At 42.7% G+C, this 245124-nt stretch overlaps 8 protein-coding genes across 15 annotated transcripts; 4 read left to right on the top strand and 4 right to left on the bottom strand.

Annotated features, from left to right (window-relative positions):
* Positions 1 to 2186: 2186 nt before the first annotated feature.
* Positions 2187 to 52784, top strand: adcy2b (adenylate cyclase 2b (brain)). Of its 2 annotated transcripts, none has more exons than XM_062410359.1 (25): positions 2187 to 2897; positions 9959 to 10156; positions 21192 to 21353; positions 22498 to 22647; positions 26034 to 26182; positions 27568 to 27679; positions 28922 to 29049; positions 30249 to 30407; positions 31160 to 31292; positions 34920 to 35096; positions 35195 to 35235; positions 35330 to 35410; positions 36315 to 36384; positions 37288 to 37385; positions 38085 to 38169; positions 39838 to 39975; positions 41292 to 41468; positions 42525 to 42709; positions 44362 to 44446; positions 46857 to 47015; positions 48294 to 48440; positions 48577 to 48684; positions 51461 to 51575; positions 51706 to 51830; positions 51911 to 52784. In XM_062410359.1, exons 1-25 carry the CDS (start codon positions 2634 to 2636, stop codon positions 52061 to 52063), a joined length of 3399 nt encoding a protein of 1132 aa, XP_062266343.1. In that variant the 5' UTR covers positions 2187 to 2633; the 3' UTR covers positions 52064 to 52784. The 2 variants fall into 2 exon arrangements, with proteins under 2 accessions (XP_062266343.1, XP_062266342.1); XM_062410358.1 differs by having other exon boundaries at positions 39835 to 39975.
* Positions 52785 to 54813: 2029 nt separating this feature from the next.
* cfap90 (cilia and flagella associated protein 90) lies at positions 54814 to 58828 on the bottom strand. The gene is made up of 3 exons (XM_062410414.1): positions 58669 to 58828; positions 57574 to 57690; positions 54814 to 55100 (listed from the first exon to the last, which is right to left on the bottom strand). Exons 1-3 carry the CDS (start codon positions 58801 to 58803, stop codon positions 54921 to 54923), a joined length of 432 nt encoding a protein of 143 aa, XP_062266398.1. The 5' UTR covers positions 58804 to 58828; the 3' UTR covers positions 54814 to 54920.
* A 4260-nt stretch (positions 58829 to 63088) lies between these two features.
* LOC133972125 (triple functional domain protein-like) lies at positions 63089 to 138959 on the top strand. Of its 4 annotated transcripts, none has more exons than XM_062409370.1 (63): positions 63095 to 63401; positions 82146 to 82196; positions 93623 to 93697; positions 96549 to 96663; positions 98394 to 98586; positions 100822 to 100926; positions 101145 to 101341; positions 101843 to 102092; positions 102908 to 103030; positions 103505 to 103696; positions 105352 to 105483; positions 105874 to 106104; positions 106820 to 106942; positions 107529 to 107720; positions 108252 to 108421; positions 110378 to 110552; positions 110797 to 110992; positions 113627 to 113793; positions 113911 to 114030; positions 114126 to 114317; positions 114423 to 114572; positions 114660 to 114774; positions 115647 to 115762; positions 115892 to 116014; positions 116287 to 116481; positions 116596 to 116711; positions 117436 to 117502; positions 117870 to 117979; positions 118187 to 118256; positions 118453 to 118542; positions 118634 to 118726; positions 118817 to 118928; positions 119044 to 119234; positions 119568 to 119669; positions 120989 to 121018; positions 122052 to 122194; positions 122313 to 122412; positions 122730 to 122973; positions 123087 to 123194; positions 123489 to 123682; positions 123773 to 123943; positions 126681 to 126776; positions 126943 to 127091; positions 127188 to 127254; positions 127369 to 127472; positions 127562 to 127631; positions 127715 to 127804; positions 127890 to 127982; positions 128685 to 128735; positions 128833 to 128910; positions 129051 to 129242; positions 130329 to 130509; positions 130618 to 130860; positions 130953 to 131461; positions 132251 to 132498; positions 133191 to 133323; positions 133403 to 133430; positions 133569 to 133731; positions 133876 to 133997; positions 134083 to 134161; positions 134576 to 134776; positions 135490 to 135628; positions 136294 to 138959. In XM_062409370.1, the coding sequence occupies exons 1-63, from the start codon at positions 63332 to 63334 to the stop codon at positions 136849 to 136851; spliced, it is 9303 nt and encodes a 3100-aa protein (XP_062265354.1). In that variant the 5' UTR covers positions 63095 to 63331; the 3' UTR covers positions 136852 to 138959. The 4 variants fall into 4 exon arrangements, 3 of the variants coding, with proteins under 3 accessions (XP_062265355.1, XP_062265354.1, XP_062265353.1); XM_062409369.1 differs by having other exon boundaries at positions 133188 to 133323; XM_062409371.1 differs by lacking the exons at positions 130953 to 131461; positions 133191 to 133323; positions 133403 to 133430; ... (4 more) ...; positions 135490 to 135628; positions 136294 to 138959 and having other exon boundaries at positions 63091 to 63401; positions 132251 to 132377.
* Positions 138960 to 141936: 2977 nt separating this feature from the next.
* LOC133972864 (growth factor receptor-bound protein 10-like) lies at positions 141937 to 185676 on the bottom strand. 4 transcript variants are annotated; one of them, XM_062410466.1, is made up of 18 exons: positions 185506 to 185676; positions 185273 to 185329; positions 182739 to 182846; positions 176522 to 176615; positions 170401 to 170656; positions 169384 to 169507; positions 158010 to 158166; positions 155061 to 155176; positions 153439 to 153513; positions 152923 to 153060; positions 152482 to 152592; positions 151243 to 151341; positions 150995 to 151072; positions 149568 to 149684; positions 148681 to 148747; positions 148255 to 148342; positions 147736 to 147829; positions 141937 to 146867 (listed from the first exon to the last, which is right to left on the bottom strand). In XM_062410466.1, the coding sequence occupies exons 3-18, from the start codon at positions 182787 to 182789 to the stop codon at positions 146721 to 146723; spliced, it is 1812 nt and encodes a 603-aa protein (XP_062266450.1). In that variant the 5' UTR covers positions 182790 to 182846; positions 185273 to 185329; positions 185506 to 185676; the 3' UTR covers positions 141937 to 146720. The 4 variants fall into 4 exon arrangements, with proteins under 4 accessions (XP_062266450.1, XP_062266449.1, XP_062266451.1 ...); XM_062410465.1 differs by lacking the exon at positions 185273 to 185329 and having other exon boundaries at positions 185506 to 185675; XM_062410467.1 differs by lacking the exons at positions 169384 to 169507; positions 170401 to 170656; positions 176522 to 176615; ... (1 more) ...; positions 185273 to 185329; positions 185506 to 185676 and adding an exon at positions 159554 to 159912.
* A 16101-nt stretch (positions 185677 to 201777) lies between these two features.
* rpl14 (ribosomal protein L14) lies at positions 201778 to 204938 on the top strand. The gene is made up of 6 exons (XM_062410337.1): positions 201778 to 201868; positions 202374 to 202475; positions 202569 to 202663; positions 203200 to 203299; positions 204224 to 204277; positions 204842 to 204938. Exons 1-6 carry the CDS (start codon positions 201866 to 201868, stop codon positions 204899 to 204901), a joined length of 414 nt encoding a protein of 137 aa, XP_062266321.1. The 5' UTR covers positions 201778 to 201865; the 3' UTR covers positions 204902 to 204938.
* A 3014-nt stretch (positions 204939 to 207952) lies between these two features.
* LOC133972821 (SNF-related serine/threonine-protein kinase-like) lies at positions 207953 to 225372 on the top strand. The gene is made up of 8 exons (XM_062410397.1): positions 207953 to 208162; positions 212145 to 212499; positions 212931 to 213149; positions 214762 to 215008; positions 219659 to 219800; positions 220447 to 220659; positions 220990 to 221124; positions 222661 to 225372. The coding sequence occupies exons 2-8, from the start codon at positions 212377 to 212379 to the stop codon at positions 223949 to 223951; spliced, it is 2370 nt and encodes a 789-aa protein (XP_062266381.1). The 5' UTR covers positions 207953 to 208162; positions 212145 to 212376; the 3' UTR covers positions 223952 to 225372.
* An 8495-nt stretch (positions 225373 to 233867) lies between these two features.
* On the bottom strand, positions 233868 to 237037 carry LOC133972552 (1-acylglycerol-3-phosphate O-acyltransferase ABHD5-like). Its single transcript, XM_062410068.1, has 7 exons — positions 236915 to 237037; positions 236407 to 236489; positions 235518 to 235920; positions 235211 to 235362; positions 234640 to 234751; positions 234377 to 234557; positions 233868 to 234198 (listed from the first exon to the last, which is right to left on the bottom strand). The coding sequence occupies exons 1-7, from the start codon at positions 236956 to 236958 to the stop codon at positions 234085 to 234087; spliced, it is 1089 nt and encodes a 362-aa protein (XP_062266052.1). The 5' UTR covers positions 236959 to 237037; the 3' UTR covers positions 233868 to 234084.
* A 3669-nt stretch (positions 237038 to 240706) lies between these two features.
* On the bottom strand, positions 240707 to 242550 carry LOC133972035 (E3 SUMO-protein ligase ZBED1-like). Its single transcript, XM_062409218.1, has 2 exons — positions 242418 to 242550; positions 240707 to 241966 (listed from the first exon to the last, which is right to left on the bottom strand). Exon 2 carries the CDS (start codon positions 241931 to 241933, stop codon positions 241061 to 241063), a length of 873 nt encoding a protein of 290 aa, XP_062265202.1. The 5' UTR covers positions 241934 to 241966; positions 242418 to 242550; the 3' UTR covers positions 240707 to 241060.
* Positions 242551 to 245124: the final 2574 nt, after the last annotated feature.

Genomic DNA, 245124 nt, shown 5'->3' with positions numbered 1-245124 from the left:
TGTTACTGAAGCTCACTTGACCCAGACGTCCTTCCTTTTATCCTGAGCGCTGTGAAGACATGTCCAGGTAATGCACCTGTCAGGCAGGCGCCCCCCCACCACACACTTGACAAGCAGCAGTTGCGTGTGATTCCTTTCAGGCGTCCGGCTACAAACCAGTCTCCACTTGACCTTTGTGTAGGGCTTGAGCTGAGGTCCATTGTTGCTCAGGAATCACCACAGCCACTAAATGTAGAGGAAACCCACAGGAATGTCGTCAATGTTGTTATTTTGTTGAGGTGCTCTGTTGCACATATCTATGTGACCAAAACATGAGCATTTATAGAAGAAGAGCTTCTGGTTAGAGGCGACCCGCTCTACCCCTCGGCCACGGCCACCACTTACACTTATGCAATCCAAATTACGGTGAACAGCAGCTTTCTAATGACTTTGGTGGTGCCTCTTTTTTTCGTTTGCCTCCATGGCACCATACATTTGACATTTTGGGGTTTGTGTGTCTCAACAACAATTAGATTCTTTGTCTTGAAATTGACCACAGTCATTCATGGTCCCCAGAGAGAGAATTCCAATGACTTTGTTAACACTTTTCATCCAGTTCCACAGGCAGGTGAAGGTTCCCCAGGTGAAGGTTCCCATCCAGTCATTTATTTTCTGTACCACCATATTTTTCCGGGGACCAGTCACACTCACATTCACACCACAAGCCGTCAATATAGAGTCTTGAATGAACCTAGCCTCAGTGAGCATGTCTCTGACTGTGGGAGGAAGCTGGTGTACCCCAGAGAAGACAGACATGGACTCCAAACGGAAAAAAACCCTGCGGTTAAAACCAGACCACATTGCTAACTCTGGCACCACCGTGTTGTTGGTTGATATGACTTTGGTGATTCTCAAGCACCTGCTTTAGATCCTAGTTGAAGTTTTCCCACAGTCCTTGGTTACCAACCAACGCCCTGCAAAACCAATGCCAGTCCCATCAGCTCAACCCACCGCTGTGACCACGTGCAGTGGAGTTAAGCGGTGAAGTTGTAGCATATTTCATGGCATCTTGTTGCTTTGTTGCTGACAGCAGCTTGTACATTTTTGTTGCTGTGGGACAGAAACTCATTTCATCGCCTGCCCTTTCACTCTGGATAGGATCAAGACTAAGCTGTTATCTGATTCTCTCTCTCTCTCTCTCTCTCTCTCTCTCTCTCTGGTTAGCGTGCTCAAAGGAAATTGTGTGGATCTGACACACTGAAGTGGCATGGCCATTTTCACACTTCACAGAGCATCACATGCAGCAAGGCAAGTGAGGAGGGAGCCCGCCTCGGCAGAACAAGAGCTGAAATGAAAGAGAGCGAAATGAAGGCAGGGAGGAGGAGGAGGAGGGGAATATTGGGATTTTGCCTCATCAGATCTTATTGTACCCCCCCCCTCCTCCCCCCATCTCCAAACACACAAAACTTTCACTCATTACCAGCGCTGCCTTCCCTCTCCTTCCCCCCCTGTTTGAAGCACAGATCTCTCGTCCTCCCACACTCTCTCTATCTCCTGAGGTTCTTCCTGACTTTGTGTCTTCTTCCTCTTCCTTCCTGTCCTTCCGCCTCCTGTGTGTTTTTCTTACTCGTCTTTTTATCTCGTCGCCCGGCTGCTGGATGCTATTCTCCCTCCATGCACTGCTGCTCTTCTTGGTTTAGCACAGCTGTTACAACCCGTCTCACTCACTCACTTCTGCTGTGCTGTTCACACACACACACACACACACACACACACACGCATGCTGACAAACACACACACACACTTACAAACACGCACGCATGCACAAACAAATTTTTTCTTCTCTCCTCTTCTGCCAACTTCACACTGTCTTCAGTTTCTCTAAGATTCCAAGTCTATTTTTTCTGTACCTTGCAAACATGCAGACACACACACACACACACACACACACACACACACACACACACACACAGAGAGAGAGAGAGATCCTTGAATCATGTCCCAGTTCTCTCTACATTAGCCGATCTCACACATCACCATTCACACATGTATACTTGTTCTAAATAACACACACTTTAAACCACAAGCATGCCCCAGCACACACACATTGGTTCACACCCTCTCTCTCTCTCTCTCTCTCTCTCTCTCTCTCTCTCTCTCTCTCTCTCTCTCTCTCTATCCCCGTCTCTCTCTCTCAGTCCTCATCTGCGCCTCAGCCCAGTAACATGTTGCCCTGTCGCAGCTACAGCGTTGAGCAGTGAGCCGAGGCTGCCTGGAGCAAACAAGCAAGAGGAGCTGAAGTGTCATCTCTCCTCTTCAGCGTCCGGCCACCTTCTCCGGGAGGAGGAGGGGGGAGAGAGGGGGTGGAGGAGAAAGAGAAAGATCGTTTTTCACACTGTCCAAGCAGGAGGAGCAGCGGAGAATGTAAGGGAAACTGGAGGAGCTGAAAAGTTGGCTGTCCTTCACTCCGCCGTCCATCCATCCGGGCAACCAAACTTTTTTTCTTTTTTTTCTAAAGAGGAGGAGGTGGACCTCCGAGGTGCGAGGAGGAAGAGGAGGAAGAGGAGCGCAAGCATCTCTCACCCTGGTCACTCCAGCGCGCACGTGCTTTGGTCGGCAGGAGAGCGGGGTCATCCTTCCACAGGAAGCTCCCCATGTGGCAGGAGGCTCTGTGGACCCGCGGACGCTACCTGCTGGAGAAGAGCGATGGAGGCGAGGCGGGCGAGGGGCCCGAGGGCCTCGGGGACGGGTGCCCGGGGTTCCAGGGCGAGGTGTGCGTGGAGGGCGAGAAGCCCCAGGACTGGCTGTACGAGTCCTACTACAGGATGAGCCAGCAGCATCCGCTCATCGTCTTCCTGCTGCTGATCGTCATGGGAACCTGCCTCGCGCTGCTGGCGGTGTTCTTCGCCTCAGGACTGGTGAGTGTGTGTGTTTGTGTGTGTTTGAGAGAGTGTGAGTGTGTGTCTGTGTGTGTGTGCGTGTGTGAGAGAAAGAGAGTGTGTGAGTGTGTGTCTGTGTGTGTGTGAGAGAGGGTGTGTGTGTGTGTGTAAGTGAGTGTGTTTGTGCGCGTGTGTATGTGTGTGTGAGAGTGTGTGTATGTGTGTGTGTGTTCAGAGTGTGTGAGTGCGTGTGTATGTGTGTGTGTGTGTGTGTGGGAGAGAGAGAGAGGTACAGTTTTGCCAAATTAGATAAAGTAGTTTCAGTGTAATTTCAGTTATATATACAGTAAATGCTACAAACCTATGGTTATGGAAAGGACAACTTGTGTTTGTAGATTTGCACAATAGCAACAAACAGCTGAAGTTTGTCCCATTCACTCATTCAACTCTCTTGTCATCAGAAAAATCCCCTTTGAGCTTTGGAATATGTAAAAAGAATCATGAGATATAATAGTGTAATGCTTTTGCATTGATGAAAAATAGTTAATAAAATGTTCTCTTCTATGATATACCAGATATTGTACAATAATAAGTGCCAAAACTTACACATCATTCAGGGGTCTTATGTACTAGATCAGACCGGTGACATATAAATGTTTTTTTTTAAACTTAAATAATAAAATAATTTGAAGATTGAATTTAGCTGTAGAGGTGATGGTAGGCTGATTCTTTTTTAACAGCTGGACAGAGCTAAGCTATCTGTTTCCCTCTGTTTCTAGTGTTTGTGCTAAGCTAACCAGCTCTTGGCTCCACATATACATATTCAGCCATGAGACGCCGGGTCACTTCTCCCACCCGTTGGCAAGAGAACTCATACGCGTATGTCCTTCGAGGAGAAAGTATAAGAAAAGAGTGCCATCTATGACACATAAACTCGGAAGGCACGGTACAGAAGGTTGTTTTTTTCCGACCTTGGTGTGTTTCTGTGCTTTGAAGTCCGAATGTGGAAAGAACACAATGTGCCGCAGGTGTTAAAACAACCTCTTCTCAATATCTGCATAATCTGGAAGAGCATAGAAAAAAGGATCAGCTGTGTCATACCATGTGAATGCCCATAGTGCTGCACATAGAGTTCGATTTAGCTCTCGTCCAACTGCCACTTACTTTCATTACTTTGTTTTGGACATTTCCCTTTTCCACGTTTCACTGGTTCTTCTCTCATAAAGCAGAATTGCCGCCATGGAGCGAGATGCAATTTTAGATGCATTTACTTTTATTATGAACCCTACTGGTAAAAAAAAACACAAAAAATAGCTTTTTATAAATTGTCAGAATAATTTTTTTTTTTGTTTTTTTTTACTGCTTTCATTTCATTTGCTGTTTGGCTGCAACGTACACAACAAGATTAACAAGTCTCAGATACAAAACTTTCTGTCGACAGCGCAGTGGGGTGTCCGAATAAAAGGGTTTGGGTTCAAGCACGAGACTGAATCAGACAGGGAGGCCAAAGTGCACGTACGTGATTATATGTGACAACACAAGAGTTTGTGAAGCAGCACTTTAAACTGCCACATTGGGTTTGCAGAGTGGATCGAGAGCGGGGCCCTAGTTGATGTCGCAGCTGTGTGGGTGGTTGTGCTTTTGTCGAGAGAAAAGTGTTGTTTTGGCCACAAACTCTCAACCACAAACACAAGCTATTGTTTCCCAAGTGACGCTTTTGTGTTTTTATGAAATAGCTGCACAAAAGGAAGCCCACTCATTGCCATGGTTGTTGTTGTTTCAGCGCGATTGTTTTGCCACACCATGATCAGGGCGAGCTGTAGAGTTATACTTTGTGTGTGTGTGTGTGTGTGTGTGTGTCTGTGTGCGTCATGTGGTCTCCAAGTAGCGCCTGGAGGCTGTCATTGAAGCCCTGTTTCTTACAATTGAACACCATCGCAGGGTCATTCCCAGGAGAACCTCCTCCTGAATCGATCCCTTTACTTATGTTTAAGACAAATCAATAGATCTTATTACCCCCCCAGCGCTCGATTTAACTCTCCATCCTTAACTCTTCCTCTGCAGCTGTACACTTAAATCTTCACAGTTTAAATCACAATTTCTTCAAATCATTTTCTCATTATTCACTAAACCCCTTCAGTTTTTTTTTTTTCAATTTATTTCTACTAAGTAACAAACAGACTCCTCCATCGTTGTGAAGTGGTTGTCCATTGAGGCGTCTGTGTTTATTGCTGGAAGTAGAAGAAAGCCAGGAATAAATAGAGGGTGGATTTGGAGCAGGGGGCTGGGCAGCCGAGGGAGGGGAGGATGTTGTTGTAAGTGTTCTGGCTTTATCAGTGAGCCGACAGAGACCCGACCGAAGCAGCGCTAATGCTCCCAAAATTACTGCACACTTTTATCTCCCCCCACAGATCAGGGCCGGAGCGAGGGGACCTGGTGTTTTTAAAGGCAAACAATGCTCCACCCATGCTGTACTGCATGTGTGTGTATGTGCCTGCGCTTGTTGGTATGTACGTGTGCATGCTTGCATGCGTGTTCATGTTTGTGATCCTGTGTGTGTGTGTTTATCTGAGGAAGTCTCTCATTTCCTTCAAAGGCTTATCTGCAATTTCTTGAGTGAAGAGGACTTTTCTTGTTCTTTCTTGTATTGATTGGAATGTTTGTAGGGTTGAATTCAATGTGTGTGTGTGTGTGGGTGTGTGTGTGGGTGTGTGTTTGCCTGCTCAAACGTCTGCAAGTATCTAGAGACCTAGCAATCACATGGCTGTATATTAACCAAATGAATCTTAAACCCCATTTGACATTTTAATAGAGATCAATATTACATCTGGTAATGGAACATTGAAAATCCATAAACGGCTCCCATTACTTTCATGATTAACTGCATTGATTATATCAGTATTGCATTTCTTTATTGACCAAAATGTTCATCTCACTCCATATTTCCGGTGGTTTATAATCATTTGCAACATATTTTCAGTCTTTGCACTTTCACAACTTGTTTATATATTAATAGCGTCAGCAAACATTGATTTATTGCCCACGTCACTGAGAGTTGGATGGATGCAGGGCTGTGGGAGCAGGGTATTTTTGTAGTGATGGATGAACAACATGTTCCTCGGGGGCAGGAAGGTGAAAGAATGCAGTGAAATAGATGCTGTGACGTCACTGACTGAGGTGTGGTCAGACCTGAGAACAGCCTAAGGTACTAAAGTGTTACACGCAGATACAAAACCACATGTAAATATGAGCTATGAGTTATGAGTTAATTAAAAGAGAAATATTTAAAAAACATTTAATTTGAATAATTCTATTAAGATTAAAATCCATCCATCCATCCATCTTTTTAAGGGCAGCAGGTTACATCCAATGGCAGTGTGCTGCTTTAACAGGAAAATAACCTCTTGTGTTAGTATTGCACTCATCATAAGGTTGTGGAATACCAATATTAAAGGTTCAGTGTGTACGATTTAGGTGAAAGGGATCTATTGGCATACATTGCATATAAAATAATCCAAGTGTTGTTTTCACTAGTGTGTTTCAGCTAAATTGTACAAATTGTGGTTTTCTTTACAGCAGAGGTTAGGATTTTGACTTTCACTCAAAATGGCTTGATCCTTTTGGTAAAGGTCCTGATATGGGTCGAGTCCTCGGTTACGGCTTAATCACTGACAGTCCATGGATTCCTCGATGGCCGATCCGTCACATGTGCCGTGTATCATTTGATTTATGGTTCGATCCCCTCAGGAGCGTCGCCCCTCTGGCATGCATTTGTGTGATTGTGAATGATTTCTTCACACCGTACTGGTGACGTCCTCCCGTGGGGTGCTGTGACGAATGGATGCCTGATCATAGTTGAAGTCAAAATATCTCTTAAGTCTTTTGTCAAAAATAACTCTTATACATCATGGTAAGTGGTCTGCACTTATATAGCACTTTTCTCAACCACTTACAGTACAAGCTGCATTCCTGTATTCCAACAGAGCTTTTACAAAATGTTCCATATATAAACCCATGCGTTAGTCTCCTTTTGTCGGAAGAATATTCATGAGCCTTGGAATTGGTATCAAACTTTTCATTAATCTTCTCTTAACCCTAGAACACTAACGTACAATTAGTAACAACATCACTAACATCGGGTACATTTTACCCGATATAATATACCCGTTAAAAAATACTTCTCATCAAAATATATTGATGTACAGCAATACATGGCATTTTGAAGTACTCTTCTTTTATATTCCCCTATACAACATCTCATAAAATAAAAAAAAGGTATCATAGGGGGCCTATAAAAAGGCTCTCAAATAGAGTTAGGAATTTGTTCTTCGGTCCAGCTGTTCCTGGGACATGTCCAGTGAAGGCACAGTCTCCCTGCATAATTTACAACTTATATTATATTCAACAAGTATTTTACCCTCTAACACTAACATTGGGTCAAAATTACCTGAGCACGTGCCTATTGAAAAAAACAGGGATGGGAAAAGGGAAACTACCCGACCTTCTATGGTGTCAGTGAGCAGCATGAAGCTACCTAAGGACCCACGCCACTCAGACAGCAGCCACCCAATGAAAATCCCATGACCAAACCTGAAGCCACAAAGAGCTGTTCACCTGTTTGTTACAGATTCCAGTGGAGCTCAACTCAGAATACACAGAGCCTCGAACTCAGTCGAAAATCAGTTGTGATCGACATTTTCACCTCTGCTGGTGAGTCCCAGCTGCCACTGCTACAGAGAATTGACGTGTTTAAGTCGCACCAAATCCAACATTGCACTTCCTCACGGCCTTTACGGTAGTTGCTCTGAAACCTTTGACTTGTTTCAGCAGAGTCAATGTTCAATGACCTCAAATGGGGCACCGGCTGAAAGGGTTGGTGTTTGGAGATGATATTCAGGACCAGGCTGAGAGCAGATTGGGGAAATCTACGCTCAGTGCCGCTTCATCAGGCAGGATGAATATTCAACAGGCGCCGAAACATGGAAAGTGCACACACGCTGTCAGGATTTCAACACACTCTCCTGTGCCACCTCTCCCCTTCTCCTCGCTGTCTGACACAGTGCATTTGGTGAATTTATTTCACTGCTGCTCTTTCTGGCTGCGGTTGCTGCTGCTGCTGCTATTTCTCCCCGTCCCCACCTTTTTCCTCCCAGTATAATAGCTGGATAAGCCAGGCTGGGTTAAAAAAGGAAATAATTGTTCTGGGTGACAATGCAGTACATTATGTCAGGCCGGCACAACCCTCTGCCTTTATGCCACTTCGAGGGAGATGGCTTTAAATGGCATCAAAGAGGTTTAAACTGGTTTAGAAGGCCTCCGATCTGAAATGTGCAAAGTGTGGATGCCTCTTTTTTTTCTTACCAGAGAAAGCAGCCCCCTCCACCTATGTGTGTAAACGTAGAGTTTGAACAAAATGCACTTTGATGCCAAAGGACAGGTATTTCCCTCGCTGAGGTTCTCCTGTGGTTGAGTTTGCGACCTTGCTTACATCTTCATTAGGATTCAGTCATTGCTTCAGACTCACTGTTGTGGCGTCAGCAACCAGATCCCTTGGGATCTCCTCGCCAGACCCTGACTCATTCTTCCTCTGCTACATCACACTGCCTCATTAATACACAACAAAATGCTGCCCTCCTCCATTTGCTCTGGCCGAATAGCTGCTGCTATTTTAAGGCGAGCGGCTCAAGTCAATAAACTGTCAAATCGGCCACAAATTCAAGGTTGAGCCTGTGGCATCTTTTCATTCCGTTCCAAAAAAGGCTGCTTCGGTGAATTCCATGTTGAGGAAATGAGACACATTTCTATGCCCACACACTGATCTTCGTTTCACTGTATAATCAGGGACATCTAAGTTGAACAGTTGCATGCTAATTTCACATTTACAGCTGTGGGACCTGTCACTGCAATCAAGAGTTTGGAATCACTTAAACATTTTCCGTGAGTGTCGGACAGGATCGGACTTGTGAATGTGTGCTTTGCTTTGCTGTGTGTGTGTGTGTGTGTGTGGGGGGGGGGGGGGGGGGTGCGTGTGGAAGCTGGGTGTTCACAGTCCTGTCTTTTAGCAAATGCTGAAGATGAGATTCTGCTGCTGTTTCATTTTTGCACACTGAAAACACACTGAAGAGGGCAAAGGGAGTGTGTTTAGGTTACTTTTTCGTTCATGAGACTCCAATTTTCTTGGCATATGTTAAAAGTCGAGCTTGCTGGCAAAACTTGTTTCAAACTGGGGATAAGAATAACGGAAGTGGACATACAGAGGCTCTGAGCTCAGAATGGCTTGTGGGTAGTGAAGCAGTGTTTCAAACTAGAACTGGCAACTGTGGGGATGAGCTGGTCTTTATGTACTGTTGACTGGTTTGGAGAGGTGACGTAGGTAGATGAGATGCAGGTGAGTTGGTCCCTGTTCTAATGCCTATGTGGAATCATTTGTTTATCAGTTTATGTCTGGGTTTGTGTGTTTGTGTGTGTGTGTGTGTGTTTGGCTTGTGGGTGCACGCTAACAGCCTCTAAATGCTGACTTGTACAGTGTGAGCACAGAAGTGATGCAGTTGCACATTCTGTGGGCTCAGACTGTCTGTCTGCTGATCTCTTTGTGTCTAAAGTTTTTGGTATTTGACCTTATTTGTTGGGTTTAAAGTTTTGAGGTAGCTGATCTGCAGTCAGTATGTCAGGAATCATTGTGTCTGGTAGGCATGTCTCTGCTCCTTGATATGATCTACTTAAACTCTCTGCTGGTATTGCTCACACTATACTTTTTGGTGTCAGGCTCCTTTATACCTGTGGAGGCTCATCAGTAGTCTATTAATCTACAGTACTATATAGTGTTTATTAAGTGTGCATTGTTGTTCTCCTCAGAAAGTCCAATTTCCTGAGTTTTTTAAGCCGTCCTTCCTGCTCCAGTGAGCTTATGTGCTTTGAATGGACAAAACCTGTGTTTAAATAATTCTGCCAAATATTCATTCACCAAAATAACAATATATGTGTAGACTGATGAATATATGAACTGGAAATATGTTTCCCAGAGTGAGAACGTTTTTGAGTCCATCCAACCTTCAACAGTATAAATCAATCATTCTCTTTCTCTCTCTCTCTCTCTCCAGAAAACAGAGGACCACCTAACGTTCCTGATCACGGTGCCGGCCGCTCTCTTCCTCTTCCTGTCCATCTTCATCCTGGTCTGCATCGAGTCGGTCTTCAAGCGGATGCTCCGCCTCTTCTCTATTCTCATATGGGCCTGTCTGGTCACCATGGGTTACCTGTTCATGTTTTCAGGAGGGATACTCAGTCCGTGGGATCAGGTAGATTAATAAATGTGTTTCATGTTTTGGTATCTGGATGCATGTGTCTAAGATAACACACAGTTGTACCTATGGGCCTGGTTGTGCCTGGTTCTGGTTGTACATGTGTGGATGTGTGTGGGTCTGCTGCCAGTTCAGTCCTCTAAGCTCCACCCCCCTCAGTTAGTGTTGCTGTTACTCTGTAGTTAGCTGTTCTGTTAACTAACATCTAGGGTTGGTAATCCTGGAACGATAACCTAGCAAGAGCAGGTTACAGCTTGGAAAATATGCAACTGATACATCCCACCCCTCTCACAGCTACACCCCCAACACAAAGACACTGCCTGTTATTCTTTTTTTTTCAGACTTAATTAACTTATGGCTCTCTGGACATGGAGAATGTCTCTAACCCTAACCCTATTTCCTGGACCTGTCCATTTATTTTGATTCGCATCAATTCTGAAAAAGTTCTCTCTTGATCCATACTGCATTCGTGGTTAACCGCTCAGTAGTTTTTGTGCTACCCCGCTAACTAACAAACAGGAAATGAGAATATAAGCTCCTTGGCGGAGGAGTCTGTTGCTTTTACCACAAATACGCTGTTAAGTCCTCCACCCAGCCACCGGGGAGGCGATCAAGATTTTGTCACTGGCACTAAACAGCTGGTCCCAAAATGCTCCATAACTGTTTTTTAATATGATATGATCACTTGATTGGCAAGTTCATTTTAGAAAGGTAAACGTCTAGGTTTTAATCACATTATAGGGACCAAAATGTGTTTAAGCAGTTTAAAATATAGGGACTTATGGGTAAAAGAGTGACGCCCCATAATCTTTACATTTCAAGGTAAAGATATGTTGTAATTTTAGGGTTAGGGAAATAGTAACCCCCCCAGGAAATGAGCGTAAGTCACTGTACGTAGTCCTAGATACACAACTGTGTCTGTGTCTGTGTGTGTGTGTGTGCGCGGGTGAGAGTGCAGAATTAATTCCAAATGTGACAAGTGTTAATGAGGCCTGATGAGAGCTGGAGGTGAACTGATCAGCAGACAGTCACATTCGTTTTCAGTGCCAGACTCCCGCTCTCTCAGGAATCCTATTTTCTCATGCTAACGCCCTGTCTCCCCCTATTCATCAAATCCCATTTTTCTCTCCACCTGCCTCCTCTCTACCCGCCGCCCCCACCCCCCCCCCCCCTCCCTCTACCCCACCATGCCCAAATTTCCTCTCTTCCTCTCTTTCCTCCCCCTTCCCATCCGCTCTGCCTCCTTGGGGAAGGAGCTATTTTTATCATCAGCCACCTGTGAGAGCATATCTATCTCTGTATCTTTCTATCTTTCTATTTTTCTATCTATCCATCTCTATATATATCATTATTTATGTCTATCGATCTCTCGCTCTATTTATCACTATTCATCTCTATATCTATTTATGTCTATCTATCTCTCTATCTATATCTTAATCTCCATCCATCCATCTCTATCTGTCTTGTTTATATCTCTCTATCTGTCTCTTTATATATTCGGATCTCTATGTATCTCTCTATCTCACCTTATCTTTGTATCTATACATGTCTATCTATCTTTATATCTCTATTTATATCCATCCATCCGTCCATCTCCTCTGTTTCTCTGGCAGACAGGCAGAAGGGAAATTTGTGGGAGGGCAGCGATGTGGTGAAGAGAAAGCAGTGCGGGGTGCTCTCGGTGGGTTGGATTGATCGGGATTACCGAGAACACAGCACGTCTGACAGAGCACACAGGGCTAATAGCAGTGAAGTCCCAAAAAGAGCCAGGCGCAGATGAGCAGAGAGAGAGAGAGAGACAGAAGACGTCGCTCTGCTCCGCCATTCACTTTCAACCCGTCATGTTTGCCCCCTCACACACACACACACACACACACACACACAAACACACACAGAGACATATGTAGCCCACACACAGTCCCAGATGTGTCTGTCACCATCCAGCAGTAATATCCCGTCAGGCTGGGATGTATTTGATTTCGGGGAAGGCCACGGCTCCTCCAGAGAAGAGATTGAACATGCGTGTCACACCTGGTACCCAACAATCAGTTCTGTGTGTCCTTTGTATGAGCATGTGGTGTGTTGCCAGCCAGTTGCAAAACAAACACGGGTGCTCGCATCCAAACACGCTTCCGAGCTGCTGATCAGCTCATCACTGCTTAAGTGAGCGGAGAGCGTATTAAGTGTATTCAAGCGATTCGTGGTGAACAGAAGAAAAAAGGAGAAAAAGAGCGATCGAAGAAGCTAAAGTGAGATGATGGCTGCAGCTCCAAGGTGGAGGTGTTTGAGGGTGTATTAGGATTCTGGCCGGAGTGCTGTGGAGATGGAGTGTGTGTCTGGCTGCCTGCATCGCTGACAGAAGCAGGTGACACACATGAAATTGGACTGCCATTCTCAATTCAGACCGCCATCCAAACAGACCAGACGTCACGCACTCCAAGTGCCATGTGTCCCCTGCCTCTCTCAGAGTTTGGAGCAAAATATACAGGATCGAAGAAACGCTGACGTCAGCGCCCTTCCCTATGTTGTTTCCTGTAGCAACACAAAGTCTGAGCCTCAACAAACAACTCTCCTCTGTTATCCATGCTCAGGTCTTCTGTTGGAGGGTCAACCGATCAATCACATATAACCAATGTTCCAATTCATGTCTTTGCTTGATAAAACATTAGATGTCAGTGGTAGAAGTAATATCTTTGCCAGATACTGCAAATAATGTGTACAATAAAGAAGCATGTGAAGAGCTTTTCCTGGCCAAACAAGAGTGAGAAATATATGGGATACATGTCGCACCTTATTCGGAAACTGAAAACGAAGGCTTTGAATTGATGAAACTTAAATCAAATAAAAAGTGTTCTGCGTGGTTGAAACTAAGTTTGGAAGCTTTACATATTGTTTGATGGGCTGATAAAAATAATCACTGCAAAACTTATTTTGTTTTTGACTTTCAAAACCCAGCTTTCCCTCTGTTGCTCCAACACAAGTTTGCCTCTGTTCTCCCAGTGCATCACTTTGTTTTCCATTTCAAACCTTCAAATGATGTGGGATCTGAAAAGTAGTGCACATATGTTGGGAAAAAAAGTTTTGAATGGCCAAATCTTTATTTGGAAACTTTGCTGACGCACACCTGTCTATTATTTCAGGGTTGAGGCTACAACACTCTTCGGAGATTTGCCCTCACAAATTTTACAGCGTTGTTGGTAAGGTGGTTAACCCAGCCTTTAATGGAGACAAGGGGCATTTGCCCCTGACCTATTGTTTGCTCTCTGTTGAAACCTTTATATATACTGTCTATGGTTGAAACACAGTCCAATTACATGTCACCTTCTATTTTCAGCTGTAGTGAATAAGAAAAACTCTAATCCAAAATATTTGCAGACATTTGTTCTTTTTACAGTCTGTTAAAACATTATCCAAGGCGTCAAAACTTAGTTACTTAATACCTTTTTAGTTGGATGTCAAGCTTTCAAACACCAAGTACCAACTTTTTACATCCTTTCTTCAGTTTCAGAATATGGCGTGATGTTTATCCTATGGAATTTCAGCACAAAATGTATTTATTTGTCTTGCTATTCAAATCCTGTGTATCTGAGGACATGCCAGACACATCAAGGTCTTGGTGACAGCAGGATCTTCAGTTTGTTGTCAGAGAACACTTGTTTGTAAAAGTTGCCAGTCTCCTGATAGACACAGGAAATAAACAGACAGGCAGGAAGGTCAGAGTTCATCCAGCGTCCCAGTCGGAACCGTGACCATTTCGTGCTGATCGCCACCGCAGCCACCATAACAGGAAGGGGTGGACTGACAGCAGGGGAAGCGGACAGGGACGGAGCGGGAGGTTAACACACAAGTTATCAATAAACACAGGAGGAGGGAACACGCGTCTCAGAAACCAGGGATAAAAAACACAGGTTCACAGTGTGTGAAGGCAGAGTAATATGGCAAGCCGATTGAGTATTTATTCCATATCCTTGATATCAAGTATCAGTCCCCTCCACTAGTTTGGTCACTGTCAGCACTAGTTGGACATTTGGTCGCACTAGTTCGGTATTTTACTGAACTAGTTGAACAAAAAATCTTACTAGTCACTCTTTTTCAGCAACTAGTGGCACTTTTGTTCAACTAGTTAAACAGAAACCTTACTAGTAACACTGTATGCCGCACTAGTAGAGCCAAAGTCTCTACTAGTGGGCTTTTTGCTGCACTAGTGGCCCTTTGGACCGAACTAGTAATGCTGAAAGTGTTACTAGCTTACTAGTGAGCTGTAAAAGCTCTGACATGTAAGCTAGTCAAACATGGATTCAGCTTACTAGTAAACTAGTGGCCTCCAATTTTCTGCACTAGTAAACTAGTGGGAGCCCAAATGCACACTAGTAAACTAGTGCAGCCAAAAAAACCACTAGTTTACTAGTAAAAAGCCTATTTTGACCTTACTAGCAAACTAGTAAGGTGCAAAATGTGTACTAGTAAACTAGTAGGGTCAAAAAAACCACTAGTTTACTAGTAAACACCTATTTTGCACCTTACTAGCAAACTAGGAGGGTGCAAAATGTTTACTAGTAAGCTAGTGGGCTTGAAATGGGCACAAGTTTACTAGTTGCAGTGTTTTGTGACCTTACTAGCAAACTAGTCAGGCTGAAAGGGCTTACTAGTAAGCTAGTGGCAGCCAAAATGCCCCTAGCTTACTAGTGGCACTTCTGGACACACATGCTAATGAGGGCATTAAATTGGAAGCTTCCTATTGGCTCTCCAGCAAGAGCTCCAGCCAGCAAAATATTAACCCTATAAAGCCTGGTGAGGTTTCACTGCGGTGAACTGCAGCTCCTTGCTTACTATCCAAACAGAATAAACACGTACATGTGTGTGTGCATCAGATTCATTATTGTTTTTGAACAACAATGAAACAAAGGTAAAAATATTTAATCTATTAGGTGACAGGGTTTTCATTCCGTGAATCCAATAGTGTTCCCTCCTCTCGCTGGAAAGTGAAACATCCAAGCTTCCTCCTCTTGAGAGGAGCGATAGCGTCTCAATCCCGATATGAATTACTGGCATTTCAGCAGCAGCACAAACTGCACTGAAATGATCATCACTAAACACATTAAGTGTTAGGGTTGCCACAATTGAGGGTTGAAAAACCGGGAAGCGATATCCTGGTTTCACGGAGGAATAACACATGCAGGAGTGGAAGTTTTTCACTTTATTGGGCACGCTCCAGTCATTTCATAATAAAGCATATACTTCAGTATAAGGGTACATATTAACAGAAGCCTAAAAACAGGTCTACAATATAGCCCCCTCCTCCATTAATGTTTTGATATTTTCGAGAGTTGTATAATCTCAGGACTCGGGAGCCTCGGGAGTGGCCAGTAGTCCAACCCTGTCTCTTTGAAAACCCCACATCAGTAAAGTCCATTTCAATTTTATTCTGTTACAAAAAAAAAAAAAAAATGATCTGAAGGTGAAGAAATGAATTAAATACATGAATATTCTATTGTAGGCCCACTGAGGGTATTATTATATTATATTATGAACAACTAATCTGACTAATGTTTGGAGGTCAGTGTATGTTGATCTGCTGCAGAATTTACTATCGCCAGTAGATGGCAGTGCTAAATGACCTGAGAAGCTTTTCTTTACTAATTTTCAATTGAAAACTTGCCATATACAAAAGAATAAGGCAATGACTAAATTAGTTATAACATACTGCATTCACTGTTCACAGGAATTACACATCTGTTAACATCCAGAATGTTTTTTCACATATCTAAGGATTCAACCATTTACTGTATCAAAACACATGAGCACACAACGTGCTTCTATTTTTTACCTATGCTCCAGAAATATGGAATTCCAAACCTATGGCCACAGGAGATGCAAGCTCTGTCAGAATTTGAAAATGGCAAATGAAAGGTTATTGATCAGCTGTCACGCTTCCTAAGCAAGCTTTCTTATCTGTTACACATTTTGTTATTCTTATGTGTTTCTACGTTCCATTTCTATCTTTTACTTATGTGAGTTTTGTTAGTATACCTGTTCTTGCTATTTGCTGCCTCTTTAGTTTATTATGAATTGTATTGCTTGGTTTTATCTTGCACTATTTGCACCCGTTTTAATAAGTCTGTTTTTATTTTTAGTTCTTTATTGTAAAATACTTTGAGCTACTAATGAACCCTAATGAATTTACATTTAATCAAATGTAACATTTTAGGCATGGCTGCTAAAATAACTCTCACATGCCATAAAAGAATGTTGCTAAAAGGTTTAGATCATCACAATTCAGAGCGGGCACTTTAAGGCTTTGAAACACAGTTTGAACCCTGACCAATCAAAATCCTTGTCCCGCCTGCCTCATTTGCTTACAGTCCACTAGTTTACTAGTGGACATTTGCGCCCCACTAGCTTACTAGTGGCTGCATTTGCACTTTACATGTTAACTAGTGAGGCATAATTGTCCACTAGTAAACTAGTTCGGGTCTGTTTGACCTTACTAGTTAACTAGTGCGGCTTAAAAAGAGTCACTAGTTAACTAGTAAGAGCCAAAATGTCCACTAGTCACACTAGTGAGGTTGTTTTTTACCTTACTAGTAAACTAGTGAGGCTCAAAATAGCTCACTAGCTTACTAGTGGAGCCTAAAAGTCCACTAGTAAGCTAGTTGGGGTCTCTTTGGCCGTACTAGTGAGCTAGTCACAGCCACATTATTTTACTAGTAATCTAGTAAGGTCCAAAAAGAGCCACTAGTAAACTAGTGGCCCTGATATTGCCATCACTAGCTTACTAGTGGAAGACATTTTGTCTCACTAGCTCGACTCTGTATAAAACATGTAAGGACTTTGACCGAGCATGTTGAACATTTTTCTTACATGTTGGCCATTTTCTTCAACTAGTTCAGCTTTGCTCAGAACTAGTGAACGAATGTGCACAACTAGTAAGACATCTGATCGACATGTTGGGCTTTATTTCCAGCTAGTTGGCATTTTGGGCACACTAGTTGACATTATCATCTTACTAGTTTGACAAAACTGCTTACTAGTCGACATGCGCACGCAACTAGTTAACTAGTGATGTGATAAAAGGTCACTAGATAACATGTAGGACAATACAGAATTTCACTAGCTAACTAGTTGCATGCACATGTCGACTAGGAAGCAGTTTTGTCGAACTAGTAAGATGATAACGTCAACTAGTGTGCCCAAAAGGCCAACTAGCTGGAAATAAAGCCCAACATGTCGATCAAATGTCTTACTAGTTGTGCACATTCGTTCACTAGTTCTGAGCAAAGCTGAACTAGTTGAAGAAAATGGCCAACATGTAAGAAAAATGTTCAACATGCTCGGTCAAAGTCCTTACATGTTTTATACAGAGTCGAGCTAGTGAGACAAAATGTCTTCCACTAGTAAGCTAGTGATGGCAATATCAGGGCCACTAGTTTACTAGTGGCTCTTTTTGGACCTTACTAGTTTACTAGTAAAATAATGTGGCTGTGACTAGCTCACTAGTACGGCCAAAGAGACCCCAACTAGCTTACTAGTGGACTTTTAGGCTCCACTAGTAAGCTAGTGAGCTATTTTGAGCCTCACTAGTTTACTAGTAAGGTAAAAAACAACCTCACTAGTGTGACTAGTGGACATTTTGGCTCTTACTAGTTAACTAGTGACTCTTTTTAAGCCGCACTAGTTAACTAGTAAGGTCAAACAGACCCGAACTAGTTTACTAGTGGACAATTATGCCTCACTAGTTAACATGTAAAGTGCAAATGCAGCCACTAGTAAGCTAGTGGGGCGCAAATGTCCACTAGTAAACTAGTGGACTGTAAGCAAATGAGGCAGGCGGGACAAGGATTTTGATTGGTCAGGGTTCAAACTGTGTTTCAAAGCCTTAAAGTGCCCGCTCTGAATTGTGATGATCTAAACCTTTTAGCAACATTCTTTTATGGCATGTGAGAGTTATTTTAGCAGCCATGCCTAAAATGTTACATTTGATTAAATGTAAATTCATTAGGGTTCATTAGTAGCTCAAAGTATTTTACAATAAAGAACTAAAAATAAAAACAGACTTATTAAAACGGGTGCAAATAGTGCAAGATAAAACCAAGCAATACAATTCATAATAAACTAAAGAGGCAGCAAATAGCAAGAACAGGTATACTAACAAAACTCACATAAGTAAAAGATAGAAATGGAACGTAGAAACACATAAGAATAACAAAATGTGTAACAGATAAGAAAGCTTGCTTAGGAAGCGTGACAGCTGATCAATAACCTTTCATTTGCCATTTTCAAATTCTGACAGAGCTTGCATCTCCTGTGGCCATAGGTTTGGAATTCCATATTTCTGGAGCATAGGTAAAAAATAGAAGCACGTTGTGTGCTCATGTGTTTTGATACAGTAAATGGTTGAATCCTTAGATATGTGAAAAAACATTCTGGATGTTAACAGATGTGTAATTCCTGTGAACAGTGAATGCAGTATGTTATAACTAATTTAGTCATTGCCTTATTCTTTTGTATATGGCAAGTTTTCAATTGAAAATTAGTAAAGAAAAGCTTCTCAGGTCATTTAGCACTGCCATCTACTGGCGATAGTAAATTCTGCAGCAGATCAACAAACACTGACCTCCAAACATTAGTCAGATTAGTTGTTCATAATATAATATAATAATACCCTCAGTGGGCCTACAATGGAATATTCATGTATTTAATTCATTTCTTCACCTTCAGATCATTTTTTTTTTTTTTTGTAACAGAATAAAATTGAAATGGACTTTACTGATGTGGGGTTTTCAAAGAGACAGGGTTGGACTACTGGCCACTCCCGAGGCTCCCGAGTCCTGAGATTATACAACTCTCGAAAATATCAAAACATTAATGGAGGAGGGGGCTATATTGTAGACCTGTTTTTAGGCTTCTGTTAATATGTACCCTTATACTGAAGTATATGCTTTATTATGAAATGACTGGAGCGTGCCCAATAAAGTGAAAAACTTCCACTCCTGCATGTGTTATTCCTCCGTGAAACCAGGATATCGCTTCCCGGTTTTTCAACCCTCAATGGTGGCAACCCTAACACTTAATGTGTTTAGTGATGATCATTTCAGTGCAGTTTGTGCTGCTGCTGAAATGCCAGTAATTCATATCGGGATTGAGACGCTATCGCTCCTCTCAAGAGGAGGAAGCTTGGATGTTTCACTTTCCAGCGAGAGGAGGGAACACTATTGGATTCACGGACTGAAAACCCTGTCACCTAATAGATTAAATATTTTTACCTTTGTTTCATTGTTGTTCAAAAACGATAATGAATCTGATGCACACACACATGTACGTGTTTATTCTGTTTGGATAGTAAGCAAGGAGCTGCAGTTCACCGCAGTGAAACCTCACCAGGCTTTATAGGGTTAATATTTTGCTGGCTGGAGCTCTTGCTGGAGAGCCAATAGGAAGCTTCAAATTGAATCCCCTCATTAGCATGTGTGTCCAGAAGTGCCACTAGTAAGCTAGGGGCATTTTGGCTGCCACTAGCTTACTAGTAAGCCCTTTCAGCCTGACTAGTTTGCTAGTAAGGTCACAAAACACTGCAACTAGTAAACTTGTGCCCATTTCAAGCCCACTAGCTTACTAGTAAACATTTTGCACCCTCCTAGTTTGCTAGTAAGGTGCAAAATAGGTGTTTACTAGTAAACTAGTGGTTTTTCTGACCCTACTAGTTTACTAGTACACATTTTGCACCTTACTAGTTTGCTAGTAAGATCAAAATAGGCTTTTTACTACTAAACTAGTGGTTTTTTTGGCTGCACTAGTTTACTAGTGTGCATTTGGGCTCCCACTAGTTTACTAGTGCAGAAAATTGGAGGCCACTAGTTTACTAGTAAGCTGAATCCATGTTTGACTAGCTTACATGTCAGAGCTTTTACAGCTCACTAGTAAGCTAGTAACACTTTCAGCATTACTAGTTCGGTCCAAAGGGCCACTAGTGCAGCAAAAAGCCCACTAGTAGAGACTTTGGCTCTACTAGTGCGGCATACAGTGTTACTAGTAAGGTTTCTGTTTAACTAGTTGAACAAAAGTGCCACTAGTTGCTGAAACAGAGTGACTAGTACGATTTTTTGTTCAACTAGTTCAGTAAAATGCCGAACTAGTGCAACCAAATGTCCAACTAGTGCTGACAATGACCGAACTAGTGGAGGGGACTAAAACTTGATATCAAGGATATGGAATAAATACTCAATCGGCTTGCCATAGAGTGATGGACTGATGACTGATCAAAGTAAACCTGCAGGAAACTACTTCTAAATATATTCCACAGTCAAGTACCACAAAGACTTTTATTTATTCCCATGTGTAAGAAAGGCATCTTAGGCACTGTTTCATCAGAGAAAGAGGGTTCCTGGTTTGAATCCCGGTTTGGGTTATCCCTGTGATGGACCTGTCCAGTGTGTAGCCCACCTCTTTCTCACTGTGAGCTCGGATTGGCTCAGACTCCCCCTGCGGACCTCAAAGGATAAGCGGTTTAGATACTGGGTGCATGATTTATGATATCTGTTTGTTTGTTTTCCAGCAGTTTATCCCATGATTTTGGTTTCATTATTTTGTAAAACTAAGTGAGCAGCCCACTCACAATCATCTAATCATCCATCACAGGATCAACAGTTTATCTTTGGATATATTTGTGGGGAAGAGTGGGCAGCCACCTCCAGACTCAAGTCACTGTTCTGTATTTAGAAAAAAACAGCAGACAAAGAGGGAAGATATAGAACATAAATCTCTGGTCGCAGTCGTTTATTCCATATATATTTGGGCCCTGCTGTTTATGGTTGTCCTGGGATGTTAAATCAGGTCATAAAAGGGAAAAATGTATTTAAATCCGATAACTAACTGAATCTTGATGGCGTTGGAAGTTTGCCTCCATATTCTTGTCAAAGAATTCATCAAATATTAATAACTGTCTGTTTACTTAGATTCATTAACATTTAGCAAAGATTTGATGGTTTAAGTGTGGCGCTCTGACTGAAGATGTTCCACTGTTTCCTACTTCCAGGTGTCTTTCTTCCTGTTCATCGTGTTTGTCGTTTACACCATGCTGCCTTTCTCCATGAGAGGGGCCATTATCGCCAGCGGCATCACCTGCCTGTCACACACTGTCACCCTCAGCATCTGTCTGGCCAACACCGTCCCAGCGCTGGAGCCTCTCGTCTGGCAGGTGAGTCAGATCATTTCAAAGCAACGTCTAAGGTGGATGAAGCAGAGACGCCTCTGCTCTGAGTTGTCTTTGTTAATAATCGCCTTGCTGCACTGTTTGCTGCAGCATGGAGGTTAGTGTCTCCAAATGAAAGCGTTAAAGTGGTTCATTGCACCATTACAAATCATGAGGTACAACATTTTTATAAGGTCTTGGGTTATGAAACAGTGAATGTGTCTTGTCTCATTGTGAGACACAGCACATTCAGGAAAGTCTCCTGATTTAAATGATTACATTACATGTCATTTGGCTGACGCTTTTGTCCAAAGCGACTTACAATTAGTACACTCAACATTCATGAGGGGCCATTTTAGTGGTTCAATATCTTGCCAAAGACACTTCGGTATGCAGATGGGAGAGAGTGGGGTTTGAACCGGCAACCTTCTTGTTGAAGAACCTTTAACCACTAGGCCACCCCGCCCATAAATGAACTGTATGTTACTCTACTCAGAGAACAGATCTTCAAACACTGTCTCTATCTGAATGGACCCCTTGATACTGTCCCCCAAAACAGAAACCTCATAATGCGGGAGCTGCTATTATTATTATTATTGTTATTATTATTATTATTATTTAACATCACCGATCAAAAATCTAACAATACAATCTATACGAAAATACAGAAACATGCCAAAAATCAAATAAAGTAAAAGCTGCTTGTCTGAGGCTGACACACACAAACACACACACACACACACTGACTCCTTCTAATCGACCATCAAAGTAGGCACACTGATAACACTCTAATCACTATGGTCTCTCGCTCTTCTTCTCAATCTTTCCCTCCCTCTCTCTCCCACACACGTTGAAATAGCACATTAACAATAAAGCATGCTCGAAGACGCTCATTGCCCTTGGATACAGCACCTAGGACGACCTATTGATATGCATGGCCAAATTTTAAAGAGCTCCGGGTTGACACATTGGTGGAAGTGCACATCTGAAGAGTGTGCTCGGGCCTTGTTTTATGAGGTAGTAATGCAGGTTTAAGTGGAAGGAGGTAGATAGTGGGGAAATTATATGTGCAGTCGTATATGGAATGTTTTGCACCTCCCTAACGTTATTATCATGCCGTATTCTTGTGTGTGTGTGTGTGTGTGTGTAGATCTTAGCCAATGTGATCATCTTCACCTGTGGTAACCTGGCCGGGGCCTATCACAAGCATTTGATGGACCTGGCTCTGAAACAGACCTACCAAGATACCTGCAACTGCATCAAGTCGCCCATCAAACTGGAGTTTGAGAAGCACCAGCAGGTACATCTTTACATTCATGGTGGGGATGGGAAATAATACGTGAGCGAAGTCTAATGTCATCAGATTCATTCTGTTAGGCCTGGACTCAAATGTTCCAACACAAGACTACAACTCCAAGTGTCACGAATAATCTCTTTAATCTTATATCTTTCTAATCTCAGTTCTAATACCTAACTCATTAGTGTCTCTGTGTACTCAGTATAATTAATCAGTTGTTTAGTCCAGTTCACCTCCAGCAGTGGAAATGTCTCTCTCTCACTCCAGTAGTTCTGTTCAGACTCGAACAACTCACAGGAGGATTTCGAGGAAATGTTCATGATCCACTGAGGATGAAGTCTGATGATGCTCTGACTCTGTGGTGGGATGTAACTAAGTACTGATTTGTTACTTTACTTAATTATATTTAAGTCGATTTATTTCTTGGTACATTTCACTTTTACTCCTTATCTGTACTTTCAATTCCACTTTTTATGGTACATTCACTTACATGTTCACACTGTTAAACATTTTTTTAACCAACAACGAGATCTGAGTCTCCGATCCAATCAGAGATGGCTCCAAGACTTAGCCATAAGGATATAGTAGCCTAGTGAATCAGTGAATAGGCTTAACTCTGAAAGTACTTTTACTTTAATAATTATATTTAAAAGCAAGTACTTGCTTGCTTTTACTCAAGTTGGAAAGCTTATGTGTAACTTTTACTTTTACATTGTTTAATTATTTATTTGTACTTTTACTTAAGAATATATTTGAGTACTTCCTCCTCCACTGCTCTGACCTTTTGACTAGCGCCACCATGAGGTTTGCGTTGGTTGCTTCAGAGCGACATGACTCACCAGCTATTGGATGGATCGCCGAGACCTGAGACCATGGTCCGTATTGAGTCTGAATGAAAGAAAAATCTTTTGGCCGTATGGTGGGCACTTGTTTGTAATTGCTGATGTCGGAGTGAAGCTTATTTTGTCAGATCTGCCCTGTGTGAAATGTAAAGCCTGTAGTTAAGATGCTAGCGTAGCTGTGGCCCTCTTGACTCTCTCTCTCTCTCTCTCTCTCTCTCTCTCTCTCTCTCTCTCTCTCTCTCTCTCTCTCTCTCTCTCATCCAGCGACACACACTTGACGAGAGCCCAAATGAAATTCAGACTTATTCGGCTTTATTGCCAAAACATTTCCCTCCTCAGTTCTGTCAGGGATGAGGAGTTTGTATCACCATCATGTCTAAAGAGGCATTATGAAGTGACATTTACGTGACATTAGTTACTTTGCCCTGACATAAAGCATTCTTTCCAACCAGGAAAATGACTAACCCTAACCCTAACCCTAACCCTAACCCTTAATAGCTTGTGGTCGTCAAACTGAAAATAAACCTAAATGTTTTTAGGTGTAACTTGTAGACACACATGATTTATTATTTATTTGTAGAAGTATTACAAATTCCTGAACTGTTGTGTATGTCACTCTGCCGGTGAGCATAACAAATGTATATATTGATAGATATTGTTTTTACCAAGAGTCTGTGAATATTTTGTGTTTGCTGTAGATGGTGGTTGAATAACCGAAAACGTTTACCACAGCGACTCTCTTCATGTTGGATATGTCCCCTGCCATAAGTTTGTCTACATTTGCAGCAGTCTGTTTGTGGGTTTGTGGGTGCATGTGTGTGTTTGATGCCGACAAATGACTAACTAAACACTAAATAAATGTCATTCAGTAGCTGAATGCAGATCACTTAAGTTCATTAATCAAACACATGGTTAATGAAGCTCCGTCTCTTCAGGCTATGATGCTCCCTCTGCATGCTCACAGTCGAGTGTTCATATTGCTTCCTCGCTGAAGAAGTAAATAAATGCGGGTGGTGTGTGTTTCTATTTTTAGGGACGCTCCCCCCCCCTCATCCCCTCTCTCTACTTAATTTGCTGCTGTGTTTTAGGAAATGAGCCTGTGGTGTGTGAACAATGTAATGACCCTCTCTGCTGTGAGCTGCATTTATGAGTCACACCCCCTCAGGCAGCTATTCGCTCTCTCTATAACATGCACACACACACACCCACACTCGAGCCCACAAACTCACGCACACACGCACACACACACGCACGCACGCCACAATCAACCTCAAACCGCCCTCCATCCACTGTGCACTGGGCTAAATTCAAGCAGGGACCCACAACTTACACAGTTACACAACAGTTACGGGTGATGGATCTCGCATCTCTGGTTCTTTACTTTTCCGATAACCGACTTTTGTATACGCTGAGGTGCGTTGTTACATATGGTAAAGAATAAGTCGACTTTCTAAAACATCGACAGCCACCTTCAAGCTCTTCAAAATGAAGCATCGTGGGGTTAATATGCAAAGGCCTCTCTGTAGAATAACAATTCTGCAACAACAATGCAGCCTCTAAATCCTTTAATCCATCCACTGGAGATGATATGGGGAAGATGTTGCAACCTGCCATGTACTTATTGACTAGGGAAGATTCCTGCAGATGTGTTGAAGTACTACTTATCCTGCACATCTTTATTCAATAGTGTGGTCTTTCAGTGTGAGAGCAGAACTTGTTGATTTCATGTTCAGACTTTGCGATGCTTTCACTCAAAACCCTGGCGCTCGCACTCTAAATGCCCCTGCTTGTGCTCAAACTGCGCTCCAGCTTCGATTCTTCTCCTTGTCGCTCACGCTGCTTCTGTCCGTGCTGAAACGTCTGCCGTTGTTTCTTATCAGCTGGGGAACTTTAACAGACTGGTTTGCACAAAAAAAAGTGAAAGTAAGTTTGCGAAATCAATACGTCCTGACTCTAACTGAAATACCACACTGTTAAATAATGATATTAATATATTTCCAACCTTTGACTGAATTTGTGCGCTGCCTCTGGCGGCGGTTAAATTGCATTTTGGGAATTAATGATTGAATGAAATAATCATTAACAGGTGAATATCACAGTGAATGTTTCCTTAATGTTCACTTTAATCACCTCTGAATCATCTAATAGCCAAACTTAAAATCATGAACTGTGAATAAATGAAGAGAACACGTTCTATTGCTTTTCTCTGCCATGCTGCATTTAATAATGAAGATATTTTCTGTGCCTCAGTCGTTTCCTGTGAACAGTGCCTGAAAATTAGCCCCGACTAATTAAGGGTATGGGGGGATGTTAAATATTAGCTGTGGATGAAAATGGCTATTTTTATATGGAGCATCAGAGGCTGATAGGAATATATATTCAGTTCATAAACTGGTATGAAGTGCGAATTTATACACATGAACACAATACTGCATTAATGTGTTCATGTGTTTAAAGCCGCACTTTATACCAGTTCTGATCATGTCAAGACACTACTCTGCCCTCTCTGGCTTTTCATTCCTTCCCTTCTCCCCTCTCTGTCTGCAGGAGCGTTTACTTTTATCCCTGCTGCCAGCTCACATAGCCAGAGTGATGAAAGCCGAGATCATCCAGAGGCTGCAGGGGCCCAACTTTGGCCGAACTGAGAGCACCAACAACTTCCACAACCTCTATGTGCAGCGGCACACCAATGTCAGGTTCGGTTCCTCCGCCTTTATCTGTACCTCTCCCCGCTGTAATCGCGGCGCTTCATTGCTCCGAAACCATCTTGTCCTCCCCCTCCCCACTGCTCCTTCCTTGCCTTCCTTTGTCCTCCCTGCTCTCTACCTACTCAACCCTTTGGATTTCTCCTATACGCAATACTCCCCTCCCCATTATCTCCTCTGATTTCCCCTCATTTGCTTTCTCGTCATCTTCACTTCACCCCAGCGCCTTTTTTTTTTTACCTGGCATGGCCAAATTCAGGCTAATCCACCTTAATTGTACTCTGAGGTCACTTTGCCAAATGAAGAGAGGCCTGTGTTTTTTTGTTCTTGATTGAGGATTTCATAATGTGGGGGTTCATAAAAACAAGGCAGAGTACACAAATCCAGGCTTAGCACAAGAGTCTCTCTGGAGAATGTCCTCTAAAAACCGGTTTTCCATCACAGGAGAAACAGAGTGTCTCTGTTAAGTGGGCCTCAGGTGTGCGTGTGACAGGGCATGTGTGTCCGTGTGCGTCCTCATGCTGATCTGCCTATTATCCCTCCAATAATAACAGATTCTCACATGGCCCAGCTCACAGTGAAGAGGGCAATCCACCCAGAACAAAAGAAATGACACTCAAGGACAGGTGGCTGTGTGGCTCCGCTCAGCTCTTCCTACTCGTACTATTCAGATAGTGAGTCTCCAGTTCTCCAGTTCAGGGTTCTGTGTACTAAGTCGAGCTTCAGTGAACCTTGAGTATGCAGGTGAACAGCTCTTAGTGCAGCAGTGGTGGAGCAGCTTCAGGGTTCTGAGGACTGAAAAACTGCAACCAGCATCACCACAGGACAAACAGACAGCCCATTCCAAACAGACGGGCACTGCACTAGTGTCTTTAATGTATACGTCAGCTTAAAAAATATACTTTTTCAAGTTTAACAAATCAATGAGATACTCTTCAGTATACCAGAAAAGCAGATTTGGTTCATGTCCAGATAAGTTAGCTACACTACACACTACCAGCGCAATAACATGTGCTATGTTATTTCCACGAGACCATGAGCACTGATTTGCCAAGGCCAATCACGTCCCTCAGTTGCCCTCAATGCTTTATAGCCACCACCGTGGTAAAAGAACTCAATATAACCCCAATGGTTTTATAGAGAACAATATTGCATTCAAGTTAATTCAAAGCAATTACATCAAGTATGTCAAATCCTCCACACCCATGATGCTCTGCTAATAAAATGCCCCCAATGGCTGATAAAACTTTATGCCTCTCCCACTAGAGGACAATGGAAATCTAGGTATGCAATGAATTGTTTAATTCTATGAGGTTGTGTTATTCAGCAGAGTGTCATTAACTGTCCTGTTTGTTGGTTCGTCTTGTTCTCTGCAGCATTCTGTATGCCGACATTGTGGGCTTCACCAGGCTGGCCAGTGACTGCTCGCCAGGTGAACTGGTGCATATGCTGAATGAACTGTTCGGCAAGTTTGACCAGATTGCAAAGGTAAGCTCAAGGCAACTTAATTTATGTTGATCCCAGCAGAAATTAATATGACAGGGGGAAAAGGAGGAATCCCGAATGTTTGTCCCGTTAGAGGATGGTCATAAGTTTTCAGTCCAGGGTTGACCCTTCTCTCAGGAAATAATATTTGATCATAACCTAGTAAAAATCCCTCTATACTAAAGAGGTATTTATACATCTCGGCTGTGATGTCGGAGGCTGTACTTTGGTGCAGTCTTGTATTGGGTTGCAATATCCTGTTCATGAATGAGGTAGAGAAAATATTGGAATCACTCTCCAGAATAATGCACTTTAATACGGCCCCACCACGAGCTGCAGCCTCTACGTAGAATGAAAAATTCAAGGAGACAAGAATTTCCCATTTAAACTTCATTAACTTAACCCCAGTTTAAGGTTTTATTAAGAAGGTTACGGTCTTTGCGAGGCTCAGTCAGATTTCATTTATGGATCGTGGATAAATAAACCACTGGCCTTGGAAACCAAGCAACAAATATCCTTTAATATCTCGAGCAGTAGAGCCCAGCAAATAACTCTCAGTCTGACGTCACTGTCTGATGTTTTCATTAAGATGTCATTTGATTTAATGGAGAAATAAAGGATGGTAACAACGTCAAATATTGTGTTTCCTTTCTCGGGTTTGTGTCTTACATTTGAAATGCTCAAATTGGCTCAGTTACAAGACAACCAGCAGGAGAGAACAGGGTCCGTGTTCTTCTGTCAATCACATGAAGCGTGACCTTGAAGTAAATGTGGTTTTCTGTCCGGCGGCCACAGTCGGCCTCTGTGCCGGACCTCCACAGAGGGTCCGTGTGCGTGTTGACAGCCGCAGGCTGTAGCAGTGTGGGCTGGTCGGAGTGTATCTGGCGGTCCCGTGGGTTCTCAGCTTATCGGGTTCAAGCAGTTGAGTCAGGCTATCTCAGTTCTGTGTCCAGCAGCTCTGTCCTTCTGCCTGACGATACCACTGTTACATAACCCCGGTCCAGCGATGAGCAGTCACACATCCCACATGTGGAATAACAGCTAATGCGTTATGTGTGTGGGCGCATGATTTTTGGGCTCAATGGATGTGACTGTGTCGATGTGAGGTTTCTGCGGAGGTGAAGAGTATGAAAAATGTCATTCTTTAAATAAAGTACTTAACCATAGCTAAATATGGTCATGGATCAGAAAGTTTTAAAGGTACATTTCTGCTATCATCACCTCTTTTTTCTTTCTCTCTCTCAGGAAAACGAGTGCATGCGAATCAAGATCCTTGGAGATTGTTACTACTGTGTGTCTGGTCTGCCTGAGTCTCTGCCTCACCACGCCAGGAACTGTGTGAAGATGGGCCTGGATATGTGTGAGGCCATCAAGTAAAATACCAGCTCTCCCCCTCTCTCTCTCTCTCTCTCTCCACTCTCTCTCTCCACTCTCTCTCCCTCAAACACACACAACCAGAAACACAAACAAACACATGCCTGTCAGACAGATTGAGCAGAAGGAATGCCAGACTTGATTTCAGCTCTGTTTGAATTCCAGAGTAAACACAATGTGGATGCAATATGATAAGCCTACTGACGGACCAAATAAATAATTCAAACAAACGAGAATGCCACTCAGCAGAGTGCGAGCTTTCGCTAAGGCCCGGCAGTCCCCTTAAATTCAGTCAAGCTTCACCAAATACCACCTACTCATAGATATCTGTCCCCTTAATCTACAATTTTTTTTTAACCAAGATCCATGAAATGTTGTAAGATGTCTCATCTTTAAAAAATACCTTAATCCACACCAAATTGTATCTATATTAATATTTTTCCCAGACCCATACTGCGTCCTTCCAGCACGTTTCGTGGAAATATTTGCAGTAGTTCTACAGATTGAAATCTCGAAACTGTCTGTTATGTTGATTTACCAGCTCTGAACTTTTAATCAAAATCAGACCCGATTTTTAACCTTGACGAGATAAATTCATTGAGGAAACACCGAATCGTGACACATGCCACAAAACACTGGTTTCTGGCATCAATGGTGAAGACCAATCTTAAAATGGTAATCTAGACGTACAACACTATCTTTACTATTAAAAACACAGATATTTAACATGTTGATAAATACACATATCACAAAACTCATAATCATACATTTTCAATTTTACATAAACGAGATACAATGTGTGAAGTATTGTGAGTTATGGGGTTTTCAAGCTTACACTGTCCAGTGTTTATGCTAAGCTAGGCTAACTATGCTCAATACTTTGTTTGTGATTGATCTCACTGTCAGAGAGAAAGTGAAGCATACCTTTCAAAATGTTGAACTAAGTATGTGTTATATATATAATGATAATTAAAATAATGAAAAGCAGATGTGTTCTGCATCTCACATACAATGAGATACCAAAACATAATACTCACGTAAGCTTTTCTGCTAAATCTCCCTCATTTCTAATTTACAAACAGGAGAATAAGTCTTTTCCCTGCACCTTAACTTGTTGGACCAGTCAAACATTTACCAGAGAAAAGTACAAATTAAATCCAGTGTTTAATGACTTCTCTTTCTCCTGTTCTCTTCACAGGAAGGTCCGAGATGCCACTGGGGTCGATATCAACATGCGTGTTGGTGTTCATTCTGGGAATGTCCTCTGTGGTGTGATTGGCCTCCGGAAGTGGCAGTACGATGTGTGGTCACATGATGTAACGCTAGCCAATCATATGGAGGCAGGAGGTGTGCCGGGGTGAGATATGATCAATAACATAAAGGTCTGTATGCGAACGTGAAGGCAGGCTCCAGAGGAGAATATATATATATATATATACATATGTAGTTTAAGGAAAATATATAAATATAAACATATATATATATATATTTATATATATATTATATATTTATTTATCTTTTCTCACCTCTAAGAGAACTCAAAGCGCCATTCACTCATTCACACCCACATTACTACAGTGCATCAATGTGCAGCACTTTCTCTTTCACACATCACTGTCAATTTTGGGTTCACTATCTTGCCCAAGGACACTTCAGTAGACCGGGATCGAAACGCAGACTCTCTGGTGAGTGTACCACCCGCTCTGTCTCCAGAGGTATCCGCTTGAGATATCTCTCCTTTTATTCTCAGTACTTCAGTCAATTATCCCTCCTCATTTGACCACTCAGCTCTACATGTATAGGTCCTTCATCCTCACACTGTAACAAGCAGGGGAGAAATTGGCTGGTGGTTCTGTGATACATAAACTCTCCAGTGGCACCACATTGTCCCGCTGGGCTGCTAATGGTTCGTCTGTTCTTATACACGCTGAAAGGAATCTGAAAAAAATGGCAGCTGATAAAAACATATGCACTTCTCCATCCATCCATTTGCAGGGTAGCAAACAAACTTCGAAAGGGAGAATTGCAAGTCAGTGTCCATTAAGTCAGACAAAGGTTTTTAACCTGTCAACATCTGTCCCCTGGTCCCCCGTCCTGTCTCGTGTTCAGGAGGGTCCACATCTCCTCAGTGACGCTGGAGCATCTGAAGGGCTCGTACAAGGTGGAGCCTGGAGAAGGACAGGTCCGAGACTTCTACCTGAAAGAGCACGGAGTGGTCACCTACCTGGTCATCAACCCTAAGGTCAGCAACCATCACTGACGTGCTTCTGTTTCAAGAAAATCATCGAAAGAAAATGCTAATTATTGTGGTTATAATGTTATAAGAATATTAACAATTTGTTCATTGAGTTATTCAAGTCTATGGAGATTTTTGATGGTGAAAATTAAAAGTATTCCCATATATTCACAGAGAAAACTACATATCTTTAGTTTCCGATAATAAACAACTACTGCTGAATTTGGTGTTATAGATTTGTTGGGGGCATGAATACAAAATTTCAGATTTTCACAGTACTGGGTTGGGTGTGTGTGTGTGTGTGTGTGTGTGTGTGTGTGTGTGTGTGTGTGTGTGGTGTGTGTGTTAAATGAAAAGCCATGCTGAGCAGTCCTTCCTTCCTAATCCCTCCGTAACTTTGCTAAAATACCACACATCCCCTTAAATATCTGCTCTTACTTAACGCTTCCTGTTTTCACTCACAGACTTGGGAATTCTCACTGCAAAGTAAAGGGCACTTAAGATTTCAGGTGAACCATGGAAATGCCATGGGTGACACAAAAAGCCACAGGGTCTTCTAGTGCATCTTCTTTTCATCTTCTGACTCCTCTCCGTAGAGCTTGACCGAGGAATTTCTGCTTTCGCGTGATGCCCTCCCATTTCTTTCATCACTCACAGTTCTCTGAGTGCAGAGTCACGACTCAGCAATGGCACGGAACAGTTTCTTCTGAGCTTTAACCTGTAAAGGTTGGAGTATAAGCTTTTCAGTGGATCCTGTGCTTTTCGGCTATTTGACGCTATAACTCGGATCTAACTTTACAAAATAGACATCAAGTTGTGTTGAAGAACACTTGAACATAGAGATGAGACCTTAAACTCCTTAGGAAAATCTTTATTTTGAGAAGAATGCAGGTTTTAGTTACTTGCGTCTGTGCAATATATACACGCATAAAATTGATATACAGTCAGAGGTTGAAATCATTGGAATTGAGCATTGAAGAATGTTTGTACTCTTAGTAGATACTGTGTTGTTCTGCAGTGCATCATGGGAGTTTGATACTTAGCATATTAGCTTATTCATCATTTAACTTATTTTTTGGGGATCATATTAATGCAGAGTTGCAACATTTGTGAAGAGAGACCTGATTTACCGCAGCTCCACTCAGACCACGGCAATTAACTAAACCAACAGTTTTAGGTCTCACCCGAGCCTCTGGGTATTTTTAGTGTTTTAGCTTTTTCTCCTCACAGCACAACATTATCATCTCGTACGGCGTCTCCACAGAAACAGTAAGATGCTGCTCTGTGACCTTTACTGTTTACTTTAACGGAGATGGCTTACTAATATCCCATCTGATATTGGAAAAAGGCTGTGGGTGTGCTGTGACATTTTCAAGAAGCCCCGAATGGATCAAAGATAGATACGGAGCACGGATCACAGGAGGTGTCATCTCCGCTGTCATTGTCATTGATTGTCACTGTCAGAGCGGTTCAGTTCACCCGCAGGAAGTAGCACAGCCGTTTCAGACAGTATCTATTTCAATTCTCACAGGCTTTTGTGTCAGTATCTAGCTCTTCCAGAAATAAGAGTAAATCATCAAGGAGGGTGGGGGGGGGGGGGGGGTTCTAACCATGAAATAAACCCCTCCACAAAAACTTCTTCTGCTGTACGGTGCTGTGTGGAGCGGGAGTGGAGTGCTGGACGTCAGAGAGAAGCACTCGCGTACATGTGAAAATGGAGAGCCTCATTGTTCTTGCCTGAAAGTGTTTCAGGTAGCTCCAGAACACTGACAGGCGGGTCACAGAAGACAAGGGTTGTCATTAGATCACTGTTCTCAAAGTGCCCGGGTCCTTTTCACTTTACACCCATCAAGTGTGAACACAGCTAGAGGACATGTTGTATTTTGCTTTTGACATCGGCTTATCGTGGTTTCTCTGTCCCTCTCTTTTATTGCATTTGGTCTAAATGCAATAGTAAATCATAAAATGGAACCAACCCTGTTTTTCAGTTGTTGCAGGACATAGTATTTTGCAGACAAATTTCAATCGTTGCATCAATATTAACTTTAAAAAAGTGTCAGTCTACATTAGGTGCATGATACATCATCTTGTATTTCTTTGCACGACTTTATATTGCACCACTTATACGGTGTAAACATACAGAGCAGCAGAACACACACTAGAGTCATGGTGTGTTTATTCCACATCCATCATTCTTTGTGTACATTGTCTATCGCTTATCTGTTGCACTACTCTCAACTTACTGTGCGCCATATGTTGTTTACTCTGTAAGTAAGAACAGGGAACAGATAGTCAAAGTCAATCGGAACACACTCATCTCACGTCATCACTGAGTCAGGGGCACCGCAGGGCTGTGTGATGTCATCTTCACATTTTACACAGATGACTGTAAATCTGACATTCCGAATACTTTTATTTTGAAGTTCTCAGATGATACTGTACTGGGTTTTTTTGCTTGGGACCTGTAGAGGACCCTTGTATCCATCAGTGTCGTACAGATAGATTGGTGGAGCGGAGTGAAAAGAACAGAATTCAAACAAGACAAAAGGAATGATTTTTGGCCTTCAGATTGTGATGGAAATCTGAAAACACAAGAGGCTGGAACACCAAATTTGTCTTTGTGTATTCTAATAGGGGCTTTCTGCAGAAAGGAGTAACACAAAAAGTCACAGGGATCTCAGAGTGAAGATGCATGACAGTCAGATGCAAGGATCTTATAAAGGAGAACTGAGGTTGTTTGCCTGAGCCAGTTCAGACTGGTTCTGTCGGCGCAGTTTGAGAAAGGATCAAAACAAAGAAATCTGATTTACATACGTTTCCTTTGGAGATAGGAAGACATACATTCAGTTATTTGGAGAGTAAATGAGTGATAAAAAGGCATAGACTGTATGTAAAAAGGTAGTAAAGGTTTCAGGTCACAAAAGTATTTAGACATGTTATATAGGTTTCAGATCACAAACAGTTCAGGTCTGCAAAAACTTACTTTTCAACTACAAAATAGGTTTCAACCACATCTAGTTATTTTTCCACTGCAAGATGAACTGATATCCTCCACCTGTGACCGTCCAAAGCACACATACGCTTTGCACATATTGATTAAATTTGTATCAAGCTCCAACAAGATATTTTATATTTTTCCAGTCTATCATCCAGAATGTTATGCCGTATGGAATCAGAGCATTGTTCAGTTGTCATTCAGTGCACTGACAATACTGCTGCGTATCAGCTCAAAGATTGTGGGTCAACCGCTCGATTCAAGCTATCAAGCAGTACACACCACAGAGTGTTGTCACTGGCAGGTAATATTAAATCTGACCTCTCTCGTGTTTTATTCCACAAATATCAGCTTCTGCCATCTAACAGAAGATTCAGAGTCTCACAGGCTCGACTGAGCAGACAGAAGAACTCTTGTTCCTCAGTCTGTGAAATTGTTCAATCAGAGTTTGAGCTCTTATGTGACGCGATGGACGTCTCGGGATGCACGACACATTACAGAAGAGATTCTGACAACAAAGTGAAAGTGAAAACTAATCTAATCTAACCTGAGGGCTAAGGGGTTGGCACAGCTTCACAGTTACTGGCGACAAAATCACTACATATTGTCAACGATCCCTCGTCTCTTGGTTCGTCCAGACTGAGAGGCACAGCCCGTTGCTGGGCGTTCGCTCTCGTCCCTCCCTGGACGGCGGAAAGATGAGGGCGTCTGTGAGGATGACCCGATACCTGGAGTCCTGGGGAGCTGCCAAACCCTTCGCCAACCTCCACCACCGAGACAGCATGACCACGGACAATGGCAAGATCAACACCACAGTGAGTACAACGCCAGTGCTCTTTTGTTTCTTTACACGCAGACACAGATTTCAGACGTGTCAGTCATCGATAGAGTCATGGTGTGACTCCTGTTTCAGGACGTTCCAATGGGGCAGTATCACTTCCAACGGCGAGAAAGGTGAGCCACACGGCCGAGGAGCAATCACCTCACATGTACGGTATCTTTGCCGGACAAGAGAACATTTTTCATTCTCTGTTTCCTTTACTTGCAGGTCCAAGTCTCAGAGGAGGAGGTTTGAGGAGGAGCTCAACGAGCGAATGATTCGCACCATCGACGGCATCAACTCACAGAAGTAAGTCGTGGCTGCTGTTCTTCTGCATCGCTTTTCATAGCCTCAGGTCCTTCTCATCATGCTCACACTTACAGATACTTCTCACTAAATCTAGTAAATCATTACAAACTTTGGTTTAGAGTGGGTTAAGAGCAAATAAGCCGCGGACAGAATTTGTTACCTTGTCCAAGGTGGTTGTGTTTTCATTACTGTTTGTCTGACATTTGCAGGATTATGCAAAAAAAACTAAACCAAATTTAATGCAACTAAGGGTAAGAGTGGGTAAAGGAAGAACAGACCCAATTTTGGGGTGAGGATTTGATTAAAGAAGGTTGTTATGGAACTTTTTGGTGAATTTCTCGCCACAAATATTCGAGGCCTTGATGACAAAAAAAAATCTGGTAGATTCAGAGGACAGATTTCTATGACTGTTGTAATTTGGTATGGATTGATTGAATTTGAGTGCTGTTGGTAAAGGTATGCACTCTACAGAGTAACATTCTTCACCTTGGCTGCTTATTTATAAAAGCATTTTCAAAATTACAGTTATTCTCTGAAATTCACACAGGCAACACAGAAATATGAAGTGCACGATATTTTCAACGTGTTTCCGGAAAAACTGATATTATATATATAATTAGCATATGAATCATATTTTTTCCATTCATATTCATGAAAAAATAAAAAGCTCGCTGGCTCTACTCAGAGAAAAAACAACAAGTGATGTCTTTTCTTAAAAGCTTCTTTGAAATGTTAATTAGTAATTAGTTATAAAAAAAACAATAAAAAAACAATGTCCATGTTCAATTCATCCGTTTGTTTTTGTTGTATTATAATGTCCGACTCACGGAACCCTTTGTTGATGCTACCATAAAACCTTGTCCCCTCTGTAACGTCTGAACGTGTTTTTCACCTGCGTCTCCAGGCAGTGGCTGAAATCTGAGGACATCCAGAGGATCTCATTGTTCTTCCACAACAAAGCGCTGGAGAAAGAGGTAGGTGAAGGCATACCAAACAGCAGCCATTGTTCACAGGCAGAACCAATCAATTCAAACGCACCAGAGTCAGTGACACCAGGGTCAGTTTTGGCCTCTACATGCTGCAGCTGTAAATTCACAACCAGCAGCGTATAGGACACCCTGCATTTACTGCTTGCGGTGTTGCCTAGGTGGGAGAGAGGTAGTTCTCCAATTAGAAGGTTGTCGGTTCAAACCCCACTCTTCCCCATCTGCATGCCGAAGTTTCCTTGGCAAGATACTGAACCCCTAAATGGCCCCTCATAAATGTTGAGTGTACTAAAAGTCGCTTTGTGACAAAAGCGTCAGCCCCATGATATATAATGTATGATACATGTATTTTGTGTGTCATACTTTATGTAATGTACACATAAGTCTGGTATATTTTATATGTTGCAGGCTCATTGTTTATGTTGACTTTGCTGTAGCCTCTTGTGCCGCTGCTTCTTCAAACAGCCTCACGTCGTTGTTCAGCACAATTAAATCCGAAACTTTCCCAGGATCACACGTCTCTGTTTACAGCACATTGACACCAAAAAGCTCTCTTGACATCTTCGTTGTGTGTCTTCTACGTGTATCTATTCATCCTGAGATATTTGTTTTCTTTTTGTTTTGTTGTTTTCATTTTTTCTCATCTGTCACATACGTCCGCCTCCGGTGGATCTCGCTTTGTGTTCCCACTCGGGCTTATGTTGACAGTTTTTTACTGAGCTGCCAGGAGAAACTCAATTTGCTTCCATTCGCCTTCTCACACACAGCCCCCCCCCCACAGATTGCCACGGAGATGATCTGGAGTTCAGTGCACGTCTGAAAGCGGCTGTTGTGTGTCATCTTTTTTGACAATTTCCCAATTTTTTCTTTTGCCTTATCGTCTCTCAACAGTACAGATCCACCACGTTACCAGCCTTCAAGTACTACGTCACCTGCGCCTGCCTCATCTTCTGCTGCATATTCATCGTGCAGGTCCTCGTCTTGCCTAAGTAAGTCCTGCACCCCTTCACGGAGATTACATGGCACATTCCCCCGTGGCATCAGCCGACTACAGCTGTGGCGGCGGGTTGATGTGAGGAAGCCATTTGACGCCAGCTGTCTCATCAACAAGGCAGCGCTGAGAATGAAAGAGGCAGGGGAGCAAGAGGCTGAATGCTAAAAAGCAGGTCGAGATGAAGGGGCACCGTGTCTGCTAGTCATTACAGACGAGGTGAATCGAAGTGTTGCCTTCTCTTTAATTGCATAGAGAGAAATTCACAGCCTTGCTAATTTACTGCTCCTGGGAACCAGAGGTGTGATTCAGCATCTGAGAGGCCATTGATTTTCTAATTCACCTCTGTCTCACTCTCTTTATCTTCGCTCGGTTTGTCGCAGCATCGCTGTGCAAGTACAGACATGGCGGCATCTGTTTTATGGCAGGGATCCTTAAATCACATGTGCTGGGTTCCTCCTCAGAAAACATACACACACTGTACTGCTATACAATCCACTGTTCTGCTTAGTCATTGCAAATGAATTACAGGTTTGAGGAAGATCATGTTAGGACCTTCTTTACAATTATGAGCCTGGATGTAACAGCAGCGGGCCAAGAGGTGCCAAGTGGATTTAAAGTAGTGTGTGTGTGTGTGTGTGTGTGTTTGTGTGTGTGTTTGTGTGTGTGTGTGTGTGTGTGTGTGTGTGTGTTACAGAACTGCTGTGCTGGGGATCTCCTTTGGCCTGGCATTCCTGGTGCTGGCTCTGATCCTGCTCCTTTGTTTTGCTGGTCACATTCTGGTGGGTTTGCACACACAACTGCAGTCGCCTGTCTTTGCTGAATCTCTGCTTGAGGATAGAATATGCATAATAAAATAAGTAAATAATACGTTTACACATACAGCACATACTTGTCAGGTTATTCCAAGTGTCAATACATTTGTCACCATTCATTCTTTAGAGCTCAGTGTAGTTGTCTTTATACTTTTGTGCATTGATCCACTTACTTGCTCCAAGATTTCAGCAACCTCTCTCCTGAACATGTTTTATGTAGAATCATGTGCACATTAATTACTTATACATCAAAGTTACCTTTTGTTTTCAGAGAAGAAACACATATTTGCCCGATCTGCCATGAAGCCATTCAGGAAATCTACATTTACTTTGCCTTTTCGGTCTCTTTCACCTCCAGAAATAACTGAGCAGCAGTAATGAGCAGCTCCGAGGTTTCAAGTCATATTGGATGCCTAACTTTGCTTGTCCTGTTTATTCTTCTTTTCAATTATTTATGTGCTAATTGTCTTAAGTGTCTGAAATTTTGCGTGCATCAGTTATCACTCAACCTTAATATATATCACTAAATACGAACTCATTTTTTTTAAATGAGCTCAACTAGATTGTCAACTTCATGGTGTCTGTATCGGGCAATTGTGGTCTAGCGTAGAGGGTTGTGTCGCTAAGCAAACATTTAAATTTATGTAACTTTTTACTGTAAAATTATTTGCGCTGTGTTTTGTGTTGCTCTTGGAACATGGCATCAGCTGCAGCCAATAGATATAAGGTTTAAGCGAGCTGTTCCTTCTGCCGGCTGTACAATAATTCTTCCATTCACCGGCATTGTGTTGTGAAGTGGAGCGATGGGGCTTGTTACCGAGCTGCGACAGCTACTTGCCGCAAGTGTTTCATGGAAAATCAATGAATGAATTCTCCCCCCTTTACCCATTTTTCTTTTCCTTCTCCTCAAGAGAGCCATGGCACCCAGTAAGTGGGTCACCTCTAATTAAGTGGGAGTATATAAATAACCAAGGGTGTGTCCTGACCCAGATATCAGCTGCATACACTGAGAGAGAGAGAGAGGGAGAGAGAGAGAGAGAGAGAGAGAGAGAGAGAGAGAGAGAGAGAGAGAGATCATGTTTGACGAGTTTGGACTAACCATCAATTTCACACTCAATGTGTTCTCAGTAAATACTGCTGTGGTCACTGGTGAAGGAGCACCCCACTGTGTAATGAGAGGCCGTGTCTTACATTCTCAGTGAGTGTGTGCGCGCATGCTTTAGCTATATGCTCCTGGGCCGGTTTCGTGTAAGTCATCTTTAAAGAGGCATGTTAAAGTTACAGGAGGCGCGCTGTTCGTCTGTGAAATTGTGCATTACGCAGGGTTATTGTGCTCAAACCCATTTCTTAATCCGTGTCTTTTAAGGTCAGATGAGCGGAACTGTTGCTCGTAGAAGGAGCGAAAATAAGAAACATGCAAGTGCTCAGAAAATGTAAGACGTAAAACTCCCTCTGTTAAACGAGGATCAGAGGGAATATCTGCACAGAGCCAGTATCTTCATATTTATATGAGTCTCAAGAGAGCCAGCTGTCTATTAGTATGAGCGGAAATCAGTGGAGTCCATCCACTGCTTCACTCTCTTTCCTCATCCTCCAATCATCTACCATCTCTGTCCCTCTGTGCGTCCTCAGCAGGGGAGGAAGGGGTCCCTCTGCTCTCTCACCTGGTTCCCCACCTCCTCCCGCATCATTGTCACCAATAACCCCTGGCTGCGTTTGGTGCTCACCATGACGACCACTGCTCTCATCCTGGTGATGGCTGTCTTCAACATGGTGAGAAGTTAACATGGTGAACCTGTGCTTTGTCCACGGTTGCATGTTGTGCTCACTGTGGAGCAGTGTGGGTCACTGCAGGTCGTGACCCCGGCTGCAGTGGCACAGTGCATGGACAGGTCTCTTTTTTTTTTATTTGTTGCTTTTCTTTCAGAAAGAGTAATTGCTCTTCAACATCTATCAGCTACAACTCCAACACAATCTACTCGCCAATTGAAGTAAACAGAGACGCCAGAGAATTTGAAATAAGCGGAGCAGAAACCGGCCACTAGCATTGCGGCGGTGAAATTGCAGCGTGACTCACACACTTAAAGCTTATCTTGAACATGGAGCTGCAGCAAAGGACAGATTAATGAAAGTGATGTGTTTTCTGAACATTCGAGCATGTAAACCTTTTCAAGTAATACTTCAAGTTAAACTCATCCACCTTCACATGAGCATGGTATGCTTCTTTTAAAACTAAATAACTACAAAGTATTAAGTTCTGCGAATTATTTGTCAGAGTCATAGACAAAGCATCTGAGCTGGAGATTTTTCCAACAGTGGAAGAGTAGTAGTGCATTATCGCTAGATGTTTAGTAGGCCCTCTAAGCGTCCTAAGACATAGACTGTTCGTACTAAAAATATGAACCGACTCAACATCGTTGAATTTGATGATAAATACGACTCTAACAGCACAAGGTGAGTTCAAGCTCTCGTCAAATCTCTCTTTAATCCAACGCTGCTGTATGATCTTGATGCAAACATTAATATATCATGATTTTTCAGGAATTCCTGACATAGATCACTGCCCATGACGAATGGATTGAAAAAATTACTATAACTGTGAATAATGCTTTATAGTGTATCATAACAAGGCTCTGAAGGTACGATGGTCATAGACATAAAGGATGAGTATTCCATTCATGATAATGGCTGTACCGATTTACCATGAGTCTTATGATCATCATGGGCGGGGCCACGCCAACAAAATAATTTAGTCTTTGTTAGGTTTTCTGTTATATAAGGATGTAGTATATATATAAGGATCGGCCGATAGTCATGAGTGAGATAGCTCATATAAATATTCACAGCACAGATAGGATGGAATGCAGTTGAGGCTGTCTGACATGTCGGCCATGTATGTAACCTATTGCCCTATGGGACATCCGGGGGACATCCAGTGGCCTTGTGGTTAAAGCATAACACATAACAACATGGTTCGATTCCTGCCTGGGGGACCCTCGCTTCCTGTCATACCCCCGTCCCTCTATATGCAGACGCTGACTACGCAATAAAGTCCCCAAACGAGTCTTTGATCTTCTTCCTTTTGTCAGTTCTTCGTAGAAGATCCTGGAGGATCTTTGGAGGACGTCCCGACAACTGCTCCCCCTGAAGTCCTGACAACCACACCGCCTGCTCTGCAAATCATTACTGAGCTTGTAAATCAAAGTAATGACAGCCTGTTGGACTACCAGGAACAAGACACTGGAGAAAACAAATTTTATCTGCCAGTAAGTACAACAGGGAGAGGTCAACATCATGGGCTGAATATGTGAATGACAAATGATTGATAATCAGTGTCCAAAAACTTTAAATGAGATGACATCTTAAACTGCAAAATGTAATAGATTTAATTGATTATTAGATATATTTATTTTCGCTACCTATGGTTGTGCATAAAATAACATCAACAATTAATAAACAAAATGACCATAAAGGTATAGGCTACACTCCACCTTATCCATACTTACATGACATGCTGATCACAGGCCAAATAATAACTATAACAATAATAAACAATAACAATAATAAATACACACCGCTGGTAGCACATTACATTTTTATTAGAGGGCTAGTTCACCGAAAGATTAAAAACTCACTCATTATCTACTCACCACTTTGCTGATGGAGGGGTGGGTGAAGTGTTGAATCCACAAATCACTTGAAGTCTCAGGGGTGAACAGTGTTGCAGCCAAATCCAATACAAATTATGTATCTTGGGACGACTGCTTTAAACGTAATCTACTTAGCTCCCATGCTGTTGCTGTGTGTGATTAAAATTCATACCGGCACTTATTTGTCTTTATTTACAACACGTATTGTATTGAAGTGATATCAATTATAAAATCTAGATAATGTTGGTGTGAAAATTAGAATGAAGAGACAGTTGTGTCAGTTGTTTCCAAACTTCTGGAAAGCTGTTTCATATCTCACACCGAGCAATAAGGAAACTGTCACTTCGGGGGGGTGGGGGGGGGGGGGGGGGGGGTCTGACACAGGAATACTTCAGGCTCACGGCTTTGTTAAGCAAGGTTGACGCCTTTTCAAACACATAGACACGATATACAGAATTACCATGGTTCATCTCAGGTGTTGTACAAACAAAATGTGTTTGTTGTATATGAACACTGATATAATCTGCTGTCAGCAAACACCAGTCCTCTTCTTGCTTCCAAAGCTGACTCACGACCGTTTGAGCAGCAATAAAGCCCCGTCCCCATCTTTTTTATCTACTATCTCACCGTGTCACACTGTGAGTCACTCGCCTTCTTTCTTTCTGTCTGCAGTACTTCATCTACTGTTGTATTCTGGGCCTGGTGTCTTGCTCAGTGTTCCTGAGGATCAACTACGAGCTGAAGATGGTGGTGATGCTGGTGGCCGTCGTGATCTACAACATCATCATCCTGCAGACGCATTCCTCTCTGCTGGACGGATTTAGCAAAGCACTGTACCCCACGAACGAACTGGAAAGGTAGACTTCAAAATAACACACACACGCACGCACACACGCACACACACACGCACACACACACGCACACACACACACACACACGTCCTGAGCAATAATGAAAGAGTTTCAAACGGTATCTGTTTGAAACCCCTTGCACCTTCCGACCCTGCAGCTTGCTCGCGTCAGTCGAGCAGAGCCTATTATAATGACTAATGAGACCGGACGTCAGTCTTCGGGGAAGGACTACTGCTGAGGTAGCACCCTCCCGTATGACTGTCGATCAAGTGGAACCACTGAGAGGAAGATTACGAGCGGCAGAATGAGATACAGCGGTTTTGTGTTGATTGAGCTGAATTCATTTTTCCACATTTGACTGACAGCTGGAGAATCGCTGCAGAAAATCCCATTATGCAAAAAGTTTTGAGAGCAGCAGGAGGGACGATTGAAAAAACTTTTCATCTCAAGCCAATATTCCACTCTCTGTTTCTCATGGCTTTATTAGTAAGGGCGCAATGATTCTGAAACCGTGATGAAAACCTGTTAAGCTCTGATTACTTTTACAGAATACATAGGAAGTATCATTCTATTTCAAGTTGGACCAAACTGTATACCTTGTAAATATTATGGACTTCCAATCATTATAGGGTGATCACCCTAACAGTCAGAGTTTTGCTCATTTAATAAGCTGAAGGTGGATATTGAGATTACGGATCCTATTTTGTGTGCTGACATTTTAGTTTTTCTCTTTGTAGCCCTGTGCTTATATTTTTATGCTGAACATGAACATCGCTTGAATGCGGTCAGACAAGTCAAGGATGATCTGATTCGATTTGGGTTGTCAAAGGTTAAAGTTGCTGCGACCTCACGGAACACGTTTGAATACTTTGTGAACACAATACCTCAAGAACGCCTCGAGAGAAATTCCTCAAATTTACTACAAAGGTTCATTTGGAATCAACGAGGAACTATTTAGATTTTGGTGGTCAAAGGTTAAAAGGTCATGGTCAAAGTGACCTAATGTTGTTGAGAATGTGATATCTCAGGAACAACCAAATGGAATTTTACAACATCTTACACAAGCATTTACTTGGACTCAAGGAGGACCTTATTAGGATTTGGAGGTCAAAGGTCACTGGGACTGTGTCCTTTTTAGACTCTGAACACATTATCTTCAGAATGCCTCAAGAGAATCTTTTGAAATTTGGTACACATGTTTGTTTAGACTCATAGATTAAATGATTTGATTTGGGTGGTCAAAGGTCAAAATCACAGTGTATTTCGGGCTCTAGGTCATCTCAAGTCTGTCTTAGGAATTTCAGGGAATAATTTCAGGTGTTCAAAGGTAACAGTAACCTCATGTGAGTCTGAGAAGAGAATGTAGATAGAAACTGTAATGTGGGCGGAGTCATACAACCACTGTGTCGTATCTTTGACTAACTCGAGAAAAAAATGTAACCTGTGCAATTATGTCCCTCACTGATATGTCATTTTGTCATAGCTATGGGGCAGAATTAGAATAAGATAGATCAGGCTTTCATTAAACAGTCAACACTTATTATGATGATATCATTGTTGTTGTCATTGTTTTCAAAGGATTTGTGGATTACATGATATCGCCACACTCTGACAGCCAATGATCAACAGTGTGTTGATTGTTCTCTCTCACTCTACAGACCAGGAGTCCTGAAGGATCTGAAGACAATGGGCTCCGTGTCGCTCTTCATCTTCTTCGTCACCCTGCTGGTGTTGGCCAGGCAGGTCAGTAGTCCTTCTAACTAACCGGCACAATGATATAACCAGACATTACTACATAACAGTAATATAAAGCAACAGCCTACATTTTCTAGCCTATAGGTTAGAAGTTTATCTGGGTCACTACAGTTGTGTCCATTCTGTTCGGTCATTCAGGGCTGCTGCCGAATCTTGTTTTACAGAAAATCTGTGTCTGACAAGAGTCCTGATATCAGAGGATTTGAAATGATCTTCACCCAGTTCCACAAAAACAAGTGACAGCGAGTGAACCTGCTTTCAAAGATTTGGCTCAGAATGCTAAATGATCAAAATACTTTTTGTTGAGCCAGCCTGGCCCACTGCCTCCATATGAGACCCAGGCTCCGCTGACACAGATCTGCTGTGCATTGGGATACCATCCATCATACGTGACCCCAGAACAGATGTTCTGGACAAGAAGACTTCCCCCTGAGTCTCTGTACCCAAAACGGGGGCTCCCCAGAGAGCCGCCGTTGATCCAAACGGCTCAATGTGTTGTTCGCATTCTGGGTCACCGTCACTAGGAGGGAGGGGAGGCATTTGTTTTTGATGCACAACTTTCCTGTGTAAAACTAAGTTTTCCGTTCAGTGGCAACAGGGTTTGTCGTTCCAGATGTAATTTGAAAATAAATTAGTGCATCAGTTGACATGAAAATAATTCAAGGGTATCAAGGGCGTTCAGAGTGGCGTCACCCTAGGCTCTCGACTCAGATGTGTGAAAATCTGTGCCGGATATGAGGACGCAGGGTCAAACCGCTTCCAATTTCACATGCTTTCAGCCTGCTGCTTACAAAAATTTGCCTTACAAAATTGTAATCATCCACTCTAATGAGTCCTTTCCCTGCAATTTAGTCAGAGGGAGGAGAAAGCAGGTTAGGAGAACGGAGGCATCTGTAATTTATCCCACAAGAACTGCTGCACGATGGAGCAAAGCTCATTCACAAGCTTGTTAGCGGTTTTTCTAAACAGCATTTGGAATGAGTCTTCTGGCCTAGTTTGTGGACTCCTGGAGTTCCTGTTTTCAACACTCAAACTGTACATTCACACATGCAGGCACACACAGATGGCTCAGGCGACTATCCTCCTCCAAGGCTCGAAGCGAATCTGTATTTTTCCGCGAGCCTCAGGCTATCGACTGTACAGCACCAGATCTCAGCATAGAGCTGCACTGGTAGAGTCCTCTAGATTGGCACCATACTTCAATCCAAAAGGAAAAAATACACAACGCCACATACATCACCCAGACGGCTACCCACACACATGAAAGATATGTCACGGGAGACTGAATAATGCTCCCACACACACCCACGCACACACTGAAGCGGCCGGCCCACAGGTAGCCTGCAGCTCTCAAAGATATATATGAGCATAATGGTGGGGTGTTCAAGGCCCCCCCCCCCCCCCCCCCCAATCTGATCCCACTCACACTGCCGGGATGTTTTGACCCCGAAAGATGAGTCTTGCTGACATATTCACTGTGTTCAGAAGTCCCGTAAGCATGAATAAACAAAACAAGCGGTGGCTATCTTTTATGCAAAACAGTCCTATGTCCTCGCGCTTTCCTGAAGCAACGATATTGGAGCTTTTCAGTGTCGTTCTATTGGGACATGAACGCTCTCGATTTAGTTTCAGTTGGTTTTACTGTTTTTGGAACTCCTATAAACAGTTTGGCGATGATGATAAGAGGAGACTCAGACAGGCCGTTTGTAGGAAAACGCTCTAATGCCATGGACACTTTCTGTGGCTATGAAGGACAAGCAATTGACAAAAGTGGAAAGAAAGAAATAATTTGATATTTCTGTACTGCTCCAAATACTTCTTTCCACATTTATTTGTGTATTGCCATTTTCTGTGTCCGTGTGCTGACAGACCTAAATCAGTCTAAACCCTGATTGGTTACAGCACTGTAATCAACTTTCCTTAGCATGAACTGTTCAGGTGTATCCCATGTACTGGCCGACTCTAAGCAGAACTAGTAGACCAGACGACCACATCTTCCTAACCAATCAAGTTGGAGACTCAGTTTAGACCATCTACCTTAGTAGCATATGGACACAAAATACGGAAGTAAATAAATGCATAAATATACAAATAAATCCATGTGTAAATAAGTAACTGAATGTAGAAATACATAAATAGCCTTTTCATTGCAAACTGTTTTTTTCATTGTGTATAAATGTATTTATTATTTATTTTTCTTTATCTGTGTCTGTTCTACAGACGATGCATTTGTTTTTTCTCCATTCAACCTCCGGACCAAATCAAATAACAGAACTTCCCTGTAAATTAAAACTGAGTTAAATCCGGTGGCGGTTTCTACTGTGGCCTGTAGCTGTGGAGCGGAGTGCTCGGTGTGAATGACGCAGGTGTCTCTTTACTCTGTGTCCTCCTGTAACAGAATGAATATTACTGTAGGTTGGACTTCCTGTGGAGGGACAAGTTCAAGAGGGAGTGTGAGGAGATCGAAACCATGGAGAACCTCAACCGGGTTCTGCTGGAGAATGTTTTGCCGGCGCACGTCGCCGAACACTTCCTGGGGCGCAACTGGAAAAATGAGGTGAATTCCAGAAAAAATATGAATTTTATTTCACCTCATCGGTATCATCTCCTCGCGTTTTTTGCTCCCTTTTCCAGTGCTTGTTTATTCTTTCCCCAGCTCCTTTTGTGCTGGACTCACCAACTTTGTAGTCATGCTCACAAAATAATGTATATCCCTCATGCTCCGAGGCTTTGAGATGCAGAAGTGCTGCTGCTTTGACAAGCTCTGTTTATAATTCGTGGTATTTTAAAGTTTACATCCAGAATATTGGACATGAACGCAGTTATTTTTTTACTGATCTACAGTTCAGCATTACACTTAATTCTGGGAGTATTTGTGCTTTCAGTGGACGATAGCCAAGACAGTACATTTTTTCACCAGACAGGTGTGGCATGCTGAAGAAACGATATGACTTGCATATATTTTGCCTGCGAGTATTTAGCAAATCATTAAAATTGCAAATTTGTGACAGTTGCAACACTTTCTCCATAAAACGTTCCATAGATTTCTGTCCACTTCTTCAGGGAATGATGACCTTTTTTTTGCTCACGTGACAAAGCCAGAGGAAACTTCACGAATCAGGGAGCGAGTCGCGGTGTGGATGTCCCACCCATACACACGCTTGGCCAATCACGAGTCAGTCTCAGCTGTCAGTCGTGACGTTTCACCCTGTTTTTATAGCATCAAATAACAAACTAAAATTATTATTATGATTTGACATGCCTTGTGACTTTTAAGATTGGCCCATGTCCCATCCACCGACAAGGAGGAGGCAGGGTTTATTACCTATACTGCAACTGGCCACCAGGGCGCGACCAAGGCACTTTGGCTTCCATCTTTATATATAGTCTATAAAAAAAACGTCCCTGTTCAGCTTTGTCAATTCACGTCTTTTGTCAGCTCATTATTTTAGTTCCTCATCTCTTACACACAACTTGCATCACTTTATTTCCCACCATAGTTTCACAAACACATTAGTCCTCTCTTTCTCGCTCCATGCTCTGCCCCTATTGTGTGCTGTCCCAATATACATACTGTAATTGATGTAACCTATTTGCTATCATACTAACATAATTCCCTTTCCTATATTTCTCCTTAATTAGCTCCAGTGTTGTAAATTTGAGGTTGTGCTTGTTGCCCCCATTTGCTTTTCTCTTACGTCAGTTCTCCCTGTGACGGATGTTTTCACCATATTGCCTCTGCAGTGTCCCCGGAGAGTGGATCAAAGTCTTATCTCATTCATTTAAAGGGTCATTGTTTGGCTGATTGATTTTCTTTCTTTCCTTCACTGATCAGGATCTGTATCATCAGTCATACGAGTCGGTGTGCATGATGTTCGCCTCCATCCCGGACTTCAAAGAGTTTTACACGGAGTCTGATGTCAACAAGGAAGGACTGGAGTGTCTCCGTCTTCTCAACGAGATCATAGCAGACTTTGATGAGGTAAACTCCTCGCCTGCTGATAAGCTCGGCTGTGTCACAATGTTTTTCCTGCTGCTTTGAGCGGAGGCCATCGGTATCAGCTGACATCACATGTTGTTTTTTTTCTGCTCCTCCTCGTGTTCGGCTCGGTCCTCAGCTGCTGTCCAAGCCAAAGTTCAGCGGCGTGGAGAAGATAAAGACCATCGGCAGCACCTACATGGCTGCAACTGGACTCAATGTGACGCCAGGACCCGAGTGCGCACAGGCACGCCTCTACACACAAGCACACATAGACACATGTGGACAGCCACACATATTTAAGTGTTTCAGGTCAAAGGTGGAGTTTTATTTGATTACAGAGGACCAGAGCTGCTTTTCAGGATCGTCCCATTTCAGAGTGCCAGCACAGTTTTGACAGCTCTGAGCTTGTATTCAGAGAACTTGTCATTTCTCGTTTAGGGTTCACAAAACATGACGAGGTATTTGGCGCTGTCCAAATACATTTGGAAGCTGTGTGTGGGTTGCTCTATAAAATGTGCCACCAATACTATTGAAGCATTAGTGATTCATTACGACACTCATCTGAAGACATCAGTGTATTCACTGGCAGCTGGTGAGATCATCATTCAGAAAAGGGGCAGCACATTGTGGTGTAAAAAGACAAATCTTTAAATGGTCCCATTGTTTTTGCTTCATGGTTCATAAACTTGTATCACATTTAGAGGAAATATTAGGATTATGACATAAAGGCTGCTCTAACATGTTGTGCTGCCGCAGAGGAAATGACGCAAAACTGAGGATATAAAAAATGTATTTGCCTGGAAAACATTCTTTCAATTCTTGACATCTGTCACAGAGGATGAGCTCGAAAAGACGGGCGTATGAAACATGGTAACTGTCTGAGAAACAAAGTCAGTGGAGCAGTGGTCAATGTGAGCTCTCTACAGACGTCCCAACCAGACAGACATTTTCATAAGCGGCCAGACACTGTTTCATCTTCAGGCGGCCGTCCAAAGTTTGATGATAAGATTGCAATCTGAATCAATTCATGATGTGTGGTTGTAACAAGGTGATTTTGTATGGAGCACAGTGGGTTAGGGTTAGGTTTGTGAAGAATTACTTCATGACACTGAGATCAGGAGTAAGAGCAACATTCAGTTCTAATGTCATTCAAATGCAAAGTGCAGTAATTATACTCAAAAGTTAAAACGGACTAAAACGCTTTAACGTAAGATTAGTGGTAATGCATGATGATGTCATTGTAGGAAGAAATGTTTAGACAATGACCACTGATCTGACCTATGACCCCAAAGTCCAGTCTTCACTTGTACATGTACTGCAGTTTGTACGGCAGCTGGGGTCAAGTGTCTCTGCAGCAGTCCTGGGTACTTCCCAGCTCCCACCAGCTGGTTGGACACGCTCCTTTTCATAGTGTGATGTTAAGACACATGTCATGGAAGCAATGGAGGCTTGATGCCTGCGTCAGTAACTTCATTCCATTCAATTGGCACAGGAACGTTGTTCAGTTCCCGGAGAAGGAAGAAGTTAAAGGCACTCGTACAGCACACACTGAACCTGCACCAAGGCCCAACCGTCTCCTTAAAATCAGTCAAGCTGCACCAGGATTTCACACACTCATAGATATCAGCTTCATATTCATCAAGATCCATGAACCATGTTCTGGGGAAACGCACTCATAATGTCAACATTTAATGGGTTCTTCCTTGACCTTTACTCCTTCCATCAAGTTTCATGGAAATCTGTTTTCGTTCCTTTCTGTTTAATCTTGCCAACAAAGAAACAAACAGCAACAATAAATGGACAGGGTGAAAACATCCTCTTATTCAGAGGTAAAAATATAAAAAAGAGATAATAAATGACCTCCATAACTTAGTCACTGGCCTACTTGCGGCTCTTCCGACGTAACATGTTTCCAGGTATGTTTTCTACACCGAATATGAGACACCAGAAAACGTTGTCACTGTTTGATTCTTTCCTAGGAAATTTAGCTTTCATCTTTTTAGTTGAGGAAAGGACATTATAAGATTAGAGCTCCGACATCCAAACGCTCTTAATGCTAATTTTAATAAATGAGTTTTGTTGTTGTTTTGTCCTCATCCCTTTGACATCTCCACCACACCAAAGCTTGACACGCTGCTGCGCCTGTTACGGACAAACCACTAGGATTGGACAATCGCTGTTTGTAGGAGGAGTTTATCAGCTGCAATTGATGAACAGAGCAAAAATATACAGTGCAGTCCGTTCAGAGCTACAAAAATGAGCTCCAGAATGTTTTACTTCTTCAAAAAATCCAAAGAGGCAACAGGATATATGGTTTAATGTCAATGCAACAAGCTACAATAGTAAACACGCTTCATGAAAGCGAGGCCCCGTACACACCTGGTATTAAGATGTGGTTCTTGGGATTCGATCTCGAGTGGACAGCTCTAAGTACAGGTGTGAATGCACTGAGGTCGAGTAGCGATACGATCACGCAAGACCACATTCGGAGGTGGTCCGGGCCACATATGAAGGACCGCATACTCAGCTGACCCACCCGCTGCAGTTTCTCTATGAATAAAAAGTATTGTTTCTCTTCTCGTTGATTTGTTTTTGACAACTGCCACAATATCGACACCGACCGCCACATAATGATCGAAACTTTCCTTATTTGGTTAAATCTGTCTTATCATCGCAGCTGCACAAGATTCATTCACACTCTCCTGACTCGTCTCTCTATCGCCTCTTGGCTCTATCTCCTTTTGGCTCGTTCACACATTAAGATCAAGATGCATTTAAGATTAAGATGTTGGTGAACCAGGCACTCAGACCTGTCCGCTTGTGAGCCGATCCCAGAAACCACATGTTGATTCCAGGTGTGTACGGGGCATGAGGTTGTCGCTCATGGGGATCATGCTCCTATATGTATTTAGTCATCCCAGGTTGTCACTGCTTATTTGTCAGTTAGATATTCTCAGAGATATACAGTTCAAACAGCTCCTTCAATGGGTTTCTCATTTCTCTCTGCATTTCCCCCACAGGAACATGACAGACAGTACATGCACATAGGCACGATGGTGGAGTTTGCTTTCGCTCTAGTCGGGAAACTAGACGTCATCAACAAACACTCCTTCAACGACTTCAGACTCAGAATTGGTGAGGACACGTTTTTCACGCACGGTTTTACACACAGTTTTTTCACACAAAGATTCAAACTCAAGAGTTGGTGATTGTTCAGGATTTCATTGGTGGTGTGTGTGTGTGTGTGTGTGTTTTTTTTTTTAAGGGATAAACCACGGCCCAGTGATTGCAGGAGTTATCGGGGCCCAGAAACCTCAGTACGACATCTGGGGGAATAGTGTAAACGTGGCCAGTAGGATGGAGACCACCGGGGTCCTGGGAAAAATACAGGTGAGCTGTCTAATAAAACACGTGTGTGTGTCTGACGGTGTGTCGGTGAGGTAGTCACGTCTTTGTGTCCCCCCCCCCAGGTGACAGAGGAGACCAGTCTCATCCTGTCAACGTTGGGCTACATGTGTTCGTGTCGAGGCATCATCAATGTGAAGGGCAAGGGGGAGCTGAAGACCTTCTTTGTTCACACGGAGATGACCCGATCTCTGTCACAAGGGACTGTGATGCCTTGAGTAACCCAAGAATTAGTCTGACACACACACACACACACACACACATATAAACACAAAGTGGCCGTAGAAGTGATTTGTCATGCGCTGTAACTAAAGCCCATTACCAGCAGTCTACAGCGCCCTGGATAGACAATTGTCGGAAAAAAAAAAACTTTTGTCCTTAGCACCGCGACGTAGAGCAGGGCCGAGGTTCGCCGCAGAGGTCCTTCAATGCCGCGTTTTCCACATCTCAAGTGTAACAAGGACTTTGCTCTGAGGAGTGCCTGACTAAAGAGAGGCTTGCTAAATAGGTGCAGCTCTCAAGGACTGCAGTCGCCCGTCTGTAATATAGTAGTGGTGAGGGGCTCAGTAGATTAGCCATGCCAAGCTGTTTTTTTTATAATTTATATATATGCACGGCTGTTTGGCATTGTGGGCTAGTTTTCTTCCATTTAATTCCAAATGGATGTAACAATAGTTTATCGTTGTATAGCTGAGCGGATGCCAACAGTTAGTCAGCGTGATGGGTAGTTTGCCAGAGCCTGTGAATTGTATTTAAAGATTTTCGAGCTGTGTCTGTGTCCCTACTGAGAAGGAGGTGGACTCAGCCACAGGATTCAAGGGGAAAGAAGAGGTTTCTTTTTTTTTTTACGATCCATCTTGGAACCAAACAAACAGCGACGTGTGTACATGTTCACTGCCATTCTTTTGTTATTCATTAAACATTTGTATATAAATGACAGCGTCCTCTGTCTGTGTGTCTGTGGTTCGAGTCCAAGTGCAACGATCACAAGATGTTGTCACAGTTCAAATAAATGATCAACAGGTTTTCCTGTAATTGTGGCCATCAAACAGAACAGAATGAATGAGTAGAGTCAGTGGCTCGGTTCCCAGTGTGTCCCAGTAGCTCTAACATTAAAAGCTAAACAAACATTTCAACATTTCGGGAAATACATACTTACAAACTCTGCTAGTGAGATGAGAACATGTTCTGTTGGCTTAGCAAAAACACTAAGATTTGTAGGGTTCTGTGAGGAGGGTTGACTGTTCCAGTGCTATTTCTTTACAATAACGCGTATCTGTATGAACAGACAGATACAGACTCACTCACGTTTGGCCTGATTGTCAGTTTGGCTCGATCAGGAAATAAATCCACAGAAGTTTCTTTTAATAATGAATAAACATGCTTATATTAACAGGCAGGAAGCTGGTGGTCAAAGACACACCAGAAATAGCAAGCAGGTAGCAGGAGCCAGAGAGACGTAGGGTGTGTGAAAAGCTGTGAAAGAGTCTATTTACAAAATAGCTCTGTTGACACACTTGACAACTACCCGACAGACTGTGTGGTAAACACACCAGAACAGGAATTAGAGCAATGGAAGCTATGAAGAGCTGCCGCTGATTTGGGCTGTGACCAAAATCCCTCACTTAACATTATATAGTCCACTCTAGAGTGAATTTGTCATTTTGTAGTGCTCTCTGAATGTTAAGTTAAAAAATGTTAAACACTATATAGTGGACTCGTTTCCCACAGTGCTTTGAAACGTCTTCTTATCAAGAATATCTGAATAATGGTGGGGATAAAGTGACAGGGTTATATTCTCCTGCATTTACAAAGATCAATTAAAAAAAAGTTTATGTCCCAAATATTCATGACGCCATGGTGTGTTTCATGACAATCTGAGTTGTGGAGCAGCACAACAAAAGGTTTATTTCTACATTATAACATGGTCGTTCAACATGCTTTTCTTTTTAAGTGCTGATAGTAAAGTTTAATATCGGACAACCTTGTACAATATATATATATATATATATATATATATAATTATATCTTGCGACAATGATGTCATTGCTGGCACAGAAAATGCGCAGAGTAGTTTCTGAAAGGGTTTTTTCCTTCGCCGATGAGCTCACTATATAAACCTTTCAATAGAAGTCCTCTGTAGTTTATAGCGGTTAGTGAATGAGAGGGGGATTTATAGGAAACAGTCCTGATGAATACAATTAAACACAGGTGAGCAAGTGACTGTTCAGAAAGGAAGTATGAGGATGAATTTGCTTTGTGAGCTGTGAAACACACACTTTGCACATTAGCTCCTAATCCTAATAAATAAACAGCAGACAAATTGAATTACTGCATCCCTGTTTGAGAATAAAAGGTCTGATCTGCCGGAGAACAAAGCAAAAGCAAATTAGAAAAGTCTCACAAACAATCCTATGATGGAGGAGTTTGGTCTCAGTTGCATGGGTTCAGAACTGAAAACAGAAACAGGAATCAAAGAAGTTGCAAATCAAAGAGGTAAGTGAAGCACAAAAATAAGTGTATTTACATAAGAGAACGGAGGAGAAATCCACCATGAGGAAGGCACCGGGGCGAGAATATGAAACTGGGACTTTTGCAGTTTATGTAAATGTATCTCCGTTCCTCTTTTTTTTCTGTGTTTATTAAATTCGAAACTAAACTTGAGCTAAAGTTTTCTTCAGGAAATCAGCAAAAAAGTTAGTTTCACCAAATATTCCCCTGAGACTGGTTGAAATCGCTCCTCTCTCCTGAATGTTCGGTGTTTCAACCACATGCAGGACTTTCGAACAGGAAGGGATTTCCTCAATAACAGGCTCTGTCAGTTCAGTAACGTTGTTCAGGGCGTTCAGTGTCTTTCAGAAACCACCACACTGACGGCAGAGAAGCAAACTGCGATAACGGGAGAAAAGGCTCTGATTTATAAACCACCTGACCCTGCACATGATGTGAAGCCATTCAAGACTCTTAGTTATCATAACACAAAGAGATGTGATCTCAGGCTTTTATTCAAATTACGGATTGATCACATAAAGGTTCAACTGCAACACTTTGAATACATCGATATACTTCAGGTGTTTAGAGGGGGGCCACTGATCCGTATCCCTCCGCCACATTCCAGATAATCCCATTTTTCATGAAGAACTCGGTTCTGACACAGGCCACATGTGCATACTGACGGCCCGTCACGTCGAGGGCGGGAACGGGACGATGGCCGTATACTGAAGAGGAGAGCACCGGCACGGCTCTGGACCTCTCCTGGGAGTGAGAAGGACAACAAGGCCACAAAATGCAAAGCTCTGGTTTTGAATGGTGCAATTTAATATTTATTACGTCATGTTAATGATGAAATGTTTTTTCAAGTCCAACATTTTCACTGTGGAATAGATTATTTCAGGATACTTCAAAGTATTGTAAAAACAGTCGCTCAATAAGTTCAGAGAGACTTATATGGCTGTGTTCAGGACCTCCCTGACTACCTACATACGGGAATATCAAAGATTTTTACTGAATATATTTGGAGATTTTTCAAAGTAAAGTCCAACATTTTCACTTTTTACAATTTTTCAAAGTAGAATAGATAATTTCATGATACTTCAAAGTACTGTAAAACACTTTGCTCAATACGTTCAGAGAGAGACTGATATGCCTGTGTTTTGGACCTCCCTGACTACCTACATACAGGAATATCAACGATATTTACAGGATATATATGGAGATTTTGAAGTAAAATCCAACATTTTCACTGTTTACAATTTTTTTAAATCACTGGTTTTAGTAATAACCATAGTGATGAATGCATTCTAATTAGATGTGTCGTCCATGTATTGTGCACGTCCACTCACTGGCCTGTGCTAATGGAAAAGAGCCATTAACAGGATTTGTTCCACTTGTGCTTAGAGGCTTATTGAATTTTTCTGACCGTTTCTATGATTGAGGTTTAACTTGCAAACATTATCTATGAATTGAATTAATTTGAGAACGTTGTGCAGACTAAAATGTGCATTTCTGTGTTAGTGTGTGAAATGAATTAGATAATATGATGCATAATATGACCTGTTAAAGCATGTATGTAAATACACTGTATACATATACTAAAGCTTTGGAAACCTGATCATTTGCAATCAAGTGTAATATGATACATTATTGCCAGAAATGAAAAATGTCCTAACAAATGAAACAAGTAGCTACACCATTTTTTGGGGGGAAACTTATACAGAGCAGCCAAGTTTCTCTGAGTATTTCAACAGACTTTCGAAAACTGACTCCGAATTCAGAACACTAAGTTCCTGCTCCCGGCTGCGATCGATTCTCTGACGGGTTGTATATTAAAAAAGACACACAACTATTTTAACAGAAACACAAACCTCCTAATTCAGCCAGAGCTGACAGCCGCTCAACTCACTCTACTTATAAACCTAGCAGTGTGTGTGAGTGTGTGTGTGTGTGTACGGCTGCTTTGATCACTACCTGCTATGCTTTCAGTGACCCAGTATCTCACAGTGAGCTAGTTTGCCTTACTTTAATAATTACTCCGCAGAGAAAAATAACAAATGTCGCAAAACTTAAAGACATGTGTCAGCCAACACATGGTAAAAAGAATGCAGTGGCCCATTAGAAATATAATGCATCCTTAAATGTATACTCTTTCAGAATTATTAAACTCGAAAAGCACCACTGCCTCTTTCCTGCAAAGCTCAGAAAGTTACGCGTTTGTGACAATGAGCAGAACTTTCTGCTGGTTTTCAGGAAACAGCGATGATGATGAACGATGAATTGCATTCCAATAAAACAGTTTATTTTATTGACATACAATGTATATTCAAGCCTGCATGGCCTGTTTAGTGAATAAATTCCTAGTCATTATGGTTTTGAATTTGAAAATCTACATAAAATATACATACTAATAAGGGATATAGGTGCCTGGTTAAAACATTGCTGATGGTAAGAAGCCCTCACACAAAAATGGGGAAGAGTGGACCTTCGCAGTCAAGAGTAATGGATAGAGATTGTTGAGAAAATTGGAAATGTAAAAGTTTGCACATCCCCTAAGGCTACAAGACAGACAGCTGGAAGAGAAGTAGGAGAAACGAAATTTTATTAAGAACCAAAATGGTGACAAACACTGTGGAGAAGATTAGTTAATAAAAACTGAGAGAATGGATGAAACGAAGGAGGTGTAACAAAAACAGTTCTCTTGTTTGTTCTCTATGACTTTATAAATGTTGAAAATATCAATTAAAGTTTAAAAAAAATGTTACATACAGTGAATGACAGAAAACGTTTTATTCCAAGACAAACATTTTTGAGTAATGGCCCATGACTGCTTATCACACACACAAAAAAAGATTTCTGATAATGAGCATAGACAGGTAGAGCTTGACCTATATGTTTTGGGGGATTTGGGATTGTTTCCAATACCGATACTGCAATAAGGAGGTAAAACATGTCCAATGCAGTTGTTGTACATATATTGATACACTGAAAATGTTTGCCAATGGTTCTTAAGATGTCATTATCAAACCCTAATGACCAAGAAATGTATCTAAGGCTCAATATTTTACAATTTAACCAAAAATTTAAGTTTTATAGCATATATAAATATAAATAAAAAAAATAAATAAAGACCAAATATATTTTTCCAAACCTTTGCCCCCAACTTGTCTAAAATCAGCAGATTTTAGCACCCAACTGATAATTCAGGCAGGTTCTACTTATGTGAGGTCACTACCTCCTTGTTTATGTCCAGTCCTCTTCCTTTAGAGTGTTTCCTGTCGTCCCGGTGAAGTTTCATATCGTAACCCTCAGCCTGGTGGTACACTCGGTCATACATGGAGACTTCAGGGACCTGCAGGGGGGAGACAGAACAAGTGTTTGGCATCCTAAGCCCCTCCTCGACAGGGGGCCATCATTCCTGCAGGTTACACCGAGGCAACAACCACAGCAATCACCTCTCAGGACCACTTTGGTCTTGCTCCAACATTAATGGCTCGCATGCTCAAAGTACATGAAGCAGAGCAACACTCTCGGTCCTCTGGTCAGACTCAGCAGGCTGCTCCACAGAACAGGATTAAAACCTTTAGCGAGGAAGCTTTTAGCGTTTCTGCTCCAAGCCGCTGGAACAATCTGTCTGAGGACCTGAGAGCTCAAGTGCAGAAATCTTTAAACATAAGCTACAAATCTATTTCTTTAGAGAAACAGGTTTTGATTTATAGACATTACTCATTTTATATTCACCTATTTTGTTGCATGTGTGTTGTAAATGTTATTCTATTTAACCTGTCTGTTATTATTATTATTAATATGACGTGCTTTTGGTCCCCTTACATGTTTTTGTTTTCTGTTAGTAGCATATAGTATACTGTTGTATATTCCAGGGACACATTTAAATTTCAGGAATATTCCCGGATTTAATTTCACAAATAAGACAGATTGCAATATCCATTTGTCTGGAGCAGACAACTCTAAAAATGATAATGATAATAATACTGATAATAAACTAGCCATTTCTTTAAAAAAGCAACACGCACATCTTTATACCCCCCCCCCCCCCCCCCCACTACTACTACTAGCCACTATAAAACATGGCTAGTAGTAGTAGTGTTGTATTACTACTAGAAGTAGTGTTTTATTATTATGATCATCATGATCCTTATCATTATTATTATTATTATTTAGTCGTTGTTGCGTAGAACATTTGAACTTGTTATATCTTGTGATTTTGTCCCAACATAATCATATATAATTATGAATGTTAATAGTTTAGTTAGGCATCGTTAGCTGAGCTAGCTCGTCGGCTACACGCAAACAGCTGCAGCAGCCTCACCTTGGACTCCTGGTGAAAGTACGACATGTCCTCTGGTTCTCCTCGTCGGGGCGGGATGTAGCTGAAGGCGGACAGGGTGGACAGAGGTTTGCTCTGAGCCTGGAGGGACACGTCCATCTTCACAGCAAAGTTCATGTAAAAGTTCAGAGACGCAACAGAGGTGGCGTCTGTGTGGTTGCTAGGATACCGAGGATACCCTCTCCACGTCATATCTGGTGTGTTGCCTTCACTTGCTTCTTGTTTTCTGGACTTCAGAGCTTCGGGCTACTGTACATGCTACCTGATGTTCCCTCTCCTAGACAATACATATTTTATAGTGGCTGGTACAATGAAGTCATAGTGGGACCATTTCAGATACATATATAAATATATCTGTATGTATACTCAATACAATTCTTCGCTGGATCATTTAGCTTATTTGGCTAACAGCACTTTATATTTAATATTTTATGTTATGTTTTTAATTGCCACAGCTCAACGTTTACGTAATTTTAAAACCTTTTTACACCTCGTACCGTACCTGGGTAACTTCTGTCACTGATTAAATACGTCCTGTTATTCAAAGAGCAATAAACGGTCTCTTAGTTGATAATGTGCTCAGTTTATTTAATGCAACATGACTGCTGAGAGCACGCCTCTGCAGAGTTAGAACCAGTGCCTGTCGTTACATTAATAAACTTGTCCCTTCGAGTCTCTTAGATGATCTGCCGTGTAGCTCTGACAGCAAGATCAATTTCTGACACAGGACAGACTATGCCTCCAGCACTGTGTGGAATATGTCGTTCAGTTATGGGTGACAAGAAAGGTCCAGTTGCCGAGGCGTCGGATAAAGTATCAGTAATCTCCCATTCCCTTTGAGCAGACTGTAGAGATGCAAATGGTGCAGCAGCAGTTCATGGTAACCAGGAGGGAACGTTAAAATCAGGGACCAAACATGCTGTGTCCCCCTCTCGAAGGTGAAGACATTGGGGGGTTATTCATTTTTTGCCTGGAAATATAAGAGTGGATTGACATCACACACCTGCAGGGTGAATGCGAGGTGGCAAACATATACACTGAAGTGTGTTGAATAGAAAGGACGAACAAATGAAAATGCTAATGTATGTATTTATATATGTTTGTGCCTATTGCCTCTCACACAAACTAATACAAAGTGTGTGCGTCCTCGCACAGTGCTCGAGGCCTGAAAGAAACAACCTTTCCACAGCAGCAAATTTAAAGTGTAGTTGTCTGCAGTGACATAATGACACACCTTGTTTTTCTGAGTGTGTGTGTGTGTGTGTGTGTGTCCCACCTGCTGTTATTGTTCTCTCTTTCCACTTAATTACAACTCTGCAGCAGGGGGTTGCCAGTTGGAAGACACCACTCACACTCACATTGTGCCTTGAGCTGGCCCAGACCGTAACACACACACAAACACACACACACAAAGAATCAGGGGAGCCCAGATTTGGATGCGGCTGCCAATGATTCAGCGATGGGGATATGTGGACAATGAGACAGAGAGGAGACGGAGCATTGATCATGGTTTTTTCGAGGGTTGTCCCAGCACACAGGAGTAATTACAGCTGGGACATTTCAGAGGGATATGTTGCTATTTGGCAGGAGTCCCTCTGGGAATGAAACCACCTGAAGGCAGGGGGTCCAGAGTTATAAAGGGAAACTATGAATGTTCCTGAGGCTTGTTCTCGTCTGTATATTTTTACACTGCTTCACAAGCGCGTTTTATTATTATGGATTTTAATGTTGTGCTGGCTTCCATGCACGTGTTTTTATATCACTCAAGTAGCAAAGTCCTCACCAGCATGAAGCAAGACAGACCGTTTCTAATTAATTTCTTGAATTAAAACAATCTCATGGCTCATAACAACCTTGATAACAGATCACATTAACGTTCAGATGGCGTCAACGTTCCGGGAGAATAAGAAAATCTATTTAATGAAAAAACTACTGATATAAAATAAATCTTATTTTGTGAAAAGCTAAAAAACATGTGACCAAAGGTACTACTCCCTTTGTCCATCAGCTTAATGAGAAATTAGAGATTTTATAGATGATAGAAAATACAAAAGCAATTAATCATCAACTAACTATATTTTGGGAAATTAGAATATTGCAAAGTAACAGATGAAATCCAATTCAACTTGGATTCAAAGCCATTGTGAAGTGGATATTTGGCAGTGATTTACATATTTTTAAGTGTTTGACAAGCAATACAACCCTAAAATAAATCCTGAATTTGACAGGAAGCCATTGCAGAGAGGCCAGTACTGGTGTAATGTGAGCACATTTTCTTTTTCCAGTTAAAAGATTAGTTTGTTCATTACATTGGAAAAAGGCAGGCTGCTCACGGTAGGTTGATCAATCCAGAACTCATCCATGTAGAAACTTCACAGTTACCTGAGCCTTTATGATGAGACTGGAAGAACACTGCCCCCCTCTGGTCACATCCAGTGCATGCAGAATGCTGTGACACCTTTATTGATTTTCTAAAATTCCCTATTGATGCATCTAATTTCCCCCGTGGGCTCCAACCTCTAGTCTATTGAAACACCTGATGTTTAATTAACATTAAAACATCCAGTCAATGTGTCTGAACTTCAACTATAAATGTTATATACTGAATATAATTGTTCTCCTCATCCCATCTTCAGTGCTTGATCATAATAATAACATGTGCGTGACTGTGGACCTGAAAGTTATTTATGTTATTTACCTAAATGAACATATTAAAAATACTTTGGATTAGAACAACTAGAGTCAAGTTGATCAATATGCAAAATAAAGACGTGACTTGTGAAATGCCCAAAATGTGAAAATGAAAAAAAGCTGTGAGAAAGCTACTTATTTACAACATGGCTGAGAAAAATAAACAAAACATTCCCAGACACCAAGAAAACACAATTTAAAAAACAGAGAAAACCTGCATTTGCAGTGCTCAGTAAAACTGTTGGCAGCTGCAGTGTAGTTCAGTTATTTGAGTGTGTTGGATGAGAACCAACATTAAAAGGCAGCAGTGAGGTGAAGTAAGGGGGTAAAAGATCGATAAGGGCCATAAAGATAATTAAAACCAGTGGGTTTCTAGCCTAACAGAGAGAGAGAGAGAGAGGACCATCCAACCTGACACCTGACACAACAAAAAACGGTACTTTGCACAATCCAGTCTCGAGTCTTAACTTACTTATTGTTTTTTTATTTAGTTATATTTCTTATATTTATACTTGCACAAACACACCACAGAAAATATTCCTTGTGTGTTTTAAACTGCTTGGAAATTCAACCCGCATCTGATAACTCGCAATCATGAGAACTGTAGTTATCACCATCACTGATGATAAAAGCAGAGTGGGTGGAAGCTGAAGCATGCGCGTACAAGATGGAAAGGAAAGCTGCCTCAATAAGCATCTTTCTGCAGAGCAAAGCGAAAACGTGTTTCAGTGGCAGCTGGTTTTCTTTCTGGAGGGGATAGTTCACCCCAAAACGAAAATTCACTCATTGTCTACTCACCACTATGCCAATGGACTGGAGGGGTGGGTGAAGTGTATTTGTCCATAAAACCCTTTTGGAGTCTCAGGGGTAAACAGAGTTGCAGCCAAATCCAAAACAATTGAAGTATCAGGTTACTCCTTCTTAAAAATATGACAATAAAACACTGTTTGCCCCTGAAACTCCAAAAGTGTTTTGTGGACCCGTTGGCATAGTGGTGAGAAGATGATGAGGGATTTTTTACATTTTCCGGTGAACTATCCCTTTAAGGCGGTCAGAAGTTTAGAAATGAATTGAAGGGAGGTGCTGTATTTTGTTCCATGAGTCAGATGCACTAAAAGAAAAGGTCGATTCAGAGCAAACGCGTTGGGACAGAAATCTGAGGGTTGAAGTTATTGCTGATCAAATCGTCTGGTAGTTGACACCAACACAGTTTTTATAGTCTCAGTGTAGGGAGGCGCTAGTTCCAGTGTCAACCAGCAGATGGCAGTCGTCGCACAGCTCAGATCACAAAGGAACGAGAGGTGGAAGCTTTAACTGAACCATAACATCAAACCCTCTGTGAGCTGGAGACTTTACCAGGCTCGGTATTAAAGTGTGAAGAACCCACAATCAAACACGTTTAATGAAACACAAGATAAACTACTGAGAGATGCATCAATCATGGTGTGTAAGTTATAAATAACTGGGCTACAGAATACATACACTGTCAATCCTGTTTATACTCAAAGCTGAAAGTCTTTATTTGCCCTGTTATTATTTATGTGTGGTTGTTTGATACATGACTCACTGGTTTTAACGTTTCACTGTTCACGCACGCACGCACGCACGCGCACACTCTGATGACCCTCCGTCTGCTCATTTCCGAAAGCTTACGGAGATTCACCGAGCAGCGACCCGGCCCCTCCCGTCCCCCTCCTCCGCGCCACAGCGACTCTCCCCTCGGCTCCACTCCGAGGAGGAACCCGGTGCCCCTGGCCGACCGCTTCCAGTTGCTTTGCCCCCAAGATGGAGGTCTGCAGATGGCACTGCTAGCGTTCACCCGTCGCCGCGACCGCCCGTGTGTCTTCAATGACGCTTTCGTCGGGACAAAAGTGATTTGGGGCCATCTTTTTCTCGATTTTCTGGGGGATTTACTCGGGAGGTACTGAGCTCCGGACGCGGGGTCGAGGCAGCCATGAGCTCCGGGGAAGGAGCGGAGGAGACGACGAAGGACACCGGCGACATAACGCCGTATGTGAAGAGCGGTAAGCCCCGAAAACAAGTGGGAGAGGTCGGACTGAAGCTCCACTGGGAGCTGCTCCGTTCGGTCCAGCTACGTGAGGGACATTGTTCCCGTATGAGCAGTCTGTTTGGAGGCTCAGCTACTCACACATAGGGTCGGTTTTAGCTGATTGATTTCACAATGGCTGTCACAAACGAGGTGAAAAACAAACAGCCATGATCAGAGCAGTTGTTGGAACGTGTGTAATTTGGTTTCTGGGATGTATTTCAGGAGCTACACGCGAGAGAGCCCCATCCAGGCTGTGTAGCTAGGCAACGTTAGCTAGAGCGCTAAGTAGCCGTGTTCCATTTTCGGACAAATCTCTGCGATGTGGCAGAGCTCGGTTCGTTTTCCGAATGCTTTCCTTCAAAATGCACAGTCCTGGGATTGTCTTATTCGTGCCAGTGTCATGTTAACACCACTGTCTGCTGTCAAAACGTGCACGTGACATTCCTGCCAGAACCTGTAAACGCGAGGAGGAAGGGAGAACACCGGATCCTTCCATGTATTTCTCTCCCTCCAGCTGAAGCCTCAGGCACCTGGATCAAAATGACTTTTTCATCATGATAAGCACAGCGTCAAAGTCACACACATAGGATATAATGTGAACACCTCACACATGGGATGTAATGTTTTTCAGTGGCTGTAGTTTGGTCTGTAAAGAGGCAGAGCGGGGCTGTCCGATCATGGACCTTGTGTATCAACTAACTCCTCTCCACACTAGCTTCCAATGTTAGCCTGGAAGCTAATGAATCCTGCATCAGATTTGTTGGATCCTGTCTGCTAACGAGCGCTAGCCAGTGTAGCATTACTAGCTATCCAGTGAGAAGACAAAGCTGTCGTGTGTGGCTGAACAGCGTATTGTTGCGTAAAGTACCCTCACTACTACCGTCCGCATGTTTAATAAATCCACTTCACCGCCAACTCGGTCAGAAAATGTGGCACAACCGTGCAAGCTATGTAAACAATACATGGCGTGGAACATATAGCCAGGGTGTGCACTGTGCAGGATAAGCTAGCTCAGTAACACAGCTATCAAGGCCAGGCAGGCTGCTGGTTGTGGTCAGTACCACGGTCAGCTGGCTGTTGTAGAATAAACCCTCATAAATCAATGACACCGATTTGTTCACACACAGCGGAACTGTTCGCTGGTAGACGTGTTTACATGCTAACCAGCTGTCTGTGCAGATTGCTAACATTAGCTTAGTAGGCAACTGTATCAGCAGGGACTGAGACTGAAGTCCCAACACGGGCCTACAGGGATTTCATAACAATGGCTCATAAACTGTGAAGTCCTGGGCTTCTAGCACAGCTGTACACATAAAAAGTTATGTTTTATTCTACATAGCTGACATTGTATGTGAAAGCAAGTATTAAGATTGATTGTTAGATGTTAATTCTCTTGCCTCCACCAAATGTACAGTATAAACATATACATCAAGAGGGCCTTTTTTTTAAATGGAGCCTTCGGTGCTACAGCCGAATGAGATGTTGGATTTAACGGGCAAAGGCCTGTGTGTTTGTGGGTCCCTGACACCAGGAAGCTGATGAGCCTGTGGGCAGCACTTGAATGTGCCAGATAAGCTTGCAGCTCTGTTCACTGGCTGCAGGCACTGAATTGGATCAAGTGCCTGATGTCACGTCTGCCCCACTTGCTCTCGTGGCTCACAGATTACTGCTTATGTATGTGTTCTAATCAAGTTGCTCCATTTACTGATAGCTGCTCTTCATAGCGATGAATAAGTGATTTATTTTTTCCTGGTGGAAAGTTCATAGTTGTGCGCTACTAAAATGTTAAATGGTGGCATGTAAGCGAAAGACAAAAAAGCCAAACCTCTGACTGTTCTAACACACTGTCATGTTTAAGATTATTGTGGCAGAACTGAGATGGTTTTGAAATGCAGTTCGGGGAGTAAACAAGGACGAGAATGCAGAGTATTGATATCCAGCTTCTGGCTCCTGTGGCTCTGTGTCTAGCAAGATAATAAGCCACAGAGGGAAGTTCAGTATTCGTATTGAGCCGATCTGATGGTTTCCTCTTCGGTGGAGAGAGGCATCCTGTAACTCACTTGCAACCACACTTTGTGCATGTTTTTGTCGACACTGTATAACTGCAGCCATTCTGCTTCATTGCTAATCAGATCTGTTGCTGACTTGTTGTAGGATGTAACATGTTTTGATATGTCCCCCTTTGTTATTACCGCTGCAGTCTTAGTTTGTCTAACAGATGTAGCTTTTTATTTACAATTCTGAAACCAACATATTAACTTTCTATTTGTCTCTTTTAGAGCAATGACTGATGCTGTTTTTTTTTTATGTGGAGGAAATGAATACAAATCTTTGTCTGTTTAGGACAAACACAGTTGAAGCATCCTGATTGAGCATTTCCTGCCACTGGTCGTGTTAAATCACGAGTTTTAAAATTGTTTCAAACAAATACAATTAAAATTTCAGGCCAGTCTGTACTCTGAAGCATTCTTTGTCATCACAGTGCAGGTCCTAGTTACTGCCAAACAGTAACTCACATCACAACAAACCTTCACCCAATCTCAACTTCCTCTAATGTTAACCACAGTCTTAAAACAAATTGGACATTAACCCAAGTTTATGTTTTTTGAATACTCATTGCTGAACATGGTCTACTGGAAGTGAACAAGAATTGGTGACCACATGCCACAACATGCTAATGACAACATGTGATTAACAAGGAGTTAGTCTCATGAAGTTATCCACATGGGCTGTATGTGAGAATGCAAATGTCCAAGTCAGTTGCTGTGGTCGTTCTTCAAGAGTCTTTCCATAATTAAAACACTCCATAATGTTTGACCGAGCCCATGTTAGCGCATATAAGGAGATTTATCCGAGGTATCAGCGTGAGTGAGTCGGTTTGTAGATGTAATTTCTAACAACTGTCAAAAATCAAAAATAATACAAATGCCTCAGGGAGAGAAAGAGGAGTCATACAAGTAGAAGACACAGACAAAGATTTCTGCCATGTAAACGGATCCGACTGAGTTGTGTGTCACTGAGAATCTGCTATGGAGTTAACTTTTTCAATCGGAGTTAATTGTTTTCGTTTTGTTCTTTTCATGTTTGGGTCTGTCGCGTGTCCATCGGGAAATCCGCCGCTATGTTCACAGATTGACTCCTTGATTTCTACTGACACTATACTAGGAGGCCCGGAGGATAAAGTCCATAGAAAATGCGGAGCGACTCACTCGGACATTTGCGTTCACACATGCATCTCCTATGTAGAAAATATATGTAAGAACTGCAGAGTCCAGTGCATGTCTAAAAGCAGCTTGATTGTGCTTCGTACACAAACGTGAGATGCTGTCTGTACTCGGTGTTCGATGCCGCTACAGTGTAGCTCTACCCCCCACAGGGTTCCTGGCACTGAACACATCAGGAGATTGATTGACAAGACCACCTACTGCATGAGATAATGATGACAAGACAAGATTTTTACTGTAAAAGTGAGATTGCATTCATTGTAAAAGGTATCAAATCTTTGTCTCCAAACAATGTGTAGCTACTGGGGACAAAGAAATGCTTCTAATAACACATTTTGAGCATTATTCCCACTTCATATTTTACATAATCAGTAGTTAGGTTACTCATTAGCTCAACCCTAATTGACTCCAGATGAGTTCTAAGTGGAGCATCCTTGTTCTGAATCAGTCGTCTCAGTAGTGAAACCACCGTCGGCCTTACTTTAGATGACCTACCAATGGCTTCGTATAGTATGCTTGGTGTGAGACTTGAGTGTCACATTCGGTCTGCCCTCCTCTTTGTTTTGCTTGTGAACTTCCTCCTCATAGATCTGGGAATCTTGTTCCGACATGCACAGGTTTGAGTGTCTTGCCACGGGCCACGCTAGCCCCCCCATCCCCTGCTCCATCCTCCTTCTCTTTTTCCGTCCTGCGGCGCTGGCCTCTTTGTCTTTCTAATGTCCTCCCTCTTTACTTTCTGCGCTGCTCTCTGTCTGCCGTCTGAGCATTGATTCGCCAATGTCTGTTTCATGTTTTCCTCCCTCCCTCGTTCTTGTTGCGCCATGTTGAGCACTTCTGTCCTGATGCAAAATGACAACTTATAAAAAAAGCTTCCTATCTCTCTCCCCCCCGTCTTCCAGACTGAGATAAATACCCAGGACACAGAGTTCTGAAGCAGGGAGTTTTGTTGTGGCATGTTGTCAATCATCAAGCAATTGTGCGTCAAACATATCTCTCACCACACTGACGACTAAAAGGCTGATTTAGTGTTGATTTCATACAGTTATTACTTGTCGGCTGCGAAGGGTATTATTCACAGTGGGGGAAATAAAATAACGTCCGTCTGCACTGCCAGGCCGCTATGAGTGAATGTTTAGAGGTGGCAACATGTTGTATATAAGGTTGGTCTGTATGTTTGAATGAGCTTCAGTGTGTTTGTGGAAAGCGAGTGAAACAGACCAGCAGGAGACGGAGAGAAATCTGATCCAGGGAGCTTGCATTTATGACTCAGGCCCATTCACCCAGGATGAGGTCTTAACACGCACACTCACACACACACACACACACACACACACATGCATGCATGCATGCATGCACGCACACGCACTGGGGGACTAATGGATATTGATCCAGGAGATGGAGAATGATTGAGGTTCCTCAGTAAAGGTTTCCTCCGGGCTTAAAGCTGCCAAGTCAGACGGAGAGCAAATGCTTAAGCCTTTAGCTGTACAAAGCAGATTTTTTTTATCATCCTGTGTTATGGGATGGAAGTGGACACATGATTGGTGCATCATGGATTGATAGAAATGAATGAATGAAAACTTTGTTTTCCTTCATGCTGCTGCTGTCTTGATAAAATAGATTTAGTTTTTCCTTTGTACTTGACAGGCTGGTCAAAGTCAACCAACATTATATGAAACATGGTATTTTTACCCAAAGCCTCCAATTGCCAAGGCCCCACCCCACTTTTTTAAAGGGATACTCCAGCAATTTAGTAACTCTGTAAAGTTGAGGGGTTGTGTTTGAGAGAGATCTAAAGAAAGAATCTTTGATATTGCAGAAATGAAATTTTGAGAAACTGAATGTTCGTGATCGGCCAATTCCAGCAAAATGTAAAACTCTGACAAATATAATTACCACATGATGAAGCAGTTCTGCTGATCGATTCGCAACAATTTTCTACAGTTAGAGTTCAAGAGTGTTTTAGAAAATCTACACTATTTGTTTTGGTGGGGAATGAAACCATATTATGATTGTTTCTTCTTCAGACAGTGTTGCACTTAGACCCTGGCGTTAACGTCTGTCCTGAGTGATCTGATCACAAGGAGTCAGGGCTTAGTACAGCTCTGCAGCCTAATCGCTGGAGATCAGATAACTCAAACCACAATCAGAAGTGGTCTGGGACGCTTGCGGCCATAATCCTCTGCTTCTGTGAATGCAAAAGCGTCCTGGGCCACATATTAAGGACCCCAGTCATCTGATGTCTCTGACCTGCTGTAGTTTCACAATGAAGCAAAATTTGTATGCTTCTCAGTGTCTAAAGGTTGATTTGTTTGTATCTACGGCCACAATATCAACATTGAACAACACATAATTGATACTTAAATTCATTCAGCCATCCTAACTCCTAACTCCTCTATTTATACCTCTTATTCTTGCTTTCTTGCTCGCTCGCTAATGCAGACACACACAGACACAAACACAGTGACATCGGACATAACGTTTGTTTGACTGTAGAGTGGGAGTATGAGATTTGAAAGTGGTCACAGGAGACACATTCAGGATGCATTTGAATGCCAGGTGTCCCAAACACAATGCTTACCGCTTGTGATAGGATATCCGAGGACAAATGTTAACACCAGGTCTGAACAGGGCCTTAAAGAGTGTAGGATTAGTATTTGGATCAACCGGGGCTTCAGAGCACAGAACTCTGAGGATAAGGAAGAAAGTTTTTAGTAGCTGAGGCTGAGTAATCGAGGGTAATGCTTTATGACACCCAGGCAATCATGTGGTTCCCTGTACAAGGGGCTTTGTGATAGGCAGCCGCTGTTCCCTCTCAATTGCATTTCACACTTACTCACACAAGCGCTGTCTTGGATTTGCCGCTCTCACTGACCCTGTCGCTGTTCCCTCCATCTCATCTTCTCCCTGTCTTTGTATTGTTAAGCTTACAGTGTACTACTTTCGCTCCTGTTTCCCCACAGCCATTGGCCATTTTAACAATGTAGAATATACTATTGTGCAAAAAAAATGCATAGAAATAATAAATGGAAGCCAGCTGAAGGCAAAGATGATGGTTAAGAGATTTTATCCCTTTATTTGCCGGGCGGCTTTAATCGAGGGCAAATGGATGGCTGTGTAAAAAGCTTTTAAGAATGGCCTGAAGTATAGGCCAAAACATGGGGATGAAAACACATCGCTTCTACTCCAACTGTTCCTTTTTATTGTGGCATTAAAAATGTGATGTTTCAGTTAGGAAGACATTCACCCCTCAAAATGAAACATAAATGCAACACTAAACACACGGTAACAGTACCAGCAGCTCAGGCACTTGAAAACCATTAGTGACACAGACGAAAACATGCGCATTTAAGTGGATTTCATTGACATAAAATTGTTTGTTTTGGACAGAAAAGTCTTCCAAATAATATAACTAACCATCATATGCCGGTCCTATTTTAACAGCATTATCTGCATGTCCTGAATAACAACCTCTGTTTGTCATCTTCTCATATTTTTGCAGAGAAAATAGCTGAACATTTTGAAAATATCTGTTGGGTATTGGACGTTAAATACTAAATTATTTAAATTGCCCTCATTTTCCCACGAGTCGTGGCAGGGGCAGTAATGACGGGCAGCTGGATTAAATTTGAAAGGCAGATTTACAGTTGTCTGACAAAGCTGAATCCTCTCAGGCTGCTGTGAATTCTGGAGGGATTGTGATTTAGTTATTTCCTCTTTCTATTGTGTTGGAGGCCAGGTTAGAAAGATCAAAGTTTTGGTAAATCATTAGCATTTAATCACAGAGATATGACTGGTCTCTCTCTCTCTCTCTCTCTCTCTCTCTCTCTCTCTCTCTCTCTCTCTCTCTCTCTCTCTCTCTCTCTCTCTCACACTTTGAAACCTCAGATTAGAAAAAAATGCTTGTACTTGTACAGAATTTAAAGAAAACATTATGTTAAGTTTGGCAAATAACCTTGTAAATTACTCACTGTTACACCACATCCTGTGACAGAAATCCTGCCCTCTCGTAAACTGGCCCGAAAGAGGGACTAGTTTAAAAAAAAATACTAAGAAGGTTCATATCGCCACCACTTTTTAAAGTATAAGACCAAAGGCTGTATGGAAGAGGGATAACATATTCTCCCAATATTCAGTAATGAAGCTAAAATATCTAACACCCGCTGCTCTATTTCATTGGTGATGTAATTTGGAGCCAAATTCTGCACAGTAGTGAAAATGGAGAGGAGCTGTGGTATCAAGGTCCTGTCAATAAACCTACTCGACCTCAGTTGTTAATCATTCCAACCCTTTATTTTATAGCATCAAGAAAACAATTGAAAGCAAAGTGCCGGATCAAATTAACCCTTGAACAAACCTCAGTGTGATAAGAAATACCTACACTAACCTAAAACAAAATTTGACCTGTGTTTTGACTTTTTTGACTGCTCAATGTTCCATCCACTAACATGGAGGAGGTAGGACTTATGCTGCAGCCAGTCACCAGGAGGCAATTGAGATGCTTCTGCTTAATTTTGAGGTAGCAGTCATATGTTGGAAAACCAAAACAATAAGTTGAAAGATGCTTAAATTATTCAGGAAATAAATTGTAACTTCAACTTACCCTGGAAACATTTTTGTTGAGGGAAAACCTGATTCCAAGCAGGCACAGTAAATCATCCTGCTCAAGGCCTGAGCTGCTGATCTATGTATCATATCGCAGGCTTGTGAGAACTGGTCACCTGGGTTAGGTTTACTTTGGCATAACAATGGTGTCTCTCAGTGTGAAAACTCTGGTTTTGCCTGCTTCATTTTATTCTTTGTTCAATATGCCTCGACAATTATTGTCATGAGGACAATGTACAGCAGGTTTAGTGGTTTACATCTATCACATGGAGGTTGAATGAGGATTTTTTTAAGGATGCCTTAACATCTGATAAGCTCACTTACAAATGCAGACCAGGAAGGAATCAATTGCAATGTTGTATTGCACATTGTAAGTGAGGGTGGTGGGTTATTCAGTTACATCTGGAAATTACTGAAACACAACTAAGATTTTGGGGACAACCAAAACTGTAAAAGAGGCAATAAGGTTTTTTGATCAGGGTCCACGGCAAAAATGGGTCAGCCCGCAGATGCATGGCTAGACAAAACACTGTCATTTTTCAATCAGAACACGGCGGGTGAAGCCATGAAGGAAAAAATTAATGGGAGCGCTGCTTAGCTCGTAGCCCAAAGCATGTATGATGTCAGCGTGAACTTTAAGGCGTACCACAGTAATACAAGCCCTAAACCAGAACAAAACCCCCCAGATTGCCTTTCAGAGAGAACAACCTTCACTTCTCCAACAGTGAAATGCCTGTAAACAAGTTATGTCTCTCTCAGTATTATCCGTACATGGCAGCGTGTGGAGAGCTTCCTGAAACAGCCGACCAATGAGAGGCCAAGGCATTTGAAAAGAATATATATCTATATATATATATATATAATATTAACCATGCATGTCTTGCTATGCTGCAATAAGGTCATTACAGAAATTGATTTAATAAGATTGCCATTAATGTACATGCTTAGAGTAAAACCTGGTTAATATAAATATATAAATGAGCAGTGTCATGATACCAGAAAGTCAATGTGTTATTAATAATATAGTAATAAACAGATTGCAGACCTGCTCAGAGAGGGTAGGGAGTGTGTGGGAAAGCAGAATGGACAAGAACAGATTTAAACACACAATATAAACACATGATCTATAGATGATATGTTTGACAGCAGAGCTGCGTGACAGCATCACAGGTGTGTGATGTTGTGATGATGTCAGCTTTAACAGCATTAGCCATGTTATAGGTGACAGTTCATTGGATTACGCACGTTGACCTAATCTAATCTGGTGTTTGTTGTCTGGGATTACTGTGAGTGCGTGTGTGTTTTCGTACGTAGGCGTAGGGGTGGAGAGAGGGAGCTGGATTAGTGATAGGTCAGTTCACATGGTTACACACACACACACAAACAAGCTGTAACAAATTTGATAAATTTGTCAATAACATTGTCATGATGTATCTTCTCTACTGATGCCAACACAATGCTTTTTGATAACTTGGTTGAAGAACTATAAAAGTTTATTACAACATAATGTGCTACTGCAACTAACCATTATTTAAATTTTTGAGGACGGTTGACAGAAAGTAGACAGGTCAGTGCAATCTCTGATTTGTGTTGGAAGAAAGTTCCAGGTGGGGGTGCAGGTATGGAAAAAGGGTCTGTCGCCTTAAGTCCGTTGCTAAACTCTGCAACATATAAACGAGAATATGAATGGAATATTCTATAAGCAACTCATGTGAACATCATCACTGTTCCGTTTTCTATCCAGACGAGGACATGGTCAAATGTAATTGTAGGCTAAATCAGTGATGTAAAACCTAGATATTGCAGCTCTGGACAATATACTGAGTGAGGACAGCTTTTCGATGCAATGGCTGCATTCAGTTTTTAATGTCCACAACAAAAGGCTGGGTTTGCACCATAGTAACAACAGATACCATGTCTGTCCAACTAACCAACGTTATGTCTTTACCAGCGGGCCTCTGTAAACCAGGTCGGCAGAAGTCTGCACTATCGCTACCTGAGCCACTCCTACAGACACACAGGTTGCCGCCATGATACGGACTATAAGGGCAAAGGCCGGTCGCGGTATCAAGGTCCTGTCAATAAACATACTCGACCAATCGCAAGTCGATCTCAGTTGTTAATCATGACATTTCACTTCTTTCTTTTATAGCATCAAACAACAAAATGAAGGCAAACTACAGGATACAATTAATAGCTGAACAAACCCCAGTGTGATAAGAAATACCTACAATAACAGAAACATATATTTTACCTGTATTTTTACTTTTTTGATTGCTCAATGGTTCATCCACTAACATGGAGGAGGTGGGCTTATATTGCAGCCAGACACCAGGAGGCAATTGAGATGCTTTGGGTGAGCAGTCATTTTGTCCATGAGGTCTGTATAATGGACCTTTTTTATCAGGTTTTGTATCCACACCTGTTGGTTTGTTTACTTATGTGTGTGTTTTTTTATAAGCAAGATTAAAGAGAAACAACTTTATTTCTAGCATGGTCAAATGTAATTTTAGGCTGTATCAGTGATGTAAAGCATAGATATTGCAGCTTTGCACAATGTACTGAGTTAGGACATCTTTCGATGCAATGGCTGCATTCAGTGTTTTATGTCCATTACAAACGACTGGGTTTGCAGTCTGTCACCATAGTAACAACAGTTACCATGTCTGTCCAACTGACCTACGTTATGGCTCTACCAGCGGGCCTCTGTAAACCAGGTTGGCCGAAGCCTGCACTGTCGCTGCCTGAGCCACTCACACAGACACACAGGTTGCCGCCATGATACGGACTATCAGGGCAAAGGCATGCAGATAAGTGCTAATAGTATTGGTCTGTGTCTATGATATTGATGTGGGCCATTGAGTTCAGGAATAGCTCACTTGCTGGAATTGGATTCATTTTTTTGCATCTCCAGTCTACATAGAAAATTAAACCAAACTGAGAAAGCAGAAGTTTGCTGATATAGTGACATAACCATCAGATACTTTTGCATCTGGTCAAGCAGAACCAAGTATTTAAGGACAGTGTCAGTTGTTTAAAGGAAGTGAAATGGGGTAGTGTGAGTTTGCCTTTACTCATACTGTATTACCATGAATTTTCCATAACTTTTTAAGTCAATTGTCGTCTTTTAGTCCATTAGCCAGGGAAAATAAGTATGAGGTTATTTGTTACATTTATAAATGAGAGTTTTTGGTTCTTCTTTAACACACACACACACACACACACACACACACACACACACACACACACATACACACACTCACATACATATGCAAACCTCTCGCCTCTCTGTGTTTATAAAAAAGGAGCCTGTCCCACTTTTTTCCTCATCTGCTGTGCTCTCGTTCTGTAATTTCTCCGGCGTAATAGTTAATTGGTGTGAGCTTGGGGGAAATTTGCCGCCTGTCTGCTCCTTTCTTAAAACAAGCTACAAGGAGAGAGAGAGAGAGAGAGAGAGAGATCGAAAAGAGTTGAGGGAGCAAAGAGGAAAAATGAAGAAGCAGAGATGGAGATAAAGGAGAAGACGGGAGGTAGGTTGGAGGGGAGTGGGAGATGAGTGCAGGTTGCAAGTGACCGGGAACTCACTTGTGCAGATTTTCTCTACACATTCTTGTAAGAGGAGCATAAACAATAAGCCTCGGGAGTGAGTGAATGGCGTTATTGTCCTGTTCGAGGGAAATAAAGAAAATCTACTCTGTGCAGGTGGAGGAGAGAGAACAGGAGGAGCTGTGAAATTCAGCAATGGAGAGAGAGAGAGAGAGACCTTGGAGAGATAATGAAGAGAAGGGTAGATGTGTGTGCTAAGCTGTGTTAACAGAGCTACTATTGGTTACTGAAAGAAATCTATAAAATAATTGAAGTGGCTTGCAATTGATTAGGATCAGTGTGAAAGATTTGTCAGAGTGGTCGCTGCTCTGATTTAGAGAGTAGAAAGAGAGAGAGAATGAGTGAGCCGAACTAGGACAAGTCCTGAAAGACCATTGTACTCCTTTTTTTCCTTTGGGTCTCCAGTGCATTCAAAACTGCTATCTCACTGTTGCCTTCCCGGTCTTGCTCACTTTCTCTTTCTGTGTCTTCTCCTCTACCTCTCACTTTCCCCCTTTCTCTCCTGTTAAGGGCCAGTAACTGGGAGGAATCGATCCGCTGTAAACATCACAGTCAGTAGCCTTTTGTGGGTGATAAAAGAAAAGGCTACACACTACTGAGGTCATTGATGGGGTCCCAGATGGCCATAGGAAACAGACTAAAGCAATGCTCCTGATCTTTAGTGCAGGGACAGGCTTATTCTTCCTGGCTACAGTATTTAATGGGGACAATTTAGCAACTGGTATCCCAGGCGAGAGCAGGAGACAATAATATCTGATGCCCACAAGGATATGGAGTAGTTCGAGTCGTACAAGCCCAAATTTGGTGACCTATGGCAAATATTATTGCCTCTATTCCATCATATATATATATTAAAAAAAAAATGTATTGTATAGAAGTATTAAGAACTAGAAAATGAAGGCCCTTTCGACACTGATACGGATATTTTGTGAAATGAACTTTCCTTCGGTGTTTGAGCCTCTTGTTCAAATACAAACAGCATTTTGATTCACTAAAACAAGATTTAAACAAATGCCGTCCAAAGTGCAAGTGTTCCTTTTGTTATGACTGTGCACCAGAAACCAAAACAACAAATATAGCGGTTTCTCTAAGTTTGGTTAGAACTACTATAGGTCTTATTACAAGTTTCCAGCTAAATTTAGCATCAGTGCTCCACATTACCAGCATTCACAGGCATCTGTCGCGCCCAATATTACTTGGGCCACAACTTTCTTCCCTGGTATTTGTTGGATCTTTGATGTAGACTTTATCGACACCTACTGACTTGGCATGCTTGTTTGAGTGATTGTAGTTGCTTTTGTGGTCTCCTGGATGGCGATATTTTGTAAAATGAAGATCACGTAGACAGATTTTTTCTATAACTGAGGGGAAAATATCTGTTCAATCAAATATCCGCAGTAGTGTAGTCAAGGCCATGGATATAAGATAAAACAGGAAAAAAAAACGTAATGGTATGATAACCAATAAGACCAGGACCCAACCTGTCAGCTGAATGCACCCACACAATCATATTAAACATGTAGGTACAGGACTGATACAGACAGAAGTTTAGAAGAACGTTTTGAAGTGGAGGCTAGTGGCAGTGAATTATACACACATTCAGTTCAGAACCAAAAGTTAATACAATAAAGAAGGCGATTAGAGTAGTTTATTTTGAAGGCAGCTGGCACTCTTGGAAAGCTCTCTTGAGCCTCAGGACGGAAGATTTACAGTTTGATGAATAAACTGTTCTACATGTCATATATTTTTGTTGCTCCTGCTCATCAACTTTGCTTTGATGAGAGATTTATTGGTAGATTTATGTGTTCTAGACATAGTCTTGATTCAGCCGAGTGTTGTTAAAAGTACTTGGGTTTACAGGTAGTGATGTAGTCAACCTTTCAACTTCGTATGGAATGAAGAAGAACTGGCTAGGTAGTTGATCTCTGCACAGTTCATCTTTTTATATACAAGCACCATGAGTCATACCGAAGTAGACGCTGGTGTTAAGGATACAATTTACTCATATAAACATAAGGTTCTTATCTCATGGAGATCATGTTTACGCTGCGGCTATGTTTTGGAAGAAGATGGATGGAATTAGATGAAGGTAAGCCTCTGATTAACTTTCTTTTTAGTTTACTTTTAACTACCACAAGATCACCATAACTATATACTGTAGTAGTCTCCCAGAGTTTAACCATGTTAAGTTATTTTTTCCCCCTCTTTAAAATCAGATGTATTTAAGGAAGATATTTAGGTGCCGGGGACCTACATTCTGATAACCTATCCATTGTGAGTTCGACACTGTGCAATATAACTAAGTAGAATAAACTTTTTAGAAGAGAGTAAGACAATGAAGTGGGACTTTTTTTCTTCCTGTAGCAAAGGCTGGCAGAGCAGTGACTAACATCATGGCTGAACAAACAAAGGAAAGAGCACCAACTGCAGAGACTCTTAATTCCACATAAAGCCATATGACAGTAACACTGCTTTCACACGTGCACTCAACACCAGTCATTTCCTGAAGGTTTCCACAGTGGCTGTGTGTGAGTACGCAAAGTTAGTCAGTTTTGCCTCACGTTTTCCAAAACTTTTCCTACCAGCCTGTAGTAAAATGTCCGAGTTGTCCAATGAGAGAATACAGCAGGATAAAGTTAATAATGGAAGCGTGGGTGTGTTGATGACAATTCTAATAAATGACAGACCTTAAACTGAAAAAAACAATAGAATACAAATATCTCAGGTGATGTCATACATGTGAAGACACAGACGAAGATGTCAACTTGAAATTTAGATTTGAGAACTTTAGTTGATTAAGAATCAATCTATTTCTACATGTATCCAGATGTTTCCCCCGCCACTGAATGTACTGTTCGGTTTTTCCAGTTGCTGTGAACGTGTCTGACCTGGAAAATCTGCTGCTGCATTCTTTACATGTGAAAGGCAAACTCCAGAAAATGTCCAGACCTAATTTTCCAGACATGAAAATGGCTTAACGATCATATTGTTCAACTAAGACATTTTCTGTCTCTGAGTAGTGCAGTGGATAAACCACAGCAACGAAACATTTCACCTTTAAAAACAGACACAAAGATAACAAAAACACCAAACCCTTTCACTGTCCCTTTAACTTCCACTGGAAGTTTCATTATGCATCCTCACAAGTTTCACTCATTGTGATCATGCCACACGCAGATCCGTGCCAAGCAGCAACAATCTGTGCAGATTGTTGATCCCTTGACCCTTGACATTTAAACACTGACCAAACCCTGACAACAATATGTATCATTACTCTCCACCACAACTTTGACAGCAGGGTCATTGTTTTTGTGCATCACACCTCATTTCAGTCGGTGTGAGCCAGACAATAGGTATTTTTAAATGAATAGGGGTCTTTCCTTTTTGTGTGTGAGTCAAACGATGAGTGTGCCTGCCGAGAAGGGGAAGGCAGGGGCCCACAGAAAGGGTGGTCTCATGTTAGCGCGGGCTCTGAGACCGAAACAGTGTGTGTCGGGATAGGAGAGGGCCGTGTGTGGAGGGGATCTCACTAAAGGATATAGTGTGGGCACTGTGCAACGGAGCTGAGGTCCAGGTTAGTTAAATAAGTCTGAGTGTTTGCATGTTCCGGAGAAAAGGGAGTTTGGATGTTTTGTGGGTTTTGGGGCCGGTAGCATTTTTCTGCTTTGTCATTTCCTCAATGGTTGTTGGAGGTGTGTGGGATCTGTTTAACTTTATCCAAACAGCTCAGCTGACATTTTAGTGGTATGTTTATCCTTCAATCGTCTGTAACAAACTTGGCCTTGGGTGTGTGGTCATTGCTCTACTAGCCACATCTCAGAGAAGAAGCCTCCATTCAAGAATGCACGTGTATCTGTGTCTCTATAACACACACATAAGTTACGTCTTATCCCCTCTTTGTCCATTGCGTGTTTGAGTTCTGGCTCGGCTTCAAGTGTCATTGTTTAGATTGTGATAATTTGTGGGCAACCGCTACTGTAGTCTGGTATTATGTTGTTGCACACTGCGGCTTAAGTGGACATCTTCGGCATTGCAAATATTTGAAGTATGTGGGTGTTTGGTCTCTCTCTCCCTCTCTCTGCCTCTCTCTCCCTCCCTCTCCCTCCTCTTTCCCATCCTTTTCCCTTCATCTCATTCATTCTCTCTGAAGTTCTCCCAGGTACAAGGCTTTAAAGAAAAAAACCTAAGATCACTGTGTGTCTTCGTTGCTCCGCTCTGCTTTCCCTCACTGTGTTTGTGTGCGAGAGCTTTCTATTGTGAATATGAGCATTGGCTGTTTACTTGTGTGCAACTTTATAAGTTCTGTGTTGCTAAATCACAGCTGTCTGGTGAGGTAGTTTACACTTTCATCCACTACAGAAAGTACCCAGCTTTTATGTAGAGAACGATTATCACAAGCAGCAGGGATCATTTAATATGAGGGATACAGGCTGAAGGTCAGGGGTCATGGGCTGTTTCATATGGAGCTGGAGAGAGATCTACTTTTTGTTCAAGGGCTTTTTAGCAAGTCAAATACTTGCCGATTATAGAGCCTTGATTGTTTCCATATTTGTGGGACTGCTAACAAACAAAGATATAATTATAACTGCGGAATCTTGTTTTTTAATCGAAAAGCCGAGAGTTGGGACAGTCTTTGATCCCTTCATGACAGAGTTGTACATCTTTGGATGGATCATCCTGGTGGCGATGAGTTTCTCCTTCATTATCATTTTCTTGGTACACAGCAGACTGAAACATCGCTTCATGGTAAACTAGAGTCTTCTTCCTTTGGGCATTATTGGTTCTCCTGTTTGGCTGACGTAGCACCTTTCCGGATATCAAATCGAGTTGTAGCATAAATTAAATCCCATTTTCAAAAGGACATTTTTGAAAAAAACAGACTGGTTTGTCGAGGCAAAGAAGCAGATGTGCTCCTGGAAACCAGCTGGTGTCAAAACTGTTCTGTTGGTGTTTCCTCCTCTCGCTAAGCTTTTTCCTGGTAGCGTGGTGTATTTTTCTCAGCGGCGACACCAATCGTTTAGGAGAAAAAACTTCAATGAGTCACCACGCCTCAAGCGCAAGTAGGGAGAGTTGCCGTGTCCACATCACAGTTGGCGCACACAGTGACCAATCCGTCAAGCGTGGCCACAGCTTGAGTATTTTAATCCTCATAGAAACAACTCAGCAGTCATGCAAGCAGTGGGAATCTTTCCCATCTATTAATGCCGTATGATGTGAACATGCAGTAAGTTGAATGATCACTTTCCTGTTTGTTTGCAACTGAAAGCATGCGAGCAAGAGTGATAGAGTCAACTGAAATGTAAGGAGCACTGTTACTTTAATTAGAACTTCACTCTTGTAGGTTCTCAAGCAATTACTTAATTGAAACTCTCAGCTGTCACTGCTATTACTCTTAGCTGCTGTTTACAACCTAGTACAGTAACGGTGGGACTGTAATAAAGCTGTGCAATATAACCAAAATATCACATTTTAATGTCTACACAACAATACATATTGTTGCATATTGTTTTTGAGTTTGAGGTCTTTTAAGAGCACTTTACTTAAGAGACTCTCATTCATAGGCTCTCTATGTAGCCTACTGTTTGACACGGATCTTGCATCGGTGGTAAACCAGGTTTGCGGAGTCTGTTGTATAGTGAAATATACGATTTTCTAGGCTGTGACACAGGTCACGACTTTTGACACCTTAACCATGTCCATTTGACAGCAGTGTCTGCTTATTTCATCTCGGCTTTTCTTTTGTCATGTTGTTACTCCTCCATATCAGATTGTGGTACCCTCATGCAAATTTCCTGCCTGCTTTCCCCCATAAAATATTATATAACCTATATAACCTATTGCGTTTGAAGCAATAGGTTTTGTATCAACAAAACAAAGTATGTTGTTATATCAGTCCACTCAAACCAGAATGTAGTTACAATCCACAAATTCATAACACAGACCCACTGAGTGAAACCTTGATTCAAGAGATTTCACGGTAAATACAGTAGTTTGGTAATTCCATTTAACCATGAAATGTGTCGTAACTGACTCTCTTTATAGATGTGTAACATCAGAGTGTGTTTACATGTTTCTTGTCTGTGCTCTTTAGCTTGTGGAAGTCTACATTGTAGAATGGAGAAGATGTACATGCAGTATAGGTCTAAATATATAGAAATTTGACACTATTCTATCACCTATTTCTCGATTTTCGGCACAGATCACGTATTCAGTGCAACCACCAACTGCTGTCTGCTTGAATGCAGAACTCCGTGAGCTTAAACAGGAAGGAGTTCGCCTGAGTCAGAACAGAAGGAACATGTGTCACTGAGTCAACCAGTCGAGCGTCCAGCCTGTTTACAGGTCGACAGCACATGACACTGACTGCATCTTACCCTCAGTCCCAGCAGCAGCAGCTTCTCTCACACACTGGCTATAGGCTGGATCAATAGGCCAATTGTAGTGTTGGCTGGGAGACCAGCGGGCCAGGGTCATGAGTTATATAGTGATGAGAAAGTGACTCCTGGAGGCACCAGTCCAGTGTAAGCAGACCATAACCTGGTTGAGACAAGCAGTAGCCTTATGTTTCATTAGTTGCGCTCAGATTTCTGAAAATTTCAACTGTGTTTGTCATAAACCAAAGTTTTTCCTGCGAGTGAGACAATTTTGGTTTGGTTTTATGCTTTACTGATCAAACCAATGTTGAAGTTTTCCATCAGGCTTTATTTAATGTGAAAACCTTACTCTGAAAGCCTCAGCTTTGTTTGTACTGGACCAACGGCACTGTCTTCCCTTGGTTGTTACAAATCTGAAGTCTTATTGTCTTTTTTAGCCACACTAGCCCAAATAGCAATGTCTCAACCACGCTCGGTTGGATTGCCCTTAAAATTTGGTTCAGACGGTTCATGTCTCCATAAGGATGAACTGCAATGTCTTTGATGATCCCTGGACTTTGCATTTTGTGCCAGCATCGCGCCAAACATTTAGAATCTGTCCAATTTAGTTTTATGACCCAACACATTGAAAGTTAGAATGAACCCACATTCAAATTCACTAGATCTGGATTTTAATTTGGATCTGCACTAAATTGCTCACACTCATTTATATCTTTCTCGTAAGTAGGCCAGATTTTTTTCGAGATTGAGATCCAAAAGTTACTCTCTGAGAAATCAATGAAAGGTTTTAAAAACTATCTCACAATGTTAAAGAAAGTGGGGGGACTGGAGCCAATCCCACAACCTGAATAGGATCTAATTCTGAAGAACCCCATGTTAATATTTTCTCTTCTTTGTGTGTGCCTTCAGATGGATCCCTCCCTAAAGAACCCAAAGGAGATGTATCCAGTCAGATTGCAGGTAAAACTAACATTCACACATACTCTATGTCCACCCAGACACACTGTACACAGAAAATCCCAGTGGTGCTGCTGTTTTTCCACATCTACGCATGCTATCAATATTTCAGTGTTCCAGGTGACAAAGACAGGTCATTGTCACCATTATTTCCCCCCATCATATCTGCCTGACTGCCTCCTCTTTTCCACCCCTCTACTCCTATTCCCCTTTTTGGTTTTCAACCATCACAAACCATCCTCCGCCTGCCGTGATTGGATACCTGTCCCTTGCACCCATCTCTGTAGCGACAGGAGCCTCTCCATCATATGTTGAGATTGGCATTGTCTGTCGCTTTCGTTCCTCGTCCCTTTTTCTACTCCTGCCCCCTGTCCATAATGGTTTGATTTGAGGTTTGATATTCTCCAATGCTTATGCTCTTTCATCAGTTTTGATGTATTCACCCAGTTTGCCTCTCCGTCAACCTAAAAGATATTTCTTTTGTTTCCCTTTCTCTCCGTCATACTTTAGTTTCCATTATTTATTGTCACTGCATAGAACAACCTAAGAGTATGTTATGATGATGGTTTGTTTTGTCATATGAGACGGTTGATATTTGCCAGTCGGTGCCGTCGTCCTTTAATGAGACATTTGAAGAGACATATGACAACTTTGATATTCAAGATTATTACTCTCCTCATGGACTACGCTGAAAAGAAGAGATGTGCACATATTTGACTTTCAATAGCTGTAGTCAAAAAGCATTTGCAGTATTGGCCTTGAAAAATCCAAACCCTCCTTAACCATAGATATAAAGGAGGACAGAGAGTTGGCAGGTTGTTCCAAAGCCTCAGGGCTTGATGGAGACTAGTCCAGCGCCCGCAGAAAAAGGCGATGGAAACGACAAAAATGCAATCATATAGACAATACATGGCTTCTTTGCTGCTCTGGGGCCGGTCTGTTTAAAGCTGTCAGGGAGACGTTTCTCTGAGATTTCTGGTGCTTGACAGTTATCATATTTTTGTTTCAAGGTGGGGATGCAGGGGATAAGGCTTTGGTCTGACATTCACGTCCACTGGTCTGACTGGGCAGCTGAGGAGTGGGTTTCTAGGGGAGGTGGGGGCAGTGCTTCTTACGCAATAACATTAAGGGCTGAGGACCTTGACAGATGTGCCGAAGTGTGCTTTGCACAGAGGGAATGTTGTGGGATTGTCCATTTCCATCTGTCTGTCTGTCTACTTATTTTTCTCTCTATGTCTGCCTGGTAGTCAAACTTGTGTTAATCCTCAGTAATCGTCGTGTTATAAAGGCTGAAATTGAATGTTGGCGTCACCTCCAGGTGGCGTATTTGTGCAGATTGGAGGAGCTGAAGCAGAGGAGGGGTTGCAGCAGACAGAGCTACATTAGACTGTCAACAGTGTATGGCTGCAGGAGTCAATAAGTAAAAAGAAAACAGCTCACTGTGCACTGCACAGAACTTATGTCAGTGGGGAAAATTCACTCTCACCCACTGGATTAGAATTAAATACATGTACTTCCAAATCTTTCTTGACTTTCTCTGTCTTGTCACGGTTTGTCAGAATGAGATCAGCTGGTGTTAAAAGACCCGGACGAATGAACTCTTGGCACCAATAACAAGCAACCTTTTCTCCCTCTTGTCTCTCTCTGTCTTTTTTCCCCTCCTCTTTCTTCCCTCCTCCCCTGCTGTTTGGGTCGCTGGGGTAACCCTGGCCCATTTCTCGCTCAGTTAGCCTACCCTGCTATTAGAGGTCTGGACGGATGGAGAAAAACAGAAAGAGGCAGAGATAAAGGAAGGTGGTGCTTTTTCTTGCTCTCTCAGGCCAAATCTCAGATTTGGGGGACAAAGAGAGGAGAATGAAAGGACCTGGACAGTCTGAGTTGAGAGGAAAATAACACCCCAAGTTGCTCTGTGAAATCAATTACTCTGTCAGCTTGATGTTTGAAACAGTTCAACAAGACCTGGTTTTTAATGCAGCTGGATATAAGTGCTGCAGATGGACCTCTTGGAAGTTGTATCTTTCAGTGCACACTTAATCTCTTGAATACAACAACTGGCCTCAGACATTGGTCTAGATGTTTTGAGGTGGATCAAGAGTGTTTGTAAATCATACAGTGATTCCTGCCTCCCTCTGCCTAACAGAGTTGCTATTAGAGAGATGTATTGTCCCACATTGTAGTGAATTGGCACAAATTACAGCTAACAATATCGGAACATATCACTCTATCATTAGACTTAACAATAGCCTGTAATTGCATGTTTTCTCTTGTTAACTACACTACCAGTCAAAAGTTTTACAACACACCAATTTCTCCAGTTTTTATTGACATTCAGCAGCTCAGGTCTTGTTAATGACCTTTAATAGTGCAAAGGTAAGCAGTAAACCGCTCACAGAGAAACAAAAGAAAAGTTTATGTCACCAAACACTAAAGAATCTTTGTTAAAAACAAGCTTTTTTATGGATATGGAATTTGGTTATTTTACAGCCTTCCTGTATATTTGTGAATACAAATCCAAAAGGTGCTCTAGGTTTTGACTCGCAATCCGAGTGGTGAGTAAAGGGAAGTGGCAATAGAAGACAGACTGTTTGGTCAGCGTTTCATCCCACATGATGGAGGATTCATAAGATGGAAGAGCAGCACAGTCTCCAGACTTAAACCCAAAGTTTTTTTAGAACTGGACAGACAATGATTATTTTCCTTTGTAAAATAAGAACACCATGAGCATATTTGGCTGCTGGATGAGTCAAATTCAAACTAACTTTTAGATAGATACTATAATTCCTTTTATACTTTTAATCTTAATTTAAGAGAATCAACCTGGAGGTGTTCATGACTGGTGTTGTTACCCACTGTGTGTGTGTACAGTGGCATGACCTGTACCAGCTGTACCCACAGTAGGTGCATTGTGTAAGTTACACAGCTGTGTCTGATCCCATCAGCCAATCAGATCAGCCCTTCTTGTTTCTGTGTTGTGCAGTAAGGCAACACCAAGCAGCCAATCAGCGCTGGCAAATTTAATCTTCTAATCAGAAGAAAAGCTGGGTAACGTCAGTTCACCACACAGGAAGATCCGAAACACAAGTCACAAAAATGGAAATTGTAATATAAATGAAAAGTAGAAGGAGATGTACAGTGTCAAACAATGATGTCAGTTGTTGGGAAGAGAGAACAATCAATAGGGAAACCCAATGAGAGAATGACCTTGATGAACATTTCATTGCCATTTCTTCTATATTGATCAACAACTTGAGGATGAGGACTCAGAACATGCAGCTTTCATATGTTTGCATATATAATTAGCCATCACTTAAAAAAAAAAAAAAACTTTTGTGAGTCAGGCACAGTCAGCAGTGTTTTCAGCCAACTAATAGAACTAACATTGTTTTGCTTGACAACTTGATACACCCGATAAAATTGTGACATTAACTATATTTGATTTTCATTTTGTACAAATGTTTTTCACAACAGGGACAAGGCACTGTCGCTGAGATAACATTTATTACCATGGGAAACTCAAACGTTGTCATGCATTAGTGAAGTACTGACATCTCAGCATTTCAGACTATGAAACACTGTGGTATTCATCAGCAAAGTAAGCATTCAGATGCTGTTAGATAATATTACATTGGCCAGTAGCTAATTGTTTCTGAACAGGACTCAGAATAAAGTGTTGGTGATCAGTATGTAGGTCAGGGGTCCAGATCATGGACGCCCTATTCCTGTCCACTCCCTCAGCATCGAGGAATTCCTGCCATTCCCACACATCCCTCAGCAAGGAATGTCTGTCACGCCGTGAATGTGGGAAGTCCACAGCTATGCAGGGATGTACACACATGTGCGCAGTTCGGGTTCTCTGGACCTGCAACAGCTGGTTCAGAAGCGATGTGTGTAAGTCAGCTGCAGGAGCCATTACGAGATTAGGCCTTTATCTGACTGCTCTTTAATCAGATAAGGGCGATGCTGTTAGGGAGTGTGCACTATTTTTGTCGTGTGTAGGCAACTTTCCCCCTCCCTCAACCGACTGACCCACACTCACCCATTGCAGCTCACACCCCATCTGCCGGGGCCCAGGCAGCTGTTGCATTCTCTATGATTTTTTTTGTAAACACAGAATCGCACTCGCTTAACCCTTCCTCGAGGTATTTAAGAGGGTGTCTCCGGGGAGACTTGTAGTGGTGTTGTTGAGTAAACTGCTTCGTTGTATCAGCCAGTCTAATTCCTACTTGACCTCTGGGAGGCCCCTTACAAGTCTCACACCTCTGAGGTGAGTGTAGAGTGTTGACATATTTTGACGAACGCTCACACCAACCCACACACGACCCAGCAACAGTCCTGACGTGGAATGATCCCTGAGTGTGTTGTGGTAGTTTCCATATCGCAAAGAGCGATGAAAGAGCAATGGACATTTCTGAAATTTCCCACTCTTCCCTTGCTCCTTTTCACTGAGGAGTGCCACACTTTAGCTGCGCTTCAGAACTACCCACTTGATGCAGGACTAGCGCAGAATATTGGGATTGACTTAGGTGCTGAAATATTGTTGGACCGTTTTTTTTGTCTATTTCTGTTGTATGGGACTGTCGAACTTCTTGGAAGATACTGTTGTCTTCAGTTTTGGATTATTTTTGGTATTTTACGGCTTCATCAATGGGCATCAGTTTCTCTGAATTCTGGAATTAAGACCTCTTCACAACGGTAATAATAACCTCCTTAGATGTTGCTAATTGCTTATTGATTATACATAAAATGAGGAACGAAATGAAACTGCAGGAATTGATTGGTGGGGCTACCCAAATATTGTATGTCTATATGTAGACACATAGCACAGTTTGAAGTAGTTATGATATTGATTTGAAGTCATATCGCCCAGCCCTAATCGTATCTTTTTAAGCCATTTCATCATTTATCACACGCATATAATCTTTTTAATTTCGGTTTATTTTTACTGAAACTTATTTTTTTAAACAATCTGCATTGCTGTTTTACATTAATGATGCATTATTTTTGTCTTTAGAGCAGTAATTAGAGCAGTAATAACTATAATAGTTAATAGGGTTAGGGTTAGGGTTAGCTTGCCGTACCCTGTGTATGTGAATGGTCACTGGATACACATTTTAAGTTGTGTGACTATAGAGAGAGATTTTTAATATGGAGGTAAAACGCTTTTCTCGTTGGTTATTTTTAAATGCACCTTTTTTTTTAATATAAAACCTATTCTCGTGGATGTAGCCTAAGCCTCTTCTGCACTGTTAGGGTTTCCCCATCAATCTTGAGTCTCTCTCCTAATGCTAAGCAGCTTCTCGGGGTGCATAAATGCAGTGCAGGCATATTATAATCATTACTCCTCCTACACATCCAGGATTACCTCCAGGAACCTGCCTTTCTAATAGACAGGCCGATAAGCAGCTCACCTAATGCCCCCATGAAGTGCACCCAGAGGCCATGCATCCTCACCGTGTGCAGAAGCCCATCAAAATGGTGTACACCGATCGCCCTGTTTCTGCTTGGAAATGTTTGCACCAGCTTTTCCATATGGATACGTAGACGGCACCAGAATGAGCGGTTTTGGTTGTCTGCTGGGTTGGAATATCTCCCCTCAGGAATCCCAGGATTAGCCTCAGCTGCTGTGACTGGGCCTACAGTGGATTGGGATCCCTTCAGCCCAGCGGCCAGTCACTCTATCATTAGCTGATGGTAACAGCGAACTACGCTCCCCCGTCAGCAGATGAAGCCAAATCCACAGCAATTTAAGGATTTTTTTTTTAACAGTTTGTGGAAGAATGATCAAGCATGACTTGCTGGGCAACCAATCACAAGTGGCGATATGCCCAGACTGGCTCCGCCCTCATCCAGCTGACAGGTACTATACTACATCTTGTGGTTGTGTTTGGATGAATATGTGTATACATCCACCATGAGGAAATTTCCTTAATAAGAGCAGTAAACTCCTCCTCCTCCACCCATGAGTGGGAAGTGAATTACATTTTTCCATTCTTCCCAGCAGTCTGTAGATCGAAAGAATAGAGGAAAAGATGCAGGGAAGGAGAAGAGTGTGTGTTTGACAGGTTTGACCGTGACTGATTGGTTCATACATCATAACCATCTGTCTTTTCCCTCACTGTGTGGCTGTCCACTTGTCATTTTCCAGCCGCTTCCTGTCTGCCTTCCTTTTTTCACACTCTCGCTCGCTATCCCTCCCTCACTGTCTGTGCCCTTCCCTCTCTCTTTCTCTCTCTCTCTCTCTCTCTCTCTCTCTCTCTCTCTCTCTCTCTCTCTCTCTCTCTCTCTTATTTACTCTTTTTTTCTTTTTCTCAGACTAGTCACGACACAATGACGCGTCCCATTCTATCACAAATAATTAGTAGTGTCTTTATTTCCTCATCCGCTTCTTTAGTTTTTTTTGCTCATCCCTCATCCAGAAATTCCTTTTTCTCCAGTGTGACTTTGTTTCTGTGTGTAATATGTGTGTGTGTGTGTCTGTCTGTGTGAGTGGGGTGGGTGTGACCTGTCCACTCTATATTTAGCTGCTGTGCCACTTTCTCCAGTCCCACGACACTGCAGAGCACAGGGAAGTGATGCCTTTGTGTGGTTAAACGTACCTTTTGTATTTCGTAAAGGACAAGATCCATCCGAATCCACTTCAGCACTATTAAATGAGCTCAACTGAAGGTTTGCCAAGGCATTCATCATCAGACTAGTTATAGAAAATGTTATTATGTTCAGACATTTCCAGATAAAATGTCAAACTCGTGGTTAATCTGCAAAAGTGGGGAAAAGGGGTTTGGAAGCAGGGAAGGTCTTTCTTGAGAAGATTCTGTGTCGTTAGATATCTTTGTGAGGACCAGTCTTAGGGAAAGGCTGGACATTTTGGACGGTCATCACTTTCTGACCCACTTATAATGGGATGTCCTCACTAAAATAGTTTGTCCGGGGGATTACAGAGGGTCAGACCTTAATCCAGTGGCCGTTCAATTTTAATATACAGTAGCGAATTCACACAGAGCCACAAAGTGCTCACTGTGTGCGCTACGCCCCCCCGTCCCCCAACACACACACACACACACACACACACACACACACACACACACACACACACACACACACACACACACACACACACAGGGTTGCTGGTTGTCATCTTGTCAAGATTAGATTTTTCATTGACCTTTGATTATCCTCCTGCTCACTGGCAGCCAACTAATCACACAATGAGTTTGGGGGCAACTTCAAACATAGTCCTTTGTTAAGGATGAACCACTCCATGGTTAAAATATGCTGACTTATCCATTTGTGTGGTGTGCATCTTGTAATTCACCATCAACATTTACAGTGGACATTTAATTTGACATAGTTACACTGCTTTAAATGTTAGATACTGCTAAACATTATATTAAAGTATAATGTTATACAGTACAATGGTGAACATACAGTTTTTTAGTATATTGATTTGTGGGCAGTTTTAGGTTTTAATTTCAAAATTCTTCTTTTCAAATCAGTTTCTTATTAGAAGCCATCGAGATCAAATGATGGACAGTGTGTGGGATTATATTTTCTCCCAACGCAGGTTGGAACAGACAGCTGCTGCAAATATAGCTCTGGCCATGGCAACCACAGCATCAGGAATCAGTTATGTTTTGTTCTTTCATGGCACAAAACCTTCTACCTTCTATGAAACTATAAATGGACTGTTAATAGTTTTATAGAAGTGAGTGACTATAACATGTCAAACTAAATACCCGCCGCAAATTCTTAAAGCCCAGGATGAGTTTTGAGAACCTTTTGATTTTTACCCACCAAACTGGAACATGTTCTTTCTCGGCTCAGATTCTATCCTTCCATGCACATCGATTTAGTGCTTTATGCATAATTCTGCAGATATACTCAAACAAAGAAAGCAACAAACGGATATAGGTGATAACATAACCTCCTTGGTGGAGATGATAATTAACTAATTATTAGTTGCAGTCTAAATTGACACTTCTGCTATTTCCACAAAGAGTGCAATCTAGTCTATGCACGGTTCCCAGAAATCGAGTTAGAGGAAGAGGTCTCTTACTGCATCAACCTCATGTCATGCATCATCTGTACAGGAGCACAGTGGGAAATGTAGTTGATCATGGTAATTTGTTTTTTGTGGCACCCTGAGGGATGTCAGGAGAAAATTAAGAGGAGGGAAGAAAAGTAAAAATAGAGACAAGTCCTGATTATCATCAATCTCCTCCGGTGGTGGAAAAAAAATAAGCGGCTCATTAGCATATACTCGTAAATACGGCAACGTGCTGAGAACAGAGACTTGAGTACAATTCACTATTCATGTGCCCAACAGGGCTGTGTGTCTTTGTTCAGGTTTGCATCACAACAGTAGAACAGGCAGAGAGACAGAGATGTTACCCCTCCTACTTACAGTGTACTTATTGTACTATTATGTAATGCATGCTGAAAATGTGAGTGCATAAATGTGTGCGTGTGTTCACCACCACTTTGAGACACTGTAGATGTACTCTAGTTGAAGACAGAAATTAGATAACATGTCTTTTCTCTGACAATCCTGGGTCAACAATCTCTCTGATCACTATTCCTTGACCCCGGTGGAAAACGTCATGAGATCAAGGAAAGATGTGAGGAAGATTCTGTAAGGAAAGGTGTGAAGGGACTCTGACTCTGTGCTGTGTGCGTATAATAATAATTATAATAATGAAAAATAGGACTGGAATGTTAAAATACCATGATATTACGAGGATTATAAGTAGAGTTAGTTGAGCCATTAAATATTTCTTTGTTGAAATAATGAACAGAGCAACGAGCCAGAATGAACAACATTCAGAGATAAGTCCATAGCGTTTCCTGTCATGGTGCTTTTGAACCTTTAATACATATGTTAAGTAGAGACTGAAATTACACATATATGTGTAGGTAGTGTAGATGATGATAATGTGAACTATAAGTGTCACAAGAATAAAACGTATATATTTACGTGGATCTGCACAGTTGCAATTGTGATGTTGCGTCACCTTTTCCTTTCCTTTAATATGGGTCCAGTGTTTCCTTGGCCAGAGGAGTAAGATAGGATGCATTGAAGCTCCTTTCCTTATCATTTAGAGAATTTAAACAGCTCTTAGTATGGTGGCTGTGTGTTTGTGATGTGCATTGACCTTGGATTCACTTCATTCTGACTTGTGGAAAACAAGTTAGGAGTTTTGCTCTTGCACTTGGGCTGCAGATGGATAAAATAGTGAGAATCAGTGGGGCGAAGGACGAACAGAACAAAAAGAACAGGAGACACTTGGGTGATATGACTTGTCTGGGTCATCAGTCACACAAAGCCAACCTCTGCTGTGTCTGAAGGACAAAATCTGGGCCCATTCTGTCCACCTGTGTGAGTGTCTCTCTATGTCGGGCCCTGTGTGTTTATGTGTGTTTTGAAGCTGAGGTGTGGGTCTAACCACTTTAGGGAATTGTGTGTCTATATTTAGGAGTTTTTAGAACAAGTTATTGAATATCTCCTGACAGCCATCCATTCACCTCTGAAAGAATATTAACAACACAACATGGGGCGACTTTCACACAATCACACCCCTGAGATCCAGACTGACATTTAAAGGGTAACGGTTTATAGCTCAGGTTAGTGCGTGTTTTTGTGTGTTTTATTTTTGCTTTAATTCTCATGCTATTTATCACGTATTATTCCATTAATTCCATGAAATGAAATATATAAACACATGAATCCTTATATGTCATGCCGGTGTTTTTTTTCCGGGGTAGGAACAACAGTTATTAGAAATCCAACGTTGACTGAATGTTAAAGCTTTTATGAAGCAGCTGAAGGTTCAGACACTGTGTGTGATTCATCAGTAAATACATGCAAGTAGAACTAGTGGACATTTATTAACAGGAAAATGTCATGGATTAGTATTCTAAGAGAAGATAAACACAGTTGAAGTGGATAACTATATTTGTATTCATTTTTCTAAGCTGACAGCTTGATGGCCTCCTCCAATAGCGCCATTTATAAAATCCTCTGACTGCGGTCAGTACAGGAGGTGGAGGGAAATATATTGAAAGCTGAGATGTCTCAATTTCGAAAATGAGAACAGTCAGTTGAAAATGGCCAGAATTTATAAAGCTACAACTAAATATATATTCTTTAGAATAATTGGGGTAATATTTTTTGTTCGGTAGACTGCTATGTGTGCTTGTCAGTGGGTCAATTGATTTCCATTATGTTCATTTGTGGTTCCATGAAGTCGTATCGCATGTTAGAAGCGTCATCAACTCGCTCTTGGTGAATCCTGCGGAGGATCTTCTGCTGTGTTCTCATATCGGCTCCTTCGGACAGTCTGATGACTTTATATGGGGGGGGGGGGGGGTCTTGTCATTTATCTTTTCTTGTCATTTAGTGGATGTATAGTGAGGGCATGTGGTGCAGACATTCATGGAGCCTGTTTGATGAATTGGAATGTCTCAGATGACCCCTGACTTTTCATATCTTTACTACTTTGATCAGGTCAACATTTCAATTGTCTTATGCTGGTGTTGAGTCCTGGCAGAAACTCCTGATATTTATTTGTATCTGTTGTACTAAGTGTTTCATTTAAATCTTTACGGTCGTAAAAAGGCAAAAAATAAGCCTTCAATTAAACCTGTTGAAATATTTCCAGAAACCCTGTTGTAAGTGTGAGCACTCTAACATGCTAAACTAAGATGGTTAGCATTGTAGACATTATACCTGATAAACATCAGAATGTTGATACTGTCATTCCGATCATGAGTCCATGCTGTTGCTTGCGTTTAGCCCAAAGTCCCTATTGTACCTCAACACATCCTCACAGAGTTGCTGTGGACTGTAGCGTGGCTCTAGACTCTAAATCCTGTTAACGTTCACGTTTGATAATCCTCATAAATACAGCGTTTTCCCTCCTCAACACTTGTAAATGTAAATGTCCACCAGCTTCTCACCGTGTGGGAATCCTCTTAATATGGTCTGTATTTTATGGAGTTCAGCTTTGACTCCAGTTAATGGGAACTGAAGTGACCTCTGGTGTGTAACATTGCTTTACCCCATTTCACCTCGGTCCAGCAGGAGTTACAGCAGCTTGTTTCCTCCGAACTCCCCCGAATTTGGCCCCACTTTGTCTCCTCATTACTGTTTCTCCGACCACAGCCTCTGTGCTTCCTCTGGCAGTGTATACACAGTATGTGTCTGTGAGTGTGTGTGAGACTTTCCTCATGATGCAAGCAATCTGAAATGAGTCTCATTCCCCTGTATTTAAAAAGCTGCAGATCTCTAGATTACGAGTGGACAAAATCTGCTCTGTCTCAAATAATCTGCCCTCAAGATGTCATGGCTGATGAACTGTGAGAGAACAAGAGACACACTGTTTTTGTATTCTCCGTTCTCTTAATTTCCACTTCCCTTTCTTTTCTCTCTCCAGGTTTCAGGAGAAATGAGGAGATGAGGGCCATGGAGGTGCTTCCCATCCTCAAAGAAAAAGTTGCCTTTTTGTCAGGTGAGTGTGTGAGTGTGTGTCTGTGTGTGTGTCTGTGTGTGTGTGTGTGTGTGTGATCATGTTAAGCAAGAATAGTTCCTTTACATACACAGCTTTCAACTGTGCAGATGTGCAGTTTTTTTCTCTGTCGCACGCATGCATGCACTCACGCAAACAAACACATACATGGACAGTACAGAAATATAAACAAGCCGTGCACTTTGAAAAAAAACTACCAAAACTCATGGGGTCACACTGAGACCCAGGCACTTAACCCTGGACCCTTCTTCACACTCGTGACGCATGCACACACTCACACACAGACATCCATTGTTTAGTCAATATCAGCAGGACTTTATAATAGAGAGCTACAGCTGCCTGTGTCTTTTCTCCCTCAAAGGGGAGCTCAGCAGTGGCTCACACACACTCACAAACTTACACAAACACACACACACACACACACACAAACAACTCACAGGAGGCAGAGCTGCAGATATGGACTGCCAAGAACATCTAGCAAGATTATTTGTACAACACACAAAAACATTATTAAGCTCATGTATGTATGTGTGTGTGAGTGAGTAAGTGAGTGAGAGAGAGAGTATTATCATATATGCATGCAGAATCATTGGAAGCATCTTCATAAAGTGGAGTGCTGGGCTCAGTATCAAATGGAATTGCAAAGTGAAATTAGTTTTCATTAAGTGTGTGTGTGTGTGCGCTCTGTGTGTTCAATGCACACTCTTCTTTGGTCCGCTTGTGTGTGCTGCAAAGGTCACAGGCAGAAACAAAACGATGAGGACGATGACTCAGACTAACAGACAGAAATTGAGAGGGGGAGAGGCACTGGGGAGATGCCTTGGTGATGACTTACTGTCAGCTACTGCATCCCATATTAGTCAGTGGTGGAGTAATTGGCTTTGAAATAAAGGAGGGTGGGAGGAAGAGGAGGGGCCGCTAGTGAAAGAGAGGGTAAATGAGCTAAACCTATTATACTAGATACAGCCCCTTAATAAATTGTCAATGTTTGCCCTCACTGGTGTCTGCCTGTATGCCACGTGAGCGTTTGATTTTCTCCATTGAGCAGCCGGTTTGAGCCTACATGGCGCACAGCAACCAACTTAACTCACTAATTTGTGGGCTGAGCACAGTAAGCCTGTGTTTACATGTTCCCACGTGAGTGACGCAGCTTCTGCTTCTGCAACTGGTCAGGGACTATGAACAAAATATTGTTATCATAGTACCAGATATTCATAATTCACTCTCAAGACGATATACTGCCAACATTCAACGTTACCCAACTACCAATTATAATGACAAAATACTATTTAAAAGACTGGATTCAGGCTAGGAGGCTGTTCACGGCTGAAGTATTATAAATGGCAAAAATAGAAAATGCTCCGAGTACAGGGTTCAGACACACAGGAACCTTTCATTCAGCTTGCATGTGTTTTAGAATAAGCAATTCATTTCATGAATTGATTTTATTTATCACTTTTAGCTACGTTAGCAGCATCTCAGGATGGCGATTTTCAGAAGCTTTTGTGTGCAAATGCAAGGGATGAAATTTATTGACCCGGGTAAATGTCTGCCCTTTATACAGTGCCATTAGTCGCGTAAGGTTTTTACTTATCGAGTCAACTATCTCCTCATTTACCTGAAGGACTGGTACAGTATTTTGTACAGATGTTTATGGTTCTCAGATGATGTATTTCATTGGCTCTGAAGACCCCCGACTTTTCCACCAGTGCCATCATGGATCTTACATTGGTGGTTTAAATCATGTGGGGAAATTTCTCATCAAAATTTGGTGCAGTCATTCACGGTCACTGAGGGATAAATTGGTTATCTTCTGTCTTTTCATTTAGACCCCTCAACAGGTTAAAGTTTCCAATGACATTAAAAACTAAATTCCAACACACTTTGTTTTTAGTGATAATTAACAAATGCTATCATGTTACACACTACAATGAAAATGCTCAAAATATCTGCAAAAAATCTGCATGTTAGCATTGTGACTGTGAGCATGTTGTCATGCTAACATTAGTAGCCAGCCGAAAGCTTTCTTGTATCTGAGGAACGACCTCATAGAGGCACGAGCCTAGATACTTGTTTACTAAAAGCATCTTGTAGAGATGTTTACTTCTTGTTCAGACATTCACACAGATCAATTTTTTTTTAAATTTTGATTCCAGGCTATGATCCTTTAAACGAAAACATTTTAATTGCTAGAAGGGCTGTCAAAGAGCGAATTATAAGATGGTCCCCTTGAAACCTAATTTAAATTCACTAGATCCAGATTTCTTTGCACACGCAGATAAATATCAGTCACCTAAACAGGCCTGAAACCATAAAATATTCTTTAAGAATAATATTGACAAAATTCCTGGATCTTTCTTCCGATCCAAATCCACGTCCTTTTTTGTAATCTTACTAACTAAACAGACGAAAAAATAATCTCCTTGGTGGAAGTAATAAAAGCAGGAAACGGTAAATTGTTGTTTCTTTGGATTGAAGCATTCCTTTTTTTAGAGGATGCTATTTGCTATTCTAAAATATTCTCAGTTATTGTTTCTGAGTGTCTGCTTTGTAATATTAGACTTTATTCCATTCAGTTTGCATGTTCATTTGGGAAAATTCTAAATCAATTCAATTATACATCTGTTGCCAAGGCTGTTTCTATTTAGCAGGCTCAGCATCTCACATTTATCCAGCCGAACACTCATTTAATGGATTGGCCGAGTTGTTAGATTTATGCTGATCCAGTGAAGCAAATACAAACGCTCAAGGTAATGTCGTAATAGCTTTTTGACATTTGCTTCTCAATAGAATACTGTATGAAACTGCTGCGCTTGTTTGTGTGTCGCCTCAGGTGGCAGAGACAGACGCGGTGGTCCAGTGTTAACGTTTCCATCACGCAGCAACCATGACAGAATACGAACGGACGACCTGAGGAGACTGATCGCCTACCTCGCCGGCATCCCCAGGTAACACATCTTGTTCTGTAATCTGTGTGTGAGTGCAAGATGTGTGCGTTTCTTGTTTTTGTTTAGTTTCCTCAAGGGGACAATAAGCAATGTATCTGATTCCAAGAGAACACCCGGAGCAAGTGGACGGGGCCCTGGTAAGCAAACACGTGACAGAGCGGAGATGAGCATGGGAGGGGCCGAAGAGGAGCGGAAAGAGAAATAATTCAAGAAGAGTTAGCTTGCTGCAGCTTCCTCGCTGCCAAAAATCCATTTTAGAGACATCGTGAGATGCTGAGACGGAGAGGGAAAGCCTGAGCAAAGAGAGGGATGTCTAACCGAAAGGAAATGAAGATACCTCCTTCAGAGCGGGAAGGAGGTATCAACAGAGGGAAAGCAGTGAGGAGAGAGAGAGAGTGTAGAGGAGGAGGAGGAGGGAGGATTAAAGTGACAGCGACGGAGAGCGCATGTGTGAGGAGGTGTGTGTGAGCGAGCGAGCGAGTGAGCAAATGCGTGTGTGTGAAAGCAAAACAAAGTGTCGCAGTAGCTGGAGCAGTGCAGCAGCAGCAGTTAGTGTGGACGGGTAGCTCATCACCTCGCAGGTAAAAGCTCTCTACTCTGCTTCCCTCGGCTCACTACTCCAATCCAGCTTCACCTCTTCCCTCCAGCCATCTTAATCCATCCATCTTCTCTCCGTCTGCCCTCATCTCCCTTTAGGTCTGTCATCACATTCTGTCTGCACAGTTCAAAATGGGAGGAAATCTCATTTTTTTACTCGTTTATGTCCTCCAGGCTTTTAAAACCTCACAGTCATCGTGGCACGTTTTGCATATTTGAATCTGTTTTAACGGTGTGGATTTGGGTGACTGAAGATGATTTATTTTGGGAAACATCTGCACACTGCTGCACACTGACTTTCTACTGACAAGCTGTTACAGAGAGAGAAAGGGTTGGAAAAGGATGAAGGTATTTAAAGATGCAATAATAGCAGGATGCTAAAATATATCATATAGTTGTCAAAATATATGATTGTATGAGTGTTTAGGATGCATCTAATTACTAGAAGTTAAAAAACAAAACAATCCAGGGTTGGGAATTAGTAAGCTAGTTTTGGTGGGAAAGAGATAAGGCAAATTCCAGATGGTTCCAAACTAACAGCAGAATCTTTTTCTCCTACGATCACTAAAACAAATTATATATTTTTTCGATTTAATAAAATTCATCTGCGTGTTTTAGCGTGATGTGTGTGGATGTAGTTGTATATGTAAAGTTATGTTATGATCAGAGCACCACAGGCAATGAGGTTGCTGATGTACCAATGTGCTGATTTGTGTTGTTATGTTTCTGTACGCAATTGTGCGTCGTTCGTCGCAGGTGTCTGTGTGGGTGTGTGAGTGTGTGTGGAAGCGTGGGCGGCTGTGCTGCTGCATAGGCTTCTCCCAGTATACAGTAGAAAATGCGCCATCTCACTGTTTTGATTCTCAATCCTTTTCTCCCTCTATTTTCTTTTCCATCTCTATCGCCATCTCTATCTCTTCTCTCCTTTCCTTTCTCTTTCCCTCCATCATCCCTCTCTCATCCTTTCCCACGCCTGTCATCTGTCTCTCCCCTCTCTCTCTCTCTCTGGATTATACTCTCTCCCATCTCCTCTCTGCCCCTCCCTCCTTCCCTCACGCCTCCCTCCCTCCCTCCTCCTCTCGTCTCTTTAATTCCTCCCACTCTCGCTGACCCCGATCCCTATCCATTCCCAGCGAGGAGGTGTGTAAACATGGCTTCACGGTCATCGTTGATATGCGTGGCTCCAAGTGGGACAGCATCAAGCCTCTGCTGAAGATCCTGCAGGAGTCGTTTCCGTCCTGCATCCACGTCGCCCTCATCATCAAACCAGACAACTTCTGGCAGAAGCAGAGGACCAATTTCGGCAGCTCCAAGTTTGAATTTGAGGTGAGATTGGGAGCTCGTTTATGTTTCTCTCTGGTGCCAAGGTGCATGCGTTACATTTTCAAATTATTTAAATGTTGCAGTTAATAGGTGACCCGCACCAAAGGTTAATAAGCAAAATGCGTATTTTCATAGATTGGATCAACGTGTAACTTTTATCTTTACTACTCAGAACTAGGTAATACAGTAATATCGGAATGCCTCTAGTCACAATTGGATAGACCTCCAACCAATCAGTACAATGGAAACAGTCATAAATGTTTTATAGAAAATATAGAGTCCAGTCTAATACTGTTGCAGCTCCACGTCACTGCCAACCATCTTGGTTGTTATTGAAAATACTTCAACAGTGCTGCTCTGTCAGTGATAGTGTCAAACTCCGTTTCAGATAAACCATTGTTCCGACCCGTTTCAGGACAGTTAGAAATTGGTCTGAATGAGAGGGGGGCCAGAACCCTCTGTGAAAGGGAATGAGAGAGTAACAATATCAGACTAGAGGAGAGTTGAAGATAACAATTGAGGCATGGTAGTCAAAGCTGCTCTAGGACAGATTGATTTTACATTGATATTACATTGTAAAGGCACATAGATTTAGAAAAATGAAAGGTCCCAGTGTAATATTTGCCATTTACTGTGTTGTTAAATTAAAAGAAAGTAGAGCATTTCCCTTTAATTTGCCATCAGCTGGGTGCTCTACCCCCTGAGCTGCTCATTGTCAGCACATTTCATTATTTTCCTCTCCCTGACGCTTTGGCTGCGCACATCACCAGCCAGCTGTCTACCCGAGGAGAGAATTCATCACATGTGACCCAAAAACAGTGCATAACAGATCATGAGGACACGTGTCTCTGATGTCAAGTGTTAGAACACATTTTCACAGCTAATTAATAACGTATTCAGATTGCTTATTTATATGTTCTGGTTCATGGTTAGAAACTGGCATCAAAATGTGCTAATTTAAAAAAAAAAGAACTCACTGAATGTGTTAACCTGTGCGCCTTTTCTGCTATTGAAGAATCCTTCGTCTGATTGTAAGACTGTTTAGTAAACTCCTCCTAATGAGGGCTTGACATCTATTTCCCACCATCCTGTTTGATCTGTCATCAAAGAACCTCGCTTATTATGATAATGATCAGCTTGGGTTTGTATAAGCATTTGTGCTGCGAGCCTGTGTCTCTGTACAAAATGCGCCTGGATTTCTGTACAATATGTTTCTGCGAGGTTCCCTTTCGGGCTTTGACTCTAGCTGTGTCAGTGCACGCACTGGTGTGGAAATTGTTCTGATTGCTCACATGTCCACACATACAAAAATAGGTCCGCTGTGGCCTGATGACGCCATATTGATTGTTTGATAGAAAGAAAAGCCAGATGCATCGGGGGCAGGCCACAATTAGCAGCCCTGCCATGCCTCATGGACATTGATTGGATGCACTGTACGTGCACTTGTATGCGTGTCTGCCTTCATGTACCACCATCTGACCTCATATGTATATGTACCCTGTACATTTATGTAGATTTCCAAAGTTTGTATGAGGAGAAAGGTTTTCATTTTTTGTTAATAGAGTAAATTTGATATAGAACTGTTGCTCGGACTGCACTTGCAGGGAATCCGTGCAGAACTCCCCCTCCCTTCCCGTTCAGTTCAGACAGAAAGAAAGTAAGCAGAGATCTGTCTGCAACCTCAATTTTGGTTCTGCGGGTGAAAAACTCCACCCATGCAGCATTAACAATTTATCCTTCTCTCAGAACAGTAGAAAGCTATTAACTTGAACAACATTGGTGAACAACGTGGTATCAGTGTTTTCCCCTGGCAAGAGCCTCAGCGCTTCTTTAACCCAAGGATAACAGTGTGTCTCTGCATTGTCTGGCCTACACAAAGCTACCCAGCTATCATTCCGTCTCCATCCATCTCTGGCCATGTGTGTGGGGGTGTTGTGCGGAGGTGGCTTAGCAGAAACACAGAGGCACTGAAACCAAACGGGGAGGCATTTCCTCACTGTTTCTCTGATGATGATATTGTAATAAGCTGTTGTTGTGCAAAGAATCTGTGTTGTTAGTTTTTGAAACCAGGAGTATTTCATGTCTGATCTAAATAACAAGAGCAACGTCAGTAATGAAACAAAGTGGCAGGGGAGGAGGAGAGATTACGAGACTTCTGCACTCAACTGACTGAAATTAGCTTCAAGCTTCCATCTCTTTCAATCTTTAATATTTTGCCTCCATCCTTTCTTCCTTCAGACCACCATGGTGTCACTAGAGGGCCTCACAAAAGTCGTGGACCCCTCCCAGCTGACGGCGGACTTCGATGGCAGTCTGGACTACAACCACGAAGAGTGGATAGAGGTCAGATAGCTCTTCCATGTTGTCAGTCAAGTTGCACTTCAGGCGGATCTTTAAATCTATCCTGTAATCCCAAATGACAATTCAACGCAGAAGAAATATAGTCAATAAGTAGAGAACTATAGAACAAATGTATTACTCTTGCAGTAGTCATATTTAAGATACCATTAAATATTGGTTTACAGGCATTTTCTCATATTTGATGCTGTGTGTTCGTTAAGGTGCGTGTGGCGTTTGAGGAGTTCTCGGGTCACGCCACACAGATGCTGGCCCGACTAGAGGAGATGCAGGAAACTGTGTCAAGGAAAGATTTCCCCGTAGACCTGGATGGAGCCAGAAGGATGATAGAAGAGCACGCCACACTGAAGAAGAAAGTCATAAAAGCACCGATAGAAGAGCTGGACACTGAGGGTCAGAGGTAAGGACACAGGTTGTTCTTTATCGAAATTTGACTTTAACAAATGTTTTCTTATTAGCTTGGTTGTATGATTATTCTTCTTTCTTTTAAGCTTATGTTTCTATGTCCCTCATGAATTGAATTCATCACAGAGCAGTTTGAGGAAACACACATAAAATGCATTGTATAAAGAAAATAAAAATAAGAGTTACAATAAAACAGTGCAAAGAGACCTGTGTTAATAGCAGTGACCAATGTGAGTCCCAACACATCACATTGTAAATTATTTCAGAAAATGCTATATGTAGCACAAACAAAGTGCTTGTTCCGTCAGGCCTTATGCCACATCATCTTATTTTATCTGAAGATAACAAGAATTTATGAATGAGAGCACAAACATCGTATCCCTGTAAATGTAACTTTATGAATGGTTTCATTGTGTTTTGCTTCATCGAAGTGAAATCGACCTGTGCTGTCAAGTCCACGCATTCCTCACGCAACATGTTTCACCACCACGTCCAGGTTACTGCAGCGCATCCAGAGCAGCGAGTCTTTCTCCAACCGCAACGGGAGCAGCGGTGGCAGCAGCGGCAGCAGCAGTGGGAGCAGCGGGGTCTGCAACGCCGACACCCAGGGCCTGGTGCCGCGGATCACCCAGCTGCTGGACAAGCTGCACTCCACCCGGCAGCACCTCCACCAGGCCTGGCACGTCCGCAAGCTGCAGCTGGACCAGTGCTTTCAGCTCCGCCTGTTTGAACAGGACGCAGAGAAGGTCGGTGGATGGTTGTCGGGATCAGGGCTGTTGTTCAGTGCGAGCGGTGATGTAGCGGTAATCTATAATCACAGTTTGTGATCACTGTAGGGCAGGCAAACTTAATTACACCCACAGAGAAGCATGGATTTCTGCTCTGTATGAATTCATGTCAGTATTTTGACCCTTTAAATTGTGGCTTAAACTTAAATTCATAAGCAAGACAGGAGGAATGAACTCAGTACCTTCACCCTCCTGCACCTCCTCAGGTGAAGGATAGTGTATAAAGGTATGCACCCCCCTACCCCGCCCCCTCCCAAGACCACTCATGGGATGACAGCTGCAGCACATAGAAGAGAGAGAAATTCAGATATCCATGTTTGAAAGAGTAGAATAAAATAGCAGATTGCAGCACCAGAGAGAGAGAGAGAGAGAGCTGCAGTCTTGGATACACTGCAGTAGTAGGAGCTTGTTGCTAGGACACCACAGGCCACGAGTTGCTCTGTAGGAGAGCCTGAGAGGATACTCCTTATAGAGGCAGTCCATTTCTCTGTATTCTGGCCTGAAAAGATGACAACTATGAGCACACTGCAGCATTACACAGAAACACTCTTATGTATACACACTGCTAAGTGCCAGCTTTTTGTTTTCACCTGCTCTAGCAGTGATCTGTGAAAGTTAATAGTGCTCCCGTACCTTGTTTGTGTATGTTTTCTTCTGGTTGGCTAACCTTTTATTTTGTTGTCTCTGTGTGTGTGTGTGTGTGTGTGTGTGTGTGTCTGTGTGTCTGTGTGTGTCTGTTCTGTCATCCCTGTTCTGTCATCCCCCTGCCTCAGATGTTTGACTGGATCATGCACAACAAGGGTTTGTTCCTGGCAGGCTACACCGAGATTGGCAACAACCACCCCCACGCCGTTGAGCTCCAAACCCAGCACAACCACTTTGCTATGAACTGCATGGTAAGACACGCACACACAGTCATGCACACACTGATCTGCAGCAGGTATTAATGCTCATCAAATACATGCCCTGCACTCTCTAATCATATAGTTAATGCACTTAGTGTCAACCTTTAGTTCTGTGTTTCAGTGTTGGTTTGGCGGGACCTCAGCTTGTGTGCACTTAGCACATTACAACCAGGCATTAAGTAATTCTATTCTTTATCCACAGTCCAACTTACATAACCATTATGAAACTGTTGAGGCAAGGAATCATTCTAGCCACTAGTGTCTGTCAGCAGATAAGAAACGATGGCATTAGCCCGACAGTCCCTCACCTCATCCCTTTTACACACAGCACTCAGTTCAACCCTTTTCACAGGTTTTCTTTTTCTAAATCTGCTGTTTTGGAATTCAGTCCTGCCCACTGACTGGTGTCCAAATCATCCACAACCCTCAGTTCAACTTTCCCCCTTTCTATGTCCCCTTTTGTAGAACGTTTACGTTAATATCAACCGCATCATGTCAGTCGGTAACCGGCTGCTGGAGTCAGGTCACTACGCCTCGCAGCAGATTAAGCAGATCTCAGGTCAGCTGGAGCAGGAGTGGAAGGCGTTCGCTGCCGCACTTGATGAACGCAGCACGCTGCTGGAGATGTCTGCGACCTTCCACCAGAAATGTGACCAGGTGAGTTCAACACAAATGTGCGGTACACAAATATTCATTATCGATTTTTCAATGAATTTTACAACTTATTTAGCAGACAAAATGATGTATCATGTCCATCACAATATTTCCAGAGCCCAAATTGACATTTTTAGAAATCGTTTGTTTTGCTTGAATAAATTAGTAAAGGAGTGAGACTTGGTTTATTTACATACAATTTATGACAAAGAAGTGCAGGAAATCTCACTAGAGAAGCTTGAAGGCATGATTGGAAGTGGAAGTCAATTCTGAATTAATGATACAAGTAATAACGTTGATGTGTAATGAAAGCAAAGGCACTGTCGTATCAGGGTTAGTCCCCAGCCCCCTAGTAAAAACTCTGTTTAATATCTCAATTAGCAGATATACAGCATGAGATACTCCAGAGGATTCACCGCAAGCAACTCCAGAGGATTCACCGCAAGCAAATGGATTATGTTGATGTCGCTTCTACCGAGGGCCAGACGCAAAACTGATCAAAAAAAAAAAAAACTAAGCAAAGAAAATAGATAACTAAAATGAAGCAGTAACACACATGTAGTAGACACCGATAAAGATTTTCAGGTCTGAAAACAGCTTCAGATATGAAGGAGTCATCCTCTCCATTGTTGTCTATATATCAAAACTATTGATGAAGAATATTGTAACTGCTCTGAAATATCAGGTTTTTACTAATTCAGCAAAACCAATTCAGACTTTGGTAATTGGCTTTTCTCGCTCAGCATTGGATGAGAGGGCTGATGCCACAATGTCAATGTTCTCTTTCTACACTTGGACAGAAAGTGAATAAGTCCAAATTTGTGGAAACTGGATTTTTTCAAACTTGCAGTGATGCACCTTACGAACCAGTTGAGGCACTCAGGCTCTCTTTTGTTAAAGACGCACATGGACATATATGCACTCGCTTTCTGGGATTAAAAATACCTATTTGGCATCATTAAATCTTCAAAAGCCCAACATATGCATTGCATTAACATATATTTACATAAACATAGCACAATGTAAGTGAAGCATTTGTTATCTTTGCTCATTAGTGGGGACACTATAGACTGATTCATGGCCTGAAAAAAGGCACACAAACAGAATCCTGACTGGGAAACATGGGTGGTATGACTTTTCCGACCTGGAATAATGCTGTCATCAAATCCGCCTTCTGTGTTTATGAACTGAAATAGGAACAGCTTTTTTCCCCAGAAGTTTCACCCCCCCCACACACACACACCCCACAGAGAGAAGCTCCATCTTAAAACCCCTCTGTCTTATTCCAGTTATCACGGGAGAGATGTTTCAAAAGGCAATAATGAGATCGAGATCACTTGATTATTTTATTTCCCTCCCTTCAGGGGTTACAGAATGTTCCAGGATGTCACCACAGGCCAAGGAAAACACATTCAGCCAGAGATAATTCGTCTGAAAGAGTCTTCAGAGAGCTTGTAACCATGCACAAAGAAATTCCTGAAACGGAAATGCTCTGCAGGCAATTTTTACGCATGTTGTGGTGCGTCTGACTAACATGTGACTGCTGGCATCATCACAAAGACGTAAACAGCGCCACTGTCTCATGCTGTGTCTCAGGTGAGACGCTTAATGTCTGAGTGGCAATGTGAGCTAATGGAAGTGCGTTTCTTGCCCCGCAGTACATGAGTAACGTGGACTCGTGGTGCAAGGCGTGCGGCGAGGTGGATTTGCCCTCCGAGCTGCAAGACCTCGAAGACGCCATTCACCATCACCAAGGCCTGTATGAACACATCACTGCTGCCTATTCTGAGGTAACGTCACACTTTACACTTATGTGAATAGAAAGTCACCATGTGTCCATTGGATAGGGATGGTATCTGTTGTAACTTCTCTTTGTTGGTGGAGATATGATGTCTAAATTAAAAAAACATTGACAGCGTTACTTTACAGTGCAAGAGATAAACTTTTTTTTATTTCACAATTATTCCCTCATTTGCTTTATCAATTATCATTTTACTCACTTAGTCTCTACATTATATCATAGGGAATGTTCCTATGCATTCATCCCTTCAGTTTCCTGGATGCTTGTATTTGGATGTTTATGTTTGCAGGTCACATCAAATACCTACTTATACCCACCGGCCCCTGTGTGTTTGTGTAGTGGCTGTGAGTAAACAAAGCGTTCACTTTTCTAACCTCAGGTGAGCCAAGATGGCAAAGCGCTGTTGGACAAACTGCAGCGACCTTTGACCCCAGGCAGTGCTGATTCTCTGACTGCCTCGGCAAACTACTCAAAAGCGGTGCACCACGTCTTGGACATCATCCACGAGGTTCTTCACCACCAGAGACAGCTGGAAAACATCTGGCAGCACCGCAAAGTGCGGCTGCACCAACGTCTGCAGCTCTGCGTCTTTCAACAGGACGTCCAGCAGGTACACACACACACACACCCACACACACGTATATATCCACTATATATACTGTATACATATTTTTGTTTATATGCATACAGATGTTTGTTCAAACACGTGGTATTTCCAGGACCAAATTGATGCCAGGGTTTTTCAGTATAATATGAGAGGGTTAGACAGTAATTTGAAAATAGCAGGGTATCTTACTGGCTAGAGGGATTGTACGCCTAATAGAGGGTTTGATTCCAGCAGCAGCCGTGTTTTCTATCAAAATGTCCTTGAGCAAGTAGCTGGAACCTTTCGTCCTCACACATCATGTCCTCTGTGGAAAGGAATATTGGATTAAAGCTGAATCGAAATGTTCTCTGAAGAAAAACCTTTTCGAAAAACAAGAATAATGATCAAAATGATAATGTGACAGATCCATAACGTCCAAAAATCTCCGGCTTTACTGAAAATGTTGGCATGGCAACTGTTGCTATGGCAATGGAATTGGGTCATATGTCCATGCAGATGTCTTTTAACAGTGTGAAGGACATAGAGCAGGGAGAGTAGCACGAGAAGGAAAGCTCATCCCTACGCTTCGTATTATACCTGTCATTGTTTTAGTCATTCCACCTCTTTTACACACTATTAATTATCACCAGCACTTGACTGAACTACCACCTTACAGCGCCCCCCTGTGGTGGACTGTTTTTTGAATCGTCTGTCTAACTCTGTGGCCGTGCGTGCACAGGTGCTGGACTGGATAGAAAACCACGGCGAGGCCTTTCTCAGCAAACACACAGGTGTGGGAAAATCCCTGCACCGAGCACGAGCTTTACAGAAACGACATGAAGACTTCGAGGAAGTGGCACAGGTAGCCGAGTTCCGTTTCCCCTTCTTTCTCCTTCTGTCATTCTCTGTCAGCATCAAGCCGATGTGTCACTGCTGTAGCAATGGCAGGTAGTTTCCAGAATTGTATAATCACATTCTCAGGAAAACAACAGTACAATCTGCAGTCTGTACCCATTTCATCAATTCTCTTAGTCGCTGAGTAATGTTTTTACGCAAAACTTTTAAAAATCTCCTTGTACAACTGAAAAAGGTGAATATCACCCTTTTGATGTTCCACCTTAACATAACCAATTGTTTTCTTCAGCAGCACGCTCTTCTTTATCTCACCTTCACTCTCTCTCTCTCTCTCTCTCTCTCTCTCTCTCTCTCTCTCTCTCTCTCTCTCCCTCTCTCTCTCTCTCTCTCTCTATTTCCTCTCAGCTCTTATCTCTGCACAGTTCTTATATCTCCGACTATTATCAGTGTATACGTATTCTGCATGTCCTGTTGTTTTCTCCTTGCCTCTGCTCTGTCTCGCTCTTCTCATTTTCGAAAACATATTTAGTCCGTATCACATTGTCTTCCTGGCCTAATTCATCTCTCCTTCACTGTCCCCGTCCTCGGCCTAGAACACGTACACAAATGCCGACAAGCTACTGGAGGCGGCCGAGCAGCTGGCCCAGACGGGAGAGTGCGACCCAGAGGAGATATACCAGGCCGCCCACCAGCTAGAAGACAGAATCCAAGACTTTGTTCGCCGCGTGGAGCAGCGCAAAGTCCTGCTGGACATGTCTGTCGCCTTCCACACGCACGTCAAAGAGGTAGGCAGGGAGGATGACATAATACTGAAGTGGCTGGTGGGCTGTGTGTTTGTGTTCACCGTGCTCTGTGGGCAGGAGGGACATAATTACCAGAAAAAATATGTGAATATATGAAAACAAAAAAATGTCATCCAGTCACATAGAGACAGTTTTAAAGAAAGGCAGTTTATGATTAAATTCAGAATTGGGTTGAGATGAAGATCATTGTTAAGTGTGAGTAGCTTCAGTTAATCAAGAAGCGACGGAAACTGTGTGTAACTGATTGTTCATGTGTCATGGTGTGGTCACAGTGTGTGTATTTGTTCCTGTTCTGTGGCTTTGTACCTCTGAGAGGTGCAAAGCCTCAGTGCAACGACTTGCGTCTCAAACGCAAGTCGTCGCCTCAATGCAACGACTTGCGTTTGAAGTTTCTCTCTCCCCCCCCCCCCCCCCCCAAGCAGGATGTTTTCAACCCAATGTAAAACCCTGTGCTGTAGCTTAATCATATGAAATCGCTGAAAAAAACCCATACTGATGAGTGTCCTCCTGTAGCTCTGGACATGGCTGGAGGAGCTACAGAAGGAGCTGCTGGACGACGTCTACGCAGAGTCTGTGGAGGCCGTCCAAGATCTGATCAAACGCTTTGGCCAGCAGCAGAAGAGCACCCTGCAGTTTACCGTCAACGTCATCAAGGAGGGAGAGGACCTGATCCAGCAGCTCAGGTAGAGAAAAGCAAATGGCTGTCAAGTCTTCTCTGTACAGCAACAGTCTCTACTCTAAAACTAAACCGGATTTAAAACCCACAATACAGTTATACAGATTTCGAATAGGAAGCAAAACTAAAGCTGGTAAAACCACTGTGACACTGAACTGAAACAAGCCTCTGCTAAACTCGTAACAGTTGAATCTAGCTATTTATCTATTTAATATAGAGTACAATCCGAAAAGGGGGCCTCAATATTTCTTAAACTACTTTCTGCGAGAGAAGTCCATAGCAGTGACAAAAAAACAAACAAAGAAACAAACAAAAAAACATAGCTCCCTGTGAACCATTAAGTAACAGTGGAAATTTAAAATAAAAAAGTTTTACTTGCGTAATCGACTTTCTGTCTTAATTTTTATGTTAAATATAGCTTTACCAGGGTATTTTCGACACTTGAGAGATTGGGAATTAAAATTTCTGTAAATATGCAAACAGGGTAAACAATATGAATATATGCATGGGAATAGTTTGTCAGTATAATTATGAAAAGACAGTAATGAGATGCAGGAAGCCTAAAAAAGAAAGCTGAGAGGTTGGGAGGATGTGTTGGGAGAGGTGGATGCAGTTGACTCTCAATTCTATTTTACTCAGGATATTCCAGTCTCTCTTCATCGGGCCCTTTTTCTTGATCTCTCCCTTTCCTCTTTCTCTCCATCCCTCTTTCCCTGGTGTATTGGCTCCACAGTGAATTCTTACATAAATCCGCTTTTATAAGCATGTGTCTAATTGTATGGCTGTCCTACCAGGAGGCAACTGTAACTCTACACACCTACTGCTTTGCATGTGGGTTTGTGCACACATGCCTTCATGAATGTGCATGTGAGTGTGGGAGTGCATCTGTCACACTGATGACTCAAAGTCACTCAGGATGAATCTGACCTCCACTGTCTTTGCTCGCTTGTATTTTGCCTCTCATGAGCTCACTGGTGTCTGCGTGTGAGCATCATGCATGTGTACATCTGTCGGTTTGATGAATCAGTCAGGCGACCCGTTTCAGCCCCCCCCCCCCTCACTTTCCAGACTCCATCCAGACTCAGTGATTTAATTTCAATATTAGACACACCTCCGATATAATCAATACATAAGTGACTCGTTTCACTCCCCCCCCCCCCCCCCCCCCCTCATGCACATACTTTAACCCTTCGAGGCTCAGTGAGTAAGATCAATGTGCAGCTTTTAATTTCATTTAAATATTAGACACGCCTCCAAAATAATCAATAAGATGGATTTTCCTTTTTTAGTTTTCAACCGTTTCCAGATGTATCAATAATTCTGATTGTCTATAACCTATCATCATTTATATCATATATCTGGAAGAAAATATTTTGAATTGATAGTTGTGACTTAGTGTTGCTTGTTCAGGGGGTTTTAAGTGACTTAGTGACCAAGTAGGAAAACGTGTTATTTTTTTGTTTAATTTGTTTATTTAGCAAAATTCTTGTCAACATGTCATTTTTTTATTCTTCTAAATTATATATTTTTTATCATTATGGCTTATTGACTTGCATAACCTTTAACCGTAGAGCTTGGTGACATCAAGCAGTTGAAAACACAAGGAAATTACAAAATAGTTGGTACAAAATACCAACTTTTACATTGGTGGACCCATTCTAGTGAATTCAAAGACTTATAGAAGATTTAAGAAAAATCACAACATAAACATCCAGTCTACAATATATATATTTTTTAATTAAAAATTCAACCTTGATATTTCCACTATTTAATTGAGTCAACAACTTTTTCTACTCTGCAGGATTCCTATGTTTCTGCTAAATAAGCTGTTGCAGGTTGAGCTAAGCTGCAGCTTTAAGAGCAGCTACATCCACAAGGCATCATGCCCATCAGTGTCTTTATAGCTGTTTGTGCTCTGCTCTTCTCCTTCAGCTTAATGCTAAACTGTGTGTTTCTGTTCCAGGGACTCTGCCATCTCCAGCAACAAGACGCCCCACAACAGCTCCATCAACCACATTGAGAGCGTCCTGCAGCAGCTGGATGAGGCGCAGGCGCAGATGGAGGAACTCTTCCAGGAGAGGAAGATCAAACTGGAACTCTTCCTGCAGCTACGGATCTTTGAAAGGGATGCAATTGATGTGAGTCAGCTGATGATGAGGGGCGTGTCTCTGTGTTTTAACTGTATGTCTATTATGAGTGAGTTTTTGAAGGACTGGTTGTCGGAATAAAAAAATAAAAGAACAATTGAAATTAAGCAATATTTAAAAAAAGTAGAAACTACAATAAACGATCTTCTATTCAGACTTTCACACTTCTACTATTATCAGTGCATATTCAAGGTATGTGTGTGTGATGTCTGAAAATGGTTTGTGCTTCCCTCAGATCATCTCAGACCTGGAGTCCTGGAACGAGGAGCTGACGGGTCAAGTTAATGATTTTGACATCGAGGACCTGACGCTAGCCGAGCAGCGGCTGCAGCACCACGCCGACAAGGCTCTGACCATGAACAACCTCACCTTCGACGTCATCCACCAGGGGCAGGAGCTGCTGCAGTACGTCAATGAAGTCCAGGCCTCTGGTAAGTACACAGCTTTTTCATCAGTTGATACAGTCAGACAAACATGAACTCTGTTTTATATTTAGAAAGTGCTTTAAAAGTATTTTAGACTGTATTTACAAAATAAGGTTTTCAATTCAAAACAGTACGTGATTGACAGTGGTCAGAGCTCTCCACACTGATTTGTCTTTTATTCAGGCTATCTAAGGCGTAAAAGGACAAACTCTGATTACAGCCTTTACCGCATCAAGGTGGCCCCGCCTCCCCCCCCCCCCCTAGCAGCACCACTGCACTGAGGCGCATTATTCCTTAGCACAAGTGACTCTGCTCCTCTGATGCTTTCTAATCATCCCACTTAGAACTTATCTTTATAAAAAGCTTCTGAATTTATGTTCCTTGATAAACGGGGCGTCGCTACTTTTATCAAGGAAGTAGCAACAATGAAGTTAAAACACCATGTTGCTCAATAATCAAGGAATTTCCACAACTCTACCCATGGTACCCCTGAGTCTCACCACCAGCCAAAACAATTTTGTTTGGTAAATTCAGTTTTGTGAGCTGTTCTGCATCTGCCCTCTTGTGACACCGCTGTCGGAATCTACTATATCTCAAGTGCTGTAAAGTAGTTTGAGGTATGAAGTGAAGAGATGTTTGACTGCCATCTGCTCGCCACATCAGACATCAGTCATCATCCAGCTCAGGGTTTAAAGGATACAGCTCATGTTCACTGCTGCTGCAAACATTTCTCTGTTACTTTAGTTTAATTTTGATACTGTGTAGGTGTCGAGGATCAGATTGGGTCAGCGTTTGTGATGAGAGGCTCCCACTCACTAACCATAATAACTCACCTGTGGTCTTATGCTAATAGGTGCTCTCTAAAACCACATGAGGCACGATCACATCATGTCACATGTACTGAGGCATGCCAATAATATGATTCATAGAGCACGGCTCTGTCATGATGTCCATGCTGACAATACTGAGAGAGCCTTTCCCTATATCAAACAGCCAACTGCAGCTCTGCTTGTTGGTTTGTAACACACGCTGTTCAACTGGTTGTTTGTAGTGAAGCAGCAGGACTTTGTGATTTGATATCTGTACTTTATGTAGGTTTTAGCTGAGATGAGTCTAGGCATAAAATTATGTCAGACTCTGCTGGTTGGGCTGTGGGGGTTTTATGTCTACCGTTCAAATGTGGTGATGAAAAACAGGAGCCACATCCTGCGACTGTCAAATACAAGGCTATTCAATTACAAATTCAGTTTGGCCAGATTTTCAACCCGAGAAATTGAGCTGACCCACACAGTTTCATTGGCCGGTAAGAGGAAGGCGATGGCACATTTTCAAACCAACCCAACTGAATGTATTGGGAAATAAGTTATGTTTATTCATCACTCAAAATTTGGAATCAAAAACGATTTAAAAAAATGCTATAGCTGAACAGAATCTGAGATAGTAATACTTAATTCCACTTTTGAAATATATTTTTTTGACATTTTGGTAATATCTGACAAAAAGTGCATTAAAAAACAAAATAGTGCACAGTATTATCAATAAGTTGTTTCCCTTTTGAATTATCAATCATCTTTTGATCATATACCCAGGCACATCACATAGTGAATTTAACAGAATAAATACAGTAAGAACTATCAAGGCTATCAAAGCTATCAGTGCACAAACCTATAACAAGTGATAAGAGTGACTAACACACATGAATACAGTTGTAGTACTGATTAGGCATGGCTTTGTAACACATCCCACATTATGGTGATTTGTAGACTACTGTCACCCTGCTGAGTTTCTCAGTGGGAGAAGTGGATTTTTTTGTTCTGCACAAGAGCAGTGGCTGTTGTTTCGTCAGATGTCAATGAGGTCCTAAGGCTTTGGTGAAGAGTGCTGTCAGTCAGGGAGCAACGAGAGCTGCTTCTTATTGAGTTATTGCGTGGAAAGCTTGATTCATGTGTATGTTGATCCAAACATACTGAGCACTGTGATTGCTACTTTCTTAACGTTAGTGAACTGGTGTACGTTGACATCAACCCAAAGCTTCGCGGGCCTGTTAGTGCGAAGCTCCTGTCCCATGGTAACGGATGATTACATGTCAACAAGTTTGAGTACGAGTTTCCACTCGTCGATGGAAGGGAGCTGTTCCTTTGCTCTGGGGTATGAGTCCCCTTCTGTTGAAACCGTGAACTCTGGCAAAACCCATCACCTCTGTGGGCAGAGCAAGTCCATCCAATTGACCAGCAAAGTTCTCATTCACCCTCGCAATGAAATCTGTGATTTGTGCCGGGCATGTTGCATTCACGGTGTGTACTTTTGTAGGAATTTAGGAATTTATGCTCTCTGTTTTTCCACTGGCTGGGCCACTCAGTGGTCTCCTCTGGGCCGCATGTGGCCTGCGGGCCGTCATTTGAATAGGCCTGGTCGAATACATGAATTAACATGCCTGACAATAGACTTACAAAACAAATCTTTGCTTAAATAATTGTCCATTGGCAAGTAAGCTTGCAGATTTGCCCTCTAAAATGTATTGAAGCAATATAACAAGATGTGGCAGGAAGGCTGAGGTTCGACAGAACTTCAGCTCACATTCATATAAGTCTGTCCCATGTGTGGATATAGAAGTAACATCCCCATGTGTTCTCCCTCCAGGTGTGGAGCTGCTGTGTGACCGGGATGTCGACATGGCCACAAGGGTTCAGGACTTGCTGGAGTTCCTCCATGAGAAACAGCAAGAGCTGGACTTGGCAGCTGAGCAGCACCGCAGGCACCTGGAGCAATGTGTCCAGCTGAGACACCTGCAGGCTGAAGTCAAACAGGTAGGGCAACAAGGCGCCACCTGCAGGCTGAGATTTCACAACCACAGTGTACCAGCATACATGCAAGATCCCAGAGATTTCTGAGCCCTGATTACAGTTTTCCATTTTTTTGTCCAGGTTCTGGGTTGGATCCGTAATGGTGAGTCAATGCTGAACGCTGGTTTGATAACAGCCAGCTCCTTGCAGGAAGCGGAACAACTGCAGAGGGAACATGAACAGTTCCAACACGCTATTGAGGTGATTTGGTCTTATCAGTTTCTCCGTTTACTGTCCAGTCTGTACCTAGTTTTTTGGGGGGTAATTCTAACATCTTTCTTTTGTCCTCTCTTCAGAAAACTCACCAGAGTGCTCTGCAGGTTCAGCAGAAGGCAGAGGCTCTGCTCCAGGCCAACCACTACGACATGGACCTGATCAGAGACTGTGCAGAGAGTGTGGCCTCCCACTGGCAGCAGCTCATGCTGAAGATGGAGGACAGACTCAAGCTAGTCAACGCCTCCGTGGCCTTCTACAAGACCTCTGAACAGGTAGGGGACCAGTTTCAATGTGACTTTCTGTCCCCGAAAAATGGCATAAAAGACAGAAATCAGTATGTTCTCCAGACATCTGACTGAGAGTGTTTCTCCTGTCAGGTGTGCAGTGTGTTGGAGAGCCTGGAGCAGGAGTATAAGCGAGAAGAGGACTGGTGCGGAGGAGCCGACAAACTGGGACCAAACTGTGAAACGGACCACGTCACCCCCATGATCAGTAAACACCTGGAGCAGAAGGAAGCTTTCCTCAAGGTAACAAACACAAAAAGTCAGGCTCAAACCAGTGCACGGTTTCAAGATACCTGTTAAATTTCAGTTGGTGTTATTCTTTCCCATCAGGCGTGCACTCTGGCCAGAAGAAATGCAGATGTCTTCCTCAAGTACATGCACAGGAACAGTGTCAACATGCCCGGGATGCTGAGCCATGTCAAAGCACCAGAACAACAGGTTAAAAGTGAGTGTCAGAGAACACATTTCACATTACCTGCAGGGGTAACCCCTCAACACAGGGATCTAGTTAAAAGTCGAGGGTAGTATTTCAAACACTTTTTATATTATTTGTTGGAATAATTCCCCAAAAACCCTCTATCAATATAGCTGTCTGAATTTTTTTCTAACAACCTAGTGTACAGTATGTGACCTGCTTGCCTGAGCGCACTCTGCCCGGCCTTTCAACGAACATAACAGGGTCTTCAGCTGGAGAGACCTAAACTTCTGAGGCAGATACAATAGCCAGACGTTAGCGAGCAAGTCACAGAAAAGTAATCTCGTCACAGTTTTCAGTCTTTGATCAGGGGACCGATCGGCGGGCCTGGGATTTATCCGTTGCATTTTTTCAAAGGTTAGCCTGCTCTTTTAAGTGTTGCAGACTTACCAACCTTAGCTTAACAAATAAAGAAATAACTGGAAGTATTAAATTAACAGTTTAATTAGTAAGCTCCAATTGTGGTTAAATGCTTGAACTAAGCACACATAATGTGTATGTAGTTAAAACATTTGAATCCTGCTTCTGCCACATCAGGTATTAGTAACACAAACACACTGACGGGGCAGGTGTATGAATTGTATCCGTTTTAACTTTAAAGTGAAATAACTCTAGTATATAATCAGCTTCATTCATGATTTTTCTTTTTTTTTTCCATCAAGATCCATGATTTATTCCCTGATACATTATGTTGAAGAAGTGGTACTTTAATTATTTGAAAGGGATGTCGGGCCATACCTGTCAGGCTAGGAGCCCAAAAATATGATAGAGATGCACCGAAAGTGATATGGGTGCTTATGAATGACATTAAAGACTCATGTCCGTGTTTCTGTTGGTTTCAGACATCCTCAATGAGCTGCTGCAGAGAGAGAATCGTGTTCTCCACTTTTGGACCATGAGGAAGCGCCGGCTGGACCAGTGTCAGCAGTATGTGGTGTTTGAACGCAGCGCCAAACAGGTGAGAGAGACAGTCGTGAGCACACAGTCCACTTTAAGTTGCAACAGATCTAATTTACTGACGAGACAGGAAGACACACTGCTCTCTGTTGTCATGTAATTAACTGTTTGCTTTGTGTGTCTAATTCAGGCTCTGGAGTGGATTCACGACACTGGGGAGTTTTACCTGTCCACACACACCTCCACTGGCTCAAGTATCCACCACACACAGGAACTGCTGAAGGAGCATGAGGACTTCCACATCACAGCCAAGGTTGGCTGCAAACACACACACAGACACAAACACACACAATAGACATGGTCACCAATATTTCAATATTAACCAGATAAAGATAAAGAAAATAGTCTGAATAAACAGAAATATGAATGGAATAATCTAGCAACTCACTTAAAAGACCCTAATCAAAAGTATTATTCTGATTAAGTTCAATAGGTAGAATATTAATTATTTCCATTATGTAAACTATGCGTGTTGGTGTGTGTATGCCTGGGAGTGCATCTAAAACCCTCTTTCCTTTTCTTCAGCAAACTAAGGAACGTGTGAAGCTGCTGATCCAGCTGGCTGATGGCTTCTGCGAGAAAGGCCACAGTCATGCTGGAGAGATTCAGAAATGGGTGACGGCTGTGGACAAGCGCTACAGAGACTTCTCCCTGCGTATGGACAAGTACCGCTGCAGCCTGGAGAAAGCCCTGGGCATCTCGTCGGACTCTAACAAGGCGGTAAGTGGTCATGTGTGTTTTCAGGTGTGCGACACCAGCCAGGTCACATTCTGATCTTCTTAGTTTGTCTCTTTAAAATCCTTTAATCTTGAACTTAATCTCTGTCTGTGTCAGAGTAAGGATCTCCAGTTGGACATCATCCCCGCCACGGCTCCAGGGTCAGAGGTCAAGCTGAGGGATGCCGCTCATGAGCTAAATGAGGAGAAGCGCAAGTCGGCCCGCAGAAAGGAGTATGTCCTCAATTCCTGTTCATTTCAAAGTTTCAGATATCAGAATTACAGAATAAATGTTCAAAACTGCTTTAAACCAACTTCCTCAGCAGATTAAAAGATGATCCAGGTTGAGCTTAATAAAAGTGGAGGATTTCAAAAGTTCCTTTCTGAGCAGCACATGCTAATCCTACATATTTAACAGTAAATTATTCAGTTACACAGCGAGTTTCCTCTTCTTTGACCGAAGTAGGAACAGTTGAGTAGTTCTTAAAATCTTCTCAGGCTGATTCATTGTAGTCTTCAGTGTCTTTGTCAACAGCCACGTCAGCACTGAACTCCGACTTCTCAATAGTTGTAAGTGGTTCTGAATAAGAGTGAGTGCGTTCAGTGTACACCATACATAATGGATTTATGTGATTTAAACTTCCTCCTCTGCTTTGCTGTGTCAGCTGCAGACGCAACAGTCGTGCTCTGCTGGAGAACCAAGCAGTCGACGTTCAGTGCACAGGAAATGGAGACTGTCATTTTATATAAGCAGCACAAATCATGAGCATGATATCACTCATTTGTGGCTGGTTTATGGCCACATTTTATGGCCTGTAAGTCTTTCATTATTCATTAGAGTAATTGAAGGAGGCAGACGGGCTGGAAGGGAGCCACTGACATGGTGATTTATCTCAGGGGGGACGAGGACAGTGTGACAATTTGTAATTTGTGCATGTGTGTCTTTTGGTGTGTCCAGGTTCATCATGGCGGAGCTGATTCAGACAGAAAAGGCCTACGTACGAGACCTGCGGGAGTGCATGGATGTGAGTGCAGCATCACAACTGAGTTGTGCAACCACATTTTACACATAATCTGAAAATGTTTTGTGAGCGGTTGTGGCTCCGGGGGTAAAGTGGGTCGTCCACTAGTCAGGTGGCCAGTGGCTCGTTCCCCAGCTCCTCCATAAGGTGTGGCGAAGTGCCTTTGGTTAAGACATTAAACACTAAATTGCCCTTACGGCTGTGCTAGCAGTGAGTGACTGAAGTGTGAGAAAGTGCTGCACATAGATGTACTCTATGAATATATGAGTAAATGGCAAATCTTTACAGTAAATCACTTCATCAAGACTGGAAAATGTACTGTTTTTGGTTCATGATTTTAATATATTTTCTTAACCTGGTCTCCATGTAGACCTACTTGTGGGAGATGACCAGTGGAGTTGAAGAAATTCCTCCAGGAATCATCAACAAGGAACACATCATCTTTGGAAACATGCAGGACCTCTATGAATTTCACCATAAGTAAGAAACTGTTTTGGAGTCATGCTGTGTAAAGTTAATATTTGCAGCAGGATTCAAACCTAACCCTATCCCTAACCATGATGCAAATCAAACCTGTATTTAAACAATATAACTCAAAATTGTAAAAAAAAAGTTTAGTATCTTTCAGCTTAAGTGTAAAGTGCTTTTGCAGTTTTGCATCTTTCATTCTCATTGTTTGTTTTTTAGCATCTTTCTTAAAGAGCTGGAGAAATATGAGCAGCTTCCAGAGGATGTTGGCCATTGCTTTGTCACATGGGTATGTATCATTAGTTCAATAACAATTTCTTTTGTATGCTCAATCCTGTTTGTTCATTTTCACCCCTGCCATTCAATAAAATACCTTGTATCTTGGGGTGGCTGTGGCTCAGGTGATAGAGCGGGTCGTCCACTAGTGGGAGTTCAATCAATTTGTTGATTAAAACATGTTACAGTCAGTTTCTCTCTTACTCCAGGCTGATAAGTTCCAGATGTATGTCAACTACTGCAAGAACAAACCTGACTCCACCCAGCTCATCCTGGAGCATGCTGGGAACTATTTTGATGTGAGTATCGCCTGCGCCGATGAAAATGACACCAAGCGCTCATTGTCACTTGTCACTCGATCACATTACTTCTCTGTGTGGGTGTTAACAGGAAATTCAACAGAGGCACCGACTGGCCAACTCCATCTCTTCCTACCTGATCAAGCCTGTGCAGAGAATCACCAAGTATCAACTCCTGCTGAAGGTAGCCCTCCGAACCCAATCACATGGCCGTGGTTGTTATGTCCGTGGTTATTGTAGTCATCATTTCTGTGTGTGCATTGCGTGTGTTTAGGAGCTGCTGACGTGCTGTGAAGAAGGTAAAGGAGAGATAAAGGATGGGCTCGAGGTGATGCTCAGTGTTCCTAAGAAAGCCAATGATGCCATGCACCTCTCAATGCTGGAAGGTGATCAACTCAAGCTACTTGTTTTTTATGTTGTTCTGATTTTTGTTTGTATTATTTGTAGCAAATCTTCATAAATCTTGAAACATTGTAATTTGATAATTATAATCTCCTCCAGGTTTCGATGAAAACATCGAGTCCCAGGGAGAGCTCATTCTCCAGGAGTCCTTCCAGGTTTGGGATCCGAAGACTCTGATCCGTAAAGGTCGAGAGCGCCACCTCTTCCTCTTCGAAATGTCTCTGGTCTTCAGCAAGGAGGTCAAAGACTCAAATGGCCGCAGCAAATACATCTATAAGAGCAAACTCTTTGTAAGTGGATGACAGCGAAATATATGTACTGAAGTGTGGTTGTCTCTCTTCATTTAACTTCTTTAAATGAATTAAGGAAAGTGTAATTAAAGGGTCAGTCAGGCTTTTGTGTATAGATTTTCTTTAAGCCAAATATCTTTAGCATATCTTTACCTTTACAAAATCCAAGTAAATCTAATTGCTCTTTAGCCATTGTCTCAATAAATCACTCTTTATCTGGGTTGAGTGTATTTCAGATTCTGCTGTTGTGCCCCGGTGAAGCTTTTAGAAGACGATCTTGTTTACTCGTAACAGTTGTCGACATCCTCTCATATTGTTCTTCTCTCTCCCCAGACGTCAGAGTTGGGGGTGACAGAGCACGTAGAAGGGGACCCCTGTAAATTTGCTCTATGGATGGGACGCACCCCAACCTCAGACAACAAGATTGTACTCAAGGTAAAACACGCTTCCTCTTCCTTCACAAATTTACATCAAGGTTTCGACTGATTTTTTTTAAAAGAACTCAAACTGAAATGACTCAATCTTGAAATCCAAGGTTGTAGCACTTAAAATTCTAATAATTAAGATTACAGGTTTGTTGTCTATGTAATCAAAAAATTGTTTTTTTAGAGTGTCAGATTCCCCCCCACAGATCAATAAATGATAGCGGAGATCAGGTGTGGGGGGGGTCTTTATTACATTACATTACATGTCATTTAGCTGACGCTTTTATCCAAAGCGACTTACATTTTTAGAACACTCATCATTTTATGAGGGGCCATCTAGGGGTTCAGTATCTTGCCAAGGACACTTAGGCATGCAGATGCAGGATAGAGTGGGATTCGAACCAGCAACCTTCTTGTTGCAGAGCACCCGCTCTGTTGCAGAGCACCCACTCAATCTCCTAGGCCACGCTATCTCAGTCAATCCATTTTTTTCTCTCCAATCTTTCATTGTACACTCTGACGTCTAGTTTGTTTGCATGAGCAGCTTGGAAGTGGCCTAGAAGCTTTCTGTATTTTCACACGTCTCCTTCCTTCTTTCGTTCCATCTTCTGTCTCTTTGTCAGCCTCTGTCCTCTGGTTGGATTCTGCTTTGTTCCTCGTTAACAACATGGGCACATCTGTATATCTGGGGCTGTGTTTTCTGTGGATCTTTTGTATCTCTGATTCTCTCTGTGGGCTAACATGCTTCCACCAACGCTGCTGACACTGATTCATCGAACGCCCACAATCGCCCCTCCTGGCTCGACGCCACATTATCAGAGGGACTAGTAGCAATCTTTCTCTGACAGCAAAACTAAGCTTTTCATGATGTGAGCAGCCATTGGAGAACTAAGAAATTCCATTTAATTACTTCTCTGGGTGATTCTTTTTTTTTTATTCTTTCAATTTCCCTGTTTTCAAACGGCTTCTGTTTTCCTGTTGGACACTGTCACAGATGGATTGAAGTGTGTGTCAGCCGTTGTGACAGCATGATGCCAAAATCCTAACACATTTAATTCTGAATGTCTCCAACAACTACATGATACATGTTGACTTCCAAAATCATTACTAACTACACATGTTCTCACACTCTCTCTCTCACACACATGCACACACACTGACACACACACACACTGACACATATATTTGGCCTTCACCGCACTTTCAAGCCAAATTGTCTCTGTTGTGCGTCTCTATCATGTAAAAGTGTTTTGTCAGTTTAAGAAATGTCATGTGCATCTTCTAAAAGCAAACCAGTGAAATTCTCTATTTTACATTTTAAATTCAAAGCTAAGCCAGGGATCCAAACATGGAGCCATGGTGAGTACAAACCACAACACAGCCCTCAGCCTCTTCGCACAAGTCTGAAACACAAACTCTCAGCACCTCTTACCCTCACTCCTCCAGAACAGTCTCTTGCAACACATAGACAAACTGTGTGTGGACAAAACCAGCACCCATAGAAGAAGCCCTCTCTGACCCAGGTCCTCCACATGTGGATATATTCTAGGACAGTGATTTCCAACAGAGAGTATTTGTTCTTCAGGGAGAACCCATCATTTTCTCATAGGAATACTTGAGAAGATTTTGTAGTAGAACAACAAATAAGAAATACACCATTTAATTGCAAAGTGATCCGCACATTGTATTTGCTGTGTCTCATGAAAACTGAGTTGTGAGTGAGAGTGTGACATCTTGTCATGGATAACTGGGTAATTTATTTACAGCTAAAAAGGTGAAGCTGAAATAAGTATAGATAAACCGTCAAAGGTAATGTTGTGCTTATGGATATATAATCAACTGCTAAATCTTAGAAACACTTTAAATAATTAGCTTAACGTAACCTTCATAGACAAAAGCCTGACATGCGTAGTTGAAGATAACTTAACACTAAATGTCTAAAAAAGTTGGTACTTGTTAAAAGAAGCCAGACTAAAGCTAGTTGAGAACACCTGCTTCTGCAACGGCCACACAAAATCAAACTTTGACAAACTGACATACGTATTATAAGACATTATTGTGACAATATTCCATCTTAAAGCCTATAACTAATGTTGTCCTGTTCAAATCCAATGAGTTTTAATGATGAAGAGGTTCTTGAGTTGATTTGAGACGTCTGTGGGGCTCCGGCTGACTGAAGAGGTTGCGAATCACTGTTCTAGAAGTCCACGGCTGGAGATGCCTCACGTAAAATACGACCAAATCAAATCTTTAAAGTGACTTCAGTTTATAGGAGATGATGAGAGATCAATTCAGACTTGCGTGACACAGGGTGAAGCAAGATTTTTAAAGGAATTTAATTTCCTGATATCTCTTAACTGTGGACTTGTTGAACTCCCTCCGTCGTTTGCAGGCGTCGAGCATCGAGAACAAGCAGGACTGGATCAAGCACATCCGGGAGGTGATCCAGGAGCGCACCATTCACCTGAGAGGAGCCCTCAAAGAGCCCATTCATATTCCTAAAGCAACAACAGCCAAGCACCACAAGGGCCGAAGGTAAACATGTCTGGACGGATGTATCAGAATTTCTTTGTGAACTGAGAGGTTTGAGATTTTTTTTGAATCACACATTTCGACGTGTAACTGATAATGTGTGTGTGTGTGTGTGTGTTAGGGATGGAGAAGACCTGGACAGTCAGGGTGAGGGCAGCAGCCAACCGGACACCATCTCTCTGGCCTCCCGCACCTCTCAGAACACACTGGACAGCGACAAGGTGAGAGTGCGCTCACTGACTATTGTGATAATGCAGGATTCTGAGTATCTTTCACATTTGGCATCAAAGTGCGACACTGGTGCCTCATTTATTGCTATTGTGTACTCACAAAATAAGGAATAAGCACACCTGTATTCAAACTTGCATATGCATGTTTCCAGGTAGAACATTACCGGTGTAATGTGTGATGGTTGCACAGTTTTATGAATCTGATTATTATCTGGCTTTTGGGCACACACACATATCACACATATTTAAATCCATTGCACTGTTTTATAAAGGAGGGCCCTACTCTAAGTGATTCTCCCCTCCTTCAGCTCTCTGGTGGCTGTGAGCTGACTGTGGTGATACACGACTTCATGGCCAGCAACAGCAACGAGCTGACTGTGCGCCGCGGCCAGACGGTGGAGGTTCTGGAGCGCTGTCACGACAAGCCGGATTGGTGCCTGGTCAGGACGACAGACCGCTCCCCCGCCCAGGAGGGCCTGGTTCCCTGCGCTATGCTCTGTATCGCCCATTCCAGGTCCTCCATGGAGATGGAGGGCATCTACAACCACAAAGGTCAGAGCCGTGTGTGGTCGGGAGAGTTCGTCGGTGTGTCTGTGGTTGAGGAGATACTTTGTCTGCATCATAGGAAAAACAAATTAATGACTGCGTGGCTTCCTTTTTCACAGACACTCTGTCAGTGTGCAGCAATGACTCCATCATGCCAGGGTCGTCCGCCACACTTCAGCCTGGTCACGGCATTGGCTCTCACATCTCACCAGGGCCCAAACGACCAGGTATGTACCAGCGCACAGCTTAATCAACTCAAAGACACAGCTACATCAGATTTTAGTTGGCCGAAGTAGTTTTCCATAAGTTACTTTGGCTTGAGTTCTATTGTAAGTACTTTATACAGTACTTTTTAAGCCGCTTACTAAATTCCCACTAAGCCACTGTGTACTGATCGAGCACATGAAATAGAAAGTACATTTCTGTAGGTTCACATTCAACCGTCCCTGTATAGTGTGGTTTTAAAGATGACGCTCCACATTGCAGCAGACTCAGTGCGCCGTGTTTGGTTTGTTGCCTAGGTAACACCCTGCGGAAGTGGCTCACCAGCCCGGTGCGCCGGCTAAGCAGCGGCAAGGCAGATGGCCACGTGAAGAAGCTGGCTCACAAGCACAAGAAGAGCCGCGAGGTGAGGAAGAGCGGGGAGATGACAATGGGCTCGCAGAAAGACTCTGACGACAGCGCCGCCACACCACAGGATGAGACTGTGGAGGAGGTGGGTGCATACACCTCTGTCCAGTCAACAGCTCCTGTGCCCTTCCGTGAAGTGTTATTCATCTCTACCTTCAAACCATGTGTGTTGCAGAGGGTTCGTAACGAGGGCCTGTCGAGCGGCACGCTGTCCAAGTCCAGTTCTTCGGGCATGCAGAGCTGCGGCGAGGAGGAGGGCGAGGAAGGTGCTGACTCGGTGCCACTGCCTCCACCCATGGCCATCCAACAGCACAGCCTGCTGCAGCCGGACTCACAGGACGACAAGGTGAGCAGAGGGAGGACGTTACCAGGGGGACACATGTGAGGGGTCAGAGAGAGGAGACAGAGGAGGAGAGAAGACGAAACAGACGAGTCAGGGGGAGGAAGTTAGGACTTATTAGGTTTACAGCATTCTTTAAACTTACGTTCTTCTACATCTAGAATGGGCACAGGTTATTTTTTCCCTCTGGAGAATCTAGTGGACATGTGGTGATGTGAGACAATTTTCTATCAGAAATTAACTGAACAATGGGTTCTGGACTTTGAGTTTTGCTTCTGTCACATTGTCAGCATGTCCACTTACTTGCAGTGAATCTGCCCTGATCTCGTATGAGCTCAATCAGACATTATCCAGAGTTTTTACTCAGCTGCTGTCCGGAGAAACTGTGGATTCAGTTCAGAACCTCTCACTCAGAAATTTGCGTCCTCACATACAGCCCCTCCGGATAATTTCTGATTATCCCGAGCTAATTTCAGGTCCGAAAGCATCTTAAATCGGATAAATATTCACTTTCTCAACTACGTTTTTAGTATTGTTCTTGTAACTAAACCAAAACTTCAAATTCATAATCATATTTGGTCCAATACTAAGGCATATTAAGGTTAGCAGGTTAACAACTGCTTTTTTCTTTACCCTTTAATTGAAACACTATCAATGATTAAGTTTAAGATAAATCCAGAACTTATGCTTCTTTGTTGTCATTACTGATTTTATATTCTGAAGGAAACATTTTTTACATTTCTTATTCTCCCACTTTTCCCCCAAAAATAGCACATCTCCTGACACAGTTTGAAGTGACTCCTTAGCTTCTGTTATGCATAACATTTTTATCTTGGCATGTTGCATCATATTCTCTCCTTTCCTCCTAAAGCAGAGAGCACTGAAACGTTTCAGGTAGTCCACGTGTCCTGCTCGACCAAAGCGGAGACTCCTCTGACACTAATTTCTGTTTCTCTTTTGTTTTGTTTCCTGGTTGTATCGTTTGCTGTTCGCCATGCTGTAGCATTACCTTGATTTATGTCCTGTCTTTGCTTTGTCTCAGTTTCCATACCTCTCCATATAAAAAGCCCTGCTCTTCCCCCCTCTGTCTCTTCCCTCAGTCAACTCTTGGATTCTCTCTTTTTTTTCCCCTCCAACTCTTCAGCTTTAACTGCTACTCACTTTCTAGATGGAAAGCAAATGAAGCGCGTGGCTTTTTTGTAGACTTTCTTCTTTTTAAACTCCCCCTCTCTGTCCCCTTAAAGTCACTCTCCCTGACTTTTGTATTTTTCTCAACTTTTAAACGCTACTGCATTTCTTTAGTGCAGTATTTCCTTCCATCTTTTTTTAGTTTCACTTGGTTTGACTTTTCTGTGACGGAAAAATGTATATAAAGAGAGGATGCATGTAGCTCTTACTCTAAACAGATGAGTATTTTTCTGGCTTTGATGCTAACATGCCTTTATCTGTGCCAAGTTTTATACATTTTGAAGAATTTGAAATCTCCGTAATGCCTGGCTAGAAAATCGCAGGGCTGCAGCTTTTTTTCCTGCATGTTTATCACACATTTGATGGGAGGAGGTTGGTAGGTGAACTTTAAAAGAAACAAACGAGAGTCGGTACGATTTCCCCCCCTCGTCAGCTGAGCAGGCAGCTCCCCTGGTTATAATAATCTGAGTACGAGCCCACACTAAGGTGATAATTCAAAAGCCCTCCTGTTCCCATCATCCCCCGAACCCTCACGTCCCCCCTCCCTCACCTACTCGTCCTCATCTCCCTTTTACCCTCTGTGCGTTAACCTCATTACCCATGCAAGTAATTGGAATCTCTAAACGCTGGCGAGGCCAGAAGGGCACACAGCCTCACCCAGAAACCTAATTGAAGAAAGTCTTGAAGCACAGCACAGCAAGGGTGAGAGTCTCCTGAACTATATATATATATATATACATACATACTTCACAGACACACACCTCTGTCATTCTCGCTCTATTAGCATCCTTTCTTTATCTCAGAGGCTCTTCATCATCATCATCATCACCTGAGAAAGCAACGGAAACATCCTCTATTCAGTCATCACTTTTTCTTTCTTCCTGACCTCCCACCTCTCCCCATCACCATTTTCTCACATTTCTTTTTCTTCAGCTTCATTTCGCTCACCCAACCTTCGGCCTCATGTTATTAACTTTTTCACTGACAGCTTTTTTAAATTTCATATACTTTTATACTTTTCACTGTCTTTAACCTTCGGCTTTAAACTGCTGGCTATTGGGTTTCAGTAACTGTGTGGATGGTTCTTTGGATTTACAGCAGAGAGCTTTTAACAAATATTTTCACCAAGTCATCACCAAAGCTAGTAACTGAAGTAAAACAATCAGTTATAATAAATTTAAAAAAGAAACAAGCTACTAACAGTTAATCCTAACCAAAACCTAAGCATGGCCTTTAACCATTATAATAATAAGCTATTTATTTAGCTTTTCATCCGTGGACTTTTGCCTTATATTCATGAATTTGTCAATCTTGTAGTTTTCACATAAATCATACAAATATTTATCATCTGTTTTCGAGATAAAGAATTTGCTATTCTTAAATATCAAATTAAGTTATTGATCAGTATAAATTCTAAAATACAACTTTTGTCGACACACGCTGTGGAAGTTGTGTTGAGCGGAGTCAAAGAGCAGGATTAGCATTAGCAGAAAAGGGTCGTGGTAATGCATGGATTGTTGAGCTCTAATTTTCCATCTCGCCGTTTTCGTCTCAGACCTCCTCTCGTCTGTCGGTGCGACCGTCCAGTTCGGAGACGCCCAGTGCCGCCGAGTTGGTGAGCGCCATCGAAGAGTTGGTCAAAAGCAAGATGGTAGGATAACACGCTGAATTTCTCAAATTTGTGGCATTCAAAAGGACTTTTTTATCTTACAGATACACATTCCGAATTATATATCTATTTAAAGAAATCCTTGAATTTGTAACCGTTTCTGCGAACGTTTTATTTGCCCTTATTTCACCTTGTTGTCCTGGTGCAGGCTCTGGAGGACAGACCCAGCTCTCTCTCAGTGGAACAGGGCGACAGCAGCTCGCCCTCCTTCAACCCCTCTGACAACTCCCTCCTTTCATCCTCCTCCCCCATGGAAGAGGTGGATGAACGCAGGAACAGCATCCTCAAGAAAAGACAGTACGTCTGCTTCCTCCTACATTTTGCACAGTGATGAATTGCGAGTTTTCATTTGTAAAAGTTTGCCATCTCTTCTTTCCCCTGTCTGTGCTGTAGTGACATTCTGTTGGAGTTGATGGAGACGGAGAGAGATTATGTCAGGGACCTTGGTCTGGTGGTGGAAGTGAGTTGATGCTTTGTAAACCGTGGATCTGCTTATTTACTTTTTACACATAATTGTGCCGTCACAGTGCTGTAGCTATCTCTAACAAGTCATAATGTGTCTCTCTGTCCCAAGGGCTACATGAGTCGGATGAAGGAGGAGGGCATCCCTGATGATATGAAAGGGAGAGACAAAATAGTGTTTGGCAACATCCACCAGATCTACGACTGGCACAAAGAGTATGTGGTGCACGTGTACAGGATGATAGAGAACTTTCTCAGATACACAGAAGCTCACGTCTTCTCTTTCCTCCCCCTGTCTATCTCAGCTTCTTCCTCGGGGAGTTGGAGAAATGTTTGGAGGACCCTGACAGACTGGGACCACTCTTTCTCAAGCAGGTCTGTCCACAGTGAAATTCCAACCTCTGCTTTACTTGCAGACATTTGATCGTGTTGTAATTCTCTGCGCTCTTTATGTCCAGGAACGGAGACTCAACATGTACGTGGTGTACTGTCAGAACAAGCCCAAGTCAGAGCACATCGTCTCAGAGTACATTGACACCTATTTTGAGGTATGAGCACATTATGGTGAACATTTCAGCAGATATAAAACATTTCCATCCAGCTGAGTCTCTGAAGTAACGTGTGACTCTCTAGGACCTGAAGCAGCGGCTGGGACAGAGGCTGCAGATCACAGACCTGCTCATCAGGCCAGTCTCGAGGATCATGAAGTACCAGCTGCTGCTCAAGGTGTGTGTGGCACAACAACTGCTCAGTTCCCCCTTTCACCTGTCATTACTATACAGCATCTCATCTTCTGCTGTCTGCAAGTACACACACGGGCTGTCACCTTCTGTTCCAAATTTGGACATTCGTACAAACGTTGGGGGAAGTTCAGATTTGAACTGTAACGACCTCTTTGATTTCAAAATCTGGCCGAGAAGCACATCAGAGCGACTGAAGTAGTTTGCCTCATGATCCAGCAGAGGGCGTTCACTATGAGCTTGACGTTTTGCATGCCTACTCGATCCATCATTTAGGTAAGCGAAAAATGCTAGGTTGTTTTCATATGAAAATGGAGGACTCCAGCAAGGAAAGCTGTCCTGTGTGGATAATCCTGATACCAGGGCCTCAGAAAATCGGCTTGTGGAAGTGTTTTGGGTTCTGCACTGTAGAATGCAAAGTAATGAACATAGGAAAGGCTGTTTGTCGACTTTGTACCACGCCATCTGTCGGCTCATCTGTTAGATTTCCGCCCAAGTGAGGCAGCGGAGGAGCGTAGCAACGTCAAGTATTCATCCTCTTCTGACTTGTGCAGGGGGGAGCATTCAAATATAGACAAAACTGACAGCTTTAATACACATATCAGCTATTTAATATCTACACAGATATAATTAAATTGGAAATTGTCACGTTTATATTTAGGTGCATAACTTTTCTTTTCTGTTGTAGGCTTTTCTGAAACACTCTAAAAAGGCTGGACTGGAGTCTACGGAGCTTGAGGTGAGATAAAGAGAAATATCTTTAAATATTATTTAATATTTAGATAATATCCCGTTCAGGAACCTCATCAACCTTCTGGTCATTTCTGTTTTTACAGAAAGCCGTGGAGGTCATGTGCATTGTGCCAAAGAAGTGTAATGACATGATGAATGTTGGCCGGCTTCAGGACTTCGATGTAAGAAATGACATTAAATGCTGAATGAAATAATGCTACACACTAACACAGCCTTCATGCAGTAGCCCAGACTTGATTTCTGTTACATTCTGTCAATCATCTCCTTCATCTGATCCTCCATGCTGCACATCTGTCTCCAGGGGAAGATCGTGGCACAGGGACGTCTTCTGCTGCAGGACACGTTCATGGTCTCTGACCCAGAGGGCAGTCTGATTGGCCGGATGAAGGAGAGGAGAGTCTTCCTCTTTGAGCAGCTTGTCATCTTCAGCGAGCCCCTCGACAAGAAGAAAGGTTTCTCCTTGCCTGGCTTTCTCTACAAGAACAGCATAAAGGTAATGCCTCTATGATGTACAAATCAGACAACAGCCAGTGCAGTGTGAAAAATCAGGGGATACCGCACCATTACTTGTATCCTCACTCGCTCGCATTGGGTGGAGTTGTTGCAGAGATTTCCAGCAGGTTGGGAATCAGAGTCTGTGAGGCGTCTGTAAGCCTCTAATAGCGATTAGCGACTGCTTATCTAGCTGAAAGTCCTGTAGTGTGAACTGGGCTTAAGGACTTTTGACTCAGTCACCAAGCTACTGCTCCCTCTTGTGGAAATACTCAGGATTTAATCAGCAAGTGAGAATTATTCTCTTTTATAAACTTGATTCAAACAAATCTTTCTTTTCAGAAAATAATTATTATGCTATGCAACATTAAGATAATCTTCATTCTTTTATTTTGAGATGTAATCAAATGGGCATGTTGAGGAAAGTAGGTTTAGAAACAAACAAACCATGAGACCCCTGGAAACCCCAGAGCTTTAATTCCACATCAGCTGATCTGAGTTCAGTAGACCTTATACTCCATCGTCTTTGAAATGTTGAGATAAGCACGTGCCTGGTAAATAAAAACATTTCCATCAATGGGGCTCAGATTCACCATGGCAACATATGAATTCAAATGCAGAACATCCAGTTAAATCCAGTGGAACCGGAAAGATTAATGTGTGGCAACCCACATCTATTTGTGAGAAACAACAGTGACAGAGCTGTTGGAGGAAAAAGGCAATAGGGCAAAACCATGTTATATGATATTTTTCTTTACTCGATAATTAAATAGCTGAAATCCTGTTTTTTTAGATTTAGTTTTTAATATGTTTATTCATCTCAATGGGTATTTCTGGCCGCAGACAATGAAAATTTGTTGACACAGATTAAGAAGTAAGTTAATTAATTATGATGGTAACCGATTCATGGTAACTCACAAAAAAAAGCAAAAAGAAATGCTCATAACAGCATTGTTCTTACTCTAAATCATATGCAGACAATTGTAGAAAGTGAATAAACGTAACAATGCAAGTATATAATTTATTTGTTGGCACAATGCAATCTCAGAAATCTGCTCACACTTTGTGTTTCTGTGTTACTCTGCAGGTCAGCTGTTTGGGTCTGGAGGACAATGTGGAGAGCGACCCTTGTAAATTCATCCTCACGTGTCGGTCGACCAACGGCATCGTAGAGTCCTTTGTGCTTCACTCCGCCCATGCAGGAGTGCGTGAGGTCTGGACCCTTCAGATCAGCCAGATACTCGAGAGCCAACGCAACTTCCTCAATGGTACACTGATAAGCGCGCACAGACACACATGTTCTATGGAAGGAATAGTTGGATATGTGTTTGCACGTGTCTCTTTTGAACCTTATCACTGCTCTGTCTTTACAATAGAGTATCAGAGGAACCATGTAGGGGCAAGTGGTGGCTCGTGTGTGCCCAGCATGGGAGCTCCAGGTGGATGTACAAGTGTTTCTAGTGCGCCTCCTGGAGTTGGAGGCTCCCAGGGTAGTTCCAGCCCTTCAGGACCCCAGGGTGGCTCTCGTCGGCCCTCCAGAATCCCCCAGCCCTCCCGCCTGCCCCAACCCCTACGCCACCACCCCGGGGCCGACCCCGATGGCCCCAACAAGATGTCAGGTATGAGCATCTATACATTTCTGTGAAACTTGTTTTCTGAGGCAAAATGACAGATGTGACTGAAGTGTAAGTTTTCCTCGCTTATGGTCCAGGTTCTTCCCCTCGTCCTGTCCCTCCTCCCCTTCTCCTTCCAGCGGGTAGCCAACAGGGCAAGCGCCCTAGCCAGACACCCGATGAGCAAGCACAGACCCCCACTCCTGCCAGTGTTGTAGCCCCTATTCCCCGTGCCACAGTTGGGCCACTGCCATCAACACCCACTTCCAAACCACGGCCTGGAGCCGTGGCTCTTGTGACCTCCCCCCTGGCCACTCCCAGCTTTAGCAAAGACATCCTCCCTCCTCCCCCACCCAGCCCCGGCCAGAAGTCCGGATCTGGATTCTGGAACTCTATGCCAGGCTCTCCAGCCAGCCGGCCTGGCTCATTCACCTTCCCTGGGGAGGCTGGAGAGAGTCCAGTCCGCCAGAATTCAAACCAGACCCAGACTGGCTCTGGACCTGGTAGCCAAACACACAGGCACTCCACACACAGCAAGGAGGCAGACCGCATGAGCACATGCTCGTCTGCCAGCGAGCAGTCCATCCAGTCCACCCAGAGTAACGGGGTAAGACCACTACCTGCTGCACAGTGCTACTCCAACTAACACCGAGGCAGAGGGAGGCCTGGTCTGTCTTCTCTGCCCACTGTCTCCTGTTCTGCTGCAGCCAGCGCTACTAATCTGTCCCCTACTACGCATCTCTGACAACCTTCACTGCTCTTCAACATCATCCTCTCTAGCAACAGTTTGTCAACATGTTTTCAGGTCCTCTCTAATGGAACTTGATCAGCTCTTCAGTGGCTCCCTTTTCAAGGCTGCATCTAGATTTCTGACTTCTAACAAAGCTTATACTAACACCTGATTTCCTCTTGGCCGCCCTTCACCTCCTGCTGTCTTCATGGTTTGTTACTCCGATCTACTTTTCCTGCAACTAACCTCCAACGTAACGTTTGTGGTACCAAGACAAACGTACTCAACCAAGATTGTCTCATACAACCTAACGTTCCTCCTCTCGTCTTTGCCTGGAGCTGCAAAGCAAAGACGAATGAGATGGAAACCATCTTCTTCTACCTGCCTTCCTTCATCCAGTTTCCTTCAAAAAGAAGAAAAAATTGAATCACTGATTTATCTTTCTTGCTCTTCAATCTAATCCTTTCTGACGACTGTTTTCAGTGGCTACTGAACTATGAAATCTTCTTTGTTTTTCCGCTTTTATCTTATTTCAATTTTTTTCACTTTATCTTATCAAATCTATTTCACTGTTACTCTTGAATATTGTTCCACAGTTTGAAAATATCTGTTATCATAAACCTCATCAATTAATACTGTTTCCCATGTCTCCATCCTGTGGTGCAGAGTGAAAGTAGCAGCAGCAGTAGCGTATCCACCATGTTGGTGACCCAGGACTACATGGCTGTGAAGGAGGATGAGATCAGCGTCATTCAGGGCGAGGTCGTCCAGATCTTGGCCAGCAACCAGCAGAACATGTTTTTGGTGTTCAGGGCGGCCACCGAGCAGGGCCCCGCTGCCGAGGGCTGGATCCCCGGATTTGTGCTGGGACACACCTCGGCCATCGTCCCTGATTGTCCCGAGGGATCCATCAAGTAAGAGCTCTGAAAGATTTAAGGAATCAATATTTATATAGTCTTATCTTTATCTTTATCAAGGGAGTTTTGTGTGATTGTGTTGTCTTTTTTATTCTCCAACCTTTTTCAGTAAAGTGAAAAAAATGAGTCTTTCTGGCTGAAAAGAGAAAACAGCATTGTATTAATACGTTATTTTTCCAGAGGCAAAGACTGTAAGCAATCCTACAAGTCATATCCTTTTGTTTTTCTTCTTCTGTTTAGTTAATGCTAATATAAGATGTCTCAACTTCCTGCAATTGGTCAGAAAGTCAAAAATGTCACACTGCAAACAAACCAAGTCATGGTTCAGTTTGATTTGGAAAGAGACCATCTGGTTGGTCCAAATCATGGTCGAAGGCATCTTTCACTTTTCACAATGTTTTTTAGTTCAAATAAAACTGAGAAGTCTGAAGAGCTGGAACAAACCAGAAAGATGGGATAGCATGTTAAGCTTTCTCCAGATAAGTGGTTGGGAGCTCTTCTGAATAGATTATAAAATTAAGTCAACATTTGTTCAATGTATTAAATACACGGTGTATTATAGGTGTGAAGACTGTACAATGCGTTCGACCGTATAATGTCAGCATACTGAAGTGCCAAAATCCCTACATTAACCTACTAGTTAAACTGAACCTTTTGATCTGACTTGAGTCCTCTTGTTGTTCCAGCAGGAAGTCTTCATCCTGGCACACGTCCCTGCGCATTCGTAAAAAATCAGAGAAGAAGGAGGCAAAGAAAGAGACCAAGCTGGAAAACGGTTACAGGAAGTCCAGAGATGGCCTGGCCAATAAGGTTTCTGTAAAGGTGAGTTTATCTAGTACTACCCTAAAATCATGCTTCTGCTCCACAGTGCATCACTCATGATTTGTTTTTCTCTTTTCAGCTTCTAAATCCAAACTACATCTATGATGGTGAGTGTGAACTTTGTGTGTCTGCTCATTCGAAGATAAAATGAACGCACACGACCATCAAAGGCTCTTTTAACAGTTAGTGCAGAATTCTAAAAATCCTCTCAGCATTTGACAGGATTTTACCTTTTCCTCTTTCAGTTCCCCCGGAGTTCCTCGTACCTCTGAGTGATGTGACCTGCGACAACGGAGAGAGCGTCACCCTCAGGTGCAAGGTCTGTGGTCGACCCCGGGCCGCTGTCACCTGGAAGGGACCCAACCAGAGCAACCTCGCCAACAATGGACACTTCAGCATCACCTACAGGTAAGAAAACACCATCTCATTTGGACAAAGCTCCATCAGACTGCAGAGTAGATTTTCTTTTCTTACATTTAACCGTTTTGACAAGAACAGTCAACCAGTTGTTTGTTGAAATCAAACTTAGATGAATGTGTGTGTTTCTTTCAGTGATACGGGTGAAGCTACACTGAGGATAATTGGTGTAGCCTCTGACGATGATGGCGTTTACACTTGTGTTGCCACAAACGAGCTGGGCAGTGTTGCATCCTCCGCCAGCCTCAGAGTGTTGGGTGAGAGCACAGATTCAGTTCTGCCTTTGAGTTGTGATGATGCTACGTACAGACATGAACTGATGGATTGTGTCGTTTGTCTCAGCTGTGTCCACTGATGGGATCAGAGTGAGCTGGAAGGACAACTTCGAGGCTCACTACACTGAAGTGGTTGAACTGGGAAGGTAAAAATCGACTGTATCTTCAAGCAAGGGCTTTGTTAATAATGGAGCGCACAACTTCCATGGGAAAGTGTCCTATCTTTATTCAAGAGCAGGGCCTATTGACTAGCCTTTTCTGATCTTGCAATGCTTTCACTCAAACCCTTGCGCTCTATCTATTGGTTGGGTAACTCTGACAGGCTTGCTGCACAAAAAAGTCAGAGAGCAGAAGAGAAATCCGAGATTAAAATAAGCTGAAGCTGGAAATCGAAGTGCGGGCTATTTGAGTGTGAGCGGAGGGTTTTAAGTGACTTTAAACAACGCGCTTGAATAAAGATAGGGGGGGGGGGTTTAGTCAATAGCATGACAACCATAGCTACTGTGTGACGTACACTAACAATCTACTGAATGTCCCATCTTCTTTCAACTCACCACCAGGGGTCGTTTCTCCGTCGTCAAGCGTTGTGACCATCAGGGAACCAAACGTACGGTGGCGGTGAAACAAGTGAACAAGAAGTTGATGAGGAGGGATCGGGTGACTCAGGAACTCAATCTGCTCCAGAGGCTCCAGCACCCCCACATAGTCAGTCTCATAGACACGTATGAAACCCCCAGCAGCTACGTCCTGGTCCTGGAGATGTGAGTTCAGTCGAGAGAGAAAAAGATCAAGAGGAAGAATTTGATCTGACGTGTGTAGCTCATTAACTCGATAAATGGAGTATGGTGGTCTCTAGGAACAAAGCACATGCAGGAGTGAAAGCACAGATACTAAAAGGACACACTAAGAATGCTAAAGAACATACAAACAGGGAAAATGACACAGGAACTAGTCCACTTGAGGAGAAGCAGAGACCACTGGGATTTATGAGCCTAACCCTTTAACAAGTCTTACTATTTATTTTGAGGTAACATAGAAACCATTGGATTTTTCTAAGGTGAAGTCACTTTGTCCAAATAATGTCAAACCTTTGTCCTTCTCAGAGAAGATATATCTAAGTCATGACATTGAGGGCTTTAATGGAGTGTTATGACCATTCACAGACACTCTGTCTTGTCCTTTATCTAAGGGTCTGTGCTCGACTTTGGTTGCTATTGTAGCTGCCAATGGGGTTGGGGCAGCTGGACACTGTAGAGACCTGTTGAGAAACTATCACTTAAAATACAGAGACATTTAAAAATTGTTACGTTCTTGTCGGGAGCAATTTAAAATCTTGTTATATGAAGTCTGATACTTATCCGAGCCCATCCCTCTGCAGAGCATGTGTTCACTCTGTATGTGTTGACCCCGTAGGTATGTTTTGAGAAACATTGCTGTTCTTTCATTTGATGTTTTTCCTATGTGTGTGTTTTAGGTCTGACCAAGGTCGTCTGCTGGACTACATCGTGAGCTGGGGGAATCTGACGGAGGAGAAAGTATCCTGCTACCTTCGGGACGTTTTAGAAGCTTTACACTACCTGCACAACTGCAGGATAGCACACCTGGATGTAAAAGTAAGTACATCAACCATGACATGCTCCTACTGCAAGACTGTATTAAATGAACTATTCAGCATTACGTTAAATACACGTGTTTTCCTTCTCACTGAGAATTAGATCAATACTACGATTTTTTTTGCGACAAATGAAGCTACAGCCGGCAGCCTGTTATAAAAATCAGACACATTCCCCAATAAAACCACAAATTTTCGCTTTCATTTTTGATTGGACTAGAATTTTTTTCAGTAGAGCGCTTAACTCCACACATAAACAGTCCCATTCAATTCAATCAAGCTGCACCAAATTAAATATACTAGATTTCTGCTCCCTAAATATGCCAGATTTCTTTCATCAATATCCCATCAAACCATCTCATATTTAACTGACAAATATCAGAGTGAAGTCAATGTTCCCGTCTAATTCTTGGCTGAAAAGCAAATAATCACAAAACACAGGACTACTTTCATTAGATTTATCCTCCAGGCCAACATGTTTGATTTGTTGTCATCTGGCCGATTAAAGGCTTTTTTCCCTATTAAATATAACGGGTCAAACTTTAGACTAATGTTGCACCTACAAAATAGTAATACTCATAGTAAAAGACTGGAAACCTGACTGATGGATTGAGCCCAGTAATCAATGAAATGGAGATACTTGACTTTCCTCTGCTCCTCCTCCAGCCTGAGAACTTGCTGGTGACTCACAGCTCCAACGGCCAGCCAACGGTCAAACTCACAGACTTCGGTGATGCCGTCCAGCTCAACAGTGCCAACTATATCCACCCCCTGCTGGGCAGTCCTGAGTTTGCCTCCCCGGAGTTGGTCCTTGCAGAGCCAGTATCGCTGACCTCTGACCTGTGGAGCCTGGGCGTCGTGACCTACGTGCTGCTGAGCGGTGCCTCCCCTTTCCTGGATGAGAGTGCAGAGGAGACCTGCCTGAACATCTGCCGGCTGGACTTCAGCTTCCCCAGGGATTACTTCCAGGGCGTCAGCCAGGCGGCCCGGGACTTTGTGTGCCTGCTTCTGAGGACCGACCCCGGCAGGAGGTGTCCGGCCGGGCTCTGCCTACAGGAGCAATGGCTGCAGGCTGGTCTGGCTGACGACCGAGCTAGAGCCGAGAGCTGCCTGGACACCTCCCGCCTCATCTCCTTCATAGACAGGAGGAAACATCAGACTGACGCGCGGCCCATCGGAGGCGTCAGGAGCTTCATCCAGAGTCGCCTTCAGCCCCGAGTGTGAGGCCTGAGAAAGGATTCACAAATGTCAACCCACTCCCTCACGGCGCCTCACCAGTTTGACCACAGCAGGAGACACCAGACACACCTGCGCTTGTTGTCCAACGCTGAGACCGCAGAGGGGCTGCAGACTCCTGTGGGACTGAGCATCTTGATTGTCTCGATGTAAAAGAAGGAGAAACCATGAATGCTGATCTTATCCTGTTTCACAGAATGTTGATTTACTCAAGTCCTGTTGTCCTCTTCTCAATTAATCTGAGACCTGTTGAGGTCTCCAGCCAATCAGAGCCCTAGAGAACAGAGTTGTCACTTCCCACGTAAATTAATGTATCCCCCTTGTCTACTGCTGCTTGCTGGATTCAACTCAAAACTGATTTTGTAGTAAAGTGAACAAAAATCAAAAAAAAAAAAAAATGAAAAACTTTATGGAGGTAATTTATTTTCCTTTGCGAGAGTTAAAGCTGATCAGTGGAGCCAGTTGATCGAGCCTTGACCCCCCCACTGCACAGCTGCAGAGCTTTCAGGAGAAAGTGATGCCCACAGAGCGAGTGATAGCGCCGAGAGCAAACGGTCCTCCCTCGGGTCGAGAGAGAGCGACACGGACATGGTGCGATTTTGCTCTTTTACACTAAACTGTAACTCAAAGACATTTTAGGAGCAGCCCTTTCTTATAGAAACTATGTATAGAAAGGAAAAGTACCGTCTCTACGTTTCCAAAAAAAACAACAACAAAAAAAATCAATTGTAGAAAATGCTCGTCAGTTGAAAGCTGCTGCGCTACTTGGACTCTGTAGACGGTGAGCGCGCTTGTTGACCTTACTGAGACGTTTATACGTGCGATCAGAGCTCTTCGATTGGCTGCGCTTACATTACGTACCTAATCTAAGATACCACGATGACCATGTTGCGAGTAACAATGCTGCACTGTCCAATCTGAGAAGAAACACCAGACATCATCGTTTGCTTTTCCCTAGAACAAACTTGTGTTGCGCGGATGTGAGATGTTTAAGCCTTACGTTGTAAATAGACGTCTGCCTCCTTTCTACTCACATTCACAGTGAGCGAGCGTCGGAGGTGGTCGTCGGGTAGATGGGGAGTGAATGTGGAGGCAGAGGAAGACAAATTACTGTAAATGCACTCATTGTATGTTATGTTTGATTATCATGTGCAATGTTGCGGCTTTAACATTTTATGCAACTATTTATGAAGACATCTGTTGTATCTGTAATAAATCTAGAGAAAAGCATGTACTTGGTACTGCAAGCACTGCTGGTAGTTTGTGGTTATTTGGTCTCGGAGCGTGACGACTTCCAGGCAAAAGGTCACCATCTAAACTCATCACGGGCTAATCAAAATCCATTCAACACGTTTGCTTCTGTACGCCTCTGTAGTATTGGTACACCAAAGTTACTCTAGCATTATAGTTCTTAGCAAAACATGTTTTAATGTGATTACGCGTCGCTTGAGTGAGGTCATCGATGATCATGTGAAACGATTGTTTACAGGAGCAGGACAGACACGGAACGAAAGGAAACATCGACTCTTGTGATTCGGAGCAGGAGCTGAACGCATCATTTCCTAAATGGTGTTTGTAACTTTATGTACAGATACTTGTTTCTAAAATATTTCTTCCATCGTCTTCTGTTCTTAATATAAAAAACTAAGACTACAAACCGTGATTAACTGATGGATTTTAGTGCGATTAGTTTAATACCATGGTACAATTTTTTTTTCCAGACTATAATTTAATCCAGTGTGAGGATGTGTCACATTGAAATGGATTCTACCAGGAACACAAGTCACAGTCTTCTTCTACCTTCCTATTTATTTTTAAAGGCGTGCACAGACAATTAGAAACAAAGAAACTTGGACTGGATACCTCAGTTTAGAGTTTTTTTTTTTTTTTTTGTTATTTCATCGTTTGTTTTGTTTCAGTTTCATGAATTACATGTTTGTTATTTGTTTGTTTCTAGTTTCATAAATTACATGTTTATTTGTTTTTATGTTTTTTATCTTTGCATGTATATTTCTTTGTACAGTTCATACAAATTCTCGTGTAAATATTCTCATTTTGCCATCAGTTATTTGAAAATTAAACATAATGAACACATATTTGCCGTTTGACACTTTGTTTCCTCAAGTCTCATTTATGATTTCCTTGTTTGTGTTGAATATTGATGACAGTAGGATCAATGACAAGGTTTCTAAGGTAATTTCCGTATTGACGTGATATATATATTTTTTAGTCCAGAAATTGTCTTTAAACAAGTCTCATTTGATAAATAACTTTTCAAACCTCTTGAATTATGTAATTGACAGTATTTTTGGCTTCACGTAAAAAATATCAGGTGCTGCAATCAAATACTTGTAAAGATATATACAAAGAATCCCTTCAGAGGGTCTACACCCAGAATTATTTAGTATTTACAATCTATAGCATTCTATTAGCCAGGTATTCAATATTTAAAGCACATAACACAAATACAAAAAACTATTGTTTTATATTTATCAACCATTTTTTGACTTATTGGTTTACATGAATATTTGATTTGACCGCACCACCTCCCAACTGACAGGAAGTATCCTGAGTAATTGCGTTTTTATTTCAAATACAAACATGATTCAGTAAAATACTTTTTTTTACAAGGAAAACTATGTTTTTTAGGATAAAAGTAGTAAATTTCACTTACACCTTTTCTTCACATTTCGATTTGCTCATCATTTTTGGCTCTTTTCAGTCAGTGATCACTTCAGCTGTGGATTGAACTTGTTCACACTTATTGTTGATACTGGATTTTAAAGGTCTATAGCAGTCAAGATTTTACAGAGTTAAAAAATGAATAACTATGATTTATTGACATCTATGGTCTGGCAGTGAGAGAAGCCCCTCTGCGAGACGTGAACTTTCTGATCCTTACACTGAGATTTTACTTTAGGAAATAATGTCTGAAAAATATCTTTGACTTCCAGTGGACCTGATATTGATCTTCTATTATCGCATGGAATCATATAAACAAGACTTATTATGTAAAAAATGATGTCATTTAAGCATTTATTTGACGATTGGTTCATATTCCTGCAGATAATTAAAGAAAAGATAGGGAACCAATAATGGAGCTACATATTTGTCCACCAGAGGGCACCTATACTCCTATTTTTCAATTGTGAAACGTCCTGACCATTACACAGTGCTTTACAGTACAACTCACATTACACAGATTCATACTCATGATGGCTATAAGGGGTTCAGTATCTTGTCCAAGGAGATCCTTATAGGAATGTTGGCTTACATTAGGGTGCGCTCGTGTGACATGTGGCAGCGAAACTAATACTTACTGGTGCATCTTAAAAAGTATATAAGTAAATAAATTGCCTACAGCCCTTTTTTTGAATGATCTATGGAAAATTTGGAGATACTGGATGTATATTTTCACGAGTTGTACTCTACCTGTAATGAATCTACAATATACTAAAGTTTAATATATTAAAGTATATTACGGAACAAAATAAAATCAACTTTTTCGTTATATATTTCTTTTGAGATGCACCTGTTTTAGCTTTACTTGACTAACGTCACATCAAAACAATGTCATGAAGTTCTAGTCAAAAATAGGGTCTGCAGCGCCCTCCAGTGGCTCTTTGCTTGCATTAAGAGAAGTAGATTTTCGGGCCTCCGAGAGGATAACTGACGCCAAAATTATATGAATATTACTTAATTATATCTGATGACCGTTAGGTGGAATCGTAATGACATCATCCTCATCCCACTTGCCTTGTCCATTACAACATTTTCCTTTTCATCCTCACAGCCTCTTAAATCTTTCTCACCGACCTGTACAAAGTGAACCTCAGTAAGTATTCTCTGATGCAGAAGAGGAAATCAGTCAGATACTCATTTTACTTACTTTTCATTTCACCTCTTTGACGTGAAGCGACAGTTTGTTTTAATCAGCATAAAGAACCATTTCACACACTGGAGCGATCACACACTTTCTTCTCTCAAACATGACAAACAACCTAGGTTGAAGGTGTTGAACTTCAGTCCAACTCATCAAAGACTGCTCTCTGTTTTTCAGCTGAAGAGAAAAGGGTCCTTCTGTGGCACATCATCAGACTTTTGAAATGTGACATTTTACATTCTGATTTGGTCACATGAGAACCACGAGGAACTTTCAACTTTTGGGTGATTGTGTCTCTGACACAGTTCAGTGTAGGACAGCAGGTATCTATGGACATGATGGTGTTTGTGTTCTGACGGACACAGTTCAGTGTAGGACAGCAGGTTAACTACATGATCATACATGATGGTGTTTGTATTCTGACCTACACAGTTCAGTGTAGGACATCATGTAAACGACATGATGGTGTTTGTGTTGTGACGGACACAGTTCAGTGTAGGACAGCAGGTAAACTACACGGTGTTTGTGTTCTGACGGAAACAGTTCAGTGTGGGACAAACAGCGGATATATGACCTGTGTGAACTCTAAACACAGCACGAAGCAGCGCGTCAGCACCGCCCAGTGTTCCCAGTGTGAGTGGCGGTTGATGGAAGGAAGGAGCCGAACTAAAGTAAACCACACGACGCTGAGACGTTTGTCTGGAGGGAACATGGCGGCAGGAGGTGGAGGTCATCATCAGGACGGAGGCTGCAGGTGTGAGGCCGCGGTGACGATTCAAATCCTCCCCTCCCGCCGAGCGAGGGTGTGTTTGATTTGCATTATTATTATCAATATAACAACTAATTTTATATTTATTTATGTTTACTCTATTATTATTATTATTAGTAGGAGTAGTAGTATCAGTAGTACTAGTGGTAGTAGTAGGACCAGAAGCAATATTATCAGCATTATTATCATTATTATTATTAGCATTATCACAAATTAATTAGATTTTGATCCATGTTTACTCTGTTATTATTATTATTATTATTAGTAGTACCAGCAGCATTATTATCAGTGGTCTAGCAACCAATACCAGCAGGTGTTGTGTTGTAACGTAGACACACGTAAGGTCTAATGCTCTTACTGAGGAGTGACAGCCTCTGAGAAGAGTGTTTGGAAAGGGCACAATAACACACCAGCAGTCCTATTTTGGTTTATAGCAATGTTGTCTTTAATTCTAATTTCCAATAAACACAGAATATATCAGTCCCTTATTTGTACAAAAATACCTGAACAGGATACAATGTTGATCCAGGAGCCGTACAGACAGAATGAAGCAAAGCACAGTAGGGGATCTGAGAATAAAAAAAAAAAAAAAGATTCGGTTCACTTGCTCTTTTTTTTTTCTTTCCCTGAAATATTTATTTGCCTTCAGCTTATGATGACTCCAACCCCCCAAAATAAAACATAACCGAGTCAGTTTCACTTCCACCTCCACTGTGAGTCAGCTGTGTCGATGGGACCTGTATGTGACGTTGACCTGACACAAGGATTTAGTTCCAGTAGGATTATGTTTCACATTCACAGCTGACTGCAAAAGAACCCAGTGAGTGGATGGACGGAAACTTAGGACTTGTTACTATTCAGAAACAAGAGGCACCTGCTGCAAGAATAGGCTAAGTTAAGAATAATAATAAAAAAAAAAAAACTTTGTTATGCACCTTAAAATCTGAGTACATGGACATATTGAAATGCACAATCCTCTTGAGCTACTGCGTATAATTGTACTATTTGTGATGAAAGTTGTACAAAAGCTGCTAAGAATATCCCCATGGGTTAGGTGTGGGTGTGTGTGCTTTCGATTAAAACCCACTAGTGTGTGTGTGTGTGTTGATTGCCATCATTTACTGGAGTTTTGTCCTGGAAGTAAATGAGTGGAATCAGCCAGACGGAGAGGGGATATTCAAAAGACGTAGTCTGAAAACAAAATGGCATCATTTTATGCTGTCAGAGTGGAGGACTCTGTCAGCCTGTCAGCTTATATGGACAACTGATGTGCAGGAATTTGACACAAGCCAAAAATCCAGTTTGATCTCTTAAAAAAAAACCAAACAGCTTAATTTAATACTGTATATAATGTGGTATATTCTTTTTTTTTTTCATAAAAGGTAATTTTGTGGCAAACCAAAGAAAAAAAAACACAATAATATCAATATACACACAATCAAATAATGGAGAAGAAAAAAAAGGACAAAATATATCATTCTTCATTTTACATGGCGTTATGAGCAAAAGCATAACGCCCCATACATAGTGATCTGTGACCTAGGTACAGTGTTAGATCTACGTCCTCTCCATAGCTTCACATACTTAGAAAACAAATGATACTGTACACTGGTATTGTCATATACTTGTATACTTTACATGTGTATAGGATTGCATTGTAGCACAGTGATTAAAAATGGAGCGGGGAAGAGAGGACAGAGTCTGCCACCCCCCCTCCCCCCCAGCTGACCCTTAGCGATGTGGCTTTGCATCCCTCTCTGACAGACAGGAAAGACTCCTCAGCCGATGACCGGGCATGCTGGGATACCTGCAGATACCTCCTGTCTCCTCTAAATCCACCACTTAACCCGACTGATCATCAACCTTCCGCTTACTGTCTCTAAAAAAAGGCAAGTTTGATAACCAGCAGTTAGCAATCCTGATGAGTGAATGCAACAGTCTGGCTTTCCACACGTACACACACACGCACACACTCACGCACTTATTCACCACAGGGTCATAGCTTACAGGCTGGACACAGGTGGGACGGGGGGGGGGGGGGCGGGGAGGTTCAAGCATTATCCAATCCCTGGAGAGAGTCTGCCCTGGCTGACTACAAAAGGCCGGATTGGCGATACGCAGAGCTAGTGATTCTGGTCAAGTCACGCGATTGGTGGACTCGTGTGGCGGTGGCTTGCGTGTCAATGACAGTACTTAGAGAGTTTAGTTCGCCTGGCAGGGAGTCTGACGGCCTCGTGCTAACCCTGTTCACTGGATCTGGCACAGGATGGAGGGCAGTTGCAGGTGAAAGCAGGAGGGGTGGAGGAGGAGGCTAAGTAGCTGTTATGTCACATGTCTGCAGCTCTTTATTCTGCTGCTAACAGAACAGCAGGAGAGGCCAGAAACAGACAACAGGACGTTAACCACTCTCGAGGATCTTTCATGATGATGTAGCATGTGAAACTGGTTATTCTGACAGCGCAGTCATTTGTTTCTAGAAAAATAAGCCCATTCTGCTGATGTTCATGTTTCATGCCTGCAGGCTGCTTTCAACCAACTCAACTCAGTGCCATTTTTAAATCCTCTGCATGTTGGCTTTAAGATGGAAGTTTTTGTTCAGCAGAGGACCAACTTTTTTAGCTTAAGACGTACAGTTTCTCTCTATCACTTCCTCTCCCAGAATGCTTATAAAAACCTACCAGACAGAGGCCATGTTGTTTTTAGATGGAGCTTGAAGGGCTGCGAATAAGAACTTCTTTAGTGATTTTGAAGTTTTTGATAAATTGGGGAATTGTTTGGTCAATTCTCTGAGTTTCCTAGAAGTCAACATATTCAAATATTAATCATGATCAACAAATCCCTTTTTGCAAGAGGACTTATTGCAGTTTTTTGTCATTTTGCTTCAAATAATAATTACTGATATTAAAAATAGTTGCCACTGTATTTTCTGGCCACATTGAAACATCCCTCATAACGGTGCAGGACTTGCCCTCCCATAAAGGATTTCTCCGTGTGATTGTTCAGAGACAAACTTCCTAACTGTTTGACTCAGAGGGACAGACACCACAACGCAACTTCAACCACTGACACCACCAGACGACCACGCAGCTGCTGGAAAACTAAGTTACACTTTTTGTCAAATATCTGCAGAAATAACACCACCAGACCGGAAAATAGGGCCCGTTGAGATGAGTGTAACTCATACTTTCTTGTTGGGGGTTTGATGATGGGGCCAATGCCACTCTCTGTACACTAAATACTGTATGAAACTACAGTCAGCAGCTGGTTAGCTTATATTGCCTTGGGTAAAACCACAAATTCCTGTTTTTACACTTGGGCTTTTAAACAGATTTAACAAGCTTAACAATATGTTAACCTGTGAGTTTTTAGAGGAACTGGTAGGTGGGTTTTATCACCTGCTGACAGTAGCTTCTTCTCTAGCGAGCCGACATTAGAGTAGTATCCATACCCTTGTTTAACTCTTGGCAAGAAACAGATAAACAGCATTTCCACGAATATGAAACCTCTTCTTTAACGTAACCTTTAACACTCTCGATGTTGTTGAATCTTAAAGTCTTAAATGTGTTACTGTATGTGCATTTTTATACAGATTCCATTTCATACACAAAGTTCACGATTTTCACTTAAGGCGAGTGAAGCTCATTCGACCCTGTCTGGACACCCGGTCGTCTGAGTTCACATTTCAAGTCATTTGTTCAATTCAAGCACAAAAAAAAAGTCATGGGAGTGCTTTTGTTGATTTGTCTTCTCTGGAGTGAGGGAACAGTGGTCAGAATCCGACAGCTCCAACTCATCATTGTCAAATTAGGAGAATTTAAAATGTGCAAGCAGTGAGATCAGAACAGACTTAGGAAAAGAAAATGACATTCAAAGACAAATTCAACAGCATTATTAACTCTTCGATTTAAAAGCTGACTGAAATGGTAGAAGCTGGAGGGTGAACACACTTTTCAGGAGTCTATTGAACAGTCTTCCTCCACCTCCTCACAGTCTTGTAACGGTGCAGCCGTGGTGTAGTCATGTCGGTATAAGACACACGTAGGTCCAAGATGTTCCCAAACCTTTCTGAAAGGCACTGCATAATCAGCCACGACTCTCTTTGCTCCCACGCCACTGTAATCTAATCTGAGCCGGTGGAAATTTACATGCATGCTATTCAGAAGGGCGGGGTGGAGGAGGAAGAGGAGGACGACGAATGGAGAGCAGCCAGCTTCATTTAGCTAGAGAGAACAGCTGTCGTCTGTCCGCCCAGGAGTGCAAAACTAGTTCTGCATTGAATCAACAGTAATTAAACAGCATTAAAATGACATCAAGTAATCAACTCTACAAGAGAGGCTTGTTACAGCCTCCCTGATAAACATTCCTCTGCCCTTTCAGCAAACCCTCGCCACTGCTCTGCTTATCTAGCCTTCAGCCACTTCTCTTTTCTCCTCCGATTTTTTTTGTGAGCTTGCGTGGAGGCGGGGATTGGGGGTTGCACCAGGGTTTTTGGGGATCTTGGGGTAAGACACAGCAGAGAAGCTGCGTCAAGCCTGCTCGAGTTGTGGGTGGGGGGGGCGGGGGGTCAGCTTATCCAGACTGGACTGCACAGGTTGAGAAAACTCTTGGATCGAGTTTGATAAGACCCAGAGAGGTTCCTGTCCATCCCTGATGATTGATGAGGAAGTCAGAGGGTGGTGTTTCCTGCCTGCCTCGGTAGTGAGGGGGGCGAGGGTGGGCAGGAACCACAGCTTATCAGGCCTGGAGGATGGGGGTGGAAGGTTGGGGGACTTTAAAAGGAGGGATCCATCTGAGAGACCCATAGCTGAACAGATCATAGCGGTCCTGTGTTTTCACAATGAAAGGTCTCTCTCAATGGTCAACATTGTATTGACATAAACAAACAAGTCCATGTGATAAAATCGCAGGAGTTGGGCGACTGCCGGGTCCACAATCTGCGACACGTGGACCATCCAAACAGTTCCCATTCAAACATCCAAACAGCGACAAGGCAGAGAAAAGCACGGCACATCTGGGACATCGAACTTGAACCAGCGGCTGAGTTGTTCATATCCCCAAAACTTGACATTAACTTCTCTTTGTCTCCTCGACCTCATTGTGTTGGCGAGGGAGGGGCAGCTGTTTAGGGGGGGGCAGGGTCTCGGGAAGATAGGTGTGCAAAAAAAGGGTGGAGGTGTTTGTGTGAGGGGGGGAGGGGCTGGAGTGTCACAAGGCCACAGTGGTGCAGGGGTGTTTGAGCTTGCAGGGCAGCACTCCTTTGTTGAGCTGGTAGAACTCCACCAGGTGGATCAGATCGGTGAACTTGGTGGCGCTGTCGTCGAGGCTGAAGAACACCTGACCGTCCTCCTCACACTTCAGACCACAGCCAAAAGGAGGAGAGGGGACAATTAAACCACAAACATGTTTATCACTATGAGCTACTCAAAGATCATGTGACATTAAAGGTGGCAGTGAATGGGAATATGTAAAATCCACATCAACAGCCTATTGTCTGAACTGTCAATGCCATACTGCTAGTGTGGCTCTAGGTATGTTGATGAAGGCCTGTTGGTCAGTCCACCACATTGGCTCTGACTGAAATACTAATAGATATATTGCAGTAAAATATTGTTCAGATACCCATTAACCACCCAGGAATAATTTAAGTTTTCATCTGGCATTACAAATAACTATAAAACTAACATCATTTTAGCACTATCATGAACATGTCGGCCTGCTATCGATAGAAGCCGGCCACGTTAAACATTTGTTATCAATGTTGTTCCTAAATACTCTACATACTGTATATTCTCATAGAGCTGCTAGCCTGGCTGTAGACACACATGCTAGAATGGGTCTATTATTTTCTCACTTATTATTGACATTTTCATAAACATTTTCCAGTGTTCAAATGCAGTTGTTGCACCGATGCAGTTTGTCGTCACAGTATTAGAAGTCTCATATCAATTGATTTCTGTATTTCACAAAATAAATGCAGACAGATATGTTGATGATGAAGGAAAACCGAATTGCAGTATCTTAAAAAAGCTCTGGTGAAAACCTTTGAGATCCAGCATTGAAAGCTGAACCCTGTAGATCATGAAATCCAACGTCATTTTATTTGAATGTCCTGTTTAAGAAAAGGAGACTGCAGTGCTGTGATCTGCCTCTGGGCCTCACTCCAGTGGATTTTACCAGCGAGTGTTAAACCTTTCCTGCAGCAATGTGTCATGTGACTGACCGGTAGGATCTGGAAGTGCTTGATCTTCTGGTGGTGGCACAAGGTGAGCACGAATGCTTTGGGATTACTCTGACTGTCCCGTAACAGGAACAACCTGAGACACACACACACACACAACATGAGTGAGAGGTGTTTCAAGTGTTGGGAGAAAGGAATGCTGTTGAAAGTAAGAAACGCTGTACATGACACTGCTCAAATCTATTTCAGTGACTATGGAATTTAAAATGACTGATGATACGCTGCAGCACGAGTGTGACTCTAACAGAACCTTATCTTAATCCGCACGGTGGAGGTAAAATGTGCTGCTGAGACATCAAAAGACGAGTTTAGACTCATATTTGACAGAACTAAGCTTTTTTTGCTCAGCAGCTGCTCAATCTCAAATTTTTAGCATTTTTATTCATATAGTATTTATAAATAATCTTCACTTTCGAACAATTACAGAACCTTTCAGTTCAAGTTCACATGAACATGAATCAGCCTTTAACCTTTTCCCACCCAACATTGCTGTTCTCTTACCCGTCTACTTGGCCTTGATGTATGATCATTCTGTGGGCCTCCTCTCTCATGATGCGACCATGAAACCATACCTGTGTCCTGTGGATCACTGAACACACAGACAAACACCATTCAGAACCAGTACCACAAACATCTGTTTTTATATCTGCGACGGGAACGGATACAATCAGCGTTCACTCCTGGATCAAGTGACTCTGCAGTAGAGACCGGTTTTAAACGGCTCCGACTTCGATCAGCAGTAATTGAAATGTTACACCCAATTGAATGCGCTAATCTGGCAAAACAGGTAGGTGAGGGTGGCTCAGTTTTTGATGCATTTTTGCAGCGCACAAGCAGAACCGGACAAATTCGGGTTAGGGTATTCAGTGTTTATATAACCTGCGGTATGCCTGCTAGCTTAGGTGTAAGTGCTAGAAATGAGAGTACCTGTGCTCAGGGAGGAAGGGTGCAGGGGGCTGGGACTTCCCAGGACATTCATACGCTGGCTCCGTTTCTGTGGGGAGGAATTGACATTTTAAATAACATCATGTAAAAGCAGGATCCCTGACAATAGCTTAACTTTACGGTATCTGTAGGTTCATATATTTTATTACAGCGCATGGTAAATCCACAAAGAGGGAGCAGCTGTGTTCTGCTCTGGCTCTGTGAGCTGTGATCTCAGCGACAGATAAGTGGAGCTGCTGCTCACTTAAGTCTATGAAGAAAAGGGCTGGAGGGGAAATTTAAATGAGTTTAAAATGGTAAACAGCTCATGCAGACCGTTTCCATGAAATTTTACATTTAAAGACAAAAGTGAAAAAAACAGGGATCAAATATGTTGGTAAAACCTAATGTAGCCAAAACCCTCCATTTTGTTGTTGTATTTAATTTAGGACACAAAATCTGGTAAAAGTAGAGCGCCCAACTCAGCCAAGGCCCAACCGACCCCATAAATGCCATCAAGCTGCATCAGACTTCACACACTCATAGATATCAGTTGCCATATCTTGCTAGATAAAGGAAAGTATGGAAATAATCCAGGATCCACCCCCGATCGTATCTATGCCAGAATTTAATGTGGTCTTCCCTGACCCATAACGCATCTTTTTGGTTTCGGGGAAAACCAAACTGTGTAATCTTCCAAACAAACAAAGAGACAGGCATAAAAACATAACCTCCTTGGTGGAGGTATGGTAGTGAGGGTCCTTCACCAAAATGTATTTACATGAAAATTCATTAATATCTTAGTTCATCATGACACATTTGTAGCTTTAATCCATCAAAATTCATGTTCATCCATCCCATAGGCCAAGCTTCACCCCCCTCCTCCTTACCCTCCAGGTCTGTCCCTCCTCCAGGGCGGCACTCTGGGCCTCGACAGGGTTGTCAATGACGCGGCCGGTCCGTCCAGAGAAGTCCATGGCGACCAAGGAGTTCTCAGACACGCTCCGCTGTGAGGGGAGACGTGGCAGGGGTGGGAGGGTGGGGAGAAGGGGGAGGGGGTACACAAGTAGTGTGGTGAAGGGGGGGTAGACAAGGGTCAGAGGTCAAACAAGCCAGACACACTCAGTGGGGCATGACAAATCCTGTCTGCACACAGACCCACTTCAGTCAATCCACAGAATGAGAATGAGAATCGCACTGAGGAAAAGAACAGTTCCCCCTGCTTCCTCTGTGTCTCCTGCTCAAATGATTCAAGGTTTATTTTTCATTAAATCACCGGGCCACAAAGTTGATCAATTTCCTAAATAAAAAAATCTGGACCCCTAAATTTGACCTGTTCCAAGTTAGATGTTTGACGAATTGCACATGATAACCATGACTTTTTTTTTTTTACTCCTTATGAGTCACATATTGTTTTACACAAAAGCAAATGCCCACCATTTAATACAAAAAATTGTAATTAAATAAAATGATTTACTTATGATTGTTTGAACAGATTCTGGTCTATGAGAATGCTGAAAGTTTGTCAAGATTTGTCTTTATAATCTGAAAATTATAATAATTGAATTTAGTGTAAAATTGTGTAAGCAATGCAATATTTCATTGTGAATCCTTTATGTGTCGTGCTGCTGGTTGGAGAAAATAAGAGATTCATAGACATCATCTTTAAGATGTCGAAGTCAATTGATTGATAATAAAATAAGTTTACTCCGGTATGAGTATTTGTGAGTGTTTACCATAATGACCCACAGTAGGGTACCCTTATATAATACTAAGAGCTTAAACAAAACTCCCTCCAAAAGTCTAATGTTTAAAAAGTACAAACTGTTCAGGGTTTCTGGAGATTTGTCACTTATTTTATTTCCAAAGGAGCTTATGAGACTTCACCCCACACCTCATGGTGTGGAGTGATTAGTCTTAGTGTAAAACAGCATACAAATATGTGGGTTTCTGCTGCATGTGCCGAACGTATGTCTGAGCGTTATGTAAATGTTCACCCTCGTAAAAAACTCTGGGATAAGATGTTATGTGTGGGATGTGCTTTTTGTTACAGAGTGCTGTTGTTTAAATGAGCAGCCTGACCTGAATCTTGACCGTAAGCTTTTTTGCTGGAGAACCACTTTGCTCATTCATCATTTGAATAGAAGTTCACTTCAGTTTATAACAAATCCTTCTTCCGCGAAATGCAAAAAATGATCTCTGTTGAGCTGGTTTCCAATGATCCACCATCAGCTGATTAGTGGATCAATGTGGATTGGTCTTGGCAGAGTGGAGGCATTAGAGTGTAAGAGAGTGATGTCAGAGAGTGGATCCTCACCACAGGCGCAGAGAAAGGCAGTAGGTTGGACTTCCTCTGCTGGGGGATGTTGTAGCTCTGATACAGAACTAGCCCGTACTGTGGAGGCAGGAGAGACAACATTAACTCACGCTTCCATGTGCTGACAAATACATTAATGCTGACACTTCAGGAAAAGTTAATTTATTAAGTAAATGCTAGGTCGGATGCCAACTGGCAGCGTTTCTCCGTGTGTGTGACTTGTGGAGTAGTACAAGTAAAGAAAGTACTTTGAGGAGTCTGAAGGCCGTCATCCAGCAGGTCCGGCTCTGCTCCTCCTCTGCACACAGCATCTTCAACTCCTTACAGTCACTCCTCCCTTTACTGGGCTGTCAAACACACACACACACAGAGGGATGTTACAATAATGACACAGACACTGATGTGATATGTGAGCTCTCTGTTGGGTTTTGTTGGCATTTTAGTTTTACTAAGCCACACTGTTATCTTTTGGATCGTCATCGTCATCTGGTTGATACAGTGATACAAAATTAAATGCAGTCGAATGCATCGTAGATAAAACACACAGGATGGCAAGCAACAACAAAAAAACACCAATGAAGTTTTATTTATGACCCCTGTAAATAATTATGGAACCGATCTAGTAATTCCAGACATCTGTCTGTATGTGAATCGCATATCTCAAGAACAGTTCATTTTATGAACTTCACACTTGGCACGTGTATTGTTAAGGGCCAAGGGAAGTGCAGTGTCAAACTTGGTACGATTTGGATACGCGATACATTCAATATTAAAATGTTCAAGCAACAGGCTACACAATATTAGATGTTACACATCTCCTCTTCTAAAGGTTATGGTTAGGTGGTTGACCGTAATGATTACAACCAACCAATCAGCCATGCTCCAAGTGTTTTGTTGTGACAATAAAGTCAGCTCACAATTCTGGATGATACTCAGATGATGCCTATGACAGTAAAAGGTTACTGAATGACATATGATTATAATCTGAATATCACCCCAACTAGCAAAGACTATAAGTCCAACATCACAGCTCACACTTTCTCCCTGCTCCTCCGTCAGTAACAAGGCCAGTAGACACACTGCTCCTTAAAAGCAACCCCTACTGATAAATTAATTAATATCGCCATTGCAACAATCCAGCCAACCCCAGTAGCAAAGTAAAATCCTAAATGCAATCCATTGTGTGTGTGTGTGTGTGTGTGTGTGTGCGTGTGCGTAAGATAGAGGCAAGGGGGTTAGGCAGGCCGAATCCCTGTACCATCCCAGCTTATCCCACTGGGCTTATCCCAGATCAGCAGGTGACACACCACAGATAACTCCTGGAGTGTGACACCGTGTGCTGAGTGTGTGTTTGAACCCCAATGGGTGGTTTTACCTTTTTTACTAAATATCAGATAACAACCCCTCATCCTCTTCTACGAGGATGGATTTGGGAATTCACAGGACTTGTGACTGTTGCAGTTTGTGTATGTGTGTGTGTGTGTTACCTTGATGCAGAACTGGAAGTCTGTGGGGGCATTGTGAAGCTTTCTGCCTGTGATGATGGTGAAGATGTTACTGTCTTCCAGGTCTGACAGCAGCTGCAGATGTCGGGGCTCCTGTTCAGTCAGAGATTGATGTGGGAGAGAGGAGGCCGAGGTTAGCAGAAACAACATGAAGGAATTGATCACAGACTGTCTACAACACAAACACGTTGTGGTTCTGCGCCGAGTTGCCTACACTGCGTATGACAGAAGTTGAGCAAAGCAGGAGCCAATGAAATTGTGTTCAAACACTTAAGAGCAGGCGCTAGCCAATTGTACTAATTCAAGCGGAGACAGTCAGCTGGTGTGTGTTCATCTGGTTGTGGATTTTTTTCCCAAGTCTACTTATCTTTAGCTCTGTATTGAAAGTGAATGTTCAGAATCAGTGCAGCAGTAATTTATCACCTTGGATGTTCCTTTAGTAGAATAGTAGAGACCCGAGCGTCGCAGGAACATGTAGAGCTTCTTCCAGGACTTGCGTCCAGGCTCCTTTAAGTGCAGATAGCCCTGGATCTCTGGACAGCTGCTGGAGTTCAGAAAGTTCTGGGGAAAAAAACACCCAACGGCATGTATTGAGAACATGGCTGCAGGTGGAGTGAATGAAATCAAATGTTTGTGTTGTTCATGCCATTACTGTCTTTAACTCCTGGGTTTAAAAGCAATAATATCAAGATATCTCAGTAGAATAATGAGGTACGTCCAGATTAGGCATTTAGTTTTGATGATTAAGGTTAGGGCAAGTGAATACATTAATCCAATGGGTGTCCTCACTAAGAGAGAAGTGTGTGTGTGTGTGTGTGCCATATGCGTGTGCGTGTGTGCATTTTTGGATTACAAGACTTTGGGGTTAGGTAATGAATCAAGTCTGTTAGAGATGTACGGTGTGCAAGTGTGTGTCTTTTCACTTAGTCATTGCCTCACCTGTAAGAGCTGTGACTGAGGGATTGTGCCATCGGACTCCTGACACCAAGCCACCATCTGCTCTGGAAAAAAGTTCTGGATGGAAAAGCACACAGAGAGGCCGACGGTGAGCGAGAGTTAGAGCGAGAGAGAGATCGACAGAGAGGGGACACTAAAGAACTTTTGCATATGCAGAGTGGGGAAGTGTGTCTCTATAAAGAGTGTGTGTGTGTGTGTGTGTGTGTGTGTGTGTGTGTGTGTGTGTGTGTGTGTGTGTGTGTGTGTGTGTGTGTGTGTGTGTGTGTGTGTGTGTGTGTGTGTGTGTGTGTGTGTGTGTGTGTGTGTGTGTGTGTGTGTGTGTGTGTGTGTGTGTGTGTGTGTGTGTGTGTTTGTGTGTGTGTGTGTGTGTGTGTGTGTGTATTTGATGAGCACATGAGGACTCAGCAGCAAAGTGGTGGGGGAGAGAGAGAGAGAGAGAGGGCACTCCAGCCTGGGAGTGGATGCAGTATGATCTCACCCACTGATGTAATCCCCTTCAGCCAGCAGCGCTACTCTTAGCGTGATTGACAGGCCGTGGCCAGCACTCTGGTGTTCTACTGTACTCATTACCACAGAGCTGAGGTCACCTGCTGGCTCTGACACACACCTAAATCACCACGGCAATAATGTCCCTGTATAAGCAGCCAGCGCATAACAGCAGAGCCCCACGCTGACTCCACATCAGCAGAAGATGCCACGCAATCTGGCTGCCTCAGACGCTGGCTCTCAGAGGCAGGTCTGTGTCCTTAAAACGATGAACAGCTTTGCATTTTATATTGTAGCTCACCATCGCACCCAGAGAGAGTCAGACTGAGTGTAAAAATAGACTGAGCCACAGCTCGTACATCTGCAGATGGAAGATAGGAACTGTGACCAGAGAAGACCCAAAAATATTGAGAAATGGCACAAAGAGAGCTTTGTGTACAAAGTTAGAATGATGTGGGCTCTTACATAATATAACTAGCAATGAGTCTTGAAGAGGCATACAAAATGTATTTGCTATAGAATTGATCTGTGTACCACAAATGTACTGTATGGATGTCAAGTTCCGTGCAGACATTCATGGTCCCAAGAGGTTGGGTCCTGACTCTGGTGATCTCTGCTTTAAAACTAGACGTCAACATTTGTGGTCTAGAATGAAAGGTTTCAATGGCAGAATTGCTGTGGTATTTGTGGATCACGTTCATGTATCTTCCTGGGTGATATGAGACATTTTTCATTAAAGCTAGATTTGATAATACAGGAAAATCCAGCAACAGGCTACACTTAAAAAGAACTGCGGACTATCATCTCTACTTCAGCGGTGTATGTCTCTCCAGCTGAAGACTCTTTGTTTATTGATGGCTATCAGAGCAATGAGAGGATTTCAACAAATTTGATCAAATGTCTTTCAGAAACAAATGAGCTACCCTACCTTTTAAGTGGCAATTTATTTAAGGCATTTTCATCAGCATCAACTTTATGTAGAGCACCATTAGTAGCTCCAATTAAAAAAATATATCAAGGCTGTGTGTGTGTGTGTGTGTGTGGGTGTGTGTGTGCGTTTGCGTGTGCGAGTCAAACTGACAAAGTCACTGGTCATTTGAAGGATGTGCGAGACTCACCAGAGGGTTCCTGAAGAATTCATATTTGGCATAGTTTTTCCTGAAGAGGAATTTACTGTCGCTGGTCATGGAGGCTTGAACCTGAACCACCAGCTCATGGTCTTCCAGACACCTTTCTGTATGACGACACATACACACAGACAGTTAGTCACCTGAGCTCTGTCGCCTTTGAGCTGCCCTCAAGGATAGAGTTAGTGTACATGCATATATATATATATATATATAAGGTGTAACGATACAAAATAGTCATGGTACCTCAGTTTTGAGATCACGGTTCAGTACATACCGGAGTTATGACGTTAGGGTTCTGTATGCACCTAAGTTTTGAGGTCACATTTTGGTACTTACCTTAGCTTAGGTAGCTACTTTAGTTTTGATGTCAACGTTAGGTAGCTACTTTAGTTTTGATGTCAACATTAGGTACAGTACGTTTCTTAGTTTTTAGGTCAATGCTAGTTATGTTCTGCACCTCAGTTTCTAGGTCACGGTTTGAGGTCACGATTAGGTACCTACTTTAGTTTTGAGGTCACAATAGGGTACGTACCTAAGTTTTTTGGTCACGATTATTTTATTTCCTTTCTCTTCATTTGTCTGTTCAGTTTGTAATACTGAAAGCGTATTTTGAAATGTCCTCGTCACAATGGGAGCTTGTCTACTATAAACTGTTTTGATCAGTTTCCTCAGAGAGGAGAGAACAACAACTATTCGTTGTGTCAAAACATGAAATTGCAATGAAGATCTGTTTAAACTGAACAGATACATTTGCGTGCTATGAGTGGAAATGGGTACAACTTGGAAATGATTTGTGCTTTGAATCTTGTGATAGGGAAATATAGAGTTTGCTGCCTTTTCTTAGTCTCATCGCAGAGTCCCAGTTAGCAGTACATGCATTAAATGCATAATGATTGAAATTAAGGATAACCAAGTGCTTTATTGAAAATAGATATAAGATGATTATCGTAGTTGTCCTTTAAAAACAATTAGTAACTTGAGGGTGTAGTTTCACCGACTTCTTTATTTTCCACAACATCAGTGGTTAAACAATGACACAGCAAGAAAAAGTCGCCTGTTACTAGGAGACGAGAGAGAGTAGCAGGTTAAATGAGGAGGGGCTGTGAAAAGAAGCACTGTGAATCGGGCGGGGGTGGTGGTGGGGGGGGGGGGGGGCTCATTGCAGGAAGATGATGTCATGTATTAAGGCTGATTGCTTAGAGCAGCGAAGCCATAAGCAAAGTACAAGCCACAGACAAACACACAACCACACATTAAGAGCTCACACAGACCTAACCTGCTTATAATGCACCACAGAGGCCCGCTCACTTTCTGTGTGTCTGTGTGAGTGTGCATGTGTGTGTGTGTGTTATACTCTTTCTTGAAATTGAGGACATATAATCTCAGTGAGGCCGATTAGTAATTGATAATGACAGGATGTTCCAGTTCTGCAGACACACAAAATGATAGCGAGCAGGATTTAGCACTAATTCGCCCTTCCAAATGAACTCACGTAGTCTTGCTATTCGGAGGCAAAGCACACCCATACGCACATTTTGGAGTGTTGACAATATTTTGACTAAAACTAAAAGTATCCTCTCTGTATTTAGTGGTGGAAGTGTCTGGGCTCTGTGTGTGTGTGTGTGTGTGTGTGTGTGTGTGTGTGTGTGTGTGTGTGTGTGTGTGTGTGTGTGTGTGTGTGTGTGTGTGTGTGTGTGTGTGTGTGTGTGTGTGTGTGTGTGTGTGTGTGTGTGTGTGTGTGTGTGTGTGTGTGTGTGTGTGTGTGTGTGTGTGTGTGTGTGTGTGTGTGTGTGTGTGTGTGTGTGTGTGCGTGCGCGCATGCTGGCTGCAATCAGGGGAATTTCCTGTGGAGAGTTGAGGAGAGATTGATTGGCTGGCAAGTCTAGGGGCTCGTCCGACGGAGAGTCACCATTGGTTCCTTGCTGCTCTGGTATGACGCTTTAGTCCAGACCTCTCTGCTACCCCCCTCCCTCCTTCCTTCTCTCCTCTCTTTCTCCATCTCTCTCTCGCACTCCCTCTCTTTTCCCTCCCTCCCTCTCCTCACCTCACATTCCATCTCTCCGATGCACTTTTTTCCAGAAAGGCAGATCAAGCAGCAAATCACAAAGTGATCCTTTGACTCTAAAAATACAACTCAGCTGTAGGAAAGCCTCACAGATAATAAAGATCCGGAGAAAAATAGAGCCCCAATAAGAGGCACGGCAAAAGTAAAGAGGCGAAGCACAATACTTTTTTTTTCTTCCTTTTTTCCAAAGTGACTTATTCAGAAAGAAACAGGCATGTGAGCAGAACATGGAAAATAATTAATCCTATGACCAGCACACCTCCCTCCCCGAACAGTATAGAAAGCATAAAAGCACTTGTGCCATGCTCAAATGAACATACACACTGAGGGTACACACAAGAGAGTATCCCCACCCATGCAGAGACCCACAAAAGGGGTATATAGACACAGACACACACACATACAAGACTGAAACACACCTGCAGAAAACCCCCAATAAAGATACTCCTAAATATTCAGCCAAACATACTGGGATATAACTAATTTGACCGAGCTTTTAGCTTCCACTTCCAAAAGGCTGATGGAAAAAGGGGATAAAATATGTGTGTTCTTCAGGAAAATAAGACTGATATTGTGACCGATTCAGCGTGACTTGAAGTTACCCTGCTGCCTAACCCCAACATCATCACATCACACCTGGACGCATGTACATTACATTACACGTCATTTAGCTGACGCTTTTGTCCAAAGCGACTTACATTTTTAGAACACTCAGCCTTTATGAGGGGCCATTTTAGGGGTTTAGTATCTTGCCAAGGACACTTAGGCATGCAGATGGGAAAGAGTGGGATTCGAACCGGCAACCTTCTTGTTGCTCTATCCCCTAGGCCTCGCTCTCCCCCACACGCAAACACACAGACAGGCATCGTTACCAAGGCCAAGGATGGGGTGGTGCTCCACCAGCGTCCAGGCGTTGTCGTCCAGACAGTGGCTCTTGTAAACCAGGAGCTGGCAGACGTCTCTGGCCGTCATGTCCACCGGGATCTCCACGACTTTTCCGGCACCATCTTCGCTCCACACCTTCACTATCTAAAAACACAGGAGTAATGATGGCAATGTGAAGATAAAGCTGCAAAGGTAATCTTTTGAAAGAAAAAAGCCTTGTAACAATGAGAAGGCGTGACCGGTCCCGAGTTGCTTTCGGGAATTTGAATGGGTAGAGAAAATGAAGAATGGAGCAGATCTAGAGTTACATTTACCTCCATCACCAGGTGCTTTGTCAAGTCCACACTTAAAAACTCCTCTTTACTTTGCTCTGTCATCCAACATGGGGAAGTGCTTAAAAAAAAAGTAAGGCTGACGTCCAGGATGGGTCGACGGCTGCACTCTCAGCTCTAGCCTTTTGTCCACAGTGCAACCAAACTTACTCACACGCACATCCACGAATACGCATGTAACATTGCTTGCGGACAACCCACAATGACACGTTTTTTTTTGTCACATGCAGGCATAATCACCGTGAGGAAAGTAGAAACCACACATTCACACTTGGACATTGAAATAACACAGTGGATTTAGACATGTTGCGTTTTGTCACTAAAAATATCCCGACTGGGAACAGGCGACGAGTGCAGTTCAAAGACGGAGCAACTTCCATTATTGCGCCATTTTGAACCATTTTAAGGCCAAGTGCCCAAAGCAACATTTGAGACGGGAACAATTTTGCCTTTTCACAGTGTGCTGCTGCACAGATAACCACAGACCAGCTGCTTCACACCACTGTAAGAGCAGATTCACAAACACCATAGTTAGCTCGCTCTCACATGCAGCATAATATGCAACCACACAAATAAATATGAGAAAACGAACACCGGAAAGTGGCCGCAAACCACAAGGACGACTGCACTTCTATTCCATATATAGAGACACATTGTATGTGCATGTATGTTTTTCTGTGTGCTCTCACACCGCCATGTACTTAACATCTTCTGTCCACAGCAGGGATTCTGCTGCTCCGCACTTTACACTAAACCACCAAAAACTAAACGAGACACGAAGCTGGTGTTTGGCGAGGGCCCGGAAGGATGGACAGAAGTAAAATTAAGTTAAACAATGGCACCAAAAAAATCGAAACACGCAAGACACATCAACAACGCTAGTCGCCTAGGCTATGGCACAAAACCGCAGAAGCACAAGCGGGCCGACCCGAAGACAGAGGGACTCTGAATGCAACAAGAAACAACGTCACATTGCTCGCTACCCCTGCAAAGCCAGAAGACTCCCTCTCCTCTTCCAACACGCCCCCGTGACAAAAAAAAGTAAATTCATGGCGCATGAGCTTTGTTTGAGAAAAGTTTCATAAACATCACATACGGGAAAATGCAAAGGTCCTCAACGTTGCAAACTGGTAACCACACACACATCTACACACACGCACAGATACCAAGAAAAAAAAAACGCACGCACAGCCTCTTACCTCCACAGCCTGAAAGAGGCAACAGTCTGGAGAGCAGGATGGCATTTTCACACTGAGACGCTCTCCAGTGACACAGTGAGACAGAGCGAGGGAGAGAGGGGAGGGAAGGGAGGGAGGGAAGGAAGTCAGGAAGAGAGGGAGAGAGAGAGGGAGGGACAGATCGGCAAGGAGAATGCAAGAGAGGGGAGAGGGGGGAGGAGGGAGGAAGTGACAGAGGAAGGACAAGAGCAAAAGAGAGACAGATTGAGGGAGAGAGAGACAGACAGAGCGAAAAAGAGAGACAGCGCTGCCCCTTCTTCCTTTGCCGGGCAGCATAAAGGTTGAGCTGCGAGGAGTGGTGAGCCGCCGCCGCCGCCGCCGCTCCTCCCCCACCTCCCCTCCTTCTCCTCCTCACACTGGATTAACCCAGTGTGGGATTTTTGAAAACGGTGAGCTGCTACCTGTCACGTACTTTGCACTCTTTATCTTCCAGGTTGCGTTCAAATCCTCTCATCCTTCCAAAAAAAATTGCAAGGTCAAATTTCTTCTACTAACGGCGCCACAGAAAAAGTAATAGTCCCTCTCCCTAAAACACGCCCACTCACACACACACGGATGGAAAAGAACGAGCTCAAACTACAAAGCCAAACACTGAACACACACATACTCGCACGCACACACACACACACACCTTATTCTTATGCATCCACTGACATTTTCTTTGAGCCGCTTGACGGTTTCAATTTCTACCCTCTCCCTCCCGCTTATCCTCCTCCTCTTCCTCTTTCTCCTCCTCCTCAGCTGTATGTGAAATACTATGAGAGAGTGTTAGGACCAGAGCAACATGTGTAACGCACACTGATGGCTTCTAGGTTCCCAAAAAGGAGGCAGTTGAAAGTCTTCGCAACAAAAAAAAACAAAGAAAGAGAGAAAATGGTGTGGTGATTTGATCTGGAGCTGTGTGGATCACGTGTCGGGCGTTTGGGCTTTGCTGAGGGGGTCAAGGGAGGGGTAGGGAGGGAGGGAGGAAGGTAGGGATAGGGGGGGAGGTGGTTGCTCAGCAAATCTGCCCAGCCTCGGGAGAGGTAGACACAGAGAGAGAGAGAGAGATAGATAAAGGAAGAGGAGGGAGGGGGGAGAGGAATGGAGAAAGAGAAAAGAGGGAGAGCTATGGAGGAATGTCAGTAATGCAATACTGAGTCATAATCAGGCTCATGTGTAGCGTGCAGGCCAACCCAGCTGGCCCCTAATACAATGTGCATGAGAACTGTGAGCCACACACACACACACACACACACACACACACTCAAAAGAGGAAGACAAAATGTAAACTCTGACAATCAGCTCCAGCAGTTTTTTTTTTTTTTGACAATGCTGTTTGAATTTTTCCTGCAGTCTCAGGCGGCACTTTTGCAGCCATCTGGGGAGCACCGGCTCTTATTGAGTGTGTTTACTTGTGTGTTCGTGTGTTTATGCGTATAATGCATGTTCTGGTACGTGATGAGCACATGTGAAAGAATGGCTGGCTATACATCAAGAGATACCTAGCTCACATTGTGTTCATGTAACTTTTCAACAACTGTTTCTGGACCCTAAAAGTTATACACCCATTTGAATGATGAAATTGAACGCATCTCTGTGTATTTATCCCCCTCCCCTACTTCCCTCTAACAGAGGAGGGTGAGTGGTGGAAAAGTACAGTCCCCAAACAAACACACAGTTGTAGCATATTGGATTGAAGGGTCATGGACAGACACCTGCATGTATACATGTGTTTGTATATACAAACACACACACATATACACACACACAGGCAGAGTTTGTACAGGGTCAGAGGTCAAACACAATAATCTGCGCCGGGGTCAGGCCCACTTGACCAAGAGGTTTATGGGCCCCTAAACCTATCAGGCTATATGCTAACACACACACACACACACTCGTAAGTATACCATCTAACATACACATACACACAAGGGATCTGGTTGTTTTAAGCCAGAGCAGATCTCTTCCAGTCGGCCCGCAGATTGTAAAAGCAAACGTTGATTCATTCACACTATGGGGGGGGGGCAGGTTAGACTTATGCAATTTTCAGATCTGTTTAGCTTTCAAATGACCCCTAACACATGTGCCACTACATTTACTAGCTAGCCATTAGCAATTGTGTCTCTATTCAGGAGTTGCATACTTCGAATGCTGCATTTGAAACCAACAGGTGGAGCCTTTCATGCTTTGTGCTTCAGTGACGTAACGGTTTCTCAAAGAGATAATGGCGCCGGCAAGCACGGGATGTCCAATGCTTGAGTGTCACCACTGAACAGCTAACGGTACACATGGTAAAAGCCAAGGGCCATTAAAACTTTCTCCAACTTCAGCTCTGTTGCTAGGCGACAGCATAAGGGCGGGGCAAGCTGGAGACGCCAATCATGAAAAATCCTCTGTAGGCCAGACCGTCTCATTCCGGTTCAGCCTTTGCGGTCTACGAAGCCTACGAAGGACGCAACCCCAGAATTGAGGCACAGCTTTTGTCTGCTGTTCTGTGCCGAGTCAGGGGCACACGGTGCACACCAAAAACCTCAGGGGTGACGATTCCCTCTGTTGTCAAAGTCTGTTATTTATTCCTGATCCTCTAACTCAGCAGACTCTCCAATGAAAAATTCCATATGAACATGGGCCTACAGAACTGACAATATGCATAATATATGCCTTGTTGGACATATCAGTATATTCGGAGTGAGCATCCATACAGGAATGTGCCAAGTGCTTCTGTGTGAAGATCAGGTTCAAAGCAGTATCGCAGGCTGTGTAACTCCAGGGCGGGCCTGCTTTGCAGAACTGATGTATCCTCTTTACGTGGGGGCACACAGATTCTGTATCCAGCTGTGATGCCCGCTGAGCAAAGGGGAGTGTTTTCACAGCTGCTTCCTCAGGGTTTGCAGCGGCTCTCTGGTGGCACTTGCCACATGATTCTCTCCTGTTTGATGAGAAATTCACACAACTTCTCAAAGGACTGGTAGTTGTTCCGAACAACCCTTCTGTGCTACATCTTCCCCTTCATTATTGTGCCCTCAATCCTCATTCACATGCAGAGATTCCATAAGTGCGGACTCTCTAGTTGCTACCTCATTTGAGAATAGCACACAGATCTATGTGGACTATTGGTCACATAAGTCCTTCTTCTTGTTTTTACTGATTAGTTTGGATCTTATGATGTCACTTGTTGAAGGTGATTCTCCATAAACATTTTTTCTTTTTTATCTTGTTCCCCATCAATGATGAGGTTGTCTGTCAATTCCTGATTAGTCCTCCGATTAGGGCTGATGTGAAAGAAGCATAGATTTGTGTATTGTGTTAGCATTTTCAAGAATGTGAATGCTGATTGATGCATGTTGTATGTGTTTGTTGGGATGATGTATTCACAGTGTAGTACTTTGTATTTTTAGGTTTTTATGAATTCGTCTTATGGTGAAACCAAAGGCAAATTTCCACATTACCCTGCAGTTAATATCATACAAGCTTCTACAGATCTCCTAATGATGGCTGGCTGTCTGGCAGAGGCTGCTCCAGTAGACTAACGCACCCATATCTAATGTCAGCATTTGAATGCTGGTTGCTGGTGACTTCCCACCCTGGTCTATTACAGTATCAGTCCTCTTTCATGTCTGTGAGTGGTTCAGGTTTCAGGCCAGACAGAGCTGATTAGCTCTGCAGACAGGCCAAACTCAATTTCACCTCTCTGGAGCGCCACCACAAAGCCTCACTGAGTGGCCCACCTCCCCACCTTCCCACGACCCAACACTGACACGCCACTGTCCCACACACACAAACACACAGATAAACATGTACACACATTCAGACAAAGTCCCAACGGCCGACTGCCTGACACAGAGCAGTCACTTCTAGGAATCTCCTCATGTTTAAACATCACTCGTAGGCTTGATAAAATGAGGTCATGCAGGCATGGAGAAATCAAGTCCATCAAAAATTGTGATGAGCCAGATCCCAAACAAATTAAAATCAAATTGTTTTGGCAGAGAAGTTTACACAGTGATATATCTCAACGTGCAAAGATCCTATCCACACATCTCTATCCTATGGGAAACGATGATGTCACAGCTTACTTCCTGCATACACACTGATAGATATATAGTGTAATGAACATGCGCCAGAAACAACAACAAGTATACACTGATTTCTCTATGTCTGGTTAGCACTGCTAGGTTTTCTTACGAGCAGCTAAATATGGCATCACTGCACCAGATTACCATCGTTCAGGCATATGCCTCACCAGATATTACTTAAGCCTCACTGATCGCCACCTATTTTCGATTTTTCTTTTTTAAACGGAGGGACAACGTATCAGTTAAAAAGTAGTGTTGACACGGCATAAGAAGCACAACAATTCGTCTTTTAAAATCTGACAGTCCCTCTCAGACACATTTGATGATCTCTGCAAACAGAAGGGATCTGCATGAATATGTGCATACAGAGCGGTGACCTGAGCTCCGATCACATGTGGTCACTGTAAACACATGGAGTACAACGGCAGGTGTGAACTGACCTCCAACTTCAGATCAGATCACCCCAGACAAGTGCCCCCCCTCCCTCCTGTGTGTCTCCACCAGTGATCTCAGGAAGACTATTTATTTAACTGACATTTCAGATTTGTTTCCAATGAGATATTCAGTGAACACAATGACGTTGCTTCTGTGAATGTTGCTGCTGTGTCAAACAAGCAAATCCTCCCTGGGAAATTACAAGCTTGCGTCATCACATAGCCACGGCATGAAAACCATTTATCGCATGGCAGCAATTCAAAAGTCTTGTAAATCTTCATAACAAACACACAAGCACGCACACACTAAGTCGTTTACTCAGAGACTTGTGCTTCTCTGCTTTTGGGGATTCTTCCCAGGTAAGAGATTACATTTAATTCTACAGTAAAGTACCTTGATCTGAGTGAGGAAGAACTGCAATACAACTGTCTGCCTAACAATGGAGCTTACATATCCATGACATTATAAGCTTACAATGTTGAACAGGCTTTCTCTGCCACACAAACTTACATGTACCTGATCTGATTGCAGTGGGTCAGCAGACCATAGCGTGCAGAAGCACATCAGCTGACCGCAGATAAGGGGGAGGAGGTGGGAGTCCTTAACCCAGAGTGCTCATTGCCTGAGTGTTAAGTTAGTTTTTAAGACACTGCTGCAGAACATCATGTCTTATTTTGCTACAAGGCTGAATTATAAGCACGTAACGTTTATATGTGAGCTGAGATGTAGTGTCAACGTTTTAAATGTACTATTGGAAACTGAAAAACGCAATTAGCACCTAAAGTTAACATAATGAACGTAGCAAACTAGTATTTTCCATGTAATGTTATTTACAGTATGATAACTGACAAAACAACCGACAGGAGTTAACTTGGTGAAAGTAAAGGACAATTTCTCTAAGTGTGAGGTTCAGTATGCACACACACACAAACTGGCTCGAAGACAACAAAGCGTCCAGTCATTTCAAGCATTGCAAAATGAAAAATTTGACGATACCATCACAACGTTAGGCTCAAGGCTTGAAATAGACATCAAAGAATCTGAAAACAAGAGTCTACACTCACATTAAAGCCACATGAACACAGCAGTGCATTGAGCTAAATGCTAACATGCTCACCAGCATAATGTTAATGGGCTGCTTAGTGGTTATAACTATGTTCAGAACATTTTGCATAAAAGAGACCAATGGTAGCGTCCTTTTAGTATTAGTTCAGCACAAAGTAAAACAGGAGAGGCAACTGTGCAAATTGTTTTTAATTGGACCTGAGGATCTCAAACATCAAAAGAGGAACGAACAAAAACAAAATTGTATTAATACTCAAGCTTATGATCACCATCAGGCAATCCATCCAATAGCTGTGAAAACATGTCCAACTCATAGTTGAAGTAAAAGTAAAATCTGAGGATCTCCAAAATAATCATAAGTGATCCTCTGGGGACCATGAATGTCAATACAACATTTTGAGGCAGCTGATCCAATAGCTTTTATATTTAGAAAGTTATTTCAAATGGCAGAACAACTGACAAACTCTGACATGAATAAAAAAAGAGCTTCAGAATGTAAACACAAGTATTAATCTTTCCCCATAATCTCTTACTTTTTTTTAATAATCAGATTATACACTGTATAACAAACCATGAGAAACTGACTTTTTCACATCCTTTTTTTTCCTTTTTCTCTTACCTTCATCCACAGGGAGGTTAAAGGTCAAACTCAGCTAGAGAGCAGCGAACCCAGTGATGGAAGGGTTTCAGAGTCTTGCTCAGATCTAATTAAGCAGAATGGATGTGTGCCAACCCAGTGGGCTTGAGCCTGAGCTCTATGTTTGAGAGATTTTCTCTGGAACCACTGGGGCTCCCTGCCGCCCCTGATGTACGTAACACTGCCTCTCAGGCCACAAATACAAGCAGGAGTTGCATTACAGCTGCAGTCTTGATACCAAAACAAACCCATTTGCCAAGAGATGACAGGCAGGACCTGACCCAAACCTAGTGAAAGCTGGGGTAAGGTGACTGAACAGTGTGGTGTGAGACTACCACAACTTAAATGGGAAACGGCCACAATCAGAATTGAGCATTAATTACAAATCAGACTACTGAAATAGCTCTGCATCTTCCTGAAAGAGTATTGAAGATTAAAAAATGTAATTTACCATTAAATTAGTTGTTCCCTTAAAAATATTATGGAGAGCACCATCGTGTTATGTATTTATAGAAGCCCGTTCAGAATACCCTGAGGACAATTCCATTTTTCTTATCAAAGGCAATGCAGACCATAGAAACCTGTCATGTCACAAACAGTTTTACTGTTTCATAATGTACAGTAAGCTGTGTATCCCTTCCAGAAAGACTGAAGCTTAGTAAAGAATGTTCAGATTCCAGCTCTACAGCTGGAGGGAGAGAGATCCTGCGATAAAACCGTGCCAGTGTCTGTAGACCAATGCACTGCACATCTGAGAATCTCATCTGCATTGTTGTATAAGCCTCGCTCAATGCTCCTCAGACTTCATAAACAAACAAACCACTCTGCACATATATACGTACACAGACTCAAAGACCTTCACAGCATACGCTTGCCTTTCTGCTAGCTTACACAGGACATTACATAAAAGAAGCACTGATGTCTGGACCTGAAGGCCAGTTACCACTGAGGCGTACAACTTGACGGCTCTCTAAGACTGAAGCCTAATTATCTTGAACGCCCTATGGTAGCTGGCTGACGGCTGTCTAAGACTGAAGCCTAATTATCTTGAACGCCCTATGGTAGCTGGCTGCAGTATAGGTAAGGCAATATCCTCTTCCTCCATGTTACTAGATGGGACATGGACTAAACTAAACTAAAAAGTAAAAGTATGCGTCCAATAAAATTTTCTCAAATATGTTTTTTTTCAACTTAAGTAGCTCGTATCACACTGATGTATGTTCTAATATTCATTTTTTTACATAAAAACAAGGAAAAGTTCATGATTGACAGCTGAGACCAATTTGTGATTGGTTGAGCTCCTGGCAGCACCCTGATAACACATCTCCACTCCGTCAGCTGCATAAGATGGTGGTGCCCGTAACTTGGATATTTAGCTTTATCTTTGTTCAACAGGAGGAAGTGCCGGAGTATCATTTATCCTTACACAGAGTCAAGACCCCGACACACACACAGCCATGCTAGCTCTGTGAGGATTTAGTTAGGCACAGATGTGCTTGGAGCTAAAATAACACCAGCATGCAATCACGCTCACAATGAAAATGCTGATGATTAGTAGGTAATGTGTAACCTGTTCAGCAACTGTGGCTATTGTGTCAGCATGCGAGTATTTGCTCATTAGCATTTAATATTAAACACAGGGAATGTCATTAGTTTGAATAGAGCTGATGATGCTACAAGATAGGAAAAGCTAATACATACGCGTTTTATCTTACAGCTGTCTATCACCTGTTCATATCATCATGAGAGGGACATTAGAATGACTTGCACCAATAATTGCCAGGATATTTCAATCAAAACCGCAATTGCTATCTAATGGTGTACGGGAGCCATAACTCTACAGTAAACCATGAAAACCTTGCATTTCTTTGCATTAATGTAACAACACAAAAATTCATGACCTGCTTTTTTTCTTTACAGATCCCATGACACACATCTATCAGTCTCTTAGCCACCTCCTCTGCTTCTTCAGCCTAAAAGTTTCTCTCATTTGCTGACGATGCAAAACACAATGGAATGTTGGACGTGATTTTTCCATGTCCTTTTACTCCTTCCAGTATGGGCTTTATCACTGTCCTTGCAGGAATACTACAAGCTTTCTGTTTTTGTGCCATAAAGCAATCTTGTAAAACATTCCTCCCTACTCAAACCTGGTGACATTCCGTGAAAAATACAATGAAGAAGGAGCAAAATGCTGCCATTCCCCTGAGCCATTAACTGTTTGGAAAATTGAAGGGGGTCATCAATGTCAGATAAAGAGCAGAAGCAAAGTAGCCTTGAGAATATAGCACATAGAAAACCCGAAGTGCAGTTACAATACACCAACCACAACGTACTTAAGTATTTCTTTATTATAACAAGCACAGATTGATTGAATGAAGAAACTGTGGACAAAGTGAAGATGCTCTGGGAAAGACACAAATGAGGCCACATCAGCTCTCACAGATTCAAACCCTCACAAAGGCTCTTTGTGCAAACTGCAAGCTCGCTCTCTGACTCCAGACCTTGTGAGATGATGTCAACCAAAGGCAAAAGATAATGCTTTCCCTTATTACATGTGTATCCGTGCATGTGAAATTAATAATGCCACCTGTGTGTGTATCTGTGTATGTTGTTGTTGCATGTTTGTGTGCGTGTGTGTGGAGGGAGCAAGAGAGTGAGGGAAAATCTAAAATAACTTATTGTTCAGGGTGGGCATCCTGAAAACATCTTTGAGAAGGATGGAACATTCCTAGGACAGGAGGCTCTGATGGGGAAGGAAGGGCAAGGCTATGACACACACACAGACACACACACACAAACACACTATGAACCTAAGAGCCAGGGTTGAGGCGTGTGAACCGGAAATGGGTGGCTGTCTTGCCTAAGTTGTCAGACAGATTTAAAAGGTTCAGAGAGGTCCGCCCTACTGATGTTCCCAGCTCCGATACGGAAGCCTGCACTCTGTCTGCAGCATCCTGGAGACATTGCTCACCTCCTTCCCCAGCAAAACATGTCTGTCACTACGTGTGTGTGTGTGTGTGTGTGTGTGTGTGTGTGCGTGTGTGATTGATAATGATGCTTCCATAATAACCCACACCCACACACACACGTATATATACACATAGTCAGATAACCCAGGATGAACTCTTGTGTAATGGAAGGAAAGGCTGTACGCAGCCAAAGTCAACACATGCTGCTTTGACCTGAACATAACAGGCCAGTCAGCTGGTTTCCACACACACACACACCCTCACACACACACTCCATCACTTGTGATTGTGGTCAAGTAAAGGACAACAAACACCATGAGGAATTTAAAACCAAGCTCAACCACACAAATACTGACAGGGAAAAACTTCAAAAAACAACATTACAGCGAGCCATGTGTGTTTATTCTCTCACTGCTTGCTGCCACATGTGATGTCATGTCTGTGTAACTGTTTAACTGAAAACTTACTAACAGTCAAAAGCTTTGGTAACTTTTTCCAGTCGTGGCACTGTAAGGTGGGCCCTGAGTGAGGAACCAGCCAACACTTGAGTGAACCTGCCTACTCCAGTCAGTTGTATAATTACCAATCAGTGTGTATTAGTGCAGGTGAAGTGAGTAAGCTTACATGGTTGTCAGAGGTCTGTATGGGGCTGAGGACAGGGGAGCCTGCCGGGCTGCATAGCTCAGGGAACGGGTTGGGAATGGCTGGCAGGGAGGCTGGACGCAGTTGCTGCTCTTCCTGCAGGCACCTGCAGAGGGAGACACACACTTTTATGTGGAAGCACTGGAAGACCAATGAAAGACTGATACCATGGTCATGGGAATCATTTTGGTGTAGAAAGATGTAGGTCACATCTTATAGTGTACTAAAAAGTTAGTTAGACCCCTGACATTTGATCATAGGTAAACATTTATCTTGCTTCTGAAATGATGAAAAATGATTTACAAAGATTAGCAAGAGGAAAGGTTAACTGTGTTTTGGTGCAGAGTGATTGTAGATAATGTATTTTCAAACTGACATGGTGATTTTACTTATATCATGACCCATCTATCCATGTATTATCTATAGTAGTTATCCACTGAGGGTCGTGGGGGGAGCTTGAGCCAATCCCGGCTGACATTGGCAAAGGGGGGAGGGGGGGGGGTACATCCTGGACAGGTCGACAATGTAGGCCAACACATGAACAATCAATCACTGTCAATTTAGAGGCTCCAATTAATCTAACCCCAGTCTGCATGTCTTTGGACTGGGGGAGAAACAGAGAAGACGCACACAGACATGGGGCGAAAATAGGAAGTCCACACAAAGACCAGACAATGCTAGCCACCTCCCTAAATCACGATCTGTAGTTCAATCAATCTTGACAATCATGTGTAATTGATCTAATATTTTGCATGGCAAAAAGTATAAAATAAAACCTCAAATGTAGTTAAAGGCAAAGAGTTAAACCTCTATAGAGAATACAGTAGGCAGGAAACAGATTGTTTGCCTCGTGCACACAAAACCAACAAAAGAAAAGACAGCAAAAGATAAACAGAGTGTTCCTCCTCAGGCAACACAGTCCTGTCCTAAACACAGCTGACTTTTATCTCACGCATAAATCACTGAGATCACCACCGAGGGCAGGTGGTGTGCGTCTACCTGACGGCCTGGATGTGCATGGGCTGTGAGTGGCGCAGCCTCTCTTTGGAGGGCGAGGGCAGGGGCGGGGTGTGGCGACGGTGAGCCTGGCCGTGTCCCGGGTAGGCCCCGTGCACATGCTGCTGGTGGGGATGGTAGTGCGGCGAGTGCATGTGGCCGTTGTTCAAGAGGAGCGCAGTGTCGGCCTGTGTGGAGTACACGCTCTCCATGGAGGAGTTCATCTCGTTCACCAGCTGCTCCAGGTCCACATCGTCGTCTGTGGAGGCAGGTGAAGGGAGGAGTGAGTGACAGGGCAGCAAGTAACCACTGGGTGTCCCCTCGATAGGTAACAGTGAGAACAATATTAATATTAAACCATCAATATCCAGGTTATATTTATTACAAACAGCCTTCATAGTAGAAAAAAAAAGGCTGATTTACTTTTAGTAGATCACACTTAGTGATGAATAATTAATGTTGTCTCTGTCATATTCACAGTTGATATAAAGAACTTGTCAAAAGCAATGAAAAACATTAGAAAAACACAAAGTCTGGTTATGTGTATGTTAATAAATTCAATGCAATGTGATGTTCTTGAATTTCTGTATTTGAAGCAAGATGGGGTAAATACTGTTAAAGTCATTTTGTCACAAATTATTGGTGTAAATAGTTTGTGGTCCACAAAGAGGGAACAGGCATCCTGCTTCACTTTGCCTCTAAACACACAGCTCAGCATTTGGCCCTTTTCCTACTGTGCATACTGTGTGCCCTATTACCAGCACTTTTCATTAGCTATAATTTCACATGGTCAACAGACAAAATATTTCCAAATGTACACTGTGGTCCTAAAACATCAAGCAGAAAGAGAGTTTGGATATATATATATATATATCACTTTGGCTTGGGATTCCCTCCAATGACTGTGTAGTACACTGACTTGCTGGCTCACCATTGGTCAGATTATGTGCAACCTGTCACTCAAGGGTCTAAGATGTCCATCAAGGACTGGAGGTTGAGACCAAACAGTCACCCGCAGACCAAATGACCAACCAGACCACATCAAAGGTGAAAGGGTCCACTTGCAGGACGGTAAATAAGGTTAGTGTCAGCACCCATCCTCTAACCTGTTTCTAATGAACTGAAGTCGGTCTGGACGGCCTAGTGTAGGCTACCCTCCTTGCTTTAATGACTTTCAGCTCATCTTCTCCTTTTTTTCACGCTTTTTGCTTAGTGTCAAGAAAAAAATTCACGTTTCCTTTAGGGATCAATAAAGCTAACTTGCAGACTGTGCTAATTATTAACCATTTCCCAGGCTTACAGCTATTTCAGAATCCTAACTTCTCAAAAGTGAACGTTCACTGAGAAAACTGTTTTTCGGATAGAAATATATCCATAATATGCACTAATAAAGTAACTAAGTAAAGTAAGTGCAAGACTTGGCAGTTCTGTCAAGTGTGCTCTCAATTGCAGTATGTCTCCATGTGTGTGTGTATGTATGTGTGTGTGTGTGTGTATGTCCAAAGCCCTTTGGTCCTATGGGTCCCACCCCAACACCACACACAGAATTCCTGACATTCCAGAAGGAAGAAATTACAGCACTCTGGAAAAGTTCACCAGCCTGTTCATGGCACATGGTGACCAAATGGACAGGACAAAGTAGGGCACCAAAACACACACATACACATACACATACACACACAGAAGCACACATTCACTCAGAGGAGCCAAGGACACCATGTACTGCTATGCAGTGCTGAGCATGTGTTTGTAATTATACAGAATTAAGATTAAAAAGCACTGCATTGTCCTGCACGTTCACGCAGTGAACATACACACTGGGCCCACAGAGATAAAAATTAAGCCACTGGACCGAAACCAGCAGTGGGCCTGTCTGATCTCAGATCACACAGAGTTATGCATCACACTCATACATCCACACACATACGCACAGAGAACGGACAGTCCGGGACATAGGGTCATGTGATGCTGGGGTACATGAGTGGAACATAGGTTGAGGTGCACAGAGGGGGGCACACAGTTGGAAAAGAACAAGAGAGCGCATGAGGACAGTCAGTGGCGGCTATTATGTAAAGCTGTGATGAACTGTAGGACTTTCCCACAGCAGACATTTTGACTTGTTAAAATAGGAAAAGCACTGACACCATTAATAACATTAACAATGGCTCAGTTCTGTTCAAGTGTCCCAGTTCATCCCGACAGTATGACAGCGAGTCAGCGTGCACAATACCAGGAAGCGAGACCGACAAATGAAATTCAGCCCTCATGCACTTTGGTATTTACACCCCCTTGAAATTTCCCACTTTAACATGTCAAAATGGCCTCTGTAAAAAATATCTGTAACAAAGTAATAGCTGCACATGGAAAATACATTTTTACTTTTCAGAACATCGGTATTCAGAAATCTTTTGATGAGTCATTTATGACACATAAAATCGTCTTTTCTTAAGGATTTGGGTTTATATCTACGTTTTGTTATTTCCAGAAATGATAAAAAAAGATGATTGGAGCAGTAAAAAACTGATTGATAGGAGGGTACCGACTGTCGCCAAGTGCTTTATGGCCATGTTAGCTGCACGGCTTTGGGGACTGTGGAGTTGGTCACTCAGTCCACCACTTTGGACCAGAAGACAAACCTTAATGACTTTGGTGATCCCCATGATATTTATTCTTATGCCAACCAGTTCATATTTGTGGTTTTGAGTAAATGTCTCGAACACTAACAGATGGATTGACGTAGAATTTAGCACGGAGCTTCATGTTTGCCTCAGATGAGTTGCAATAACATTGTTCGCTTTTTCATCTTCTACTTTTCCTTCACCATTGTGTCGACATTGCAGATGGTCCAATAAATTGATTTCAATTAGACAACTCACGTTCAAAGGTTTATTGCAATTGTAGAACATGTCAGTGTTTGGCAGCTAGGCTCCGACTTAATCACTCCCTCAGATATGATGACATAGATACAATGGGAGTGATGAGTCAAACAGACGTGTGAACCCACAGTGTGCGCATATTAGCATCCTCGGTTTGAGCATATTAACATTGTAAGTGTGATCATCGACTTCCTCCTACTTTTCAGAAATGAAGCGCAAATATCCAGGATACAAACTGTGCACAATTGCAGCAAGAGTATTTGATGTGCACAAATAGGAAGATTCTTTTTTGTCTAAATTACTGCCAGTTTGAAGGTTTTCTCACATAGAGCTCGTCTCTATTGCTGCCCCACATTGTGATTCAGGCTGATAAGTCGACTGGAGTTTTCCTCTCCCTCCTGCTGTTGCCCACTTGGCCGCGGCTACTGGCTTCAGTCGAGGAAGCCAGAGGACGTATAGCATAAAAATATCCTCTCCTCCCTCTCCAACTGTGACTTTGAAAGTAGAAGAAATGTATGGGCTGCATCTGAAGACAAAACCTTCCATACAAAAGTGGCCAAATCCTTCCTGCATGATCCCAGAATACACTGAATGAGGGCTCTCTGTCCCTGGCCACAAGAACCTACAATCATCGATCTCTGACAGCAGTCAAGAGGTCAGAAAACAGCGCTGGACGTTCGGGCAAATAGCAACCATGTTCTTTTATGGACCATAAAAATATAAATACTCCATTCAACATTTAAATCCCTTAAAGTACATTTTGAACAACTACTCAGAACTCAATGCTCTATACTTGCATTGGATTTGTGTTGTTAATTAGTTCATTGTGTGCTTTGTGCGCAATAATCTGAAAGTTAAACTGGTTAGGTCTTGGATTTCTCCAAACAATAGATGTTAATATGTGTGTAATAAAATGTTCTCCTAATAATCATTGTTGTGATGCCAGTTACTCTAAACTTTTGAGTAAGCCGTAGGCTTTGGAGTCTAAAGCCTCCAACTACCAGTAACAGCCAGCAAGAGTCTGTGGTTTCACCAAGCAGCTCAATGAATTACCTCTATTGAAGTGAAGCAGGGCCACGCTGGGGGAGAGCGCACAAATCAAATAAGAGGCTTCATAATAAAAGTTATGAGCAACACTAAATCTGGGAAAGTACATTTGCTGGCGTGCATGCAAGGCAACAGATGAGTAGGAGGCAACACCCACAATGCTCGCTCGATCTCTTTTGTGGTGCAGGGAATCAGCTCCTCCCTCTCAATAAATCAAATTTTGAAGAAACAAAATCGTATTCACCTCTATATTCATCTAAGTGTAATACGTGTGAGCAGGGAAAAACTTCTCTTGACTCAAGAAATTGCATGCAGGTGACAGCATCAAAACAAACCACGTCACCAGATCACTAGAAAGACAAGGGAGGCATAAATAAAGGGCAGGTAACATGAGCCGTGGTCTAAATATACATCACATCAATCAGAGTGGTTGATGTAGTAGTTCTCTGTAGTGCAAAGTCAGAATGAAACAATAGCTGGGTGACTTTGGCTTGGTCACTGAAGACATCTGTCAGTTCTTATATGGAAAACTGCTTCTTGCTGACGATTGGTGGCTGCACATGTCGAAAACAAAGAAGACATTTTCCAGACTTCCTCTTGCATGTTTAATACCAAACTGACATTTTCAATTGAGGACCTTTAATTAGGAAAGTAGAACAAAGTTGTGTGTCTGTGCCTTTAGTATCATTAGTTTGTGGTCTACTCCGGTTCAGTCTATAAGTTATTTACTATCATGAATTGTAAATGTACTTTTCCTTTTCCACTCAACCTGAGTCATCAGCTTCTACTTCAGTTCGTGCTTTCCCAGGTTAGGTTCACAACCACCAAGTGGAGTTTAAATCGCTGCAATCAATTTTTATTTTTGTGAGTAGGTAAAGGATGTCATATCAGAGCAGGACATTTTTTCATTAGCGAAAAAGAAAGTCGAAGCACTGCATTTCGGTAAATCGAGTTGGAAACATTCACTCTTTGTCTGGGCCTCACATCCACACGCCAACAGTGTTTTAAGTCGCTAAAACTGAATCTTTACAAATCTTCCAAAGGGCCTGATTTTCAACAACCTTTTGTGTACATGAGCGTTGATGATGATGATGATGAACAATCGCAGCTATATAGCAGTTGATAGGACACTATGCTCACTGAGGCTGCTCACATGCTCTTCTCTAGTATTTGACAAATCATTGATGGACGTTTTATCGCCACCTACTGGCAAAGTGTGCTTGTTTGAGCGTTTGTCATCATTTTGGGTTCTTGACATGATGAAGATATGTTTTCTTGTGAGCAGAGGATTATTATTTTTAATGGGAGGAGATAAAATCAGTAAAAAAATATATCGGGAGTGGTGCAGACAACGCCGAATACAAACTAGTTAATCCTTAGAAAAAGACAAGACTGGACACTACCAAATAATCTCTTCCTAGAAGTACTCACGACTGGAGTACAATTACACTCATCATTCTTGGCTTGTCACTGCCTCTTTGCAAGTATGTACCTGCATACCTCCACACCTGCCCCTCAGACCATTTACTATTAACTCTGGTCTCCAACGCTGGGTGACCTACAGCCCTCCACCCCACACCCATTCAACACAACCATGTGGAGCCATATTTACAATACTCTCACACGTGCATGACCACCACAAATCACCAGAGCAGACAAGCTGCTGAACAACCCTGCCGCCATAGGGAAAAGGAGACAAAAAAGAGAGGTTGAGGAGGGAGAATTAAAAACCTCTCCTCTCCTTGGGTTGGCTCTTTTCCAAAAGGATTTCCAAGATTTTCCATGATAGCTGAAGGGGTTTCTGAGAATCTATTGGAAGCAGGCTGATGCATGTGTATGTGTATTGCGAGGAGGGGGGGTTGACAAAAAGTGCTGAGCACTGCTAAAAAAGGGGGGAGGTAGGGTAAAACACTTTAGCACTTGTCTTTATCCTCTCCATCTGGAAAGCAGAGCCTGCAGTGATGGAGGGAGACAATGTCCTAGTTGGAGATGGAGATAGAGAGAGAGGGAGATTTCTAGGAAGACAGGAAGAGAATTTAATGGCCCAGCAAATATATTTTGGGTTGCAGAGGTCCCATTAAAAATCTGACGAAAAAGGGGAAAAGCACATGGAGAGAATGGTTGTGTCGCCAAGAGGAGATTAAGGATATAGATACGGAGGGTAAACAAACTAAATACATAAGAGAGATGAGAAGGGTTACCGTGGTGATGTGGCAAATTTTGATTGGCTGAATGCTGGAAGCCTGGAACAATCAGCTCCTCAGGCCGGCGAGAGGAAGTGTGGTCCATGCTTTCCTGTTGAAAGAAGAGAGAGACTGTCCGGTAAAAGACATTCAGTCGGATTAAATCTTCAGACATTTTCGTAAAGAGTGAGACAACATGATATTTTCTCAGAGTTCAGAAGGTCAGACGAAGGGTGGCTCTTTTGTGTCTACTCAGGAGGAAACATCAGGCTTCAAGTTCAGAGACCAGTCAACCTTTGACCCTGTGGCATCGACCTTTCCCTTTCTCTCTTTCTCCCTTTCACCCTTTCTTCCTTTCTCTCTCTCAGACACTCACACGTTCCTACATAGGTGTTGTCTCAAACTCTCAGGTACTCATTAAAAACAACTATAAATCATTTTTAGAGCGTAAACCTTCTAGTTCTGGCACACTTATACAATCTCACATATCTGGAGATACATGCACATACTGCCAAGTTCCTCACACATTGTCTAATTTAAATCAGCCCTGAGGCAAGAAAGCTGCACAAGAGAAAGAAAGGGAAAAAAGCCAAATTTCAATCTTCCCTTTTCCAGGAAAAAGAAGAACGCGGAAGCGTTGCTTCCAGGAACTGCTCGTGGTCAGAGGTCCTGCTGTGCATGTATGCACACACACGCACGCACGCAGACACACACACTCGTTTCGAAAACATCCATAAATGCCCAGAGAAAGATTTAGGGCTCTGAGAAACAGCCAAAAGCTTTCTAAGGAAGGCAACTTGCCTGCAGGGCTGTGGGCTGACAGAGAAAGTCTGCAGGCTTCAGCTCGAGCAGACAAGCTGAGATACAACTTACATACAAAACCCCCTCTCACATATAATATACCTTACTCATCATGTGACAGACTGCATACCTGCCAACCTGCAACAACTACTGTGATTTCACTGTGATGACAGTCTCCACTGGCTGCTAGGCAATAGCCCAGAGCCAAGAAACAGTCCACATAATCTCCTTAAACAGCAATTTTCTTTTACTTGCAATAAAAAAAGTCTGTGCAGTAGCGATCAGTGAATAAAGCCGCAGTAGCTAGGGCACTGTTCATACACATACTCGACAAATCCAGAGTCAGTATCAGCTGTAAATCATGATCTTTTACAACATTTTTAAAAGCATCAAATAATTAATTTAATTTTAGTTTATGCTAAGCTAAGCTAACCTAGCTGCTTGCGAATGTAAGCAAGTACAAAGTGTACTAACTATGTCTAGTACACTAGCTTTGAGGTGTTAGCTTGTATGACATGGAAATGTGCATAATATTATGCAAAAATTACGGAATGCATCAATTAAGGTGTGAGAATCATAAGTTTGGACTGTGTAAAGTTGGACACAGGGCAGTGTCATGGTTCAAGTAACAGATATCAGTAGCAGCACTGTAAGTAAAAATCAGTAAACGCAGAGACAATCACCTCCCCTCTGCAGCACCGGTGCAGTGAAAGATTGACTTTACAAGCTACACTCCCGTAAAAACCTTGTCTTGACCTCCCCTTAATCCTCTGACTCTAATGTCTGGAGAGATGGAGCTGACCAATGCTTCCTCTGCAGTTAATAGGAGGTTAAGTGACATGAAATCCAAATTTGTACATCACAACTCCCTTTCTTAAAAAAGGGCATTGGTTTCTCAGTAAATGTATTTTCCAGATGTGAGTTGTTATGCACAATTTGCCGAAAAGCCAGTAGTCATAAACAGCATTCTTGATATTGCTAGTCTTATGGGTATACAGTAAGCTGTAGAGTACTTAAGGGAGGTTTTCTTCTTAAAGTTTTAGTGGATGGTGATTCAGACCTTCAGTCTTCTGTTTTAAGTTTCACAAGCGCATGATTCAAACTATCTTTTTATGTAATCTTTGGGAGAATTTCTCAATCAATCTTCAATTGATTGTTTCAAGTTCATCACTTTTGAAATTGTTTTATAGCTCTATTATGTGATGTTTTTAAAGGAGGCTTTGAAGTGTGTGCATTCGGGAGTGCAACCATTGGTCAAAAACTAGAAACATCTAAAGTGCATTGGTATCTACCAGCAAAGTACACGGAGTACGATACTTGCTGCTCTAAAGAGTTCTGCTGCTATGCCACAGCAGGAGGCCTTCATGGTTATCTCCATGAAGGCCTTCATGAAGGTGGCAATAACGTCTATCAACAATCTGTCAAATACCGGAGAAGAACTGTGGTTCTACTGTGGTAATATTGGTTGAGACAGATGTCTGTTAATGTGATGCAGTGATGCTAAATTGACCTGCAAACTTTCAATCAGAACTAGCAGAGTGAACCAAACGTAGAGGAACCAGAATACAGCCGCCATTGTTGTCTTTATTTCTGACACAAGCCTGTGACAAAGAGCAACAGTGACGTACGCTGTGACGTCATCGTTTCCCAAATACTCCGTTTTGAATAAACACATGGACACACAGAAACCAGAGGTTTTTAAACTCTGGAAGGCGTTTACAAATTTAGTAACTTAGTTTTAGTGACTTCAACAACTGAATGCTTGTGTTGACGAACCACAGAGGAAAAATATTGTTTTGCTAAATATCTGCTTTAATGTGGACAGGGGCTTGGATGATGACATCATGTGTTTTAGGGGAGCTTAAACCTCAATGTGCATGTGGACGCGTGATTTGATGAATCTAGACAAGAGGCCAAAGCGCAGAGGAATATTTCCATTCCCAATATAACTGCATTGTTTTTGAAAGGCTTACTTTTAGGACATTCTGGTGTATTAACTACAGTCTGCTTAAATCATCTTTTGGAATGCTGGCTTGAAAGATGTGATCTACCCCTGCTTGTTTTCTTTCTCGCTCACTTGGATTCCCTGTCCCACTGTATCGTTATGGAGATTTCCAGACTGTATCTGCTCTTTAAACAAGCGTGAAAAGGAGGAGTCTTCTCGATTTCCCTCGATTTCACTGGATATGTTTCTAGAGGAAAACTTTTTGCCTGTTGTTTTGATCAGCTTGACATATTTTGGTTACTCTTGTGCGATGATAGATATCCTGGAGCTACTCTTTACACGTCTTTCATCATGAGCAAACTTCTCAAAGCCTCTAAAGCTTACAGCCCACAGCATTGACATCAGGGCATTTCAACATACTTTCTCTCTCTTGAGCATCACACTTCCTCGAAAGCACAAGCACAAGCCCATTGCAGTGGGGACTGCTGCTTAAAGCTGCTGTCCTCTGACCTCCAAGAACAGGAAGAGAGAGCTACAATTTATGTTCTCTGAGGGAACAAGCATGTTCAGCACCGCTGGCACAAATCCTGATGTTCGGGGGAGAGGATCTGTTAAACACTTCATTCTTTCCGCTCTTCTGATGGTTAAAGTCATAACTTTGTTGAGCTTCGAGTCTGTGGACTGTGGTTCCCCAGTACTCTGTGGTGCAAGCGCTCGGCCATCAACAAACGCACACTCATACGGGACATGTGGAGATGGAAGGAAAAAGAGAGAGAAGGAAAACAAGGGTTGGTGGCTGCTTCCTCAGAGACGTCTCTGGCACAAAACCATGGTTCTCACTGACACACACACACACACACACACACACACACACACACACACACACACACACACACACACACACACACACACACACACACACACACACACACACACACACACACACACACACACACACACACACACACACACACACACACACACACACACACACACACACACACACACACACACACCATTTGGAGACATGCCTGGAATGCTGCCCAGATTCCCAAACATGCACAGTGTTATGTATAGTGTAATGTAAGTATGCAGAAAACAGCTCATTTGCTCCTTATCTATAAACTAAACCAGGGGTGTCCAAACTACGGCCCACAGGCCATCTGTGGCCCGCCATCCATTTTCAATTGGCACACCTCAAAAAAAAAATATTAAAAAAAAAAAAATTATAATTTTTTTTGGGAAACTATCAATTCAGAAGCACTTAAATGGCATTTAATTACAGCACTTTGTAGTTTTGAAATTGTACTTTCTTGATTCTTGTTGTTCTGGGTTTGTACCCTTGAATGCACTTATTGTAAGTCACTTTGGATAAAAGCGGCAGCCAAATGAAATGTAATGTGATGGACTATGGCCCACTGTATTGCAGCTGTCCCTCAAAATTAGCGGCGTGAGTGGCCCAGACCTTCGTATTTTTTTCTATATGTGGCCCTCGGGATAAAAAGTTTGGACACCCCTGCACTAAACCTACAGTCACTGCTCACAGAGAGAGACTCCATGGGGTATGTGTGAGTGTTTGTGTGTGCGTGTGAGTGTGTGTTTGCCATGCTGTGTCATGTCAACTGGCAAGCTTTACATAACACACTCACACACACATACACACATACACACACACACACACACACACACACACAGCAATGTTGTAACCCACTTCTCTCCCTCCAGCCATCAAACTGTTTTTTCTTTGGATGCTGGGTGGAGGAATGTTGTTTTCTATGGGGATTCAATTCACTATTCACTCCAGCCTAACTGGTGCAAAAACCCTTGAATCCTGGAAGCTAACGTGAACCAATCTAACTTAATGTCAGTTCAACAGGGGCTCAGCGGTCCCACGGTTCAGGTTAGCGGGGAGCTGCATTTTTTGGACCGCCGTTAAGAGGGATGAAGCAGCTGAGGCTACGTCGTCCCATTCGTCCCAGTAAGACGTCATACAATCAATCGCATCCTTTCAGAGCCCACAGCTTGTTATTGCTGTTTGTTTAGTTCCCTATTTATAGACATCCACGGTGCTCTTTAGCCAAATTTTTTAAGTTACTGGAGGGTTGGAGAGAAGCAAATCCAAGCTGAGAAACAAAGGGCTCATTCTGCAGGAGTTGGACAGTGGATGTGGGTCCGTTGTGTTGCTGCAATGCCATATTTCACCTGACTAGACTGGGAGTCATTCACTGAGAAGCAAGTAAACTCACAAAGTCAGTGTACACATGTTGGTATTTAGAAAGAGAGGCGGATTTGGATAACTATACACCTATGTAAGTACTACTACATATATACTAATCAATATTTGTATTTACAATGCTTTAATGTCTGCAATCTGGAGGATGTTGTTCATACAGAGAATTACTACCAACACTGAAGCATTAGCATATTCTAGCTTCTACAAATTCCACCTGCAAATGAACTGTTTGGTTCCTAAAGCTCCCGTCAACCAAGCCACAGCCATCAAAGTCAGAGACAGACAAGAACCATTCATTTCAGGTATGCCAGCCAATTCTTTCATTCAGACCCAATTAAATGATTGGCTGGCATACCTTGTTGGTCATGATTATTAAAGTCCTGTGAGGGTCACAGACAACAGCTTTTTACTTTTTATTCACTGATGGCTATCGGGATGTGAAAAGGAATTCAACAAATGAGATATAAACAGTGTTTTTGAAACAATTGACAAACCCAACATGAAATATATTGTCATTGCAAATGAGTGCTTATTTAGCTCCGTCTGCTGATTGTATGGATCAACCATTTGCGTTAGATACAATTGTTATTGTTAATGTTGTTTTTATTATATCATTTTATAACATTTCACCAGTTCATGACTGAGATGAGGGGAAATGATGATACGGCTATAAGGTTGTTCAATGTAGCAAGTACACAAGCACCTAGCTAACTAAATAGATAGCTTAGCTCCATCTGAATTTTCCTGGGTTCACAACTATTAATTTGACTAAACGTTAGCTAATACTTTGTGTAGGGATAATAAGAACGTGCTTTAAAGAAGAAAAAAAACATTCAGTGAACCAATGCTCAATCCTATTTACTTAGCTCACACAAAGTATGCTTTGGCATTAGCATGCGCGCATGACAGCGTTATTTTCTAAGAACACAGATAAATTGTGAACTATGAGGACCACATTGATCAAGGATTACTGACATTTTGACTTGTCAGAAACTAATTAAAATAACATAGGAAGGATTATCATTGTGCATGTTGGCTCAAATACAGGACCTGAACGGAAGGGAGCTATTATTAGACATTATGAGCTAAACTTGCACTTTTCCTGCCATATCAAGTAAGAATATCCAGAATGAAAGACATTTACTGTCCTATACTTATGAGCTTTTCTGTTGCATGAAAACAGAAAAGCTCATTACTCTGACGTATTCTTTACGCTACTGACCAGCACACCCACAGGCGAGACACCAAATATTTACCTGGTAGTTTGGGTGATGTAAGAAGTAGTCAGGGCATCCCGCTAAGGCCATGGTGTTCTTTCAGTGTTCCCTCTGTAGGGAAGGACACCCACTGGTCTCACCAGCACCCTGCACATGAAGGGAGGATACAGCACAGAAAACCGATTGAAAAAGAGGAAAGATAGCTACCTATCACTGAAATAACACATACATTTACTCCGTAAAGTTGCTGTTGCATCTGCACCATTATTGGTTTGTAAAACCTACAGAAAAAAGACAAAAGCCCTAAATCTGACACTCTTCCAAAGAAAAAACAAACGCATGCATTTGTGAATGACTGTGCATGCATGGATGAACATGTGCACACCGAATCCAATGTAAACACAGCCATTGTGTACAACACACACACAAGTCAGTTCCCAAACAAAGCCTGGGGCTTAAGACTAAATAGGACACCCTCTCTCTCCTCTCAGCACATGACCACTCTCCACCTGCGGGACTGATGGACAAGGCAAACAGGGGGAGAGAGAGGGAGAGAGGGAGAGAGTGAGGGAGGGGGAGAGGATTTCTGAAGGAACTTGAAATAGGAGTCGGCTATTTCGTCTGCATTGTGCAGCATTATCTGCCTTGAGTAAGCAGGGGGAAGCTGTGCATATGTGTGTTTGGAAAGACGATACACACACTGCAGTAATGTTCAGCTCTACTGATGTAATCTATTTATTTTCCAGTGTTATTGATTAAAGGGACATTATTGATGCATTCTAGAGTTTTCAATACATTCTGAATCTACATCCCAAAACTCATGCCAAACACTATGATATGAAGATGAATGCGTCCCTCTGCCCTGTAGCTGAAATGTTATTCTTAGAGCAGAGCTTTCAATCCCTTTTTTTTACCTTTAATTCCATTTTGAATGGAAAGTCCTACCCTCGCTCATTTTCCAGATCACCATAAAAATCCAATCCCTTGGTCCCTTGAGAACTACCATCTACCCACCAAATTTCACGGGAAGCAGCGTTAGGATTTTGGAGACGTACCTCATAAACTTTTCTCTCCAGATTTGCAAAAATAAGAAAACACTCAAAAGAGGAAGAAGTGATTTGTTAAGATGGATATTTCTGCAGCCTACAAGTGCTGCAACTGATACTGCTTCCTACAAAAGGTTTGGCAAAGTGAATCTACACAAACGCACACACACACACACACACACACACACATACACACACCGAGCTGCATCTCTCTCACTAAATAGCTCCTCTCACTCTTTGACGCTGCTGGTTTCTCTTCACTTTCTCTCCCAGCGTGTCTCCATTGTACAGGTCATTATATAACAGATATCAGATGGTTCAAACAATATCTCTTCCTCCTTCTCCTCCCCCTCCTCTCCTCCCCCTCTCTTTTCACCCCACTAATTACTGTTTCCACTGGGGCTCTGCTATCTTTAGGTTCCTCTGCTGACTGAGAATGTGTGTTTAAATGTGTGTGTGCAACTGTCTGCAACTGTGTGCACGCGCTGAAAAGACAGCCTCTCTCCGCTGCTGGTAATTGCACACTTTATTTCCCTACTGTGAGCGGTTTTGTATCTCCTGTTCTTGCGAATGGCTTAAGTGTGTGTCCACACCAATCAAAGCGCTGGGCAAAAGGGCAAGCTGGGCAGATCATATGGGCGGCTAATAAGCCCGAGAAGCAAAGCCAAATCTCAGAGTGCTTGACATTTGCTGACATTTGTGGTTCCTCCTGCAGAGAAAGGGAGTAATTCAGCTTTACAGGTCATACGGGGAGATCTAGAGAATTAAATGGATCGGGAAGCAACTTAATAATGCCACATGTGTGAGTGTGAGGGTGTATGTGTGTGTTGGTGGATATAATACACCCACTCCTGCGTTTTTTCCAAGGACTCAGATGCTGACATGGAGAGCTTTTTTCCCCCCCGGCAGATTATTGCTGTACTATATCATCAAGAGAGGAAAGAGAAGCAGCAGCCTCTCGGGAACAAGCAGCACCTGTGCATTAACACGAAGTATAAGTCTGCCACTATCCCACCTATATAGGCCCGGATGACACCTGATCCTAAAAGGACCTGCAGTCTTCTTTGTGCATCAGCAAGGAGAGAGGGAAGGAGGAAGTTTAGCAGTGTGCAGAGATTAGCCTACATTAAGTCACAGCTAATGGAGCTTTATGACAGACCATCAGCACACACACACACACACACACACACACACACACACACACACACACACACACGGATACACACTCAGGCAGCTTATCCTCCTTGAAAGTTGGATTTAGTGGCAGAAACAGGTACAGTGAGGGGATGACAGTCCCCGCTGATGCTTCTTAACTCCAGCAGAGCATCTACAAGTGAATGGTGTGTGGGTGTGTGTAATAAGAGTTTTTGTATGTGTCCCATCGCACCATCAGCAACAGTGTCTAAATGTGACTGCAGTGAGGTAGTGTTAAAAATAGCTTCACGCTCTGTAAACAATAACACATTGGCTTCAAGAGACACACACTTTGTACCCTTTAAATGACACTGTCCCAATGAGCCGTGGTACCTGCAGGAGTTTGAAGTCATTGTCAGAGGTGTGCACAGAGACTGTGTGGAGCCATGGCTGGAAAAATACAAAAAAACTCTGAAATGAAAATGAGTTTAGAAACATTCCCGTGCGTATTAATGCGTCTATAGACTGATATTGAGTTAGAAGAGATACATCTGAGACTGAGACAGCAGCTCCAGACCCCCACACACACACACATCTCACACACACAAATAAACCAAAGTGCTTACGGGTAATGAAAGGGCAGCTCCAGGACGCAGTGGCTCAGGGGATCGTGTCCAGGACGCACGACGCAGCAGCCGGCGCGCTCCTTCGACTGTCCTCGTCTGGACCCTCCACACAAAACTACTTCACCCCCCCAAAAAAACGACTCCCTCCGTCCGCTGATCTGTTGTCTTCACCTTGTCCCCCCACCCCCAACCCGGAGAGCCGTCCCTGCACACACGCACGCGCACACACACACGCACACACACACACACACACTTGTTCGCACACCCAACACTTGCACTCGTCCAAACACACGCACACATGCACTGGTCTCTCCCCCTGCACTTCCCCGACCAGCTGACACTTCTCGCTCTGTCTCTGCACACACACACGCACACACAAACACACGCACTTACGCACGCACCCTTACATGCACACACGTACAAACAGGCGCTCCGACCCCCCCACCCCTGTCTCCCTCTCTCTCTCTCTCTCTCTCTCTCTCTCACTCACTGAAGGAAACTCCTCTCTCCGCCCCGCCCTATTCACACTGCAAAAAATGATCCCATCTTTCCTTTCCTTTTTCAAGTTGGAGGTCTGTAAGCATATCTGATAATAACCCCAAACAAGTCCGAAAATAAAGACTACACATTTTTAGATATCCCTGAAGATTAACTTGTCTTGTAGTTGCTATACTCACCTATAAATGTACTTTTGGAGTTCACTTTTTAAAGGGGAAAAATAACTGTGGAGGCTCGCATCTTTTGCAGTGGTCAAAACCTGACTTTAACCCTTCCAGCAGAAGGAGGACTCCACATGCCTGGACTCTGAGCTGAAGTGAAAGCCATTAGTGTCACACCATCTATCTGGTGTCACTGATGCAGGTCTGCAGGTCGACACCGTGTCCCTGCTCTGAGACCGGCAGAGGGTTTCCTTATAGTGAAATCACATCCTGCACTCTTTCACCAGCAGACCAAAAAAACAGTCCCTACCCTAACCCTTGTTTAAAGCAGCACCACGAGAGAAATTTGATAAGGTTATTATCTCAGTATCATAAACACACATTACAGTAATCACATTTGGATTGGGTAAATTAATATATATAGCCTGTGCTATACTAGCTCAGCAATAGTATTTGTTCCATTTATATTATATATGGAAGCCTACACACTTTCACAGAATAAAATGCCCACAAGTAGTGTTGCAAGTAGACTATAAAAAACACTGATATTAAACCCTTTAATTGCACCAATGTGGTAGTGATGAAGCAGCAGCAGCCCTCTATGAATTATTAACTGTGGCAGGCTATGAAACTGGATTCAGACATTCATGGTCCCCAAAGGATGATTTCTAATGATTTTGGATTGACATACTGTCCTTGTACCATTGAATTGATTACTGTGAACTTTGGTGCAGACATCCCTTTTCCCCACAAGATAAAATTAAATAATTCTTCAGGATCAATTACCTTTTCATCTAGCGCCGACACTCGTTCAATATGTTTGATTTTGTAAATGTGTTGGCTTATTACCAAATATCTGTAAAGCTAATGTCATTCCCATAGCATCTTTGGTTTAATGATAATGCATAATATAGCAGGCTGTTAGTATGCTAGTTTTAAGCTGCCATATATTTACACAGAAACAGCTAGGTCCTCTCAAAAACGGCATATTTATGTGTGTGTTTGTGTAAATAAACATACAATATAGACACTAGAGATGTTTACATTTTATTTTATCTGAAGCGGCAGTATCAAGGAATATAAAAAAAATGACAGTTCTGATGTTATATCAAAGAAATTGTTGTATTGCAGACAAAGATATCGACTGAAGTTAGCATCCTAACCGGCTAACTTGGGACCATACCATTCCATCTTGTAACACCACCTTTTGCCTCAAGAGGTCACAGTGAGTCACTACAGCTTCAAGTCTGTCCACAGTCTACAGCTTGTCTCAATTCAGGGCTGCATCCTTTAGAGGACACGGTTTACCCGCCCCACGAAGACCGCCTCCTTTGTGGGACCACAAAGGCCAAACCAAAATGAGACAGTCTGGTCTACAGGGTATTTACGTTTTTTTGCAGTCACCAGCTCATCCGCCCTTATTGCTGTTGTTTGGCAACAGTGCTGATGAACTGTCGGACATACCAAGAAGGTTGAAATGCCCCTTGTTTTCCTTTTAATCCGTGTTCCGTTAGCTGTTCGGTTGAGTTGAGGAGCGATACTCAAGAGTTGGGCATCTCGTGCAGTTCCTTGTTTCCTAATATGAGTGGACAAAGAGCTTTGCTGTGATATGCTGCCCCCTATTTGTATGGAGCCAACTCTTACACATTCCCCCCTTAATAATTCCACATTAAATTCAGGGGTCCCCCTAAATGGCTGAACATTAAATGGCATATCCCAAACCACTGAAGCTCCCACTAATACTACATATACATGCTGGCTTTAATTGCTGTTTAACTTTGTCTGCGGGTCAAACATTGTACTGTTAAACCATCTTTGACACCTCCTCTCCTTTATTCTTCCATCAGACAGCAGCCATTCACTAACTCAGGCTTCACCCACTCACAGGTTAACTTAACTCTTGTCCTTATCTGCTTTCAGACCCGCAGAATGAGAACACACGTTTGGGGTTGACAGCAGTTGAGAGGGAGGCTTGGAGAGGCGGATCCAGTAAAGAGACAGGATACCTTATTTGAACCCAGCTATTCATAATACAGCACTGCACTCGACAACATTCACATATTTTGAGGTTGGATGTTTATTATATACTCCATGCTAAGGTGGCACCTCCTCTGCAGCCCAGACAACCCAAGGACAGCCCAGATGGAGCCGAGTCTTCCAACCAACTGGTTCACACTTGCTTCTGGCAGACGTCCTCCTGCCTCTGACAGCCGGTATAACACATGCAAAAGCCGGCCAAAGATCTAATATGAGTCTGAACACACATTAGCTCAAGGCCACATGTATACAAGGCTTTGTCAGTTTTTTCTGCAAACAAAGTTTGAACTGTATATAGGTCAAAGTTACAATATATTTTCAGGATCAGCCCTCCACATCGACCATCGTTCACAAAACTAGGTGAGATGGGTGGTATCAAACTACCTCACCATCACATGGGAGAGCTCATTCTCAGTTACTGAACTTGGCAAAACCTTATAACATTACCTCTTAAAAAAACGGTTCATCACTGAACTCAATAACTCTTGCATAGGTTGTGGATGTCCATGGATTGGAGCCTGTGTTTCTCAGGGATGGAAGGAGGCATTTGTCGGCCGCTCATGGAGGAGCTTTCGAAATGGGTCAGTCTAGTCACATCGCTTTGATGCAATCGGTCTTTAAAATGCAGACTCTGGCGGATGCAGCCCCTGAACTCTCATAGACAAACCAAACAATATAAGGTACACAGAGAGGTTCTGTGTACATTTTTTTCACAGACGAATGGACACCAACATCAAGAATTGGAGATGAGACCCTCCATCACTACAAAGCACAGTGTCATCTAGGAGGTATAACAGACTTTAAAGGCTTGAGGTCTGGCTTGCTCTGTTTGTTTGCATTCCGAGCTAAAGTGCAATAGAGTTACTCAATCGACAACAGACACAGCTTGGTGCTTCCCACTGAAATTGATTAGTCGCACAAACCCAGGATCATACACCTTGTTTTGAAAACACAGGAGAAGCGTGGCTGTTACATAAAAATTCCTCCCTGACCCTTGTTGGGAAATAGTTCGGGCGTCCCCAGATGTGGTGGAATCTGAGTCTCTCCAGGCCTTGGGAGGTCAACGCAGATACACAACCAACACCACCACTCACAACACCACCATGGGGTAAACTGTCTTCAGTTGTAAATACAATATAGGCCTACACAATCCTTATATGTGATGCATAACAGGCTAAAGAGTAACTGCAACACAACCTCCTTTCTGAACGCTGTTTTGATGTGTGATACAATTGCACCATTAACAGGCCATAAATGGTCAGGTCACAGATTGAGTGTGTTGTGACCATTTGGAATCGTCTGAGGGCGCTGCGGTGTAAACAAGACCAACCACATGCAACTGGGTCACCCTGACCGTGTGTGTGTTTGTATGTGTGTTTGTGATCTCTTTCAGGGTTCAACGTTTCTGCTTGTGCCATGTTTTGTAGGTGAGTCACTTTGTGTGTGTGTGTTTGTGTTCCTGGGTGTGTCTGTGCGGACAGCGTGTCTGTGGTTGGGTGGTCTGAGAGCAGATGTTGATAACCTACTGTTTTTTTATTGATGCTATGACTTCGCCAAACATAATATCATGTAGAAGAGGAGTTTGGTGTGGAGAGCTGGGAGAAGTGGCTGATAGAGTTAAGACCAATGGTAAATAAGCTAGTAGGGATGGTAACTGTGCGTTCACCATGCTCCTCTGAAGCTTCTATCTTCCAAGTCATTGTTCCAACATCACTGTTTTCATGTGCTTTGAAGTTGTAAAATTGTGTTGTATTTTTTTGTTCACTTTCCAATGGACGGTATCACACGTGACATATGCATATGAACAATTAAAAAACGTGAACATGTAAACATGTCTGTATTGGCTAAAAAGTTTGGTGTTAGGCGCGTGTGAGTTGGACGTACAGAGTGTAAGAGACAAAGTGTAACATTTGACAACTCGTGTACCAAAAATGTTGATATTCAATGGTGGGATGTAACAAAGTACATTCACTTTGTCACTGTACTTAAGTACACTTGTATGTACTGTACTTAGTGGATTTATATGCAGGTGCTCTCACGTTAACTCCATTACATAAATAAGCAAATATCTGTGTTGTCTACTGCACCAGATTTTCACTATTAGACCACGCCTCCTGCAGCAGCAGTATCACGGGTGAAGAAGAAACACCTGAAATGGCTTCAGAAGAGGCCAAGACTCGGCCATAATCATGTATGCAATTACTGTTGCATTAAGGAAAAGGCTGCACTCGACAAACACTTGTATAAGTTGAATATGCAGGTACTTACTTTTACCCAAGTAGAAAAGATTATGTGGAGTACTTTATGATAATATGCTAAACTGCTAAAAATGGCAAACATGTTAATCATTACAGCTGCCTAATATAAGCATGTTACCAACATGTCACAGAGACATAAGACAACATTTAGCTCAAAGCACAGCTCTGCCTCAGTGCAGCCTCACATTAGTTTTAGACTCAGAGCAGATTTTGCATCAGTTGCGGATCTTTGACAGTTAAATCCAGATTAACTATTACGCCATGAGCCGTAAACTATTTCAAGAACCCAATGTTTTCCTCCATAGGCCTCTCTCCTTCTCTTTATTACCTTCACCAATGGCACTATGTTTTCACACCTGTTTGCTTTGTTTTTTGTAAAATAGATGACTTATTATTACTTACTTACTCATTCATCTTAATGGGGGAAATCAGGTGCATTTAAGGGGACTGTTACATTTGAGTGTTTGTAATTTTGAGCAGCTTGATTGGATTTAAACAGTGACTATTGGGCCTTGATGGTGATATGCGCACTACTGAGTGATATACTTGTGTTCGGATGTAGATTAAGGAAACCCTAAATAATTTTTTGCTAAACTATTTTCGTCTCCCACGGATCCCTCTTTGACTCAGCGGATGACATCCCGGGAAAACGTGCAAGTATTGTGCAATAACTTTACGTGTAAACACATTTAAAACTTGACTCAAGTTCTTTTTGATCATACAGTTTTCTATATTTTCATCCTAAAGGCTTATCTTATATGATTCACTCTGTATAGGACATGAATTATACACTGATTAAAATCAGTTACCAGTTTGCTTCATTTTGACCATTTATCTCATTAACGCCATGAAAAAAGTAAGTGATACTAGTATACTTCTTAAATATTGTATCTGCTGATAAATTCACAGCATTCTCTTTCAGAGTTTATATTGTACAGAGAAGAGAGGAGAACTTAAATTCTCAAAATTATAGCCTCAAAAGTAAGATTCCGATTTGGATTTATTGATTGTCTCTAAAAACATATGTGTCCTCTGGTCATTGCTGCTGTCTTATAAATATGGTTGCATGGGCTGTTGTTGCACAGTATTTTTTCAAGCATCATTAATCCATTAACACCTTGGTAATCATTAAATCTAAATTAGTCACAAAATGTTTTTCTGTCTTTCACCTCAACATGGGATTGGGATATGATTAGGCATATACATTACACACTTCAATCTTATTAAGAGCTTGGAACACTGTGGTGGGATTCCGAGAAATGTTGTCCTTAGGTGCCGAGAAAAATCCTGAAAACACACACAAACACACACACACGCACACACACACACACAGGTATTCCCTAACCATTACCTACATTTCACGTCAACCTAACTTTAAAACATATCTTCACTTTAAAATGTAATAATTTATGTTCTAGGTAGGAACTTGATATTTGTCCACTTAAGATAGAAAAGTCTCAATAATGTGATCTGCACACACACATAAACGCACAGACAAGTACATTTTAATTGTTTTATTTTAACAAAGGACCTTTTCTTTCCTGCTACTTGGGTAAGGGGCTGTATTTGCTCAATAGCATTATCCAACATTTTTGTTGATTAACAAAATTAACTGAACACTGAGACATTTGACAGATTGTTTTGAATTGTTTTGAAAGAGCCTAATTTTGTTTTCAACCAGGATTATGTGGCTCATCGGGGACATTATTTGCAGCATGTTCATTCGGCGTGTATGTGTCTGAAATGTGCGCTGGCCCCAGCTCCCCGGCAAAGGCGCTTAGAGTGAGTCAGGAGATCAAAGTCGAAGCTGTAGATTAATCCACATAATAGGAGCTTTTCCACTAATAACAGAACATTCTTTTCATTCTGGCTGCCCGGTACGTCAGTGCCACTGAGCCTCTACAGTTGCACCAACCCATTTGGAAAACTGTACACGTCTACACAATGCACAATCTTTAGTGACCCGAGAGGTACATTTAAAAATAGCTAGAGTTAAAGGCTCAACACCACTTTTGGAGAACATTCATGTGCTTCACTGTGTGAGTTCACTGGTGCAGATATACTGTAATTCCCACTATAATGATAAAATCTTCTCACTGTCATGAGACTCCCTCAGTTTGGGATTTGTCATAGCCTACTCCAAATGTAGGTGTTGCCTTTGGTCAGGCAGCCGATACTATCACCATATCAGAGCTTGTTTGCTGGAAATACGTTAGTAGCCTGAGACACTGATGGGAAATGGAAGAAACCAAATGCTGTAAAACCAAAACAATGAGCTGATCCAGATATGAAGCTAAAACATCTTGGATATCAATGCTGCCATTTAGAGCAGGAGTCTCTTCAAGGGAAGGAACCGCAATTCACACACTCGACCAATTGTCGATCTCAGCTGTCAATCATTCTTTTCACCTCATCCAAACAAGAAAATACACAGCTCCTTTTTTAAGACTTTTTTTTTAACATTAAGATTAAGATCCATTTATTCATCCCAAACACATGCACAGACATGCAAAGGCACACTCATGCAGGTAGGGAAATTTAACTTCTGCTTTTGACCCATCTGGTGCAGGACACACAGAGCAGTGAGCGACCATGTACGGCGCTCGGGGAGCAGATGTTGGGGGAGTCAGGTGCCTTGCTCAGGGGCACTAGACAGGGTAGGGAGACTCTTGGATTTTTTTTGGACAGATCAATCCAGGTTCGTCTCTTGTTGTCTCTCCGTGGAGTCGAACCGGAGACGAACCAGAGACCTTCTCTGCCCATAGTCCAAGTTTCTGCCACTAGTCCACCGCCTCTCCTCCTAACATCACTAACAATATTATTAATATCATTTGGCCAAATTCTAAGTGAAATCTCAAGTCACAGATGCTGGAAAACAAGGTGAATCTACAAGTCTTCTTTGATTTGATAGGTACTTAAGTCGAACTCAAGTCCAAGTCAAGTGACTTGAATACAAACGTCTGGTGATTCCAAGATTCAAATGTTCCTTGACAAATGTGTAGGTGAGGCCATAGAAGCACCATTCTTATCTTTCTGTGGAGAGGGCTGGGTGAACTGGGTGAAGGTTGATTGGGGTTGGAGCTAATGCTAGGTTAACCTCACATCTTGTCTCCCATAAGCAGCGCACAGCAGCTATTCCCAATCAAGCAGAATAATCATTTGTAAAGGTATCGCTCAGAGCTGGCCTGTGCTTCGTCTCAGCGAGAAGGCCTCACCGTTGCCAGACAGATGTTTGGGTTGGATCGCCATGTGGTGGAACGCCACCCTTCCATCTGGCTCTGGCTCCGTTAGCTACAGGAATAGAACACTGAGAAAGCAGGGAACACAACTCCCATTTCAATAGCGATAGCACAATTGAGGAATGTTCTTCCTGCACCTGCAAGTCTTTTCTTTTATGAGAGCAGCAGAAGGAAGGGGGTGGGGGTGGGGGGGGGGGACGACTTCAGCAATAATCATCCAAGGAATTTAATTTTGACTCGGCTAAATCACTTGGAATGTTTGCATTGCACCTCAGAACCTGAGTCCGTTTAGGCACCAGGGATTTTCATTATGAGCGGGGCAACACTGGGAATGAGGCTGGCATTAAAACAAACTGTTGAGTGCATGACAAATACAACAAACAGAAGTATTTTAGGAGCGATAAACAAAACTTCATTTTCTATATTAATCTTGTCATTAAGTGTTCACTTTGTTAATCCATGAATGTCCATCTGGATTACAACCTGAAATCTTTACCCACTGAATGATCATCAATAACAGACAAAGATCGACACTCTCCCGGAGTTTACATAAGACTACACACTCCCTGGTGCCCCTACAAGCAAAGATACCACTCCCCATTAAAAGCTTATCAACCCCAAACTGTGGCTTAAAACACTGTGGCTGTGTAATTGCAGATTCCTGATATATTAAGCTACTGACTGTGAAACGGATTAAAGCAATGTATTCTTAGGTTATGCAAAGATTTTCCCCTGTGCACCAGGCGGACAGGCAGCTCCCTCCCATCATGCCCTGTCTCCCTCTTTAAGTATCAGCTGTCTGCTGCCAAAAGCCTGACTGGATATTAATAGCAACACTGCCAGAATCGAAACCACATTTGTTTAGGTCAAGGCTGAGCTCCACATCTATTAAACAACACACAGAAACGCAAAAGGCTCTGGCAGCACAGAGAAGACGAATCAGAGATAAACTAAACAGATAGCTGAGGCTCCAACTGCTTCAGATGGAGAAGTCAATCGGCAAAGGTTAATCACTTAAACTTCCCGAGGGTGAGTGCACTGTACATGCGTCAGCCAGCGACTTGGAGTCTCGCTGCTGAACGCCGGCCAAGCTGGACTGAGGGTGATTTGTGAGCTCTGCAGCACAAGATAAACTGTGAGACCAAGAGGCCAAAAGCTTTTTGAGCCGTTTAATCTCCAACAAGCACTTTAGACCAGAGACTTTTATCACTTTAAACTGGATTCAAGTTACGGCTCTCGGAGTCCATTTCTGGTTTCAAATCTCACATTCAACAAGATGTTGTCTTTTTTAAGTTTAACTAAACATGCAATTCCTCATTTAAAGTGTGATCATCCCTGTGCTTATGCGTGTGGCGTCTGTGAGCTCCTAAACTGTTCAGCGAGGATGGTTATTTTGTAGAGCCGCACAGAGGAGGTTTCCCTGAGTAAAACACTGACATCTAGTGCACAAGCCGACACGAACATGTTGCCTGTTTGTGTGCACATCTAATTCTTTCAGCTACAACAACACCCTCAGTCATTTTCGATGGCAGCTACTTCCTTGGAGTTGTGAAATAAGGAAGAAGCCATTGTCCATTCCCATGTTATGTGGCTCCAGATCAAAGTGCACGCCAGGTGGGTGGTGGGTGGGGGATTTTGCAGACTATCTCACCAGGAACGTCACACACCTTGACTATGAGGTGGTCATGTTGCACAGTAATACAACTCCACTTCCCACCTTCATATTCGAAAAGTAACCTCTTAGATTTAGCAACACAGTAATTTCAGAGAAGTCCAGATTATTACTTTGGCTGAGCACAGCTGGACTTCCCATCTAAGGTGGCAGGGAAAGGTCAAACAGGAGCGAACCCAGAGAGTGTGTGTGTGATGGATGACCATGGCAGGATGACCAGTATCAAACCCTGCTGAAAAAGACCAGAGACCAGAACATTCCCTCATAAAAGTCAAGCCTCAGTTTTCTCAGAACAGTGGGAACAAAATTCAACAGGAAAGGGGGGGGTTATGTCTCTCCCTGTGTGTGTGTGTGTGTGTGTGTGTGTGTGTGTGTGTGTGTGTGTGTGTGTGTGTGTGTGTGTGTGTGTGTGTGTGTGTGTGTGTGTGTGTGTGTGTGTGTGTGTGTGTGTGTGTGTGTGCGTGCACGTGTGTGGCTCTGTGTGTGTTTGTGTGTGAGAGTCTGTTCTGCAGGGCTGTGTCTGAACTTCTAGTATCTTTGGAACTGGCTTGTGCCCAGATTCTGACACATCTGTCCAGAATCTGAAGACAAAAAGAAAAGGGAGGGGAGCAGCGTGCATAAGAAAGACACAGTATGTGTGTGTGTGTGTGTGTGTGTGTGTGTGTGTGTGTGTGTGTGTGTGTAAAGTCAGTGGCTAGTATCTTGGGACTTCCTGTAATACCTGCAATAACAATGAACTGCTCGTAGACTCCTCAGAAGGTGAGCTCCAGCTGCTAACGTGCACAGACGTCCACACGTGTGGGATGTGTTCGGAGAACTGGGTTAGGTAAACAGTAGCACTGATAACCCTGATGTTACCCTGGCCACTCTGATTGGCTTATCTCGTGGTGATGTCTTCCAAAACCCTGGCTCTCGGCCAATAGAAACAGGTCAGGGAACACTCTGGCCCACTCAGTGGAGAGAAAACATGTTATGCTGACAGGAAAAGAGTGAAGCCGTGAGGATATGTGCAGGGCATATGGCCTGCACATATCCTCACTTGCACATGCACTCAGAAGCTGTATTTATTCAAACATAAAGGCCTGTTACTCAAATGCTAGAATAACATAAATGCATAAAAACATTAAGGGATAATGAGTAGCCATAAAAATCATTACTGCAGATTGAAACCATATAGAATGTATAGATTGAGGACGTGTCTCCACTTCCTCCCACTATCCAGAAATTAAACCAAAATATCACGGAAACAAACACTACCATCTTGCCCATTTAGAGCCAGGGGTTGGAGCTAACATAGCAAGGTTCCTCAACCAATCATGAGTCAGTCTCAGCTGTCAATCATGACATTTCAACTCGTCCATTTTTGTATACAACATTTGGCTATTATAAACAACAATCAAGTACTACACTTGACACAAAACAAACATGTATATGCTAACAAAGGCTTGAATCGATTTAAATGCTAACTAAAATCCATGCACATGCACATACAGGTGTTTTATAAAAAATACATAATAATAATTATAATGTTGATTTTATTCTCCACTCGCCTCCGGTCCTTATTCAACATCAGTAAATTGTAAATAGAAATTATCAGACAAATTAGCTGCAGCAGTTATGCTTACAACCCATGAAATGCTATTTCCTGTCCTACTTGTTTCTCAACACCGATTAACGGTAGCTTAACCCAGTCTGACTGCCCCTTATATTTTAAATGCAGCCAGTGTAACAATGACAATAATGCAGCAGTTATATGTGCATATTTGTTGTTATTATTACTACATCCCCGCAGTCAATACGGGTAATTCCCCTGTTTTCAAAGGCCTCTCCATGGGAGTTGTGTTTGACATTTTTGTCATCCAAATTTTAGCCGGTCAGTTATTACATTTGTAAGTTATCCCTGCCTCAAGGTTATGCTGATCTATCACTGTGTATGGACTTCATTTATACACAACACTAACTGGAGGATTTATGTTTTGAAAAAAAGGCTCTTTGTTACTCTTCAGCCTTCTGTCTTTTTTTTATACCCCAAATAATAAATATGAATTATGAGCTGACAGAAGAACACTTTCATATACATAAACATTCACCATAAAGCAGGAAATAACACTTGCTGTGTGGAGCTCATAAGATGGTAAAGGATGGAAGCCTTATTACAGCTCCTGTAAATGCATCAGCTGGCCTCAAACCCGAGTGAAACAAATCCAGTGAAAACTTGTTATTCTGCCGTCCAGGCCTGAGCTGTTTTTACTGCAGGTCTTTGGTAGCGCGCTCTGGTGTGAGTTTAATGAGTCGTGTGCTTCGGCCCGAGAATGCAGGAGAAAGGCTGCAATGTCCGTTTATGAAAAGGTCAAATTTCAAGTGAGTGTGTGTGTGTGTGTGTTTGTGCCTGATGGGGAAGAAAGCAAGAGTGCAGCCCCCTTCTATTTCACATGAAATGCTATGAGGACAACTCATAGCTAAGATCAAATAATATATTATATGAGGGTGGATATAAAAAGGACACATATACAAATGAATGACTTCTGTAAAGTAAAACAACACACCTTTGTTTTTAATTTGACAGCATATCTCTCTGTTGCAAGGGAAAAGGGGGGCTGCAGCCAGAAGTGCATTTGAAAGTGATTATACATGGCGAGGTTAAATTATGAGCTGTTGTAGCGCTGCGCCACCGAGGCAACTCTGGCAAAGTGAGTCCCTAAATATAGCCATCACACGGTGTTATTATCACAGCAGGGGCAGTGCTCTGTTATCTCTCACCCTTCACTCCCATTGTTTTACTACTCCAGCAGATGACAGCTTCACTAAGGCTTGGGCCAATTTTCTCTGTATATGGCCTGTTATATAAAACCTGCACTGCTCTTTCTTTGGCTTGCCGTGTTTTAAAGCAGCAACACTTTATAAAATATTTCACGTCATTCCAGAGAGGATGAAAAAATCCTCCCACCAAAAACCCTCCGTACAGCCACACCCACATTATTCTTTTTATTTCTGTTTATCCCTGTGACAGAAATGGAGTTGGCCCTAAAGGGAAGGCTGACCAACCGTGAAGCATGAAAAAGGAAAAATGATTTTTCTCAGGAAATCAAACTTCATGCGCGTCTTTGTGATGCCAGAGTGAATAAGGGTGAGAATGGCATGTGGTGGCATCAGGACAGGGAAACATACGCAATCAGTCAAATGCACAACACACACACTCAGTCTTCATTAGGGATTGTAAAAGCAGCAGCTGGATTGGACGGCCTGGCATGGCACACACACACACACACACACACACACACACACACACACACACACACACACACACACACACACACACACACACACACACACACACACACACACACACACACACACACACACACACACACACACACACACACACACACACACACACACACACACACACCCCACAGGGAGCATTGTGTTACTTTCCTTCCTTTGTGAAAGACCAGTGACATAAAAATGTCCATCAAGGGCTTGCTGAGTCACTTATTCAGAACTAGCCACACTGAACAGCATGATGGGAAGTGGTGACCCGGTGGCACAACACCTGCTGTGCTGCTGCCTGGTCTGCATGGGACTGCCTTTGCAGTCTGGATCAGTGGTTGCAGACAAATGCAACAGTACTACACACACACACACACACAGATACAAAATACTCATTCACAAAAGCTATTGTTATGGGTGTACCAAGCTTTGGCCTGTTTCAACATGTCCCAACAACAAATAGCTTACTTTGCTACTATTTTCTCAAAACACAGTTCTGAGCTTCTCCTCTGGTTTGTTTACACCCAAACAAACATAGTTTTGATTGAGGGGTCAGAAGAGCTTAGCATTAGAGCCACGTACACAATAGTAACATAATCCACCAACCCATTATCAGTAGTCTGCATAGCTTATCTGAAGTGACAGAAAAATAGAAATTCAAGAGGTTTTTATTTCGGGTTTATTTATATTATTTAATTCTAAGAACGTCTCAGAAATCGATGTCACGGATTGGTCAGGGTATTTAGCCACTGTTTACTTCATTCATATGTCACTCTACACAATGATGAGCACAAACTAAGAGATCGTTCCACATGTTGTGAAATAAACTCAGGCCTATACAAATGCTCTCTTTCCAGAAATTAGGTGACAGATCGATACAATGATCAAGTCTGCAGGCAATTATGAAGCTATACCACCAATAACTAGTTAGCATAGCTCAGTCCCACTGTTAAGAGATTTGACCTGAACCATCATCCAGCCCACGTACTGTGTGGAATGATGACACTAGGCGGTCTGCTCCTGTTATCCAGATCTGGACCATGTCCAAAACATGGCCTGAATTTGTTCTGTGCAATTTGGACCATTTTCACCATTCACCACATGGGCCACTTTAGGCTTAAATACATTTTGTCCGGTCCACAAGAAGGCCAGTAGGGCTACTTCATTGCCTCAAGTGGTCCACATCCGTGTGATTTTTGAGAATCAACTTCACACTTTGCGTGTAAACTGGTGGGAAACTCAGGAAGTCTTGTCTTGAATGTTTTGGATGGGGCACACATGCAGTCAACATTCCTACAAAAAGGGCCCCTATGTTTTCATGCATTTTCAAGGTTATCTTCTCTGGTCTAAATTCCCTCCACAAACGTCAAAATGTCAGAATGACCTAACTTAAGGAAATGCACAAGTTTGTTAATATTGTTATAGAATTAGTGGGCACTGGCTAATTAATCCTACTGTGTGTGTCCCCTGTGTAAGTGTGTTCCATGATGACGTTGTGTGTTATTTATCTGAGCATCTGTTTCACTTACAAACATGGACTAATGCATTATAGGGTGATTAAACAAAGCCAACATTAGATCAGAGATGATTTGTCAAATGAGCATGACTCAGATTTTCCAGACATGAAACACCAAAGGCAACTTCAGCAAAAATATTACAGCCTAACCGCAACCATCTGTGTGTGTTTGTATGTGTGCGCACGCGAGTGTGATGCAGCACTCATCATTAATGTGCATACTATGTGTGTGTGTGTGATCTCATAGAAAAGGATGTTTGCAAGTCCTGCCATGACCTCTGCTTCCAGGCTTCCTTATATTTCTGTCATTTATGGAGGATTGCCTGTTCAAACAAAGATTAGAGGCATGATTTACATACAGTTTAAAGAAAACTTAACATTCCGTCTCCTGGACGTCACAAGGTGCCAGTGTTTTCATCAGGGAGGTCAGACAGGATTTCCCCCACCGGTAGCAGTTGGTTACACAAATATAGACCTGAAAACAAACATGTTATTGGGGAGAGGGCCACAGGAAAAGCCAGACAAAGCATCTGTGACGTAGCAGCTGAAAATAAATCACATTTTCCTTCACTCAGCCTTCCTGAAGAAGGCCATTCTGTTTGGTTCTCAAGACTTCTGATTAACTAACGACCTCCGTGGCAACGCAAAAACCACAACACAAGTACAGGGGGGCCTACGCAATGAAAGATTTGTTTGAAATAGCTCTAATGAAGTCATGGATATTAGACATAAGACAGCAATATTAAGCCGTTTTTTTCATGACTGACTTCCCCCTGACCTGTGAGCCAAACATATCTGTATAAACTGATTTCTATGTTATTTTGTTGCACGCTTTTTCATTAAGTGTATTTCCCCGAAGTGAGTCCCAAATTTCAGATGAATGTGAACTCATTGCTCTGCTGGTCTAACTCTCATTCTTGACTTTCTTAAAGAGATGTAAGACCCCATCTCAGCTGGAAATGGCTCCAGCCCCCTACGACCCTTTAGAATCCAGATAATAGATTATGGATGAAATACTAAGTTTGAAAGTGCTTGCTAATAGCATCTTTGATGAGGAGCCATGGCAGGTTTGGACGTAATATGGTTGTGCTGCCCTCTAGTGGTGAATCCGTCTCACAGTCAATGTGACAAACATTGTGATGGTTACAGCTCCTTGAATTTAATAATATCTGGGATCCGTGTTTTAAAATATACCAAACTTAATGTTTTGCCTAGATATGTAATAAACTTCAAATACAGTGACATTTACAATATGTGCCTTCATGGAAAGGGTTGAGGTGCAGAAGTGCAGATAAATAAGTATGAACGTACAACTATCTTATCCTTAAAACATGAATTAATCCTAGTTATTATACTATAGCTGTATTTAATGTTTAATTAAGCATACACACACTCCCCTGCCTTCTGTTTCTAAAACACTAAAAAAGGGTTAGAGTGCAAAAATACTTAATGGGATGTAATGTAATTTACATTCACAGGAGGTTTTATTCTATTATCATAATAATGATAATAATAATGATAATAATAACACATATATAACTGTTGCTTCTTATTAAACTTTGTAAACAGCTTTATTATATTAGACTATTTTAACACTGGTTTACGCTGATGCTCAAACCTATCAGACTGCGCATGCGTGCAGGATCAGCGGAAGCTGTATTTGCGGCAGGCGGAAGTGCTAACGTCCTTTCTGATCCCGGACTGCCATCATGGTGAGTTCGCCATGAGGGTTTTGGCATTTACAAGATGAAATTCTACTCCTATATGTGGTTTGACTGAAGCCATTAGAGTCGCGTGTGTTGTTAACACACCCATTCACACATTTGTCGAGTGTTTGATTTGGTAAAACACGGTTTAGTCTTTTAATGAGCGTTTGTTAAGATGTCGGCTCTTGCCCGCATTGCAACGTGGTCCCTCGGGCTGAGAGGGCCGTGAACAGCTCGGCGAAACAAACCCGTCTGTCTCGGTCTGTCTCCATAACACCGACTCGAATCATGCGTGTACTACTGTGTGACATCTAAATGTATCTTATACCTGTTGTTCTATGTAGCCCGGTTTCGTGTAGTTGTTAGCAGAGACATATGCTAGTTGATGCTAGCTAATTCAGTGCAGTGCTACCGACCGCTAGCTCCCCAGCCTCCGGGCTGACTGACATGCAGGTCCGTGTCCGCCAGCCGCAATTTCTGATCATTTCTCGTGTCCGGTGTCTTTTCCCAGGTGTTCAAGCGCTTCGTCGAGATCGGCCGCGTCGCCTACCTCTCTTTCGGACCCCATGCTGGCAAGCTGGTGGCCATCGTCGATGTCATCGATCAAAATAGGGTGAGCCCCCTGAAGCACAGTTACTTGATCATTGTCAGCTTGTTCTTTTCGGACGTGGTTATGATTGTGTTTTCTGTGGCCCGTGTTTTCCAGGCTCTGGTTGATGGTCCCTGCACAGGAGTGAAGAGGCAATCTATGCCCTTCAAGTGCATGCAGCTCACAGACTACGTCATCAAAGTTCCTCACAGGTGAGTGGGGACAGTGGCCACACCACCAAAACCCTGCACATAATGAACAAACCTAAGATGCATGTACTGGATCCGCTTTTCAAGTCTCTGTCCTATCCTTTAACATGTAGTTGTTTTATAATCCATGATAGGATGAGAGGGAAAAACTAAGACAATCTCTGAAAGAATGTGTCTTCAGCTCTACCAATCTACAAGCATAGGAGTGTAAAGTCTGTAAATATGTATAAAGTTTAAATGACTATTGAAATTCCACCATACATAAGAGCATCATCTGGGGACAAAGCTTCAGCCATGTAATCTGAAGTAAATTGATGATTTTGACTTTGTATGTGTACAAATGTGTCCAATGTGACCAACTTGGATATAATACATCTTGTTTGAATAACCGTTGTTTTCCAATGATCACATGGCCTTGCCTGGACCCAGCTTGAAATTTACTTAAGAGAAACATCAGTATTGTTTCACAGTATCATCACATGGTGAAATTTTGTTGCATGCTTTTACTAAAAGATCTCACTGTATGTTATGTTTTGCAGTGCCCGTCAGAAGTTTGTGAGGAGAGCCTGGGAAAAGGCCGGCGTCAACGAGAAGTGGGAACAGAGCAACTGGGCCAAGAAGATCGAGGCTAGACAGAAGGTAAAGGCCATGTGTCATCGAGTCGTTGTTCTGCTGCGGAAATGATTAGCCCTCATAAGGGAGAGATCAAGACATCATGCAGCTGATATTGGAGATTTCTTTAATCTGGCTTCAGGATTAAACACAAAAAACGCCATATATGGGCTTCTGTTTTTGTGACTGTAGATAAACTGTTCACTTTTCAGATTGTAGATAAACATGGGAAGTTGTATTTGTTTGGGAGGGGCAGGTCGTAAAAACACACTTTGAATTTGAGCTCTGTCTTCTGGAAATGTTACTCTATCATTGTCTAAGTCAGAGTAGTCATGGTTAAGTTTGCAATGGTTAGGTAAAGCTGTGGGTCCTCATCTCACCTGAGCCAGTCATCTGAACGGCTGGGTGATGTTTCTCACTGGATCAAGTGAACACACCTCAAAATCTGCTTCAGCTGTTTTATTGGCTAGTTGGAAACGTATCACCTTTTAAACAGCAAGCTATCTGTGAGCCCAATACTTAATGTGTCGCCAGCGTCATTTAGTGTCATTGGCATTTTTTTGTGTTTTTTTTAAGTGCTGTTATTTTTCCTCACTTTGAATCACTAATTCCTTGCTCTGATGGAAATAGTGCTGTTTCCCAAAGGGTTTTTGTTGGCAACTTCATCATAAATACATTTGAGATTGATCCATCATTATCTATTCCTGGGCATGGCTGGATTAGACCTGGTGGCTTCTTGCCTTTTTTTGTGATGAATATAAGTTATAACAGTTATTACAGTAAAACTCTACTAGACTGGTTAACACATATTGTTCATTGAAAACTTATCAGTGGTCGACACTTGACTGTCTTTAATAATCATCATACATCCTGGTTATGATGTTTTGTAAAGAAATGTATCCAGAGCTTAAATGTATATCACTGACTTTATTTCCCTGGTTTTCTTTTCAGAGGGCCAAGATGTCTGACTTTGACCGCTACAAGGTGATGAAGGCCAAGAGGATGGTAAGTGCTACAGAAACACATCACCTGTCAAGCAAATCAGCCAAGTAACCAAACCAAAGTTCTGGTGGATTAGTACGAAAGATGAGCTTTATCATCTGTAGCTAATGCAAATATCCCACATGGAAAAATGTATTGGTTTAAACCAACACTGTTCACAATAGTAACACCCTAAAGTTGAATATAAAAATGCAGCATAGACGTATTTGTAGTTCATATCCACTTTATTAAATGGGTGAACATGGTGGATTATTGGGGACAGCTCTCTAAAGTAAACCCTCACTATTATTGAACTTGTCCTGTGTGAAAGGCTGTTGTACTTTTAAAGCTATGTTGAATGTGATCAGAATCTTTCAGAGTGCAGACCAAACAAGTAAAATAAATGATGGCTCACTTAGTTTTACTGTAATTATGCCAGTGGGCCAGCATTTGTAACAGCTTGGTGCCACTGTGTGGCAGACCAATGAAGTGATTTAATTTCCCTTCACAACCAGTGACACTGGGCTATTCATGTGTGTGTATGTTAATCCTGCCGCAGTTACTGAGAGTTGTTCTTGTTTTCTGCAGAGGAACAAGATCATCAAGCATGAGGTGAAGAAGCTCCAGAAGGTGGCAGCAAAGAAGTGAACAGTTTTCACCAAATAAATGTTTCTGTTCAATTTTCTATCTGTGTCTCCTCCTCTGTTCTCTATTTGGTAAAGCATGTAGTAGCTTGATTACATGTTCTCCGCCTGTGAAAAAATCTTTGAACATTGATGGAGTTAATGTTTGCAAACCTCCATATAACTCCCTCTTACAGAAGTGGTTTCATTTGACACCTCCACTGAGGACAGAGTCAGTCAGTTGTCTAGTTGGACCTGGTTTCTCATTTCCATCAGCACTGTACTGCACATCCTGTTCTTTCTGTTGAAAGACTTCGCTGATTGCGGCTGTGGTGTAGTTAATCTTTTGAGAATTATTAAGCCAAAGAGTGTATTAAATGATATGAGTTAAATAATATAATGAGCAGGTGAAAAGGAGTTTGTGTTCTCATACACAAACTCCCCCAATGTCTCTATTCATATTAATACCCTGAAGTATTTCTACAGTCAACAAGTCAGGTTTGAAGTGAAACTATTCATGCCTATATCTGGTTGGAATTTTAAATTATCTTGAAATTATTTGAGTGGCTTTGCCTTAATGTTGGAACAGGAGGGTTTTGTGAGTTGAACCCAAGTTTCTTAGTTCTGAATATGCTCAGCAAGATATATGATCACAACTATATTTAAATCATATTGAACCTTTGAATCGTGTAGATATATCTACTGGGCTATTAACATGTCACATTACTTTTGATAAAAGAGTGACTATGCTAAAAAAAACATTTACAAAAACCTACGTTATACCTCTAAATCCTACCTGCTCTGGTGCTTAGTGACTTCAAATATAGATGCCAAAATAACAAAACTAAGAAATGGTGACCTACAATAAGGACAAAAATAAACCATTTAGCCAATTATTACATTTAGTCAAGAGTCAGAATTGACTTAACATACATACATTTGTTTTAACTACAGTAGCCTGCTAGCGTTTTGAGTAAGAGCAAGACATTTCCCTCTTCCTTTATTCAACCCTCCTCACAACCACTAGATGGCAGTCTCAGTTTATAATGGAGCTTGAACCCTTTGTCTTTCAGCTGAAAATGACCATAGAACAGCCTCTCACATGTCTGGAGGTATATGCAGTGCCATAGAGTAACTAGCATGTGGTGGCTGTTTGCTGCCAGTTTGTGGTGATGGAGGGGAAATGAATAAATCACCTAACAGAGCAGGTGGCACTAAAACTCAACACCACACAGTGCTGCCTGCCATCAAAGACTTCAACTGGAGACATGAGTCCCTGCTGCCCTGACCAGTATGGAGGCTGAGTCCTTCAGCAGCCAAACAGGTTTCTCCCCAGAGAGAAACCTGGTAAATATTACATAACATCACCTTTGAACGTTGTGCAGAGAGGACAGGGACTTATTGGAAAATGATACAAACATACACAGCCAGTGGATTCCTCCCTGTCAGTCTGAGGATGGCTGAGTGGTGGAGGATGCCTGTGGTCTGACTGACAGCCTGTCTGTGGAGTCAGTGCTGATAATGGTGATAATGAGCCATTGTTCCTTTGCAGCTTGATTCATGCAATACAAACATGAATGTACCCCCCCCCCCCCCCCTCTCTGTAGTCTAGTGTCTGAGAGCATGGGCCTGACATCAGCTGAGCTGCAGAGGAACCATGGACAGTGTTGTTATTATCACTGGGCCTGAAAAACACGCTGTTCTCTCAGCGTAGCTCTGACGTCAGAGATGAATGGTAGCGAGGTGCAGTGATGACACAGCTGTCATTGGCTACTAGCTATACCGGAAAACAGGTGAATTTTCCTTCACAATAAAAGCTTATTTGAGTCTATTAAGCGTTCCCATTTTACATTAAGGTACAAAACAATGAAAAACAAACAAGGGTTTTGCATCTGTGTTGATTTTTTCATTTATCTCCTACGATCTGGTAATTTTTTTTGAAGTTTACTATTATCATCTTTTTTAATGTTCCCATTATTTGTATTTGTTTTTACTTAACTTTTATTCGTTTTAAAGGTGCCATATAAATTACAATTATATGCCATAATACTATTATTATTAATAGCTGGAGTGTACTACTACTACTACAAATAATAACAATATTATTAATTGTAGAAGTAGTAGTAGTAATAGTAGTACACTCCAGCTTCCCCGCAATATCCTCAACGGATTAGAGGTATAGATAACAGATGGATGATTACAAGGCTTTTTAATTTTATTTAATTTATTCTTGGGAAAAACTTTTAAGTATTCCAATCTTTTCTCACTGTTAAATATTTTTCAGGTCACTCTGTGAAAGTTTATGAAGACTTATGTATTTTTCCATAGTAGCATAATAGGAATTCTTAACTTAAAAAGGCATGTTATTTTATTTGAAGAGCCATTTTATTGTTCACAGAAAAAGAAAGATGAAGAAAATAACTGAAATATAAACTTGGGTAACAACTTTGATTATGATCATTTTTGCTGAGGTTCAATTTGTTGGGGTGAAATAACATCCAAGGATAAATTATGTTTGTAAATATAAGGGTAACAAGAGGTCTAGGATATTGTTGATGTTGTACATGCATTAAATCACTTATCATCCTCAATATATTTCACAATGTGTGTGAAATAAGTTTACACACTGACCTTTATAGATCATTGACCTGAGATGTCTGACAGCCTCTGCTTCAGGTTTGATGTTTTATGTTTTGTGTTGGAAGTTGCCATAATTTATCTGTGATGGGATATGATGATCATGCGGATATTGGACATCTTGACATGACTGATACTGGACTTAGGTGGCAAGTAAGGAAAAGATTGTTTTATTCACCAATGTGTACTCTGATTAGAAATTCAGTCATCTTTCATCAGACATCTGTGCAGTAAAAGTTTCCTCATCAACAAGTGAAAAACGCAGCAAAAACCCAAACAAAATGACAGAGTACATAATAAATGATCCTAAAAAAAAATCCATGACTGATAAGAATAAGGCTCCTCTGAATTGAAAACATTAATTTACTGCTTTTATTTTGAAACGTGTTTCCTGGCCATGCTACGTTCACTTGACGTGAGAGCGAGAGGGGTAGAGAGAGAGGAGGAGAGGTAGAGAGAGGTTGAGTTGACAGAGTCACACATTTACTCAGGGACTCTGTGGAATAATCTCCGCTTTTACCATCAGTCGGTCCCGAGTGTCAAAGCGGACGTCGGCGGTGAACCCCCCCCCCCCCCACCCAGCTCCGGGCCCGGAGCCCCGCACTGTCCCGCAGCTTGAGAGGCAGCAGAGGGGAGGAGGCGCCCAGAGGTGAGAGGGACCGTGAGCTAGATAGAGAGAGAGAGAGAGGTGGATGTGGTGTTGGTGAGAACCCGGTGATAGTCTGTGGCAAGTTAGCTTTTCTCTGGGGGACGCATCCCCGTGTCTTCGTGTGATTGTGCGCGTGTTTGTGTGTCCGTGTATGCAGCCAGCAGGCATGTTGACAGGGGAGGGGGGCGGGGGCCGGGTTCCCATATGGGCAGCAGCACCTATGCAGTGACAGTCTCACTAACGGTCCTTTCCCAGATTTAACACTACGATCACTTCATATTGGATTGAGCTGCCACAGTGGTAAAGTGATGTGTTTATTATTATTATTATATCTTATTGTTCCAACACCATTTAATAAAATGCATGCGGCATCTTAACTACACACTGTTACTTGGACTAGTTTTGATGAAAGTGAACATTACTGTTCTCTTGCACATTACCTGTTAAGAAAATACCAATAATAGTATTCCACATGTATGCCTCTTATTGTGAAATTCAACCATTTATATGCATTCTCACAACCATTTTTTTTTCATGTCATATTGTATGCTATTGTGAATTTACACATACATCTTTCTAAAGTTATACTATATAAAGTGAACTGCTACTTGGTATACTATGATGAAATTATACTCATATCTTTATACTCATATTCATTTCGTATAGCCGACCTGTCTTTATGCTTAAAACAATCTATGTAGGCCTTTGTTCCTAGTCTATTTCAATATCTCCTGTATTATGCTAATACACAAATACAGTATCCATCAAATACATTTCTCTATAAATTATGTGTAGATATATTACTATAGTGTGATGGATGATATGCATGCTCATTTGATCTGATTTCATTGCCTTTTTTATTCTCTCGTCGACCTCTTATCTTACTACCATGATATCCACGTTAGGGACTGAGTTTACAGGGACTTTAAAATAGCACTACAGTATCACCATCCTGACAGTATGGTGGTATTGCACTCCTTCTTGAAACATGCACATAATGCATGCAATAATAAATACTGAATCATACAGAAAAATTACTATATAATATTTAACATATTTACCCATATATCATAGTTTATAGTATAAGGTACTGTAACTCCTGTGGTATCACTGTAATATTGTTCCTGTGCATCTTATTGTCATATTTGTCCAATATTCTATCCAGATGTCTTAGAACAGTGGTTCAGGGTCTGTAAATTGTGATAGGTTATAAGTTTATTCTAATTTAAGGCGACACTAAAAATTCTGCTGCTCAAAAATCATGTTGATATTTCAGACTTTCTTAAGTCTTTAAAACTCTTAAGTGATCTGGTTAACAACTGGTGATGTAGGGTTGTTTGAAGTTGTCAGAGGACATAACTTGGGACCCATTTTAAAATATTACAATTAGCCATGCACCGCTTTACAAATATTACCATAGGCTTTGTCTTACAACATTTCATATATATTGATATCGCAATCAAATGTGTCCAGCTTTTCAGGGTATTTATTTCCTTATATTCATTATCTTGAATCTCAGAGGCCGTGAGTGTAGCAGCTATTATAAAAGGTCCTTGACCTCATATGTGTCTATGTGTGCTTTTGTGCGCACACAGACCCTACCATCTTGTAAATCAGTACCTTGAACACTTACACAACCAACCGGAAAGCATACATACACTGATACAAGGCTCCACTGTATGTACACACAGCAGAAATACGAAACAAGTTCCTGCCTGTCTTTGTTATTACAATACAAAACTGCATTTAGCCATTTACTGTGTTGGTTTAAAGTTTTCTAAATTTTTTATTTCACCCATGGACTGAAGTGAGTTCACACACATGCTTAACCCTAACCCTAACTCTAACTCTAACTCTAACTCTAACTCTAACTCTAACTCTAACCCTGACCCTGACCCATGGACATGCACACGCACACACACACACACACACACACACACACAGACACACACACACACACAGACACACACACACACACACAGACACACAGACACACACACACACACACACACACACACACACACACACACACACATATACACGCACACACTCTCTCTCTCTCTCTCTCTCTCTCTCTCCCTCTCTCTCACACACACCATGGCTAAGAAGATGTTTCATTGATCCTACCACACCAGATCATCACCACACTATAGCCCTCATGGATCTCACCTAACCTGCTCTGTCAGCCAGACTATAGCGTGTCAGAGCTGTGCTTGTGTCTGTCTGGATACATCTGGGAATGTGCGTGCGGCGAATGTTTGTGTTTGTGTCCCCTTTCATGGCAGCTTTCGGAAACATCCACACCTACATGTTGTCGGTGTCCGTGATGCGAAGACTTCAGCAAAGTTGAGATGACTGTGCGTGTCTGTTAGTGTGTGCGTGTGTTGTGTGTTAGAGAGAGACAGAGCAGAGACAGATAGAGATGTCAGCCTCCTATTATAAGGAAAAATGACTCACTCTAGTCTCACAGGTTCAGTCCTCAAACTGAGGTTCACATAAAAAGCCCAAAGAGCTCCACAGGCTTTTATAGTTTCATTTAAGCGACCACAAACTGTTGGTGGGTCAGACGATTTTACCATCTTACTGCATCTAGCTGTGTATGTAGGTGTGTCGCCTGGCAACACTTATTTGGTTTCCTGTTGTCTCTGTGAATCCAGGTGAGCGGAACACACCCAGGCGAGGATCACCTTTAAGGAATGTTCTTTGTCTGCACACTATGTGGGTTTTATTTTGGCATCTCTGTGCTCTTGGCACGTACATGGATTCTTGGAAGAGGAATGGCATGCTTCCCCTGGAGGCCTTGTTTCATAATCATGGCTGTGAAATCAAAAAATGGTATGACGACAGTAGCTCATGGTGAAAAGAGCGGCTGGTCGGGCATGTGATCGAGTAGGCATATCAGATAAATTTGTTTTGTCTTCCCCCAGGAGTGTCACATTCTAAACAAGAATTAATTAAATAAAAATATGAACTAGAATAAATTGAATATTCTCAAAAACATATAAATAAATAGAATATAATCTAGAAAATGAGTTGATGTTATGAATATAGATTTCAAAACATAGCCGATAACATATGACGATAGAATGTGGTAATAACGAACTAGAGCTGAAAAGGTCGGTCAATTATTTGATTAATAGATTGTTAGAAGATTAATGCAATCAATTGAAGTAATTTAAACTAAATAATTGCAGATTGGTGCTGATAGTCCCTGTTCTTGTATTTTAAAATTAAGCATTTTAAAAGAAAATAATCGATTAAAAGAAAATATAGATAGTGGGTAGTAGAAGCCCAAATGCTAACCATACTTGTGTATTTCTTATTTATCCTTTAAAGCTGCATTCCTGAGCCAGTATGTATATCCACATGAACCCTATATGGTTATGGGTAGTTCCTATAATAAAGTAAGATATGTGTCCTCAACTCTTAGTGTCTATGTACGAGTCAAACTTCCATAAAAGAGTCTTCTATCCAAAGTCAGTGAATATCCCCAAACATTTATATAGAACATAGAATCAACTGTATATTTGATGAAAGCTCATGTGTTGTACACTTCAGTGAAAGCTAGTTCTAATTTTAAATAAACTTTGCAATTGTAGTAGTAAATGAACATTTTCATGTCCAAGATTTTACATAATTGAGTATAGATTTTTAACATTATTAATTGCCATCAGTCGTTTGAAATTTACTCGTCGACCTTGGTTTTGGACCAAATACCTAAACATAAAAATTACTTGATGTTCCCATTAGCCTCAGCTGTACGTATATTTGCATAGTGTCTGGTGTTGGAACTTTGTCTGCATTTACAAATTGGGAGGAATACTTCCTCCGACTATAGTGCCAGAAAAGAACACTAATGGTGGGAGTATGCTGTCTTGAGTGTCAGAGACTAAGGTGACTCAGATTAAGCAGAATTTCCTGTGATATCTTATCAATTTAAATGGGTGAATCTAGATTTCCTCTTTATCTCTTCCACCCTCAGTCACATCAACAGTTGACTGGATGAAGCTCTGTGAGCAGTTGCTGTTACCAACCAACAAGTAAACCTTCCTTCAAATCCCAGAAGCTACCTCGTAGAAGACGCACATCTGGTCCAGAATCAACTGAACCACCACCACAGCCTAACTTCAACCCACTCAAGAGGAGATGGAGAACTGACCGAGGACCAGCAGGCGACGGAAGGCAGCTCCTCCCTCCCCCGTCCGCCAACCGGCATGGCGGGGCTCAAGCGCCATCACGATGGGAAGATTGCTGGGCTGTATGACCTTGACAAGACTCTAGGCCGTGGGCACTTTGCTGTGGTCAAACTGGCTCGACATGTATTCACTGGGGAAAAGGTATGCCTGTCCATGTCTGTACATGCAAGTGCCAACGCTTTAATGGTAGTGATGGAATGTCCTCGTTTAACAAGCCAGTGTTTCAACACCCTGTTGAAAATTCCAGCCACTCCCTCAGAGACACATAGAGAAGAAGGGTGACTAATAACAACTTAAGTTATGTATTGTAAGGTTTGAGTAGAATGATTTACAACATGGTATTGATCTTTCTTTTTTCAATGTTTTACCATCACATGAATGTCTTAATGTTCTAAAGGTCTTTCTAACATGACAAGTCCAATCACTCAATACTTCTAAGTTTCTGCTTGAGTATTATGATGATTATAGATATTCATCATAATTAGCAGCTACAGCAAACAAATATCTTCGCCATTGTTGCTGGCGTGGGAAAGATGGCTATCATTAGCTTTCATTTTTTGTCACTCGTCCAGGTTGCGGTAAAGGTGATAGACAAGACAAAGCTGGACCCGGTGGCACGGGCTCACCTTTTTCAGGAGGTGCGATGCATGAAGATGGTGCAACACCCCAACGTGGTGCGTCTGTACGAGGTCATCGACACGGCCACAAAGCTCTACCTCATCCTGGAGCTGGGAGACGGAGGAGACATGTACGACTGCATCATGAAGCACGATGGAGGCCTCAGTGAAGAGGTGAGGGGGAGCGTTGGCGTCACAGCGGCCATTCAGATTCATTGGCCTCGACTCTGTCTTTTTAACTGGCAGGTGGAAGGGTCATCCTCCCAGCAGAAGTGTCTTTAACTCTTGAAGTCTCTTCCTTCTCTAGGAGTGCTTTTTTATATCTGCACCTGAACTTTGAATTCATTGAATTCTCCTGGAAATGGACGAGAATAACTCAGATGTACAATCTCCAGGGAAAGAAATTGAGCAGGAGGTCTTGTTTGTGTTTATTTCTAGTGGCGACTGTTAGGAGAAAATGCTGTGAAGGACAGGTAGTGAGAAGCACACCAATGCATTGTGCTTACCAATTCTTGAAAGTCAATATATTCCAAATACCAAGAAGAAAATGTTGGAAACTGAAAGCTATAATAGGATATAAACATTAGACATTCTGAAATGGTTAGTGGCGTGTTATTGACTCTGGATGTACACTCACCATGCAGTCAGGGAAACAATCAGCACGTTGAAGTTCGCTAGAAAAACAAAGGTTGATGCCACTCTCCTTTCCACAGGGTCGGGATGAGAAGACGAAGCGGTTAGCCTAGCTTTGCACAATGACTGACAACAAGGGCCAGCAGCTAGCCTAGTCTTTACAAGGGTACCAACAAAAAAAGCTTTAAATAGAGTTAGCTAGATGTTAAATTTGCTAACTTTACAAGCTAACAGTTGATTAGATATCCAGAACCTATCAGCAACATAAGCATTGATATCAAGTTGTGTTGTCGACAACCTGTTCAAAGTTTTGAGCTTTTTTATTGGTCTTTATCAACTCTTGAAAATATAACAAATCTGTCCGTTGGGCCATAAAATCTCCAATTTTTTCTCTAGCTAACTGCTTATTGTGTCTGTCAGTAGATTGGTGATGGGAAGTTTGTGTATAATGGGGTTTTCTTAAGAGTTTTTTTTTTTTACATTACATACAGCTTTGCCATACACCTATTCACACAATTTCATACAGTGCATCTATGTTCAGCGCTTGTCTGTCATACATCCTTCATACATTGCCAGCACAGTGGTCAGGGGCAATTTGGAGTCCCGTGTCTTCCCCAGGGACACTTCACCCTGGCCTGAATTACCCTTTCAGCTTGTAAGAGTACATTCAAACTACTGTACAACACATCTCCAATTCCTCCCACTATCCAGAAATGAAGCCCAAATATCCAGAATAAAAAAGCTGCCATCTTGCAAATTTCTTTGCAGTAGGCTAGCGAGGTCCCGCCAATACATGCTTGACCAAATCGGAGTCAGTCTCAGCTGTCAATCCTGATTTTTACCCTGTTTTGATAGAAAAATAAACCATTTGAAACAATTCTTATTCCTGAAAATGAATTTGGACATTGTTGTGATAAGAACCACCTAAACTGACAGAAAGCATCTTGGAGATAAACATTTGCGTCAGGCGTTAAGATCTTTTTGTTTGTTCCCATTCACTAGCATGGAGGAGGTGGGATTTATGACCTATACTGCAGGCAGACACCTATTGTTGATATAGTCTTTTATACAGCTATAGTAGTTTTATTCAAAGTGACATTAGTGCTGACATGCATTGCTAACACCTTAGCCCTTTCTGTCTCTCGCTCTCAAGGTGGCCAAGTGTTTCTTTGCCCAAATTGTCCACGCCATCTCCTACTGTCACCGGCTACACGTTGTGCACAGGGACCTGAAGCCGGAAAACGTGGTGTTCTTTGAGAAGCAGGGCGTCGTCAAGCTCACCGACTTTGGCTTCAGCAACCGCTTTCACCCTGGGAAAAAACTCACCACCTCATGTGGTTCGCTGGCCTACTCTGCTCCTGAAATACTGCTGGGGGATGAGTACGACGCTCCTGCTGTGGGTAAGTCTGCAGAAATGACAGAGTGATTTCTTGGTTACACAGCGGGGAGACATCTTTGTTGTTCTATCAAAGTGCATGAGATATTACAGCTTTTACCCTCTGAGGAATGGGACACCGTCTCAGTCCTTAGTCTAGAGTGTGCCCCCAGCAGCAGAACATGGTACAGACTGTCCTCCACTCGACATCAGCCTGATTAACTGATGCTTTCACATTCACACACACACTCTCTGCCAATAAAACCTACTGATAGCTCTGCATACACTCTGACCACAATGTAACCTGCAGCACTTCAGATGGACCTTGCAGGGAACTTGGCACGTTAACAGCTTTTATCAGCCTGCTGATAAAAGCAGGAGGGCTGCTCAAAGACCATCATGTTAGTCTATCACTCAGTTTGATAAGAGACTATGATCCAGCAGAATTGCACTCACACACCTGCAGTTATTTCCTGCCTGCAGTTTACTTTAATTGCCACTCCTATCCTTTCTGTGTAAAATTAAATCTGATAACTGATCTGGCTGAAATTGATTTCCTCAGCACTCTTTCCTTCTGTGTGTCTTCAGCACACACACATCTTTGCCCTGATTGTCGCCATCACCCCTACGTCTTTCAGATCGATAGCGGTCCCAATCCTTCCTGAGCCGCGGCTTATATATTAAATTAAAATGTAATGGAAAAGAAATGAAACGGAAGCGTGCAGATTGGGAATGAAAAAGGGAAAAAGAAATGGAAGGTGATCGTCAAGAGAAAAACAGACGTAGCTAAAAAAAACAAAAAAAAAACAGTCTACCCAGAACCCACTGCGTCAGAGAAAAGCACTTTCTATTTTCCCGACTGAGTGGATTTGCGGTGGCTATTTTCTTCTGTCTGCCTTCGCTCACTCTCTTTTGTGCCAAGCAGACGAGGGGAGTAATAACAGCCCCGTTTGTGTGACTGAATGTGTGTGTGTCTGTATGATGGTGTGAGTAGATGGATACGTCAGTTCACCCTTGACAAACATGATCAATCTGATGTTTGTGTATATTTTCAGTGTGTGTGTGTGTGGGTGTGTGTGTTCGACCCTCTGGAGTGTTCATACTGGCCGTGCGCTGTTGTTCGTTCAGCTGAGATGATGGTGTTTTGATTGCGGGGATTATCCAACCGACGGGGATGTAATATTGTGCGATTCTATCACCAGTGCAGTTGGATGTGGTACAGGTTGAACGGAGGCCATCAGTCCTGGCGTCCGGGGCTTTGAGGTAACCTGGCCTGGGATTACTCTGCTACCGCGGTAATGCAGACAGTGTGGAGGGAGCAGAGTTTTACTGGTGACGCTGCAGTTTTGCACAGCGATAAAGAGGCTGTCCTCGCTCGGCTCTTTCCGCTCAGGAGTTTATTTCTCTTTAGAGGAAGTGCTGGAAATAATTTGAGATGAAAAGTGATCTAAAATAGAGCGGAGCATGTTGCCCCAACAGTCGGTGCTGCACAGGCAGACAGAAGGAGACAATTAGCAGGAGATGAACACTCAAATGCAAACCAGCAAAAAGAAAAATCCATTTATTTGTAGTCCAAGTGTTAAGGGCTTTTCCCACATGCTTAGATATCAGGACTATATCAGATGATTCTCATTATCAATAAATCCGTTTAATAATTAAATAATACATGCATTTTCTTTCTGTTTAATCTTGTCTATAAAATGTTAAATACACACACATTTACTCACAAGGACACACATAAAGCAAAGGCTTAATAGACCACTAAGAAATTACAAAAACACAATGGAACACAACAAAAATTAAGAAGAAAAGTGAATAGATCTAATAAAGAATAGATGCATTAAAGTGAGTGAAATGAAAAAACTAAATTTAAAAGGCTATTCCAAATAATAAAACAGGCTAAAATATAGATAAATGGAGTAATAAAGTAAAAAATAACATATGAGTAAAAGTATGGCCCTGTCATAAAATATAGCTCTACAATCAAATATAGCTCTGTAATAAAATATAAGACTATGGAAATGAATATTTGAGAGGTCAGAAGCAGCACATATAATGAACAAAACAATTAATAAGATTACAAATAGCTTAGTCTAAATAATAATTTAATCAAGTAAACATTTTAGTTCTAATCAGTCACACTTCAGAATGTACCATTGAGGTGTTTAGGGTCCTATTGGGCACAGTCATTTACCAGTGGAGACTAGAGTGAAATAAATGCAAAAAGATATTCAGTTTAAAGACAGATTAACAACAAAAAGAAAATTTTATTTTTAATTTAAAAGAGATAAATTAAATTAATCTCAGTTTTAACTCACTGCAAACATTTTTGGGAGCAGATGATGGACTACTTAAAGCTCTGAAAAGATGCCGGACTCCTTTTTGTGCTTGTGATGCTCTGCAGCGTGGGCTCCCCTTTTCTGTTCCCAGTAAATAGAAAGTTAAATATAGATTCATGCTTTCTCTTCAAACACAGGCTGCCACCATATAAGCAACTTACCCAATAGCGATCACTAAGATCACATCCTGAGCCCATCAATGCATAATTCAGAGCATATCTGTGCATAATGAACATGCACAAGTGGAGGATTTTTGTTGTTGCATAATGATGCTGAACTCACCCCACTGAGCCTGGAGGTTAACAGTGGTGAGACACGAGGGGGGGGGCTGCCTGTTATCTCAGGGATGCAATTGGGGTCACAATACAACGCAGGGCAGCAAAAAGGGATGTTTACACTTGCGGCTGTCAACACTAAGTAGCCAGCGTCATTAGCCCAAGTGATGCTAATGTGCAGTGATGTGAATGGTGTTATCCATGTGTCAGCCATCTGGTTTATAAATAAAGTTATCGAGGAAGGAAGTTTGCTGGATTGCTGACGCAAGTAATGAGGGAGCAGGGTTGAGGTTGCTAGGATACGTTGGCTAGGGGTAAGATGGTGGTGGGGACTGCAGCCGTGTTTGCTGCCTCCATCCGCGTTATGAAACGCTGCTTCACCGCCTCACAGCAATAAATACTCACCACCACCCACAGTAAACCTGCACTCTTACTTTACCAGATTGAAATCTCCAGCATTTCCTGGCAAACTCAAGCGATATGAAGTAAATCATTGAGGAGTGATGGGGCCGACAAACCCACAACGGCCAACATTTAGGGGCTTTGGGTGTAGACAGCAAATATTCGGGCCAAGACTCTGCCCTCCGTTTGCTGTACACTGTTTACACTGCGACTTGTCTTTTATCACACAAGTCGGACCTTATGTCCACACAAAACAAAATCAGAAATACCCAGGTTATTAATCTCTATCTTTAAGTTCGTTCAAAAGCTGACAGCCGATACCTTTGGGTCAGTGTGTTCACCCTCTTATGTCTTTATTTGTGGGCAAACAAAGCCTGTTCAAAAAGGATTGGTCCAACTATAAACAGAAACAAGAGAGCATTAAGCCGCAAAATCGTGTCCCTCACTGACAGATTCTGTATATTAACAGGTAGAATGTGTTTATAAAGATTAAACATTACCCAACTCTGCAGTTTACAACCATCTCTTTTGAGCCATTTAGTGTTTTTAGCTAACTGGTTTGATTTAACAGCCTGCAGCGTAAAGTTTTTATTTCATTCTCACTACTCTCATTAGCCTCTAGCTACTGGCAGCTATTTTTGCCAGGTTTGATGAACTGCCTATTCCGCTTTAAACATTTAACAGGTAGTAAGAGCGTCATTCGCGATTGTTCCGATTGAGAAAAAAAATAAGGAAATGGTGGTGTATTGTTATGAGAGGCCTCCCTCACATTATCAGATCAGAGAGACATTCTTTAAATATCAGTTGTTGCTAATACACTTCCTGCTTTAATGCTCTGCTTGAGAATTGGTCCATTACAGTGTTATGATGCATAGGGTTAGGTAGTACCCCCAAATCAAATTTGATTAGATAAGTGAATGTGAACCCTCCCAGGATTAAAATAATGAAATCTAAAAAATTTTGGGAGATTTTGACATAAAACCAGACTTGTGCTTTTTGGACATATTTGGCATACATATATATATATATATATAGCTTGAACCATAGGAAAATATGATTAGATTGTGTAATGTGTTTTTATATTTAGTTTGTTATATTTTGTACAGAAGTGGCACTCTGTAAATCAGCTGTCTTGGGGGAAGAATACATTTCTCAAAGGAACGGTGAACTGCAGCGCTCTGCGTTTCCAGCCCTGTCTCTCTGCTTGTCCTCAGCACATGAGTGCAGAATGTGTGTCAGTGGAGCATCCTGATGTCCAGTGCCGGGGGTGAAAGCCTAGAGCAAAAAGTTGCTCTTTGATATGGTTAATCGGACCAAGAGAACAAATTAGCATTTAGGCTGTGAGCGAGTGCACACGTGTTTATGTGACGCTGGCGGCAGGCAGCTAGACAGATGCGTCGTAAGCTAGTACATATTTATGGAAATGTCTCTGATCGAATTTGATTCACGCTTCATTTGAACTCTGGGGGAGATGGCTCTTGTTTTCTCTATCTAGGTCACTAAGCAGAAAGGACATACGTGCTTTACTCTGTTCGTCTGTCATCCTCGCTTTTATCATCTCTGTGGCTGCCTTCCTTTACAAAAACCTCACAATTTATTCTCAAATTATTGGAACGTGGGGATTTTATTGTATAAACAAAAACTCGCTGTGTCTTGCAGATATATGGAGTCTGGGGGTGATCCTGTTCATGCTGGTCTGTGGTCAGCCCCCCTTCCAGGAGGCCAACGACAGCGAGACGCTCACTATGATCATGGACTGTAAATACACAGTGCCTCCGCACATCTCCCATGCATGCAGCGAGTGAGTAACACGCACGCACCCATCCCCACGCGGATGGACAGAGAACTTCGCAGGTGCTGCATATTTCATGTTTGTAGACGTGTGAAGGAAAAGGAAGCGAGGCCTCTTCTCCTCTGCCGCTCCTCGTCCCGCTTTCACTCAGTGCCGCAGTCAGCCGCACCACCGTAGATGCAGCTCAGCGTTAAGTGTATCTAATGCACCCTTTAAAATCGGCCCCTCTATTTTTAACATTGTGAGGGTTTAACGAGGCATCAGAGCAGAGCCGGAGAAAAATAGGTGCTGAATGAGATTTTGAATGGTTGTAGCTTTGGACATCATTTGGTTATAATGTATTCTGAATATTAACCTTATTTCTATGTTGTTTGTTTGCATTGTTGAACAAAGGGACATTTGTGGCATTATTCAGTTATGTTAGTACTGTAGCTCTACGTTAACCCTACTGTAACTTCAAATGTGGGGTTTCTATCTGAATTCAACTTGACTATCGCAAAGGAGGGTTCACTGTTCTGTATTTTTGCATCGGAGCAAAGACTAATAATAACAGTATTTTAGTATTTCAGCTGCTGAGAGCTTATATTTAGTATAGTTTGACTTGATGTGTCTTCAGTTTGTCTATAATATTAATCTCCGCTGTCACTCCCTCCAGTCTTATAGGCCATATGCTGCAGAGGGACCCCAAGAAACGAGCGACCCTAGAGCAGATCGAGGCCCACAAATGGCTCCAAGGTGTCGACCCCTCTCCTGCCACCAAGCTGTCCACTCCCCTGGTGTCCCATCGCAGCCTGTCGGAAGAGGAGCACGGCTCCATCATTCAACGCATGGTGCTTGGCGCCATCACAGACCGTGACACCATAACTGAGTATGTGTCCCTTTATCGCACATATACATTCATAAATTAAGATCCGGGTATTCTCTCCTATATAGTCACCCTAATTCAAAATGTATCATGGTTCAGAAGCCCAGAAGAAGTTGAATTGAATGCCATGAACAGTTTCATTGCCGTACAAGCTGGCAATCTTTCCGGAGTGGTTGCCATGTAAAATTGATTCTACACCCTGTCACTTCCTTTTAACTCAAGGTCAGCATTTGGTGCTGATCTGTTTGATGTGTGTGTGCGTGTCTGTGTGAGTGTGCGTGTGTCCGTGTTTTAAAATTAAAAATGATTTCTCTCGCTCTCCAATCATTTCAGGGCTCTGGAGTCGAATCAGTACAACCACATCACAGCTACTTACTTCCTGCTGGCTGAGAGGATGTTGAGGGACCGGCAAGAGAAGGAGCAACACAGTCAGACACGATCACCCAGCCCCAGCAAAGCCCAGTTCAGGTATATACACAAACTGATACTTCTGTATTCTCTAACCTCCTACTCTAACCTCAGCCATAACTTAATCCCTTACCCCAACTTTTGCCCTAATTCAGACCTTTAGCTATAGTTATCTTAAAACCTGCAAACTGTCAAACGCAAATTGGAAGATGAGACAGTCTTACCTTTCCTTTCGGTGGCCATGTTATCAGGTTAGAGCGTTCACACTGCCTGTGTGAGCGCATGGTGAGAATCAAGGTCTCGCCTATTTTCCCCATGTGCTGCGCATGGTTCACAGCAAAATAGACAGCGAAACTGATCATTCAACACAGTTTTAATGTTGAATATGTCACAAGCTTAAAAAAATTGTTATTTCGGGATAGGAAGATGCACGGCTTCATGCTGTAGTGTCCCGGCATTTAGTTGAGGACAGAGCATGACCTATATTCAAGGACGCAGCAGATCAACGACACAGCCGCTGTGATCTGCACACGCACTCACTGTGGTTCAGGCGCTAACCCTCAATGTCTTCACTCTTAATCTGATCCATACCAACATAGAAGTTTGAGCACACACACAAACCTGTATTGACAGAGTGCTGTCGCTGCACTGCTTTGTCAATCTTCTAAAATGCAGGTTTGACAGCAGATGGACAGATGGAGCTTTCTGCCATTCTCGGCAGAGGTTGAAGGACAGACTCAGAATAGAAGAGAGGAGGTTGTAAATCGACTGAGTAAAAACATAAAGATAAATATCTTGAGACAAGACAGCAAATGTCTTTATTATTTTATGTCCATATTATATTGAATGACAGCATTTTAAGCCATAAACTTGTTGGAATAAGCAGCAGCACAACTTTATTTCGAGAGTTTCTCTTCACAGAAATGAAGTAGCGACAGGCTAAGGGCAAACCAGATAGCTGTGAAAACATGGATGGTAAACTATAGCACATCTCAAAATATAATTATATTCACTATCTGCTCTGTATTCGGCAACACAGACGTTACTTCCTCTCTTTTGCCACATGTTTTGCACAACAAGCAGGACAGACCCACTTTAATTATCCCAGTGCTTACAAAAAGAAATTCATGTAAATTCATTTAAATTCACTGGTCAAATTTGCAGCTTTGAAACAACGGTTGCAGATCTTTTTTCACTCTCTGCATCTACAGTCGTCGACTGAAAGGGTTACGTGACCATCTCATTTGTCAAGCTTCCCGGGACGAAGGATTGATAGTGGATAGATGGATAGGAAACAGTGTTTTCATTAAATATTCCTGTTCAAAAGTAGCATATATTAAAAACAAAATATATATTTAGCTGTCAGTGAAAGCAATAGCTTAACATTTTGGTCAAAAAATATTCAGTCTGTTTGTTAGATGAAAAATTTGAAATATGTCGGCCAATTAGCTTAGTTTAGAATAAATACTAGAATCACTATTTACCCTTTAAAATCCTGCAACACCCCCCCCCCCCTGAAATCTGAACATATAAACACAGCCACATTAGTGTGGCCTATTTAGCTTAATTTTGTTTTCTGTGTTTAATACCCCATAGGCAGTCCTGGCCCACGAGAGTGGATGTTCACCAGGATGTCAGTGATGGCTTAGGGGGTCCGTCTATCTCCCACCCTGGGGGGCCACAGTCCCCAGCTCGTAGTGCTGAGAGCCTGCTCAAAGGCCCCAGGCCCAAAACAGCTCTGCTGGACCTCAGCCAGCGGCAGGACATCCGCACTCCTGGATTTAGCCAGCTGCAGCCTGCACGACAGAACCCAGAGAGGGGGCTCAGGCCTCTGGCAAAGCCCCACTCCAACCCCATCAGGCTGGGCTCTCTGACCTCATTGGGCCCTTCTAAACCCCGCAGCCCAAGTCTATTTAGCGTGGAAGAGGATGAGGAGGAAGACAGGGAGGAGGACAAATATTCATCCCACTCTGCACTGCCTACTCAGGTGGTGCTTCGCAGCAAAGCCTCCTCATCTTCAGTGTCTTCTGGTAACCGTCTGGCATCGCGTATGAGCGCTCCAGTCCTGAACCAGATCCACGAGGAGGTTAAAGAGGATGAAGAAGAGGAGGAGGAGGGGGGGAGAAAGCTGCATGGACTTGGACTGCCCAAACCGAGCCTCGGCCTCAGTTTGAACTCTCGCATATCATCGCCGTCAACACTCATGTCCTCTCCCATAACTGTAATGGCACCAGTTGCCACTTTCACCCCCAGCTCAGAGACAAGTGATGAAGATACAGACACTCACCACATAGTGGACACAGAAACTGTAGGCGGACATCGGGTTGAGAGAGTAGGGAGGAAAGAGGGTAAAGAGAAAAGGGTTTCAGGGCAGGGCAGTCCCTCCAACTGTGCCAGTCCTGGATCAGGCCAAGGCAAAGGCACAGCCAAAGCCCCCAGTGGCTTGGTGGAAAGCCTAAAGCTGATGAGCCTGTGTCTGAGCTCTCAGTTCCATAATCTGACGGGGGGAGGAGGGGTCGTCGGGGTTGGCAGTGCAGTAGGTGTTGGGGGAGACAACCAGGACCGTCCCATGTGGAGGATGTGCATGGGTGGCTCCACAGGTAGCCTGGATAAGGTCTCGCTCCTGGGTGGCCCCTCACCCAGAGGGAACCTCTACCAACAGCCGCCGCTGGGCGACATGTTAGCAGACCCGCTGCTGGAGGGCCCCTGCTCGGGCACCCTGAGGCTGGGAGAGCTGGACCTGGCCAGGGAGAACCACAGGAACATGAAGAACCGGGTGCTGCAGATGCCTCTGAGCGACAAGACTCTGTCCGTCAACATCCAACGGAGTCCCAAGGAGGGTCTGCTCTGCACCCCCACCCCACACAGCTGCTGCCAGGTCATCTAGAGCAGGGGCAGGCACTCCGTCAGCTGCTGCACCTCCACACTCCACGTACATCCTGGTTTTGTTGTTTGTTACTGGCTCACGACGTAACGTTACTTATACATTTAGCATTGTTTCCCTTTGTTTAACACTTGCGGTGGACGACTGGGAGAAAGTCCAAAAGTCGACCTTGCACATTTAGAGACACCAAAAAGTCTCCATGGAGGAGACTGGGTGCCATGCCAAGTATGTGAAGCACTTTAGGCAGATTTAACGAGACACTGAGGGGACATTTTATGCTGCTGGTGTTTAAATAGGAGACATTAAAACTGGATAGGGAAGCTCCACACACTTGTATATAATGTATGTACACGACATTCACACGTACATCACTCCAATAAGCTGATGAAAAGGGAAAGCTGGTGACTTTTAGTGTCATGTTACATATCGTATTCTGTTATGCTGTTTTTGTAACGTAATTTTTTTAATTCTATTTTGAGACAATCATTTTACCAGATTTGTTTTGTAATTTCCGACTGAAAGAATTAAGTTATGACTGTGTTTTCACTCCGATGAGGACAGACAACAGGGTGAAAACGGACAGCAGCACTTGAGTAAGACGGCGGCACAGTATTTTGTAACGTATCACTGTTTTATTTTTCTATCTCGAACGTGCTCGGCAGAAAGAAAGCGCACACTCACGTGACAAGTCTCTGCGGTCACACGGCAGAGGTTGTACATATGTTAATAACCTCCTAGCAGTACTCTGTACCTGTAGTATTGACTGTGAAGTTGTATTGAAGTAGAAACCTGAATACTAGATCCTTTAAAACACCATTATCCTTCACCCCTACTGAATATGCAAGGTTTTGGTTTAGCCCACTGCTTAAAACGTATTTGATGACTGAAAACATTAAAACAGATTTAAAATTGACACCTAAGTAAACTATTACAAGTGTAGTGTCAGCTCTTTAAATTCCAGTTGGCCCTCAGATCATGATCAGTGTTAGGATCAGGCTAATTTTTGGGTGTAACCCAAACCTTGCACATCCCGTAGCTTTACAGGATCACGGTAGCCACTGTTGTAGCGTACGCCGAGACTAAAAGAACACAGGGGCGTCAACAGAACACGACCGCACCATCCCTCCAAGTATAGCTCTGTGTAACTGGATGTGTGACCCCACCCTAGTGGCATATATAACTCGACAGTGCATGTGTTTTTGCTGTAGCAACCTTATTCTTAAACCCACCGAGGTCAAGCCACCTGCTGTATCTACCTAAGCAACCGATTCAAATGGTCACTTTACTGTAGCCTCACAGCAATACCAGCGACTGCAAAATGTACAACAACAAAAAATGGATGTGCCATCAAAATCTGCATATTGTACTGTATGTACTGTATATGATAGAGATATATTAAAATAAAATGATGTGAATACAGTGCACTTCCATTGTTATTGCTATTATGTCTTGTGCATTCATATTTCCAGCCTGTGTGGGGGTTTTAGAAAATGAATTATCTCACATTGCATTCTCTGATCATGCCAGTAAGGACCATTGATTCCTGGAAAAGCTAAGAAGAACAGGCTACACCAAAGCTCCGGTCAACCGAGCCACAGCAGGGAGCCATTTTTGTTTAACATTAAACCCACTGTCCGCAAAAAGGTCCAGCACCAATAATCAGCCAGACACAGTGCGAGGCCATATTCTAGACAAGGAGGCATCCAGAACCACACACTTTCCTTAGGAGTTGGAGGAGGCCAACTTTTCCATGTGTCACTCAGTAACTTCTGACTAACGTCTCTGCTGCAGTGGTGTGTGCTGCTGAAGGCTCATGAGCACAGTGAGTGCGCAGTTAGACAGGTCGATTTGTGACGGACAGGTACGCCAGCCAATCGTTTAACCTGATCCTCTCTTTTTTGCCTATTTCATGTCATGTCATGTCATGGAATCCTCTTCAGGACATGAAGAGGATTTCAACAAATGAGATAAAAGGTGTTTCAGAGTCAAATTACCAACCTTACCTTTAACTCTCATTGAATTGTTTGACCGTGCCAGTGACAACCATTGAGCGGAAGGGGACTTTAATGATAATCATGAGAACTGACAGTATTAGAATAATCTTTAAATACCCCAAAATAATGTGCAAATTTGGGGTGGTGGCCAGTGCATAATGTCTTAAGTGACTGGGAGTCTACTTGGGACAATTTAAACTTGAACCTCAGTGTTTTTAAAATCCTGTCTGACGATGTAATCAGAGATTTTTGTTTTTCTTCTATGATATCTATAAACAGAAAACTGGGGTATTGTATTGTAGGATTATTTCTGAAGACGAGACTTCTGTGTGCAGTGCCAGCTCTCTCATTGTGTTTATTTTCCTGAATGGTCTCATAGATCCTCCCTTGAAACACTGCAGGGAGTTGTAATCTCTGCAACATCTGCGCTACTGTTCCACATCAGCCAGCTGGTAGGAAATCAGATCAGACCAGATCAGCTCGAGGGTCGACGCATGAATGTTACCATGTGACCCGCCAGCTTACGCACTCGCATGGACTCACAAACACAAGGGATGCGAGTGCACGGACAGGGGCACACATGCCATGTAGGATAACCAACACACAAAGCATGCAGGTGACAAGTTTGTTGTGGTTCCCAAAAAGAGAATATAGCACTGAGGACAGGGAGTCAGAGAGGCTGTCACATGTTTAATACATTTTGTATTATTTACAATATGCGTGACAAGGATGTGACGAGGTTTAGGCAGCCCTGTGAGCTCAGATTAGTTTCTGTAGTTGTTCCAGTAGATGCAGTGTGGTACAGAGGAGATCAGTCCGGCAGGGAACCATCACACACACCACTACACACAGCACGTTCACAGCAGCAGACACATCATCTGCTTCTGGCAGGTCAGTGTGTTACAGGAGCGGCGGTCCATCAGGAGGCAGAGCGGGTCATCCACTAGCCGGTTTTCTGGTTCATTGGTGGTTTGATCCCCGGGTCCTTCCTTCCATTCCAGGTGCCGAAGTGTCCTTGGACAGGACCATAGATCACATAGTGTCCCCTTTGGGCTGTGCTCGCAGTTTGTGAGCGATGTGTGATAGAGACAGAGCTGCTCATAGATGGGAACAACTGTAGTGTAAAGTGCTTTGCTCTCAAAAAGCTCCATATAAATACAGACCATTTACCATTTACTCAAACTAGTGTAGTATGAAATATGGTGAAATAAAAAAAACTGATTCTCTAAATTATTTCGCAGTAATCTTGACCCACGGTTTGACCCAGTTGTCAACCCCTGCTTGAGTTTATATTTGTCCAAATCACACTAAATTTAACACTGCAATTCCACTTCATATTAAGCTAAAAAGCTTTAAAAACCCACTTTACTGTGAACATGGTGGAGCATCTTCCTCAGGACACACTTTTCTACATGACTCCTAAATGTGTGAATGAGCAACTGTTTCCTTTCATGTTTGCCATGTCAGCTTTTGTCCTTCGGTCCCTGAGTGACCAAAAAAGGAATTACTGCATTGAAACAACCACAGTATTGTCCTCTGAAATATAGTGTAGACGTTGGATTATAGTGACTCCCAACTGTGCTTTAAGCTCCTTCAATCACTTTCTCCTCAATGAGGGGACAGAAAAACAAGCTGACACAGCCGCCAGCGTACAGTACGTCCAGTTTAAACGCGTTTTAGCAGACATGGCTGACAGCGAGCAGCAACAGTATGCATGTTAACTCAGAGGAATGCTCGAGCCGCATTCTTTGTGAGCTAGTTGCTAATTTTGCCTATTTGCTGCTGGACAGGAAATTTCCATTGAAATTTCGGTCTATCTCTTCCTCTGATTTTGAATATACGTAATAATAATAAACTGTCATAAATAAACCCATTAGTCTTATTCCACTTGGCTCCTGGGATTTTTAGTGTATGGTCCTGTAGGATATGGTAGGCCTGTGTTCTTCATCTGTTGTCAGGCTGTCAGCAGAGCATGCACAACCCCCCCCCCCCCACACACACACACACACAAATGCTTAAACCAAGTCTTAACCCCCAAACATTCTATTAAAGGGGGGTCACAAAGTGAGGACCGGCAAAAATGTCCATACTTTCCCAAAATGTACTCAGTCCGTTGATTGTTTCCCTAAACTGATCCTCACAAAGATAGCTGTGCAAGAGCAAACACACACACAGACACACAGACACACCACACACAGCACACACACTAAAGACTAAGACTAAACCCAGCCTGCCGAGATTGTACACTCCTGTTACTCTAAAACACACACCTGTTAACCTGACATTGAGGAGCGGGAAGCTCTATTTATTTGCATGTGTACATTTGATTTCGCTGAAGGCAAATCGTTCAGCCACTGAAACAGTGCGTTTGCCTATTACACACAGAGTGAAACCGAGGACTGCCAGAGATAGCAGGCAGGAGAGAGAGAGAGACACGGAAAGAGACGGAGAGAGAGAGAGAGACGTCAGATGTTCATCAGCTGTGACAGTCTGGGAAAAGACAAACAGGGGAGGGCCGATGTAAAAAAAAAGAACAGCTATAAAGGATATTATATATCAGATAAAAGAAGCCATGGCAGTTTAACAGCAAATAAACCTGTGAGTCTCCGAATACGTGGCCAGGAGAAGACAGAACAAACAACAGCAAGGCTAAAGCAAAGAGGGGAAAATGAGGAAAGTAAAAAACCCTCTTCTACTGTGAATAAAGCAGGACACAGCTGGAGATCTGTGGGCATCACAGCTATAACAGGCACTGCTGCTGAACAGGAAGTCGTTAAAGCAGCACAGGGGCACAGGCCACCCCAGGTTATTGGCTCTGAAGTTTCAGCTTTAAAAAAGGGAGAATTCCTCAGATACTGATCAGACGGTTTCAAAACGTGGAGCTCACTGTCACACTGAGATTGACTGTAGTCTGCATGGGGAAACTTCAAATAAGTGAGGCAGTTACACGGTACAGAGGTGTCACCGGACGTTATAGGACATGAGTGGCGATGGCAGACGTCCTCCCCGCAGCCATATCCTGTTGATTCTGAAGGACACCTGCTTGTAATGATCTCTAAAAATGAGACTGTGCTGTTGGATGTCTCCCAAACTTGTTTCACAAAATGATCCACAGAGGCCCGACCTTGAGGCAGAAACGATCTTGAGAAAAACAGTTTGTTCCCGAAATAATTAACAATCCCAGCCGGCTGTCGTTTTACAATTCAGGTCTGGAGGGGGATATTAAACGGGTGTTTCTTGGTTTCAAAGGAGCACTGAATTTAGAGTCAATATACCCATCACAGGGAGTTCTTCTCAGCATGCAAGAAATGTACCATCTCTTCTCTTGAGAGAGGTTTGACGCCGGGGAATCTCAGCTTGGGTTAGAAGATGAGGTATTTACAAGAAGTCCACAAAAATATGTAATGTGTAGGAACCAGTGTTTTTCTAGCAAGAAAACCTGGAGTAACCAATGAAAACAAGCTGTATCAAGATCGATCAATCAGCCAACCACTCAATCATTCAATGACATATTGTCACAGCGAAACATTATTAATTAATTTCTTAATCTTAACCCTTTTTATCCCTTAAGGTGTAAGGAATGTACGATCTACCTGCCCTGGGCTTCGTGTCGGGCCGCTCCCTGCGTCAGACCGATCCCTTTTACCTGTCACAGTTTTCCACCGGCATGTTGTTTTTGGCCGAATTGGGGTCAATTAAAATAAGCTGTTAACACTTCCATGATATGTTGATAAATCATGGCGCAACGTTATGAATCATTCAGTGAAGTTTTTTTGTGTCCACCAGATGAATGTTGAGTCCAATATTCACTCTCGTGTCTCTGTTCTGCTGCCACCAGGTCCTTCCTGAGGGAAACGTCTGGCTCTTGAGCTGCTAAGCTATTCACTAATAACTCTTTTTAGTTTGTGCGAAGCAGGTGGTGCACGGTGGGGCTTCACTGAAAACAGCTTACACACAAACAAGCGGGTGAAAACATAACCTCCTTAGCAGGGGCGATAGTACTGATCATAATGATAACGATGTACTAATACAGGATGCAGTGGATGAGGACGGCTGAGCTGAATATTAAAAATCGATGTAAGCAAAGCGCTGGAACACGGATGGGAATGACTTGATGAGAGGCATTAGCTCAGGAACCAGATTTGTTTCTGAGGGATCAATAGTTTCAGTGGAGAGAGAATTATCCGCTTTACAGGATTATAGGAACCAGGATCAGTATCAGTCCCTGAGCAATGAGTCTCACTGTGGAAGTCTCGATGCCTCGTTGGATCCCTTTCATTCTCTATGTGAAGTGAAGAGGAGCCATCGTGTCAACAGCCTTCCCTGTGCAGTGTCTGTAAGGAAACAAGCAGGCAGCTGGCAGACTGCAGCTCTGGTTCTGTTTGGCTTTCCTGACGCACCCACACACAACTGACTCACCTTGGGTGTAATGTGAGAGGGGCTGTGAGATGCTCCACCGCGTCAGACATTTTGTCTTTTTGAGTGAATAACAACACCTCTCAGGTCTTTTCTTTTGCTTGTGCAGTGCTTGTTCTAAACCTGCCTGTTTGGAATGGGCTGTTCTCTTGTCCTCTGTTCATGCTCCGGAGCCACTTCAGAATTATTCCTCATCAGTAGTGAGTCCTCCTCAAACAGTTCTACAATAACTTGTCACTTCTGTTTTGTTTGTGTGCTGGACGTTGTGTTCAGAGCTTTATATCAACAGTCTATAGTGCAGAGTGAAGTAAGAAAAAATTGTTTGCTTGGTTTATCTGCAGAGAAGATTTCATAGTAAAACAATGAAATTGACTTTGCTTTATATCTGTTCACGTGTGTGCTTGTAAGTTTGAATGATTTACTGAAATGCTGTTATTTTTGAATAAACTGCATGTCAGTTATTTTACTGGTTTGTTAAGCGATCAACACACAATCTTAAGACTGAATTCCACAACTTTTCTGCAACAAAACCAATGTTGTGGTGTAAATTTGTTATTAATGTGGAATGTATCATGTGTGTCCAAATTACACCAAATTCAAAACTGCACTTCCCTGGGCCATTTTCACTACACTGACTGTGTGAAGAAGATAAGATGAGCAGTTCGCTCCAATTTGTATTGTTTCAAATACAGACAGAAAGTTGTGGAATTAGTAGGTAGATAGTAAATTAATTTTAAAGATGAGGAGATAGATAATTCTTTAATCTATCATCGCCCTGCTTCACATACGTCATGGAAATATTATCAGTATGCAAAGGTCAGTGTGGCTGCCACAAGTAAAAGTAAAAACTCTGAATCTGTAAATATCATCAGTCACTCATACACTGACTGTAATTGTTTGGTTCAGACAGGAGCTGTCTGTGCATGATGCATGAATCTCATTATGATTGTCACAGGAAAAATGTGTTTAATTGTGTGGGGCTTCTGTGCCGGGATGATGGATACCTATGATGCAGGGAATTGTCGGTGTTTGAAAAAATAAATAAAGAGTGGTGGTGGTCGACCAGGACGCCCCTCTGCAGCCACACTTCTACTTTGATTCCAAAACAATGGGTTTTAGAAGAATAGTCCGAAAAACGAGAGAAAAACAATCAGCTCTGTGCTGCAAATCAAAAAAGAGACGTCACTGTCAACACTTTAAATTGCTCCTGAAGCCTTGGCTGGGGCTGATTTAAGATAAAGCGAGAGCTGATAGGCTGCCAGCAGCAGTGCAACAATGTGTTTCTGAGTGAGTGCACACCTTTTATGTGCAGTTATTTCAGGCCTTCAAGCTTTCAATTATATCCAAAGCCAGTATGAAAGCTCCTGTCACTTCTCTCGCCTGTTTCACTTTTCCTAATGAAATGATTCTGTGCCCACGTGACTGAGTGGGTGACACACAGAGAGAGAGAGAGAGAGGCGATGAATAAGCCTGCAGGCTTCTTCAGTGAGTATTATGGACAGAGGCCCGGGCACAATGTGTGTGCAGGTTTCCAACCCCAAGAGAGGCTGCGGCACATGGAGCGCCTGCTGACTGTTCCTCGCCGCCTTGACAAGCTGCCATTGAAGCGTCTTCAAGGAAACAAACAACCCATAATTACCCCATCCAACCATCGCATCGCTTCCTGCCTGTTGGTGATCCAAAAGAGTCAGTCTCCGTGGCTACCGTGTTGCCAGGAGACGGTTCGGGTGGGCCGGGTTGATGTCTCAGAAATGACAGAGCTGGACAGAGGGACTGTGCTGGTGAAGTCCGGGGAGCTCAGTGGTAAAAAATATCCCATCTCCATGGTGTCACCTCACTCCGGGCTGGGTTAACCACACTGCTGCCTTTAATACCAGCATCCACCCTCATCATCTGTTAGTGACATTCACTGGAAATAAAAAATCCACACTACTAAAAATGTGCTCAGTTATTCTCCCCCCCAAATAAACACGTCATCCTTGAGCTCTGTAAATGTAGTCAATGTATTTCCCTTACATATTAAACGTTTGCAATTGTCTATAAATGATGCAACGTTTATATCCAACTTTCATCCTTTTCTTTGCCTTTGTTGTCACATTGCTATATGTCTTATGTGTTACAGCATGAAAACAGCAGTATATGTGCATGATACAAACACAACAGGGACTGACTCGGAAAATCACTGGTCCACAGCACGAGGTCAAAAGGCCAACAGGGTACCTTCACAAACCCTCTAGGCATTTCAATAAAGATTATACTGTGTTTTCTGTTTCCCTTTATAGTCACCTGGGAACATATCTGGTTAACTTCATGTTCAAGTTTAGGAAAACGATGGAGCTTTAACTGTCCCAAATTAGTGTGGCATACCATAAACACCAGGGGCATTGCAGCAGGAAAGGCAAAGCAGGCAATTGCTGAGCTGGGAGGGGGACCCCAATCCCCAATTTCTCACATTTTGAGAAAACCACATAAAATGGTATGATTGCCTACGTGCAATAAACTGAAACAATACCACGATTATAAAGGCTCTAACAAGACCAGGTTGGAGACTAGAACAACTAAATGAGTGTGTATGATGTGTCTGGGATGGGGGTCGGTGATGGCTCTAAAATTTGACTGAACAATTATACGTATGCACAGAATACACTTTGTTAATCATTTGATAACATTTGATATTGGGATGTTGTGGCTCAATATCTTGCGCTCCTTTTTGTGTGCGTGGGGGGGGGGGGGGGGGGGGGGTTAAAGTAGTAACCCCCAGGTCCCTTGCAACGCTCCTGGCAAACAGGTGAGAATGATTACAGTGATTGCGCAGCACAGCAAAAAGAACTAAATGCTGACGAAAAATAGGACTTTCTTTGGTTAAGCCATTTTCTGCAAAACTCACACATGCACAAAATGAACGCCTCCCTGTGAAGGACCAAGTTTAACTCATGTCAGTTGCCTCATGAAAAAGGAGCTCTATTTATAACCCAACAAACATCTCTGACCCTATTCTGTCACTGCAGTTGTGACTTAGCAGCGAGCCGGGCTGAAAGCATCCCTGTCCAGGTCTCCTGAGTGGGTCACTCAGCTCAATATGCATGTGAGGCCGCTTGGTGCGGGCTTCACTGTGACCGTCCTGCACAGCAGAGGTGAGATGATGTGTGCATGCTGTCACCCTGCTGCCCTCTGCTGGCTGCTCTCAGTCAGGGTGCCTCTTGGGGGGTGAGGATGATCCATGAATAACACAGCCCTTTGCTCCACTTATTTCTCCCTCATTCCTCACAGAGTGTGCAACGGGTTAGGAAAAGAACAAGCTGTGTACTGAGCTTGGACCTCTACACAAACCAATACAAACTAGATATTCTCTTGAGAAAAATGCTCCTTTTTTTTTAAGGAGAAAGTTTCCCAATCGCTTCTCAGAAGTCACATTTCGAAATGGATGCCGAACTGACTCTTACTGCTTGAGGACGGGAAAAACACTAAGTGAGCAACACAGACTCATCTCACATTTATTTATAAAACGTATTTACATGAGGCTGGATAAAGAAACCAGTGGAATCATCTGACCTCAAGCCTTGGAGAGGGCCTGAGTGTGGAGCGATGAGTGATGTGCCTTCAATCATCTATTGGTGTCTCAAGACTAAAGTGCATGACAAAGAGGCAGAGCAGTCTAACTGTTGTGGCGGTGCAGTGTCACTTTATCCCCGTGCTCTCCTGCATATTTTCAGAATGAAGGAACTCTCACTGCTCCTCATCCTCACTTCTGCTGGCTGTTCTGGCGAGGATCCTTAGGACCGCCTGGTTGAAGTCATCTGGTTGGTCGGCGAAAACATAATGGCCCGCTCCTCGGATCACCTGACAAACAGTGTTGACAGAGATGTTGTGTTTCATATTCCAATGATGCCTCTGGCCACTGGCTGTCGCCGGCGCCAAGGCATAAAAAGCCAGGCAATCTGCGATATTGATTGTGAGCTCTATTTTCTGAAAATGACTCTTTTCATCCCCACAATGACAACAAACTACTGAAACCTACTGTGATTTCCACGTCTGGTCTAGTTGTCTTCAAAGCGCGTCCAGGGTTGCTGTCGATGCTGGAGCGTGATCCATAGATGAAGGAAATGGGAATGTCGGCTTGAATCTGGCCGATCCTCTCCAGCATCGGTCTCTTGGCCCAGCCGTAGGGAATAGTCATGTTCCTAAAGGCTGTTTCTCCGCTGAAAAAGATGATGAACATTCATACAGTACATTGTGCTGAGACATAACATACCCATGCATATCGGCATAAAGGTTCCTCACCTTGGCGTCTGGGCGTTCAGGTGGTAGATGTAGTCAGACACAGTATTGTCATCGAACACAGTCAAGTATTTCTGTTTGAAATCAGACCTGATGGTCTGAACCAACATTGGACCTGGATGAGGAGAGATCAAAAACAAGGACATTTACCTTTAGATATTAGTTGGCTACTGCAGATTACTTTACAGTACAAATAATCATTGAGTTATGGCACGTAAGAGGAAAAGGACAAATGATAGGGGAAAAAATTATCTTGATATGTCTAGATTCGTGCCTAAATATATTGAGTTCTTTCTTGGCCCAAGTCCCATCCTTCTGTTTTGTGTTTTGTGTAGAACAATAAAAGAAAAATCTTACAGTACCAACAGCACGAGGTGGTTTATTCAACTTCATCACTGCCTTATTTTTCCACTTAAATCCCAGTATTGGTGTCAAATATATGGTATTTTACTTTGAGGTTAAAAAAATGTTTCACAACTTTTGCGGACAGAGTGTGAATCATAAGAAAATATGTGAGTGTGTTTATGCGCCAGTATGTGTTTATATGTGTGAGTGTGTGTGTGCACGCGCTGACCCAGTGGTCCAGCAAGCCTGAGTCCAGCCAGAGGGTTGAAGGGGCTCATGACAGCCCCTATGGCTCTGATCCACACTGGGATGGAGTTATGGTTGGGGTTGTCGGGACGTTCAGGGAATCCCCACGGCTCAACCAGCACTAGACTTTTTACCCTGCACACACAAACACACACACACACACATGGGTTACACAATAAATATACACACTTCATGTTAAGACAGCACCATACCACAGAGCAATGTATCTCTAAGCAAGTCATTTGTTGTATTTACATAAACAATCAGCACAGACACAGACAAAGAGGCACCTGTGAGGATGCTTGAGAGTGTAGGCAGCAGACAGGTATCCTCCGAGGTTGTGTCCCAGCAGCACCATTTCCTCCAGTCCCACCTTTTCCCGCCACTCCTCCAGCGCCGCCAAGAACTGCTCCTCGGCTCCTTCCGGGTCGACGCTGAACTGCGGGCGGCTGCTCCTGCCAAAGCCCAGCAGGTCCAGAGCGTAGACTGGGCCATCGCTAGAGAGAGAGTCCAAGTTTTGGGCCCAGAGGGCAACTCCGCCCCCGATGCCGTGCAGGAGAACCAGAGGAGGCCTGGGCGGGACTTTGGGGCCAGATGGAGAGGATGGCTGCAGATGAGTGGAGAATGCTACTGTCCACAGAGAGTTGTTGTTGGATATGTGGACATGTTGCCTGGAGAAAGGCCGCCTCACACCTGCAGAAGAGGAGGAGAGATGAGGGGACAGGCCTGGAGGAGGGAGGGAGGTGAAGTAACTGAAATGGAAGTGCTCAATGAGAGGAAGACCCCAATGACAGTCGAGATAAATGCACTGTCCTACCCGACCCCGGTACGAGGAGCTCACCCTGGACGCAGATACAAAAAAGTCAGGATCTAGAGAATTTAAATGTGGTTTTATAAGGTGACTTTTATTATCTTATCTTCATTGGCCTTTTACTCAACTTTAGTTTTTCAATTCTTAATGACCTTGCAATGCTATTTAATTATTTTCCACTAGTTATGAGATGATTATGTGCATGTTTGTAATTTAAATTTTCTTGCGACTATCGTTGACTACCCAACAAAATGACCCTCAGGGATAATTAAGATATTATTGATCCTTTATATCCATTTTTTACATTTTCCTTGACAACGCAACAAGTTCTCACAAGTGTTTCCACAACTCATTGAGACCAAACTTACTCTTGAGCATTTTTTCCTCTGCATCTTTGAGCTGAGTGGGAGAAGTGGGGCACCAGGAGGGAATCCAACTCGACATCCAGGAGCTATGATTCAGAGAGCAAACATGCAGCCAGCCGGTCAGACAGTGAACACACAGAACATGCTAATACACCAACAAAGTGTATGTTGAACTTTGGTAATGTGGCTGTGCTGTTATCAGTGCTGCTGCTACTATACAATCCATACAGTACCTCCCTGAAACCTGCTTCTAGTTCATTTTCTGAGAAGTCAAAGACTTTTTTTTTTAAGATGTCAATTTAACAGGAACTTGCGCCTCAACAGGCAGCCTTTGCATTGTAAAATATGTTTTTATGAACTATGGTAGTCGCTGCTTAATTTGTTTGCTTAAATGAAACATTTAGAGGAAGTTCGGGGGTAATGTTATAACAACACGGACATTAGAAAAGAAACACAACTTACAGCATGAAGAAAGTTCGAATAGAAGAGTAGGATCAGTGTTAGAGCTCACCTCTGCTCGGGGGCGGACTGGCGCTCCTCCGTCATCCTCTGCATGGTGAACTGTCTCGAGACAGTGAGGGGAACTGTCTGCTAACAGTTATTTTGATGCGTTAAAGTACATCCCGTAAAGAATTTAGTAGCCCTGTTTGACATTCAAATTACAAAAATAACAAAACACAGATTTTGCAGCACACGATAGACTTACATTTTTAGCAGGGCAATAGATATTTGTGTTATCGTGATGGGCGACTCTCCAGATAGGTTTGATACCCGTTTGCCCGTGAAGGCAGCAGCGGGGGTCTCTGCAGATGAACCTGTGCGGCTCCGGTGGTTCTCTGCTCTGCTCAGGTGGGCGGTGGTCGGTGAGGCTTTTGAAACTAGTCGTTACTCACTGGGGGGATTAACCATCACAGCCAGTGTGTGTTGACTTTGTGTTCACAGTGTAGAAGTTGTGTTTCACAGGGGTTTAGGCACTGCTAGCTAAAGGCTAAACCACAACCTGTGCTCCGGAGCTGCACAGCTGACCTCCACTGGCCACATACAACACAGGTAATACACCACTGCACAAATAACACCCATTGACCCCCTGGGACCACTAAACAACAATTGATAGCTTAACGATTAAATGTTATTAAATATATACGAGTAAAATACAAGTGGACTTTTCTTGGGCTAGCGAACCATTTTAGCATAGCATAGCATTACAACAATAAAAGCCTTATACAAGATTAAATATATAAAAAAATATAGTATTTGATGTTAGGAAACTTTAAAGGGATAGTTCACCCAAAAATAAAAATTCACTCATCATCTTCTCTTCACAACAATGCCAATGGAGGGGCGGGTGAAGTGTTTGAGTTGTTACCTGAGACTGTATATGAAGATGGACGATACGTCTTCTCTTCCTCTCGCTGTCCAGAAATGAAGCCAAAATATCTTGTATACGTTCCCTGTGCTGTGACAATTTCTACAATCCCACCGTAACAGCGAAGAAGGAGACACAAATCTCTTACAGTATTGACGCACTTTAATTCTCAGAGCATGGTGCATACGACAAAGGTTCGTTTGTAGTTTAATAACAGTTCTTTGTCTTTAAATATTTGGCTCACACCTCCCACTCTGGTTGGGGTTGTTACAAAGTTAAAGGTCAGGATCTTCTGATGACAATGCCTACTTAAATCAATCAGGCCAAGATTCATTCAGTAGTACAGGATACAGCATGATCAAGGTTACATTGTATGAGATTCAATCATGATCAATCATTGAGGAAATAAACACTATCATATTGTGGTCAAATGTTACATGTCCCTTACACCTGCCATCTTGTGTAATTGTGCCAGTGTCTATGCAGTGGAGATCCAGGGAAAGGAATGGCCGAAGACATCATGATGTTCCACGCCATTTTAACAGCATAAAATAAAAGCAAACTTACTGGAAAATTGAACCATGAACATAGATCAGTCACTCATCACTCATCTCACTCACTCACTCATCGTCATCCGCTTATCCGGGGTCGGGTCGCGGGGGGAGCAGCTCAAGCAGGGGGCCCCAGACTTCCCTTTCCCGGGCCACATTGACCAGCTCTGACGGGGGGATCCCGAGGCGTTCCCAGGCCAGTGTTGAGATATAATCTCTCCACCTAGTCCTGGGTCTTCCCCGAGGTCTCCTCCCCACTGGACGTGCCTGGAAAACCTCCCAAGGGAGGCGCCCAGTGGGCATCCTTACCAGATGCCCGAACCACCTCAGCTGACTCCTTTCTAAGTAAAGGAGCAGCGGCTCTAATCCGAGTTCCTCACGGATGACTGAGCTTCTCACCCTATCCCTAAGGGAGACGCCAGCCACCCTTCTGAGAAAACTCATCTCGGCCGCTTGTACCCGCGATCTCGTCCTTTCAGTCATCACCCAGCCCTCATGACCATAGGTGAGGATAGGAACGAAGATCGACCGGTAGATCGAGAGCTTTGCCTTGCGGCTCAGCTCTCTTTTCGTTACAACGGTGCGGTAAAGCGAACGCAATACCGCCCCCGCTGCTCCGATTCTCTGGCCAATCTCACGCTCCATAGTACCATCACTCACGAACAAGACCCGGAGGTACTTGAACTCCTTCACTTGGGCTAAGGACTCATTTCCTACCCGGAGTAAGCAATCCATCGGTTTCCTGCTAAGAGTCATGGCCTCAGATTTAGCGGTGCTGATCCTCATCCCAGCTGCTTCACACTCGGCCGCCAGCCGATCAAGTGAGTGCTGAAGGTCACAAGCCGATGATCCAATGAGGACCACATCATCCGCAAAAAGCAGTGACGAGATCCTCAGACCACCGAACTGCAACCCCTCCCCACCACGACTACGCCTCGATAACCTGTCCATGTATATCACAAACAGGATTGGTGACAAGGCGCAGCCCTGGCGGAGACCAGCACCCACTGAGAACGAAACTGACTGGCTGCCGAGGACCCGAACACAGCTCTCACTTTGGGAGTACAGAGATTGGATGGCCCTGAGGAGAGACCCCCTTACCCCATACTCCCGCAGCACCTCCCACAGTTTCTCCCGGGGGACCCGGTCATACGCCTTCTCCAGATCCACAAAACACAAGTGGACCGGATGGGCATACTCCCAGGCCCCCTCCAGGATCCTTGCGAGAGTGAAGAGCTGGTCTGTAGTTCCACGTCCGGGGCGAAAACCGCATTGTTCCTCTTCAATCTGAGGTTCGACGATCGGCCGAACCCTCCTTTCCAGCACCTTGTAGTAGACTTTACCAGGGAGGCTGAGAAGTGTGATACCCCGGTAATTGGTACACACTCTCTGGTCCCCCTTTTTGAACAGGGGAACCACCACCCCGGTTTGCCACTCCTTTGGCACTGTACCCGACTCCCACGCGATGTTGAATAGGCGTGTCAACCATGACAGCCCCTCAACACCCAGAGCCTTTAGCATTTCTGGCTGGATCTCATCAATCCCTGGGGCTTTGCCACTGCGGAGATGTTTGACTACCTCAGTGACCTCCACCAGGGAAATTGACGACGAAACACCATCAACCTCGAGCTCTGCCTCCAACATAGAGGGCGTGTTATTTGGATTCAGGAGTTCCTCAAAGTGTTCCTTCCAACGTCCGACGACCTCCTCAGTTGAGGTCAACAGAGTCCCATCCTTACTGTACACAGCTTGGATGGTTCCCCGTTTCCCCCTCCTGAGGTGCCGGATAGTCTTCCAGAAACACTTTGGTGCCGACCGAAAGTCCTTCTCCATGGCCTCTCCGAACTTCTTCCACACCCGCTGCTTGGCCTCCGACACGGCAGCAGCTGCAGCCCTTCGGGCCTGTCGGTACCCTGCAACCGAGTCCGGAGTCCTCCAGGATATAATATCCCGGAAGACATTATATCCGATTGCACTACTCTTCAATCGGACGGCTTCCCTGACCACCGGTGTCCACCATGGTGTCCGAGGGTTACCGCCCCTTGAGGAGCCTAAGACCCTGAGGCCACAGCTAGCCACCGCAGCTTCAGCAATGGAGGCTGTGAACACCGCCCACTCCGGCTCAATGCCCCCAACCTCCACAGGAATGCCAGAAAAACTCCGCCGGAGGTGTGAGTTGAAGATACCTAGGACGGGGGCCTCCTCTAGACGTTCCCAGTTCACCCGCACTACTCGTTTGGGCTTACCAGGTCTAGGCCTGTCACGATAACACATTTTTCTGTGCGATTAATTGCCCCAGAAATTATTGCGATAAGCGATAATATTGCCGTTTTGACACCATTTTCAACTTATATAATGATAATGGCATAATAATGCAAGTACACCCTTTCGAAGATCAATAAACTTTTATTTTTAAAGAACACTGGAACTGGACATCTGGAAGACATTTAAAATATCCAGAATTAATTAACAAAACATCCAAAAACAATAAATAAAATTATTTTAACCAAAAATGCTCTTGAATAAAAACCAAACACAACCAAAAACAATAAATACAATTTAAACACTAAATAAAAAGGATGTAAACCAGATTGCACTTCAACAAATAATAAACATTAGGCTCAGACATACAGGCAAAACTGCCAATTAGGACCTTTGTGCAAAAAAAGTGCAAACTAACAACAAAAAACATGACTGAAAGCGGATGCCTCAACAGGTCATATGCAAATCTGTAGCTTCTTTAGTCTTGCAGATTCCGAGCAAGAAATACCAACATGTTGACTTTGTGTGGCTTAAGGCAGGATCTCTCAGGAGTAACAATGTGGCCAGCTGTGCTAAACATTCTCTCTGAGCTGGTGCTTGTTGCACAAATGCACATGTACTTTTGGGCCAACTTGGCCATCAAAGGATATTTTCTTTGATTGTCATGCCACCACATCAAGGGATCACAAGCTGCATCAAGTGCATCTTCTTGGAGGAATTTGGTCAGCTCTGTATCAGCCTGCACTCTTTTTGGAAAGGAAGCCTGGGTCTGACTTGTGAGATGAGCTCTTCTGTTTCGAAGAAAGTCACTCAGCTTCATCTTCTTGGTGGGTGCGGTAGCAGTAGGTTCATCCACGTTTCCTCCAGCAGCGTTGCTGCAGCTCTCACCACTGGCACCTTCTCCACTTTCTTCTGGCCCTATTATGTCCAGTAGCTCTTGGACAAGCTGTTGTTTGACATCATCCAATGCCTCTGCCTCCTCCATGCTGCCACGATACCTTGGATCCAAGATGGTGGCCTTTCTCAGGAGGACTTGGATTTCAGGTGATTTGTATTTTTCAGTCAGGACCCTGCACATGTTTTGTATAATGCTGGCTGTCAGTGCAGTGTCATCAGGGCCTGGAGAGAGAAGGTCGTCTTTTATCAGTTCCATCACAGGTTTAACTGAGGACACTGTGACGTATCTTTCCCCTGAGAGGACGTCTGTGAAGTCAGCTAGTGGTTTCATTGCTGCGTTGATGGACTCCAACACAGAAACATCTTGCCAGGTTGGATTGAGGTGGCTATGTTTACGGTCTTGAACCAGGACACTTCTTATGGCTGGGAGTTGCTCGAGCACCCTCTCTACCATCTTCTGCTTAGTGCCCCATCGTGTGACAACATCCTGTGGGAAAGATAATATTGTTCTTGTTCATTAGTTAGTCTATATAAACATTCTTAAACAAATACTACATTTTACATTTCCATTATTATTCATTTGTATGTTTTATTTTATTTTTTAATGCCAGTGCATACGACTACAGTCTCAATTAAATTCAACAGGTCTAGAGGCTACTTTAAAATAAGAATAACAACTCTTTAAATATTTTGTGTTGCAAATTAAACAATAGAATATAGATGTATTGCACAGTAATACATTATACAACAATTCAATGCACTGCACTCACTACTGGACTCATTAAAAAAAAGTAGAGTAATAAATAGTCAATAAATAATACATTCTCATGGTCTCATTCACTCAGTCAGTACATTCATGTCACACTGTACCATCAACTTAGTGCCATTGTATGCATTAGATGCATTAAATTAAACTATCAATGAATTAAATCACTCACCAGTATTAGACTGTGTTGGGGGAGATTTGCCTCACTCTGTGCCTTCCTCAGGTCTCTCCTCTTAAGCCAGCTCAGGTTGAATGTGTTGACCAAACTTTTACAGAGTCCGAATGCACGCGCTGTCCGATCTTTGTCGCTGTCCAGACCATGGCACACAGCAAGGTGGAGGTTGTGGCCAAAGCAATTGAGCCATGACCAGCCAAGATTTCTTATTGCAGCAACAATGTTAGCACCATTATCTGTAGTGATACAGACTAGTTTGTGCTCATCCAGTCCCCAGTCTGCTAAAGCAGACTTCAGGTTTTCTCCAAGGGTGTCAGCAGTATGATTCTCTGGGACATATCTGGTCTCTAAACACTTGGAGTGCAGGGTCCAGTCCGCAGTTATGTAGTGTATGGTCAAGCTCATATAGGGAGTCATGTTTGTACTTGACCACATATCTGTAGTGGCAGAGTAAAATGGGATGTCTTTGATCTCCTTTAGTATGCTGTCTTTTACACTGTTGTACAGTTGTGGAATTGCCGTTTGTGACACGTATGTTCTCCCAGGCAATTCGTACTGGCTGTCAAATGTTTGCAGCATTCGTCGAAATGCAGGCTTTTCCACGATACTAAAGGGCATCATCTCTCTAGCAATGAAGCGAACTACACAGTCAGTGAGCGCGCACCATTTTGCGCTGTCCTGTTTGTACTTTGTTTGCCGACTAAACGCCCCAGTGATTGTGGACAGTTGGGAAGACGGAGACTTCCCAACTGTTTGTTTTTTCCCAAGCTGGGAAAACTGCATCGGGTGATTGTGTTTCAGGTGAAGATGCAGGTTTGTTGTATTACCGCGTTTTGTCAATACTGTTTTCAAACAAATGCGACATGTCGGCTCGCATAAGTTATTTGGTTCGCCCCGGCCGTTGGGTTTGAAGCCGAAGTGCTCCCACACGGCAGCTGTCGCGTTCGGCTTAGAAACCAACTCCATCTTTTTATTCTTCCAAATGTTTTTTCTCTTCTCCTCTCGGGACTTTCATGCTGCACTCTGCACTGCGCAACGCCAGGGCTCCGCCTCCCACATAGAGACCAATGCTACAAGTGACTGGGACGTGACGAGGGGGTTAACTTATTGTGCCCTCAGCTCGGCCTTTAAGGCTGCGCTGCAGGAAATAATAACCATCACCAACTGAATGCCTAACCCTGCGCGCTGCCTTGAAGAATTCAGTTGGGGAAAAAAAACACCATCCGGCGATTTATTGCAGCCGGCAAAAAATTATCGCTCATTTTAATTTATCGCGCAATTAATTGATTTATTGCATATCGCGACAGGCCTAACCAGGTCTATCCGGAAATTTCCCCCATTCCCTTATCCAACTCACAACCAGATGGTGGTCGGTTGACAGTTCCGCCCGTCTCTTTACCCGAGTGTCCAAAACATGTGGCCTCAGATCAGATGACACAATCACAAAATCGATCATTGATCTTCGGCCTAGGGTACTCTGGTACCAGGTACACTTATGAGCACCCTTGTTCGAACATGGTGTTTGTTATGGATAATCCATGACTAGCAATCCATTCAGGGTCTCCAAGAAGGCTGAGTACTCTGAGCTGCTGTTTGGTGCATACGCACAAACAACAGTCAGAGTTTTCCCCCCTACAACCCTTAGGCGCAGGGAGGCAACCCTCTCGTCTACCGGGGTAAACTCCAACACTGCGGCGCTCAGCCGGGGATTTATGAGTATCCCCACACCCGCCCGGCGCCTCACGCCCTCGGCAACTCCGGAGAAGAATAGAGTCCAACCCTTATCCAGGAGTACGGTACCAGAGCTGAGACTGTGCGTGGAGGTAAGCCCCACCAGATCTAACTGATAGCGCTCCACCTCCCTCACAAGCTCCGGTTCCTTTCCCCACAGCGAGGTGACGTTCCACGTCCCCAGAGCCAGCTTCTGCCGCTCGGGTCTGGTCCGTCGAGACCCCTGACCTTCGCTGCCACCCATGTGGCTGCCCACCCGACCCCAACGGGTCTTCCCACAGGTGGTGGGCCCATGGGATGAAGAGAGGGGGGGTGCCACGTAGTTTGTTCAGGCTATGCCCCACCGGGCTCCGTGGCAAACCAGGCCACCTGGCGCTCGCCATCGAGCCCTCCGTCTGGGCCTAGCTCCAGACGGGGGCCCCGGGCTTCCTCCGGGCCGGGTCTCTTCTCCTTTTTTTTCTTCATTGAGGTTTTTTGAACCATTCTTAGTCTGGCCCATCACCTGAGACCACTCTGCCATGAGAGACCCTACCAGGAGCACAAGGCTCCAGACAACACAGCCCTCAGGTTCATAGGGACACGCAAACCTCTCCACCACGATAAGGTGACGGTTCCAGGAGAGGCATAGATCAGTAGTTTTGTTAAAGTTAGGCTAAATAAAATGACCCAAAAAAATCTTTGAGAAAAACTTATTTGACATGTACCTTGACTCTTTGTTTGGTCCATGTTCCATTTGCTAACATAGAGAAGGCGCGGTTTATGACCTATACTGCAGCCTGCCAACAGGGGGAGATCAAACCCCTTTGGCTTCACTCTGAGCTGTCATGTCATCAATTTTTAAATTAAGTTTATAGTGAAGGTGAATTGTGTAGTTGTTTATAATCTCATGCTTTTAAAACATCTTTAGCCACTACTGGATTAAATTTTTAATTTCTTTGCAAATGAGCTTAACGTAATTTCTACACCTAATGAA

This window comes from Platichthys flesus, chromosome 17 (genome assembly GCF_949316205.1).
Source record: "Platichthys flesus chromosome 17, fPlaFle2.1, whole genome shotgun sequence".
NCBI lineage: Eukaryota > Metazoa > Chordata > Actinopteri > Pleuronectiformes > Pleuronectidae > Platichthys > Platichthys flesus.
Note: the sequence above shows the minus strand (reverse complement) of the source record. Positions and strands in the feature narration are given on the sequence as shown.

Excerpts from the sequence above, each read along its gene's own strand:
- LOC133972552 (XM_062410068.1), bottom strand. The coding sequence starts at position 236,958 with ATGCAGAGGATGACGGAGGAGCGCCAGTCCGCCCCCGAGCAGAG. Across the intron at positions 236,490-236,914 it reads CAGTCCGCCCCCGAGCAGAG|CTCCTGGATGTCGAGTTGGA; the intron begins GTGAGCTCTAAC and ends TCTGAATCATAG. Across the intron at positions 234,558-234,639 it reads CTGAACGCCCAGACGCCAAG|CGGAGAAACAGCCTTTAGGA; the intron begins GTGAGGAACCTT and ends CATCTTTTTCAG.
- LOC133972125 (XM_062409369.1), top strand. The coding sequence starts at position 63,332 with ATGAGCTCCGGGGAAGGAGCGGAGGAGACGACGAAGGACACCGGCGAC. Across the intron at positions 117,980-118,186 it reads CTCTATGAATTTCACCATAA|CATCTTTCTTAAAGAGCTGG; the intron begins GTAAGAAACTGT and ends TTTGTTTTTTAG. Across the intron at positions 135,629-136,293 it reads TAGCACACCTGGATGTAAAA|CCTGAGAACTTGCTGGTGAC; the intron begins GTAAGTACATCA and ends CTCCTCCTCCAG.
- adcy2b (XM_062410358.1), top strand. The coding sequence starts at position 2,634 with ATGTGGCAGGAGGCTCTGTGGACCCGCGGACGCTACCTGCTGGAGAAG. Across the intron at positions 37,386-38,084 it reads CAGGTCCTCGTCTTGCCTAA|AACTGCTGTGCTGGGGATCT; the intron begins GTAAGTCCTGCA and ends TGTGTGTTACAG. Across the intron at positions 41,469-42,524 it reads AAAACAAATTTTATCTGCCA|TACTTCATCTACTGTTGTAT; the intron begins GTAAGTACAACA and ends TTCTGTCTGCAG.
- LOC133972035 (XM_062409218.1), bottom strand. The coding sequence starts at position 241,933 with ATGGTAGAGAGGGTGCTCGAGCAACTCCCAGCCATAAGAAGTGTCCTG.
- LOC133972821 (XM_062410397.1), top strand. The coding sequence starts at position 212,377 with ATGGCGGGGCTCAAGCGCCATCACGATGGGAAGATTGCTGGGCTGTAT. Across the intron at positions 215,009-219,658 it reads GTACGACGCTCCTGCTGTGG|ATATATGGAGTCTGGGGGTG; the intron begins GTAAGTCTGCAG and ends TGTGTCTTGCAG. Across the intron at positions 221,125-222,660 it reads CCCAGCAAAGCCCAGTTCAG|GCAGTCCTGGCCCACGAGAG; the intron begins GTATATACACAA and ends AATACCCCATAG.
- cfap90 (XM_062410414.1), bottom strand. The coding sequence starts at position 58,803 with ATGAACTTTGCTGTGAAGATGGACGTGTCCCTCCAGGCTCAGAGCAAA. Across the intron at positions 57,691-58,668 it reads ACTTTCACCAGGAGTCCAAG|GTCCCTGAAGTCTCCATGTA; the intron begins GTGAGGCTGCTG and ends TCCCCCCTGCAG. Across the intron at positions 55,101-57,573 it reads GACTGGACATAAACAAGGAG|GAGAGGTCCAGAGCCGTGCC; the intron begins GTAGTGACCTCA and ends TCTCACTCCCAG.
- rpl14 (XM_062410337.1), top strand. Across the intron at positions 202,476-202,568 it reads ATGTCATCGATCAAAATAGG|GCTCTGGTTGATGGTCCCTG; the intron begins GTGAGCCCCCTG and ends CGTGTTTTCCAG. Across the intron at positions 202,664-203,199 it reads GTCATCAAAGTTCCTCACAG|TGCCCGTCAGAAGTTTGTGA; the intron begins GTGAGTGGGGAC and ends TATGTTTTGCAG.
- LOC133972864 (XM_062410466.1), bottom strand. The coding sequence starts at position 182,789 with ATGGCCTTAGCGGGATGCCCTGACTACTTCTTACATCACCCAAACTAC. Across the intron at positions 158,167-169,383 it reads TACAGACCTCTGACAACCAT|ATAGTGAAGGTGTGGAGCGA; the intron begins GTAAGCTTACTC and ends CTGTGTTTTTAG. Across the intron at positions 147,830-148,254 it reads CATCAAGGCCAAGTAGACGG|GTTGTTCCTGTTACGGGACA; the intron begins GTAAGAGAACAG and ends TGTGTGTCTCAG.